This window comes from Myotis nattereri (genome assembly GCF_964212035.1).
Source record: "Myotis nattereri genome assembly, chromosome: X".
In the NCBI taxonomy this organism is placed as follows: Eukaryota; Metazoa; Chordata; class Mammalia; order Chiroptera; family Vespertilionidae; genus Myotis; species Myotis nattereri.
Window position 1 is genome coordinate 75,870,069 of NC_138078.1, and position 288,358 is coordinate 76,158,426.

A 288,358-nucleotide genomic window follows, 5' to 3' on the forward strand; every position below is an offset into this window, starting at 1 on the left:
AAGAAATGACAGTGGTAACTAATAATTCAACAAATGGAAATTAAATAATTTTATTAGAGTGTAAAAAATACCTTGAATTGCCACATAAGTCATTCTTAAGAATGTAAATAAGGTGCTGGGTGGAAGCGATCCCTCCCTCCCCACAGCACATGGATGTCACTCTTGGTCAAATGTAAAATCCCTGAGCAGTGGCTTTGCCCGGTGTCCCCTGTGACCCACATCCTGACACCATGCTCCTATACATGCAACACTGAGTTAGCTAGTGGCATCCTTACAAGCATCTGAAATATGTAAGGTTCTAATGCTAACTGCCACCCTCAAAATCACCAGTGGTTTAATATAACTAATCTGGTATTTAAAAAATAAAATTTCCTAAACTTAAAGCCTCAAAATTTTCTGTTGGGAAAGTTTTTCCATCAAATATGTAAGTGGCTCGTAAGGGCTTGTACCTGTGAGGAGCAGGTGGGGCGAAATTGCTATATGTTTTTAAAAGTACATTGTTATGATATTTTGGACAACTCTCTGGGGACTGATGCTTAGAAAATGGATACTTAGACTTATAATATATACTTAAAATTCCTCCTTAAATCTAATTAAAATTTTTATACCATAAAAATCAAGTCATTTACATTTGCTTGTTAAATGACATATCATATTAGCTTTTAGAATTTGAGGTAACTACACTTAAGAAGTTTCCTTGTGAAGCTCCATATGTATCCATCTTGTGATTTCCTTTCTCATCTTCTAAATATCAAGTGCACACTATTCTGCTAAGGATGAAAGAAATCCAACTCTTTGATATTTTCAGATAACACTATTTCCAGTACTTGACAAACTACACCATTCACCCAAGTTCAGTCTATCCTTTTGAAGCAAGTGTTTCCATTTGTGTCATGCCAGCATCATTCAAAAGTAGTGTTCTTGCTGGGAACACCTTGATGTTGTCAACATAATTTTTTATTTCTTGAGTAATATTACTTAAATTCATAAGAAAAAAAGAAACAGAATTTTACCTTGTTAAAAAGACCATAATTAATAAGAACTTATGCAGCATGTTTATTAACTACTCATAATATAATTAACACATGGTAGAAGAAATCTTTTAGGTTTAAAAATAGCTTCATTTAGCATACCAAAAACATAGAGATATAAGAACAACATTACCTAGTATAATCATAAAAATAGTTAAATACCATAATTTAATGTAAACCAAGTGTTTAAAAATGTGAAATATTATAATAAAATGCATGCTATTTACACAGAACCAAGTTAAAGCAACCTCCAGTTATCATATCAGATCATCAATCTTGAAGTCATAATTAACAATGAATCAAACACAGCATCAGTATTTGTATTGTTCAATATGAAAAAAGAAATATAATTTACTTTAAGCAGATACAATTAATTGTGATATTCAAAACAGAGAGGCAGATAGTTCTAGGATTCCAGACACAACTACTGCATGTGGAAGTTTGGAAACCATTCCACTGGAAGAACTACCATTAAGCCTATTTTTTAATTGAAATGCAAACTGGTTGATTCAGTTTAATTACTGCTTAAGAAAGGCACTAAATATATCTGTAAAAATAAACCTTTATTAAAAATGATCAAAGGTGAATGTAGTATCTATCAGTAAAGAAAGGCAAAAGCATAAAAATATATTTATTCCAGACAAGCCCCTTTAATTATAAAACATATTAAGAAACACAGTTTATAAAACCGGGTGGCATAGCAAAAGGGTTTTTAAAAATGTGAAACCCAAACAAAGCAAAGTAAAACCAAACAAACCTAAGAGAATGCTTCTTGAAGAAAGTGGTATTTTGTTTATCTTGTCATCATGATGCCAATGCTGCCAGGAGACCTGTGACTGATGCCAGTTATCACTATGGAGTAGGAATGCTTTCTTTAACCAATAGTCTAAAAAAGCTCAGTTTTAAGCATTTGGCTTTTGTTTAAAGGATTAACATTCATTCATATACTGCAATTCAGGTATCACTAAAAGGTAGCATTAAATCCAATATCAGGAGTTTGAAATGTAAAATAAAGTTGCAAGAATATATACTTAGTAATAGAACATTTTGCTCCTTTGTATCATCCTGTAATTCTGAAACTTTTGGTCTCCAGACCTCCTTATATTCTTATATTTTATGGGGATCTGGATGCCAAAGAGCTTTTGTTTATGGAGTTGACATCTATCCATATTTGCCATATTAGAATATATAAAAATTTAAAAAGCATTTATTCATTTAAAATTAAAAAGTCCATTATGTGCTAACATAAATAACATTTTTAATAAAATAGCCCTATTTTCTAAAACAGAAATAAGATCTGAGGGAAGATGGCATTGTTTTATATTTTTAACTATTTTGAGAGAGAGCGCGTTAGAATGAAAAGATAAGTAATAGCTTTGTAATATTATGATAATAGTTTTGATCTCACCGATCCCTAAAAGGGTCTCAAGGATACCCCAGAGTTCATGGGCTGCACTTTTGAAAACTGCTGGTTTAATCTAAGGCCTGATATTAATGACATAAAAATATATACAAAAGGAGCCTTAGTTTTCATTTTAAAATAAACCAAAATATCCACACATACACACACAAGTCAAAGTATCAAACACTTCAACTTTCAGCTTTAACTAGAAGCCAAAGATCACCATGGCCAAATTCAAAACAATATTGTCATTTCTGCTGAGACTAGGGTGAAGATTTATTCATGAAAGCTACAAAACCTATTAACTAAGCACACCCATTGTAGTTCTCTTTCTAACATTTGCTTAATCCTGTTTGTGCTAAGCTGGCTGTCATCTTTAAGTTGGCACAGCCTTGGTATAGACCAGAGTATGACAGGAGTTTAACTAATAGCCTTCACACTCAGATCAGGAACATGTTCGCAATTTATGGGGCAGCCTATTCTAGTTCTCATTATGTAAAAACTCAGATTTTAGGGGAACAGGTGGAGAAAATTCTCTCTTAAGGACAGTAAGAACAATGCTATGACCTCTTCATATCTTACAAATTACTTTCATGCACACCATTTCATTAGATCCTTTGAAGTCACTGGAGAATGACAGGGCAAATGATTTTACTACCATTTCAGAGTAAAGGAATTTGAGGGCCAGATACGGGACTTTCCTGAGGTAACATGGCAAGTATATTGCAGAAAGGGATTAGAATTCATGTCATCTGACTCCTAGTTCAGGATTCTCCTCAGTATTTTCTCTTCCTTTGGTTTCAGGGAAAGATTGAGGGAGGGGTCAGTGGGGATGGAGATGGAGGCAGCAGTGTATGACACTTTCTAAAGCTGCATTCCATTGCTTCATACACCATTTTACCCAACACCAAGGCAGCTTGGGAGTGGCAGAGACATCTCTCTAATAAAATGAATTTCCCACCAGTGCCATAAATGATGGAACTTTGTATAAAAACACTGTCATACTTTTCTTTGTGAGCTAGTTTATATTGGCAGTTCATTCATAGTCTGTTCACTCTGATCCAAAGGAAAAGTAAAAATTCTGAAGTTAAAAAAAACCTGATGAAAAAAAATGAAATAACAAGATCTCTGTGAAGCTATTATAACTAGATTTATTGTGCACCTGGCACAACAGACTTTGCACTCTTCCTCCACCAACTGGAGAGCAATGTAAAAATCACAATTCTTAATTTAATGGGAAATTGCTTCAATCATCTTGAGACAAAGACTTCAGTCTATACAAAAGCATTAAGAAAATAATTTTAAGAATATTATTTTAACTAAATTCTTAGGTACTTGACAATTCTGTGCTGGTAGGAGGAATAGAAAGTAAAAAGCAATGAAACAATGAGAAGAAAATAATTACTGTCACCAAAGAGCAAAGGAGAAATCTTTATCTATTCACTGTCATTAATACATATATGTATTTTATAAATTATTCTGTTGGCAGGAAATCCTCACCACCAAGATGTTAATACAAATAGCACGAGACATTCAAAATTAGTAAGCAAACACTGTTTAGCTGGGAGGCGGGACAGTCAACAACAAAAAACTCCCTCCTACAAAATTAGCCAAATGCCACTAATTACCAATAATTTTCTTGCTATACACTATAAGCAAGTTGTTGTTTACTGTCCCTTCCCTCTGTATTTCTGAGATGTTCCAAAAATCAAGATGGACTACATGCATTTTTTTTCTATTAAGGTAGTTGAAGAAAAAGTTTAACAAAAGCCAGTAAGAAACAGAAAACATACTAAGTGCATCTTATTTTCAAAATTGAACAGCACATCATTATCTACTACACAACTTGACGGTGTCCCCAACCCCCATTTTGGTGAGTAATTTACAGGTGATTTAGACAGAAGTTAATCGCTGTTTAACACATTGCACTGGTATATATGCATATATGTATACTAGAGGCCCATTGCACGAAATTTGTGCACTGGGAAAGGGGTGTCCCTCAGCCCAGCCTGCACCCTCTCCAAACTGGGACCCCTTGGGATCGGGCCGAAACCAGCAGTTGGACATCCCTCTCATAATCTGGGACCGCTGGCTCCCAACCGCTTGCCTGCCTGCCTGCCTGCTTATTGCCCCTAACTGCTTCTGCCTGCCAGCCTGATCACCTCCTAACCATTCCCCTGCCAGCCTGATCAATGCCTAACTGCTTCTCTACCGGCCCGGTCACCTTTAACTGCTCTCCCCTACTGGCCTGGTCATCCCTAACTGCCCTCCCCTGTAGGCCTGGTCACCCCCAACTGCCCTCCCTCCCCTGCAGGCCTTGTTGCACCCAACTGCCCTGCCCTGACCTGCTAACCTGATCGCCCCCAGCTGCCCTCCCCGGCCGGCCATCTTGTGGGAGGGTGTGATGATCAATTTGCATATTACCTCTTTATTATATAGGATATGCATGAATACACATACACACATATGTATAATTCATCACATCACATAAAGACCACTGTTTTCCCCTTTTCACATATTCCTATTACCTAAAATGAGCATGGATAATGCTTTTACAGTAGGAAACACAACTAATTAAAATCAAATTAGAAAATGTAAAGTGGTATGCTGTCAGAATCCAATAAAATAAGTCAATGCATAGTTATGTAGTGGTAAAGTGGTAGACAGTTCTTTTATTTGTATTCTAAAAACGATTATAGTAAAAAGAAGTTTGCTGTTTCATTTGATGGTGGTGACCACAGGCACCATAGCAATAGCACTGGCTGAGTTGGAGTGGATGATGTCCTCATAATCCGGGGGTGGGTCTAAATGAGGTTCTGTTTCAATCCTCTGAAGGTTCACCTGTCCTGTAGCTTCCTCATAGGTTGGTGGAGGATCGCAGTTGGAAAGGCGAGTGGAGACAGAATCTGAGCGCCCAACTACATATTCCAGAAAGTCTGGTGACATTCCATTGCTATCAAACACTTCGTCTGGTGGGGGAGGTGAAGTGATAATATTAAGGTGATGAGGGAAAGGGATGTGATCTTCAGTCACTGTCTGTCTGCGAGTTTTGTTTCTTAGGAAGCATCTCCAAATTAGGAAAATGACAAGGAGGATAATAAAGAGGCCAAAGATTAATGGAAAGGTGAGGTAAAACTGAAACCAGTCACTTCCTCTGTTACTCTCACCTTGTTGCGCTTTTGTATAGGTGTTCCAAAACTCTTTCTGAAAATAAAAGACAAAATTATTGAAAATCAGTATGATCAAAAGATATGAAATATCAAATGAACAAATGTCTGGGGTCTAGTAATATAATGAAAAGAAATACAACAAACAAACCAGCTTTCTTTGTTAAAATGACCTACAGTCTACATTTTTCATGATAAGAAATTACAAATAAATCATGGTGCTCACTCTGGATCCCTCCTAAAATAGAACATGGGTCATCTTCAAGGCTTGGAGTTATTTATATTTTTAGCTATCACATTTTATTTTTTTCATTTATAGAAATTTAAAAAAAATCTTTCAATTATAGTTAACATACAATATTTTATTAGTTTCAGGTATACAACATAGGGATTAGATATTTATATAACTTACAAAGTGATCACCCCAATAACTCTAGTACCTATCTGACAACATACATTGTTATTACAATAATATTGGCTATATTCCCTATGCTATATTTTATATACCCATACTGTTTTTATAACTGGCAATTTGTACTTCTTAATCTCTTCACATTTTTCACCCATCCTCCTCAATCCCCCTCCCATTTGACAATCATCAATTTTTTCTCTATATCCATGAGTTTGTTTCTGTTTTGTTTGTTCATTTATTTTGTATTTTGAATTCCACATATAAATAAAAACATGTGGTATTTGTCTTTCTTCTTTTTAATAATTCTTTTTAAAAAAATATATTTTATTGATTTTTTACAGAGAGGAAGGGAGAGGGATAGAGAGTTAGAAAGAGAACCATCGATCAGCTGCCTCCTGCCCACTCCCCACTGGGTATGTGTCCGCAACCAAGGTACATGGCCTTAACCAGAATCGAACCTGGGACCCTTGAGTCCGCAGGCCGATGCTCTATCCACTGAGACAAACCGGTTAGGGCTTAATAATTCTTTATTGTTGAAAGTATTACATATGTTCCTTCCCCCCCCATTGACCCCCTCCAGCCCACCCTGCACCCCAAGGCTTTCAGCACCCTGTTGACTGTGTCCATGGATTATGTGTATACTCATACAAGGTTGATTACCTCCTACCCACCCACACTCCCCCACGTTCCCACTGAGATTCTGCACTCTGTTCCATGCTTCCATGCCTCTGGATCCACTCTGTACATCAGTTTATTTTGTCACTCAGATTCCACATATGAGTACGATCATGTGATACTTGTCCTTTTCTGACTGACTTATTTCACTTAGCATGATACTCTCCAGGTCCCTTCATGCTGTCTCAAAGGGTAAGATATTCTTCTTTTTTATTTATTTTTTATTGTTTAAAGTATTCCAAATAGTAGTACATATGTCTCTTTTTCCCCCATTGACCTACCCCAGACCTCCAATAACTGCCAGCACATGCCCTCACCCCCTCACCCCCAGTGTCTGTGTCCATTGGTTATGCTTATATACATGAATACAAATCCTTCAGTTGATCTCTTACCCCCGCAACCCGCCCCTGCCTAACCACTGTAGTTTAACAGTCTGTTCGATGCTTCTTTGTCTTTGTATCTTTTGTTCATCAGTTTATGATGTTCTTTATATTCCACAAATGAGAGAGATCATGTGATATTTACCTTTCTCTGACTGACTTATTTTGCTTAGCATAATGCTCTTCAGTTCCATCCATGCTGTTGCAAATGGTAAGAATTCCTTCTTTTTTACAGCAGCATAGTATTCAATTATGTAGATGTTCCACAGTTTTCTAATCCACTCATCTGCTGATGGGCACTTAGGCTGTTTCCAAATCTTAGCTATTGTAAATTGTACTGCTATGAAGATAGTGGTGCATATATCCTTTCTGATTGGTGTTTCTAGTTTCTTTGGATATATTCCTAGAAGTGGGATTACTGGGTCAAATGGCAGTTCCATTTTTTAAATTTTTTGAGGCAGTGCCATACTGTTTTCCACAGTGGCTTTACCAGTCTGTATTCTTGCCAGCACTTGTTGTTTGCTGGTTGATTTGTTGATAATAGCCATTCTTTGAATCTCACCGATTACTGACTTTCAGCATGTTTTCATATATCTCTTGGCTTTCTGTATGTCCTCTGTCAAAAAGTGTCTATTATGGTCTTTGCCCATTTTTTTAAAATTGGATTGTATATCTTCCTTTTGTTAAGTTGTATGAGTTCCCTGTAAATTTAGGGGATTAAACCCTTATCGGAGATAACAACGGCAAATATGTTCTGCCATGCAGTGTGCTTTCTTGTTTTGTTGATGGTTTCTTTTGCTGTGCAGGAGGTGTTTTTGTTTTTTTTTTTATATAGTTCTATTTATTTATTTTCTCCTTAGTTTCCATTGACCTAGGAGCTGTATCAGTAAAGATACTGCTATGACAAATGACTGATATTTTGCTGCCTATGGCATCTTCTAAGATTTTTATGGTTTCCCTTCTTATGTTTAAGTCCTTTATCCATTTTAACTTTATTTTTGTGTATGGTGTAAGTTGGTGGTCTAGTTCCATTTTTTTGCATGTATCTTTCCATTTTTCCCAACACCATTTATTGAAGAGACTGTCTTGACTGCATTGTAGGCTTTTTCCTCCTTTATCAAATATTAATTGAGCATAATGACTTGGGTGGATTTCTGGGTTCTCTGTTCTGTACCATTGATCTATATGTTTGTTCTTGTGCCAGTACTTGGCAGTTTTGAGAAAAGTGGCTTTGTAATATAGCTTGATATCTGGTATTGTGATCCCTCCAAGTTTGTTCTTTTTTCTCAAGACTGTTGCATCTTTTTAGGGTCTTTTTATTCCAGGTGAATTTTTGCAGAGTTTTTTCTAGGTCTTTGAGGTATGCAGTTGGAATTTTAATGGGGAGTGCATTGAATCTATAGATTTCTTTGGGTAGTTTGGACATTTTAATGATGTTGATTCTACTAATCTAAGAACAGCGTATATTCTTCCATTTGTTTATGTCTTCCTCTATCTCTTTTTTCAATGTCCTATAATTTTGAGTCCAGGTACTTTACTTCCTTGGTTAAATTTATTCTTAGGTATCTCATTTTTTGTTGTTGTTGCAATGGTAAATGGTATTTTTTTAAGTTTCTCTTTCTGTGAGTTAATTATTGGTGTATAAAAAAAGCTATAGATTTCTGGGTGTTAATTTTGCATTCTGCTACATTGTTGAATTCATTTATGAAGTCTAGTAGCTTGTGATGGAGTCTTTAGGGTTTTCTATGTACAATATCATGTCATCTGTGAATAATGACAATTTTACTTCTTTTCCAATTTGGATATCTTCAATTTTTTTTCTTGTCTGATCACTAAGGCTAGTACTTCCAGTAGTATGTTGAACAGGACGGGTGAGAGTGGGCATCCCTATCTTGTTCCTGTTCTTAGGGGAAATAGTTTTAGTTTTTGCCCATTGAGTATGATGTTGGCTGTGGGTTTGTCATATAGACCTTTTTTTAGGTTGCGGTATGATCTTTCTATTCCCACCTTGCTGAGAGTTTTTATAAAGAAAGGGTGTTAGATTTTGTAAAATGCTTTTTTCAGCATCAATGGATATGATTATATCGTTTTTATCTCTCAATTTGTTTATGTGGTGTAACATGTTTATTGATTTGTGGATATTGAACCATCCTTGTATCTATGGAATATATTCAACTTGGTCATGGTGTAGGACAGTGATGGCGAACCTATGACATGCGTGTCAGAGGTGACACGCAAACTCATTTTGGGTGACATGCATCAACAGAGACAAGAAATTGCATAATTCAAATATCTGTCTCTCGCAACGGCCAGAGTTGGCCATCACTCAAGTAATATTATTACTCACGTTACTCATGATCAATAATGCAATTCTAAAACTGGATGTAAACATGTTCATCGGTGTTGCGTAGCAAAGATACATAGTGAAAACATCCAAGATACATTGTTCCAATATTGACATTAATATAAAAAGGTTAAGAATTGCACTATAAAGAGATTAATCTTTACTCATGACATTTTATTTTTACTCGAGTGACAAAATGCCCAATTCTGGAAAAGGCCTTGTTATTGTCAACATGTGCCTTGGGTAAGTTTCCTGTGCATTCGAGTGCATTCGGCAAACGGACGCACTTGATCGCCATGTTCATTAGGAGACAGGAGTGGGAGGGTTAGAAGGAAAATATATACAGCGCAACAGTGCTCGACGAGACATTCTGCGTGTCAGATAATTGATTACAGCACCATATATTTGTTGGTTGTACATACTATCTTTGAATTGTTTTGCATCAGGAGTCAGTGCAACAACACTGCAAAAAGTTAATAGGTAAGAAACCTATCAACCTTTTATAAAAAATGCTGTGATTTTTATTTATTTATTTTTGCAGCCTTGTGTTGTAGAATCAAAAAAATAAATAAAGCAAGATTGAATGATAAAGGAAGTGGAAGTAGCTGTAGCCGACCCTTTCAAGACATATGGACCGAGATGTATGGGATTGTCGACAGAAACAACATATCATTGTGCATACTGTGTAATGAAATGGTAGTAAGCAGAATGTGGAATGTAAAGAGACATTTTGAAACTAATCATTGTCAGCTCTTGAAAAAAAGTACTGATGAAAAGAAGGAATACATTTCTAGGCAGCTACACCTCTATAAAAGTCAATCAAATTCCATCATTAAATTTGTAAGATGATCTACAAATTTAACATCAGCAAGTTACTGTATTGCTCATTCCATAGCTCAGCATGGAAAAGCCCTCAGTGACGGAGAATTTATAAAGGAAACATTTCTAAGATGTGCACCAGCTCTATTTCACAATATGAAAAATAAAGATATTATTAAAAGAATTTCTGAGTTACCACTCAGTAGAAATACTATCAAAGACAGAATAATAGATCTTAACAAAAATGTACAACAATTAAAAAAAGACAAATATTTGTAAATATTTTTCGATTTCTCTTGATGAAACTACTGATGTCACATCAAATGCTCAGTTGGCCATTATTGCTAGATATTCTGATGGTCTCACAATGAAATAAGAGTTGATAAAGTTAGAATCAGTGCCAATAAGTACATCAGGAAATATGTAAAGTTGTTATAAAAACATTCAGTGACCTAAACATTGATATCTCTAAAATTGTGTCAGTCACGACAGATGGGGCACCAAATATGGTGGGAAAAAATGTGGGATTCCTGAAATTGTTTATGGAAGCTATTAGACATTCACTTGTATCTTTTCATTCCATTATCCATCTGGAGGTGTTGTGTGTCAAATCGGGATTCTCAGAATTGAATGATTCAATGTCAGTTGTAACAAAAATTGTGAATTTTATAGCTTCTCGACCCCTTCACAAGCGAGAATTTTCTGCACTTTTACAGGAAGTTGATTCAACCTACAGTGGACTACTGATGTTCAATAATGTGAGATGGCTGAGTCAAGGTAAAGTACTTGAGCAATTTGTGGAGTGCTCTGAAGAAATTACGGTATTTATTGAGAATAAGGATCTGGAAAACTTTCCTCAGATCAATGATCATAAGTGGGTCAGCAATTTGATGTTTGTTACAGATCTCTCTGTTCATATGAATGAACTGAACTTAAAATCACAAGGTTTTGGCAAAAGTATTGACGTTATGTTTGGATACATCAAATCTTTTGAAACTAAAACTTATAAGTATTTTCCTCGGATAAAAAAGTATTTCGAGAAGGCCACTACAAGGAGTGTAATGGAGTCCATACTTATGTACCAGAATATAGTAAACTCGTTATTTGAACAGGTCAGCAAAAGATTCGACCAATTTAGAAGCCTAGAACAGACCATTAAAATAATTAAGTATCCGGGTGTACTTGTTTACAGTACTTTGGAATTAAAGGATTTCCAATGGAAGCAAATTGACGATTTAGAGATGCAACTTGCAGATTTTCAAGGTAGCATTTGGACTCATGTGTTTGTCGACTTAAGGTCGAAATTTGAAAAACTGGAACAAAGTCGTTTGAATAATGAAGAAGAATGCAACTACAAACAAGAAATTTTGAGTGCTTGGAACAGAGTACCTGACACTTTAAGTGACATAAAAAATCTAGCGATGGCTTTGCTAACAATTTTTTCATCAACATATTTTTGTGAGACTTTGTTCTCAGCATTAAATAATATTAAAACGAACAAAAGAAACCGGCTAACAGATGAAGTTAGTGGCACTTGCTTGGCCTTGAAGTGCACCAAGTATGAACCTGCAATCGAAGAATTAGCAGACAAACTTCAGCATCAAAAAAGTCACTAATTTCTAGTTTTCATACCATTTGATTATCATTGTTTTTATTATTTTTTTCCTAAATGTACATTGTTTTTCTGTTTTTGTCCATTTTATACATATTTTTGTTTGATTTTTCTTTGTTAAATGGCATTTAAATATATAAAGTAAATATCAAAAATATAAATCTTTTTTTACTATAGTTGCAAATATTAAAAAAAATTGTGAATATTTCTATATGTGACAAGGCACCAGAGTTGTTAGGGTTTTTCAAAATTTTTTTGTCTAGAGGATTTATGGGGTATGAAAATCTCCTACTATGATTGTATTGCTGTCAATATCTTCCCTGATATCTTCCAGAAGGTTATTTTTATGTATTAGGGTGCTCCTGCATTGGTTGCATATGTTTTTTTGTTTTTTTTGTTTTTTTGTGTGTGTGTGTGTTTTTTCCCAGAGTTATATCCTTCTGTTGTATCAATACCTTTAGAGTGATGAACCGGTCTTCCTTTTCTTTTGTTAGGGTGTTCACTCTGAGGTTTATTTTGTCAGATATAAGTATTGCTACCCCAGCTTTTTTTTTTTTTCATTTCCATTTGCCTGAAAGATATTTTTCCACCCCTTCACTTTCAGTCTGTGTGAGTCCCTTGTTCTGAGGTGGGTTTCTCATACACAGAATATATATGGGTCATGTTTTCTTATCCACTCAGTCACTTGATGTCTTTTGATTGGAGCATATAATCCATCTATGTTTGTTGTTATTAGTGATACATACTTGTTTGTAGACATTTCTATTCTTTATGTGTGTGTTCCTTCTCCCCTTTCTATTTCTTCTTTTTACAGCATTCCTTTTAGCATTTTGTGCATTGCTGGCTTGGTTGTGATAAACTACCTTAACCTTTTTTGTACGCAAAGCTCCTGATTTCCCCTTCAATTTTTAATGATAGCCTTTCTGGACAGAGTATTCTTAGATTCAGTCCTTTGCTTTCCATCACATTGTATACTTCATTCCATTCCCTTCTGTCCCAATGTGTTTCTGTTGACAAATCATTTGATAATTTGATGGGGGGGGGGGGGGTTGGGGAGGGGGTCCCTTGTATGTAACTCTCTGTCTCTCTCTTACAGGCTTTAAGATTCTCTCTGTTATTAACATTTGCCATTGTAATTGTGATGTTTCTTGGTGTGGGTCTTTTGGGGTTCATCTTGCTTGGGACTCTGTACTTGTGTGACTTTTTTGTTCCCCATATCAGGAAAGTTTTCTGTCATTATTTCTTCAAATAGATTCTCTAATATTTGCTGCTCTTCTTGACACTCTGGAACTCCTATTATACATATGTCACTTCGTTTCATGTTGTCCCAAAAATCCCTTAGTCTCACCTCCTGCTTTTTAATTTTTTTTCTCCATTTGGTGTTCAGATTGGGCGTGTTTCTCCACATTATCTCCTATCTCACTAATTGGGTCCTCCGTTTCTCCTAGTCTACTATTGAAACCTTCCATCGCATTTTTTATTGTAGCTATATCACTATTTCTTCCTGGTTTTTTTATAAGTTGTTGATTTTCTTTTTTTTAATTAAATCTTTATTGTTCAGATTATTACGTTTGTTCCTCTTTTTTCCCCCCCATAACTCCCCTCCTCCCAGTTCCCACCCCACCCTCCGCCCTCACTCCCCACCCACTGTCCTCATCCGTAGGTGCACGATTTTTGTCCAGACTCTTCCCGCATCTCCCACACCTCTCCCCCCCCCAAGAATAGTCAGTCCATTCCCTTTCTATGTCCCTGATTCTATTATAATCACCAGTTCATTCTGTTCCTCAGATTATTTATTCACTTGTTTCTTAGATTCACTTGTTGATAGATGCATATTTGTTGTTCATAATTTGTATCTTTACCTTTTTCTTCTTCTTCCTCTTCTTAAAGGATACCTTTCAGCATTTCATATAATCCTGGTTTGGTGGTGATGAACTCCTTTAGCTTTTCCTTATCTGTGAAGCTCTTTATCTGACCTTCAATTCTGAATGATAGCTTTGCTGGATAAAGTAATCTTGGTTGTAGGTTCTTGGTATTCATCACTTTGAATATTTCTTGCCACTCCCTTCTGGCCTGCAAAGTTTCTGTTGAGAAATCAGCTGACAGTCGTATGGGTATTCCCTTGTAGGTAACTGACTTTCTTTCTCTTGCTGTTTTTAAGATTCTCTCTTTATCTTTTGCTCTTGGCATTTTAATTATGATGTGTCTTGGTGTGGTCCTCTTTGGATTCCTTTTGTTTGGGGTTCTCCGCGCTTCTTGGACCTGTAAGTCCATTTCTTTCACCAGGTGGAGAAGTTTTCTGTCATTATTTCTTCAAATAGGTTTTCAATATCTTGCTCTCTCTCATCTTCTGGCACCCCTATAATTGGGATGTTGGTACGCTTGAAGCTGTCCCAGAGGCTCCTTACACTATCCTCACATATTTGGATTTTTTTTTCATTTTGCTTTTCCGGTTGGGTGTTTTTTGCTTCCTCGCATTTCAAATATTTGACTTGATTCTTGTGCTCCTCTGGTCTGCTGTCAGGAGTCTGTATAATATTCGTTATTTCAGTCCATGTATGCTTAATTTCTAGGTGGTTCCCCAATATAAGATCGAGGGTCTCATTAGTTTTCTTGTAGATCTCATTAAGTTTATCGGCGGCTTCTAAACAGTTCTTGAGAGACCTTAAAAGTGTGGTTCTGAACTCTATATCCTCCATTGACAATTTTGTCCTGTTTCTTTGTCTCCGCATTTTGTTATGCTTCCTTGGTGCACCCCCTAGTGGTCTTTGTGCGCAGTCTTATAGTTAAACCTTGATTGTTGTAGCTAATACCAGGGAGGGTTTGACCTCCAGGTCAAGTGGCTATGAGAATCAGCTGTGTCTGCAGTGAGAGAACTTCTGTCCTCTAGGGAGGTGCTAATCTGGCGTTTGCCTGAGGCTATCTGGCAAATGCCTCTGTGCAGGGCTTGGGCGGGGCGGGTCGTACAGGATCAATAGGGTGGGCTGGAGAGAGCAGTTATGGTGGCTCTCAGTCCTGTCCCCAGGGGCTCTGCCTCTCTGAGTCCCAGCAACGGCTGCAAACCTCGGAGACAAAGCTGCACTCGCTCTGACCGAAACCAGACAGTCCCGCTTCTCCCATTTGAGTCTGGGTCCCTAAAGACTCGCCTGTGTCTGGAGTTCAGAGTCTGCGACTCCCTCCCGATTGAAAACGCCAACCACGCCCTCCGCCGCCAGCCCGCTCCGCGCACTCCGCACCTCAGAATTTGACTTCAGTACTGCGCCTCCTCTGAGTTTCCGTATGCGTTTCTCTTTCCTCCTAGTTGTAGGACTTCCACTCAGCCAGCGTTCCTGTGGTTCTGGATGATGTCCCTTCCGTTTTTTGGTTTCACTTTTGAAGTAGTTGTTCAAAGCAGCAAACTCCGGCGTTAACCTATGCCGCCATCTTGGTTCTCCTGATTTTCTTGTCCATTCGTTTTATGAATTGTATGACCATTACTCTGAATTCTTTTTTTCAGACATATTGCATGCCTCTATTTCATTTATTTCCTTTCCTGGTGATTTCTCTTTTTCTTTCCTTTGGGGATTATTTTGTTGCCTCCCCATTCTAGCTATCACCAGAAGGTTAAAGCCCTGAATTGAGGGGGCCTGAGCCATGTGTGGTGGGAGTGTGGTGTCACGTGAGCATCACTGAAGAGCTCAGACACCGAGACATGTGGCTGCCATGGGTCAGCAAGACCCATGCACACCCAAAAGCAGAGTCCCAGTGTGCCTGTGCCAAGAATCAGAGTCACTGACACTCAGTGCGGATTCACGTGTGTGCCTAGAATCAGTGAACCCGCACGTGTGCGCTGAGAAACAGAGTCCCCACATGTGTGCACCGAAAATCAGAGTCCCCAAGTCTGCACCAGGAATCAGAGTCCCCATGAGCACATGCCAAGAATCGAGAATCAGAATCTCTGGCACTCAGTGCAGCCTTGTGCGCACTCCAAGAATCAGGGTCCCCATGCATGTGTGATCAGAAACAGAGTCCCTGCATTCACGCAGAGAATCAAAGTCAGTGGCACTCCAGGCAGCCTCGTGTGCATGCTAAGAGTAACTCCATGTGTGCTCCAGTAATCAGAGTCCCTGGTCTGCTAGGGCAGCTGGGTTGCACAGCTGTCCTGTCTCAGTGGAGGTTCACTCATATGCCATGGGTCATGCAGGCCCTATGCTGCTGCTGCATGTGACAAGAAACAGAGTGCCTGGCCTGCTAGTGGCAGGGCTGCACAGCTGCCCTGTGTCAGCAGTAGGCCCTTTCACATACCGCGGGTTGCACAGGCCCTATGAAGCTGTGGCAGGCTGATGAGGAAGGGGATGCACTCTGTCACTTACATACATCTGCAGCTTGGATATCTGGAGTCTTGGTGTCCCTGGGTCTGCAGCTGTTGTAGCAGGTCTTTCTCCAGTGTGGCTGTAGGGTACTGGTTTGCGTCTGAGGCCAGTCTAGGTGGTGATGAAGCTAGAATTATAGTCACAGCAGGTCTTCCCTTCAAGATGGCATGGTTTTTGTGCCAGCACCGGCCGCCTGGGAGTGTTTGTAGCGGTGGCAGAGTCTTGCAGTCTAAGACTGCCCTGTCAGCCAGCCACTGAAAGTCCTGAGTGATCTAAGTGTCTCTAGCTCATATACACACTCACCACACATGTCTACACACTCCCCTTTCGCCCCCTCACTCTCTCACACTCTTTCTTTCCCTGCAGTCTTGACAGTCGCTGTCTTCCTCTTCTGATATTTTTTTTGTAGTGCTGCATAGTATTCCATGGTAAAAATTTACCACAGCTTTTTTATCCACTCATCTACTGATGGGCATTTGGGCTGTTTCCAGATCTTAGCTATTGTAAATTGTGTTGCTATGAACATAGAGGTGCATAGATTCTTTCTGATTGATGCTTCAGGTTTCTTATGATATATTTCTAGAAGTGGGATTACTGGGTCAAATGGCAGTTTCATATTTAATTTTCTGAGGAAACTCCATACTGTTTTCCATAATGGTTGCACCAGTCTGCATTCCCGCCTGCAATGTACTAGGGTTGCCTTTTCTCTACATTCTTGTCAGCACTTGTTATTTGTCAATTTTCTGATGCTAGCCATTCTGACAGGTGTGAGATGGTACCTCATTGTTGTTTTAATTTGCATCTCTCAGATAATTATTGACTTTGAGCATTTTTTCATATGTCTCTTGACCATCTGTATGTCCTCTTTGGAGAAGTTTTCATTTAGGTCCTTTGCTCATTTTTAAATTGGATTGTTTGTCTTCCATTTGTTAAGTTATTTGAGTTCCTTATGTATTTTGGATATTAATGCTTTATCATCATTGCCAAATATGTTCTTGCATAGAGTGGGTTCTCTTTTCGTATTGTTGATGGTTACTTTTGCTGTGAAGAAGCTTTTTATTTTGATGTAGTCCCGTTTATTTTCCCCTTAGTTTCCTTTGCCTTAGGAGATGTATCTATAAACATATTGCTGCGAGAAAAGTCTGAGATTTTGCTGCCTATAATTTCTTCTAGGATTTTTATGGTTTCACGATTTACATTTAAGTCTTTTATCCATTTTGAGTGTATTCTTGTATAAGGTGTAAGTTGCGGGTCTAGTTTCATTTTTTTGCTTGTATCTGTCCAATTTTCCCAACACCATTTATTGAAGATTTTGTTGGCTCTCCATCATATGCTGTTGCCTCCTTTATCAAATGTTAATTGAGCATAATGGCTTGGGTCAATTTCTGGGTTCTCTGTTCTGTTTTATTTAACTATATATATGTTCATGTGCCAGTACCAGGATATTTTGATTATGGTGGCTTTGCAATATAATTTGAAATCTTGTATTGTGATCCCTCTAAATTTTGTTTTTCTTTCTCAAAACTGCTGCAGCTATTCGGGGTCTTTTTTTTATTATTATTATTCCCTATAAATTTTTGAAGTATTTGTTCTGGCTCTGTGAAATATGTCCTTGGTATTTTAATGGGGATTGCTTTGAATCTGTAGGTTGCCTTGGGTAGTATGAACTTTTTAATGATGTTTATTTTACCAATCCATGAACATGGTATACTCTTCTACTTGTCTATATCTTCTTTTATCTCTTTACAATGTCCTGTAGTTTTCCGCGTATAGTTTTTTGTGTCCTTGGTTAAGTTTATTCCTAAGTATCTTAATTGTTATGTTGCAATGGTAAATGTGATTGTTTAGTTTCTCTTTCTGAGAATTCATTGTTGATGTATAAAAAAACCATCAATTTTTGGGTGTTGATTTTGTATCCAGCTACATTGCCAAATTTATTCATAAAGTCTAGTAGATTTTTAGTGGAGTCTTTAAGGTTTTCTATGTATAATATCATGTCATCTGAGAATAATGAGTTTTACTTCCTCCTTCCCAATTTGAATGCCTTTTATTTTTTCTTCTTGTCTGATTTCTGTGGCTAGGACTTCCAGTATTATGTTGAATAAGACTGGTGAAAGAAGACACCCTGTATTAGTCTGGTATTTGTCTTTCTCAGACTTATTTCACTTAATATAATACCCTGTAGGTCCACCCATACTGTCATAAATGACAAGATTTATTTCTTTTTTTATGGCCAAGTAATATCCACTGTATATGTATACCAACTCTTCTTTATCCATTCATCCATCAATGGTCATTTTAGGATGCCTCCATATCTTGGCTATTGTAAATTATGGTGCACATATCATTTTCAATTAGTGTTCAGGATCTTCAGATATATATACCCAGAAGTGCATTTGCTAGGTCTTATAGTAGTTCTATTTTTAATTCTCTTTGGTTTTTCCATATGATTTTCCATAGTGGCTGTAATAATTTACATCCCCACCATCAGTCTCTGAGGGTCCCCCCTTTCTCCATTTCCTCTCCAACACTTGTCATTTCTTGGCATTTTGCTGAGGGATTTGATCAGGTGTGAGGCGATATCACAGTGTACTTTTAATTTGCATTTCCTAGTAACTGATGATATTGACTATCTTTTCACCTAACTGCTGGCCATGTGTATGTCTTATTTGTAAAAATGGCTATTCAGATCTTCCGCTCATTTTTACAAAAACCCTTACCCCGATATAGGAAAGATGGTGGCTGGCAGGATGAAGGTGAGGGATAGGAAGTGAGTGAGTGAGGGGATGACAATAGAGAGTGTGGATGTGTGTATTGTGTATGTGAGTGAGTGAGGGACAGTTAAATCATTCAGGAGTAGCAGAGGCTGGCAGACCAGGCACTCTGGGACAGAGAGAGACTACCACCTTTGCAGGCACTCCCTAGACTGTGGGACTCAGGCACGGAGCCCAGGCCATCTAGAAGGGGAGAGTGGCCTCTTCTAAGAACTCATCAGCACCACCACCTAGGCAGGCCTGGGATACTGCTCATGACCAAGCAGCCACTCCAGCCAAAATCCTGCTGCCCCACACACAGACCCGCAGACCCTGGGACTACCACCTCCAAAGGTGCACTGCTCCCACAGCAATGAGTGCAACTCCCCCCTCCCCAGCTGCAAAGCTCTGGAAGCCATATTCGCACGTTTCAACATCCATGGGTTGCAACACGCAGACTTCCAGGGCACACCACTCCAGAGGCAGCTCTTGGATGCCGCTGTGAAACCCTGCTGGGTGTGATTTTGAACACATAAGGGCACTCTGCTTCACAGTAGAAATTCTGAATTCACTGTTCCTGAATAACTGCTCACAGACTACCAGCTGCTCATCTTTAGCGCCAGGGCCCTCAGAGTGTGTCAGAGCTCTGTGCCGGCAATCTCACCACCAGAGTCACGCATTTCCAACAGAAAGAGGAACAAGGCTTAGAAAACCTATTTGAGATCCAGAGACCAGCTACTAACCCAGCAACAACGGCTCTCAAGCAGCGCGACTACGTGAACTCGGAGGAACTCTGCTTCTCCCCACAGAAAGCAGATCCAAGCAACAGCGGGCTCCTGATCTCCACACGCTCTGTCTGAGGAACAGCTGCTGTAGGTGAAGCCTCCCTCCACCAGCCAGAAGAGCCACAACAGCTGTGAACAGCACCCATCAGAAGACCCGCTAACAATAGAGGAGCAGCTGCTACCACAACCGCCTAAGGAGCAACCACAGCCCGAGGAGCCACTGCCAACTAGGGAGCAGCCACTGAACGACTCAATATCTATATACGTCAGTGAGATCAAACATGGGTAGACAAAGAAATCCCCAAAGGAAAGAAAAGGAGGACTCACCAGAAAAGCAGCTAAGTGATACAGAGGCATACAACATGACAGAAAAAGAATTCAGAATAAGGGTCCTAGAGTGCATACACCGGATGGAGGAAAAAATCGACAACTTATCCAAGAAGCAAGAAGAAACAGATGAAAAAATCGACAACTTAAGTAAGACCCAAGAAGAAATGAAGTGCGATATAGCTGCAATAAAGAACACCATTGAAAGTATCAATAGTAGACTAGGAGAAGCGGAGGACCGAATTAGTGAATTAGAAGACAGGGAAGCAAAACACACCCAAACTGTACTTCAGTTGGAGAAAAAAATTAAAAGACAGGAGGAGAGCCTAAGGGAGCTTTGGGACAACATGAAACGAAACAACATACAAATAATAGGGGTGCCAGAACAACAGAAAGAGGAACAAGGATTAGAAAACCTACTGGAAGAAATAATATCAGAAAACTTACCTAAGGTGGGGAAGAAAAAAGTCAAACAAGCCCAGAGAGTGCCAAGCAAGGTGAACCCGAAAAGACCCACACCAAGACACATCATAATTACCATGGAAAATGTTCAGGACAAAGAGAGAATCTTACGGGCTGCAAGAGAGAGACGGAAAGTTACATACAAGGGATCTCCCATTAGATTATCAAATGATTTCTCAACAGAAACACATCAGGCCAGAAAAGAATGGACGGAAATTTACAAAGTGATGCAAAGCAAAGGACTGAATCCAAGAATACTCTATCCAGCAAGGCTATCATTCAAAATTGAAGGGGAAATAAGAAGCTTCACAGACAAAAAAAGGCTAAGGGAGTTTATCACCACCAAGCCAGCAATGCAAGAAATGCTAAAGGGACTGGTGTAAAAAGAAGAAATAAAAATCCCAGAAAGAAAACAGCCACACACAAAAAAGAAATGGCTACAAACAAGTACCTTTCAATAATAACTTTAAATGTAAACGGGCTAAATGCTCCAACCAAAAGATATCGAGTGGCTGAATGGATAAAAAATCATGACCCATACATTTGCTGTCTACAAGAGACCCACCTCATTAGAGAGGACTCACACAGACTGAAAGTGAAGGGATGGAAAAATATCTTTCAGGCTAATGGAAAAGAAAAGAAAGCTGGGGTAGCAATACTTATATCCGACAAAATAGACCTCAAAGTGAAGGCCATAACAAGAGATACGGAAGGTCACTTCATAATACTAAAAGGATCAATACAACAAGAAGATATAACCCTGATAAACATATATGCACCCAATGCAGGAGCACCCAAATACATAAAAAATCTTCTGGAAGATATCAAAGGAGAGATCGACAGCAATACAATCATAGTAGGGGACATTAATACACCACTGTCATCACTGGATAAGTCCTCTAGACAAACAATCAGCAAAGATACAGCAATACTAAATGACTCACTAGATCAGATGGACTTAATAGACATCTTCAGAACACTTCACCCCAGTGCCACGGAATATACATTCTACTCAAGTGCTCATGACACATATTCAAAAATAGACCATATATTGGGTCACAAGCAAAGTATCCCCAAATTCAAGAAGATTGAAATCATAAAAAGCGTCTTCGCAGACCACGATGGCATAATATTAGAAATAAACTACAATAAAAACAACCCAAAATACTCAAACACCTGGAAGCTGAATAGCATGCTATTAAATATTGATTGGGTTACCAATGAAATCAAAGAAGAAAATCAAAACATCCTGGAAACTAATGACAATGAAAACAAAACAATCCAAAACCTATGGGACACAATGAAAGCAGTCCTGAGAGGGAAGTTTATAGCTCTACAGGCCTATCTCAAAAAACAAGAAAAAATGGTAGTAAATCAGCTAACTCTACAACTCAAAGAATTAGAAAGAGAGCAACAAGAAAACCCCAGAGTGAGCAGAAGGAAGGAGATAATAAAGATTAAAGCAGAAATAAATGAAATAGAGACCAAAAATATAATACAGAAAATCAATGAAACCAAGAGCTGGTTCTTCGAAAGGATAAACAAGATTGACAAACCTCTAGCCAGACTCACCAAGAAGCAAAGAGAGAGGACCCAAATAAACAAAATCAGAAACGATAGAGGCGAAAAAACAACAGACCCCACAGAAATACAAATGATTGTTAAAAAATACTATGGACAGCTCTACTCCAGCAAACTAGACAACCTGGAGGAAATGGACAAATTCCTAGAAAAATACAACATTCCAAAACTCAATCAGGAAGAATCTAAAAATCTCAACAGGCCAATAACTATGGAAGAAATTGAAGCAGTCATCAAAAAGCTTCCAGCAAACAAAAGCCCAGGACCAGACGGCTTCACAGGGGAGTTTTACCAAACATTCAAGGAAGAACTAAAACCTATTCTCCTCAGACTACTACAAAAAATTCAAGAGGAAGGAACACTTCCAAGCTCATTCTATGAAGCCAGAATCACCCTAATACCAAAACCAGGTAAAGACAACACAATGAAAGAGAATTACAGGCCAATATCCCTCATGAACATAGATGCCAAAATCCTCAACAAAATTTTAGCAAATCGGATCCAGCAGTACATCAGAAAGATCATACACCATGACCAAGTAGGATTTATCCCAGGGATGCAAGGATGGTACAATATCCGCAAATCAATAAACATAAACAAATTGAAAGAAAAAAACCACATGGTCATATCAATTGATGCAGAAAAAGCATTTGACAAAATTCAACACCCATTTTTGATAAAAACTCTCAGCAAGGAGGGAGTAGAAGGATCATACCTCAACATAATAAAAGCCATATATGACAAGCCCACAGCCAACATCATACTCAATGGACAAAAACTAACACCATTTCCCCTAAGAACAGGAACAAGACAGGGATGCCCCCTCTCACCACTCCTGTTCAACATAGTACTGGAAGTATTAGCCATTGCAATTCGGCAAGAAGAAGAAATAAAAGGCATCCAAATTGGAAAAGAGGAAGTAAAACTGTCCTTATTTGCAGACGACATGATATTATACATACAAAACCCTAGAGACTCCGTCAAAAAACTACTAGACTTAATACATGAATTTGGCAATGTAGCAGGATACAAAATTAACCCGAAGAAATCTGAGGCATTTCTATACACCAATAGTGAACTTTCAGAAAGAGAGATTATAAAAACAATCCCGTTTACCATCGCACCAAAAAACTAAGCTACCTAGGAATAATCTTAACTAAAGAGGTAAAAGACCTCTACTCAGAAAACTACAGGACGTTGAAAAAAGATATAGAGGAAGACATAAACAGATGGAAGAACATACCGTGTTCATGGATTGGTAGAATCAACATCATTAAAATGTCCATACTACCCAAAGCAATCTATAAATTCAACGCACTTCCCATTAAAATACCAACGGCATACTTCAGAGATCTAGAACGAACTCTCCAAAAATTCATCTGGAATAAAAAAAGACCCCGAATAGCTGCAGCAATCCTGAAAAAGAACAAAGTAGGTGGGATCTCAATACCAGATATCAAGTTGTATTACAAAGCCACTGTTCTCAAAACTGCCTGGTACTGGCACAAGAATAGGCATATAGATCAATGGAATAGAATAGAGAGCCCAGAAATCGGCCTGAACCAATATGCTCAATTAATATTTGACAAAGGAGGCAAGAACATACAATGGAGCCAAGATAGTCTCTTCAATAAATGGTGTTGGGAAAATTGGACAGAATTATGCAAGAAAATGAAACTAGACCACCAACTTACACCATACACAAAAATAAACTCAAGATGGATAAAGGACTTAAATGTACGACAGGAAACCATAAAAATTCTAGAAGAATCCAAAGGCAACAAAATCTCAGACATATGCCGAAGCAATTTCTTCACTGATACAGCTCCTAGGGCACTTGAAACTAAAGAGAAAATGAATAAATGGGACTACATCAAAATAAAAAGCTTCTGCACAGCAAAAGAAACTATCAACAAAACAACGAGAAAACCCACTGTGTGGGAAAACATATTTGCCAATGTCATATCTGATAAGGGCCTAATCTCCAAAATCTATAGGGAACTCATACAACTTAACAAAAGGAAGATAAACAATCCAATCAAAAAATGGGCAAAGGACCTAAATAGACACCTTTCAAAAGAGGACATTCAGAAAGCCAAGAGACATATGAAAACATGCTCAAAGTCACTAATCATCCGAGAGATGCAAATCAAAACAACAATGAGGTACCATCTCACACCTGTCAGACTGGCTATCATCAACAAATCAACAAACGACAAGTGCTGGATAGGATGTGGAGAAAAAGGAACACTTGTGCACTGCTGGTGGGGATGCAGACTGGTGCAGCCACTATGGAAGACAGTATGGAGTTTCCTTAAAAAACTGAAAATGGAACTCCCATTTGACCCTGTGATCCCACTTCTAGGAATATATCCCAAGAAACCAGAAACACCAATCAGAAAAGATATATGCACCCCTATGTTCATAGCAGCACAATTCACCATAGCTAAGATCTGGAAACAGCCTAAGTGCCCATCAGTAGATGAATGGATTAGAAAACTGTGGTACATCTACACGATGGAATACTATGCTGCTCTAAAAAGGAAGGAACTCTTACCATTTGCAACGTCATGGATGGAACTGGAGAGCATTATGCTAAGTGAAATAAGCCAGTCAATGAAGGAAACATACCACATGATCTCACTCATTCATGGATAATAGAGACCATTATAAACTTTTGAACAATAATAGATACAGAGGCAGAGCTGCCTCAAACAGATTGTCAAACTGCAGCGGGAAGGCCGGGGAGGGTTGGGGGGCAGGAGGTAGGGGGGTAAGAGATCAACTAAAGGACTTGTATGCATGCATATAAGCATAACCAATGGACATAAGACACTGGGGGATAGGGGAGGCTGGGGTACTGTTTAGGGCGGGGGGATAAAATGGACACATATGTAACACCCTTTGTAATACTTTAAGCAATTTAAAAAAAAAAGTTGAGAAAATCTACCTGGAGAATTGAAATTAATACTGGAAAAAAAAAAAAAAGAAAAGAAAACCTATTTGAAGAAATATTGTCCAAAAACTTCACTGATGTGGGGAAGAAAAAAGTCACAAAAGAAGAGAGAGTCCCAAACAAGATGAACCCAAAAAGACCCACACCAAGACACTTCATAATTACCATAGCAAATGTTCAGGACAAAGAGAAAATCATAAAGGCTGCAAGATAGAGACAAAAAGTTACGTACAAGGGATCTACCATTAGGTTATCAAATGATTTCTCAACAGAAACACATCAGGCCAGAAAAGAATGGATAGAAATTTACAAAGTGATGCAAAACAAGGGACTGAATCTAAGAATACTCTATCCAGCAAGGCTATCATTCAAAATTGATGGGGAAATAAGGAGCTTCACAGACAAAAATTAACTAAGGGAGTTTATAACTACCGAACCAGCAATGCTAGAAATGCTAAAGGGACTAGTGTAAAAAGAAGAAATAAAAAAGTAGGAAAGAACACAGTCACAAAAAATAAAAATGGTTACAAACAAGCACTTTTCAATAAAAACTTTAAACGTAAATGGACAAAATGCTCCAATAAAAAGACCTTGAGTGACTGAATGGATAAAAAAACATGACACATGACACACACACACACACACACATATATATATATATATATATATATATATATATATATATATATATATATATATGCTGTCTACAAGAAACCCACCTCAGAACAAGGGACTCACACTGACTGAAAGTGAAGGGATGGAAAAATATCTTTCAGGCAAATGGAAATGAAAAAAAAATTATCTGGAGTAGCAATACTGATATCGGACAAAATAATCCTCAAAGTGAAGGCCATAACAAGAGATAAGGAAGGCCACTCCATAATACTAAAGGGATCAATACAACAAGAGGATATAACCCTGATAAACATATATGCACCCAATGCAGGAGCATCCAAATACATTAAAAAAAAAAACAAAAAAAACACCTGGAAGACATCAAGGGAGACCTCGACAACAATACAATCATAGTAGGGGACTTTAATACACCACTGACATCACTGGATATATCCGCTAGACAAAAACTCAGCAAAGAAACAGCAATCCTAAATGACTCACTAGATCAGATGGAATTATTTGACATCTTCAGAATATTTCACCCCAAAGCTATGGAATATACATTCTTCTCAAGTGAATATGGGACATTTTCAAAAATAGACCACATTTGGGTCACAAGCAAAGTCTACCCAAATTCAAGAAGACGGAAATCATAGCAAATCAATTCAAGAAGACTGAAATCATAATCATCTCTCAGACAACAATGGCATAATAGTAGAAATAAACTACAATAAAAACAATCCAAAACATTCAAAAACTTGGAAGCTGAATAGCATGCTACTAAATAATGATTGGGTTGCCAATGAGATCAAAGAAGAAATTAAAAACACTCTGAAAACTAATGACAATAAAAGCACAACAATCCAAAACCTATGGGACACAATGAAAGCAGTCCTAAGAGGGAAGTTTATAGCTCTACAGGACTACCTCAAAAAACAAGAAAAAATGGTAGTAAATCATCTAATGCTAAAACTCAAAGAATTAGAAAAAGAGCAACAAGAGAAGCCCAGAGAGAGCAGAAGGAAGGAGATAATAAAGATCAGAGCAGAAATAAATGACATAGAGGCCAAAAAAACAATACAAAAGATCAATAAAACCAAGAGCTGTTTAATTGAAAGGATACACAATATTGATGAACCTCTAGCCAGGCTCACCAAGAAACAAAGGGAGAAGACCCAAATAAACAAAATCAGAAATGATAGAGGTGAAATAACGGATTCCACAGATATAAAAATGATTGCTAACAAATACTATGAACATCTCTACTCCAACAAACTAGACACCTTGAAAGAAATGGACATATTCCTAGAAAAATACAACCTTTCAAAACTCAATCAGGAAGAATCTAAAAATATCAATGGGCCAATAACTATGGAAGAAATTGAAGCAGTCATTAAAAAGCTCTGAGCAAACAAAAGCCCTGGGCCAGACGGCTTAACAGGGGAGTTTTACCAATCATTCAAGGAAGAAATAAAACCTATCCTCCTAAGATTATTCCAAAAAATTCAAGAGGAGGGTACCTTCCCAGCTAATTCTATGAAGCCAGCATCACCCTAATACCAAAAACAGATAAAGACAACACAATGAAAGAAAAGTACAGGTCAATATCCCTCATGAACATAGATGCCAAAATCCTCAAGAAAATCCTAGCAAATAGGATCCAGCAATACAACAGAAAGATCATACCCATGAGCAAGTAGGATTTATCCCAGGGATGCAAGGATGGTACAATATCCTCAAATCAATAAACATGATATATCACATAAACAAACTGAGAGAAAAAAACCACATAGTCATATCAATTGATTCAGTAAAAGCATTTGACAAAATTCAACACCCATTTTTGATAAAAACTCTCAGCATTTGGGAATAGAAAGATCATATCTCAACCTAAAAAAAGGTCTATATGACAAACCCACAGCCAACATCATACTCAATGGGCAAAAATTAAAACCATTTCCCCTAAGAACAGGAGCAAGATAGGGATGCCCTTTCTCACCACTCCTGTTCGATATAGTATTGGAAGTATTAGCCATTGCGATTAGACAAGAAGAAGCAATAAAAGGAATCCAAATTGGAAAAGAAGAACTAAAACTGTCCTTTTTCGCAGATGACATGATATTGCACATAAAAAACCCTTAAGACTCCATCAAAAAACTATTAGACTTAATAAATGAATTGGGCAATGTAGCAGGATAAAAAGTTAACGCCACGAAATCTATGACATTTCTATATACCAATAGTGAACTTACAGAAAGAGAGACTAAAAAAGCAGTCCCATTTACCATCACACCAAAAAAATTAAGATACCTAAGAACAATCTTATCTAAAAAGGTAAAAGACCTCTACTCAGAAAACTACAGGACACTGAAAAAAGAGATAGAGAAAATCATAAACAGATGGAAGACCATACCATGTTTATGGATTGGTAGAAAAAACATCATTAAAATGCCCATACTACCCAAATCAATCTATAAATTAAACACACTCCCCATTAAATCACCAATGGCATATTTCACAGACCTAGAAGCAACACTCCAAAAATTAATCTGGAATAAAAAAGGACCCCGAATAGTGCAGCAACCTGAGAAAGATGAGCAAAGTAGGTGGGATCTCAATACCTGATATCAAGCTGTATTACAAAGCCACTGTTCTCAAAACTGCTTTGTACTGGCACAAGTACAGACATATAGATCAATGGAATAGAATAGAAAACCTAGAAATTGACCCAAACCACTATGTTCAATTAATATTTGACAAAGGAGGCAAGAACATACAATGGAGTCAAGACAGTCTCTTCAATAAATGGTGTTGGGAAAATTGGACAGATACAAGCAAAAAAATGAAACTAGACCACCAACTTACACCATACACAAAAATAAGTTCAAAATGGATAAAGGACTTAAATGTAAGACAGGAAACCATAAACATACTAGAGAAATCCAAAGGCTACAATATCTCAGACATATGCCGAAGCAATTTCTTCACCGATACAGCTCCTTGGGCATTGAAACTAAAGAGAAAATAAACAAATGGGACTACATCAAAATAAAAAGCTTCTGTACAGCAAAATACACCATCCACAAAACAACAAGAAAGCCTACTGCATGGGTGAACATATTTGCCAATGTTATTACAAATAAGGGTTTAATCTCCAACATTTACAGGGAACTCATACAACTTAACAAAAGGAAGATAAAAAAAAATCCAATAAAAAAATGGGCAAAGGACCTAAATAGACACTGTTCAAAAGAGGACATTCAGAAAGCCAAGAGACATAGAAAAACATGCTCAAAATCACTAATAATCTGAGAGATGCAAATCAAAACAACAATGAGGTACCATCTCACACCTGTCAGAATGGCTATCATCAACAAATCAACAAATGACAAATGCTGGCCAGGATGCAGAGAAAAAAGAACCCTTGTACACTGCTGGTGGGAATGCAGGCTGGTGTATCCACTGTGGAGAACAGTATGGAATTTCCTCAGAAAGTTAAAAGTGAAACTCCCATTTGACCCAGTGATCCCACTTCTAGGACTATATCCCAAGAAACCAGTAACACCAATCAGAAAGGATAAATGCACCCCTATGTTCATAGCAGCACAATTTACCATAGCTAAGATCTGGAAACAGCCTAAGTTCCCAACAGCAGATGACTGGATTAGAAAACTGTGGTACATCTACACAATGGAATACTATGCTGCTGTAAAAAGGAAGAAATTCCTACCATTTTCAACAGCATGGATGGAACTGGAGAACATTATGCTAAGTGAAATAAGCCAGTCAATGAAAGAAAAATACCACACGATCTCACTCATTAATGGATAATTAAGACCATTATAAACTGATGACCAAAAATAGATACAGAGGCAGAGCAACATGTAACAGACTGTCAAACTACAGCGGGAAGTCCTGGGAGGGTTGGGGAGGCGGGTAAGAGATCAACCGAAGGACTTGTATGCATGCATATAAGTATAAACATTGGACACAAGACACTGGGGGGTAGAGGAGGCCAGGGGAATGTCAATGGGGGAAAAAAGGAGACATATGTAATACTCTTTGTAATACTTTAAGCAATAAAATTTAAATAAAAATCACATAATCATATCAATTGATGCAGAAAAGGCATTTGACAAAGTCCAGCATCCTTCTCTGATAAAAACACTCTGCAAAGTGCAAATAGAAGGATCATACCTCAACATAATAAAATCCTTATATGAAAAACCTACAGCCAACATCACACCCAATGGGCAAAAATGAAAACCATTTCCCTTAAGAACAGGAACAGGGCAGGGATGCCAGCTTTCACCACTCCTGTTCAAAATAGTACTAGAAGTACTAGCCATAGCAATCAGACAATAAGCATAAATAAAAGGCATCCAAATTGGAAAAGAAGAAGTAAAACTATCCTTATTTGCAGATGACATAATACTATACATAGAAAACCCCAAAGACTCTATCAAAAAATTACTAGACCTAATAAATGAATTCGGCAATGTAGCAGGGTACAAAATTAATGCCCAGAAATCTGTGGCCTTTTTACACACCAATAATGAACTCACAGAAAGAGAAATGAAAAAAAACAATCCCATTTACCATTACACCAAAAAAAATTAAGATACCTAGGAATAAATTTAACCAAGGACATAAAAAACCTGCACTCGGAAAACTACAGGACATTGACAAAAAGAGACAGAGGAAGACATCAACAAATGGAAGAACACCCCATGTTCATGGATTGGTAGAATCAACATCATTAAAATGTCCATACTACCCAAAGCAATCTATAAATTCAATGCACTCCCCATTAAAATACCAATGGCATACTTCACAAATCTAGAAAGAAAGAAGTCTCCAAAAAGGCATCTGGAAGAAAAAAAAGAGCCTTAGCTGGTTTTGCTCAGTGGATAGAGCATTGGCCTGTGGACTGAAAGATCCCAGGTTCGACTCTGGCCAAGGGCATATGCCTGGCTTGTGGGCTCGACCCCCAGTAGGGGGCATGCAGGAAGCAGACAATCAATGGTTCTTTCTCATCATTGATGTTTCTATCTCTATTTCCCTCTCCCTTCCCCTCTGAAATCAATAAAGTATATATTTTTTTCAAAAGACCCCGAATAGATTCAGCAATCCTGAGAAAGAAGAACTAAGTAGGAAGGATCTCATTGCCAGATATCAAGATGTATTACAAAGCCACTGTTCTCAAAACTGCCTGGTACTAGCACAAGATCAGACATCTAAACCAATGGAATAGAATAGAGAACCCAGAAATTGACCCAAACCACTATGTCAATTAATATTTGACAAAGGAGGCAACAACATACAATGGAGTCAAGACAGTCTCTTCAATAAATGGCCCTGGGGAAGAACTGAGAGAGGACAATCAAGATAGCGGGGTAAGTTTTATGCCTGTACATGCCCCTCCCACCCCCCCCCCGCCCAACCACATTAAAACTACAACTAAAAGACAAAACAGTTATCATCCAGAACAATGGAAAAGCTGGCTGAGTGGAAGTTATACAACCAGAAGGAAAGAAAAAAGTGCATTGAAGCTGGGTAGGATGTGCGGAGGCGCCAAGATGAGAGGTGCGGAAGCGCATGAACCATGCTGCACCTGAGTGCATGTTTTTTTTTTTTTTTTCAATCGGGAGATACAAGCTCCTGACTGCACTGAACTCCTTTTCGGCAAAACTCTAGAGATCCAGACTCCTACAGGGAGAAATTGGACTGTCTGGCAGCGTGTCGGAAAGCAAGGGTGGCTTTCTTATAGAACTGCTCGCAGGGATCATTGTTACTGTGGGGGCGCGGGACTTGGGGACGCGGGGACGTGGAGACCTGGAGACAGCTGACAGACAGGCATGGTTGTTTGCTCCACCCTGGTGATTCTCTGAGACCCCGCCCCACCCAATTTACAACCCTACCCAAACTGTGCGCAGCAGCACAAATTAATTGCCTGTCCTTTTGCAGTTTAACGTAACAAACTGCAGCTGAGTCAGAGAGCTCCAATATTTCCAAACCCCAAACAACGCGGAGAAATCTGCAGATCTCGCAGTAGCTCCTGCTGGGTGGACTCACACAGTGGTTGAATTTACACCTCCTTGGAGATCCAGGAGCCAGTGTACCCAGTGTTCAGATACCAGATTTCAACTCCTCATATCCATAAGTGACACACTCAAGAGGCAGACTAAGTGAGCACCAAAGCCCCACTGAAGCAAGTTCTGCCCCATAAGGGTGTCTCCAGCACAGCAGTTCTTCCAATATAGACACAGCGGGTCCTTGCAGTCAATTGGCCTGGAGGTCATTTCCTCCCAGGGATACCAACAACAATCAAGGCTTAACTACAACAAGACTATGCACCCAGCCCACAAAGGGGTGCACCAACAGTGTCCACCTCAGGTGATTGGGGAGCCTGAGCCACTGGGCCCAATAGGACACCTACCACACAACGCCACTCTATCAACACAGGGAAGCAGCCAAAATGTGGAGACAAAGAAATATGTCACAAATGAAAGAAATGGAGGAAAGCAAATTACTGGATTTTGAGTTCAAAACCACAGTTATAAGGTTACTCAAGAATCTTCTACAAACCTCCAAGGAACTTAGTGACACCTTCAAGGATCTTAATGAGAATACCAAAAAAATGGAAAAGGAGCAGTCAGAAATTAAGCATACACTGATGGAAATGAAGAATAATATACAGAGATCCAACAGCAGACTAGAGGAACCCAAGAATCAAGTCAAAAGTTTGAAGCATGAGGAAACAAAACACACCCATCTGGAAAAGCAAAAAGAAAAAAGAATCCAAAAAAATATGAAGATAGTGTAAGGAGCCTCTGGGACAATTTCAAAGGTACCAACATCCGAATTATGGGGGTGCCAGAGGAAGAGAGCTAGCAAGATATTGAAAGCCAATTAGAAGAAATAATGACAGAAGACTTCCCCTACCTGATGAAAGAAATAGACTTACAAGTCCAGGAAGCGCAGAGAACCCCAAATAAGAGGAATACAAAGAGGACCACACTAAGACACATCATAATTAAAATGCCAAGAGCAAAAGACAAAGAGAGAATCTTAAAAGCAGCAAGAGAAAAACAGTTAGTTACCTATAAGGGAGTACCCATACGACTGTCAGCTGATTTTTCAACAGAAACCATGCAGGCCAGAAGGGAGTGGCAAGAAATATTCAACGTGATGAATAGCAAGAACCTACAACCAAGATTACTCTACCCAGAAAAGCTATCATATATAATTGAAGGTCAGATAAAGAGCTTCACAGACAAGAAAAAGCTAAAGGAGTTCATCACCACCAAACCAGGATTATATGAAATGCTGAAAGGTATTCTTTAAGAAGAGGAAGAAAAAAAGGTAAAGATAAAAATTATGAACTACAAAGGGGTAACAAATACATATCTATCAACAAGTGAATCTAAAAATTAAGTCAATATAAAAATCTGATGAACAGAATAAACTGGTGAATATAATACAGTGATGGCGGACCTTTTGAGCTTGGCGTGTCAGCATTTTGAAAAACCCTAACTTAACTCTGGTGCCATGTCACATATAGAAATTTTTTGATATTTGCAGCCATAGTAAAACAAATAATTATATTTTTACATTTATTTTGTATATTTAAATGCCATTTAACAAAGAAAAATCAACCAAAAAAATGAGTTCACTTGTCACCTCTGACATGCATGTCATAGGTTTGCCATCACTGATATAATAGAAGAAGGGGCATGGAAAGAGAGTAGACTTAGAATTTTCAGGGGGAAGGGAGTATGAAGGGTGCAGGAAGAGATTGGACAAAAATCTTACACCTATGAATGAGGACAGTGGTGGGGGGTAAGGGCGTGGAGTGGGTTGGGAACCAGGTGGAGGGGAGGTATGGGGGAAAAAAGAGGAACATCTGTAATAATATGAACAATAAAGATTTATTTAAATAAATAAATGGTGCTGGGAAACTTGGTCAGACACATGCAAAAAAAATGAAATTAGACAACCAACTTACACCATACACAAAAATAAACTCAAAATGGATAAAGGACTTAAATGTAAAATGGGAAACCATAAAAATATTAGAGGAATCCATAGGCAGCAAAATCTCAGACACATGCCGTAGCAATATCTTCACTGACATAGCTCCTCGGGCAATGGAAACTAAAGGGAAAATAAACAAATGAGACTACATCAAAATAAAAAGCTTCTGCACAGCAAAAGAAACTATCAACAAAACAACAAGAAAACCCACTGTATGGGAGAACATATTTGCCAATGATATCTCCGATAAGGGTTTAATCTCCAACATTTACAGGGAACTCATGCAACTTAACAAAAGGAAGACAAACAACCCAATCAAAAAATGGGCAATGGATCTAAATAGATACTTTTAGAAAGAAGACATAAGGAAGTCCAAGAGACATATGAAAACATGCTCAAAGTCACTAGTCATCTGAGAGATGCAAATCAAAACAACAATGAGGTACCATCTCACACCTGTCAGAATGGCTATCATCAACAAATCAACAAATGACAAATGCTGGCCAGGATGCAGAGAAAAAGGAACCCTCGTACACTGCTGGTGGGAATGCAGACGGGTGCAGCCACTGTGGAGAACAGTATGGAGTTTCCTCGAAAAACTAAAAATGGAACTTCCATTTGATCCAGTGATCCCACTTCTAGGACTATATCCCAAGAAACCAGAAACACCAATCAGAAAGGATATATGCACCCCTATGTTTAGAGCAGCACAATTTACAATAGCTAAGATTTGGAATTAGCCTAAATGCCCATTAGCAGATGAGTGGATTAAAAAACTTTGGCACATCTATTGAATGGAATACTATGCCGCAGTAAAAGGAAGGAACTCCTACCATTTGCAACAGCATGGATGGAGCTGGAGAGTAATATGCTAAGTGCATAAGTCAGTCAGAGAAAGATAAATATCACATGATCTCACTCATTTGTGGACTATGAAGAACAACATAAACTGATGAACAAAAACAGATTTAGAGACAGAGAAGCATTGATCAGATGCTCAAACCTCAGATCGAAGGTAGGGGAGGGTGGGAGTAAGGGGAAGAGATCAACCAAAGGACTTGTATGCATGCATATAAGCATAAGCGATGGATGCAGAGAACAGGGGGAGAGGGTGAGGGCAAGACTGGGGGGGGTGAGGGGACAATGGCGGGATAAAGACACATTAGCAATACCTTAATCAATAAAAAGTTTAAAAAAAGAAATCAAATGAAATAGAGCTAGAAAAACAATAGAGAAAATGAAACAAAAAAATGGTTATTTGAAAAGATCAACAAAACCTTAGCTAAACTGTTTAAGAAAAAAGAGATTAAAAAAAGAAAAATATCCAAAAAAAACCCCAAACCCTTACCCCAAAATATATTTTTCATGGATTTTAGAATGATGAAAGGGGGAGGGGAGAGAGAGCAATTTCATACTATTGTGGTCAGAAAATATGCTTGATATGATTTCATTCTTCCTGAATTTGTTGAGACTTGTCTTGTGTTCTGACATCTTGTCTATCCTTGAGAATGTTCTGAATGCACTTGAGTAGAATGTGTTTTCTGTTGCTTTTGGAAGTAATGCTCTGTATGTCTATTAGGTGCTTCTGTTATAATTGTTACTTAAGGCTACTGTTTGCTTGTTGAATTTCTGTCTATATAATCTATCCTCTGATATAAGTGGGGTGTTAAAGTCCCCCTACTATTATTGTGGTGCTGTTAATTTCTCCCTTTAGGCATGTTAACAGTTGCTTTATGTATATTTTGTTGCTCCTAAGTTGAGTATATACATAATGATAAATATTAAGTGCTGTTGATGGATTGTCCCCTTTATCATTATATAATGTCCCTCTCTGGCTCTTGTTACCCTTTTTGGCTGAAGTTTGTTTTGACTGTTGACTACCATTTTCTTGGAGAATTATCTTCCAACCATTTGCTTTGAGCATCTACTTGACTTTAGAGCTCAGATGAGTCTCCTGAGGCAGCATATAGTTGGGTCTTATTTTTAAATCCATCCAGACACTGTAACTTTTGATTGGTGAGTTCATTCTACTTGAATTAAGTTCATTCTACTGACCAGTAGCTGTGATACACAATGACCACCAATGGTCAGATGCTCTGACTGATAGCTATGATGTGCACTGACCATCAGGGGATAGACGCTCAACACAGGAGCTGCCAAGCTGCCCTGACTTGGCAGCTGTGGTTCTTGGATGACACACCTGGAACCAGAGAGGAGGGAGCCCTATTCCAGGGTGTGTCACCTGAGAAATACCCTCTCACAATCCGGGACCCCTCAGGGAATGTCGGAGAGCTGATTTTGGCCCTATCCCTGCAGGCCAGGATGAGGGACCCCACTAGTGCATGAACCCGTGCACTGGGCCCCTAGTTGTTAATATGAGGGCTTACTACTGCTATTTTCTATTTTTGATTTATTTGCTCTCTACCTTGTTTATTTTCTCTTGTGTTTCTGTCATTTTCATTTGGTGATTTTCTATTATTTTTTCTGTTTCTCCTTTTTCATTTTGTCTCTGCTCTAAATCTTTGTTTTGTGGTTGCCATGTGTTTTGTATAAAATGTACCATAGATAAAGTAGTCCTTTTTCTGCTGATAGCATCTTATCTTCATTTGTCCATACAGCTTCTATCATTTTCTTTAACCCCTTTTATGATTTTGTTACACAAATTATTCCTTTTTCTGTTGTGAGTTTTTAACAAATTGAAGTAGCTATAATTATTTTTAATGTTTTTCCTTTAACCTTTATGTTACACTTTAGTGATTATGAAGTAGCTTTGAAATTCTCTGATTCTCTCTACTATATTACTCAAAGTTTTGTATACTTTTGCCTTTTTATTTCAGGTGCAAGAGGTACTTTCAACATTTCTTGTAAGGCAGGCCTAGTAGTAGAAAACTCCTTCAGCTTTTGTTTGTCAAAGAAAGCCTTTATTTCCCCTTCATATCTGAAAGATAACTTTGTTGGATATTCTTAGCTGGTGGTTTTAATCTTTCAGTAGTTTGAATATGCCATTCCTTTTTCTCCTGGCCTGTAGAGTTTTTGCTGAGAAATATGCTGATAACTTAATAAGGATATCTTTGTAGGTTACTGAATTTTTATCCTTGGCTCCCTTTAAAATTTTTTATCATTGACTTTTGACAATTTTAATATAATGTGTCTTGGAGATGGTATTTCTATACTGAGGTAATTAGGTGTTCTGTTAGCTATTATTTCTTTAAATTAGCTCTTTGCTCTTTTCATCCTTCTCTTCCTTCTGGGATACCCATTTTCCTTATGCTGGTTCTCCTAACGGAGTTGGATACATCTCTTATAGTTTCTTCATATTTTTAAGATCTTAGTTCTCTCTCCTCTTCTACCTGAATCATTTCTAGATTTTCTTGATTTCTATCTTTTGAGCTCATCAATTCTCTCTTCCATATAATGAGCTCTATTTCCATTGCTTTTTTTTTTTTGCTTTTTTTTTAAAAATATATTTTATTGATTTTTCACAGAGAGGAAGGGAGAGAGATAGAGAGTTAGAAACATCGATGAGAGAGGAACATCGATCAGCTGCCTCCTGCACATCTCCCACTGGGGGATGTGCCCGCAACCCAGGTACATTCCCTTGACCGGAATCGAACCTGGGACCTTTCAGTCCGCAAGCCGACGCTCTAGCCACTGAGCCAAACCGGTTCTGGCTCCATTGCTTTTAAAATTCATCTCATTTCCTGGGTTGTTCAGCTCCATAATTTCTGTTTGGTTCTTTTTTAGAGTTTCAATCTCTTGTGTTCATTAATTTTATTTCTGAGCTCATTGAACTGTTTTTCTAAAGTTTCTTGTAGCATTTTGAGTTTCTTCATAACAACTATTTTGAATTATCTATCAGTTAGATTGCAATGTTCCATGATGTTAAATTTAGTTTCTAAATTTGTTTTAGTGGTGCCATATTACTGTACTTTTTCATGGTGCTTGATGAATTGTTCTTCCTCCAGCACATAAATTAGTGAAAACCTTTCTGAGTTGACTCTAGCAATACTTGAGAGCGAGCACGTTCCACCCTCCACTGCTTTTGCCATTGGCATCACTGGTGCCCTTGTTGCTGCTTTTGCCTCTGAGGTTGATGGTGCCTTGCTGCTGTTGCTGTTGCAGGGTTGTGGGTGATACCACTGTTCCTGGAGCCTCAGGTCATAAGCACAGCTGTTACTGTTGGCACTGGTGTTTTGGGTGCAGCCCCTACTGCTGGGACAGTTGAGGTTGCAGGCACTGCCACAGTTTCTAGATCCTCAGGTAACAGGTGCTGCTGCTAAGGGTACCAGGTTCTTAGATGCAGCCCTGTAGCTGGACATTTGTAAAAAAGGATCTGAAGTCCTGCCAAGAAGAGGTGAATGTTCTATCATGAACAACCGTGTGACTTGCAAGCGAGTCACGCCGGGTCAAGATTGCACACAATCTTGAGGTCCCAGAACATTCACCTCCCTGAGAAAAGATAAGATTAAAAAGTAGTGAGTAGAGCAGAAAAAGGAATGCACAGCTGCAAGTGTCTTCAATGCACTACTGTAATATAGAACAAAACAAAATTTTATTGATTAACTGCTGACGCATTAACCTCGTGCAAAACCCCAATAAAAGCAATGGTTGAGGTTACAGAGTTTGCTACATGCCTGAGCGAGCTGTAGCCCTCTGCCGGCATTAATCGCCTGTGTGTTCGTCTTACCTCTGCGTCTTCGGTTCATTAAACATCCCTCAACACAGCCCCTGTTGCTAGGAAGTCCTGAAGTTGCAATCACCACCACTAGTAGAGGGCAGCATGTGTCTTGAGTGCTGCCATGGTTCCTGAAGCCTCCCATCATGGGCTCTGCTGTTCTTCTGGTTCCATGCCCTCCAGGAGGTCCAATCTGCCCACCTTCAGATGTATGGATGTTTTGGACATCGTAGTGTGTTGTGCAGAGGATCCTATGCTATGCTATTGATGTCTTAATGGTTGTAATTGAAAGGAGAGAGACAAGGGGAAAGACTCACATCTCTATCATGCTGACATCACCCCGGGAAATAAAATTCTTAATCATGTACTTATGGAGACCTACCAAGTATCTCATTTGCATTCAATTTTCTTTTATCTGCAGATAAAAAATATCCCTACCACTTCCTAATCTCTCAGATCACCATCTCTTTTTCTCCCATTTAATCTTATCTATGAAAATGAACAAGTATATATGATTTCAAATAATTATATAATTCTAACTGTAGATAAACACATTAAAAAGTGGCTGTTTTATATTATCCACATCACCTTGGATAACTGAACATCAATAATGTACATAAAAGTATTTTTATGGTTGGCTTGTAATTAAATTTCTCTGGTGTCTTTGACATGCTGGAAATAAAATAAACACAGACTGAAAGAAGAAAATAATCAGATTTTTATCTTGAATGGTTAAAAAGAAAGCATAGACAAAAATGATATGGTAAAACTAGCTTTTTTTGGAGAAACCAAGATGGTGGCATAGGTAAACACAGGAAATTGCTGCCTCACACGGCCACTTCAAAAATACAACTAAAAGACAAAACAGACATAATCCAGAACCACAGGAAGGCTGGCTGAGTGGAAATTCTAAAACAAGAAAGAAAGAGAAAAGCACACTGAGACTCAGAGGAGGTGTGGAAGTAAAGTACAGAGGTAAGGAGGCGCACGTGGAAAGGGCTTGAAACTGAGGATGCAGTTGTCTTTTTCAATCAGGAGGGAGTCCCAAGCTCCTGACTACTCTGAACTCCAGGTGTGGATGAGTCTCTGGGGATCCAAACTCATACGAGGAGAAACTGGGCTGTCTGGCATCGGTCAGAACTCGAGGGCGGCTTTCTCTCAGAGGTGCTTGCAGCGATACCAGGACACTGAGATGCTGGGTCTCTTAGGGTAGGACTGAGGAGCAGCTATAGCTGCTTGCTCCGCCCTGTTGATCCCCTGAGACCCAGGCCCCACCCAAGCAGTGTGAAGATGCTTTTGCATATGAAAGGCCTGGCCCTTTGCAATCTGAAAATTACCTAACAAACTCCAGCGGGGTCAGAGAGACCAGACCTTCCAAAAGAAGGCCCAAGGCCCCACAGCAGCTTGTATTGCTTCACAGCTGGGCCTCATCTGGGCACCACCAAATCCCAAACAAAGAAGAGGTATCTGTAGATCTCTTCATAGCTCCTCCTGGGTAGCCTTAGGCAGAGGCTAAATTAGCACCTCCTTAGAGATCCAAGTGCCAGTGTACCCAGTGGTCAGACTGGGACCATCCAGATTACAACTCCTCAGATCCATAAGTGAAACACTCAGGGGGCAGACTCAGTGAGCAACAAAGCCCCACTGAAGCAAGTCTTGCCCCAGAAGGGTGTCTCCAGCACAGAAGTTCTCCCACCATAGACACAGCTGATTCTCACAGCCAATTGGCTTGGAGGTCAATTGCTCCCAGTGATACCTACAACAATCAAGGCTTACCTACAACAAGACTGTTCACAAAGCCCACAAAGGGGTGCACCAAGAGTGTCCACCTCAGATAAATGGGGAGGCTGAGCCACTGGGCCCTTTAGGACACCTAGCACAGAAAGCCATTCTATCAACACAGGGAAGCATAAAAAATGTGGAGACAAAGAAACAGGTCACAAATGACAGAAATGGAGGAAAGCAAACTACTGGACATAGTGTTCAAAACCACACTTATAAGATTTTTCAGGAATTTTCTAGAAACCGCCAATAAATTTAGTGAGACCCATAAGAAATCTAGTGAGACCTTTGAGGATATGAAACAGGACCAACTAGAAAGGAAGCATACACTGACTGAAATAAAGAATATTATACAGAGTTCCAACAGCAGACCAGAGGATCGCAAGAATTAAGTCAAAGATTTGAAATACGAAGAAGCATAAACACCCAACTGGAAAAAGAAAAAGGAAAAAGAATCCAAAAATATGAAGATAGTGTAAGGAGCCTCTGGGACAACTTCAAGCATACCAACATCCGAATTATGGGGGTTCCAGAAGAAGAGAGAGAGCAAGATATTGAAAACCTATTTGAAGAAATAATGACAGAAAACTTCCCCTACCTGGTGAAAGTAATAGACTTACAAATCCAGGAAGCACAGAGAACCCCAAACAAAAGGAATCCAAAGAGGACCACACCAAGACACATCATAATTAAAATGCCAAGAGCAAAAGACAAAGAGAGAATCTTAAAAGCAGCAAGAGAAATAAAGTAAGTTACCTACAAGGGAGTACCCATACAACTGTCAGCTGATTTCTCAACAGAAACTATGCAGGCCAGAGGGGAGTGGCAAGAAATATTCAAGGTGATGAATAGCAAGAACCTACAACCAAGATTACTTTACCCAGCAAAGCTATCATTCAGAATTGAAGGTCAGATAAAGAGCTTCACAGATAAGAAAAAGCTAAAGGAGTTCATCACCAAACCAGGATTATATGAAATGCTGAAAGGTATCCTTTAAGAAGAGGAGGAAGAAGAAAAAGGTAAAGATACAAATTATGACCAACAAGTACACATCTATCAACAAGTGAATCTAAAAATCAAGTGAATAAATAATCTGATGAACAGAATAAACTGGTGAATATAATAGAATCAGGGGCATAGAAAGGGAATGGACTGACTATTCTCAGGAGGGGGGAAATGGGTGTGGTGGTGCGGGAAGAGACTGGACAAAAATTGTACACCTATGGATGAGGACAGTGGAGGGCGGGTAAGGGCAGAAGGTGGGGTGGGAACAGGGTGGAGGGGAGCTATAGGGGGAAAAAGGAACAACTGTAATAATCTGAACAATAAAGATTTAATTTTTTAAAAACTAGATTTTTTTTTACTTTATCAATCATAAGTCAATCTACACTCAGCAATGAATGTATAATTACCATCTCCACTTGAAGATGAGGAAATGGTGGCTCAGAGACATTACCTAATAATATACCTATGGTCATTAAACATGAAAACGTTGGAACTGGAATTTGAACCCAAGAGGCCTGGCATTCAAGCAAACCAAAAAGCAATCTACCTTAATGTATAAGACATTTTGACCTTATCTGGCTACTTTCCTAGAAAATTCAATCCATCCTGTTAAATTTTAGTCAAAAGTGTGCTGGCTCTATTTATAAATAAAATATTTCCAAATAAAGTAACATTGGTCTGATTGAAAGGTACTTTTAGATTTCTTTGGGAACTAGACTTATTTTGTTCTTTAAGCCAGAGAATCAGATGAAAATTCACTTGATATCAAGACTAATATAATTTTCATTAAAAAAAATTAAACTCAGCTTATGTCTCTATAAGCTATTTTTTAAAAGTTCTTGATCTTATTGAAAGTAGCATAGTATATTCAGAAAGAGCAAATAATTCTAATACTTGGTAAAACTGTTTTAGAGGAAAAAAAAATTTGTTTAATGAAGAAAAATCTCATTAAAGGTTCTCAGTAATTTTATATCAGGCTAAAAGTATCCTATCTAATAATAGAGAAACATGGTAATTAACCATACCTCCGACATGCTTCCCATTGGCTAATCAGGGCAATATGCAAATTAACTGCCAACCAAGATGGCGGCCAGCAGCCAGGCAGCTGAAATGAACAGGAGGCTTGCTTGCTCCAGTGATAGAGGAAGCCAAGGTTCCCTGCCTGCCGCTGCCAGCCTCTGAGCTTGCAATCTAAGAAACAATGTTGCAAGTATAGAAGCTAAACAATCCCCAGAAACCTGCTTTCAGCCAGCTGGGCTTCAGCCAGCAGGACCGCAACATTGTTTCAATTATAGAACAAACGCAGATACCTGCTTTCAGCAGCCGAGGTCTCAGAGCTGGAGCCGAGCTTCAGAGCTAAAGCAGGCTCTCAGTTCCACTGACAGCCATAGAAGGTAAATAAATCCCAGAATAAAAAAAGAAAAAGAGAAAAAAATGGAGAGCTTGGGAGCTTCAGTCACCTGCCACCCTGAAAATGACCCTCAGCCCCTCACCCAGACTGGCCAGGCACCCCATTGGGGACCCCCACCCTGAAGGTGGTGTGACCAGCTGCAAACAGCCATCATTGCCTCATCCAGGCTGGCCAGGTACCCAAGCGGGACCCCCAAACCTGATCCGGGACACCCTTCAGGGCAAAGCAGCCTGCCCCACCCATGCACCAGGCCTCTATCTTATATAGGATAATAAGGGTAAAAGGGTTATATGCCTCCCAGCACCGGGATCAGCGGAGCCACGAGGCCTCCTGGCACCAGGATCAGAGGAGCTGTGAGGCCTCCCAGCACCGGGATCAGCGGAGCAGCGAGGCCTCACTGCCCCTGTGTCAAGCGGAGCTGCGAGGCCTCCCAGCACTGAGATCAGCGGAGCAGTGAGGCCTCACTGTCCTGGTGTCAAGCAGAGCTGCGAGGCCTCCTGGCCCCTGGAGCAGCGTCAAAGGGGGCAGTGCCCAAACGCCCTGATCGCCCTGCAGCTCTGTGTGTGACAAGGGGTGGGGCCACAACCCCCTGCTCCGCCCTGCTCTGTGTGTGACAGGGTGCGGTGCCCCAACTCCTCTATCGACCCTACTCTGTGCATGACATGGGGGAGCTCCCCAACCCCCTGATCGGCCCTGCTCTGTGCATGACAGAGGGGAGCTCCCCAACCCCTTAATGGGCCCTGCTCTGTGCGTGACAGGGGGCAGCGCTCCAACCCCCTGATCGGACCTGGTCTGTGTGTGACAGGGGGCAGCGCCCCAACCCCCTAATCGGACCTGCTCTGTGCATGACAGGGGTGGCGCTGCAACCTCCCCATCGACCCTGCCTTGAGTGTGACAGGGGGCGGTGCTCCAACCCCTCAATCGGCCCTACCCTGAGCATGACTAGGGTGGCATTGCAACCTCCTGATCCGCCCTGCTCTGTGCATGACAGGTGGTGATGCCCCAACTCCCCAATCAGCCCTGCTCTGAGCCCGACCAGGAGCTGCACCTAGGGATTGGGCCTGCCCTCTGTCACCCAGGAGCAGGCCTAAGCCAGCAAGTCGTTATCTCCTGTGGGGTCCCAGACTGTGAGAGGGCACAAGTGGGGCTGAGGGACATGCCCCCCACCAGTGCACAAATTTTTGTGCACTGCGCCTCTAGTATATATAATAAATGTAATCTGAATGTTTCAGAGAGATCTGAATCATTTGTGAAGGGAGAACCTTAAGAGGTAGATGTTTCAACACAGTAGATGAGTTTTAGAATAAAATTAGCTATGTTCAGGTTTCTATCAAGCAATATTGGTTGCTCTTCTATAAGGTATGTTTTTCTATTTGAATTTTCTTACTGACATTTATGAGAATTTGAGTGACTCAAGGCCCAAAGGACTACTCATTATTCAGAGTAGAGCTAAGAATATTTTACATTCCTTGTTAATTAGGAACCTACCCTGTGAAGTTTGGAAGTCGATGATGTTCCCAGTGAGTTTGTATTCCTGAGGGCCCAATTATATCCAGCACTCACATGGCTTGCTTGAACAAGTATTACAGGGAAGGAAAGATTTTCAGAGATGAGGGACAAAAACCACAATCATAATTCAAAAAGCTACTTAATTGGGAACAAGTTGGAACATTCCAGCAAGAAGTTGTCTAAAAATTTTAAGATTCTTTATCAAGATGGATTTTCTGGGGAAAATGGCTGGAGAGACACAAGGCACTTAACATCTTTGTGTTAATGTGTTTTTGTCTACAGGGTAAGAATACGTAGATATAATTTCTGAGAAAACAGAAAAATAAAACATTTGTGTTACTATGTAAAAAGTAGGGCAGCCCTAACCAGCTTAGCTCCGTGGATAGAGTGTCGGTCTGCAGATTAAGGGTCCCAGGGTTGATTCTGGTCAAGGGTACATGCCTAGGTTGCAGGTTTTATCCCCAATAGGGAGCATTCAGGAGGCAGCCAATCAATGATTTGAATCATTGGTGTTTCTATTTCTTTCTCCCTCTCCCTTCCGCTCTGAAATCAATAAAAATATATTTAAAATTTTTTTTTTTAAAAAGGCAATATTTGAAAACTGCCACTAGGGTATAGAACAGTCGTGGGCAAACTACGGCCCGTTTGAAATGAATAAAACTAAAAACAAAAAAAAACAAAAACAAAAAAAAAACCGTACCCTTTTATGTAATGATGTTTACTTCGAATTTATATTAGTTCACACAAACACTCCATCCATGCTTTTGTTCCGTCCCTCTGGTCCAGTTTAAGAACCCATTGTGGTCCTTGAGTCAAAAAGTTTGCCCACCCCTGGTATAGAAAAATTGCTATGAGAAATAATATTTATGATGAGTATAGTGTCAATTCAGTTTATTTTATGATTAAGTTTCAAATGATATAGCTGGGGGATGAAGAAGGTATGGTTTTGTGTGTTTTAAAAAATAATTATGAAAACTATTGTTTTTGCAAGGTGGCACATAGCTTACATAAAGTAAAACCTCTGCAATTTAGATATAATTATTTATAAAATGTTAAGGTTTGGATTCAGCCTACTTGTGGGGAAATTGATATCTATACTGGTGTAATAGGCAGCAGGAGGAAACTCAAGTGCCAAAATTTACCCCATGACCAATATTCAAAATTGACTGCTAAAAATTCATTCTTTCAGGGTTCCAGTATAAGACAGCAATATACAAAGATCCAGAACTTAACTACTCCCACGGACATACCAAATCTACAGCTACATAAGGAACAAATTCCTGTGAAACCACTTAAGAATTACCTGAGCAACTCCAACACATTGGGTGAAAGGAAAAAAACAAAACAAAACAACACAACAACAACAAACATCTAAGCAGGCAGAAGAGGCTGAGACAAGTTCTCACCATAAAGCCAAACTCTGGTTCAGTGACCCACAATCAGAAGGGAACTCAAAACCATGAGCTTCTCCCTGAGGGGCAAAGGATTTGAACCCCACCTCAGGCAAACCAACTTTTAAGACCTGCACTGGAGGAGAGACAAAATGGCGGTGGAATAGACAGATGTGCCCCGAGCCTTGTCCCAGAGCAAATAGAATGAGCAGTTGAAACGAATAACATCCATCCTAAATTGGCGAAGGAGACTCAGCTGGTGAGACAGTTTACAACCGGGAAAGGCAGAGGATCCCTGGAGAAAGCCCAAGGCACGGGAACCACACAAGCAGCAGACACGTGATCAGCCTGCTCCTATCCAAGGAGCAGCAGCCCCTCGACCCAGCCTAAGAGCAGCAGTCTCACATAATGTGCCTCTGTCCAAGGAGCAGCAGCTGTGTGAGTGGCCTGTTTACCCATCCGAGGAGAAGCAACCACGCGAGCAGCCCACCCCATCTGAGGAGCAGGAGCCCCACGAGCAGCCCACCCACAATTGAGGAGTGGCAGCCCCACGCAGCCTTGCACCATCTGAGGAGCATCAGCTATGTGAGGTGAGCAGCCCACCCCCGTTCAAGGTCAAGCAGTGCCACAAGCAGCCTGCCCCCATTCAAGGAGTAGCAGCCACCCGTGCAGACCGCCCAAGTCCAAAGAATGGCAACTCTGAGCAGTCCACATTGGTCTAAGGAGCCTGCACCTGTCCGACAAGCAGAAGCTAGGTGAGTGGCCCACCCCCGTCTGAGGAGCAACAGCCCTGCAAACAACCTTCCCCTATACAAGAAGTGGCAGCCTTAAGAGCAGCCCGCACCATCTGAGGAACAGAAGCAGCGTGCAGCCAGCCCTGTTCCAAAGAGCAGCAGGCACGTGAGCAGTCTGCCCCCATCAGAAGAGCAGCAACCACATGGGCAGCCCACCCCCATCCAAGAAGCAGCAGCTGCATGCAGCCCACCCACATCTGAGGAGCAGCAGCCTCATCATCAGCCCACCCCCATCCAAGGAAAACCAGCTTTGTGAGCATCCTCCACCACCAGTCAGAGGAGACACCACTGCTGTGAACAGCACCTACCAGAGGAGCCACTGCCAACTGAGGAGCAGCCGCTTTTGTGACTGCCCGAAGAGCAACCTCAGCCTGAGGAGCCACTGCCACCCAAGGAGCGCTCCTGCATGACTCGACATCTAGATCACTCGATGAGAACAAAAATGGGTAGACAAAGAAACCCACAAGAGAAGGGAGGCATCACCAGCAAAACAGCTAGGTGAAAAAGAGGGATGCAATATGTCAGAAAAAGAATTCAAAATAAGGGTCATACAGTTCAGAAACCAGTGTGAGGAAAAACTCAACAACTAATGTCAGAATCAAGAAGAAATGGATGAAAAAATCAATAACTTATGTAAGAATCAAGAAGAAATGAAGAGTGATAAAGCTGCAATAAAAAACACCATGTAAAGTTTCAACAGTAGAGTAGGAGATGTGGAGGACCAAATTAGCAAATTAGAAGACAGGAAAGCAAACTGAACTGCAATTGGAGAAAAAAAAATAAAGGACAGGAGAAGAGCATATGGGAGCTATTGGACAACATCAAATGAAGCAACATACGAATAAAAGGGGTGCCAGAACAACAGGAAGAGGAACAAGGCTTAGAAAACCAATTTGAAGATATAATGTCAGAAAACTTCCTGAGGTGGGGAAGAAAAAAGTCACACAAGCAGAGTCCCAAAAAAGATGAACCCAAAAAGACCCACACCAAGACACATCATAATTACCATGGCAAATATTCAGAAGAGAGAATCTTAAAGGCTGCAAGAGAGAGACAGAAAGTTACATACAAGGGATCTCCCATGAGATAATCAAATGATTTCTCAACAGAAACACAACAGGCCAGAAAAGAATGGAAGGGAATTTACAAAGTGATGCAAAGCAAGGGACTGAATCCAAGAATATTCTATCCAGCAAGGCTATCATACAAAATTGAAGGGGAAATAAGGAGCTTCACAGACAAAAAAAAAAGGCTAAGGGAGTTTATCACCACCAAGCCAGCAATGCAAGAAATGCTAAAGGGACTGGTGTAAAAAGAGAAAATAAAAAGGTAAGAAAGAACACTGGCACAAAAAATAAAAATGACTACAAACAAGTACCTTTCAATGATAACTTTAAACATAAATGGACTGATTGCTCCAATCAAAAGACATTGAGTGGATGAATGGATGAGAAAACATGACCCACTTATATGCTGTCTACAAGAGACCCACCTCAGAAGAAGGGACTCACAGAGACTGAAAGTGAAGGGATTGAAAAATATCTTTCAGGCAAATGGAAATGAAAAAAAAAAAAGCAGGGATAGCAATACTTATATTTGACAAAATAGAACTCAAAGTGAAGGCCTTAACAAGAGATAACAAAGACCACTTCATAATGCCAAAAGGACTGATGCAGCAAGAGGACATAACCCTGATAAAAATATATGAACCCAATGAAGGAGCACCAAAATACAATAAATAAATGAATAAATAAATAAATACATAGATAAAAAACAAACAAAGAAACAAAAACTCCTGGAAGATATCAAGGGAGATATCGACAACAATACAATCATAGTAACGGACTTTAATACACCACTGACATCACTGGATAAATTCTCTAGACAAAAAAATCAGCAAAGAAACAGCAATCCTAAATGACTCACTAGATTAGATGGACTTAATTGACATTAAGTCATTTCACCCCAATGCGACGGAATATACGTTCTTCTCAAGGGCACATGGGGAATTTTCAAAAGTAGACCATATATTGGGTTATAAGCAAAGTCTCCCCAAATACAAGAAGACTGAAATCATATCAAGCATTTTCTCAGACCACAATGGCATAATATTAGAAATAAACTATAATAAAAGCAATCCAAAAAATTCAAACATTTGGAAGCTGAATAGCATGCCATTAATCAATGATTGGTTTACCAAGGAGATCAAAGAGGAAATTAAAAACATCCTGGAAACTAATGACAATGAAAACACAACAATCCAAAGTCTATGGGACACAATGAAAGCAGTCCTAAGAGGGAAGTTCATAGCTCTACAGGCCAACCTCAAAAAAATAAGAAAAAATGGTAGTAAATCATCTAACCCTACAACTCCAAGAATTAGAAAGAGAGCGACAAGGAAAGCCCAGAGAGAGCAGAAGGAAGGAGATAATAAAGATCAGAGCAGAAATAAATGACATAGAGACCAAAAAATACAATACAAAAGATCAATGAAACCAAGAGCTAGTTCTTTGAAAGGATAAATGAGATTGATGAACCTCTAGCCAAGCTCACCAAGAAGCAAAGAGAGAGGACCCAAATAAACAAAATCAGAAATGAAAGAGGTGAAATAACAATAGACAACACAGAAATACAAATAATTGTTAAAAAATATTATGGACAACTCTATTCTAGCAAACTAAACAACCTGGAGGAAATGGACATATTCCTAGAAAAATGCAACCTTCCAAAATTCAATCAGGAAGATTCTAAAAATCTCAATAGTCCAATATCTATGGAAGAAATTTAAGCAGTCATCAAGAAGCTTGCAGCAAACAAAAGCTGGGGGCCAGACGCCTTCATAGGGGAGTTTTACCAAACAATCAAGGAAGAACTAAAACTTATACTCCTCAGATTATTCCAAAAAATTCAAGAGGAAGAAACACTTCCAAGCTCATTCTATGAATCCAGCATCATCCTAATACCAAAACCAGATAAAGACAACACAATGAAAGAGAAATACAGGCCAATATCCCTTATGAAAATAGATGCTAAAATCCTCAACAAAATTCTAGCAAATCAGATCCAGCAGTACATCAGAAGGATCATATACCATGACCAAGTAGGATTTATCCTGGAGATACAAGGATGGTACAATATCCGCAAATCAATAAACATGATGCATCACATAAACAAATTGAGAGATAAAAATCACAGTCATATCAATTGATGCAGAAAAAGCATTTGACAAAATCCAACACCCTTTCTTGATAACTTCTCTCAGTAAGGTAGGAATAGAAGGATCATACCTCAACATAATAAAAGCCATATATGACAAACGCACAACCAACATCATACTCAATGGGCAAAAACTAAAACCATTTGCCCTAAGAACAGGAACAAAACAGGAATGCCCACTCTCATCACTACTGTTTGACATAGTACTGGAAGTACTAGTCATTGCTATCAGACAAGAAGAAGAAATAAAAGCCATTCAAATTGGAACATAGAAGTAAAACTGTCTTTATTCACAATGACATGATACTGTGCATAAAAAACCTGAAAGACTCTATCAAAAATTACCAGATTTAATAGATGAATTCGGCAATGTAGCAGGATACAAAATTAACGCCAAGAAATTTATGGTATTTCTATACACCAATAATGAACTTACAGAAAGAGCGACTAAAAAAGCAATCCCATTTACCATCGCACCAAAAAAATTAAAATACCTAGGAATAAACTTAATGAAGGCGGTAAAAGAGCTATATGTGGAAAACTACAAGACACTAAAAAAAAGACATAGAGGAAGACAGAAGAACATACCGTGTTCATGGACTGGTAGAATCAAAATCATCAAAATTTACATAATACTCAAAGCAATGTATAGATTCAATGCACTCCCTATGAAAATACCAGTGGAATATTTCACAGACCTAGAACTAACTTTCCAAAAATTCATCTGAAATAAAAAAGTGCCTGAATAGCTGCAGCAATCCTGAGAAAGAAGAACAAAGTAGGTGGGATCTCAATACCTGATATCAGGCTGTATTACAAAGCCAATCTTCTCAAAACAGCCTGGTACTGGTGCAAGAACAGATATATAGATCAATGGAATAGAATAGAGAACCCAGAAATCGACCCAAACCAGTATGCTCAATTAATATTCAACGAAAGAGGCATGAACATAGAATGGAGTCAAGACAGTCCCTTTAAGAAATGGTGTTGGGAAAATTGGACAGATACATGAAAAAAATGAAACTAGACCACCAACTTACACCATACACAAAAGTAAACTCAAAATGGATAAAGGACTTAAACATAAGACGAGAAACCATAAAAACACTAGAGGAATCCACAGGCAGCAAAATCTCGGACACATGCCAGCAATTTCTTTACTGATACAGCTCCTAGGACAATGGAAAATAAGGAAAAACTAAACAAATGGGACTACATCAAAATAAAAAGCTTTTACACAGCAAAATAAACCATAAGCAAAACAACAACAAAAAAGCCCACTGCATGGAAGAACATATTTACAAATATTATCGCCAATAAGGGTATAATCTGCAAAATTTACAAGAAGATAAACAATCTAATCATAAAATAGGTAAAGGACCTAAATAGAAACTTTTTGAAAGAAGATATACAGAAGACCAAGAGACATATGAAAAAATCTTCAAAGTCACTAATCATCAGAGAGATGCAAATCAAAACAACAATGAAGTACCCTCTCACAATTGTCAGATTGGCTATTATCAACAAATTAACAAACAAAAAAATGATGGCAATGATGTAGAGAAAAAGCAACCCTTGTGCAGTGCTGGTGGGACTGTTGAATGGTTCACCCACTGTGGAAAATAGTATGGCGTTTCCCCAAAAAATTAAAAATGGAACTCCCATTTTACCCAGTAATCCCACTTCTAGGAATATATCCCAGGAAATCAGAAACACCAATCAGAAAGGATATATACAGCCCTATGTTCATAGGAGAAATATATATATATATATTATCAGGGGTAGTGACGACCAAAACAACCAAATGACAGGTCAACATGAGGTGGCATTGCTTAGCGAGTGGGCTGAACTGCTGACCTCTCGGTCCCTCCCCAGCTCCTGCAGGCGGCGGCTCGCTCTGGCCTCTAGCAGGTGGCAGAGTCTCCCTCCTGCCTCCCGCGGGCAGCCTCCCTTCTCACATTGGCACTGGGGGTTCCGTCCCACCTCACGCAGGCAGTGGCAGCTTGCACAGGTGCAGGCAGAAGAGGACTGGTTAAAGGGACTTCCTGCCTCTCGCGGGCGCCGGGGGCTCCTTCCTGCCTCCTGAGGGCTGCAGTGGCTCACTCTGCCTCCCACAGTTGCAGGTGGCTTGCTCTAGCCTCAGGCAGTCGGGGCAGCTCCTACCCACCTCTAATGAACTGTCACTGCCCACTGTAGCCAGTGAACAAGCCTGATCAGGGGGTGGGGCCGGCCAACCTCGTGGCCCCTCCCCCTGCCAGACTGCCCTTGATTGTACTCTCCCGTCCTGGTCAATAGGAGGCCACACAGAGCCTGGACCAGGGGTGGGCAAACTTTTTGACTCGAGGGCCACAATGGGTTCTTAAACTGGACCGGAGGGCCGGAACTAAAGCATGGATGGAGTGTTTGTGTGAACTAATATAAATTCAAAGTAAACATCATTACATAAAAGGTTCCGGTCTTTTTTATTTTTAGTTTTATTCATTTCAAAGGGGCCGGATCCGGCCCGCGGGCCGTAGTTTGCCCACGGCTGGCCTGGACCCTTCCTGGCAGCCCCAAGTCCCTGGGGTTGAGAATTCTATTGGCCCAGTCCAGAGAGTAGAGGTGCCTGACAGGAAGGGACAGGGACCACACGCCTCCAGGGAGCACCGCAGAGTTGGCATGGAGAGGGTCTGCAGAGGGGGTAGGAGGTGAAGCCAGAAGACATCAGGCCAGAATCCAGCCCTTCCCCTGAGCAGGTCCTCAACCCAGAGCCCCAGCCCAAATTGGAAGCACCCAAGGGAGGCTTCAGGAAGCTCTACACAGAGCTGCGCTTTGAGAACGAGAGACTTCGTGAGGCTCTGACCTAGACCATGCTGTGGCTGGCTCAGCTCAAGGTGGAGTTGGAGTGTGCCATGCAGAGGCAGGAGCGCTTTTCAGAGAGGCCGGCCCTCCTGGAGCTGGAGAGATTTGAGCGCAGGGCCCTGGAGCACAAGGTCACTGAGATGAAAGAGGAGCTGAAGGGCCTGTCTTACCTCCAGGGTGACAACCAGTGCCTCAAGGATGAGAACGCGGCCCTGATCTGCGTCATCAGCAAACTGTCAGAGGACTTGCCCCAGCACCCGCATTTACAGAGCCGCTTCTGCTACACGCACCCCTTCCCCTGTGTGAACATGAATGACAGGGCTGCTGGGAAGTCTCTGCGAAGCCATAGTGTTATAGTAATAAGTTTAGTTAGTATAAGATAGCATAATTAAATTTCATTTTTTTATTAGAGTGAATTTTAAACTTTACTTAGAAGAGGAACCTAATTTGTATGTGTGTGTGTGTGTGTGTGTGTGTGTGTGTGAGACCCTGATAAATAACTTGTAATGCCCTGCATGTTAACTCCTGACAAATAACTTGTAACTCCTGATCAACAACTCCCTGCATGTTAACTCCTGATAAGTACCTTGTAACCCCCCTGCGTGTGTATCCTGATAAGCCCAGAAGGCCACTGGAGCACACTGATATGAGACACTGAAGAAGCCTGTTATAAGTAATAAGTTTAGTTAGCATAAGGAGACCCCATTTTATTCTTAGACCAAAACTTGTAAACAACTCCAAAATAAGATGTGTGTGTGTGTGATTGATAAGCTTTGGACATGTACACAACTTTCCTGCCTGAGTGTATACCTAGATAACAGGGCGGCACCCGTATATGGCACCCAATAGGAGACACTGAAGATGCCCAGCTTTAAGGATTTAAGGAGAGCAAATCTGCTGCGGTTCAGACACCTGTCTGACCTCCACAGACAAGACGTTCTCCTCCCCCCTGGAAACTGCCAAACTGCCAAACTGCCATTCCTGCTCTGCCTTTGAGCCCAGACTGTTAAGAGGTCTCTCTTCAAGTCAAGAGACCGAGCTCCTTGCCGCGGCTTATTTGATGACCTCCGTGTGTCTCTGTCAGCGAGTGTCTCCGGGTGGCCTGCCAAGGACTGAAACCCATCAGCTCTCTGGTAATTAAACCTGTGTGATTTCTTGCATTGTTTGTTCCCTGTGTCTTCTCTCTTCTTAGTTTTTGGTTAAGCTCGGCCATATTAATTAATAGTAAGTACCCTTTGACGTCTGTATTGGTATATCCAAATGAGGCGCCTTGGGTCACCTGTGCATAAGTTCCCAAGAAGTGGAAGACATAGCCTCCTCTCTGGACCTCCAGGCTGGGAGGGGAGGACAGAGCCCCCAGGAGCTAAGGAGGCCAACTGAGGCCAGGATGGAGAGGGGAGGCTGAGCCAGGTAGGGGGACCAGGGCTACAGGCAAGACCAGGAAGGAACTGAGGACCAGGAAGTGCCAGGAGCAGTAGCCAGGACCAGAGTGGTCACCTGGAGATACCCTCTCAGATGTGCTGCCACCGGTCACCCCTCCTGCCCCTGGGCAGGGATCTGAGAATGTGCCAAGCATCCCACTGACCTGGGCCAGGTGGGCCTGTATATAGGGTCCATGTGCAATAGGGAGGGATGTCTTCTATTTTTTCCTGCCCTCTTCCTGACACTGGAGGAGAATGTATTTTTGAGCACAGCGGGGTGGTCGGCGGGGCTGTGAGTAGTGGTGGGCTACTGCACGCGTAATTTTGTGTGCTAGGGCCCTAGTTTATAATAGCTAAGATTTGGAAACAGACCAAGTGAACATCAGCATATGAGTGGCTTAAAAAATGGTGGTACATCTACACAATGAAATACTATGCTACTCTAAAAGAGAAGGAACTCTTACCATTCTCAACAGCACAGATGGACATAGAGAGCATTATACTAAGTGAAATAAGACAGTTGGAGAAAGATAAATATCATATGATCTCACTCATTTGTGGAATATAATGAACAACATAAACTAATGGAAAAAAAATAGATCCAGAGAAAGAGTAGCATTGAGCAGACTCTCAAACCTCAGAGAGAAGGCAGGGGACGGTGGGGAAGTGGGTAAGACATCAACCAAAGGACTTCTATGCATTCACATAAACAATGAGCACAGATTCTAGGGGTGTGAGGGCATGTGCTGTGGGGTGAAAGTGGTTGGGAAGAGGTCAATGGTGGAAAAAGAAGACATATGTAATAGTTATAATCAATAAAGAATAAATAAAAATAATTGTATTTTTAAAATATTATGTATTTTATTTTTATTGTTATTTTATGTACTTTTTTCATAATTTTCTTCCTTGCTTCTCCAGTTTTCATCCTATTTTTCTTCTCTTTTTCCCACTTTAATTTTTCTCTTGCCTTTCTTTTTACCCTTTTTAAAAATTGATGTTCTTTATATGATTCATCGATGTATTATTATCGTAGTCTCTGTGGGCTTACTAAGTGTATCAGTTAATAATGTGGATTTTGTAATCAAAGAAAACATGATAATTTCAAGAGAAACATCAAAAGTGTTGTGTTCAAAGTAATGTCCATTGCTAGCTACACATTTCCCCCATCTTTCAGGTAATTTGTGGATACCGTCCCAATAGAACTTTTCTTGTTTTGAGGCAAACCATTCAGAGACCCAATTTTCCACTTCTTTGTATGTTTTGAAGTGCTGTTGAGAAAGTCCATGTGCCTTCAATCGGAACAAGTGGTAATCTGAAGGAGCAATGTCTGGTGAATATGGTGGGTGGGTTAATACTTCGCAGGCAAGATCTTTTAATGTGTCTTTAACTGGTTTTGAAGTGTGTGATGGTGCGTCATCATGAAGCAAAATTACTTTGCTGTGTCTTATGGCTCATTCCGATCATTTCACGATCAAAGTGTGGTTCAAATTGATTATTTGTTGTCAGTAGCAATTAGTATTAACAGTTTCAGCTTGTTTTAGAAGCTCATAATACACCACACATTCCTGATCCCACCAAACGCAGAGCATTGTCTTCTTTCCGAAGCAATTTGGCCTTGCAGTCAATGTTGATGGTTGACCTGGATCAACCCATGATTTTGTGCATTTGGGATTCTCAAAATAAATCCACATTTCATCACTAGTCACAATTCGATGCAAAAAAGACTTTCTTTCATGCCACTGAAGCAACATTTGCTGATGACTTTTCGGTTTTCCATTTGTCTTTCATTCAGTTGACATGGCACCAATTTTCCTTCCTTTAAAATCATTCCCATTGCTTGTAAATGATTGGAAATTGATTGCTGAGCAACATTTAATCTCTCTGCAAGTTGTTTTTGAGTTTCACATGTATCTTCATCCAATAATGCTTGTAACTTTTTCAGTTGACTTGGACGTTCTTTGTCTTTCACATCGAAATCGTCACTTTTAAAGTGTTTAAACCAGAGTTCACAAGTATCTTGAGATGGAGCATGTTCACCATAAGCTTCCCAAAGTATTCAGCAGCACTTTTCTTCAAAATAAAGTAATGAATTAAAACTTCCCGCAAATGCTTTTTTTTTTTTTTTTGGCATGAAATTCAACATTTTGAAGTGTAAAAATATCTGTGATGTTAACACCTTCAAAGACTTTGACATATGAAGTTTTGAAGCTTGCTGTCAATACAACAAAATAGCATACATTTCAAATCACATATATATCAACATATGTGTAACTACTGAAAAAAATCCATCTATTGAAAAAAATCTGTATTATTAACCGGTACACCTAGTAATTCATATATCTAAATACTTCTTCCCTGCTCCTTCTCCATTCTCTCTTCTCTTTCTGAGCTACTCAAATTTTTTACTTCTTTTTCCTCTCCTCGCTTGTTATTTTCTTCCCTTAATTTTTTAATTAGTTGCAGTTGTTAAATTCAGGCCTATCTGCTCTCCCCTTTATTATTATTTTCAAAGAAACAAACAAACAAATAAATAAATAAATAAAATATTTTTCTTCTTATTCACTCATTCTCATTCTCTCTCCTCTGTACTAAACCGTGGTCCTTCCCTTATTCATCCAATTCCTTAACCTTATTTTCTATATTGAAGCTCTGCCTCTACAGATTCTGCACCCCTCCCCCCTCTTTCTGCTTTTTTATTTGTTTGTTTGTGCTTTTGGTTTATTTTTTTTGTTTTCTCCCCATGTATTTTCTTCCTTTTTTCTTTTCTTTTTTTCATTTCCTGCTATCATTTTTGCACTCTTTTCTCTCTCCTAATTCTCTTTCCCTAGTGATCACTTATATTGGGGCTATAGGTGTCTTGTGTACATTTTTGTTCTGTTCTTTTTGTGTTGTCATGTTGTGTTTTATTTTGTGCTGTTCGGAAAGCACCCCCACAGCAGTTGTCATGATGTGGTAGAGAGTGAGCTAAATAATCAGAGACCCTGAGAGGAGACTCCATCCACAAATGGGACAGTAACATTCAAGATCCAACTACATCAATAGAATACAAATATCTCAAGTAGGGACTATACGTAGAATTCCCAGCCCAGAAGACCTGATACATTGCCGGGAGCCAGTCCATCCTTGCTGTTTCAAGGGACCTGGCATATATGGCATATTGTTCTTAATATGTTTGCTCACCTTCTTGGCACTATGTGTTTTAACCAAGGTCTCTGAGAAAGGTTGTTTCCCCAGGTAGGGATTTTCCCCTGAAGTTAGGGAGGGAATAAAACCTCTTAACTAAGTGCCAGGCGGGTAATTAATCACTTTAACTACTAGCAATCATGCTTAAGCTACATAATCTTTACTCCCTGGAATGGAGATAAGAAACGCCCTAACCTTTGTAATAGAGATTGATAGGATTGAATCAACTGGTATAAATACAGATGTAACAAGACAGCAAGACACAGAACTTAGAACACAGAACTTAGAAGACAGAACCAAGAGAGACAGAACCAGGAGGCACAGAACCTACACAGAACGTTCTCTAGAGACAGAAGAACTTCGCTGGAGAGAACATGGCAAAAGATCCTGGACAGAAACTGGCCTCAGAACCTAGAGACAGAACCTAGCGAGAGAACATGGCAAAAGATCCTGGACTGAACCTGACTACAGAAATTGGCAAGAGAACCTGACTAGAACCTGGTGACTGAACCTGGACAGAACCTGGCTAGAGAACCTAGCGAGGGAACATGGCTACAGAACCTGGCTGGAGAATCTGGAGAACCTAGCAAGAGAACATGGACACAGAACCTGGCTGGAGATCCTAACCAGAACTTCACTGGAGATCCAGACCAGAACCTCTCTGGAGATCCAGACCAGAACTTGGCTGGAGAACCTGGCTGGAGAACCTAGCAAGAGAACATGGACACAGAACTTCGCTGGAGATCCAGACCAGAACTTGGCTGGAGATCCTGGTTAGAGATCCTGGCTAGGCTGCTGATCAACTGAACGCTGCCTCCTTGTCGTTCCTTCCTCGCCGACTCCATCCACGCCTTTGGGGACCCCTGGACCTGCTGGGGTTGGACCCCGGCACTGGCAAACATACATTCACCCAATAAAGGAGCATCCAAATACATAAATAAAATTCTGAAAGATAACAAAGGAGAGATCGACAGCAATACAACCATAGTAGGGGACTTTAATACTTCATTGGTATCACTGGATCATTCCTCTAGACAACAATTCAGGATAGAAATAGCAATCCTAAACAACTCACAAGATCAGATGAAATTAATTGACATCTTCAGAACATTTCATCCCAAAGCTACAGAATGTACATTCTTCTCAAGTGCACATGGGACATTTTCTAAGATAGACCAAGTATTAGGACACAGGGTAAGTCTATGCAAATTCAGAAAGATTGAAATCATATAAAGCATCTTCTCAGAACACAATGGCATAAAATTAGAAATTAACAACAATAAAAACAATCAGAAATAATCAAATACATGGAGGCTAAATAGCATGCTATTAAACAATAAATGTATTACCAAAGAAGTTAAAGAAGAATAAAAAACATTCTGGAAATAAATGAAAATGAAAACACAACAATCCAAAATCAAAGGGACACAATGAAAGGAGTTCTGAGAGTGAAGTTCATAGCACTACATGCCTAACTCAAAAAAACAAGGAAAACTTGCAATAAATTATCTAACCGTACATCTTAAATAACTAGAAAGAGAGCAACAAGAAAAGGCCAGCATAAGTAGATGGAAGGAAATAATAAAGATCAGAGCAGACATAAATAACATAGAGACAAAAAAAATACAAAAGATCAATAAAAATAAGAGCTTGTTCTTTAAAAGGCTAAACAAGACTAATCAACCTCTAGGCATCTTCACAAGAAACAAAGAGAGAGGACAAATAAAATCATGAGTATAAGAGATTAAGTAACAACCAACCCCACAGAAATACAAAGAATTGTAAAGAAATACTATAGACAACTCTATTCCAAAAAACGGGACAACCTAAACAACATGGACATATTCCTAGAGTAATACCACCTTTCAAAACTCAATGAGGAAGAATAAGAAACCTGAATAGGATGATAACTACCAATGAAATTGAAGCAGTAATAAAAAATCTTCCAGCAAATAAATCCCTGGTCCAAACGGCTTCATGGGAGGTTTACCAAATATTCAAAGAAGAACTAACATTGATCCTCCTCAGACTATTAAAAAAAAAATTGAAGAGAAAGGAACACTTCTATGCTCCTTCTAGGAAGCCAGTATTATTCTAATCCCAAACCCAGATAAAGACAATACAAAGAAAGAGAATTATAGGCCTATATGCTTGATGAATATAGATGCTAAAAATCCTCAATAAAATATAAGCAAATCTCATCCAGCAATACATTAAAAAGATCATACACCATGACCAAGTGGGATATATTCCAAGGATGCAAGACTGGTACAAAATCCGCAAATCAATAAATGTGATACATCACATAAACATATTGAAAGGCAAAAACCACATGATCATATGAATTGACACAGAAAAAGCATTTGAAAAAATCCAACACACTTTTTTTCTTAATAAAAACTCTCAGCAAAGTTGGAATAGAGGGATCATACCTCAACATAATAAAAGCCTTATATGACAAACCTACAGCCAACATCATACTAATTGGGAAAATACTAAAACCATTTCCCCTAAAAACAGAAACAAGACAGGGATGCTTACTTTCACCACTGCTGTTTGCATAGTATTGGAAGTCATGGCCATAGCGATCAGATAAGAAGAAGAAAAAAAAGGTTTCCAAATTGGAAAAGAAGAAGTAAAACTGTCATTATTCGCAGATGACATACTATTGTACATAGAAAATCCTAAAGACTCCATCAAAAAAATACTAGATTTAATAAATGAATTTGGCAATGTAGCAGGATACAAAATTAACTCCCAGAAATCTATGGCATTTATATACACCAATAATGTAAATAAAAAATTCTCTTTCATAGAAAGAGAAACAAAACAAAACAAAAAAATCCCATTTACCATTGCCACAAAAAAATTAAGAAACCTAGGCATAAACTTAACTACGGAGGTAAAAGACCTGTACAAGACAGAAAACTACAGGATGCCGAAAAAAGAGATAGAGAAAGACATAAACAAATGGAAGACTATACCATGTTCGTGGGTTGGTAGAATCAAAAATTATTAAAATATCCATACTACCCAAAGCAATCTATAGATTCAATGCAATCCTCGTTAAAATACCAACGCCATATTTCAGAGACTTAGAACAAACTCCTCCAAAATTTATAAGGAAAGAAAAAAAGACCCCGACTAGCCGCAGCAATTCTGAGAAATAAGAACAAAGTTGGCGGGATCACAATACCACATATCAAGCTTTATTACTAAGCCACTGGTCTCAAACCTGCCTGATAGTGGCACAAGAACAGACATATAGACCAATGGAACAGAACAGAGAACCCAGAAATCCACCCAAACCATTATGTTCAATTAATATTTGACAAAGGAGGCAAGAGCATACAGTAGAGTCAAGATAGTCTCTTCAATAAATGGTTTTGGGAAAATTAGACAGATACATGCAAAAAAATGAAGCTAGACCACAAAATTACACCATACACTAAAAAAAAACCTCAAAATGGATAAAAGAGTTAAACATAAGATGAGAAACCATAAAAATCTTAGAAGAATCCACAGGCAGCAAAATATCAGATATATATGATAGCAATATCTTTACTGATACATCTCCCAGGACAATAGAAACAAAGGAGAAAATAAACAAAAGGGACTACATCAAAATAAAAAGCTTCTGCACAACAAAAGAAACCATCAATAAAACAACAACAAAGCCCACTAAATGGGACAACATATTTGTCAATGTTACATTTGATAAGGATTTAATCTCCAAAATGTATAGGGAACTTATATAACTTAACAAAAGGAAGGTAAACAATCCAATCAAAAAATAAGCAGAAGTCCTAAATAGACACTTTACCAAAATAGACATACAGAAGGCCAAAAGACATATGAAAAAATGCTCAATGTCACTAATCATCAGAGAGATGCAAATCAAAACGACAACGAGGTACCCTCTCACACATGTCAGAATGGCTATCATCAACAAATGACAAGTGCTAGTGTGGATGTGGAGAAAAAGGAATCTGCGTACATGGCAGGTGGGAATGCAGACTGGTGCAGCCACTGTGGAAAACAGTATGGAGATTCCTAAAATAATTAAAAATGGAACTTCCTTTTGACCCAGTAATCCTACTCTTAGGAATATATCTCAAGAAATCAGAAACACCAATCAGAAAGAATATATACACCCCTAAGTTCATAGCATCACAATTTAGAATAGCTAAGATTTGGAAACAGACCAAGTGCCCATCAGCAGATGAGTGGATTAGAAAAGGGTGGTACAGCTATACAATGGAATACTACACTGCTGTAAAAAGGAAAGAACTTATAATTTGCAACTGCATGGACTGACCTGGAAAGCATTATGCTAAGCGGAATAAACCAGTCGTAGAAAGATAAATATCATATGATCTCACTCATTTGTGGAATATAATGAACAACATAAACTGATGAACAAAAATAGATCCAGTGACAGAGAAGCATCAGACCGCCAAACCTCAGAGGGGAAGCAGGGGACTAGGGGGGCGAGTAAGAGATCAACCAAAGGACTTGTATTCATGCATATAAGCATAACCAATGAACACTGACAGGAGGGGGGTGAGGGCCTGTGCCAGGTGGCAGGAGCAGGTAGGGAGAGGTCAATGGGGGGGAGGGGGGTGGGGAGGGAACAGAGACATATGTAATACTTTCAACAGTAAAGAATTAAAAAAAAAAACTTTTTATAGAACTAATTCTTTATCATCTCCTCTATCTCTTCAGACATTACTCTGAAATTATAATGAACCTCATCAGTTTATTTAACTTAAACATAGCTTCCTTGAAAATGATTTCACCATCAAACCAAACAAGTTCAAAATTGTGTAAAAGTTCAGATTGCCACTTCTCAGACAATAACAAGAAATCTCAGCCTACCTCTATATTTCTTTCTAATTGGACCAATTATACTGCAAATTCTAATAGGTTTTCTTCTTTTTAAGACATCCTGCCATATCTAAGTGTGTCAGCTACATGGCATGATACTCTTGAGTACTAGAGTAGGAATCAAAACCAGGAGTTTCAATTCCACTTGGGAATCAGTCATATCATTGGTTTTCTTGACACTCACAATATTTGTCTAAAGATGGAAGGAAAATAACCTGTTCTGCTTGTCCCAATTGTTGTTCTAAAGCATTTTAAAACAGTAAAAAGAATATAGCAATGAGTGGATGGGTACCAGCAACCAATTTTTCATTTTAATCATATCTGGACTTGAATAAGTATATTGTGATGTACCTTTATTAACAGCCTAATAAAAACCAGCATAAGAAATCTAGAAGTAAATTGATCTATTGTACAAACTTTGGCATAACCATCACAAGTTAAATTAGGAGGGAACTGTGTTCAATGCAGAGGAAGGGGAGGGAAAACACTGAATTAGGAGACTGGATCTCATTTCTGGCTGCACCAATCAGTAACTTGCTATGGGAAGATGAGCAAATGAAAGATTTCTCTGGGGCTGTTATTTGTAACATGAAGAGCTTGACCTATTTGGTTTTTCTGAACCCTTTCAATTATAAAGATGATTGCAGCCTATCCCATCAGTCTTTCTTCAACAATGAAATGGAAAGAAGAATTAGCCTTTAGTCTATTTATTATAAGCAGTGATTAGTATCAAATGTTAGCTTTGGAAATGAGATAATATCTTAACATTCAAATAATAATGCTATTTTATGCTATTAAAATTATGTTACTAGTGGTTCTCAACCTTCCTAATGCTGCGACCCTTTAATACAGTTCCTCATGTTGTGATGACCCCAACCATAAAATTATTTGCGTTGCTACTGCATAACTGTAATTTTGCTACTGTTATAAATCGTAAATATCTGATATGCTATATGTGTTTTCCAATGGTCGCGACCCACAGGTTGAGAACCGCTGCTCTAGAACATACAATTCAAGAAAAGGCAGAGCCTTCTTCACTCTGCTGGGTGCTGTATGACGTGTAATAGGGAAATGAATCCTGTTTCAGATTGATGGCATCCAAGACCTAGGGCTGATATCACAAAGTTCCAATTTCCTTTTCCACTGTTTTTATTGTACTTTGAAAGTGGCTAATCTGAATCTTATTTATATAGTTACTAATATTCCAACCATAAGAGCCATTCACAGTCAGAAGCTTTGCTCTGGGGGTACTATGCCCTAGCAGTGCGGGAAAGAACCAGTGACAACCCCCAATATTAAAGGAATCAGCAGCTACCCACTGTAATAGAAACTGATTTAAAGTACTGGTCCCAGATAGGAATCTCTGAGGAGTGTGTTAAGGGCCGCTGGCAAAAAAACACTTGGTTTAATTATGTCAGCTGAAACTCAGAGCTAAGGCAGAGCCACGCCCTGAGGGCGGACCCAGTCAAGAGATTGGACACCACTCAGTCTGACTTTCCCTCCCAGTGTTAAAGGGATGGTTCTCATGATGTAACCAGGAACTCAAGGCCCACCCAGATGTGATGTAACTTCCTGTAATTCGAGTATATAATAAACTCCTTTTTTAAATATTTAATTTCTTTATTGATTAAGGTATTACATATGTGACCTCATTCTCCCCATAAACCACCCCCCCCACTCATGCCCTCACCCCCCTGTTATCCGTGTCCATTGGTTGGGCTTATATGCATGCATACAAGTCCTTTGGTTGATCTCTCCCCCTTACCCACCGGTGCTGGCTCTCTCTGTCTGTCCTTCCACGAGAGGGCAGACGCACACCCAGCCCAAGCTTTTAATCTAATTTTGTGTCTGTCCTTTCATTTTTTCATTAATTCCAAAAGCACCTCCTAACTTATACGAACCATTTCATGTCTCTCTATGCGGGACGCGGAGAAGAGACCCCAGCCTGTCATAGGAATGGGTAGGGGTAGTGAGTGGTGGCTGTATTTTATCCAATATACCAAGAATTGAATAGCATACTGTTTTATACATTAAAAAAGGGAAGAAAAAACATGCTTCCAACTAATCCATGGCAGCGATGTATCTCAGAGAAGTTAAAATGTGAATAAATGATCAGAGAATCTATGAAATACTGTAATATATATTGGGTTTTGTCATCCACTTGCCTGAATATATTTATCAAAGTAGATACTTTTTGACTATTAATAATTGTCCCAGTAGTCTCCAGTATTATGTACAATGATAGAAAACATTACTAAAGGAAAAATGGGCATTTTCTGTTGGATAGTATGTCATTTAACAACACTTCAGCCTCTTCCTAGAATGGGTGGTTTCTGACATTTTTCTTCCTTCTGTTCCTTTTTTTTTTTTGGAGGCAGAGGTTTAGTGTATTAGGCTAAGGAATGTAATTCCTTGGGTTAACAGGTAAACAAATACCTGTTCTCTGAATTCATAGCTAATCCCCCTCTGAGCATGCTATGGGAGACATGTGACATCATTATTTCATAAAAAATAATAGATGCATTAAACATTTACCAAGCAAAGTTGCTAATCTAAGGACCTACTCAAATCCCATATTGAATGCGAAGGTTTTATTGTCATCAATCCCACAGACTAACTGCAGCTCACTATTGGGTATTATGAGCATTTCTAACAATGATAGTACTGCCTATCAAGTAGTCAAGCATCCCAAAGCAGCAGCACAGTAGCTTACAGGGCCACTAGGATCACTAATGCACATGCTAGGTTGGCTTGTCACATTTTTATAAATTCAAAGTTACTGTTTATACCTAAAACTTTGAACTACTGAGGGGATCTTCAATAAAGTCAGATGTAGGGTGCTGGCATTTCATTCCCTGAGTGGACATCCACTTAAGTAGTAGACTGGCTGATGTGCCTCACTCCTGATCCCTGTGTCCATATGAAGGTCAGGGTACATTTGAGGAAAAGTGAGGTAGAGACTGGGTTTAACACTGGAACAGATGCTTTCCAAGGATTAAAATGAGGTGGATACAGTGAAAAGCTTGAGCTCTGTTGCTGCTACTTTGCCCCACAGGGCTGTTTGCTAGGCAAAGGGCCCTCAAAACAAGGAAGTGAGGTGTGCATATCAGGATAGGAGCCTTCTGGGGAATAAGGCAAAAGAGGACCACATGAGTCATAACTCCTATTCTTGGAACTATCATGTTGTGGGAGGTTTCTTCTAGCACTCCTTGAATATGGTGTGCCTCCCACCCAACGTATAATTAATTATAGCCAAGAAGAGGCTATCGCAATACCAATTAAGTTAAAGACATCTGCCCCCTTTCCCTTTCCTTCCCTCCAGGTCCTCAAAATACCAGAGAAGAGAGAAATGGGAAAGGCAAGGGACAAAGAGCAAATCATGTCTCTCTCCTCACTCCACAATCATAAAGTCAAGCTTTTAGCAGAAGCTGGAGGAGCAGAAGAGGAAAATGTCAGCATAAAGCGAATACAACACTAAAGTTTTGAATGGAAGAGAATCGGTAGTTTTTATGCTCAAGGTGCCTACCTATAAAGGTAAGAGATCTGCCTGTCTCTAAGGGACATAAGTTTAGATTGTCACTGTAGAGTAGCTATACAAGGCAAGGTCTTTTTACATATGAGACTCGTGTCTTATGTGACCTGAAACTCTGGTGCAGTATTGCCATGAAATCCTTGGGATTCTACCAGGTCCATTAGAAGAACTCCTCTGGCAAATTAATTCTAACAAGGAGCACTGATTAATTCTGAAATTCTATATGTGTCTTCAGTGTAATCATGGTTAAACAGCAGCATATTTGGAGGTTAAACAGAACATCACTAACTAGACACTGTTGTTTATAACATGCAGATTTATATTAAAGCTATGGTACAAATTATTCTACAAGTGAAAAAAAAGGACCCATCAGTCCTATAGTACCCAGTCTCTGAGGGAATGTCTGAAAATGATGAACTGGCACTGGAAAAGGAAGCTGATGAGGTAACTTATCGTCAAGATTCACAGACTGCTGGCATGAGCAGGAGACACCCACACTGGAGCCAAGCCCACTTCTTTGGGAATATACAGGCTGAAACTCTCCATATTAAGTTACTATCATAACCTGAAAAGAATAACTGAGATTACATAGGACTTTTAATCTAAAAAAGAGCCCAGCTGACACAGAATAAAGTTCACCAATAATTTAAAAACAACACCAACAATATAATAAAAATTTTGACATAAATTATCATATAATGGACAAAGTGATACCTGCCTGTAGAAGTCAGACTTCCTCATCTCTCTAGTAGCTCATAATACCAACTGCATACAATAACATACTTTGGCCCCATTTAACTTATTCTCAAGAGATCCCCAAAAGAAATACAGAGAAAGCCTGTGGGAGCCCCAGGAAACCACCCTCATGTGGCTGAAGGGAAACTTCATATTTGGCTCCTCCCCCAGGAAGGTGTGGGATGGGTTTAGCAAAGGGAACATCTGGGAAGATTTGGATGGAAATGTATTGAGCATGGCTGGGAGATGGCTACAGGGCCACCCCATTCCTGCCCTCCATATGTCTATGCCCACCTCCTTTCCTTACTGAATTCCCTCATCCCTCAAAGGGCAAAGTTCTGAATTAGTGACTAGAGTGCCATCAATGGATCATGGGAAGCTAAGTGAAATAGGAGTTTCCCTAATAATCCTTAAGAATCTGAGTTTTTGCCTGTAAGAGCGATAAGTAATTTCCAGGAAACTAGTGATCAACTCTTAAATAACTAAGACATTGAGCATCTCTTGTAATCATTATCTCTACCCGCAGTTGCTGACATGCTAGTTCCTGCCATGGGCTGTGAACTCAGAGATTTCCAATGTAGCTTTATATAGAGGGGAACTGCATACCTCTTTCTTCAATTTCTCTTTTAAACAATTTCCACAATAAACAAATTTAAATGGCAGCATGAGAATGAGAGGTATTATCTAAAGAGGAATCTCTGGGCTTGGATCTAAAATCCTTGGACAAGGAGACTACAAAATGGCAGTGAAGTGAGTAGATGATAACCGGACACATTCCCAGAATCAAACTGGAAATACAAATAAATACAGAAGAACCACCCAAAATATCAACTGAGGACTAGCTGGAGAGAACCCTGATAACCAAGGATGGAAAGTGGAGACCATATAGAGATTCATAGGAAGTGCAGAGGCACGCGAAAGGGCTGGTCGGGCTCCCACAGACAGCAGCTGAAGTCCTGGAGGGATATCTACAAACATATTGCTACAAGAGATATCTGAGATTTGTTGCCTATGGTTTCTTCAAGGATTTTTATGGTTTCATGACTTACACTTAAGTATTTTATCCATTTTGAGTTTACAGCCCAAGTGCCCATCAGTAGATGGTGTATAAAAAGCTGTGGTACATTTACACCATGAATACTATGCAGTGGTAAAAAAAAGAAGGCTATCTTCCCCTATGAGACAACATGAAGGGAGCTGGAGAGTATTATGCTAAGTGAAATAAGCCAGTCAGAGAAAGACAGTAGCACATTATCTCACTTATATATGGAATCTAATGAACACAATAAATTGATAAACAAAATAGACCCAGAGACGTAGCAGCATGGAATAGACTACTGAATCTCAGAGGGTGGGTGGGTGGGAAGAGATCAAGCAAAGAACTCATATGCATATATTCATAATGCATGGACACAGACAATAGGGTGTTGAAGGCCTGGGGTGGGAGATGGGGGTGGGCTAGATGGAGTCAATGAGAGAAAAAAGGGAACATATGTAATACTTCCAACACAAAAGATTTAATTTTTAATTTTTTTTATAAAGAGTGGTTGCCAGAGATGGGGATGGGAGATGGGTAAAGGAGTCAAAAGGGACAGATGATTACTAGAATTAGTGTGGTGATCATAAAAATATTAAATAACACTATTGTACATGTGAAAATAATATAAGATTGTATAACAATTATACTTTAAAAAGAAATTTTAAAAAGGTACAAACTTTTAATTATAAAATAAATAAGTCATGGAGATATAATATACAGCACACTGACAGTGACTATCCTATCTAATAAAAGAGAAACATGGTAATTAGCTGTAACTTCGCTACCCTTCCCATTGGCTAATCAGGGCGATATGCAAATTAACTGCCAACCAAGATGGTGGCCGGCAGCCAGGCAAGTGACGGGAACAGGAGGCTTGCTTGTTCCAGTGACTGAGGAAGCCAAGGTTCCCCGCCTGCCGCTACTGGGCTCTGAGCTGCTCTCTAAGAAACATTGTTGCAAATATAGAAGCTAAACAAAACCCAGAAACCTGCTTTCAGCCGTCAGGAATCTCAGAGCTGGAGTCACAACAAAGTTTCAAATACAGAAGGTAAACAAAGCCCAGAAACCTGCTTTCAGCAGCCGAGGTCTCACAGCTAAAGCTGGCTCTCAGCTCCAGTGACAGCCATAGAAGGTAAATAAATCCCCCCCAAAAAAAAAAAAAGAAAAAAGGAGAGGTTGGGAGCTTCAGTCACCTGCCAGCCTGAAAACGGCCCTCAGCCCCTCACCCAGACTGGCCAGGCACCCCAGTAGGGACCTCCACCCTGAAGGGGGTGTGACCAGCTGCAAACAGCCATCATCCCCTCACCCAGGCTGGCCAGGCACCCCAGTGGGAACCCCCACCCTGAAGGGGGTGTGTCCAGATGCAAACAGCCATCATCCCCTCACCCAGGCTGGCCAAGCACCCAAGCGGGACCCACACCCTGATCCAGGACACCCTTCAGGGCAAACAAGCTGGCCCCAACCCGTGCACCAGGACTCTATCCTATATAGTAAAGGAGTAATATGCCTCCCAGCACCGGGATCAGCGGAGCTGCGAGGCCTCCTGAACCTGGGATCAGCAGAGCTGCGAGGCCTCTCGGCACTGGGATCAGCGGAGCCGCAAGGCCTCCTGGCACCAGGATCAGCAGAGCCTCCCATCATCGGGATCAGCGGAGCCATGAGGCCTCCCGGCCTGGGATCAGTGGAGCCACAAGGCCTCCCTAACCCAGGATCAGTGGAGCCATGAGGCCTCCTAGCACTGGGATCAGTGGAGCAGCGAGGCCTCACTGCCCCTGTGGCAAGCAGAGCCGCGAGGCCTCCCAGCACCAGTATCAGCAGAACAGCGAGGCCTCCTAGCACTGGGATCAGCAGAGCCACGAGGCCTCCTGGCCCCTGGAGCAGGGTGACAGGGGGCAGTGCCCAAACCCCGATTGCCCTGCGGCTCTGTGTGTGACAGGGGGTGGGGCCACAACCTCCCTATCCGCCCTGCTCTGTTCATGAAAGGGGAAGGCACCCCAACCCCCTGATCGGCCCTGCTCTGTGTGTGACAGGGTGCGGCGCCCCAACCCCCGCATGGGCCCTGCTCTGTGTGTAATGGGGTGGAGCTGCAACCTCCCCATCAGCCCTGCCCTGAGTGTGACAAGGGGGAGTGCCCCAACCCCCTGATCGGCCCTGCACTGTGGGTGACAGGGGGCGGTGCCCCAACCTCCCCATCAACCCTGCCTTGAGTGTGACAGGGGGCAGCACCCCAACCCCCCAATCGGCCCTACCCTGAGCGTAACTGAGGGTGGCATTGCAACCTCCTGATTGGCCCTGCTCTTGTGTGACAGGGTACAGAGCCCCAACCCCCCTGATAGGCCCTGCTCTGTTGCGTGACAGGGGGCAGCGCCCCAACACCCTGATCGGCCGACTCTGTATGTGACAGGGGTGGCACCACAACCCCCTGATCCACCCTGCTCTGTGTGTGACAGGGGGTGGCGCCACAACCTCCCCATCAAACCTGCCTTGAGTGTGACAGTGGGCAGCGCCCCAACCCCCCAATCGGCCCTACCCTGAGCATGACTGAGGGTGGCATTGCAACCTCCTGATCCGCCCTGCTCTGTGCATGACAGGGAGCAGCACCCCAACTCCCCAATCAGCCCTGCTCTGAGCCCGACCAGGAGCTGTGGGGCAGGCACCTAGGGATTGGACCTGCCCTCTGCCACCCGGGAGTGGGCCTAAGCCAGCAGGCCGTTATCTCCCTAGGGGTCCCAGACTGTGAGAGGACACAAGTGGGGCTGAGGGACACCTCCCCCGCCAGTGCACAAATTTTTGTGCACCGGGCCTCTAGTAATTAATAATACTGTATTGCATATTTGAAAGTTACTAAGAAAGTAGATCTTAAAATTTCTCATCATGAAAAAAAGAATACAAATTGTGTGATGATAGATGTTAACTAAACTTATTGAGGCAATAATTTTACAACATATACATATGTCAAATCATTATGTTGTGCACCTAAAGCTAATATAATGTTGTACATTAATTATATCCCAATTTTAAAAATCAATGTTAAAAAAGAAAATAAGTGAAAGACATAAAGGGAGATTTCACAAAAGGGAATATACAAATATGAAATAAGCACATGAAAAGTTGTTTGACATAATTATCCATTAAGGAAATAGAAATTAAAATGTGATATCCCTACACACCTATCAGAATGACTCAAACAAAACATAGTAACACCACCAAGTGCTGGCGAGTGTGCAGATTACTCAACCACTGCTACAGGAAATGTAAAATGGAAATATGTACAATGAAAAATTAGTTTGCAGTGTCCTAAAGAAGTACATATATATTTATCATACAACCCAACAACTTTACAACCCCAGAGAAAAAAACAACTTATGTCCATATGGAAGCTTGTACATAAATATTTATAGCAGCTTTATTTGTAACAGCCCCAAACTCGAAACAACCCAGATGTCCCTGAAGGAGTGAATAATTTTTTTTTTTTTTTAAAAATGTGATACATCCATACCATAGAATACTACTCAGAAATGAAAAAAATGAACTACTGATATACACAACAACTTGGATGAATCTCAAGAGCATAATGCTGAGTGTAAAGAGCCAATATCAAAAGGTTTCATATTATATGATTCCATTTATAAAACATTCTTGCAGTGACAGAATTACAGAGGTAAGGAAACAAATTAGTGATTACAAAAAGTTAGAGATGGTGGGTTGGGGAAGGGGGAGGTATGACTATTAAGAAAGAATTTTGTAAAACTGATGAACAAAAATAGAATCAGAGTCACAGAAGTATCTAACAGACTGTCCAACCTATGAGGGAAGTAAGGGGGCGAGGGGTAAGAGATCAACTAAAGGACTTGTATGCATGCATATGAGCATAACCAATGGACACAGACAGTAGGGAAATGAGGGCATGTGCTGGGGGGTGGGGGCGACCTGGGAGAGGTCAATGGGGGAAAAAGGAGACTTATGTAATACTTTAAACAATAAAGAATTAAAAAAATAATTTTGTGGTAGTGAAAAAATTCTGCATCTTTATTACTACTGGTGATTATAGGATATACACACGTGATAATATGACATAGAATTATACACAGAGTGTGTACCAATGTCAGTTTCCTTTTTTGATATCCTATATAATAAAAGGCTAATATGCAAATCGACTGAATGATAGAACTACCGGTCGCTATGATACGCATTGACCACCAGGGGGCAGACACTCAATGCAGAACCTGCCCCCTGGTGGTCAATTCACTTCCACAGGGGGAGCACCACTCAGCCAGAAGTTGGGCTCACAGCTGGTGAGCGCAGCGGCAGTGACGGGAGCCTCTCCCACCTCCAAGGCAGTCGGACATCCCCTGAGGTGTCCTGGACTGTGAGAGGGCACAGGCTGGGCTGAGGGACCCTCCACTTCAGTGCATGAATGTCACTCACGGGGCCTCTAGCTGTACTATAATTATGTAAGATGTAACCATTGGGGGGAACTGGGTAAAGGTTATAAGGAGACTCTCTGTATTTTCTATGGATCCATAATAATCTCCAAATAAAAGGTTTAACAACAAATAATGCATCCTTGAAAGTATAACTTAGACTTAGAGCATGAGATTTCTTAGAACTCAAGTCAAAATAAATACATCGTTCATTAATTAAAAATTAATGGCCTAGTATATAAGTGTTCATAGCAGCTTTATTTGTAATAACCCCAAACTGGAAACAACCCCAATGTCTAAAAAACGAATGAACTATTGGTACATGTAGTATGGATGTATCCGAACATAGTAATGCTGAGTGAAAGTAGTCAGACAAAAGAGTACATAATGTATGACTTCATTTATAGAAAATTCTAGAAAATATAAATGAATCAATAGTGACAGAAATCAGATCAATCATTGTCTGGGGGTGCTGTTTGTGGAGACAGGTGAGAAGAAGGAATTATATGGAGCAAGAACGAATTTTTGGGGATGATGAATTTGTTTACTATCTTGATTGTGGTGATGGTTTCATATACACTGAGTGGCCAGATTATTATGACCACCTGACGTTTGTAGGCAAATTAGGTACAATTTTGCGCTGAAGTTGCTTGAGGGCCAGACCATTATAAATAGGAAAGCATGTTGTTTACCACGACAGTAGAAGTGATTTTTTTCTGAAGATATGGGTAAACAATGCAATTTAACAGCCTTTGAACGTGGGATATATATTATTATGAGTGGCCAGATTATTATGACCACCTGATGTTTGTAGGCAAATTAGCCATACACTGCATCGTATGGGATATGGAAGATGAAGGCCTGTTTGAACACCTTTGCTGTCTGCAGTTACTAAAATAAAATGCCTCCAATTCTCACAGGAACATAACGATTGGACAGTCAAGCATTGGAAAAAAGTCATGTGGTCCAATGAATTACATTTCCAGTTGCATCATGCAGATGGCAGAGTGAGAATTTGGCAGAAACAGCATGAAAGCATGCACCCCACATGCATGAGTACAACCCTTCAAGCTGGTGGGAGCAGTGTTATGGTTTGGGGCATGTTTTCCTGGCATGATTTGGGCCTTTTAATTTGTGTGGAACAACATCTGAATAGCACAACATACCTAAGTATCATTGCTGATCAAATTCATCCTATCATGTTGATGTTGTATCCCAATGGAGATGGCTTCTTCCAACAAGACAATGCGCCATGCCACGGTGCTCGTATTGTGCAGGAGTGGTTTCAAGAATATGAGGGAGACTTTACCTTGCTTAGGTGGCTCCCACAATCACCAGATCTCAATCCAATTGAGCATTGTGCGACAAAGTTAAAAGAGCCATCAGGCAGCTGGTTCCACAACCATCAAATCTCACAGAACTGGACAGTGCTACTCATCAGGCATGGTGTCAGATTCCTCGAATCACCTTTCAACATCTCGTGGAGTCAATGCCAAAAAGAATCACCTCAGTATTGAAGGCAAAAGGTGGCCCAACGAAGTACTGATTGGGTAGTCATAATAATATGGCCACTCACGTTCAAATATATCCTATGTTCAAAGGCTGTTAAATCACGTTGTTTACCCATGTCTTCAGAAAATAATCACTTCTACTGTCATGGAAAACAACCTGCTTCTCTATTTATAATGGTCTGGCCCTCTAGCAACTTCAGCGTGAAATTATAGCTAATTTGCCTACAAACGTCAGAAGGTCATAATAATCTGGCAACTCAGTGCATATCCAATATATGCAGATTTCAAACATATATCACAAAGGTAGGCAAATCTGTGAAAAAAAATTTTAAATGACAACATACTTACAGTTTTTTCATTATTTTCAAAAGCTTCTCTTGCTTCTTCAAATGTGCAGAATTCTTCTTTGCATTCACGCTCAATATTTCCCTGTCTTATTTCTTCAAAAAGTCCATTAGCTCTTGGGTAGCGTTTTAGTACCGTATTTGCTTTTCCTCCCGTGAGGAAAACTAAAAAGAGATACAATAATAAGCATACACTTTTAATAAAAAATGTGTAAAGTTAATATACAAGATGAAAACTGCTAGATACTCTTTAGAATACAGAGTCAACATCCTAAACCTCTTTCTGTGTGAGTCAGGAATGAAGTAGCATTTAGCTCCAAACCATCACATCTGCCATCTTCCTCATCAAGTTAGTATGTCCTTTCAGTAACAGGTGGTCTGGGCAGGGACAGTGATATAGTTTACTATGTTATATTCAGACGTTAGCACGTTCTTGCCAACCATGGGTGTTTAAATATAGTAACAATGATACCACCATTTATACCTATTACTATAAGTTGATACTCTCAGGTACTGTTCTGTTGGATAGCAGCAAGCAAACCAAAATCCAGTCTCTAGATCATTGATTCTCAACCTTCCTAATGCCGCGACCCTTCAGTACAGTTCCTCATGTTGTGGTGACCCGCAGTCATAAAATTATTTTCGTTGCTAATTCATAACTGTAATTTTGCTACTGTTATGAATCGTAATGTAAATATCTGATATGCAGGATATATTTTCATTGTTACAAATTGAACATAATTAAAGTATAGTGATTAATCACAAAACAATATGTAATTATATATGTGTTTTCTGATGGTCTTAGGCGACCCCTGTGAAAGGGTAGTTCGACCCCCAAAGGGGTCGTGACCCACAGGTTGAGAACCGCTGCTCTAGATGATCAGTCTTTGTCCCTTAACTAAAAAACACAAATAAAACTCCAACTGACCTAATCATATGAACAAAGAGGAGATTTACTTGTATGAAAAAGAAGAGGTGACAAAACAACATCAAGAAATTAAGATAAATTTAGCCATAATTCATTCCAAGGAACACTAATAATAATTTTGCTCTAAATTCACTTAAGTTAAATATATTGAGACAATATATTCAACCCCATTTTACTGTCCTTCAGAAAAACAAAATACTGCATGACTCAGAGGCATTTTATATAAACATTCAAAATGCACATTTATGATATCCAATAAAATAAAGGCAGGAGATACACAGTTATGGGGAATTATTTTTATTTTTACATACTGATTCATTTTATTTTTTAACAAGTTAACAGTTTTTGGTTGCTTGTTTGTTTTTAGCACATTTCTATTGATTTCAGAGAGGAAGGGAGATGGAGAAGGAGAGAAAGACACATCAATGATGAGAGAGAATTATCAATAGGCTGCCTCCTGCATGTCCCACACTGGGGAATGAGCCCCCAGCCTGGGCATATACCCTGACCAGGAATCAAACTGTGACCTCCTGGTTCATAGGTTGACATCCACGCTGGCTGTCAAAGTATGCTTCAATAACATTTCCCTAAAAGTGTCATGTTTATTTGCAGAGACACTAGAAATTAATCTCCACTACTGCAAAAAAATTAGAAAATTCCCTAATCTGATACACTTCTAACATGGGGAAAAGCACATTACAGATCCTTCAAGATATTTAAAAACGTCTATATGTTGCAAAGAATATATTGATGTAAATAAAAAAGTGAATGTTCTTTTAAAAATAACAATATCAATGAATTTAAGGTTTACCTCATTATAGAGATGTATTTACTTTATATGAGATATAGATTTATTACTGACTTGTGGCCCGGTGCACAATATTTGTGCATAGAGTGGGGTTCCCTCAGCCCAGCCTATACCCTCTCCAATCGGGGACCCCTTCCTGGATGTCTGACTGCTGGTTTAGGCATATCCCTCTCGCAATCTGGGACTGCTGGCTCTTAACCGCTCACCTGCCTGCCTTTCTGATCACCCTTAACCACCTCTGCCTGCCTGATCACTCCTAACCACCTCTGCCTGCCTGCCTGATTGCCCCTAACTGCTCCCCTGCTGGCCTGATTGCCCCTAACTGCCTCTTCCTCGCTCCACACCCGGAACCTGGGCTTCCCTCCCTCTGGCCAGCCACAGGCACCCAGGACCCAGGCCAACTTCACCTAGGCCAGCCGTAGACACAGAGGATCGCGGGTGGGTGGCTTTGCCTAGGCTGCAGCTGCAGGCACCAGGGACCGCAGGGCGTGTGGCTTGTCCCTCACTCGGGCCAGAGGGACAGGCGCAGCTGCTGGAACCTGGGACCCTGGTGCGAGTGGCTTATCCCTCTCCCAGGCCACAGCCTGGCTGGGCCCCATTCCTCTCTACCCAGTGTTGAGTGTCTGAGCCATTATGGTGTGATGACATGAGGGTGTGATGACTATTTGCATATAGCTCTTTATTATATAGAATTTTAACTTGTCACGTTTTGTCTTCAAGTGGATATTATACCACTTCACACCTTGTATAGAAACTTCACTGTAACAAAATTTCATCTTTCCAGGGGAATCTTTGTGTTATTGGTGTCATGTATTTTACTTTCACAGATGTTATAAAACTGACATTACATTGTTATTTTTTTGAAATAGTTAATTATCTTTAAATATATTTAAATAATAAGAAACTTCTATTATATTTTTTCCTATGCATTTACTTTCTTTGGTGTTTTCCATTTCTTGGCATAGATCAGTGATGGCCAACCTATGACACGTGTGTCAGGGGTGACACGCGAACTCGTTTTATTTGGTTGATTTTTCTTTGTTAAATGGCATTTAAATATATAAAATAAATACCAAAAATATACATTTTTGTTTAACTATGGTTGCAAATACCAAAATATTTCTATATGTGACACGGTACCAAAGTTAAGTTAGGGTTTTTCAAAATGCCGACATGCCGAGCTCAAAAGGTTCACCATCACTGGCATAGATCATTCTTTCTATGTCGAAAAATTTTATTTCTGCTTGCAGGACTTCTTTTAATATTTCTTACACTACAAATCTGCTGGTGATAAAAAATTCAACCTTTTATATATGAAAAGTATATTTTAAATATTTTTAAAAATATTTTCAATCAGTCTAGAATTATAAATTGAGAGGATTTTCCCCTCTTGTGAATACTTTAATGATGTTGCTCTACTATCTTCTCCCTTACATTGTTTCTGATGAGAAATCTTTTGTAATCCTTATGTTTATTCCTGTGTATAGTGTGTCTCTTTTCTTCTGACTACTTAAAAGATTTTTCTTTTCATCATTGGTGTTGAGCAATGTGATTTTTTAAAAATATATTTTATTGATTTCTTTTTACAGAAGAAAGGGAGAGGGATAGAGAGTTAGAAACATTGATGAGAGGGAAACATCAATCAGCTGCCTCCTGCACACCTCCTACTGGGGATGTTCCTGCAGCCAAGTTACATGTCCTTGACCAGAATCGAACCTGGGAACTTTCAGTCCGCAGGTTAATGCTCTATCCACTGAGCCAAACCGGTTAGGGCAAGCAATGTGATTTTTCTTTGTCTTGATGTAGCTTTCTTTATGTTCTGTGCTTGCTATTCACTGAACTTCTTTGATCTGTGGGTTTATATTTTTTACTATATTTTGCCAAATTTGGAAATTTTTGAATCATTCTTTTTTTCAGATGATTATATATATAGAAGTTCGGGTCTCTAGAGGGGGCTGGGGAGGAAGAGGAGTGAACCAAACCATAGGGTCAGGACCTCAGCAGGCAATTGAGTGTGGGGACAGCCAGCAGGTACATCCTGCAGTGGCCAGTTTGTGACCAGCTGCCTGAGACTGTCTCGTTCCTAGGCTCGGGGTGTTTCATGCATCTGATCCATGCTTCCCAGCAGTGTGGTGCCCGTCGGGGCTGTCCATAACTTATGGGGAAGGCACGGCCTGGGGAGTTGGAGCCTGGATCCTGTGCAGTAACCAGATCCGGGCATTGGGAATGCGGCCAGTTCTCTACAACCTGAGCCGCCCCACTGTTGCATCGCCGGAGCAGTCATGGTGCCTTCTTCCTCCACAGTCCCCTAAACTTGCAGCAGTGGAGGTGGGTTGTCATAGCTTTGGGTGAACAGACATGGAAGACCCCTAGGTGATAGTAGGCATGAGGTGCTGGCTGGGGAGGCAGTCGTGTGGGTTTTTGTGAAGTGCTCACTGTCACAGCTTTGGAAGCCTCTTTCTTAGTTCTCAGAGAGCTCAGTAGTGAGGAAAGGCAGGTCTTGTTCTGTGTTGCAGTTTCCATGGGAAAACTCGCCATTGGTGGTGTTAGAGGGGTTGGCCGGGAGCACCTGTGGCAGAGAGACACCCTTCTCCAGTAACCTCTTCACAGACAGACTCATTGCCGGATGCCCAGGAACTGCTCGGCAGATCCCTGCTGTTCCACAGAGTTCTCTGAGCAGCCGTCCATCTTCTGCGGGAAGAAAGGTGTGTGCTTGTGCACAGTCACTGTCCGGCCCTGGGCAGTCAGGGGCAACCCGGCCTGTATGTGTTCTCCCACTGGGTTCGCAGAGGTTGGACAATCATTGTCCAGAATTCCCTTGTTTAACAAATAAAGTTAAGTTCCCAGTGAGGCCCCTGGTTAGAAAAGGAGGGAGTTGGGGAGAGGAGGAGGAGCCGAGCTGCTTCTTCCCCACCTGCCAGAAGGTGCGGAGCCCAAGGCATGACTTCCAGTCTGCTCAACCGCCCCGGGAGGCTGCTTCTGGAGAGACTGTGAAGGCTGGGCTCTGCTCCTGTGTCTTGGTGTGTCTAAAAACCAGGAGGCAGAGCCGTGCTCTCACCTAGGCCTCCAGACAGCGGCCTCCTGGTTCTCGGCAGAGACAGTGGCCCTGGGGTGTGACTGCCCCTCAGTGGTTGGAAGCATGTGTAGGAGCCGCCAGCAGGCAAACCATCAAACTCGTTGCTCAGGCGACAACGCTAGTGTCCCACTTGGTGGCTATGGGCGCTGCCATCCTTTGTCGTGGAGTGATGGTTAATTTGCATATCCCCTCTTTATTAGATAGGATAATTTTCTAAAGTATCCAAATTGATACCAACTAGATGAACCTATACTAGATTGAAAACCATGGTGCACTTCCATAAGTGTTTCCTTTTTTATGTACCTCACAAGGTTAACCATCTATAAAATTAATCAGTGATAAAATATCATTAGAAGAAATTTTTAAAATTGTGGTAAGTGGTATGAAGGAAACTAAAAGGGTTATATTGAGATTAAGAATATCAGTGGAGAGGAGAAAATGGAGACTGAACAGGAAGACATGTCAGGCACCTTGTCCCAGAGCAAGGTTGGAAATACAACTAAAAAGGAGAACATTCACCTGGAATTTCCAACTGTGGTTCAGCTGAGGAGGTGACTTATAACAAAGAAGAACAGAAGGTACCTGAAAACCTGTAGGAAGAGTGAGATCACGAGAGGGGGGTTGCCCAGAGCACACACACTGGCCTGTGGCAGCAGTGGTCCAGCAGACTGATGAGCAGCACCTTTGGACCTACGGTGGCATGACCTGCAGCACACATATCATGCAAGGAGCTATGAAAAGTAGCAAGACTGATGGTGGCAGCAGAGTCTAGACCTGGCAGAACAGAGCCAGTGGGGAGAAAGCTGCATCTTTTATTTCCTTTATATTTTTCTTTTTTTTATCTCTAAACCCATAGCACAAGCATTTTCATTTGCAACTACACACCCAAGGCACTGGTGCAGGAAAGGAGGTGTGGACTTGAGGTGCCTGAAAAGAGGTGGGGAAGGAAAGCAGGGCCGGGAGAATTGGAAAAGTAGTAGCCAGAATGAGAAGATGGCTGCCAAAAGGAAGGCAGACTGCAAGACAGTGTGAGAGTGAGAGAACGAAAGGAGAGTGTGTGGACGTACTGAGAGTATAAATTTGTGAGTGAGCGATAGCTATACTCCAGGGGACTGTTGGAGACTGCCAGATCGGGCTCCCATCACCGGGTAGCCTCCACTGCTGCTGAGATCTCTCCCAGAGCAGCCAGCTTAGCCACGGAGACCCCGCCATCTTGAGTGGCTGATATCAAAAGCGTATACATCCAGAAACCTTGCAACCACGGCACCCAGGGTCCAGCTATGAACCTAGGAATACTGGATCTCAAGCAGCGAGAATACTTGGACTCAGACGAGCCCTGCTCCTCCTCATGAAAAGGTCAGATTTTGCCCAGATAAAGTGTGGTTTGTAATTCAGGTTGGAGAGAAGAACGCGCGCGTGGGGGAAGTCTGCGCCCCACAAAGTCCTCGGCCGGTGGGGCCAGCGTGATCCGTGAGTGTGGAAGGGGTCCCACAGGGCTGCTGGCAGAAGGGAACTCTAAAATTCAGCCCATAGCTGGACTGGATCCAAAAAGGCAGCCTCAGATTTTGCCAGTGTGCTGGCTGCTTAGTGCCAGGGGAGAGAGGTCGTGCAGAAGAGACTTTGGGAGAATTGTGCACTCTGGCTCTTTTAGTTTGTTTATTTGTTTTCTCCTTAAATCTTTGCTTTTGGTTATTAAACCCAGTACATAGGATCGCCCATTTGGGGTCACTCAGAGAGACTGCAGAGGAAAGTAGTTTTTGTGGAACCTGCGAATCAGAGCGGAGAGTAACGTCCAAGGAACCATCTCTAGGGTAGTCGACTCTTCCAAACCAGTATTAAGTGTGATAGAGAAAAAAAAAACTAAATACTGGCTAGAGAAGACTTGTAGCCTCGGAGGTCAATCCAGAAACACTGCCACCCAGGGGCTGAACCACAAACTGACCCTTCTGTAAACACAAATAAAGGCAGACTGGGAAACAAAGAAATACTGTCTGCTTTAAAATTAGGACTGTGGTTTACAATACAGAGGAACAGTGTATTGCAGGGAACTTCAACACTCTCCTGAATACCTGACAGGACTAAGGCATGTCAAACAGAAGAGTAGAGGAAGTGAATGACCTTCACTACTGCACATTTTTATTTTTTTCACCTTTTACTTAAGAAACTATTTTTTTTCTTTTTTCGTCACCTGATTTTACCTTTTCAATTACTACATTTTTATTTTTAACCACTATTATTACTACTACCATTTTACCTTTTTTTTAAAAAAGTGTCATTTTATTTTCTCTTTATTTTATTTTAGGATTAGTGTTCTACATTCTATTTTCATCTTTCCTTTAGCATCATTTCACTCTTCTCAACTTTACCTTTATGCCAAAACTGTCTTTCTCACTTTTCCCCTTCTGTTGTCCTGTTCCTCTTACCCTATTCCTGCTTTAGATTTTCCCTATTCCTTTTTTTAACCTGTTAAAATTTCACCCTACTTATATATCTAATTTCCAATCCCCTGCTCTAAGTACATACACACCTCTCTCTTCTCTTTCTTCACAATCTAAATTTTTTTTCTCGCTGTCATTTTGTTGCTGTTTGCTTCATTGTTGATTATATTGGGTTTTTGTTATGCTTGTTTGTGAGATTGTTTAGCTTTTTCTGTTTATTTTATTGTTGGTTTTTTTTTTTTTTTTGCTTCTGTTTTCCCTCACCTTGCTTGATATCAGTTGTTTGGAGTTTGCAATCACCTCTAGGTATCAGCTGCTGGAATTTGTTGGGATTATTGGCTGTTCTACTGAAGTTTTTTCCCCATATAAATAGTTTCTTCCACTCTTCTATTTCATTTTCTTTCTTCCCTTTTCCCAATTTAATTTTTGCACTCTTTTTTTTCTTTTTCTATTTTTTCTTTTTCTCTTCTTTCTTCCTTACCCCCTAATTCTATTTTCTCTGGTGGTCACCTTTATTTGGGTTATTAGTATCTTGAATACATGTGTGTTCATTGCCTTGTGCGTTGTGCCTTGTTGTGTTGTATTTTGTGCCTTTAAATCAACACAGCAGAGAGAGAACTACATAACCAAACACCTAGAGAAGAGAGATCATGGGGAGACAAAGAAACAGCCCGCATATGAAAGAAAAAAAAGGCATCACCAGAAAAGGAAGTAAACGAAATGGAGGCAATGGAGGCAAGAAACCTGTCAGAGAAAGAATGCAGAGAAATGGTCATAAGGTGGATGAAAAGAATGGAAGACAAATTCAACAATATGTGTAAGAACCAAGAGGAAATGAAGAACCAAGAAGAAATGAAAAATGACATCACTGCTATAAAGAACTCAATAGAAAGCATCAACAGTAGACTAGAAGAAGCAGAGGACTGCATCAGTGAGCTAGAAGACAAGGTAGGAAAAAATACCCAAACAGAACAGCTTCTAGAAAAAACAATTAAAAAGCAGGAGGAGCGCCTTAGAGAACTCTGGGACAACACGAAACAAACAACATCCGCATAATAGGGGTCCCAGAAGGAGAGGAAACTGAGCAAGGAATAGAAAACCTGTTTGAAAAATAATGACAGAAAACTTCCCTGACATAGAGAAGAAAAAACTCATACAAATCCAAGAAGCTCACAGAGTCCCAAACAAAATGAAGGCCAAAAGAATGATGCCAAGGCACATTATAATTAAATTGGCAAACACAAACAACAAAGCAAGAATTGTAAAAACAGCCAGAGAGAGAAAGAAAGTTACCTACAAAGGATCCCCCATCAGACTAGCGAGAGATTTCTCAACAGAAACACATCAGGCAAGAAGAGAATGGAATGAAATATACAAAGTCATGCAAAGGAAGGGTCTGAATCCAAGAATACTGTACCCAGCAAGGTTATCAATCAAAATTAAGGGTGAAATCAGGAGCTTCACAGACAAAAAAGGACTACGGGAGTGTATTAGCACCAAACCAGCAATGCAAGAAATGCTAAAGGATCTGCTGTAAAAAGAAAAAATAGGAAATGAAGAAGGAACACGGGGGTAAAGAATAAAAATGGCGACAACCAAGTATCTATCAATAATAACTTTAAATGTAAATGGATTAAATGCCTCAATCAAAAGACATAGGGTAACTGAGTGGATAAGAAAACATAACCCATATGTCTGCTGTCTACAGGAAACCCACCTCAGAAAAAAAGACGCACATAGACGGATGGTGAAGGGATGGAAAAAAGGTTTTTTAAAGTGAATGGAAATGAAAAAAAAGCTGGGGTAGTAAAACTTATATCTGACAAATTAGATCTCAAAGTGAAGGACATAAAAAGAGATAAGGAAGGCCACTTCATAATACTAAAGGGAGCAATTCGACAAGAAGAAATAACTCTGGTAAACGTATACGCACCCAATATAGGACCACCCAAATACATAAAAAAAACTTCTGGAGGAGATCAAGGGAGACATTGACAGCAATACAATCATAGTAGGGGACTTTCATACCCTACTATCACCATTGGACAAATGCTGTAAACAAAAATTAAGCAAAGAAACAACAATCCTAAATGACTCCCTACATCAGATGGAATTAATTGACATCTTCAGAACATTTCACCCGAAAGCCACAGAATATACATTCTTCTCAACTGCACATGGGTCTTTTTCAAAGATATACCATGTATTGTGTCACAGGCAGAGTCTCTTTAAATTCAAGAAGATAGAAATCATATCAAGCATCTTCTCAGATCACAATGGCATGAAACTAGAAATCAACTACAATAAAAACAATCCAAACAAATCAAACACATGGAGACTAAATGGCATGCTATTAAACAATGACTGGGTCACCAGAGAGATCAAAAAAGAAATAAAACAAATCATGGAAACAAACAACAATGAAAACACAACAATCCAAAACATATGGGACACAGAGAAAAGCATTCTTCAGAGGGAAGTTCATAGCTTGACAAGCCTACTGCAAAAAAAAAGGAACAATGATAATAAATTACCTAACCCTACAACTGAAAAAGTTAGAAATAAAGCAACAAGAAAAGTCCAGTGTAAGCAGAAGGAAGGAAATAATAAAGATCAGAGCGAAGATAAAGGACATAGAGACAAAAAAAAAAAAAAAAAAAAAAACAATACAAAAGATCAACAAAACCAAGAGCTGGTTCTTTGAAAGAATAAACAAAACTGATGAACTTCTAGCCAGACTCACCAAGAAACAAAGAAAGAGGACCAAATTAAAAAAAAATCAGAAATGAAAGAGGAGAAATAACAACAGACCCCACAGAAATACAAAGGGCTGTTAGAAAATACTATGAACAACTCTACTCCAACAAAATAGACAACCTGGAGGAAAAGGACATATTCCTAGCAAAATACAACCTTCCAAAACTTAATCAGGAAGAATCTAGAAATCACAATAGGCCAATAACTATGGAAGAAAATAAATCAGTAATAAAAAATATTCCAGCAAAGAAAAGCCCAGGGCCAGATGGCTTCACAGGGAAGTTTTACCAAACATTCAAGGAAGAACTAAAACGTACCCTCCTCAGACTATTTGAAAAAATTCAAGAGGAAGGAACACTTCCAAGCTGATTCTATGAAGCCAGCATCACCCTAATACCAAAACCAGATAAAGACAACACGATGAAAGAGAATTACAGGCCAATATCCCTCATGAACATAGATGCCAAAATCCTCAACAAAATCCTAGCAAATCGGATCCAGAAGTACATCAGAAATCTATTTAAGCAAAGAAATCTATGGCATTTCTATACCCCAATAATGAACTTACAGAAAGAAACACTAAAGAAGTAGTCCCGGGACTTCCAAAATGGCGACCAGCAGGAAGGTAGGGAGGGAGAGAGTATGAGAGTTCAAGGAAGTGATAGAGGAGTGTGTGGACCTGTGTGGTGTGTGTGTATGAGCTAGGGACAGTTAGATTCTGCAGGTCTTCTAAGGGGCTGCTAAACCGGGCAGTCTTAGGCAGCGGAGTCCCGCTCCCTGTGCGGACACTCCTGGGCAGCCAGCACAGGCACGGCAACCACACCATCTTGGGAAACAGAGCTGCTTGAGATTAGGATCCTGGCCTAAGCACCACCCAGTCTGATCTCAGACACATACCAGAACCCTGCAGCCACTGGGGACAGAGACCTGCGACCACAGCTACAGACCTGGGGACACCAAAAGTTCAGAAATCCCCATGGCAGATCCATGAGTAACAGAGCCAATCCCCCCTTCCCACAGGCTTGCGGGCAGCACCAGAGTAACTAACTGATAGACCCACCCCTTGCCAGGGCCTCAGCACTCCAGGAACTTTAGCCTGGAAGTGCCAGTGCACCTTGGAACTGATCCTACTCAAACTGCCAGCTTCTGAGCCCTGGGCTGGGAGCAAACGCACGAACCTCAGGAACTGACCCTACACGCACTGCCAGCTTCTAAGCCCTGTGCTGGGAAAAAAGGGGCGAACCCCAGGAACTGAGCATAGGCACACTGCTGGCTTCTGAGCCCTGGGCTGGGAGCAAACACACGAACCCCAGGACTGACCCTACACACACTGCCGGCTTCGGAGCCCTGGGCTGGGAGCAACTGCGTGAACACTGGGAATTTGTCCCACATATCACAGGCCCAGGGACCCCGATTCTCTGGGCAGGAGGCAGCACCAAGCACCAGTGACTTGACTGTGTTTCTTTTCACCTGCGCCTGAGATCCTGATTTCCTGTGCATTCATACTAAGAGCCAGTGACTACAATTCCTGGTGCAAGGGCACACAGGGACCCTGATTCTCAAGGCAAGGTCGTGCGAAGCAACAGAGACTGTGATACTGGATTCTGGGGAACTCTGACTCCTGGCGCACGCTAGGGGTCTCTGGTTTTCAACACGCTTCAGGGGGGTCTCTGTTTCAGCACGGTGTAGGCAGGGTCCCTGATTCTAAGGGCGCCTACGAGGTCACATTGAGCGCTGACAACACTGACTCTGAGCGAGCCTGGTTCCCACCAACCCACAACAACCACACATCTTAGTGTCACAGCTCTTCAGTGACACTAGGGTGGTGGGAGGCTCCCACTGCACATGGCCCAGGCCCACGCAACTTGACATTTGAACTATAGGGAGATAGTCAGAATGAAGAGACGAAACAAGACCCAGAGGAAAGACAATGAGGAGTCACCAAGAAAGGACATTAATGAAGTTGAAGCATGCAACATGACAGAAAAAGAATTCAGAATAATGGTTGTACAATTCATTCACTGGATGGAAGAGAAAATCAACAACCTATGCAAGAATCAGGAAGAAATGAAAAGTGATATAGCTACAATCAAAAACACCATGGAAAGTTTCAACAGCAGACTAGAAGAAGCAGAGGACCGAATTAGTGAATTAGAAGATAAGGCAGAGAAACAAGCTTAATCTGAGCAGCAACTGGAGAAAAAAATTAAAAAGCAGGAGGAGAGCCTAAGGGAGCTTCAGGACAACATGAAATGAAGTAACATACGCATAATAGGGCTGCAAGAAGGACAAGAAGAGCAGCAAGGATTAGAAAATCTATTTGAAGAAATAATGTCAGAAAACTTCCCAGATATGGGGAAGAAAAAAGTAACACAAGAACAGAGAGTCCCAGGCAAGATAAACACCAAAAGACCCACACCAAGACATGTCATAATAACGATGGCAAATGTACAAGACAAAGAAAGAATCTTAAAGGCTGAAAGAGAGAAACAGAGAGTTACCTACAAAGATCCCCCATCAGATTATCAAATGATTTCTCAACAGAAACACATCAGGCCAGAAAAGAATGGACAGAAATTTACAAAGTGATGCAAAGCAAAGGACTGAATCCAAGAATACTCTATCCAGCAAGGCTATCATTCAAAATTGAAGGGGAAATAAGAAGCTTCACAGACAAAAAAAGGCTAAGGGAGTTTATCACCACCAAGCCAGCAATGCAAGAAATGCTAAAGGGACTGGTGTAAAAAGAAGAACTAAAAAGCCCAGAAAGAAAGCAGCCACAAATAAAAATAGAAATGGCTACAAAAAAGTAACTTTCAATAATAACTTTAAACGTAAATGGACTAACTGGTCCAATCAAAAGACATCAAGTGGCTGAATGGATAAAAAAACATGACCCGTATAATTGCTGTCTACAGGAGACCCACCTCATTAGGAGGGACTCACACAGACTGAAAGTGAAGGGATGGAAAAATATCTTTCAGGCAAATGGAAATGAAAAACAAGCTGGGGTAGCAATACTTATATCAGACAAAATACACCTCAAAGTGAAGGCCATAACAAGAGATAAGAAAGGCCACTTCATAATACTAAAGGGATGAATACAACCAGAGGATATAACCCTGATAAACATATATGAACCCAATGCAGGAGCACCCACATACATAAGAAAACTCCTGGAAGATATCAGGGGAGAGATTGACAACAATACAATCATAGTAGGGGACTTTAATACACCACTGACATCACTGGATAAATCCGCTAGACAAAAACTCAGCAAAGAAACAGCAATCCTAAATGACTCACTAGATCAGATGGACTTAATTGACATCTTCAGAACACTTCACCCCAAAGCCACAAAATATACGTTGTGGGACATCTTCAAAAATAGACCACATATTGGCTCACAAACAAAGTCTCCCCAAATTCAAGAAGATTGAAATCATACCAAGCATCTTCTCAGACCACAAGGCCATAATATTAGAAATAAACTACAATCAAAACAACTCAAAATACTCAAACACTTGGAAGCTGAATAGCACGTTATTAAATAGTGATTGGGTTACCAATGAGATCAAAGAAGAAATTAAAAACATCCTGGAAACTAATGACAATGAAAACACAACAATCCAAAACCTTTGGGATGCAATGAAAGCAGTCCTGAGAGGGAAGTTTATAGCTCTACAGGCCTATCTCAACAAACAAGAAAAAATGGCAGTAAATCATCTAAATCTACAGCTCAAAGAATTAGAAAGAGCAACAAGAAAAGCCCAGAGTGAGCAGAAGGAAGGAGATAATAAAGATTAGAGCAGAAATAAATGACATAGAGACCAAAAAAACAATACAGAAAATCAATGAAACCAAGAGCTGGTTCTTTGAAAGGATAAACAAGATTGACAAACCTCTAGCCAGGCTCACCAAGAAGCAAAGACAAAGGACGCAAATCAACAAAATCAGAAATTGCCGAAACCGGTTTGGCTCAGTGTATAGAGCGTCGGCCTGCGGACTGAAGGGTCCCGGGTTCGGTTCCGGTCAAGGGCATGTACCTGGGTTGCGGGCACATCCCCCTGTGGGAGATGTGCGGGAGGCAGCTGATCGATGTTTCTCTCTCATCGATGTTTCTAACTTTCTATCTCTCTCCCTTCCTCTCTGTGAAAAATCAATAAAATATATTAAAAAAAAAAAAACCCTCCTCAGCCCCCACGTTAGGTTCTGCCTTTGCAGTTCACCCAGATTAGGTTCTGATTGGTCAGTTTCTATGCCAGTAAGTGTCAAAAGCTCTGCCTCCTAGGTAGCCATCTTGTGAGGGTGTGAGGGTCAATTTGCATATTACCTCTTTATTATATAGGATAGCCTTTTATCTGGCCTTTAGCCTTTCCTCCACTTTCTCCTCATCCTACCCCAAAATGGAGGGGGAAAGGCTACTTACAATAGACCTGGTTAATAAATAATGAGATTATGCATTAGAATGGTGTAAATAGGAATGGAAAGAAAGGGAAAAACTTGAAAGGTGCAGATATTGGGTGTTTTCTTTGGCCACTACACTCACCATGCACCTTATTCCTCAGTCAAATCAAATCTTACCATTCTCCAAACAAGCTCTTTAATACCACCACAATTTTGTACAAAAAATTTCTTCTGTCAAGTGAACTCTTATTCCATCTCTATTTATAGAAGCGTAAGTGACCGTTAGACTTTTCAACTGGTAGCTATGATGCCCACTGACCACCAGAGGGAAGACACTCAATGCAGGAGCTGTTCCCTGGTGGTCAGTGCGCTCCCACAGCAGAAGCTCTGCTCAGCTGACTAATGGGTGCCAGATGCCGGGCTCATGGCTGGTGAGCGCAGTTGCAGTGGTGCGAGCCTCTCCCACAGACATTCCCCCTGAGTGCTCCTCCCCCATCCAGAATGGGACCGGGATCAGACCGGCATCAGGACTGACTGGGCACAAGCTAGCAGGCACTTCTTGGTCATGGGTGAGCCGGTATCACCCTAGGACAGGAATGCAGAGACTGTAGCAGACCAGCAGCGAGCCTACCAAGTGGTGGCATCAGGCGTATTGGGGATCAGCAAGAGCCTGGGCTTGGGTTCCTCCCAGGCTGCCTGCTGCTTTCTGCACTACTACATCCATCCCTTGGGGGATGTAGGAATGCCGGTTTCGGCAGATCCCCATAGGCCAGGCCAAGGGACCCCCCTGGTGCACAAATTCGTGCACCGGGCCTCTAATTCAAATATAACATCCTCTATAAACCTTCCCCAGAGTGTACTCCCCACTTCATTAGACTCAGTATTTACATATACCTAAATGACAACAATTAATTAAACTATATTATGATTTTTGGTGTGCTTATCTGGTTTTCCCTCAAGATTAAGGTTCTCAAAGGTAGGTCCCATGTCTTATTATATTTTGATTCAATCTCTTTCTTTCATAACAGCTAGTAAATAACTTGGTATGAGATTCAGTAAGTATGGAATAAATGAAAAGGCAGAATGGGAGAAACTTGAAGGTTGAGTGACTCAAAGCTGGGAAACCATGGACCATGCCTCTAATTATGAAACAGTATGGCAAACTTACTATATGACCATGAAATGAATACATTGACAGCAACATTTCTAGGGAGAGAGCACTTGAATATACTATTTTTAAGAAATGAAACTACCATTTGAAATTTGTAGAATACTTCTATTTGTGCTTCCCTTGGAACAGACATTTTTTGTTCTGTAAAAACCATTTGATTTCCACTAATAGTTGTGTGGAGTTAGTCTAGCTGAACACCTACTGTTCTGGCAAGAGGACATAGCCAGATGCCTTTTGGCTTAGCAAGGAACTAGTACCTTGATCCCCAAAGTATATACCCGCAAGGTGCATGTATAGCATAATGTTAGTCTGCTTGCCAACACCAATCACAGCTCTTTCAAAGCAACTTATGTAATCCTTTTGAAAGCCCCCTTTCTCTGCCTTTATAAACTGTCTCTTTCCCCCTTAGAACACAGTTGAGGTTTCTACCCAAAATTGTGTTTCCTGGATTGCAATTCCTAAAAAAGACCCCCAAATAAAGCTTTTGTTTACCCTGCAGTTCTTGGTCAAAAATTGGTTGACAACAGTTTATCATTAGATAATTCTACATTCCTTTCCTTTGTGAAGCTAGATATTTTACTGTGATTTTTAAAAAAGTGTTGTGTGAAAAATAAATATGGAATAGGAAATGAAGATGGTATCCTCCTATATCCAATATCCTCTACAATCAAATCTGATCCCAAAGTTTGGGAAGTTGTACTGAAGCATAGTGGTCCCTCCTTTTGAAAAACTGCCGTTTAAAACTGCTGTTTGAACTACTCTGTTATTTTTATTTATTTATTTATTATTTTTAAAATATATTTTATTGATTTTTTACAGAGAGGAAGGGAAAGGGATAAAGAGTTAGAAACACTGATGAGAGAGAAACATCAATCAGCTGCCTCCTGCACACCTCCTACTGGGGATGTGCCCACACCAAGGTACATGCTCTTGACCGGAATCAAACCTGGGGCCTTTCAGTCTGCAGGCTGACGCTCTATCCACTGAGCCAAACCGGTTAGGGCTACTCTGTTATTTTTAGATAGTCCCTTATTCTATAAAATATAACTTTGTTATATTTTATAGAATATCTATAAAATATTGCTTTCTTGTAATTTGCTTACATTATTTTTCAAATGGCTACTAAGCTCTCAGGATATAAATACTTATTAAGTTGTTTGGACCTAACTACTTAATAAATAGAACTATTAAGTATTTTTTTTTTTTTTTGGCCTATAGCTGCTATGAAAAAAATCACAGTGACAACTGAGGACCTTAGACCTAGGGGTTCTGGAGACAGGTGTACTCTTGCCACTCTCTCCCAAGTCCATTTGGCACACCATGCTCAAATGGGCTGGGGAACTCCTTCTCTGAGAAAAGAGACCAAGATTCCATTTGAAATTTCATAGTTATTGGAACCTGCCAGATGGGATATTGCTGTCCTGATAAGAGCTACAAATATCAGGAAAAGTACACAGTGTAGTCCTCCACTACATTAGATCACTCAGTTGTTGGTTACTCTCAACTAGCTCTTCTGGCTCCATGAGCTTGAAGAAGAGGCCAGGAATATTAAAACTGAAACAACAGGGCCACCAATTAGCTGAAACATTGGGAAATAGGGCTTATTGTATTATGTTGTGAGCAAAAGTGAATGAAATGCTAGGTAAAAAGATGCCCCCCTCTTATCCAAGCCCAGCTGGGGAAACCTATACTTCAGTTACTGTAGTGATTCCTTTAGTGCTCTTGAACTATTCTAGGTGCCAGAAAGCCTGGTCTGGGCTCCCTGGTTTTTATGTAAGACTACATACCAGCAACAGTGGCAAGAATATCAAGAGCAAGAGAGAATGGGGACTTTCTATAAATTAACCTAACATTTCATTATCTTTCCTTCTATGCAAGAGTCGGAGCCCACTCCTGCAGACATAATATGCAACCCTAGATTTCTTGTATTTCTCACAGGAGCAGGATTGGTTAGGGAAGGAAGAACGATATTCTTAAATTACCAAGGGCTGTAGTTGTTTAATTTGAGTAACAAATGTGATCTGTAGCAAATGTGATCTCTTTGGTATCCCAAGCTTATTAAGTGGTGCACATAAGTAATTCATTTTGAAAGAAAAAAAGTTCTTAGAGCAAATAGCTATGTGAGAAAAGCAAAAACCATAAGCTTCCCTTCTTCATCTATAAATTAGAATAACAGCACCAATCTCATAATTATAAATGAGGTAATGTACATAAAGTATTTTGATCAGGGTTTTGCAAAGAATGGATGTTTAATAGATGTGTTGCCACTGTTATAATGATAGTTATTCAATGAAAGGAAAAACACAAGATTTACCAAGCTGATAATAAAAATGCACATAGAAAATACAGAATAAATTAGTAAGGATAAGGTTAATTTGCACTGACTTTGTATGCTTAACTCCAAGGATGCCTGAGAGTTTGTTCCCCTTGATCAAGTTTGAGATGAAATGTAGTAGAGCTTTCTAAAGTGCTTTTAAAGTCTGAAACCTCCTTGGAGACACTCTATACTAGCTTGTCTATACTGATTATTAAAAAGGTGTAGATTGTGGTTTGCATCTGATTTAATTGAGCATGTAGTCTACTTTCAGTGGGGTATCAAAGATTCTCAGTAAACCTGTGCCTTAGCTCCCCTGAAATCAATATTATCTTGCACATACCTTGGTGGTTCACAATTAGAAGACAAAGCATGTCCTCAGTGACTAAAAATGGCCTTAGGAGCCATCTTTCTCCTGTTGCACTGGACCTTTAGCCATTATTAAAGTCTTATGAGAGCCTCATAGCTTTTTTTTTTTTTTCAATTATCTAATGTTGTACAGTGGCTACAATTATACTTTGATGATTCATAAATATTTTTGGGATAACATGAGAGTTTAAAATTTCAGAAATTCTTCATAAAGTAAATTAAGGTCTATTTCTGGCCCTTGATATTTGAAACAAACTCCAAGGAAACATCTTTTACCATAACTTACATACTTACTTTTATTAGCTTCAATTTTGGTCAAATGTATGTTCATAAGCTATCATCATTAGAATTTTAACAACAGACCACAAAGAAGCGCTTAAGGACAGGTTAAGAAATGAAAATTATATATATGACAGATATATATGTTTAGAGAAGCATGAGTATCTACAACAAAATACACTAAACAATAATTTTCTATTGATTTTAGGTTATGTGATAGTTCAGGTAGCTATTTAATATTTTATATAATCATTATAGATATTAATCACAGTAATGCATCATTATGCAGAAGTAATTCACATAAACTCAGTTTCATGAACTTAAAAAGAAGAGATGACCAAGCTCATACATTATAACTTACTAGAGGCCCAGTGCACAACATTCGTGCACTAGCGGGGGGAGGGGGGGCAGTCTCTCAGCCTTGCCTGCACCCTCTCACAGTCCGGGACCCCTTGGGGGATGTCCGCCTGCTGGATTAGGCCCACTCCCCATGGCCAGCAGGTGGACAACCCCCTCGAGGTCCTTAGCGCTGCTGCAGAGGTGGGAGAAGCTCCTGCCACCGCTGCTGCACTCACCAGCCATAAGCCCAGCATCTGGCTGAGTGGCACTCCCCCTGTGGGAGCACACTGACCACCAGGGGGCAGCTCCTGCATTGAGTGTCTGCCCCCTGGTGGTCAGTGCTTGCTATAGCGACAGGTCATTCCGCTGTTTGTTCAATTTGCATATTAGGATTTTATTATATAGGATACTTTACCTACAGCTCCCTTAGACTAATCAAGGACACATTTATTTAACCGTCATCTAGAAACCTGGCTATGAGACTTGGAAGCCTTGTTGCACATTATTGCTGAAAAGTAGAAGAGCAACAAGAAGTGAAAACTGATTAATCTGAAGGCAAGAAAACTGGTAGAGGCCCTTTGAGGGTTATTTAGAGTAGGCTCTAACCAGCCTCATAGTTCCCAAAGCTCTAGGCATCAATGATTATATTAAAAATGGTGAATAAGAGTGAGCAAGAAAGGACCATATGATGTTTAGGATATAGTTTAGGAAGGCAGTAAATTATATGATCTATTTTAGAAGTGTTTCCATAAAAATAGTTTTTAAAAAGCTTTAAACCCTTATTTAACAGGTGAGCATGGACACTTGGCAAAATGCATTTAAGTGTAAAGTCCGTTCCTAGATGTTGTGTATATGTTGGTGTATCAGACATTCTATAATGAACCCACAGACTGACCAGGAAGCTGTTTTTCCTCTCCTGAAAGTCTCTATCTTGTTTAGTTGTGAATTTCTCATAAAGACTGCAGAGCATACCAAACTATCCACTTAACTGAACCTTCACATCAAAATTGCCTTTTGAGACTATCTTGTTAAGTCTAAAAAATCCAATATCTATGAACTTACTGTCATACTTTCACCAATCCTGTATTGAGACAAATGAAAAGCAGGAAAAGAGAAGAGTGTGGTATGGTAAAAAGGTCCTGAATTTGTACTCAGAATACACAGATTTCCGTTCCAGCATGATTCTGCATTTTTTGCTTAATTTATCTATGCCTGTGTCCTAAGGAGTTGTACATGACTTTTTAGGTCCTTTCAGTTGTAACTGTGAAAAGTTTTTTAATTGGAAAGGTATTTGTTTAGTGGGAGTAGTGTATCATTTCCAAATTCTTTGGGGATAAGAACACACTATTTTCCAGCCAAGCAACCAACAGCCTCTAAACCAGCGGTTCTCAACCTGTGGGTCGCGACCCCTTTGGGGGTCAAACGACCCTTTCACAAGGGTCGCCTAAGACCATCAGAAAACATATTACATATTGTTTTTGTGATTAATCACTATGCTTTAATTATGTTCAATTAGTAACAATGAAAATACATCCTGCATATCAGATACGATTCATAACAGTAGCAAAATTACAGTTATGAAGTAGCAACGAAAATAATTTTATGGTTGGGGGTCACCACAACATGAGGAACTGTATTAACAGGTCACGGCACTAGGAAGGTTGAGAACCACTGCTCTAAACAAACAACAACAAAAAATAAACAGGAGAAAATCAACAAGGCACACTCCCCACCCAACCCTATGCTCAGATTTATATTTTAAAAATCTTATGAAGTGTCACACTCATAATTCCTTGTTTTCTTGTTTCTAAGCCATTTTGACACTATTATTTACTCAGTTGTGCCCGCATACACTGCCTTCAGGGTTTCTTTTCTTTTCTTTTTTTTTTAAACTGAAATAGGTATAAAATAGGTAATTCTTATCACAGATTAGTGGAAATAACTTTCCCTATAAAAATAAAGCCTCACATTCTAAAGTGACATTTCACTTACAAAAAAAGATGCTATTTGGATCATCCTCTCATTACTTAGGAAGCTGGAAAAAAATAGAATTATTTCCAATTGTATTTCACCACTGTAACCTATTTGTGGAAAATAAAGTTAATTTTTTTCATACCAAGTAGGTTTATAATTCAGAATTTGTTGTATGGTGGTGCGCATGTACTCAACCAGGTTGTCACAAATTTACAGCTTAGTTAGAATGGCATGTAGTATGTGTTCACAGCAATTAATGAGCTGAAACCCATTCAAGAACTCAGGTACTTAAAAATAATTTTAAGTTACAAGATTGAGCTAGTGTGAGTGAGATGTCTCAGGGTTTGAGAGTAGTAATTGTTATTAATATATTTAATATCCTGAACCTGCTGCTTAAGGACTATGTGGTGGTTATGATCACTACCTAAAACTTTTTAAGAAGGATATCTTTATGCTATCCTTATCCAGAGGTAATGCAATGAAATGCCAGATGATAACAAGCATACTTCCAGGAATAGTGTGGAGAAAATGCCAGAAATGGATTTCTATACAAGAGAAAACAAAAGAGACAATGTAAAAAGTCAATATTCTTTAAAAACAAAACAAGTATGTCCCAACAGGGTAAGTCTTACTAACTCAATATGGATTTCTTAAAAGCTAAATTTTGGATCATAGATTCAAATATCTCTTGTCTAATGATGTTATGCTTCATAAGGAATAATGAGATACAGAGTAATGGTCTAATTGTTTCTACCACAAAGGAAGATAAAAGGCCACATTTTCTTTGATGGAGTCTTATAATTTAACCAAAATAATTCTTCATTAAATGGTAGGTGACAACAATCAAGCTGCTAGCAATGGCAACAATTAATTTAAATGTATGGTATTCTAACACATGATTATTTATGGACTAGGGTCTATGCCTTATCTACAATAAACAAAAAAATATGGAATTAGCAATGGTCTAATTTGCACAAAATTAAACATACAATCATGTGGAATCATGAAAACCAGAGAACTCCCAAGATTGGTATTTTTTTTTCTGTCACTATTGCCTCAATGATATTTGTTACAAACATAAAGCTTCCATTTTAGTTCATGGATCATATCTACACTGATTATGGTTCTGTCCAGAAATAACAATAACTATAATAATCACCATTTAATGGGAAAAAAGCAGATAGAACTCACAAAAATGAAATACAGTTTTAAGTACATAACTATGTTATAATGAATGCTTAACAACTTGTCAACATAGACACTATGATATTATCTATGTGATAGTTTATTGTAATCTACATTCTAGAAATGAATAATTATGCTGATAGAACACACACTACATTTAATCAAAAACCCACATTCCAGAGGTTGCTATTAAGATAGCATTCAGCTTTCTCTCCTTGCCCACAACAGCAGAGAACATAATGGATTTAATAGAGTCTCATTGGCAAATTAATGCCTTTGTTAATTAGCACATGAATTTTAAATGACATTTCACTGGTGAAATTAATGTTATTTATCCTTGAATTTTTTCTAGAAATTATAGAATTCAAACTTTTGCTTGCTCTGCCTGAAGGGGAGTTGCTATATACCAGGAGCACTTCACTTTTACTTCCTTCATGGTGGCTCCCTTTAGAAAACCTGGCCTCCACTGAGCACCCTGGAAACCACTGATCTATTTCAATCCCTTCATTTTACTGACAAGAAAACTGAAATTCAAGAGTTATGTTACTTATCCAAAAACATGGCTGCTTGACTATATGGTTTTCCAGAACCATATAATGCTCTTCTTTAGAGTCAAATTAGTTCTATTAAAAACAGTATACCAGCAGCACTAATTCGTGCACATTGAAAGGAATTGTGGGCTGTGAGGCTGCAGTGCGCACAGGGGCAGGTCTCGGCCCATCCCCCGCACCCCCACTTGGCCCCTCCTGCCTCAGCCCCTCCCTCCCCTCTCTGCCAGCAGACCCACTCCTGCTGCTGCCACTCCCACCCTATTGGGCCCAGCGCCAGTAGCAGTACCAGTGGCAGCTGCTGCCCTGATCTCCCCTCAAGAACAGGGGGAGGTGGAGAAGCCCTCAGGTGATCAGGCCAGCAGCCACTGCTTGCACCCACTGAAGGCACCAAGTGATCAGGACCAGCGCCAGACACCAGCAGTGGGTGGGAGTGGGTGGGAGTGGCGGCTGCCAGCCTTAATCTGCCCCCTCAGGAGCAAGGGAAGGTAGAGAAGCCCTGAGGGGTGAATCAGGGCCTGCAGCTGCCCCTCGCACCCGCTCACTATGCCAAGCAATCTAGGCTGGCACCGGGTGCCAGTGGTGGCTCCAGCACCAGAAGCTGATGTGAGCAAGGCCTGCACCAGCAGCAGGTGCAAGCACTGGGTGGGACCACAGGGCATGGGAGCAAAGAATTTTCTTTTTTTTAAAATTTTATTTTATTGCTTAAAGTATTAAAAAGAATAGTAGGTATGTTTCCTTTTTTCCTCATTGACCTTCCCTGGCCTCTCCTACCCCCGTCTCTTACATCCATTAGTTATGCTTACATATGCATACAAGTCCTTCAGTTGATATCTTAACTCCCGACACATCCCTTCCCAGCCTTTCCGCTGTAGTTTGACAGTCTGTTCGATGCTTCTCTGCCTCTGTATCCATCTTTTTGTTGATCAGGTTATAATGTTCTTTATTATACATAAATGAGTGAGATCATGTGGTATTTTTCTTTCATTGACTGGCTTATTTCGCTTAGTATAATGCTCTCCAGTTCCATCCATGCTGTTGCAAATGGTAAGAATCCCTTCTTTTTTACAGCAGTGTAGTATTCCACTGTGTAGATGTACCATAATTTTCTAATTCAACCATCTGCTGGTGGGCATTTAGGATGTTTCCAAATCTTAGCTATGGTAAATTGTGCTGCTATGAACATGGGGGTACATATATCCTTTCTGATTGGTGTTTCTGGTGTCTCGGGATATAGTCCTAGAAGTGGGATCATTGGGTCAAATGCGAGTTCCATTTTTAACTTTTTGAGGAAACTCCATACTATTTTTCCACAATGGCTGCACCATTCTGCATTCCCACCAGCAGTGCATGAGGGTTCCTTTTTCTCTGCATCCTCTCCAGGAGTTGTTGTTTGTTGATTTGTTGATGATAGCCATTCTGACAGGTGTGAGGTGCTACCTCATTGTTGTTTTGATTTGCATTTCACAGATGATCACTGACTTTGAGCATCTTTTCATATGTCTCTTGACTTTCTGAATGTCCTCTTTCGAAAAGTGTCTATTTAGGTCCTTTGCCCATTTTTTGAGTGGATTGTTTATCTTCCTTTTGTTAAGTTGTATGAATTCCCTGTAGTTGTTGGAGATTAAACCCTTATCGGAGATAACATTGGCAAATATGTTCTCCCATACAGTGGGCTTTCTTGTTGTTTTGTTGATGGTTCCTTTTGCTGTGCAGAAGCTTTTTATTTTGATGTAGTCCCATTTGTTTATTTTCTCTTTAGTTTCCATTGCCCTAGGACAGTGATGGCGAACCTATGACATGCACGTCAGAGGTGACACGCGAACTCATTTTTTTGGTTAATTTTTCTTTGTTAAATGGCATTTAAATATATAAAATAAATATCAAAAATATAAATATTTGTTTTACGATGGTTGTAAATATCAAAAAATTTCTATATGTGACAGGGAGCTGTATCAGTAAAGATATTGCTATGACAAATGTCTGCTATTTTGCTGCCTATGGCTTCTTCTAAGCTTTTTATGGTTTTCCCTCTTACATTTAAGTCCTTTATCCATTTGAGTTTATTTTTCTGTATGGTGTAAGTATCTGTCCAGTTTTCCCAACACCATTTATTGAAGAGAATGTCTTTTCTGTGTATGTTCTTGCCTCCTTTGTCAAATGTTAATTGAGCATACTGGCTTGTGTTGATTTCTGGGTTCTCTGTTCTGTTCTACTGGTCTATATGTCTGTTCTGGTGCCAGTACCAGGCAGCTTGAGAACAGTGGCTTTGTAGTATAGCTTGATATCTGGTATTGTGATCCCTCCTACATTGTTCTTCTTTCTCAAGCGTTCTGCAGCTATTCAGGGTCTTTTTTTATTCCAGATGAATTTTTGGAGAGTTTGTGCTAGGTCTTTGAAGTATGCTGTTGGTATTTTAATGAGGATTGTGTTGAATTTATAGCTTGCTTTGGGTAGTATGGACATTTTAATGATGTTGATACAACCAATCCATGAACATGGTATATTCTGCCATTTGTTCATGTATTCCTCTATCTCTTTTTTTAGTGTCTTGTAGCTATAATAGTTCAGGACTTTTACGTCCTTAGTTAAGTTTATTCATAGGTATCTTAATTTTTTGGTCCAATAGTAAATGAGATTATTTTGGTTCCTTCTCTTTCTGTGAGTTCATTATTACTTTATATAAAGGCCATAGATTTCTGGGTGTTAATTTTGTATCCTGCTACTTTGCCAAATTCACTTATTAGGTACAGTAGTTTTTTGATGGAGTCTTTGGGGTTTTTTATGTACAGTATCATGTCATCTGCAAATAAGGACAGTTTTACTTCTTCTTTTCCAATTTGGATGCTTTTCATTTCGTCTTCTTGTCTGATTGCTATGGCTTGTACTTTCAGTACTATATTGAACAGGAGTGGTAAATGTAGGCATCCCTGTCTTGCTTCCATTCTTAGGGGAAATGAGTTGTTTTTGCCCATTGAGTATGATGTTGGCTGTAGGTTTGTCGTATGAGGCTTTTATTATGTTGAGTTATGGTTCCTCTATTCCCACTTTGCTTAGAGTTTTTATCAAGAAAGGGTGTTGGGTTTTGTCAAATGCTTTTTCTGCATCAACTGATATGATTATGTGATTTTTGTCTCTCAGTTTGTTTACATGATGTATCACATTTATTGATTTGCAGATATTGTAACATCCTTGCATTCCCCAGAATAAATCCCACTTGGTCATGGTGTATGATCGTCTTAATGTAATGCTGAATTCGATTTGTTAGAATTTTGTTGAGCATTTTAGCACCTATGTTCATCAAAGACATTGGCCTGTAGCTCTCTTTTTTGCGTGTGTGGTGTCTTTATCTGGTTTTGGAATTAGGGTAATGCTGGCTTCATAGAAAGAGTTTGGAAGTGTACCTTCCTCTTGAATTTTTTTGAATAGTCTGAGGAGGATAGATTTTAGCTCTTTGAATGCTTGGTAGAACTCCCCTATAAAGCTGTCCAGACCAGAGCTTTCCTTTGCTGGAAGATTTTTGATCACTGCTTCAATTTTGTTGGTAGTTATTGGCCTATTCAGGGTTTTTTTTTTATTCTTCTTGATTGAGTTTTGGGAGCTTATATTTTTCTAAGAATATGTCCATTTCATCTAGGTTGTCCATTTGGTTGGAATAGAGTTGTTCATAGTATTTTTTTCATAATCGTTTGTATTTCTAGGGGATTGGTTATTACTTTGCCTCTTTCATTTCTGAATTTGTTTATTTGGATCCTCTCTCTTTCCTTCTTGGGGAGCCTGGCAAGAGGTTCATCAATCTTGTTTATCCTTTCAAAGAACCAGCTCTTGATTTTGCTGATCTTTTGTATTGTTGTTTTTTTAGGGGGAGGGGGTCTCTATGTCAATCATCTCCACTCTGATCTTTATTATTCCCTTCCTTCTGCTTACGCTGGGCTTTTATTTTTGCCCTCTTTCTAACTCTTTGAGTTGTAGGGTTAGATAATTTATTACCATCTTTTCTTGTTTTTTGAGATAGGCCTCCAAAGCAATGAACTTCCTTCTCAAGACTGCTCTCACTTTGTCCCATAGATTTTGGACTGCTGTGTTTTCATTGTCATTTGTTGCCATGATGTTATTTACTTTTTCTTTGATTTCTTTGTGAACCCAATCATTGTTTAATCGCATGCTATTTAGCCTCCAGGTGGTTAATTTTTATTATTATTTTGATTGTAGTTGATTTCTAGTTTTATGCCATTGTGACATGAGAAGATGCTTGATATGATTTCTATCTTCTTGAATTTAAAGAGACATCGCCTGTGCCCCAATATGTGGTCTATCCTTGAAAATGACGCATGAACACTTAAGAAGAATTATATTCTGTGGCTTTGGGGTGGAATTTTCTGAAGTTGTCAATTAATTCCATCTGATCTAGTGAGTAATTTAGGATTGATGTTTCTTTGCTGATTTTTTGTTTAGAGGATTTGTACAGTGGTGTTAGTGGGGTATTAAAATGACTGGATTGCTGTCAATCTCTCCCTTGATATCCTCCAGAAGTTTTTTTGTATTTGGGTGCTCCTGTAATGAGTGCATATATGTTTACCAGAGTTATAGCTTCTTGTTGAATTGCTCCCTTTAGTATTATGAAGTGGCCTGACTTATCTCTTGTTATGGCTTTCACTTTGAGGTCTAATTTGTCAGATATTAGTATTGCTACCCAAGCTTTTTTTTTTTCATTTCCATTCTCCTAAAAACCTTTTCCAGCCCTTCACCATCAGTCTGTGCGTGTCCTTTGTTCTAAGGTGGTTTTCCTGTAGACAGAAGATATATGGGTCATGATTTCTTATCTACTCACCTACCCTATGTCTTTTGATGGGGGGTATTTAATCCATTTACATTTAAAGTTATTATTGATAGGTACATGTTTGTTGGCATTTTTATTCTTTATGCCTGTGTTCCTTCTTCTCTTCCTATTTTTTTTTCTTTTTATAGCAGATCCTTTAGCATTTCCTGCATTGCTGGTTTGGTGGTAATAAACTCCTTTAGTCCTTTTTTGTCTGTGAAGCTCCTTATTTCACCCTCAATTTTGATTGATAGCCTTGCTAGATACAGTATTCTTGGATTCAGACCCTTGCTTGGCATGACTTTATATATTTCATTCCATTCCATTCTGGCCTGATGTGTTTCTGTTGAGAAATCAGTCAATACTCTGATGGGAGATCCTTTGTAGGTAACTTTCTGTCTCTCTCTCTGGGAGCCTTTAATATTCTTACTCTGTCATTGGTGTTTGGCAATTTAATTATAATGTGTCTTGGAGTTGATCTTTTGGGATTCATTTTGTTTGGGAGTCTGTGAGCTTCTTGGACTTGTGTGAGTTTTTTCTTCCCGAATTCAGGGAAGTTTTCTGTCATTATTTCTTCAAACAGGTTTTCTATTCCTTGCTCAGTTTTTTCTCCTTCTGGTATCCCTATTATGGGGTTGTTGTTTCATTTTGTGTTGTCCCTAAGTTCCGTTAGGCTCTCCTCCTGTTTTCTTTTTTTTTTCTTAAGTTTTTTATCTAGATGCTGCTCTGCTTGAGTATTTTTTCCTACCTTGTCTTCTAGATCACTGATGCAGTCCTCCACTTCTTCTAGTCTACTGTTGATGCTTTCTATTGAGTTCTTTCTTGCAGCAATGTCATTTTTTCATTTCTTCTTGGTTTTTCTTCATTTCCTCTTGGTTCTTACACGTATTGTTGAATTTTTCTTCCATCCTTTTTAGTGCCCTTATGACCATTTCTCTGAATTTTTTCTCTATCATATTGCTTGCCTCCATTTCATTTATTTCCTGTTCTGGTGATTCCTCCTTTTCTTAAGTATGTTGGCTGTTTCTTTGTCTCCCTATGATTCCTACTTTCAGGGTTTCTGGTTATGTAGCTCTCTCTCTCCTGCATTGACTTTCTTTAGGCAATGCCAGCAGTGTTTAATTTTCCAGTTCTGGATGGGTGTTTTTTAATTCAGTTGTTCCTTTGGCTCTGTGAGAAGGCACAGGACTTGGCCATGAATTCTGCATTTGTCTCCCCCTGAGCAGATCTCCCAGGCACCCATGGTCAGGGAGGTTGGAGTTCTGGAATTTGTGGATTCGCAGCTCAGGTAACTGGTACTTGGTCTTTGTGGTTATAAGGCCCCAGGAGGAATCTGAGATCTCCCTAGTTGAAGGTAAGGCTGGGGTTCCGATCACAGTCAGTCTCAGATCACAGCTGTCTCCCCTTCAAGATGGTGCAGACTCTGCGGCACAGCCGGCCACTCCTGGAGAGATTTCAGTTGTAGGAGAGGCTTCCCAGTAATGGGGGGCCAATCCACCAGTCCCCAACAGTCCTTTAGAGTATAGCTATCCCTCACTCACACTAACCCCCCAAAAAATCCTGTCAGCTTGCTACCACCCAGCTCTTCCAGATATTATTTTCTATACAGCAAAGTAAAATTTAACCTGTTGAAGATACATGGTTAAATTATTATTCCTATTTTGTAAAAAAAAAAAAAGTAGTAGCATCATGTGGTTAGTTATGATTGAAACAGCATGATGAATTTCTTCTAGAAGGTGTGTTTGTAAGTTGAAGGTAGTGAAATTAGCCACTAATAACTGCATATGTTAGTAAACACGAGAAATTACTACTATACCACTTAGAAAATGGACTATAAGATCAAAATAAAAAGTTTCTGTACAGCAAAAGAAACCAGCAACAAAACAAGAAAGCCCTCTGCATGGGAGAACATATTTGCCAATATGATCACCAATAAGGGTTTAATCTCCAACATTTACAAGGAACTCATACAACTTAAAAAAAGAAAGATAAACAACCCAATCAAAAAAAAAGGGCAATGGACCTAAATAGATACTTTTTGAGAAAGGACATACAGAAATCCAAGAGACATACGAAAACATGCTCAAAGTCACTAATCATCCTAGATATGCAAACCAAAACGACAATGCAGTACCATCTCACACCTGTCAGAATGGCTATCATCAACAAATCAACAAATGACAGGTGCTGGCGAGGATAAAAAGAAAAAGGAACCCTTGTGCACTGCTGGTGGGAATGAAGATTGGTGTAGCTACTGTGGAGAACAGTATAGGGTTTCTTCAAAAAACTAAAATTGGACCTCCCATTTGACCCAGTGATCCCACTTCTAAGAATATATCCTAAGAAACTAGAAACACCAATCAGAAAGGATATATGCACCCCTATGTTCATAGCAGCATAATTCACCATAGCTAAGATTTGGAAACAACTTAAGTGCCCATCAGTAGATTAGTTGATTAAAAAACTGTGGTACATCTACACAATGGAATACTGTGCTGTGATAAAAAAGAAGGAATTCTTACCATTTGTAACAGCATGGATGGAACTGGAGAGGATTATGCTAAGCGCAATAAGCCAGTCAGGGAAAGATAAATATCACATGATCTCATTCATATGTGGAATATGATGAACAATATAAACGGATGAACAAAAACAGATCTAGGGGCCTATACAGGGATTTTCAATCCCAGCAACAACACAGCCCCGGTAACTAACTATTACGCAGCCAGCTCTGGGCAGTGAACCTCCACTGGACAGAGAGGCCCTATAGCCTCAGAGGCCAAACCCAGAACACTGCCACCCAGAGGCTGACCCACATACTGACTCTTTGCTAAACACAAAATAAGGCAGTCTGGGAAACAAATGCGGCTTGCTTTAAAATAAGGACTGTGGTTTACAACACAGAGGAACAGTGTATCGCAGGGAAACTCAACACTCTCCTGAATACCTGGCAGGTCTAAGGCGAGCCACAATGAAGAATAGAAGAACCGAAGGACCTTCACTACTGCAATTTTTTTTTTCTTTTTTCACCTTTTAACTACGAAACCAATTTTTTTTCTTTTTTTTTCTATCTTCTTTTTTCCATCACCTGATTTTACCCTTTTAATTACTACCTTCTTATTTTTAACCAGTATTATTACTGCTACCATTTTACCATTTTTTTAAAAGTGCCATTTTATTTTCTCTTTATTTTATTTTGGGATTAGTGTTCTCCATTCTATTTTCATCGTTATATTATTGGTTGTTTCTAGTTTGCATTCATCTCCAGGGAGCTGTTGCTGGAATTTGTTGGGATTAATGGCTGTTCTATAGGAGTATTCTCCTCATATAAAATAAGTCTCCTCCCCTCTTCCACTTCATTCTCTCTTTTCGCTCTTTTTTTTCCTTTTCTTTTCTTTTATCGCTTTTATTTTCCCCCCTCCTTTTTCCCAATTTCATTTTTGCACTCCTTTTTTTGGTCCCTACTTTTCTTTTCTTTTTTCTCTTTTATCTTTTTCTGTTCCTTCTTCCTTATCCCCTAATTCTCTTAATTCAGGTGGTAACCTTTATTTGGGGTTATTAATATCGTGAATATATTTGTGTATAGTGCCTGGTACGTGGTGCCTTGTTGTGTTGTATTTTGTGCCTTTAAATCAATGCAGCAGATCCAAGCAACAGCAAACTCCTGAGCACCAACACCCTCTGCTGAGGAACAGCAGCTGTACGTGAAACCTCGCCCCACCATCCAGAAGAGCCACCACAGCTGTGAACAGCACCCCCAGAGGAGCTGCTGCCAACTGAAGAGCAGCTGCTACCGCAAACGCCCGAAGAGCAACCACAGACCAAGGAGTCACTGCAACCAAGGGAGCAACCACTGAATGACTCAACGTCTAGATATGTCAGTGAGATCAAACATGGGTAGACAAAGAAACCCCCAAAGTAAAGAGAAGGAGGACTCTCCAGAAACGCAGCTAAGTAATACAGAGGCATGCAACATGACAGAAAAAGAATTCAGAATAAGGGTCCTAGAGTGCATAAACCGGATGGAGGAAAAAATCGACAACCTCTGCTAGAAGCTAGAAGAAACAGATGAAAAAATCAACAACTTAAGTAAGACCCAAGAAGAAATGAAGAGTGATATAGCTGCAATGAAAAACTACATTGAAAGTATCAACAGTAGACTAGGAGAAGCGGAGGACCGAATTAGTGAATTAGAAGACAAGGAAGCAAAACACACCCAAACTGAACTGCAAATGGAGAAAAAAATTAAAACACAGGAGGAGAGCCTAAGGGAGCTTTGGGACAACATGAAACGAAACAACATACGAATAATAGGGGTACCAGAACAACAGAAGGATGAACAAGGATTAGAAAACCTATTAGAAGAAATAATATCAGAAAACTTCCCTGAGGTGGGGAAGAAAAAAGTCACACAAGCCCAGAGAGTCCCAAACAAGGTGAACCCGAAAAAACCCACACCAAGACACATCATAATTACCATGGCAAACGTTCAGGACAAAGAGAGATTCTTACAGGCTGCAAGAGAGAGACGGAAAGTTACATACAAGGGATCTCCCATTAGATTGTCAAATGATTTCTCAACAGAAACACATCAGGCCAGAAAAGAATGAACAGAAATTTACAAAGTGATGCAAAGCAAAGGACTGAATCCAAGAATACTCTATCCAGCAAGGCTATCATTCAAACTTGAAGGGGAAATAAGAAGTTTCACAGACAAAAAAAGGCTAAGGGAGTTTATCACCACCAAGCCAGCAATGCAAGGAATGCTATAGGGACTGGTATAAAAATAAGAAATAAAAAGCTCAGAAAGAAAACAGCCACACAAAAACAGAAATGGCTACAAACAAGTACCTTTCAATAATAACTTTAAATGTAAACGGACTAAATGCTCCAAACAAAAGACATCGAGAGGCTGAATGGATAAAAAAACATGACCCATACATCTGCTGTCTACAGGAAACCCACCTCATTAGAAGGGACTCACACAGACTGAAAGTGAAAGGATGGAAAAATATCTTTCAGGCAAATGGAAAGGAAAAGAAAGCTGGGGTAGCAATACTTATACCGGACAAAATTGACCTCAAAGTGAAGGCCATAACAAGAGATAAGGAAGGCCACTTCCTAATACTAAAGGGATCAATACAACAAGAAGATATAACTCTGGTAAACATATATGCACCCAATGCAGGAGCACCTAAATTCATAAAAAAACTCCTGGAAGATATCAAAGGAGAGATCAACAACAATACAATCATAGTAGGGGACTTTAATACACCACTGACAAAACTGGATAAGCCCTCTAGACAATCAGCAAAGATACAGCAATCCTAAATGACTCACTAGATCAGACGGACTTAATAGACATCTTCAGAACACTTCACCCCAAAGCCAGGGAATATACATTCTACTCAAATGCTCTTAAGACATATTCAAAAATAGACCATATATTGGGTCACAAGCAAAGTATCCACAAATTCAAGAAGATTGAAATCATAAATAGCGTCTTCGCAGACCATGATGGCATAATATTAGAAATAAACTACAATAAAAACAACCCAAAATACTGAAACCCCTGGAAGCTGAATAGCATGCTATTAAATATTGATTGGGTTACCAATGAAATCAAAGAAGAAATTCGAAATATCCTGGAAACTAATGACAATGAAAACACAACAATCCAAAACCTATGGGACACAATGAAAGCAGTCCTGAGAGGGAAGTTTATAGCACTACAGGCCTATCTCAAAAAACAAGAAAAAATGGTAGTAAATCAGCTAACTCTACAACGCAAAGAATTAGAAAGAGAGCAACAAGTAAACCCCAGAGTGAGCAGAAGGAAGGAGATAATAAAGATTAGAGCAGAAATAAATGACATAGAGACCAAAAAAACAATACAGAAAATCAATGAAACCAAGAGCTGGTTCTTTGGAAGGATAAACAAGATTGACAAACCTCTAGCCAGACTCACCAAGAAGCAAAGAGAGAGGACCCAAATAAACAAAATCAGAAATGAAAGAGGAGAAATAACAACAGACCCCACAGAAATAAAAACGATTGTTAAAAATACTATGGACAACTCTACACCAACAAACTAGACAACCTGGAGGAAATGGACAAATTCCTAGAAAAATACAACATTCCAAAACTCAATCAGGAAGAATCTAAAAATCTCAACAGGCCAATAACTATGGAAGAAATTGAAGCAGTCATCAAAAAGCTTCCAGCAAACAAAAGCCCAGGACCAGACGGCTTCACAGGGGAGTTTTACCAAACATTCAAGGAAGAACTAAAACCTATCCTCCTCAGACTACTACAAAAATTTCAAGAGGAAGGAACACTTCCCAGCTCATTCTATGAAGCCAGCATCACCCTAATACCAAAACCAGGTAAAGACAACACAATGAAAGAGAATTACAGGCCAATATCCCTCATGAACATAGATGCCAAAATCCTCAACAAAATCTTAGCAAATCAGATCCAGCAGTACATCAGAAAGATCATACACCATGATCAAGTAGGATTTATCCCAGGGATGCAAGGAATGGTACAATATCTGCAAATCAATAAACGTAGTACATCACATAAACAAATTGAAAGAAAAAAACCACATGGTCATATCAATTGATGCAGAAAAAGAATTTGACAAAATTCAACACCCATTTCTGATAAAACCTCTCAGCAAGGTGGGAGTGGAAGGATCAAACCTCAACATAATAAAAGCCATATATGACAGGCCCACAGCCAACATCATACTCAATGGACAAAAACTAACACCATTTCCCCTAAGAACAGGAAAAACACAGGGATGCCCCCTCTAACCACTCCTGTTCAACATAGTACTGGAAGTGTTAGCCATTGCAATTCGGCAAGAAGAAGAAATAAAAGGCATCCAAATTGGAAAAGAGGAAGCAAAACTGTCCTTATTTGCAGACGACATGATATTATACATACAAAACCCTAGAGACTCCATCAAAAAGCTTCTAGAATTAATACATGAATTTGGCAATGTAGCAGGATACAAAATTAACGCCAAGAAATCTGAGGCATTTCTATACACCCATGGTGAACTTTCAGAAAGAGAGATTATAAAAACAATCACGTTTACCATCGCACCAAAAAAATTAAGCTACCTAGGAATAAACTTAACTAAAGAGGTAAAAGACATCTACTCAGAAAACTACAGGACGTTGAAAAAAGATATAGAGGAAGACATAAACATATGGAAGAACATACCATGTTCATGGATTGGTAGAATCAACATCATTAAAATGTCCATACTACCCAAAGCAATCTATAAATTCAACACACTTTCCATTAAAATACCAACGGCATACTTCCGAGATCTAGAACGAACTCTCCAAAAATTCATCTGGAATAAAAAAAGACCCCGAATAGCTACAGCAATCCTGAAAAAGACCAAAGTAGTTGGGATCTCAATACCAGATATCAAGTTGTATTACAAAGCCACTGTTCTCAAAACTGCCTGGTATTGGCACAAGAACAGGCATATAGATCAATGGAATAGAATAGAGAGCCCAGAAATCGGCCCGAACCAATATGCTCAATTAATATTTGACAAAGGAGGCACAAACATACAATGGAGCCAAGATAGTCTCTTCAATAAATGGTGTTGGGAAAATTGGACAGATATATGCAAGAAAATGAAACTAGACCACCAACTTACACCATACACAAAAATAAGCTCAAAATGGATAAAGGATTTAAATGTACGACAGGAAACCATAAAAATTCTAGAAGAATTCAAAGGCAACAAAATCTCAGACATATGCCGAAGCAATTTCTTCACTGATACAGCTCCTAGGGCACTTGAAACTAAAGAGAAAATGAACAAATGGGACTACATTAAAATTAAAAGCTTCTGCACAGCAAAAGAAACCATTAACAAAAGAACGAGAAAACCCACTGTGTGGGAAAACATATTTGCCAATGTCACATCTGATAAGGGCCTAATCTCCAAAATTTATAGGGAACTCATACAACTCAACAAAAGGAAGATAAACAATCCAATCAAAAAATGGGCAAAGGATCTAAATAGACACCTTTCAAAAGAGGACATTCAGAAAGCCAAGAGACATATGAAAATATGCTCAAAGTCACTAATCATCGGAGAGATGCAAATCAAAACAACAATGAGGTACCATCTCACAACTGTCAGACTGGCTATCATCAACAAATCAACAAATGACAAGTGCTGGAGAGGATGTGGAGAAAAAGGAACACTTGTGCACTGCTGGTGGGAATGCAGACTGGTGCAGCCACTATGGAAGACAGTATGGAGTTTCCTTAAAAAACTGAAAATGGAACTCCCATTTACCCTGTGATCCCACTTCTAAGAATATATTCCAAGAAACCAGAAACACCAATCAGAAAGGATATATGCACCCCTATGTTCATAGCAGCACAATTCACCATAGCTAAGATCTGGAAACAGCCTAAGTGCCCATCAGCAGATGAATGGATTAGAAAACTGTGGTACATCTACATGATGGAATACTATGCTGCTCTAAAAAGGAAGGAACTCTTACCATTTGCAACGTCATGGATGGAACTGGAGAGCATTATGCTAAGTGAAATAAGCCAGTCAATGAAGGAGAAATACCACATGATCTCACTCATTCATGGATAATAGAGACCATTATAAACTTCTGAACAATAATAGATACAGAGGCAGAGCTGCCTCAAACAGATTGTCAAACTGCAGCGGGAAGGCCGGGGAGGGTTGGGGGGCAGGAGGTAGGGGGGTAAGAGATCAACTAAAGGACTTGTATGCATGCATATAAGCATAACCAGTGGACATAAGACATTGGGGGATAGGGGAGGCTAGGGGACTATCTAGGGCGGGGGGATCAAATGGACAAATATGTAATACCCTTTGTAATCCTTTAAGCAATAAATTAAAAAATAAAAACAGATCTAGAGACAGAGAAACATCGATCAGACCGTCAAAGCTCAGAGGGAAGGTAGGGGAGCGTGGGGGAAAAGGGGAGAGATCAACCAAAGGAGTTATATGCATGGATATAAGCATAACCAATGGAAACAGACACCAGTGCGGTGAGGGCATGAGTGGAGGGGTTGGGGGCAATGGGAGGATAAGGACACATATGTAATACCTTAATCAATAAAGAATAAAATAAAATAAATTGGAAAACAAAAAAAGTAAAGAAAATGCACTAAAAGAAGTGTGTTCTGACATAGAAAAATATTCAGATGGAAAGCAGGTATGTTTTAAAAATCAAATTCTAGCCTGATGTTGTTGCTCAGTGGTAGAGCATCAACCTATGAACCAGGAATCCACAGTTTGATTCCCGGTCAGGGCACATGTCCAAGTTTCAGGCTTGATCCCCAGTGTGGGGCATGCAGGAGGCAGCCGATCATTTATTCTCACTCATCGTGTTGATGTTTCTATCTCTCTTCCTCTCCCTTCCTCTTTGAAATCAATGAAATTTTTTTAAAATCAAATTCTATTCAAACATTGAAACAAAAATAAAAATCCTCAAAATTTTTTAGCAAGAAAACACTTTGTGGGTCACTCAAATATTGTCATGAATATACCAGTTGCTTGGGGGATGGTGGGTTAGGAATGAAAAGATAGGCTAAAGTTTTAATTTCTATCTGAACATGACTAAAGATAAATACTCGAGTATAAACATACACATTTATAAAATCCTCACATTCTTTCCTTTGTGAAAATGTTATTTCTCTACTAAAATCTTACACATAATTTTATCTATGCATGCTGTTGTTTTTTGTAACAGCATCTCCCCCTGTTGTCTCATACTATTCTGGTGTTCCATGGTGTATTATATTCTTTGTGTTAAGAAAAACCACAAAGGTAAAAACCTATTAATAAAGAAGGGTGACTTTCACCAGGTAAGTGTCTCTGGCTCCAATGTGGGTTATGTACAGCAAGCCTCTGAGTTCAGCTATCTTGATATGTCCCTTGGTGACTGCCAATCACTGCAACTGCCTTTGCAGCCATGAACCACACTGGTCTGAGGATTTTGATATTTGAGGTAATCCACTAACAAGTACACATGTATTTTAGCTTTTACTATAAATGGTGATGAACACTGAGCCATTTCTCTTTGCATACTTGTCCAGTCCCCGATGCTATGAGATATTTATGAACATCATCACAGATCTTAGGAAATATTTTTTCCACACCCTTCACTATAACAGTTCCTAAATTTTTAATCTATTTTTATACACTACTGATAACTAGGATATTCAAAACATGGTTTATTGGAAGAAAATAAAAACTAGATATGGCATAAGGAGACCTAGGTTTACATTTTGGCACTCCTTTTATAGGCTATGGAATTTACATAAGACTTTCTCTCACAACCCTCAGTATTACAACAAATAAAATGAAGATAATAATCCATATTTACATCAAAGGGTTATCTTACAATGCAAATAATATAGGAGAAATATATGTGAGTTATGAAGTGCTCTATAAATGTTAATATCAAACTAATTATTGAGATTGAGAGGAAGATGGCGGCCGGCAGGAAGGTAGGGAGGGAGATAGTGTGAGAGCAAGAGGGAGTGATAGAGGAGTGTGTGGACCTGTGTGTGTATGAGCTAGGGACAGTTAGATTCTGCAGGTCTTCTAAGGGGCTGCTAAACTGTGCAGTCTTAGAGGGCAGAGCCCGGATCCTAGTGCGGACACTCCAGGGTGTCAAGCGCAGGCACAGAGACCACACCATCTTGAGAAACAGATCTGCTTGAGACTAGGATCCTGGCCTCAACACCACCCAGTCTGGTCTCAGACGCAAACCAAGACCCTGCAGCCACTGGGGACAGAGACCTGCGACCAGATCTACAGACCCACGGACACCAAGAATTCAGACATCCCTGTGACAGATCTCTGTGAGTAACAGAGCTCATCCCCCTCCCCGCAGGCTAACAGGCAGCGCCATAGTAACTGATAGACCCACCTCTCACCTGGGCCTCAGTGCTGCTATAGGAATCTTAGCCTGTGAACGCGTAAACACTTGGAACTTGTTCCCTGCAGCACGGGCTACAGGACCCTGATTCTCTGGGTGGGAGGCAGCACCAAACACCAGTGACTTGACTCTATTTCTTTTTTTTTTTAATTAAATCTTTATTGTTCAGATTATTACATTTGTTCCTCTTTTTTCCCCCCCATAACTCCCCTCCTCCCAGTTCCCACCCCACCCTCCGCCCTCACTACCCACCCACTGTCCTCATCCATAGGTGCTCGATTTTTGTCCAGTCTCTTCCCGCATCTCCCACACCCATTTCCCCCCCAAGAATAGTCAGTCCACTCCCTTTCTATGTCCCTGATTCTATTATAATCACCAGTTCATTCTGTTCATCAGATTATTTATTCACTTGATTCTTATATTCACTTGTTGATAGATGCATATTTGTTGTTCATAATTTGTATCTTTACCGTTTTCTTCCTCTTCCTCTTCTTAAAGGATACCTTTCAGCATTTCATATAATCCTGGTTTGGTGGTGATGAACTCCTTTAGCTTTTCCTTATCTGTGAAGCTCTTTATCTGACCTTCAATTCTGAATGATAGCTTTGCTGGATAAAGTAATCTTGGTTGTAGGTTCTTGGTATTCATCACTTTGAATATTTCTTGCCACTCCCTTCTGGCCTGCAAAGTTTCTGTTGAGAAATCAGCTGACAGTCGTATGGGTATTCCCTTGTAGGTAACTGACTTTCTTTCTCTTGCTGTTTTTAAGATTCTCTCTTTATCTTTTGCTCTTGGCATTTTAATTATGATGTGTCTTGGTGTGGTCCTCTTTGGATTCCTTTTGTTTGGGGTTCTCCGCGCTTCTTGGACCTGTAAGTCCATTTCTTTCACCAGGTGGGGGAAGTTTTCTGTCATTATTTCTTCAAATAGGTTTTCAATATCTTGCTCTCTCTCATCTTCTGGCACCCCTATAATTGGGATGTTGGTACGCTTGAAGCTGTCCCAGAGGCTCCTTACACTATCCTCGCATTTTTGGATTCTTTTTTCATTTTGCTTTTCCAGTTGGGTGTTTTTTGCTTCCTCGCATTTCAAATCATTGTCTTGATTCTTGCGCTCCTCTGGTCTGCTGTCAGGAGTCTGTATAATATTCGTTATTTCAGTCCGTGTATGTTTAATTTCTAGTTGGTTCCCCAATATAACATCGAGGGTCTCATTAGTTTTCTTGTAGATCTCATTAAGTTTATCGGCGGCTTCTAAACAGTTCTTAAGAGACCTTAAAAGTGTGGTTCTGAACTCTATATCTTCCATTGACAATTTTGTCCTGTTTCTTTGTCTCCGCATTTTGTTATGCTTCCTTGGTGTGCCCCCTAGTGGTCTTTGTGCGCAGTCTTATAGTTAAACCTTGATTGTTGTAGCTAATGCCAGGGAGGGTTTGACCTCCAGGCCAAGTGGCTATGAGAATCAGCTGTGTCTGCAGTGAGAGAACTTCTGTCCTCTAGGGAGGTGCTAATCTAGCCTTTGCCTGAGGCTATCGGCAAATGCCTCTGTGCAGGGCTTGGGTGGGGTGGGTCGAACAGGATCAACAGGGTGGGCCGGAGAGAGCAGTTATGGCGGCTCTCAGTCCTGTCCCCAGGGGCTCTGCCTCTCTGAGTCCCAGCAACGGCTGCAAACCTCGGAGAGAAAGCTGCACTCGCTCTGACTGAAGCCAGACAGTCCCGCTTCTCCCGTTTGAGTCTGAGTCCCTAAAGACTTGCCTGTATCTGGAGCTCAGAGTCTGCGACTCCCTCCCGATTGAAAACGCCAACCGCGCCCTCCGCCGCCAGCCGGCTCCGCGCACTCCGCACCTCAGAATTTGACTTCAGCACTGCGCCTCCTCTGAGTGTCCGTATGCGTTTCTCTTTTCTCCTAGTTGTAGGACTTCCACTCAGCCAGCGTTCCTGTGGTTCTGGGTGATGTCCGTTCCGTTTTTTAGTTTCACTTTTGAAGTAGTTGTTCAAGGCAGCAAACTCCGGCGTTAACCTATGCCGCCATCTTGGTTCTCTCTCTTGACTCTATTTCTTATCACCTGTGCCTGGGATCCCTGATTCCCAGTGCATTCACACTAAAAGCCAGTGACTCCAATTCTTGGTGCATGCGCACACAGGGACCCTGATTCTCAATGCAAGGCTGTGCGAAGCAACAGAGATTCTGATACTGGATTCTTGGGGAACTCTGACTCCTGGCACATGCTAGGGGGCTCTGATTTTCAACACACTCCGGGGGCGGGGGGTCTCTGTTTCAGCATGGTGCAGGCGAGGTCCCTGATTCTAAGTGTGCACATGAGGCCACACTGAGCACTGGTAACGCTGACTCTGAGCAAGCCTGGTGCCCACCAATCCACCACAACCACACATCTTACTGTGAGAGCTCTTCACTGACACTAGGGTGGTGCGAAGCTCCTACTGCACATGGCCCAGGCCCACACAACTCGACTTTTGAACCATCTGGAGATAGTCAGAAAGGGGAGACGACACAATCCCCAGAGGAAAGAAAATGAGGAGTCCCCAAAAAAGGAAATTAGTGAAATTGAAGCATGCAACATGACAGAAAAAGAATTCAGAGTAATGGTTGTACAATTCATTCACCAGATGGATGAGAAAATCAACAACCTATGCAAGAATTAGGAAGAAATGAGAAGTGATATAGCTACAATCAAAAACACCATGGAAGGTTTCAACAGTAGACTAGAAGGAGCAGAGGACCAAATTACTGAGTTAGAAGATAAGGTAGAGAAACATGCTCAATCTGAACAACAATGGGAGAAAAAATTAAAAAACAGGAGGAGAGCCTAAGGGAGCTTTGGGACAACATGAAACGAAGTAACATATGCATAATAGGGCTGCCAGAAGGACAAGAAAAGCATCAAGGATTAGAAAATCTATTTGAAGAAATAATGTCAGAAAACTTCCCAGATATGGGGAAGAAAAAAGTTACACAAGTACAGAGAGTCCCAAGCAAGATGAACCTGAAAAGACCCACACCAAGACACTTCATAATTACCATGGCAAATGTTCAGGACAAAGAAAGAATCTTAAAGGCTGCAAAAGCGAGACAGAGAGTTACCTACAAAGGATCCTTCATCAGATTATCAAATGATTTCTCAACAGAAAAACATCAAGTTAGAAGGGAATGGAAGGAGGTACACAAAGTGTTGCAAAGCAAAGGACTAAATCCAAGAATAATCTATATATCAAGGCTATCAATCAAAATTGAAGGGGAAATCAGCAGCTTTGCAGACAAAAAAAGATAAGGGAGTTTATCAGCACCAAGCCAGCAATGCAAGAAATGCTAAAGGGAATGCTGTAAAAAGAAGAAATAAAAAGGTAAGAAAGAACACAGGCACAAAAATAGAAATGACTACAAGCAAGTACCTTACAATAATAACTTTAAACATATACGGACTAAATACTCCAATCAAAAGACATCAAGTGGTTGAATGGATAAAAATACATGACCCTTGCCTTAACCGGTTTGGCTCAGTGGATAGCGCATCGGCCTACGTAATCAAGGGCCCCAGGTTCGATTCCGGTCAAGGGCATGTACCTTGGTTGTGGGCACATCCCCAGTAGGGAGTGTGCAGGAGGCAGCTGATCGATGTTTCTTTCTCATCGATGTTTCTAACTCACTATCCCTCTCCCTTCCACTCTGTAAAAAAAATCAATAAAATATGTTATTTTTTAAAAAAGACATAAGCAATATATATGCTGTATAAAAGAGACCCACCTCAGAACAAGGGACTCACACAGACTGAAAGTGAAGGGATGGAAAAATATCTTTCAGGCAAATGGAAATGAGAAAAAAAAAAGCTGGGGTAGCAATACTTATATCTGACAAAATAGACCTTAAAGTGAAGGGCATAACAAGAGATAAGGAAGGCCACTTCATAATACTAAAGGGGTCGATACAACAAGAGGATATAACCCTGATAAACATATATACACCCAATGCAGGAGCACCCAAATACAAAAAAAAAAAAAAAAAAAAACATCGTGGAAGATAACAAGGGAGAGATCAACAACAACACAATCATAGCAGTGGACTTGAACACACCATTAACATCACTGGATAAATCCTCTGGACAAAAAAAAAATCAAAGAAACAGCAATCCTAAATGACTCACTAGATCAGATGGACTTAATTGACATCTTCAGAATATTTCACCCCAAAGCCATGGAATATACATTCTTCTCAAGTGCACATGGGACATTCTCAAAAATAGACCATATTTTGGGTCACAAGAAAAGTCTCGCCAAATTCAAGAAGATTGAAATCATACCAAGGTTCTTCTCAGACCACAGTGGCATAATATTAGAAATACACTACAATAAAAACAATCCAAAACACTCAAACACTTGGAAGCTGAATAGCATGCAACTAAAATAATGATTGGGTTGCCAATGAGCTCAAAGAAGATATTAAAAACACTTGGGAAACAAATGAAAATAAAAGCACAATACAAAATCTATGGGACACAATGAAAGCAATCCTGAGAGGGAAGTTTATAGCTCTACAGGCCTAACTCAAAAAACAAGAAAGAATGATAGTAAATCATCTAACTCTACAACTCAAAGAATTAGAAAAAGAGCAACAAGAAAAGCCCAGAGTGATCAGAAGGAAGGAGATAATAAAGATCACAGCAGAAATAAATGACATAGAGACTAAAAAAACAATACAAAAGATCAATGAAACCAAGAGCTGGTTCTTTGAAAGGATAAATAAGATTGACGAGCCTCTAGCCAGGCTCACCAAGAAACAAAGAGAGAGGACTCAAGTAAACAAAATCAGAAATGAAAGAGGCGAAATAACAACAGACCCCACAGAAATACAAACGATTGTTAAAAAATACTATGAACAACTCTACTCCAACAAACTATATAACCTGGAGGAAATGGACATATTCCTAGAAAAATACAATCTTCCAAAACTCAATCCAGAAGATTCTAAAAATCTCAATAAGCCAATAACTATGGAAGAAATTGAAGCTGTCATCAAAAAGCTCCCAACAAATAATAGCCCGGGGCCAGATAGCTTCACAGGGTAGGTACCAAACATTCAAGGAAGAACTAAAACCTAACCTCCCCAGACTATTCCAAAAAATTCAAGAGGAAGGAACACTTCTCAGCTCATTCTATGAAGCCAGCATCACCCTAATACCAAAACCAGATAAAGACAACAAAATGAAAGAGAATTACAGGCCAATATCCCTCATGAACATAGATGCCAAAATCCTCAACAAAATCCTAGCAAATTGGATCCAGCAATACATCAGAAAGATCATACACCATGACCAAGTAGGATTTATCCCAGGGATGCAAGGATGGTACAATATCCGCAAATCAATAAACGTGATACATCACATAAACAAATTGAGGGATAAAAATCACATCGTCATATCAATTGATGCAGAAAAAGAATTTGACAAAATCCAACACCCATTTTCGATAAAATCTCTCAGCAAGGTGGGAATAGAAGGATCATACCTCAACATAATAAAAGCCATATATGGCAAACCAACAGCCAACATCATACTCAATGGTCATAAACTAAAACCATTTCCGCTACAAACAGGAACAAGACAGGGATGTCCTCTCTCACCACTCCTGTTTAACATAGAACTGGAAGTACTAGCCATTGTGATCAGACAAGAAGAAGAAATAAAAGGCATCCAAATTGGAAAAGCAGTAAAACTGTCCTTATTTGCAGATGACATGATATTATACATAGAAAACCCTAAAGTCTCCATCAAGAAATCATTAGACTTCATAAATGAATTCGGCAATTTAGCAGGATACAAAATTAATGCCAAGAAATCTATGGCACTTCTTTACACCAATAGTGAACTTACAGAAAGTAAGACTTAAAAAGCTATCCCATTTACCATCGCACCAAAAAAATTAAGATACCTAGGAATAAACTTAACTAAGGAGGTAAAAGACTTATATGCGAAAAACTACAGGACACTGAAAAAAGAGATAGAGGGAGACATAGACAGATGGAAGAACATACCATGTTCATGGTTTGATAGAATCCACATCATCAAAATGTCCATATTACCCAAAGCAATATATAGATTCAATGCAATTCCCATTAAAATACCAATGGCACATTTCACAGATCTAGAACGAACGTTCCAAAAATTCATCTGGAATAAAAAAAGGCCTTGAATAGCTGCAGCAATCCTGAGAAAGAAGAACAAAGTAAGTGGGATCTCAATACTAGATATCAAACTGTATTAAAAAGCCACTATTCTTAAAACAGTTTGGTACTGGCACAAGAACAGACATATAGATCAATGGAATACAATAGAGAACCCAGAAATCGACCCAAACCACTATGCCAAATTAATATTCGACAAAGGAGGCAAGAGCATACAATGGAGTCAAGACAGTCACTTCAATAAATGGTGTTGGGAAAATTGGACAGATACATGCAAAAAGATGAAACTAGACCACCAACTCACACCATACACAAAAGTAAACTCAAAATGGATAAAGGACTTAAATGTAAGATGGAAATCCATAAAAATACTAGAGGAATCCATAAGCAGCAAAATTGCAAACATATGCCAAAGGAATTTATTCTATGATGCTGCTCCTAGGGCAATGGAAACTAAAGAGAAAATAAACAAATGGGACTACATCAAAATAAAAAGCTTTTGCACAGCATAGGAAGCCATCAACAAAACAACAAGAAAGCCCACTGCATGGGAGAACATATTTGGCAATGATATTACCGATAATGGTTTAATCTCCAACATTTACAGGGAACTCATACAACTTAACAAAGGGAAGATAAACAATCCAATCAAAAAATGGACGAAGGACCCAAATAGTCACTTTTCAAAAGAGGACATACAGAAGGCCGAAAGACATATGAAAACATGCTCAATGTCCCTAATTATATGAGAGATGCGAATCAAAATGGCAATGCGTTATCCTCTCACACCTGTCAGAATGGCTATAATCAACAAATCAACAAACAACAAGTGTTGGAGAGGATGTGGAGAAAAACGAACCCTTCTGCACTGCTGGTGGGAATGCAGACTGGTGCAGCCACTGTGGAGAACAGTATGGAGCTTCCTCAAAACACTAAAAATGGAACTCCCATTTGACCCAGTGATCCCACTTCTAGGAATATATCCCAAGAAGCCAGAAACACCAATCAGAAAGGATATACGCACTCCAATGTTTATAGCATAGGACAACAGGGGGATGAGAGCATGAGTGGGGGGGGGGGGGAGGTTGGGGGTTAATGGGGGGATGAGGACACATTTGTAATTCCTTAACCAATAAATAAATTAAAGATAAAAATTAATAATTATTATTGATTCTTTTTAAAAAAACACATTTTTATTGATTTTGACAGAGAGAGGAGGGGAGAGGGAGAGAGAGAAACATCGATGCAAGAGCAAAACACAGATTGGCTGCCTCCCGCATGCCCCTGACCCCCACAACCCAGGCATATGCTCCAACCAGGAATTGAACACAGCAACTTTGGTGCACAGGATGATGCCCAATCGAGCCACACAGTCCAGGGAAATAATTGTATAGTCTTAAGAATCCTAACTATTATGCCATAGCTCAGAAACCATGTGTAATAAATGGGATTTCAATGCCATATACAATGGACGCTGATGGTGGCCTAATAAGAAATTAAATACATAAGTCTGTTTTCATCCCAACCCCCACCATTTTAAGACTTTATTTAGAAATTTTTTCATGTCACATAAATGACACATATTTATAATTTCTTCATCCAATATCAAAGAATACAAAAATAAATTTACCTCAATTTTAAATTTTGACCTACACTTTATAGTTTTCCAGCTGTATTATTTTCATGGCTCCTTAATTAATGAGGCTAGCGTCATATCTTTGTGATATTTTCCTCTGTTGTCCCTTTGTACATTGAGCTATGTTTGTGAGAAGGTTTACTAAATCCCATAAAAGCTTCATTGTACATTGACAGAAAAGAAAAAAAAATATGAGCACCCAGTAACATTTTTCTTTTCAATAATACTGTCAGCAATTAACAAGTGTAATCAAACAAACTAAGTAAAGCTTAGAGAGTAAAAGAGCCTTTGAAATTCACAATGTTAAGGATGTTTTTAAAGTGGTCAACACGAACAGTTGACCACTTTACAAGCTTTTGTTTGTTTGTAAAAGTAGAATTTTGAATGACTTTCTTTATCTCATTTCAAGGTTGGAAGCATGCCCATCTTGCAGATTACATTACCATGCCCTGTCCTTTATCAAATATCCTATTAATTGCTTGACCAGTTAAACAAATACTTGCTGGGGCACCTTTTAAATTAAGCATCTAATGATCTCTTTGCTAATGACCTGATGATTATTCTAAAAAGGAAGAGAAGAAACAAGAAGAAATGTGTTGCCCTGTCTCAGTGTAGCTCTCTTCTCCAAATCCAACTCAAGCTTGAGATTAGGTGAAGACCAAACAGGATGAGTTATTGTGGAAGCTTCTGTTGATAACTGACTTGGTGTTAGGACATGGCATGGATTAGTCTGAAAATTGACAAATTTCCTTTTTAATTTATTCGTTTTTTAAAAATTTATAAACTATCAGAGATTTGTATCTTTTATGGAGTTTGGTAAAGAATCAGACTCTCTGGGGTTAATCAATCTCCAAGGAAAGCTCAGGGGGAGAGAGGGAAGCAGGCAAAATCTGATTCAGTAAGTTCAGGAAGATATTTTCCATGATTAATCCAGGGCCTACCAGGGCCAATACTAAGATGGGGCAAATAAAGTGCCTGGAGCTCAAAACATAAGGTGGAATTCTCTGTCACTTGCACAACCCTAGTGGCCCTGCTGATAAAATAACTTCATTTTAACCAATATAAGACTGAACCAATGAAGATATACTTATTCAATAAGGACAGCAAAGAGTAGATACCACTGCTCTCTTTCATTGTACTTTATAGAGTTCTCAACATGCTTTTTATATGCATTGTCACATTATGCCAACCTCAGCTTCCTGAGGCTAGAAGTGCATAATGTATTAATCCCCCCTCAGATATGAACATACAAGTTTTGGGGGTCTCTAGGATTTGGTCAAGGTAGTAGAGGTAGACTTGAATTCAGGCCTTTGATTCTCTGTGTCCAGTACTCTTCTCACTATACTACACAACACCAAGTCTCATTGTGAGATCCTTTATAGCATCTGATTTTATAGTCTACATTGATTAGAATTATTTATGAAGTCACTAGTAGCGGGTTTATACTAACAATGAAATGACCTTAAATTTGTCTATTAGTCACTGACCCTAAATAGCCTTATAAGAAAGGAAAAATAACAAATGGAATTCATCTAATGGTTCTTAATGCCAGGCTTTAACATTTTAGGGGAAATCGAAACCATTTATAAATCAACCTCACAGATAAATTTTTTAATACTGTCATTGGTTGCATGTTTTTGTTTATGTTATTATCAACAAGGCTTAAAAACCATTAGAAGCATATTTTGCTAAGAGTTGTAAAGGAGCTGGGATTTGGGTAGGTCTATATAGTATCAAGTTTGAGCCTTCTCTCCTTGTACTGGGAGATGTTCAGAAAAGAGAAGAAGAAGAAAAAGAGACTCTTGCCAGTGAGCAACATGTGGTCTGCCGGTTTGTCTCTGTATAGGTTTGCTTCAGACAAAAGCTTTCTAACACTAACCAGAAATATAATTTAAGTATACCCCAAAATACACACACACACATGAAAACCTTCGAGTTGCAAATGTAATTTCCTAGATACAGTGGATTAATATGGAGTCTAAATTATTTAAAAGTGAAGAGAAACTTACTCCTCCCCATGTTTTCTTGTGGTCTCTGGGAGGTCCTTGGATGATGATTCTGTAAAAACACAGAACATACACACAGTCAGATTCACAGAGGCTGAGTCACTACATCAAATAAGTTCCATTAAAGCTGACGATGTCAAGATGAGCATTTCATTTCAGTGCATTCTAATCTTTCCCCTTTACATAAAAGTTTTCTCCATCACAAACAGATATCTAACTTCAGAGGAAAGAAACAGAGTATATTGGAAGCATGAGGTCTATATGAACTTACTATGACCTTGTTTATCTGGTATTAGTTTCTGCCCTTGCCAAATAAAACTCATCAAATTGGTCACATGCTTATCTCTTAGGAGATGGCCATGATATCAATAAAAATGGTGGACAAAATGCCAAAAGGCCCAATTTTAATAACCGAGCCATCATGTTATTAGTTTGCCTGGCTTCTCATCAATATCATTCTGTCACAAATCCAATGCCCTCTATAGTGTAACATTTTCCTGAATGGTGTCAAACAGCAGTACTTCTAATCAAATTATTCCTGAGGCAAAGCAGCCCACAGAGTTAGTACCCATAAACAGTATGAAGCAATGACCCTGAACTACTAACCATAAAAACTTTGGAGGGAAAAACACATATTGCAAATGCAAGTATGCATGGAGGAGCAGCAATTCTGTTTTTAAAAGATGAAAATACACACACAGAATCTATTCCATATCACAATGCTTCATTTTCTTACATGTTTCAATCATAGAATCACCACACATTTACTGTTCACCTGCCACATTCCCAATATGGAGCTAAGCACCAGAGAGACAAAATTATAAGACATAATCTATCAGTACATTTAGGAATGCATAACCTACTTAAAGCTAAGCACATAGGAGAGTGATGTCATCAAGATGGATCCATAGGTCTCCTTCATATGCCAACTTCAGTCCCCCTCACAGGAAAACCAATTAGCAACTATCCATAGCAAAGACACCACTGTGAAAATCCCACACTAGAAGGGTAAGAGGACTACATTTGCTCTGACCATATGACTCCATCCTCACATTGACACAGTGCCACATCAAGAGGGCACCTCAAGCCTGTGGTTTCTAAGTGGAAAAAGATAGCCTGAGTTGTACATCCAGCTCCTCCAGCATATGGAAGGCTTCCTGGGAGGCCCACTCAGGTCTTGCCTCACAGGAGTCACTGGAAGAATCTGCAGGGTTTTGACAGAGGTGGATAGCGGAGTGGGGCTTACAGCAGTCAGAATTCAGGTCTTGGCAGACAGCATTGCTATTTGCAGCAATGTCTGAGCAGAGATCCCAGCCAGAAGCTCTGGCAATCTGAAGAGCTGAGCTAGTGACCACTCTGACTAGGGATCGGGATCTCAGTTGGTATTTCTCCCTGATTTGGATCCCTACTCAGTGGGCCATATGGGAAGTGGAGCCTGTTCTAGCACCCCACCCAGGAAAGGAAGCAAATTCCTAGCACCACCCAAGTGCTGAGCATAGCCTCCAGTTCTGACCACTCAGGAGGCCTGGCCAGAAAACTAAAGCTGCCATGGAGCCCAATCCTATAGCCGTGCTTGGTTAGGGAGGCAAGCTAGCAGCCTCTTAAGCACAGCCTCTGGCCTTGCTTACCCAGGGAGTCTGAACAGTGAGCCTGGGCAACAGAGGAGCCCAGCCCACATCTCACCCAGCCTGGGAGCCAAGTATACAACCTTAATAAGTGGAGAAGGCCAGCCTATAACCCTGCCTAATGGCTGAACATGACCTGTGGGTTTCCCCAGGCAGGAAGCTCAGCCAGTAACGCTGTCCAATCAGAAGCATAGCCTGTGGTAGGCAGAGCAAGAATGATGGGCCAGGTACAGAAGGTCACTATGGTAGAAAAACCTGGATGCCTAGCAAAGGACAATTGTAGGGTGGGACCTTGCCCCCAGGGTGAAATTTCCTCCCCTAGCATATCCATGGGCCTGCGGTTTGGACCACCTGACCTTTCCTCCCTAGAGATAACAATTAGGCCTGAGTTGTATTTCAGCTCCAGGTCCAGAAAAGCAGCAAAACCAGACAAGCAACACAACTAACCTCAGGACCAACTGCATTGGATAATGACCCCCTGTTCTAGTGCCCACCAATTAATCAGTTGAAACCTAGACCCTTAAAGGACATACCTGGAAAACTGCTAAATACTCTATTGAGATCTTGGCTCTGGGATCCCTTAAGATCTCCACCCTTAAAACCCTTAGGACTGAGAACCCACCTTACTCTCCCTCCCACCCTTTTCCCTTCCTCCTCCTCCACCCCCAAACACATTACCATTAGATTCCTCATTCCCCAGTTCCAAGGGCCCTTCCTATACCTTTGTAACTTGTTTCCTAAGCCCATTTCTTCTACATATTGCTTCTTCTACCTCTATGATTTTATAAATAAATGTCCTGTTATAGTTTGAATCTTGGTTCTTAATTCTTTCCTAGCCAGAACTGAAGTATAGAGGATGCTGAACCCTGGTGCAGTGTGACTCCACTGGTCTCAGATCCAGTGCCATTCCCACTACCTACAACATAACCTACTGCCCCAACCAACAGAAAAGCCCAGCCACTGACCTTGCCTATCGGCAGAGCACAGACAATGGTTTAGGTAATCATAAAGACAAGCATTCAGTCCCACTCAACCTTATGTAGCCCTGCCTGATCCCAGACCACAGCCTGGGGCCACATCTGACTACTAAATCCTGCCTATAGCCTCACAGAGTCCAACAGTAGCACCAACTGATTGTGAAGTAAATTTTAGGATCCCACATAACTGGGATAACTGCAGTGCAGAGCCCATAGCCCTGCCCATTTGTGGAGTTCAACTAGTGGTAGCATCCTGCCAGTGAACATAGACTGGGACTTGACCCAATCAGAGGTGATTGCAGAGCTCAGTCAATGGCCCCACCTCACTTGCAGAGCACAGTCAATAGACCAGCTCAAACAGGAATATGGCCAAATAATGGCCATGCTTGAATATGGTCATAGCTAGAGGCATCCCCCCAACCTCAGAGCATGAGCACTGATCTCACCCAACTACAGACCATACTAACAAACTCTTCCTGCCAACAGATGCTAACAAATGACCTATCTAGTACCCACAAGCTGCAGTGACTGGTGGAGGTCTTTCCCTGCAGAAGTGAACATGTAAAGTCTTGGTGAGGAAGAAACATAAACAATTGCACAAATACCATCACAAGGAATCAAGAATCACAAAGAAATAGGTAAACATTACACCATCAAAAGAACCTAATAGCCTGGATGGTGTTGCACAGTGGTTGAGTATTGAACCATGAACAAAGAGGTCCCCAGTTGGATTCCCAGTCAGGGCATATGCCCGGATTGCATGCTCTATTCCAAGTAGGAGGTATTCAGGAGGCAGTGATCAATGTGTCTCATTCATTGATGTTTCTATCTCTCTACTACTCTCCCTTCCTCTCTCTAAAATCAATACAGACATATTTTTTAAAAAAGAAACTAATATAGCTCCAATAACTTACCCCAAAGAAATGGAGAACTATCTGAAAAGGAATTCAAAATAATCCTCTTAAAGAACTTCTGTAGGGAGCGGCTATACAGTTAAGCCTCAGACTGACCGGTGGCAGGGCCACAAACAAGTCCCAACTTGGAGGGCAGAGCCCTCTTAACATAATTAAGCTTGACCTTATAGTCCTTCCTTGCTCCTTCCTAGGTAGCTAATGGGCTGTGGGAGGTGCAGAAAGTGCTGCCCAAACAAGGTGAAACTCACAAGAACATTGTAAACATGTTGACCACTACCCTTGTTTTGCTTTGTGTGATCTGACTATAAAATAAAGCTTCGGCTTGCAGGCTGGGTCTTTGTGTGTCCTCATATGGGAGATCTGCTGAGCCCCAGCTGTATTCTCTTGTCTGTCTTCTTTAATCCTTCACTGCCCCTCCTCAGGTTCACCCTTGGCCGTGCTGGCACGGCACAAACTTCAGTGAACTACAAAATACAAAAACTAAATAAATTAGGAAAACAATGCATACACAAAATTAGAAGTTAAACAAGAAACTAGAAACCATAAAAAACCCCACTTAAAAATCTCAGAGCTAAAAAATACAATAACTGGGAGATTAAAAAGGGCAGTGAAGTAAGTGGATGCTATACACATGCTCCCAGGACCAAACTGGAATTACAATTCAAATACAAAAACAAAATAAAACAAACAACAAAAAAGTCATCCTGAATAATCGTCTGAAGATTAGCTAGAGAGAACCCTGATAACCAAGGATGGAAAGTAGAGACCACATAGAGACTGGTAGGAAGGGCAGAGGCTTGGAAGGGCTGCTGAGGATCCCAAAGACAGTAGGTTAAGTTCTGGAGAGATACCTCAGATGTGGGGGGTTACCACTGAAAACTCTGGGGGGTCTAAACCCCAAGCTGAACCTCCCTTTCCCCAAGCCAAGAGCAACAAAACTGAGAAAGGTGCCCACATAACATCTTGCTGTGAAAAGCAGCAGGGTTGCTACTGCCAGGGAGAGATAGCTGGAAATGCAGGCACACTCTCAAAGGACCAAGGCACAAAATTTAGTGTGCAGCCACTCACCTTGGACCCAGGCAGAGAGAGGGAAAGTGGACCAGAACTATGTGAGCAGAAGCCAGGGCTGGGGGCTCTGGAGTTAGAGCTCGAAAGGGAGACACATGAGTTTCCTGTGCTAAGTCATTCCCTCATGCTGAGGAGAACATCTTTTCTCAGGCATACCTTTGCTATGCAGGCTGTTTTTGCCTTGGGGGAAGACAGTTGCTCTACCCTAATGGCAAAACCCTTACTCAACCCTGTGGAGTTTCTGAGGCCCATTAAGAGACTGACAATAACAATCAGCCTGTACTCAGAAGCAATTGCCCCACCCTTTTGGAAAACCTCTCACCCCACCTATGGATGATTGCCTGAGGCACTCAAGACTGAATGCAATCAGTCTGTAGGCAGAGGTGGGTCTCTGGAGGCTTTGAGTGTTTGCCTGAGCACTAATAAAGAACACAGTGGAAGGAATACACAGCAGATTAGAGAAACTTGAGGATTGTATCAGTGAATTAGAAGACAGGGTAGAAAAATCACTCAATCAGAGAACCAAAAAACAAAAACAAACAAACAAAAAACAGTTAAAAATAGGTCGGCTTAAGGGATCTGTGGGACAATGTGAAATGTAACAATATTCTCATAATAGGTGTGCAAGGAGGAGAAGAAAGTGAGCAAAAGATAGAGAATTTGTTTGAAGAATTAATGGCAGAAAACTTCCCTAATCTGGTGAAAGAAAAAGTCACAAGTAAAGAAGACACAGTCCCAAGCAAGAAGAACTGAAGCATGCCCATGCTCAGCCACATCATAATTAAAATGCCAAAAATTAAAGACAAAGAGAGAATCTTAAAGAAAGCAAGAGAAAAGCAAATTGTTACTAGAAAGGATCTCCAATGAGGCTGACACCTGTTTTCTCATCACAAACTCTACAGTCCATAAGGAAATAGCATGAAGTATTCAAGGTAATGAAAAGCAAGGATCTGAAACCAAGATTATTATACCCAGCAAGGCTATCATTCAAAATACATGGTGACATACAGAGCTTCCCAGACAATGAAAGGCTAAAGGAGTTTATCATGACTAAACCGGTACTACAAGAAATGCTAAAGGGACTGCTGTAATGAGAAGAAGGAATAGAGAGAGAAACATTGGCATACAAAATAAAAATGGCAATAAATAATTACCTATCAATAATAACCTTAAATATAGGGGAGAACCAAGATGGCGGCATAGGTTAACGCTGGAGATTGCTGCCTTGAACAACCAAATCAAAACACACCTAAAAGACGGAACGGACATCATCCAGAACCACAGGAAGGATGGCTGAGTGGAAATTCTACAACTAGGAGGAAAGAGAATATCATACCCAGACTCAGAGGAGGCGCAGTGCTGAAGTGAAATACTCAGGTACAGAGTGCGCTGAGCGGGCTGGCGGCGGAGGGCGCGGTTGGTGCTTTCAATCGGGAGGGAGTCTCAGATTCTGAGCTCCAGAGCCGGGCGAGTCTCGAGGGACCCAGACTCAAACAGGAGAAGCGGGACTGTCTGGCTTCGGTCAGAACTCGAAGGCAGCTTTCTCTCCGAGGTTTGCAGCGGTTGCTGGGACTCTGTGAGGCAGAGCCCCTGGGGATGGAACTGAGAGCAGCCATAACTGCTCTCTCCGGCCCACCCTGTTGATCCCAAGCCCAAGCAACCCACCCGCCTCGTCCAAGCCCTGCACAGAGCCATTTGCCAGATAGCCTCAGGCAAACGCCAGATTAGCACCTCCCTAGAGGACAGAAGTTTTCCCACTGCAGACACAGCTGATTCTCACAGCCAGCTGGCCTGGAGGTCAAATCCCCCTAGTATTAACTACAACAATCAAGGCTTAACGATAGGAGGACTGCACACAAAGACCACTAGGGGGTGCACCAAGAAAGCATAAAAAAATGCGGAGACAAAGAAACAAGACAAAACTGTCAATGGAGGATATTGAGTTCAGAACCACACTTTTAAGGTCTCTCAAGAACTGTCTAGAAGCCGCTGATAAACTTAATGAGATCCTCAACAAATCTAATGAGACCCTCGATGTTATGATAAAGAACCAACTAGAAATTAAACATACACGGACTGAAATAATGAATATTATACAGACTCCCAACAGCAGACCAGAGGAGCGCAAGAATCAAGGCAAAGATTTGAAATGCAAAGAAGCTAAAAACACCCAACCGGAAAAGCAAAATGAAAAAAGAATCCGAAAATACGAAGATAGTGTAAGGAGCCTCTGGGACACCTTCAAACGTACCAACATCAGAATTATAGGGGTTCCAGAAGATGAGAGAGAACAAGATATTGAAAACCTATTTGAAGAAATAATGACAGAAAACTTCCCCTACCTGGTGAAAGAACTAGACTTACAAGTCCAGGAAGCACGGAGAACCCCAAACAAAAGGAATCCAAAGAGGACCACACCAAGACACATCATAATTAAAATGCCAAGAGCAAAAGATAAAGAGAGAATCTTAAAAACAGCAAGAGAAAGAAACTCAGTTACCTACAAGGGAATACCTATACGACTGTCAGCTGATTTCTCAACAGAAACTTTGCAGGCCAGAAGGGAATGGCAAGAAATATTCAAAGTGATGAATACCAAGAACCTACAACCAAGATTACTTTATCCAGCAAAGCTATCATTCAGAACTGAAGGCCAGATAAAGAGCTTCACAGATAAGGAAAAGCTAAAGGAGTTCATCACCACCAAACCAGGATTATATGAAATGCTGAAAAGTATCCTTTAAGAAGAGGAAGAAGAAGAAAAAGGTAAAGATACAAATTATGAACAACAAACATGCATCTATCAACAAGTGAATCTAAGAATCAAGTGAATAAATAATCTGGTGATCATAATAGAATCAGGGACATAGAAAGGGAATGGACTGACTATTCTTGGGGGGGAAAGGGGTGTGGGAGATGCGGGAAGAGACTGGATAAAAATCGTGCACCTATGGATGAGGACAGTGGGTGGGGAATGAGGGCGGAGGGTGGGGTGGGAACTGGGAGGAGTGGAGTTATGGGGGGAAAAAAGAGGAACAAATGTAATAATCTGAACAATAAAGATTTAATTAAGAAAAAAAAAACCTTAAATATAAATGGATTAAAGGCTGCAACCAAAAGACAAAAAGCAGCTGAATGGGGGGAAAAATGGCCCAATTATATGCCCTTTACCAGACACCCACTTCAGAACAAAAGACTCACACTAGATGAGAGTGAATGGATGGGAAAATTGTTTTCCATGCAAATGGAAATAAAAAATAAAAAAGCTTGGGTAACAATACTCATATCTGACAAAAAAGACTTCAAAATAAAGGCCATCACAAAAATCCAAAAAGGTCACTACATAACTCTGAAGGAATATATTCAACAAGAGGATATAACCCTGGTAAATATATATGCACCCAAAATAGAAACACCTAAATATATAAAAATAAAACTTCTAGAGTTCTTTAAGGGAGAGAAGGGCAACCATACAATCATAGTAGAGGACTTTAATACACCACTGACTTCACTAAATAGATCTTCCAGACAAAAAATTAACAAGGAAAGGTTGATTTTAAAGAAAAGACTGGATCAGATAGATTTAATTGACATTTATAGAACATTTTACACCAAAGCTACAGAATATACATTCTTCCCAAGTGCGCATGGGTCATTCACAAAGATAGACATATATTAAGACACAAAACAAGTCTCTACAAGTTCAAGCAGACTGAAATCATAGCAAGCATCTTCTTAGATCACAATGGAATGAAATTAGAAATCAACTACAGTAAAAAACACTCAAAAACATTCAAACACATGGAGGCTAAATAGCATGCTGTTAAATAAGGAATGTGTTACCAATGAGATCAATAAATAAATAAATAAATAAAAACTTCCTGGAAACAAATGGAAAAGAATACCTAATGACCCCAAATCTCTGGGATACAGCAAAAGCATTCCTGAAAGAGAACTTCATAGCACCACAGGCCTACCTCAGAAAACAAGAGAAATTAATAAGAAACTATTTTACCCTGCAATTTAAAGAATTAGAAACAGAACAATAAAAAAGTCCAGAGTAAGTAGAAGGAAGGAAATAATAAAGATTAGAGTAGAAATAAGTGGCATAAAGATTAAAAAATATATAAAAAATAAATGAAACCATGAGCTAGTTCTTTGAAAAGATAAACAAGGTTGATGAACCATGAGCCAGAGTCATCAAGAAACAAAAAGAGAGGACCCAGTTACATAAAATCAGAAACAAAAGTGGTGAAATAACAATTGATATCACAGATATACAAAGAATTTTAAGAAAATACTATATACAGGTTGCACAATATGGAGGAAATGGACAAATTCCTAGAAAAATATAATCTTCCAAAACTGAATCAGGAAGAACCAGAAAACCTGAATAGGCCAATAACTGAGGAAATAGAAGCAATAATTAAAAACTTCAACAAAAACCCTGGTCCTCCCAGATGGCTTCATGGGGGAGTTTTACCAAACATTCAAAGAAGACCTAACACCGATACTCGTCAAACTATTCCAAAAAAATCAAAGAGAAAGGAACAGTTCTTTTTATGAGGCCAGCATTACCCTAATTCCAAAACCAGATAAAGACACTACAAAGAAAGAGAATTACAGGCCAATATCCTGATGAACATAGATGCTAAAATCCTCAGCACAATATTAGCAAATCGGATCCAGCAATAAAATAAAAAAAAACCAACCATACTCCATGACCAAGTGGTATTTATTCTGGGAATGCCAGGCTGGTCAATATTCCCAAATCAATAAATGTGATACTTCACATAAACTATTTGGAAGACAAAAATCACATGATCATAACAATATACACAGAAAAAGTATTTGACAAAATCCAACACCCATTTTTGATAAAAACTCTCAGCAAAGTGAGAACAGAGGAAGCATATCTCAACATGATAAAGGTCATATATGGAAAACATACAGCCAACATCATACTCAATAAGCAAAAACTAAAACCTTTCTCCTAAGAAGAGGAACAAGACAGGAAGGTCTGCTTTCACCACCCTTATTCAACATAGCAGTGAAGTCCTAGCCACAGCAATCAGAGAAGAAGAAATAAAAGGCATGCAAATTATAAAGGAGGAAGTAAAACTCTCATTATTCACAAACAACATAATATTGTACATAGAAACTGAAGACTCCACCAAAAAACTACAAGATTTAATAAATATATTTGACAATCTAGCAGGATACAAAATCAACTCCCCAAAATAATGGCTTTTTTATACATCAATAATGAATTCTCAGAAAGAGGAGCTAAACAGGCAATCCCATTGACCATAGCAACAAAAAAATTAAAATACTTAGGAATAAAAATCAATGAGGCAAAAGACCTGTACTTGCAAAACTACAGTATGTTGAATAAAGAGATAGAGGAAGATACAAATAAGTAAAAGAATACACAGTGTTCATAGATTGGTAGAATCAACATCATTTAAATGTTCATAATATCCAAGGCAATCGACAGATTCAATGTAATCTCTATTAAAATATCAACAGCATATTCTCAGATCTACAACAAATACTATAAAAATTTATATGGAATAAAAAAAGACCCCAAGTAGCCACAGCAATCTTGAAAAAGAACAAAGTTGGAGGAATCAAACGCCGATTTCAAGTTATAGTACAAAGCCATGGTAATCAAAACAGCCTGGACACTAGCCGGTTTGGCTCAGTGGATAGAGCATCGGCCTGTGGACTGAAGGGTCTCGGGTTTGATTTTGATCAAGGGGACATACCTGAGTTGCAGGTTACCAGCCCTGTTCGGGGGCATGTGGAAGTCAACCAATTGATGTGTCTCTCATATCGGTGTTTCTCTCTCCCTCTCCTTCGCCCTCTCCCTACCAATCTCTCTAAAACTCAATGGAAAAAATATCCTCACGTGAGGATTAAAACAAACAAACAAACAAAAAACAGCCTGGTACTGGCACAAGAACAGGCATATAGATCAATGGAACAGAACAAAGACTCCAGAAATTGACCCAAGTCATTATGCTCAATTAATATTTGTCAAAGGAGGCAAGACCATACAATGGAGTCAAGACAGTCTCTTCAAAAAAATGGTGTTGGCAAATTGGACAGATAGATGCAAAAAAAAAAAAAAAAAGAAACTAGACCACCAACTTACGCCATACACAAGAATAAACTCAAAATGTATAAAAGTCTTAAATGTAAGTGGTGAAGGCATAAAAATCCTAGAAGAAAGGATAGTCAGAAAAGTCTCAGACATTTCTCATAGCAATATGTTTATGGACACATCTCCTAGGGCAAATAAAATTAAGGAGAAAATAAACAAATTGGACTACATCAAAATAAAAAGCCTCTGCACAGCAAAAAAAACCATCAACAAAATGCAAAGGGAGCCCACTGTATGGGAGAACATATTTGGCAATGATACATCTGATAAAGGGTTAATACCCAAAATATGTAAGGAACTCATACAACTTAACAGAAGGAAGACAATCTAATTAAAAATGGGCAGAGGACCTCCATAGACACTTCTCCAAAGAGGACATATGGATGACCAAGAGACATATGAAAAAATGCTCAAAATCACTGATAATCAGAGAGATGCAAGTCAAAATGACAATGAGGTATCACTTCACACCTGTCAGAATGGCTACCATCAACAAATCAACAAATGACAAGTGCTGGCAAGCCTGTGGAGAAAAGGGAACCCTAGTACACTGGTGGTGGGAATGCAGACTGGTGCAGACATCATGGAAAACATGAAGTTTCCTCAAAAAAATAAATATGGAACTGCCATTTGACCCAGTGTTTCCACTTCTGGGAATATATCCTAAGAAACCCGAAACACAAATCAGAAAGAATGTATACCCCACTATGATCATAACAGCACCATTTACAATAGCTAAGATTTGGAAACAGGGAGGAGAAACTAAGATGGCGGCATAGATAAACACCGGGAAATAGTCGCCCCACACAACAATTGAAAATTAGCCCAAAGGACGGAGCAAACATCGTCCAAAACAACAGGAAGGCTGGCTGAGTGTAATTTCTACAACTAGAAGAAAAGAAAAGCACGCTGAGAGCCAGAGGAGCTGCGGAGACTGAGTGCAGAGGTACGCGGCGGCTCGCGCGCGCGGAAAGGGGGTGGCACCTGAGGACGCGGCTGTCTTTTTGAATCACAAGCTCCCGACTGCTCTGATCTCCGGTTCTGGGAAGTCTCTGGGGACCCAGGACTCATACGGGCAGAGGCTGCTCTCTCAGGCGGCAGCGGGCGATCTTGGGGGCAGATTTCCCTCGGAGGTGCTTGCAGCCATTGCCGGGACACTGAGACGCGCGACTCCGGGCGCGGAGAATCAGCCATAGCTTCTTTCCCCGCCCTTTTGCCTCCCTGAGACCCCGCCCCACCCGGGCTGCGGCAGAGGCTTTTGCATGTGAATGCCCCAGAACTTTGCAACCTGATAATTACCTAACTGCAGCCGGGCCAGCCAGACCCGGAACTTCCAAGAGAAGGCCCAAGGCCCCGCAGCGGCTTGCATTGCTTCACAGCTGAGCCTCTTCTTAGTTCCTGCTGTGTGGCCTCAGGCAGGGGCTGAATTAGCACCTCCTTAGATCCAGGAGCCACTGTACCCAGTGGTCAGAGGGGGTCCATTCTCCCACTTCAGACACAGCTGCTTCCCACAGCCAATTGGCCTGGAGGTCAATTCCTCCCAGTGATCCTACAACAAGCGAGGCACCAAGAGTACACCAAGAGTGTCCACCCCGGGTAACTGGGGAGGCTGAGCCACTGGGCCCTACAGGACACCTGGCGCGCAGGCCACTCTATCAACACAGGGAAGCAGCCAAAATGCGGAGACAGAGAAACAGGTCACAATTGGCAGAAACGGAGGAGGCCAGACGACTGGATATAGAGTTCAAGGCCACGTTTATAAGGTTTGTCAAGAATTTTATGGAAACCGCCGATAAATTTAATGAATCCCTCAAGGAGTATGGTGAGACCATGGAGGTCATGAAAAAGGACCAATTAGAAATTATGCATACACTGACTGAAATAAAGAATACTTTACAGAGCTCCAACAGCAGACAAGAGGATCCCAAGAATCAAGTCAAAGATTTGAAATGCAAAGAAACAAAAAATACCCAACCGAAAAAGAAAAAAGAAAAGAGATTCCAAAAATATGAAGATAGTGTAAGGAACCTCTGGGACAACTTCAAGCGTACCAACATCAGAATTATAGGGGTACCAGAAGGAGAGAGAGGGCAAGATATTGAAAACCTTTTTGAAGAAATAATGACAGAAAACTTCCCCCACCTGGTGAAAGAAATGGACTTACAAGTCCAGGAAGCGCAGAGAACCCCAAACAAAAGGAATCCAAAGAGGACCACACCAAGACACATCATAATTAAAATGCCAAGAGCAAAAGATAAAGAGAGAATCTTAAAAGCAGCAAGAGAAAGACAGTCAGTTACCTACAAGGGAGTACCCATCCGACTGTCAGCTGATTTCTCAACAGAAACCATGCAGGCCAGAAGAGAGTGGCAAGAAATATTCAAAGAGATGAATAGCAAGAACCTGCAACCAAGATTACTTTATCCAGCAAAGCTATCATTCAGAATGGAAGGTCAGATAAAGAGCTTCACGGATAAGAAAAAGCTAAAGGAGTTCATCACCACCAAACCAGCATTATATGAAATGCTGAAAGGTATTCTTTAAGAAGAGGAAGAAGAAAAAGGAACTCTTACCATTTGCCACAGCATGGATGGAACTGGAGAGCGGATAAATACCACAAGATCTCACTTATTTGTGGAATATAATGAACAACATAAACTGATGAACAAGGACTGATCCAGAGACGGAGAGGCATTGATTGGACTGTCGGGCCTTGGAGGGAAGGTAGGGGAGGGTGGGGGCAAGGGGGAAAGATCAACCAAAGGACTTATATGCAAGCATATAGGCCTAACCAATGGACACGGACAACGGGGGGGTGAGGGGGTGAGCGGGGAGAGGGGGGGGTAGAGGGTACACATATGTAATATCTTAATCAATAAAAAATATTAAAAAAAAAAAAAAGATTTGGAAACAGCCCAAGTGTCCATCAGTAAATAAATGGATAAAAATGCTGTGGTACATTTACATTATGGAATACTATGCAGCAGTAAAAAAAAGAGAATTTCTTATCCTTTGAGGCAGCATGAAGGGACCTGGAGAGTATTATGCTAAGTGAAGTAAGCCAATCAGTGAAAGACAAGTATCACATGATCTCACTCATATGTGGAATCTAAATAACAAAATAAACTGATGAACAGAGTAGATCCAGAGACATGGAAGCATGGAACAGAGTGCAGAATCTCAGAGGGAAGGTGAGGGAGGGTGGGTGGATGAGAGGTAATCAACCAAGGACCTTGTATGCATACATATACATAGCCCATGGACACAGACAATGGGGCAGTGAGGGCCTGGGGGGAGTAGAGCAGGTCAATTGGGGAAAAGGGGGGAAATATGTAATACTTTCAACAATAAAGAATTAATTTTTTTTAAAAAAAGAAAGCACACTGAGACTGGTAGGAAGGGCAGAGGGAGGAACGGGCTGATTTGACACCCACATGTGCTGTTTTTATAATTATGAGGGAGATCATCTCTGTGGAGTCCTCCAGAGAGGAGCAAAGGGTCCCAGTCCCACACCAGACCCCCAACCCAGGTTTCCAGAGTTGGTAAAAGAAGTCTCCATAACTATAGGCTGTAAAAACCAGCAAGGATTGTGGCTGAGTGTCACAGAGGTTGCTGAAGACCCAGGGGTTCATTTTAAAGACCCAGTGCGCAAACTTATTTGGACTCGATCCCTCTGAGCTCCAATGCCCATCAGCTTTGGGGGACTCAGACACATATGGGGAAGGACTGGATTCTCTGGAAGGGCTGGAACTTGGGGGTGGCTTTCTCCCAGACAGGAGTGCTCACAGGAGGCATTGTTCCTGTGCTGAGACTTCTCCCATCACACGACTGACAGTCATATCTGATTTTCCATCAGCTTGGCTCACACTGTTCAATCCATCCTGGTGATTCCCTGAGAACCTGCCCCATCCAATATGCAGCCTCACCCAAGCTGTTTGCAGAAGCTTTCTGTCCTGACTCAGGCTTCAGACTTTGCTACAGTCTCTCAAAGGAGTAGTAGCTGGCGTCAATGTGCCCCATACCTATGAATAAGAGGTCCAAGACTGAGCTCTAGCACCAGCCTGCCTTGCTTCGCAGCTGGGCCTTCCCTGGGGACTTCTAAGCTCGATACAAATAGTAGTCATCAGCAGGTCTCTCCATAGCTCCTGCAGGGTGGACCCAGGCAGTGGCTAACTTTACACCTCCCTGAAGGCCCCTGAGTCAGTGCACCCAGAGGACAGCTTCAAATCATACTAGATTATACCTCTATACATCCCCAAGAGACACAATGACACAATCAAGGGACAGACTCAGTGAGCACCAAAGCCCCACTGAAACAAGTCCTGCTAATTGGGGTGTTTCCTGCACAGAAGCTCTTCCACTGTAGTGACAGCTGGTCCTCACAGCCAATTTGCATAGAAGTAAATTCCTCCCAGTGAGACCAACAGCAATCAAGACTCAACTACAAGACTGTGCACATAGCCCATACAGGGGTACACCTAGAGTGCATACCTCAGGTAAATGGGGAGGCTGAGCTATTGGGTCCTACAGGACACCTAATACACAAGGCCACTCTACCAAATCCAGGAAACATAGCATCTCTACTTAATATATAGAAACAAACACAGGGAAGCAACCAAAATGTGGAGACAAAGAAACATGTCACAAATGAAAGAAATGGAACCAGACACACTACTAGATACAGAGTTCCAAACCATGGTTATAAGGTTACTCAAGAATCTTCATGCGAGCTTCAAGGGACTTAGTGAGTGAGACTTTCAAAGATCTTAGGGAAAATGTCAAAGACTTGAAAAAGGACTAAGCTAAAATTAAGCATACACTAACTGAAATGAAGAATAATTTACAGTGTTTCGTAGAGTATTCCAAGAATCAAATCAGTAACTTGGAATATGTGAAAGCAAAAAAACATCTAAGCAGAAGAGCAAAAAGAAAAAGGAATCCGAAAATATGAAGACAGTGTAAGGAGCCTCTGGAATAACTTCAAGCGTACCAATATTCCCATCATAGGGGTGCTAGAAAGAGAAGAGAGAGTGCAAGATATAGAAAACCTATTTGAAGAAATAATGACAGAAAACTTCCCCTACCTGGTGAAAGAAATAGACTTATAAGCCCAAGAAGCGAACAAGAGGCACCCAAAGAGGCCCACGTCAATACTTTCTTACATAATCAAAATGCCAAAAGTTAAAGACAAAGAGAGAATCTTCAAAGCAGCAAGAGAAAAGCAGTTAGTTATCTACAAGGGAGCACCCATACAGTTGTCAACTGATATCTCAACAGAAACTTTGCAGGTCAGAAGGGAGTGGCAAAATATTCAAAGTGATGAAAAGCAAGAATATAACCAAGAACACTCTACCCAGCAAAACTAGCATTTAGAATTGAAAGTCATATAAACAGCTTCACATACAAGAAAGGAGTTCATCACCACCAAACCAGTATTACATGAAATGTTGAAGGGTATTCTTTAAGAAGAGGAAAAAGGAGGGGAAAAAATGATAAAATATATGAACAATAAAATGGCAATAAATACATATCTACCAACAATTGAATCTAAAATGAAAGTAAACGAACAAGAAATCTAATGAACAAAATAAACTGTTGAACAATTTTTTAATAAGCAGGCAGAAAAGGCAAGAACATACAATGAGATAAATTAATATATGGGGCTGGGGAAATTGTACAGATGCACACAAAAAATGAAATTAGACTACCTTCTTACACAATATACAAGAATAAACTCAAAATGTATTAAAGACTTAAATAGAGGATTTAAAACCATAAAACTCCTAGAAGACAACATAGATAGGCAGTAAAATCTCTATTTTTCTTAGCAGTATTTCCTTGGGCATGTGAAGCAAAAAAAAAAAAAAAAAAAATGGGACTATATAAAACTAAAATAGGTAAAGTTCTGCACAGCAAAGAAAACCATAAGAAAAGACAACCTGCCCTAACCGGTTTGGCTCAGTGGATAGAGCGTCTGCCTGCGGACTGAAGGGTCCCAGGTTTGATTCCGGTCAAGGGCATGTACCTTGGTTGCAGGCACATTCCCAGTAGGGAGTGTGCAGGAGGCAGCTGATCGATGTTTCTCTCTCATCAATGTTTCTAACTCTCTATCCCTCTCCCTTCCTCTCTGTAAAAAATCAATAAAATATATTTTTTTTAAAAAAGACAACCTGTTGAATAGGATAACATGTTCACCAAGGATACATCTGATAAGGCTTTAATATCCAAAATTTATAAAGAACTCATAAAACTCAACACCCAAAAAATGCAATTAAAAATGGGCAGTGGATGGCATATGAAAGAGACATATGAAAAAATGCTTAGCATTACTAATCATTAGAGAAATGCAAATTAAAACCACAATGAAATAGCACTTTACACCTGTCAGAATGGCTATCATCAATAATCAGCAAATACCAAGTGTTAACAAGGATGTGGAGAAGAGGGAACTCCTGTGCACTGTTGGTGGGGATGCAGACTGATGAAGCCACTATGGAAAACAGCATGAAAGGTCCACAGAAAATTAAATATAGAACTACCTTATGACCCAGTGATTCCACTTCTGTGTATATATCTGAAGAACCCCAAAACACTAATTTAAAAGAATATAAATGTATACACACACACACACACACACACACACACACACACACACACACATAAAAGACAAAGATGCTAATTGACTGTACCTTCACTATACCCATCAGCCAATCAGAAGAGTATTCAAATTAACCCAACAAAGATGACCATTAAATATGCATACTGCAGGTGGGGCCGGCAGCGCAAGACGCTGCCCCTGGGATCCAGGCCTCAGATCTGTGACCCGGCGAAGCGGGGCCGGCAGCACTCAACGCTGCCCACGGGATCAGGCCTGCTGTGGGTGACCAGGGGAGGCGGGGCAGGCAACATGGGATAGGGCCTGCCATCTGCCACTTGGGGAGCGGGCCTAAACCAGCAGGTTGTTATCTCCCAAGGGGTCCCAGACTGTGAGAGGGCACAGGTCGGGCTGAGGAACAACCCCCACCCCCGGCCAGTGCACAAATTTTTGTGCACCAGGCCTCTAATATATATATATATATATATATATATATATATATATATATATATATATATCCCTATGTTTATTGCAGTTATTTACCATAGACAAGATATGGAAGAAACCCAAGTGCCAATCAATAATCAAGTGGATAAAAAAGCAATGGTACATATATACAATGGAGTATTACTTGATTATAAAAAAAGAATGAAATCTTGCCATCTGTGACTGCATGGATGAACCTACTGGTAGAGGGCATTATGCTAAGTGAAAAAAGGCAGAAAGAGAATGACAAATACCATATGATTTCACTTATATGTGGAATCTAAAAAATTCATAAATAGTGAAATAGAACAGAAAGAGACTCATAGATACAGAGAACAGGCTGATGGAGGCAGATGGGAAGGATTTGGGGGAATGGGTGGAAAAAGTGAAGGGATTAAGAAGTACAAATTGGGCCCAGCCAGTGTGACTCAGTGTTTGAGCCTAGACCAGGGGTGGGCAAACTTTTTGACTCGAGGGCCACAATGGGTTCTTAAACTGGACTCAGAAGAAGGAGCTGCGGCCGAGTTTCCCGACGTTGCCATGTTAACACTGCTGCTGGTGAAGGAGCGGAGGGGAGAGCAAGAGAACCCTCTGCTCTTTCAGCTCCGCAGGCCGGATAGAGCAGCCGAACGGGCCGGATCCAGCCCGCGGGCCGTAGTTTGCCCACGGCTGGCCTAGACCTATGAACCAGAAGGTTCTGGTTCGATTCTTGGTTAGGTTACATGCCTGAGTCGAGGGTTTGATCCCCAGTGAGGGGTGTGCAGGAGGCAGCTGGTCAATGATCCTCTTTCATCACCGATATTTCAGCCTCTCCCTTCCTCTCTGAAATCAATAAAAATATATATTTTTAAAAAGAAGTATAAATTGGTAGTTACAAAATAGTAAAGGGGATGTAAAGTACAGTATAGGAAATATAGTCAATAATATTGTAATGACTATTTTTGGTGCCGGGTGGGTATTTGAAATTGCAGGGGGTGCGGAGTGAACCACTTTGCAAAGTATATGATTGTCTAACCACTATGCTGCACACCTGTAACTAATACAAAATAATATTGACTATAAACTATAATTGAAATTTTTAAAAAGTGCTATCATATATTGAATTCCTTGGATGCTTATCTTTTAGAATCTGGACAATAGAGTTAGGCAAGTTATGCAAATGAAGAAAGTACACTGTGTATCCTTCTGTTGTCCAATTATCCTCAGATTTTAGCTAAAGTAAGATGTAGCAGATTCTATATCAAGCATGTCCAACTCAAAGGCTAACATGGGCCAAATAAACGATGCATGCGGCCCACAAGTTTGACATGCTTGTCCTACACAGTCATACTGTGTGACTACTCAAATACACAATGTGTCTCTACTACATGCATAGGTTCTGGAGATACAGCAGCAAACTAAAGAGGCAAAAATCCCTGTCCTCAAGCACTCTCGGGGTGGCTGGCTCTGGCAAAGAAACCATGCCATCTTGCAGGGGAAAGCTGTGAGTAGGAGCCCGGACTTACCTCTAACCAGATTAGCCTCAGACAGCATATTGGACCCTACAGCCACTCTGGCCAAAGACCCGCTACCTCATCTGTAGACCACTGGCTCTGGAACTCCAGCCTCTGGCCCCAAGCTCCTGTGAGTTCCAGAGTGCACTCCCCTCCCATCAAGCCCACTGCTCCAGTCACAGGCTCCACATGACCCAGGGCCTGGGCCCTCCTGAGAGACTTGGAGTGGGAGACCTTCTCACCAAGCCCACCACTTCAGTCACAGGCCCTGTGCTACCCAGCATCTGAGCCTTCCTGTGAGACTCAGAGTGTATGAGCCACCCACCAACCTCATATCTTCAGCCACATACCCTGTGGTACCTGGCACTTGGGAGTGCAAGACCCTCTCACTAAGCCCATCACTTCAGCCACAGGCCCCATAATACCTGGTGCCTTGGCCCACCAGTGAATATTGGAGTGCACAGCCCTCCCGCCAAGCCTGCCACTTCATCCACAGGCACCACACTACCAGGCAGGTGAGCCCTCTGGATAGTCTCAGAGTGCATGACCCTCCTGCCAAGCCTGCCGATGCTGCCACAGGACTCATGCAACCTGGCGCCTGGACCATCTGGTGAGCCTCGGAGTGTGTGGCCCTCCCACCAAGCCTGCCACTTCAGCCACAGGCCCCACTCGATTTGATACCTGGACCCTTCAGTGAGTCTCAGAGTGTGCAAGCCCACCCCCAACAGTCTTCCTCCCCACCCCACTGCTAAGCCAACCGATTCAGTCACAGGCTTGCATGATTTGGCACCTGGACATTTCAGTGAGAGCAAAAATGGGGAGACAAAGAAACAACCTCAAAAGAAAGAAAAGGAGGAATCACTAGAAAAGAAACTAAATGAAACAGAGGCATGTAATAGATAAGAAAAATAATTCAGAGAAAGGGTCATACAGTCTGGCTAGATGAGAAAATCAATTTATGTAAGAATCGAGAGAAATCAAGAATGATATAGCTACAATACAAAACACAATGGAAGGTTTCAACAGTAAACTAGAAGACATAGAGGACCAAATTAGTGAGTGAGAAGACGGGACAGAAAAACACACCCAATCTGAACAACAATTGGAGAAAAAAATTGAAAGCAGGAGGAGGGCCTAAGGGAACTTTTGGACAAAAAGAAACGAAGTAATATCAGTATAATAGGGGTACAGAATTATATAAGAGGAGCAAGGATTATAACACTTATTTGAAGAAATAATGACAGAAAATTTCCCTGATTTGGGGAAGAAAAAAGCCACACGAGCACAGTGTCCCAAACAAGATGAACCCAAAGAGACCCACACCAAGACACCTCGTAACTATAATAGCAAACATTAATGACAAGGAGAGAATCTTAAAAGTTGCAAGAGAAAAGAAAGCTAGTTACTTAAAAGGGATTTCCCATTAGATTATCCAATGATTTCTCAAAGAAACACATCAGTCCAGAAAAGAATGAAAGGAAATTTACAAAGTGATGCAAAGAAAGAGACTGAATCCAAGAATACACTATCCAGCAAGGATATCATTCAAAATTGAAGGGGAAATAAGGAGCTTCACAGACAAAAAAAGGCTAAGCGAGTTTATCACTATTAAGTCAGCAATGCAAGAAATGGTAAAGGGACTGTTGTAAAAAGAAGACATAGAAAGGGAAGAAGGAGCACAGGCATAAAGAAGAAAAATGGCTACAAACAAGTACCTATCAATAAAAACTTATATGCCTTGACCTGTTTGGCTCAGTGGATAGAGGGTCAGCCTGCGGACTCAAGGGTCCCAGGTTCGATTCCGGTTGGGGGCATGTACCTTGGTTGCAGGCATATACCAGTAGGGAGTGTGCAGGAGGCAGCTGACCGATCTTTCTCTCTCATCGATGTTTCTGACTCTCTATCCCTCTCCCTTCCTTTCTGTAAGAAATCAATAAAATATATTTTAAAAAATAAATAATAAACTTATATGTAAATGGATTAAATGCTCCAATCAAAAGACACTCAGAAAGCCAAGAGACACATGAAAACATGCTCAAAGTCACTAATCATCTGAGAGATGCAAATCAAAATGACACCTGTCAGAATGGCTATCATCAATAAATCAACAAATGACAAGTGCTGGAGAGGATGCGGAGAAAAAGAAACCCTCCTTCACTGCTGGTGGGAATGCAGACTGGTGCAGCCATTGTGGAAAACAGTATGGCATTTCCTCAAAAATTTAAAAATGGAACTGCCATTTGATCCAGTAATACCACTTCTAGGAATGTATCCAAAAAAAACCCAGAAATACTAATCAGAAAGGATATATGCACCACTATCTTCATAGCAGCACAATTTACAATAGCCAGGATTTGGAAACAGCCTAAATGCCCATCGACAGATGAGTGGATTAGAAAACTATGGTACATCTATACAACGGAATACTATGCTGCTATAAAAAAGAAGGAATTCTTACCATTTGCAGCAGCATGGATGGAACTGGAGACCATTATCCTAAGTGAAATAAGCCAGGAAGTGAAAGAAAAACACCACATGACTTCACTCATTTACAGATAATAAAGAACATTATAACCTAATGAACAAAAAGATAGATACAGAGGCAGAGAAGCATGGAACAGAAATCAAATTACAGTGGAAAGGCTGGGGAGTATTGCGGGGGAGGTAAGAGATCAACCAAAAGACTTGTATGCATGCATATAAGCATAACCAATGGACGCAAGATACTGGGGGGGGGGGGTGGGGTGAGGGCATGTGCCGGGGGGTAGGGGAGGCCAGGGAAAGTCAATGGGGGGGGGAGAGACACATGTACTACTATCTGTAATAATTTAAACAATAAAATAAAATTTTTTAAAAAAGATATTGAGTAGCTGAATGGATAAAAAAAACCTGACAGATATATGTGCTGTCTACAAGAGACCTACCTCAGAACAAAGGACTCCTACAGACTGAAAGTCAAGGGATAGAAAAATATTTTTCAGACAAATGGAAACGGAAAAAAAAGCTGGGGTAACAATTCTTGTACTTGACAAAATAGACTTCCGAGGGAAGACCATAAAAAGCGATAAGGAAGGCCACTTTATAATACTAAAGAAATCGATACAACAAGAGGATATAACTCTGGTAAACATATATGCACCCAATACAGGGGCCCCCAAATACATTAAAAAAAACGCTCCTGGAAGATATCAAGGAAGAGACTGACAACAATACAATCATAGTAGGTGACTTTAATACCCCATTGACATCACTGGATAAATCCTCTAGACAAAAAAAATCAACAAAGAAATAGCAATCCTAAATGACTCACTAGATCAGATGGAATTAATTGACATCTTCAGAACATTTCACCCCAAAGCCACAGAATATACATTCTTCTCAAGTGCACATGGGACATTGTCAAAGATACGCCACATATTGAGACACTGGCAAAGTCTCTTCAGATTTAAGAAGATTGAAATCATATAAAGCATCTTCTCAGATCACAATGGCATAATATTAAAAATCAACTACAATGAAAACAATCAAATAAATTCAAACATGCTGGGGTTCTTGTCCCAGCATCAAGAAGGGTTCAGGAATCTGGAGAAGGCTGTGCATAAATGATATAGGAATCCAGAGACTAATAAAGCGTCTGGAGATGAAAGATAAGTTTGAAAGGCATTGGGGGTCAGAGGACTTTCAGCTAAAGGAACTGAAGACTACCCCCTTGCTTTTATTAACACAATTTGTCCTGAGGCAAGGCAGAGATATACACTTCAAAGGGTAAAGTTTCAAAGGGTACAGAAGCATTGTCAGTTTGGGGGAATTAGCCTACCACTGTTCAGGTGTTTGGCCAGTAGGAGGCAATAACATGTAGATTAAGATGCCTTTTTGCTGTCTGGCAGCCACAATCAGTTTCCTATTCAGGTTTGGGGAAATGCCTTTAGCCATTCCCAACAGGTGACTACATTTGTGACTCAACCCTGTTGAGTCTCCAAGTCTCATCGACCTTTTGATGAAACTCTTGAAATTATGACATGCTGGAATTGGTCTACGGCACAAACACTTGAGAACTAAATAGCATGTTATTGAACAACTAGAGGCCCAGTACACGAATTCATGCACCAGTGGGTCCATTGGCTTGGCCTGCAGAATCGGGCCGAAACCAGCTCTCAGACATCCCCCAAGGTGTCCGAGATTGTGAGAGGGAGGAAGCCAGACCGAGAGACACCACCGTTGCACAGTCGGGGCCAGGGAGGGAAGTGGAAGGTTGACCAGCCAGGGATGGACCACAAGAGGGCTCCAGGGCATGTCTGGCCCATCTTGCTCAGTCCCATTCAGACAGATCCCAGCAGCAAGCTAACCTACTGGTCAGAGCATCTCTCACCTGGTGGGCAGTACACATCAGAGTGACTGGTTGACTGTCTGCTCCTGGTGGTCAGTGCACGTCATAGCAAGCGGTTGAGCAGCCATAGCATATCATTAGCAAATTATGCTTTGATTGGTTGAATGGACAACTGGACACTTAGTATATAATAGGCTTTTATTATATAGGATGATTGGGTTACCAAAGAGATCAAAAAAGAAATAAAAACATCGTGGAGACAATTGACAATGTAAACAAAACAATCCAAAATCTATGAGACACAGTGAAAGCAATCCTGAGAGGGAAGTTCATAGCATTACAGGCCTACCTCAAAACACAAGAAAAACTAGTACTAACTAACTCTACAAATTAAAGATTTAGAAAGAGAGCAACAGGAAAAGTCCAGGATGAGTAGAAGGAAGGAAATAATAAAAATCAGAGCTGAAATACATGACATAGAGACCAAAAAAATAAATAAAAAAATAAAACAAGAGCTGGTTCTTTGAAAGAATAAAGGAGATTGATGAACCTCTATCCAGGCTTACCAAGAAGCAAAGACAGAGGACCCAAATAAAGAAACTAAGAAATGAAAGATGTGAAGTGAAGTAACAACCAACCTCACATAAATACAAAGGATTGTAAAAAAAACTACTATGAAAAACTTTATTACAAAAAATTCGTCAACCTAGAAGAAATGGACATATTCCTAGAAAAATATGACCTTCCAAGACTCAATCAGGAAGAATCAAATCATCTGAAAAAGGCCGATAACTATGGAGCAAATTGAAGCAGTATTTAAAAAACTTCCATCAAACAAAAGCTCGGGCCAGATGGCTTCACAGGGTGTTTTTACTAAACATTGAAAGAAGTAAAACCTACCTCCTCAGACTTTACCAAAAAATCCAAGTGGAAGGAACACTTCCAAGCTCATTCTATGAAGCCAGAATTACCTTAATCCCAAAACCAGATAAAGACAACACGAAGAAGGAGAATTACCAGCCAAAATCCCTGATGAACATAGATGCCAAAACCCTCAACCAAATTCTAGCAAACCAGATCCAGCATTACATTAGAAAGATCATAGACCATGACCAAGTGGGAGTTATTCTGGGGATGCTAGAATGGTACAAGATTTGAAAATCAATAAGCAATACAAAAAATAAACAAAATGAGAGGCAAAAATCACATAATCATATTAATTGATGCAGAAAAAGCATTTGACAAATTCCAAAATCCTTTCTTGATAAAAACACTAAGCAAGGTGGGAATAGAAGGATCATACCTCAACAAAATATAAGCCTTATATGACAAACCTACAGCCAACATCATACTCAATGGGCAAAAACTAAAACCATTTCTTTAGGGAGCAGAAACAAGACAGGGATGCCCACTCTCATCACTCCTGTTAGACATAGCAATGGACTGCTAGCCATAGCAATCAGACTAGAAGAAAAAATAAAAGCCATCCAAACTGGAAAACGAGAAGTAAAACTGTCATTATTGGCAGATGTCATAATATTGTACATACAGAACCCTAAAGACTCCATCAAAAAACTACTAGACTTAATAACTGAATTCAGCAATGTAGCAGGATACAAAATTAATACCCAGAAATCTATGGCTTTTTTATACACCAATAATTAACTCATAGAAAGAGAAACAAAAAATCCCATTTACCATTGCACCAAAAAATTAAGATACCTAGGAATAAACTTAATTAAGGAGGTAAAAGACCTGTGCTCTTAAAACTACAGGACATTGAAAAAAGACATAAAGAGAGACACAAAAAAATGGAAGAACATACCATGTTCACGGATTGATAGAATCAACTTCATTAAAATATCCATATTACCCAAAGCCATCTAAGATTCAATGAAATCCCCATTAAAATACCAACAGCATATTTAACAGAGCTAGAGTAAATACTCCAAAAATTAATATGGAATAAAAAAAGGCCCTGAATAGCTGCAGCAATCTTGAGAAAGAAGAACAAAGTTGAAGGGATCACAATACCAGATATCAAGCTATATTACAAAGCCACTGTTCTCCAAACTGCCTGTTACTGGGACGAGAACAGACATATAGACCAATGGAATTGAACAGAGAACCCAGAAATCATTCCAAGCCATTATGCTCAATTAATATTTGAAAAGGTGGCAACAGCATACAATAGAGTTAAGACTGTCTCTTCAATAAATGGTGTTGGGAAAATTGGACAGATACATGCAAAAAAAATGAAAGTAGAATGCCACCTTACACCATACACAAAAATAAACTCAAAATAGATAAATGTAAGATGGGAAACCATAAAAATCTTAGAAGAATCCATAGGCAGCAAAATATTAGACAAATGTCGTAGAAATATCTTTACTGATACAGCTCTTATGGCAATGGAGACTAAGGAGAAAATAAACAAATGGGACTACATCAAAATAAAAAGCTTCTGCACAGCAAAAGAAACCATCAACAGAACAAAAAGAAAACCCACAGAAAGGGAAAACATATTTGCCAATGTTATATCTGATTAGGGTGTAATCACCAAAATGTATAGGGAGCTCATACATCTTAACAAGGGAAGATAAACAATGCAAACAAAAAATGGGCAAAGGACCTAAATAGACACTTTTTGAAAGAGGACATTCAGAAAGCCAAGAGACATATGAAAACATGCTCAAAGTCACTAATCATCTGAGAGATGCAACTCAAAACAATAATGAGATACCATCTCACACCTGTCAGAATGGCTATCATCAACAAATCAACAAACAACAAGTGCTGGCGGGGATGAAGAGAAAAAGGAACCCTCCTGCACTGCTGGTGGGAATGCAGACTGATGCAGCTACTGAGAAGAACAGTATGGAGTTCTCTCAAAAAACTAAAAATGGAACTCCCATTTGACCCAGTGATCCCACTCCCAGGAATATATCCGAAGAAACTAGAAACACCAATCAGAAAGGACATATGCACCCCTATGTTCACAGCAGCACAATTTACCATAGCTAAGATTTGGAAACAGCCTAAGTGCCCATCAGCAGATGAGTGGATTAAAAAACTGTGGTACATCTACACAATGGAATACTGCGCTGCTGTAAAAAAGAAGGAACTCTTACAATTCTCAGCAGCATGGATGGGCATAGAGAGCATTATACTATGTGAAATAAGCCAGTCAGAGAATGGTAAATATCACATGGTCTCCCTCATTTTTGGAATATAATCAACAACATAAACTGATGAACAAAAATAGACCCAGAGACATAGAAGCATGAAACAGACCATCAAACCTCAGAGGGAAAGCAGGAGAGGGTGGGTAAGGGATCAACCAAAAGACTTGTAAGCATGCATATAAGCATAACCAATGGACACAGACGCTAGGCGGGGGAGGAATGTGTTAGGGGGTGAGATCAATAGGGAGAAAAGGAGACATACTGTATGTAATACAATGAATAATAAAGAATTTAAAAAAATATCCCTGCCCTCATGAAAGCTACAATCTAAATGGGGGAAAAAGCAGTGGTACATATATACAATAGATATTTAACCTGTGCATGTTTATGTTAACAAGCAAAATGTTTACCATGTTAAACCCTGATCAACAGTGGTACATACTAGGAAGGAAAAAATAAGTCAGGAAAGGAGGACAAGAATTATTTAAATGATGATTGCCTAGTAAAGCAAGCACTTTTATAAATGCTTGCCTTTTAATAGTTTATCAATGACACATCTGTTGGTATATATTAGAGATCAACAAACTCTTTCTGTAAAGGGCCAGAGAGTACATATTTTAAGCTTTCTAAGCCATAGGTCTTTGTCACAACTACTCAACTCTGCTGTTGTAGTACAAAAGAAGCCACATAAATGAATTTGTGAGTGCCTTCATTCTAATAAAACTTTATGGATACTGAAATTGAAATTTTATATAATTTTCAAGTGTCATGAAATTTTCTTTGAAATTGTTTTCAACCATTTAAAAATGCAAAAACTATTCTCAGTTCATGGGCTATACAAAAAAAAAAAGCAGCAAGGCATTATATGTCAACCTCTGGAGTACACAATGAAATGATTTACTGACTTTTCAAAAATCAACAAGTCAAAAGAAATATAAGTAAGCCTAGGATACATATTAATGAAACATAAAGATCCAGCACTATCAATAATAACAGTTGGAAAACTAATAACTTTAGAGATATTAATTTCATATGGTATTGGGACTTATAATTCAAGTACACAGTAAAATATTAAAGGCAATGGTGTATCTAAATAAACCATGCTACATTTATTTAAACTATAGAAGTACCTCTGTGAATGAAAAGAACTCATCACAAAATACATTAAATAATCTATATGTCCTATAAAATGACTTGATGAAGTCAGCTATATTCCCTAACATAAATAATTTGTTTCATCTATAGTGATGTTTCAATTTTCGCTTCCATCCCAATAAAACACAAAGCTGTATATCCAGCGTTGATCTTTCCCCTAACTTCCACAGTTCCAAATGTCTCAAAGAAATCTACACCTGGATATTGTACCACTACCTGACATCACAGATCTAAAACCAAATATATCCTCTATTACATATATAATGTAGTTTCCCCTCTAAATTTCATAATTATGTTAATTACATCTTCATTATCACATTCAACCCAAGTGTTGTGGGATGATATTTTTAAATGTTTACAATTTTACTTTTCCCAAGAGTTCAATTTTCTTCATTGCCTTCTTTCTTTACTCCTTACTTACCACCTCTCCAAAAAGTAGCTAAGCCATTCTGTGCTCATTGGTCCAAATGAAAGATAAGCTTGGGTCAGACAAAGAGAGAGAGAGAAAAAAAAGTTGTCCTAACTTTGCCATCCAAGGCACTTGGGGAAAAAAAGAGGTCTTCTATCAGAGACAATATGATTGAATAAAATAATGAGAGCAAGGGTTCCACCTCCAATCCCATCCAGTCATTCCTCCTCCCCAGGCTAGAAAGGCTCCCATGGATTAAAGGGAGAAGAAAAGTCAGTGAGGCCTAGGATAGAAGGCCACACCTAAAGTGTCCAAATACATTCAAAATGATGGGTCATTTTTAGTGAGGAGCATTGCTTGAATGCCCAGGAATCCCTTAGGAGTGAGTTTAGCATCAGCAGACTTTAAGAGTAGGCATATGGACAGAATCTTTCCTGGTAGTCCATAATGAAGGCTTCTTTTGGACAGTAGTCATTCCTTGTTGATGACCTCAATGCTAGGATGCCTATCAATGCCTGAAGCTTTACTTGGTCCCCATCCAATTTGCTCCATGTAGACAGCCCTCTTTGCAACTTCCCTGCACCATAAGCACTAAAGAACAATAGAGCCCTGGACACTCCATGAAAGTGATGGTGATGAAGGCAAACCCTGTACTTGAACTTAGCAAGATGAGGAAAGGGGAGATAGGCAATAATAACCACTAGCCTGATTTCTTATACCACAGATGAGTTTTGCATATTTTTTAATCTTCATACACATGGACTCATAGTGTATAATCTTGGAGCTAACTTCTGCAGCTCAACTTCATGTTTGTGAACTTAATCTATATTGTATGTGATTGTAGTACATTCATTCTTGCTATTGACTGTGATTAGATATACATTCCAATCTATTTATTCTTTCTACTACTGATGGATATTTGAGTTGTTTCCACACACCCATTACATGGGCTTACCACAGTGGCCGCATCCTTAGTCAGTAAAATCTACTCACTCTTCCTTTACTGTATCTGTAATACCTGATCCCAGTCTTTCCATACTCACTACTACAAAATTTAATCACATTTCTTCAATTTGATAGTCAGCTTCACAAGGAATAGTATTGTACATGTATAATCACTATATCACAGTGATCAATAACAACTTTCAATGTAGAAATAAATGCAAGTGGCACTCTGGCATCTTGACTTAAAAGGCTTGAGATTTTTTTAAAGCGTCCTATTTTAGATATCTCTCAGCATATGAAATATCCTTAAAATATTATCTAAATAAAAAAGAGCCTAGCATTTAAAACATACCTTTCCTCACCTTAAGCAAGGGGCTCAGAAGGAAGTGATACAGAAGTAAGAATAAAAGAAGTGTGTGCTGGTAGGATACTTAAATACAGGGCTCTATCAACTCATAGCTTTAATATCATCAGGAGAGAGAACCTAAGCTTTTAGCATAAGAACCCAGGAGAATAACAACAGCAAACAATAATATGGGGATTTATTATGCATATTACTTATATATATTAATTACTATAATCTTTGTAATTTTATGATGAGTTAGGTATAGGACTATCATTAGAGGTACAGATAAGGAATTTAATGCAGAGTAGTTAAACATTTTGCTCAAGATCCTAAAGTTTGTAAAGTGGCAGAGCTAAGATTCAAATCCAGGCCATCTGGCTTGCATATTCTTGACTGGGGTAGGGTGGGGGTGGGGACTTATTTTTCCAAATTGGGTAAGAATTCTACAATTTATTTTTTTAATTTGTTTTTTTTTCTTTAAATATATTTTATTGATTTTTTACAGAGAGGAAGGGAGAGGGATAGAGAGTTAGAAACATCGATGAGAGAGAAACATCGATCAGCTGCCTCCTGCACATCCCCCACTGGGGATGTGCCCGCAACCCAGGTACATGCCCTTGACCGGAATCGAACCTGGGACCCTTCAGTCCGCAGGCCGACGCTCTATCCACTGAGCCAAACTGGTTTCGGCAGAATTCTACAATTTAAAGAAAAATTATATTGCGTTATCGATCAGTATGTGTAAGTACGGATTTTAAAGATACTTTATGTGTAAATAAAGATTTTCAGCCATTAAAATTGATGAAAGGAAGCATTATAATAAAGGCAACAGAGGCCCAGTGCACAAAATTCGTACACGGATAGGGTCCCTAGGCCTGGCCGGCAATCAGGGCTGATTGGAGCCTTCCAGCTGCGAGCTAGGGTCTTCCTTTGTTCTGTGCCACCCCCTGGTGGTTAGTGCACGTCATAGTGAGCAATAGAACTCCCAGTCTTGGAGGAAAGATGGCAACCAGCAGGAAGGCAGGGAGTGAGAGTGTGTGAGAGAGTGAGGGAACTATAGAGGAGTGTGTGCACGTGTGTGGGTGTGTGTGTGAGTGAAATAGGAACAGTTAGATCCTGCAAGTCTTTCAAGGGGCTGCCAATCCGGGCAGTCTTAGCTGGCAAAACCCCGCGGCCACCGCAAACACTCCGAGGAGGACACCAGCAGCCCAGAGAACACACCATCAAGAAGAACGGAACTGTGTGAGACTGCAATCCTAGCCTTGCCACCACCCAGTCTGGTCTAGGTAGCAAACCAGAACCCCACAGCCGCTCTGGTGGAAGACCTACGACCACAGCTAAAACCCAAGACTCCAGGCGCCCCGGCCACAGATTTCTGTGAGTCACAAAGCCAATCCTCCTCCCCAGCTGTCCCTGGGCAGCGACATAGGAACTGCCAGACCCCGGCTGCACAGTGGGGCTGTTTGCACACACTCAGCAGCAGCAGCAGCTCTGCCTGACTTTTAGCCTTGGTGTAGGACACGGTAAGTTTGTTTCCCATGATCAGACTCCACGGGCGGGCAGACTGTGCTGAATTTGAGCTTGGGTGCGCATCCTTGGTGAGACTGTTTCCTGGGACCAGATCCCAAGCCCAAGCAGGGCAGGGAGACAGCGCTGAGTTTGAATCAAAGAAGACATTAAAAACATTCTGGAAACTAATGACAATGAAAACATAACAATTCAAAACCTACTGGATACAATGAAAGCAGTCTTAAGAGGGAAGTTTATAGCTCTACAGGCCTACCTCAAAAAACAAGAAAAAATGGTAGTAAATCATCTAAATCTACAACTCAAAGAATTAGAAAGAGAGCTACAAGAAAACCCCAGAGTGAGCAGAAGGAAGGAGATAATAAAGATTAGAGCAGAAATAAATGACATAGAGACCAAAAGAACAATAAATAAAATCAATGAAACCAAGAGCTGGTTCTTTGAAAGGATGAACAAGATTGATAAACCTCTGGCCAGGCTCACCAAGAAAACAAAGAGAGAGCACCCAAATAAACAAAATCAGAAATGAAAGAAGAGAAATAACAACAAACCCCACAGAAATACAACGATTGTTAAAAAATACTATGAACAACTCTACTCCAACAAGCTAGACAACCTGGAGGAAATGGACATATTCCTAGAAAAATACAACATTCCAAAGCTCAATCAGGAAGAATCTAAAAATCTCAATAGGCCACTAACTATGGAAGAAATTGAAGCAGTCATCAAAAAGCTTCCAGCAAACAAAAGCCCAGGACCAGACGGCTTCACAGGGGAGTTTTACCAAACATTCAAGGAAGAACTAAAACCTATCCTCCTCAGACTATTCCAAAAAAGTCAAGAGGAAGGAAAGCTTCCAAGTTCATTCTATGAAGCCAGCATCACCCTAATACCAAAACCAGATAAAGACAACACAATGAAAGAGAATTACAGGCCAATATCCCTCATGAACATAGATGCCAAAATTCTCAACAAAATCCTAGCAAATCGGATGAAGCAGCACATCAGAAAGATCATACACCATGACCAAGTAGGATTTACCCCAGGGATGCAAGGATGGTACAATAGCCACAAATCAATAAACCTGATATATCACATAAACAAACTGAGAGGAAAAAACCACCTACTCATATCAATTGATTTGAAGAAAAAGCATTTGACAAAATCCAACACACATTTTTGATAACAACACTCAGCAAGGTGGGAATAGAAGGATCATACCTCAACATAATAAAAGCCATATATGGCAAACCCACAGCCAACATCATACTCAATGGACAAAAACTAACACCATTTGCCCTAAGAACAGGAAAAACACAGGGATATCCCCTCTCACCACTCCTGTTCGACATAGTACTGGAAGTATTAGCCATTGCGATTAGATAAGAAGAAGAAATAAAAAGCATCTAAATTGGGAAAGAAAAAGTAAACTGTCCTTATTCGGAGATGACATGATATTGTACATAAAAAACCCTAAAGACTCCATCAAAAAACTATTAGACTTAATAAATGAATTCGGCAATGTAGCAGGATACAAAATTAACGCCAAGAAATCTTTGGCATTTCTATAAACCAATAGTGAACTTACAGAAAGACTAAAAAAGCATTCCATTTACCATCACACCAAAAAAATTAAGATACCCAGGAATAAACTTAACTAAAGAGGTAAAAGATCTCTACTCAGAAAACTACAGAGCGTTGAAAAAAGAGATAGAGGAAGACATAAACAGATGAAAAAAATACCATGTTCATGGATTGGTAGAATCAACATCATTAAAATGTCCATGCTACCCAAAGCAATCTATAAATTTAACGCACTTCCCATTAAAATAGCAACGGCATATTTCACAGACCTAGAACGAGCTCTCCAAAAATTCATGTGGCATAAAAAAAGACCCCAAATAGCTGCAGCAATCCTAAGAAAGAAGAACAAAGTAGGTGGGATCTCAATACCAGATATCAAGCTGTATTACAAAGCCACTCTTCTCACAACTGCCTGGTACTGGCACAAGAACAGACATATAGAACAATGGAATAAAAGAGAGAGCCCAGAAATCGACCCGAACCAATATGCTCAATTAATATTTGACAAAGGAGGCAAGAACATACAATGGAGTCAAGACAGTCTCTTCAATAAATGGTGTTGGGAAAATTGGACAGATACATGCAGAAAAATGAAACTAGACCACCAACTTACACCATACACAAAAATAAATGCAAAATGGATAAAGGACTTAAATGTAAGACGGGAAACCATAAAAATATTAGTGAATCCAAAGGCAACAAAATCTCAGAGATATGCCGAAGCAATTTCTTCACCGATACAGCTCCTAGGGCATTGGAAACTAAAGAAAAAATAAACAAATGGGACTACATCAAAATAAAAAGCTTCTGCACAGCAAAAGAATCCATCAAGGAAACAACAAGAAAGCCCACTGCATGGGAGAACATATTTGCCAATGTTATCACCAATAAGGGTTCAATCTCCAACATTTATAGGGAACTCTTACAACTTAACAAAAGAAAGATAAACAATCCAATCAATAAATGGGCAAAAGACCTAAATAGACACTTTTCAAAAGAGGACATTCAGAAAGCCAAGAGACATATGAAAACATGCTCAAAGTCGCTAATCATCTGAAAGAGGCAAATCAAAACAACAATGAGGTATCATCTCATACCTGTCAGAATGGCTATCATCAACAAATCAACAAAAGACAAGTGCTGGAGAGGATGCGGAGAAAAAGGAATCCTTCTGCACTGCTGGTGGGAATGCAGACTGGTGTAGCCACTATGGAAGACAGTATGGAGTTTCCTCAAAAAGTTAAAAATGGAATTCCCATTTGACCCAGTCATCCCACTTCTAGGAATATATCCCAAGAAACCAGAAACACCAATCAGAAAAAATATATGCATCCCTATGTTCATAGCAGCACAATTCACCATAGCTAAGATTTGGAAACAGCCTAAATGCCCATCAACAGATGAATAGATTAGAAAACTGTGGTACATCTACACAATGCAATACTATGCTGCTGTAAAATAGAAGGAATTCTTACCATTTGCAACGTCATGGATGGAACTGGAGAGCATTATGCTAAGCGAAATAAGCCAGCCAATGAAAGAAAAATACCACATGATCTCACTCATTTATGGATAATAAAGACCAATATAAACTGAACAAAAATAAATACGGAGGCAGAGCAGCATTGAACAGACTGTCAAACTACAGTGGGAATCCTGGGGAGTGTTGGAAGGGGGGATAAGAGATCAACCGAAGGACTTGTTTGCATGCATATCAGAATAACCAATGGACACAAGACACTAGGGGGTAGGGGAGGCAGGGGGAATGTCCGGGGGGGGCGGGGGGGAAGAGACATATGTAATACTCTTTGTAATATTTTAAGCATTAAAAAAAAAAATTACCAGTCTCCTGGTCAAACGCCCAAGGGGCCACTTGGAATATTAGCCTTTTATATATAGACTACAGGCTCAGTGCACAAAAATTTGTGCACTCGGTGTGGTTCCTGAGCCTGGCCTGTGCCCTCTCACAGTCTGGGACCCCTCGGGGGATGACCACCTGCTGGCTTAGGCCTGCTCCCTGGGGGACTGGGCCTAAGCTGGCAGTCAGAAATCCCTCTGGCAGCCAGGGAGCCCTCGGGGGATGTCCACTTGCCAGTGGGGAGCAGGCCTAAGCTCCACTCAGACATCCTTAGCACTGCTGAGGAGGTGGGATAGGCTCCCACTACCACCACTGTACTGGCAGCCATCAGCCTGGCTTGTGGCTGAGCAGAGCTCCCCCTGTGGGAGCGCACTGACCACCAGGGGGCATCTCCTGCATTGAGCGTCTGCCCCCGGTGGTCAGTGTGTGTCATAGTGACCAGTCATTCCTAGTCGTTCTGCTGTTAGGGCCAATTTGCATATTACCCTTTTATTATATAAGATAGCGGCCTGGTGCATGGGTGGGGGCCAGCTGATTTGCCCTGAAGGGTGTCCAGGATCAGGGTGGGGGTTCAGCTGGGGTGCCTGGCCAGCCTGGGTGAGGAGCTGAGGGCCATTTTCAGACTGGCCACACCTCCTTCAGAGTGGGGGTCCCCTCTGGAGTGCCTGGCCAGCCTGGGTGAGTGGCTGATGGCTGTTTGCAGGCTGGGCAAGCCCCCCAGCAGGGACTCTCACCCCATGAGGGTGTGGCCAGCCTGGGTGAGGGGCTGATGTCTGTTTGCAGGGTGGCCAACAGCCCCTTCAGGGTGGGGGTCCCTGCAGGGGTGCCTGGCCAGCCTGGGTGAGTGGCTGATGGCTGTTTGCAGGCTGGCCACATCCCCCAGCCACCGAAGCTCCCAGTGGAGGCTGGCTGGAAGCAGGTATCTGGGATTTATTTATCTTCTATAATTGATATTTGTTGCCTTGAGCAGAGGCCACAGTGGGCCAGGGTAGGCGGGAAGCTTGCCTTCCTCCATCCCTGGGGCAACCAAGCCTCCTACTTGCGCCAGCTCCATGGCTGCCGGCCGCCATCTTGGTTGTGTTAATTTGCATATAGTCGCTCTGATTGGCTGGTGGGCATGGCTCGGAAAGTAGCAGAGGTGCGGTCAATTTGCATGTTTCTCTTTTATTAGATTTGACTAGGGGCCAGTGGAAGAAAATTCATGCACTGGGTGGGGGGGGTGTTCCTCACCCCCACCTGTACCCTCTCCAACCTGGGAACCCTCAGGGGAGCCCTCTCCAATCCGGGAGTTTCTGTCTGTCTTTGCAATCATATGAGCGAATTGCCTGAGACTCCCAACACAGTTTGGTTTGTTGCTCACAGAATAATAGAGGCTTTTTTTTTTTCTTTGCTCCATTGGTGGAGATTTCCTGGAAGTTTTAGGATATCTTCCCTTAAATTTTTCCTAGACACTCTGATTTTACTTATGTCTCTCAACTTTGCTTTCCCTCCATCCCCAACCACAACAGTAACTTGCTCTAGGCTCATTTTGCTCTAGTGCAGTGGTTCTCAACCTTGGCTGCACATTAGAATCACCTGGGAATCTTTTTAAAATCCTGATTTCTGGGCCTCATCCTCCAGAAATTCTGTTTCTTTGTTATAGGGTGGAGCCACAATGTTAATAACAAATAAACAGAATTTCAGGAGGATGAGGCCCAGAAATTAGAATTTTAAAAGGATTCCCAGGTGATTCTAATGTGCATCCAAGGTTGAGAACCACTGCTCTAGTGTCTAGAACAGCCGTGGGCAAACTACGGCCCGCGGGCCAGATCCGGCCTGTTTGAAATGAATAAAAATTAAAAAAAAAAAGACTGTACCCTTTTATGTAATGATGTTTACTTTGAATTTATATTATTAGTTCACACAAACACTCTATCCATGCTTTTGTTCCGGCCCTCCGGTCCAGTTTAAGAACCCATTGTGGCCCTCGAGTCAAAAAGTTTGCCCACCCCTGGTCTAGAACTACGATTCCCAGCATTCTTGGTGCTCCCTGTGTTCTGGGCTTCCACTTCTGGTCCTGGGGCTTCCATCAGAACTATGATTCCCAGTATTCCTGGTGCTCCCCCCACTCTGGGCTTCCACTTCTGGTCCTGGGGCTGCCACCAAAACTACTATTACCAGAATTCCTGGTGCACCCCATGTTCTGGATTTTCCCCGACCAAGGGAGCCACATCCCCACAAGCTGCCGACTCTCCCACTCTGCTCTGTGTATGCAAATTACCCACCATCTTTGTTGAGTTAATTTGCATACTCACTCCTCATTGGCTGGTGGATTTGGCTTGTGGGTGTGGCTTGAGCATAGCAGAGGGACAGTTAATTCGCGTGTTTCTCTTTTATTATATAGGATAGGAGGAAACATTTTGGAGTGGTGGATTACTTGTTATCTTGATTGAGATGACAATTTCATGGGTATACTATTACATGTACATAAAAATCTATCCAATTGCATACTTTAAGTATGTGCATGTATGTCAATAGTATGTCAACTATACCTCAACAAAGCTACATTCAAACAGGATAAAATAGATAAAAGCACATGTAAAAACACACATGTACACACACACACACACACACACAGGCAGTCCTCGGGTTATGTCAGACTCGACGTACGTCTTTTCATGGTTACATCACCGTCTCCCATTTACAGTATTTATAAAAAAAAAAAGTTCCATTATTTCGACTTATGTACATATGTGCTTTATGTTTTTTTATCATTTATTTACCACAAGTAAAGGTCAGGAATTGTTATCTTTTAATTTTTTTTTTTGCTGTTTCACTTCATTACTGCTGTGTATGTGCTCCATGTGAGTGATGTAGGTGCTTGTGTAGGTGGGTTCCGACTTACGGCGAAAATAGCGTTAAGTCACGCCGTAGGAACGGATCTCCGATGTAACCCGAGGACCTACTGTATAATGTAATCTGTGGTCTTTGTTTTTTTAGCTTTCACTGAGGCTTCTGTCAACAAGTAGGTGACTAAGCCACCTTGAAGCAAATCTTCCAGTCTCCTTCAAGCCTTCACATAACTGCATGCCTTAGCTGATATTTTGTTAGCAACCTCATGAGAGACCCTTATCCAAAACCACCCACCATATCCACTCCTGGATTGCTGACTCTCAGAAACTGTGCAAGATAAATGTTTCTTATTTTAGCTGCTAGGTTTAGGGATAAAGTTGTTATGTAGGAGTAGAAAGATAAGACAGCATTTATTACACTTTTATATAAAATACTAGAGGCTCGGTGCACGAAATTCATGCATAGGGCGTGGGTAGTGGGGGTGGGGGTGTGTGTCCCTCAGCCCGGCCTGCACCCTCTCGCAATCTGGGACCGCTGGCTCCTAACTCCTCACCTCTCTGCCTGCCTGAACATCCTTAACCACTCTGTCTGCCTGCCTCATTGCTCCTAACCCCTCTGCCTGTCTGCCTGATCACTCCTAAATGCTTGCCTGCCTGCCTGATTGCCCCTAACCACCTCTGCCTCACTCCCACTGCCACGGCTTTCTCTGGAAGGAAGTCTGGAAGATCGTTTGGCTGTCTGGTCTAATTAGCATATTACACTTTTATTATTTTAGACTAGAGGCCTGTTGCACGAAGAGATTTGTGCAATAGGCTTTCCTTTCCCCTGGCTGCTGGCACTGGTTTGCCTCCGGCACCCGGGGCCCAGGCCTTCACTCTGGCCGAGTTCTGGCCGGAGCCGGCCCCAGAAATGTCAGGCTTTGCTGCTCTGCCGGCCCCGGAGCCATGAGGCCTCGCTGCTCCGCCGACCCCAGAAATGTCAGGCCTCGCTGCTCCGCCGGTCCTGGAAACATCAGTCCTCACTGCTCCACCAGCCCTGGGGCCGTGAGGCCTCGCTGCTCTGCCGGCCCCGGGCCATCAGGCTTCGCTCCACCGCTTGGAGCCTATGTATGCAAATTAACCACCATCTTTGTTGGGGGTTAATTTGCATATCATGGTGATTGGCCCATGGGATATGTAGCAAAGGTACAGTTTGTCTATTATTAGATAGGATTACAATATAGCATACATACATAAAGTGAACACACCCATGCAATGAGTACTCATATCAGCACACAGAACAGAACATTACTAGCTCCCCAAAAGCCCCCCTTGTGTCCCCTGTCCAGTTACTACCTACCAACAAGAGTAGCCACTAGCCTGATTTCTTAAAGCATAAATGTGTTTTGTGTGTTTTTGAACTTTATATAAGTGGAATCATAGTGTATATTCATTTGAATCTAGCTTCTTTTGCTCAATATCATGTTTGTAAGATTAATACAAATTGTTACATGTAATTATAGTTCTTTCATTCTCACTACTGATTCCATGTTAGGTATATAACCACATTAATGTAGTTGTCTCAATGGGGTATATAACCGCATTAATGTAGTTGTTTTGCTACTGATGCACATTTGTGTTGTCTCAAGTTTAGGTTTATTACAAACAGTGTTTTGAATATTCTTGTATGTGTCTTTTTATGAACCTATATACCTTATTTAGGTTCGGTACATGTCTAGAAGGAATTACTGGATCATAGGCATGCCTATAGTATTCAGCTCTATTAATTATTTGAAAATTGGATTTCCAATTTGGTTGCATGAATATACCATCTGAGCAGCTATATGGAGAAGTTCCAATTGCTCCACATTCTTGCAGACTCTTGGTATTATCTTTTTCATCTTTTCTATTCTGGTGTGTGGTAGTGGTATTGCATTGTACATTTTCCTGATTTTTGTATGTTAATTGGCTATTTGGATATCTTTCATGAAGTTACTGTTTCAGTTCTTTTGTTCATTTAAGCAAATACTATTTTTATTATTTTAAAGCAATTTTACTTTTTATAAACTAATAAGATCTTTCTGGTACTATGAAAACAGTACTTTAGCAGAACAGAGTTATGAAAAAGAAAAAGAAAGATAAAACTAATAACAGGAATATGCATGGGTGCCTCTTCTCAATCTAGAATGGTATTGAGAAGAGAAAAAAGAAAAATAGCAAGGCAGAAAGAAACCTCAACATAGAAATGAGACAAAGAAGGAGAAGGCATTATGAAGATGCATGTGGGTAGGATTTGTTTCTTTCTGATGAGTGGGAAGTACAGCACACACAGGACATAGCTCAAGAATCATGATAGGCATAGTTGCTGTCTAGAAAAGCTTTTCTGAAGAAAACAAGGGGCTCAGATGGGCTATAAACCTATTATATACTACTATATAATTCAAGGAAGTTTAGTGCTAATAAGAAAAACAGTAAATATTCTGCAAATAAAAAATGTATATCACCTAGATCTTGCTTCTATCCTGTTTAGCTCAAATAAACTCTTATAAAAAGTTGTTTAAATTTTTTTTAAAAAAATGTATATCATCTAAAAGTATGGTGCCATTACATCCCACTTCTCAAGAGAGGAAAAACTGTAATTTGTACATACTCTAGAATAGCCAATAAATATATACTCACCTTTCTTTAACCTCACAAGCCTGCATTAGGCTTCAGCTTCTCTTTTCTTTTATGGGTTACCATAATGCACTATGGCATTAGCTGCTTATTTTTAGTTTACTGATTAAATTTTAATATTATTCTTCAGAAAGCAGAATAGTCTGTTAAAGAAAGTTCATATTTCTGGACAAGATCAATGCATAAAGGACACCATGTGTGAGAGAAAAACTAGAATAAACCATGTTGGTTTGTTTGTATTATCTTAGGCATACCATAGCACAGAACTTCAGCCCCAAATGTAACAAACTGGTGCTTTAAATGTGATCATATAAGAAGTTCAGGTATTATAAATATTTTTTAAATAAATTTTTATTGACTTCTGAGAAAGGAAGTGAGAGGGAGAGAGAGAGCTAGAAACATCAGTGATGAGAGACAATCATTGATTGGCTGCCCCCTGCACACTCCATACTGGACATTGAGCCTGCAACCCAGGAATGTGCCTTGACCAAGAACTGTGACCTTCTGGTTCATAGGTCGATGCTCAACCACTGAGCCACACCAGCTGGGCAGGTTTTATATATTTTTAATTAGATGAGGTCAGATAAACTAATAACTTTGCGAGCTCAACACTTACAAATCAAGCAAAAAAAATAGGGTCTCACATTTTTAACACTCTCATCATCCTATTGTGCATGTACATCACAAAAATGGCACTGAGAACTCATCACATATAGTATAAGGAACAAAACTGATGTACCTCTCAGGCTTTAGAAGGAAAAGTTCTATGACATATAATAATGTCATATCACTACCTAACAAAGCATATCACTGAAGTGAACATGTTTCAAAGATATTACATTAAAGCTACTAGGAGAACCAAAATTTTACGGTTGGACATAGGCAATTAAAACATTAGCATCAAACCTGGCCGACGTAGCTCAGTGGTTGAAAATCAAACTAGGAACCAGGAGGTCAGGGCTGATTTCCATTCAGGGCATATGCCTGGGTTGTGGGCTTGATCCCCAGTGCGGACCATGCAGGAGGCAGCCGATCAGTGATTCTCTGTGATCATGATTCTCTGTGATCATTGATGTTTCTCGTCTCCCCTCCCCCTACCCCTCCCCTTATCCTTCTCCCTCTCCCTTCCTCTCTGAAATCAATAAAAATATACTAAAAACAAACAAAAACCTTTAACCTCATAATTTCCGAGTATATGTCCATTTCCTGTAAGTATCATTCATATTTTTTAAGGAAATTTGTTTCAAGAACAAAATTAAGTTGATAACACTACAGAACAATAAGATTACATTCTATAAAAGCATGAGTATAGATTTGTTTGTAAGGTTAAATAAAAAGGCCCACGCAGAAGTGCTTTCTCCTACAGAAGCAGCCCAGACCCCCCTCCCCCCCGAAAAAAAAAAAAATCACAAGGGATTGATTCCTAGGAAAGGCTATTACACTGAGGTTATTGGGCAACATTAGGTTTTTAAAAATCTAAAAATGATAGGGAATGCTAGACTTGAATTATCTGTTGGTACTGTTTTTAAACTCTATTCATCAATCTAATGGAACTGGAGAGCTATGAATTCTCAGACAAAAGGCAAACAAGAAATGAAACCAAGGTCCTGGAGAGTCCACAAAATAGAAAATGAACTTAATCACATTTGACTAGAAATCATCAATCCCCAAAAGGAGATTTAATTTCATAATGATGTCCTATTATGTTTAATGCTGGCAGAGATCATGCATATCTTGTCTGATGCTACTATATCATCAAACTCATCACTACACTTGACTCATACTACACATGCAAATTTTATTGAATAAAACATGTTTATCGTACATTGTATTTTAACAAGTTGAGTTCATATGATATTCCATTTTATGCCTACCTTTTTTCATTCATACACTGTAATAATCTTCCTATTATTTTTTTAATTAAATTTTTATTGTTCAGATTATTACATTAGTTCCTCTTTTTTTCCCCCCCGTAACTCCCCTCCTCCCAGTTCCTGCCCCACCCTCCGCCCTCACTCCCCACCCACTGTCCTCATCCATAGGTGCACAATTTTTGTCCAGTCTCTTCCTGCATCTCCCACACCCCTTCCCTCCCCAAGAATAGTCAGTCCATTCCCTTTCTATGTCCCTGATTCTATTATAATCACCAGTTCATTCTGTTCATCAGATTATTTATTCACTTGATTCTTAGATTCACTTGTTGATAGATGCATATTTGTTGTTCATAATTTGTATCTTTACTTTTTCTTCCTCTTCCCCTTCTTAAAGGATACCTTTCAGCATTTCATATAATCCTGGTTTGGTGGTGATGAACTCCTTTAGCTTTTCCTTAACTGTGAAGCTCTTTCTCTGACCTTCAATTCTGAATGATAGCTTTGCTGGATAAAGTAATCTTGGTTGTAGGTTCTTGGTATTCATCACTTTGAATATTTCTTGCCACTCCCTTCTGGCCTGCAAAGTTTCTGTTGAGAAATCAGCTGACAGTCGTATGGGTATTCCCTTGTAGGTAACTGAGTTTCTTTCTCTTGCTGTTTTTAAGATTCTCTCTTTATCTTTTGCTCTTGGCATTTTAATTATGATGTGTCTTGGTGTGGTCCTCTTTGGATTCCTTTTGTTTGGGGTTCTCCACGCTTCTTGGGCCTGTAAGTCCATTTCTTTCACCAGGTGGGGGAAGTTTTCTGTCATTGTTTCTTCAAATAGGTTTTCAATATCTTGCTCTCTCTCATCTTCTGGCACCCCTATAATTCTGATGTTGGTACGCTTGAAGCTATCCCAGAGGCTCCTTACACTATCCTCGCATTTTTGGATTCTTTTTTCATTTTGCTTTTCCGGTTGGGTGTTTTTTGCTTCCTTGCATTTCAAATCATTGACTTGATTCTTGCGCTCCTCTGGTCTGCTGTCGGGAGTCTGTATAATATTCGTTATTTCAGTCCGTGTATGCTTAATTTCTAGGTGGTTCCCCAATATAACATCGAGGGTCTCATTAGTTTTCTTGTAGATCTCATTAAGTTTATCGGCGGCTTCTAAACAGTTCTTGAGAGACCTTAAAAGTGTGGTTCTGAACTCTATATCTTCCATTGACAATTTTGTCCTGTTTCTTTGTCTCCGCATTTTGTTATGCTTCCTTGGTGCACTCCCTAGTGGTCTTTGTGCACAGTCTTATAGTTAAACCTTGATTGTTGTAGCTAATACCAGGGAGGGTTTGACCTCCAGGTCAAGTGGCTATGAGAATCAGCTGTGTCTGCAGTGAGAGAACTTCTGTCCTCTAGGGAGGTGCTAATCTAGCCTTTGCCTGAGGCTATCCGGCAAATGCCTCTGTGCAGGGCTTGGGCGGGGCGGGTCATACAGGATCAATAGGGTGGGCCGGAGAGAGCAGTTATGGCGGCTCTCAGTCCTGTCCCCAGGGGCTCTGCCTCTCTGAGTCCCAGCAACGGCTGCAAACCTCGGAGAGAAAGCTGCACTCGCTCTGACCGAAGCCAGACAGTCCCGCTTCTCCCGTTTGAGTCTGGGTCCCTAAAGACTCGCCTGTATCTGGAGCTCAGAGTCTGCGACTCCCTCCCGATTGAAAAGGCCAACAGCGCCATCCGCCGCCAGCTCGCTCCACGCACTTCGCACCTCAGAATTTGACTTCAGCACTGCGCCTCCTCTGAGTTACCGTAAGCGTTTCTCTTTCCTCCTAGTTGGAGGACTTCCACTCAGCCAGCGTTCCTGTGGTTCTAGGTAATGTCCCTTCCGTTTTTTGGTTTCACTCTTGAAGTAGTTGTTCAAGGCAGCAAACTCCAGCGGTAACCTATGCCGCCATCTTGGTTCTTCCCCATACACTGTAATAATCTTCCTATCAAATTAAATACATAATAAACATGATTCTTAATGGCTGAATTATATTCATGTATCATAACTTAACCATTCCCTAAATATTCAACCATTCATAAATAAACTTTGTCATATCCATACTAGAGGCCCAGTGCACGAATTCTTGCACCAGTGGGGTCCCTTGGCCTGGCCTGCAGGATTGGGCTGAAACCAGCTCTCTGACATCATCCAAGGGGTCCTGAATTGCAAGAGGGCACAGGCCAGGCCGAGGGACCCCACTGGTGCAAGATTGGAGCTGAGGAGGGACATGGGGGGTTGGTCAGCTGGGGAGGGACTATGGGAGGGCTCCAGGGCATGTCCGGCCTGTCTCACTCAGTCCTGAACAGCTGGACCCCAGCAGCAGCTAGCCTACTGGCTGTAGCATCTGCCCCCTGGTAGTCAGTGCATGTCAGAGCAAGCAGTTGAGCGGCCTTAGCATATCATTAGCATATTATGCTTTGATTGGTTGAATGGCCGACCAGATGACCAGACACTTAGCATATTAGGCTTTTATTATATAGGACAATAAAAATTATGTAACCATTAAGAATTAATTCTAATTTTTGCTGTCATAAATAATGTAGCAGTATATATTTAAAATATAGTGTTATTCACATGTCTGATTATTTTCTTGGGAAATATAAATGGGAGACCTGGATTTAGACACCTAGAGAGAGCATTCTTACCCTTTGGGGAAAGAAGTATATATTACTGAAAAAATTAGAGGGTGTTATTAGCTCTTAACACATGTGTAAATTAATTTAATCGACTTGCATCTTAATATCTAGCTGAAATAGACTACAAAAATTGGAATTTTCATACCTAAAATAGAAATGGTATAGCAATGAAAGAATTCAATCATATAGGGTAGGTGTGGGGAAATTTGTCCTGACCAAGGAATATGTACTGGGCTAGACCTTCATTCCACTACTTCATCAGTTGTGAGATACTGCTGGGATTCTTTTTCCTTGCTCTCCTATAAAAGGCTTCCCAGTGAAACAAACAGGCTTGAATAAGCTTGAGAGTAAGGAGCCAAGATATAACCTTGAGGTATTCATTGCAGGAGTTATTGTAGACATATGATCACTTGTTGCTTTACCTTTAATACTACCTTTTCTAAAAGTTAAATTGAGGTATATTTCTGGATATCACCTAATTTTGTACCCTAATCATCACCAAATCAGGATAAACAAACAAACAAACAAAAAAGCAAAATGAATACGAAATCAATACATTAAACTTAACATTTCAGTATAAAATTAATTTTATTTACTCATACTCTACCTAGTTCTGGAAAGAAGTCAGGATAATTTATATAAAAATCATATAATAAGACAATAATATGAAATACAGTTAAAAGGTAAAAAAAAAAAAAAAAAAAAGATTACGCAGCCACCTCTGGGCAGTGAACTTCCACTGGACAGAGAGGCCCTATAGCCTCAGAGGCCAAACCCAGAACACTGCCACCCAGAGGATGACCCACAAACTGACTCTTTGCTAAACACAAAATAAGTCAGTCTGGGAAACAAATACTGCCTGCTTTAAAATAAGGACTGTGGTTTACAACACAGATGAACAATGTATCGCAGGGAAACTCAACACTCTCCTGAATACCTGGCAGGTCTAAGGCGAGCCACACTGAAGAAAAGAAGAACCGAAGGACCTTCACTACTGCAATTTTTTTTTCTTTTTTCACCTTTTAACTAAGAAACCATTTTTTTTTTCTTTCTTCATTTTTTCTTTTTTTTTTCTTCTTTTTCCATCACCTGATTTTACCCTTTTAATTACTACCTTCTTATTTTTAACAAGTATTATTACTGCTACCATTTTACCATTTTTTAAAGTGCCATTTAATATTCCCTTTATTTTATTTTGGGATCAGTGTTCTCCATTCTATTTTCATCGTTATATTATTGGTTGTTTCTAGTTTGCATTCATCTCCAGGGAGCTGTTGCTGGAATTTGTTGGGATTAGTGGCGGTTCTATAGGAGTATTCTCCTCATATAAAAAGTCTCTTCCCCTCTTCCACTTCATTCTCTCTTTTTGCTCTTTTTTTTTCTTTTTTTTTTCTTTTCTTTTCTCGCTTTTATTTTCCCCCCTCCATTTTCCCAATTTCATTTTTGCACTCCTTTTTTTGGTCCCTACTTTTCTTTTCTTTTTTCTCTTTTATCTTTTCCTCTTCTTTTTCCTAATCCCCTAATTCTCTTAATTCGAGTGGTCACCTTTATTTGGGGTTATTAGTATTGTGAATATATTTGTGTATAGTGCCTGGTATGTGGTGCCTTGTTGTGTTGTATTTTGTGTCTTTAAATCAATGCAGCAGATCCAAGCAACAGCAAACTCCTGAGCACCACACCCTCTGCTGAGGAACAGCAGCTGTACGTGAAACCTCGCCCCACCAGCCAGAAGAGGCACCACAGCTGTGAACAGCACCCACCAGAGGAGCTGCTGCCAATTGAAGAGCAGTTGCTACCGCAACCACCCGAAGAGCAACCACAGACCAAGGAGTCACTGCCACCAAGGGAGCAACCACTGAACGACTCAACGTATAGATATGTCAGTGAGATCAAACATGGGTAGACAAAGAAACCCCCAAAGTAAAGAGAAGGAGGACTCTTCAGAAAAGCAGCTAAGTAATACAGAGTCATGCAACATGAAAGAAAAACAATTCAGAATAAGGGTCCTAGAGTGAATAAACCGGATGGAGGAAAAGATCGATAACCTCTGCATGAAGCAAGAAGAAACAGATGAAGAAATCAATAACATATGGAAGAAGCTAGAAGAAACAGATGAAAAAATCAACAACTTAAGTAAGACCCAAGAAGAAATGAAGAGTGATATAGCTGCAATGAAAAACTCCATTGAAAGTATCAACAGTAGACTAGGAGAAGCGGAGGACCGAATTAGTGAATTAGAAGACAAGGAAGCAAAACACACCCAAAATGTACTGCAATTGGAGAAAAAAATTAAAAGACAGGAGGAGAGCCTAAGGGAGCTTTGGGACAACATGAAATGAAACAACATACGAATAATAGGGGTACCAGAACGACAGAAAGAAGAAGAAGGATTAGAAAACCTATTAGAAGAAATAATATCAGAAAACTTCCCTGAGGTGGGGAAGAAAAAAGTCCCACAAGCCCAGAGAGTCCCAAACAAGGTGAACCCGAAAAGACCCACACCAAGACACATCATAATTACCATGGCAAATGTTCAGGATAAAGAGAGATTCTTACAGGCTGCAAGAGAGAGACGGAAAGTTACATACAAGGGATCTCCCATTAGATTGTCAAATGATTTCTCAACAGAAACACATAAGGCCAGAAAAGAATGAACAGAAATTTACAAAGTGATGCAAAGCAAAGGACTGAATCCAAGAATACTCTATCCAGCAAGGCTATCATTCAAACTTGAAGGGGAAATAAGAAGCTTCACAGACAAAAAAAGGCTAAGGGAGTTTATCACCACCAAGCCAGCAATGCAAGGAATGCTAAAGGGACTGGTATAAAAATAAGAAATAAAAAGCTCAGAAAGAAAACAGCCACACAAAAAAAAGAAATGGCTACAAACAAATACCTTTCAATAATAACTTTAAACGTAAATGGACTAAATGCTGCAACCAAAAGACATCGAGTGGCTGAATGGATAAAAAAACATGACCCATACATCTGCTGTCTACAAGAAACCCACCTCATTAGAAGGGACCCACACAGACTGAAAGTGAAAGGATGGAAAAATATCTTTCAGGCAAATGGAAAGGAAAAGAAAGCTGGGGTAGCAATACTTATATCGGACAAAATTGACCTCAAAGTGAAGGCCATAACAAGAGATAAGGAAGGCCACTTCATAATACTAAAGGGATCAATACAACAAGAAGATATAACCCTGGTAAACATATATGCACCCAATGCAGGAGCACCTAAATTCATAAAAAAACTCCTGGAAGATATCAAAGGAGAGATCGACAACAATACAATCATAGTAGGGGACTTTAATACACCACTGACAGCACTGGATAAGTCCTCTAGACAAACAATCAGCAAAGATACAGCAATCCTAAATGACTCACTAGATCAGATGGACTTAATAGACATCTTCAGAACACTTCACCCCAATGCCACGGAATATACATTCTACTCAAGTGCTCATAACACATATTCAAAAATAGACCATATATTGGGTCACAAGCAAAGTATCCCCAAATTCAAGAAGATTGAAATCATAAAAAGTGTCTTCACAGACCACGATGGCATAATATTAGAAATAAACTACAATAAAAACAACCCAAAATACTCAAACACCTGGAAGCTGAATAGCATGCTATTAAATATTGATTGGGTTACCAATGAGATCAAAGAAGAAATTAAAAACATCCTGGAAACTAATGACAATGAAAACACAACAATCCAAAACCTAAGGGACACAATGAAAGCAGTCCTGATAGGGAAGTTTATAGCTCTACAGGCCTATCTAAAAAAAAAAAACAAGAAAATATGGTAGTAAATCATCTAACTCTACAACTCAAAGAATTAGAAAGAGAGCTACAAGAAAACCCCAGAGTCAGCAGAAGGAAGGAGATAATAAAGATTAGGGCAGACATAAATGACATACAGTCCAAAAAAACAATACAGAAAATCAATGAAACCAAGAGCTGGTTCTTTGAAAGGATAAACAAGATTGACAAACCTCTAGCCAGACTCACCAAGAAGCAAAGAGAGAGGACCCAAATAAACAAAATCAGAAACGATGGAGGCGAAATAACAACAGACCCCACAGAAATACAAATGATTGTTAAAAAATACTATGAACAACTCTACTCCAACAAACTAGACAACATGGAGGAAATGGACATATTCCTAGAAAAATACAACATTCCAAAAGTCAATCAGGAAGAATCTAAAAATCTCAACAGGCCAATAACTATGGAAGAAATTGAAGCAGTCATCAAAAAGCTTCCATCAAACAAAAGCCTAGGACCAGACGGCTTCACAGGGGAGTTTTACCAAACATTCAAGGAAGAACTAAAACCTATCCTCCTCAGACTACTACAAAAAATTCAGGAGGAAGGAACACTTCCCAGCTCATTCTATGAAGCCAGCATCACCCTAATACCAAAACCAGGTAAAGACAACACAATGAAAGAGAATTACAGGCCAATATCCCTCATGAACAAAAAAAGACCCCGAATAGCTGCAGCAATCCTGGAAAAGAACAAAGTAGGTGGGATCTCAATACCAGATATCAAGTTGTATTACAAAGCCACTGTTCTCAAAACTGCCTGGTACTGGCACAAGAATAGGCATATAGATCAATGGAATAGAATAGAGAGCCCAGAAATCGGCCCGAACCAATATGCTCAATTAATATTTGTTGAAGGAGGCAAGAACATACAATGGAGCCAAGATAGTCTCTTCAATAAATGGTGTTGGGAAAATTGGACAGATATATGCAAGAAAATGAAAGTAGACCACCAACTTACACCATACACAAAAATAAACTCAAAATGGATAAAGGACTTAAATGTACGACAGGAAACCATAAAAATTCTAGAAGAATCCAAAGGCAACAAAATCTCAGACATATGCCGAAGCAATTTCTTCACTGATACAGCTCCTAGGCCACTTGAAACTAAAGAAAAAATGAACAAATGGGACTACATCAAAATAAAAAGCTTCTGCACAGCAAAAGAAACCATCAACAAAACAATGAGAAAACCCATTGTGTGGGAAAACATATTTGCCAATGTCATATCTGATAAGGGCGTAATCTCCAAAATTTATAGGGAACTCATACAACTTAACAAAAGGAAGATAAACAATCCAATCAAAAAATGGACTAAGGACCTAAATAGACAAAAGAGGACATTCAGAAAGCCAAGAGACATATGAAAACATGCTCAAAGTCACTAATCATCGGAGAGATGCAAATCAAAACAACAATGAGGTACCATGTCACACCTGTCAGACTGGCTATCATCAACAAATCAACAAATGACAAGTGCTGGAGAGGATGTGGAGAAAAAGGAACACTTGTGCACTGCTGGTGGGAATGCAGACTGGTGCAGCCACTATGGAAGACAGTATGGAGTTTCCTTAAAAAACTGAAAATGGAACTCCCATTTGACCCTGTGATCCCACTTCCAGGAATTTATCCCAAGAAACCAGAAACACCAATCAGAAAGGATATATGCACTCCTATGTTCATAGCAGCACAATTCACCATAGCTAAGATCTAGAAACAGCCTAAGTGCCCATCAGTAGATGAATGGATCAGAAAACTGTGGTACATCTACACGATGGAATACTATGCTGCTCTAAAAAGGAAGGAACTCCTACCATTTGCCACGTCATGGATGGAACTAGAGAGCATTATGCTAAGTGATATAAGCCAGTCAATGAAGGAAAAATACCACATGATCTCACTCATTCATGGATAATAGAGACCATTATAAACTTTTGAACAATAATAAATACAGAGGCAGAGCTGCCTCAAACAGATTGCCAAACTGCAGCGGGAAGGCCGGGGAGGGTTGCGGGGCAGGAGGTAGGGGGGTAAGAGATCAATTAAAGGACTTGTGTGCATGCATATAAGCATAACCAATGGACATAAGACATTGGGGGATAGGGGAGGCTAGGGGACTGTCTAGGGCGGGGGGATAAAATGGACACATATGTAATACCCTTTGTAATACTTTAAGCAATAAAAAAAAAATCTGATGAAAATGTGATGAAGAGAAAATAAAATATAAAAGTTTCAGGATAATATAACCTGAATAGAGAGGACTCATATATGTATACCAAAAGCAAAAAACCTTATTTAAAGGTTCCTTTTCTTTGTTAATGGAATAGATAAACCTCTCAATAGTCAATGCCAAGAGAAAAACACCATTAGTTACATGAGCCATGTGTTCCTAAGATAAAAATAAACCAGTTGCCCAGAATCCCAGTTACTTATAATCTTCAGACTGGAAAGAAAAATTATCCCTAGTGTCCTCAAAACAAGAAATGTAATGAATAATATCTTCAACATCCATATAGTAAATACAAGAAGACATTTTATAGCACAACTAGAGGCCTGATGCACAAAATTCGTGCAAGGGTAGGCCCTCATGGCCCCGGCTACCTCATGGTGGCCCCATGCCCGGCTGTCTCATGACCCTGTGGATCCACCCCCTGCCCACTGGTTGTTCTGGAAGGTCATTCTGCCGTCTGGTCTAATTAGCATATTAGCTCTTTTTTATATAGGATTTCTTATAGTCTCTTTGTTATAAGTAGGCCAATGCCAAGACAGCACAGAAGCCATGTTTTCTGTATTTTATAATAAATTTAGAAATTGACTCACCAAAATAGCTTCCTAAATCTGCCCAGATACAACTGAAAAGACACCAGGCCCAGTGGAATGCTTATGCCAAAGGAAACTCATTGCACCTAGTTGATCCAGACAAATATCTTGATGGCCACTCTATAAACAAAACAAAATATCTGATTCATTCTACTGGTCTTTCTCCCAAAAAGGACAGCAGCCCTGAAAGAAATGCTAATAAGCAATCCCATGGGCCAAGAGAATTCAGAATAACATTCCATTCTAAATAATTATGGATGAGCAACTATCTTTAGAGGATAGCCTTGGGTCCCTAAGAATTACGACTCCCTGGAAATACATTGTGGAAAGCTTCCCAAGTTGATTTACCAAATCAGCATAGTCCTGGTATCAATCAGCCAAAACAATAGAGATGTTTGTTATGATATGATGATGGCTAAAAAGTAACCATCAAACCTCATCCTGGAGTCCAGCTGCCTGGGCCCAAAGCACTAAAGATTCTGGTATACGCTGGGGGGAGGGGGGTGTTAGATAATGTTTCTGGACTCTTGTCACTTCAGTACTCAATTTTCAGGTGGGTTCATATTTTTCTGTAAATCCTTTATTTCCCCTTTTCATCAGAGTTAAAGTAAGGGAACAGAGGGCACAGAGGGGGTTCTATCTGAAGATTGTTTTTTTTGTTTCCCTACGCACTGCATCAGAAGAATCTTTAGCCCTAACTGGTTTGGCTCAGTGGATAGAGCATCAACCTGGGGACTGAAAGGTCCCAGGTTCAATTCCGGTCATGGGCATGTACCTTGGTTGCAGGCACATCCCCAGTAGGAGATGTGCAGGAGGCAGCTGATCGATGTTTCTCTCTCATCAATGTTTCTAACACTCTATCCCTCTCATTTCCTCTCTGTAAAAAATCAATAAAATATATTTTTTAAAAAAGAAGAATCTTTACATCACTTTACTTGATCTTCAATCAGAAACCCCATGAGTCCAGTAAGGTGAATAATATCATAATTGTCTTACAGACAAGGAAACCAAAGCTTTTATTTGGTTACAGAGTGGCTACTTGGTAGAACCTTAGCATATTCCAGGTCAGAGTCTCACTCTTAATGCTATCCCCACTATAGTACTGAACTGAGAATGGAAAATTTTCACCTCTCAGCTTAATTTCCTGTCCTACAGTGGATTTTCTAATACTAAACTGGTAATTTTTTCAACTTGCAATTAAAAGCCATAAATACACCTGCATCCAAACCTGAATCAGAGGTTGACATCTAGACTATGTTCTGGTCCCTGTTATTTGCTTTTGCACTCCAACAAGAATCCTACACATCAAATCAAAGTTAGCTCTCTACAAATGCTATATACTTTCCCACTCCCAAGACTTTTCTCACACCATTCCCCCTAATTTAAATGTATTGTCCTTTACTTTTGGCATCTTTAAATCCTAATGCCATTGTTAATGACAGCATAATCCCCCATTTGCTTAGAAATATATCTCTATTAGCCCTGCAGGACATAATTCCTCTGTCCCTTGGATTTCTATAGCATTCAAATGTGTAGCATTCATTTATCAAATATTACTCTCTCTTGTTTGTTCACCAATTTTTCAATCATGTGTGTATTATGTCCCCAAGATTACAAGATGCTTGAGGGATGAAGCCATCACTTGGCCTTTCTGCACTGAGGATTGCATCCAGCACCCAGCTGACACAGATAAAACACTCTTAACTGATGGCTAAAACACCAAGTCCCCTGAACAATTAAACAAATCAGCTATCTACCTCACTGTCTTTCTTTCATTATAAACTCAACCAATCTTTTAATATCCCATTCCCCTTTATCTTTCTTTTCCTCTTTTAACTGTCCATAACACAAAACCAAATTACATGTTTTAACATTGGATTGACTACAGATTCTTGTATGGGAAATATTTTCTATTCACTGAACTGATATATACTTAAGGCAGACAACTTGAAGCATGCATAAATCTTCACTGCTGCTTCATAATTCATTATATAAATATTTATACCATTTATTTACCAGTCCTCTTTAGGTGTTCAATTAAGATGGGTCCATTTCTTTATTATAAATAATACTGATAAATATAACTAAATTTTTATGCACATCTCATTTTTTTCTGATATTAAATTCCTAGGATAATTGATACATGTTGCTAACTTGTGCTCCAGAAAGTTTGAAGCAATTTCATTTTCATGTCCAGTGTACAGAAGTACTTGTTTACAGAGAGTATTTGCCTCAGGTTGGCTTTAGGAGAATTCACGGTGAAGGAAAGAGAAGGGAAGAAAGGGAACCGGATAGGGTTAGGTCTTTTAAAAAAAATGGTAGACATAGAAGTTTTTATTATATTGGCCTCTCTATATTATGGTATGTTTCATCTGTTATAATAATTTAATAACAAACTTTTAAAGCTTGTCTATTCCCCATACTCATCAGTAAGCACAGCATTTTGTTTTCCAAATTGTGAATTAAATAATTTTAAAATGGTATCTCACTGCTTTAGTTTACAATTCCTTGATCACATGCCAGGTTAAACAGATAATATGTAATGTACATATGAGCTAGCTGCATTTCTTCTTTTATGAACCTACAGCTTTTAGTTAAAATTTTGTGCTCTCTGTTCTTTATCCATGCGTGTACTGCTTTTTTTTTTTTTAATTTCAGAAGCAAAAATTAAAGAACATTTTTCTCTCAAAGATAAAACTCCTACCCAAAAGAACTATCTTCTAAATAAGATCTTTACATATGCGGTCCTTATTTGATCTCTTCCTCATTATATATGTGGCCCTCAAAGTAAAAAGTTTCTCCACTACCAAATTGCATATAAATTTCCTAGAAGCAGATAAAAAATAGCGAGGCCTTCAGAAAAGTCCCTGCCTTTCCTAAAATGATTAAATGGAAGGCCTCTGGAAGAAAGCTTGGTTTCTAAGGAAAGGGATTTGGCTAACAGATATAACTGTAGGGTTTTACTGTTGTTGTAGTAAGTAAGGACAAGAGAAGTCATGGCTGCAAACAAATGCACAGTATTCAGGTAAAGGAAGAGACATTAAATTCACAACTATTAGACAATGTAGTAGGGACACATGTAAACTCAAAAATCACAGGAAGGTGAATCCTAAGAAGGCAATGGATTATAAGAGCAGGGGGCTGCAATAAAGATTAGAGAATCCTAATGGTTTCCAGCAGATAGATGATTTGTAAAGTCCATCCCTTTAGAGTTAAATGGTTTCCATACTATTGGGGTCAAGTTCCTAGAATCACATTCTCTTATAAAACTACTTATTTCCATCTCTGACCATATCCTACATCTTAAAAATGGCCAAAGTAAGTTTAATTTGAAACCATGATCCAGACCACACTTTTAATATAGGTACAAAGAGCCCTAGCTGTTTTGGCTCCTTTTATAGAGCCTCAGCCTGTGGACTGAAGAGTCCCAGATTCTATTCTGATCAAGGGCACATGTCCAGGTTGCAGGCTTGATCCCCAGTGGGGGACATGCAGGAGGCAGCCAATCAATGATTCACTCTCATCATTGATGTTTCTATCTCTCCCTCTCCCTTCCTCTCTGAGATCAATAAAAATATATTTTAAAAAATAAAATAGATACAAAGAATCTGAAGAAATAACAAAGAAACAGATTTTGTCTTTGGTGCTTAAGATGGTAAGCTTACTGCTGAAATATGTTCACTGTTTGATTTAATTAATTGTACATGTACCAGGACATTTTTGAGGGAGACCCCAATAATGACCATGACATTGTAGATTACCTACACAAATATCATCCACAATGCCTTTGCCCCCACCTTTCTATAGAATAAGGGCTAGAAAAGTTCTCTGACTCCCTTGCAACTGAGGGTGGCCATGTGATCCAATTCTAGCCAATGTGATATAAGAGGAAAGTGTCTTTATGAAGAACACACTTCTGGCAAAACCTTTGGTCATTTTCCCTCTTTCTTCCTGAATGGAATACAGATATGAGGTGTGGAATATAGCTATTGTACCATCATGAGAATGACATGCTAAGCTTGGTGAATTGAAAAACAAATAGAAAGATATGTGTCCTTGGAGACATCCATTCTAAATTACCTACCTCCAAATTTAGATAGCTACACCCTTGTCTAAGCCTCTATAAATTGCATTACCTGCTACTTGCAGCCAAATTCATTCCTACTAAGATGTCAGGCATGGGAAGACAAATAAAAACTGAGCTCTCCACTGTGGTAGAAAAAAATAAAATAAAAATGCAATAAAAATGTCATAGATGTTATAACAGAAGTAAAGGATACATTAACGGAAAGGGGCTTAGGCAAATTGTGCCCAGAAAAGACATGAAGACTTCACAAACAAGGCAACACTTGAGAATTTGAAATATAAAGACTTGTTTGCCAGGAGCAGAAGGGAAAGACTATCCTGCCTTGCTTTCTGTCCAACACTGCCACCTCTATTCTAAAACAAGTAAAGAAACCTAGGACATAGTAATACAACATAATTCTCATTCTTCCAACAAAAATGTATAAGGATCTACCACAACCAAACATAGTATCAGGAATCAATGATTACTCAAATGGTATAAAACCTGACCTCATGTTGCTTGCAATCTAATAAACATTTTTAAGGCAATCTCAATAAAACAAGTAGTCACAACTCAATGGAGGCATAACTGTATCTTAGATATACTGCTGTGCTTGGCCTATAAGAAGTCTAACAGCCCTAACCAGTTTGGCTCAGTGGATAGAGCATCAGCTTGCTGACTCAAGGGTCCCAGGTTTGATTCCGGTCAAGGGCATGTACCTTGGTTGTGGGCACATACCCAGTAGGGAGTGTGCAGGAGGCAGCTGATCCATGTTTCTCTCTCATCGATGTTTCTAACTCTCTAGCCCTCTCCCTTCCTCTCTGTAAAAAATCAATAAAATATATATTTTTTAAAAAGAAGAAGTCTGACATTCCAAACTAAAATCTACTCTGTATCATCTAGGAATCACCTAATGTCATTTGTGATCATTAAATATCTCAGCACAATTATGAACCTGGCAAAGGTCGCAGGAGATCAAAACAGTGTATTTTTTTATATATATATACTAGGGGCCCGGTGCACGAAATTCGTGCACTGGGTGTGTGTGTGGGAGGTGGGGAGAGTGTCCCTCAGCCCAGCCTGCCCCCTCTCACATACTGGGAGCCCTCAGGCGTTGACCCCCATCACCCTCCGATCACCTGATCGGCCCCTTGCCCAGGCCTGACGCCTCTGCCAGAGGTGTCAGGCTTGGACAGGGGACCCCCATCTCCCCCCGATCACTGGCTCTGGCCCCCACCCAGGCCTGAGGCCTCTGGCCCAGGAATCATACCTGGGCAGGGGACCCCCATCTCCCCCTGATCGCTTGCTCCACCCCCCGCCCAAGCCTGACGCCTCTGACCCAGGCTTCAGGCCTGGGCAAGGGGACCATCATATCCCCCCAATCCCCAGCTCCGCCCCCTGCCCAGGCCTGATGCCTCAGCCAGAGGAGTTGATCCTCATCACCCTCCGATCACCAATCACCGGATTGGCCCCTCGACCAGGCCTGAGGCCTCCGGCAGAGGTGTCAGGCCTGGGCAGGGGACCCCCAGCTCCCCGCGGTTGCAGGCTCCACCCCTGCCCAGGCCTAATGCCTCTGGCCTAGGCGTCCGGCCCGGGCAGCGGGGACCTGCAGTGGCAGCGGGGGGCACCGCGATCGTGGGCTTCGCTTTAGGCCCAGGCAAGGGACCCCTGGCTCCTGGGACTGCCAGCTTCGACCGTGCCCAGCTCCCATCGCTGGCTCCACCCCTACTTCCTGCTATGACTGGCCAGGGAGGCAAAGGCACCTGATTCTCCGATCATGGCTGGGGGGCAGGGCAAAGGCGGCCCCAGGGCGGCCTTTGCCCTGCCCCCCAGCTCTTAGCTCCCCCCTGAGTTTCCGATCACTGTCAGTGGCAGGGGGCTTCTTCCTGCTTTCCTTTTTGCCTCCCTGCATTGTGCCTACATATGCAAATTAGCCGCCATCTTGTTGGCAGTTAACTGCCAATCTTAGTTGGCAGTTAACTGCCAATCTTAGTTTGCAGTTAATTTGCATATAGCCCTGATTAGCCAATGAAAATGGTATCGCTGTACGCCAATTACCATTTTTCTCTTTTATTAGTGTAGATTTTATTGATTTTTTACAGAGAGGAAGGGAGAGAGATAGAGAGTTAGAAACATCAATGAGAAACATCGATCAGCTGCCTCCTGCACATCTCCCACTGGGGATATGCCCGCAACCCAGGTACATGCCCTTGACCGGAATCAAACCCGGGACCCCTCAGTCCACAGGCCGACGCTCTATCCACTGAGCCAAACCGGTTTCGGCAAAACAGTGTATTTTGTTACTCACAGCTTCAAAGCCTCCAGAGACAATCAGGATTCAAGTACTTAAGAAAATTACCTCACCATCTATTCACCTCTTTGGAATCTGTTTCTGAAACGTCTAGCTGCAGCTTTAACCACCAAGAAAGTCATTGTTAGGTAAGGCCCCTCCCATATACCAATTTAGTTACTAATTTGAGGAGAAAATTCTTTTTGGAAAAGAATTTCCCCAAATTTCATATATGCCTTAAGCAGTGGTTCTCAACCTTCTGGCCCTTTAAATACAGTTCCTCATGTTGTGACCCAACCATAAAATTATTTTCGTTGCTACTTCATAACTGTAATGTTGCTACTGCTATGAATGGTAATGTAAATACCTGGTATGCAGGATGGTCTTAGGTGACCCCTGTGAAACAATTGTTCAATCGCCAAAGGGGTCACGACCCACAGGTTGAGAACCACTGCCTTATAGGATTTTAATACCTTGTACAGCTTATTCTAAAACAGACTTTCTCCGTCCTTTTTATAGTACCTCTGAAACATGAGACAGGTATCTTGAAAATACAGTTCCTTACCTCCCATTCAATTTAAGTATTCAGCAACCTCAGAGATGTGAGAGTAAGACAAAGGATAGTAATTAATGTGGTCTGATACAGAACCAACAGGAATGCATCCGGGTGCTCAGAGACTCAAACAGAAATTTGTTTAATTATAAATGAATCTTTCAGAATCATCTGGAAAAAAAACCTGAATCCTGCTAGCAATATGCATAAATGTCCATGAAAACATTCTTTGGCTTTACTTTCCCTTGCTATTCTGGTCTACAATTGTTTTCACATTTTTAGTGCTCACTCAAGCAATTCAGACTTCAAAGCAGTTTTGGGGTACTGGATTTCAACACAAGTTACCTGAGTAAAAAAGAGGCTGCATACAGGGGTATTCAAAATTATGGGTCACTAAAGCCAACATCAAATAGCTACCCTAAGCCTTCTCAGGGTTCAACAGTCTGCCTGCAGCCATGAGTAAATGGAGACATGACAGAGAACTAAAGGAGTTTCTAAGTTAGGATGTTGAATACTTAGATTAATCTCAGGAAATAATTCAATACCATATATCTTATACAAGAATCACACTGACAAGTCAATGCCAAATCTCCAATGTTAGTATCAAACATGGCTGCTTTGATCTCAGTCCCATTCAATAGTGAGCAGCACCTACATTATAGCCTACGATTTACCATAATGATATCAAAGCCCCATGTGACCTCTTAAATGTGAAATAACAAGAGGGTAATGAACCAAAAGTGCTGCACATTGTATTTTTTAAAATAAACGTTTATTATTCAGATTGTTACAGATGTTCCTCTTTTGTCCCACCCACAGCTCCCCTCCAACGGGTTCCCACCCCACCCTATGCCCTTACCCCGCCCCCACTGTCCTCATCCATAGGTGTAAGATTTTTGTCCAATCTCTTCTCACACTCCTCAAACCCCCTTCCCCCCAAGAATTGTCAGTTCACTCACTTTCTATGCTCCAGATTCTATTATATTCACCAGTTTATTCTGTTCATCAGATTTTTTATTCACATGATTTTTAGATTCACTTGTTGAAAGATATGTATTTGTTGTCACTTTGTTGTCCATAATTTGTATCTTTACCTTTTTCTTCTTCTTCCTCTTCTTAAAGACTACCTTTCACCATTTCATATAATACTGGTTTGGCAGTGATGAACTCCTTTAGCTTGTTCTTATCTGTGAAGCTCTTTATCTGACCTTCAATTCTAAATGATAGCTTTGCTGGGTAGAGTACTCTTCTTTGTAGGTTCTTGCTACTCATCACTTTGAATATTTCTTGCCACTCCCTTCTGGCCTGCATAGTTTCTGTTGAGAAATCAGCTGACAGTCGTATGGGTACTCCCTTGTAGGTAACTATCTGTTTTTCTCTTGCTGCTTTTAAGATTCTCTCTTTGTCTTTTGCCTTGGCATTTTAATTATGATGTGTCTTGGTGTGGTCCTCCTTGGATTCCTCTTGTTTGGGGTTCTCTGTGCTTCCTGGACCTGTAAGTCTATTTCTTTCACCAGGTAGGGGAAGTTTTCTGTCATTATTTCTTCAAATAGGTTTTCAATATCTTGCTGTCTCTCTTTTTCTGGCACCCCTATAATTTGGATGTTGGTGCGCTTGAAGTTGTCCCAGAGGCTCCTTACACTATTTTCATATTTTTGGATTCTTTTTTCTTTTTGCTTTTCCAATTGGGTGTTTTTTGCTTCTTTGACATTCAAAGCTTTGCTTTGATTCTTGGGATCCTCTAGTCTGCTGTTGGATCTCTGTATATTATTCTTTATTTCAGTCAGTGTATGCTTAATTTCTGATTGGTCCTTTTTCATATGCTTGAGGGTCTCACTAAATTTCTTAGAAGTTTCTAGAAGATTCTTGAGTAACCTTATAACTGTGGTTTTGAACTCTATATCCAGTATTTTGCTTTCATCCATTTCTTTCATTTGTGACTTGTCTCCACATTTTGGTTGCTTCCCTGTGTTGATATAGTGGCCTTGTGTGGTAGATATCCTATAGGGCCCAGTGGCTCAGTCTCCCCAATCTCCTGAGGTAGGTACTCTTTGTGCACCCCTTTGTGGGCTGGGTGCACAGTCCTGTTGTAGTTAAGCCTTGATTGCTGCTGGCATCACAGGGAGGAATTGACCTCCAGGCCAATTGGTTGTGAGGACCAGCTATGTCTACAATGGGAGAACTGCTGTGCTGGAGACACCCTTATGGGGCAGGACTTGTTTCAGTGGGGCTTTGGTGCTCACTGAGTATACCCCTTCAGTGTGTTGCTTATTGATGTGAAGAGCTGTAATCTGGTGTGGTCTCACACTGACCACTGGGTACACTGGCTCTTGGATCTCCAAGGAAGTGCAAAGTCAGCCACTGCCTGAGGCCACCCAGCAGGAGCTACAGAGAGATCTTCAGATTCCTCGTCTTTGTTTACAGTTTGGAAGTGCCCAGATGAGGCCCATCTGTGAAGGCGGGCTGCTGCTGCTGACCCTTGGGCCTTCTTTTGGAGATTTGGAGCTCTCCGACCCAGCTGCAGTTTGTTAGGTTTTATGCTGTGAAAGGACGGGCCATTCATATGCAAAAGCCTCTGCGCACAGCTTCGGCGGGGTTGTAAATTGGGGGGCAGGGTCTCTAGAAATTACCAGGGCGGAGCAAAGAGCAATAGCTGCCAGTCAGCCCTGCATTGGAGAGGTCCCCACATCTCTGCGTTCCGCGCCCCTGCACAGGAACAATGATCACTGCGAGTACCTCTGAGAGAAAGCCACCCTTGCATTCCAGCCAAATGCCAGACAGTCCAGTTTCTCCCCATATGAGTTTAGGTTCCCAGACTCTCGCCCAGAACTGGAGTTCAAAGCAATCGGGAGCTTGTATCTCCCTCCTGATTAAAAAAACAACAACAGCACACCCAGTTGCCAGCCCATTTCACACCCACCTCTGCACCTCCGCACTTCCTACCAGTCTCAATGAGCCTTTTTCTTTCCTTCTAGTTGTAGAACTTCCACTCAGCCAGTTTTCCCATGGTTTTGGATGATTGATGTTTTATCTTTTAGTTGTAGTTCTGATGTGGTTGTGAGAGGCAAAAGTATAAGTGTTTACCTATGCCACCATCTTGGTTCTGCAGGTTGTATTTCTTTATGTGGTTTTTTTTTGTTTTTTTGTTTTTGGTTGTTGTTGTTAATCCTCCCTGGAGGATATTTCTTCCATTGATTTTAGAGAGAGTGGAATGGAGGGTAGGGGGGAAAGAAGAAAGAGAAACATCGATGTGAGAGAGCCACAATCAGTTGCCTTCGCCACACACCCCCAACTGAGGCAGAGAACCTGCAACCCAGGTATATGACCTTGACTGGAAGAAATTGAACCCAGGACCCTTCCATTTGTGGGCTGATGCTCTAACCACTTAGCTATACTGGCCAGCGCTGCATGTTGTATTTTGATGAATTTTTTACTTTGTGGGTAGATATAAAGTGTTCTCCAGAACACTTTAACCCCAATATTAAAGAAACTTTAATCATTTTCTATTCTATAGCCTACTATGAATACCTTGATGATGTCTATAAATCTAATTACTACATTCTTAAGGTGTATAAGTTAATAATCTAACTTATTTTGGCTATCATATGAGATAGAAAGTAAAAATAAACTTTATTTAATTATGTTGCTCATTGTTCCCTATAATCCTTCAACAAAGGAGTTAGAGCCTTAGTTGTTTTTTTAGCCCAGCGGTTAGAGCATAAGCTCAGACTGAAGGGTTATGGATTGCAGACTAAATCCCTGGCCCTGCTCAGGGTACATGCGGGAGGCAATTAATTGATGTGTCTCTCTCACATTCATGTTTCTCTCTGTGTATCTCCCCCTCCCTTCCAATCTCTCTATAAATGACTGGAAAAAAATATTCTCAAGTGACGATTTACCCCCTGCCCCCCCCCCAAGAAAAGAACACACAACAAAAACAAAACAAAGAAGTTAGAAGTAAGACATAACCATTAGGTCACTTCTGGAGGGAAATTGCTTCCATTGAGCTTTGTCGTTCCCTTGCATCGAGGAAAATCAGAATTAAAGGTTTCATTTGTTAGCTTGGTTTGAAGTGGAGGAAAATGGGATAGTGACATATAAAACACTTTGAAGATAGTGAAGTACAGTTTGTCCAGACTGTTGAGAGCTCAGAATTAGAGTTTAATTGGGATAGAAATCCTGCTGATAGTACCTGATGCCTAAAATATGAGCACTCTACTTTTAGGTTTTCCAGTTCAAGTATTTGGAGACTGCCTATTAAACCATTCCTGGGTGAAAAGTGTTTGTATTAAGTATTTGCTGTGTTTACCATGCTTAGCTCTCTGCAAGGAATATGGAATGTTAACTGCCTCATGTTCTCAGGAAGCTTGAATTTTACAATAAAAAAATAAAGAAGATACATAAATATGAAAAATTAAAAAAAGCATTATTGAGTATTATTCAGAAAGTCTTCAAGGGCTTATCCTACATAATAAAAGAGAAACATGGTAATTAGAGTACATCCGCTACCTTTCCCATGGGCTAATCAGGGCGATATGCAAATTAACTGCCAGCCAAGATGGCGGACGGCAGCCAGGCAGCTTGAAACTAACATGAGGCTTCCTTGCTTCAGTGACGGAGGAAACCAACGTTCCCCGCCTGCCTTGCCGGCCTCTGAGCTTGCAGTGTGAAACATAGTTACAAATATAGAAGCTAAACAAAACCCCAGAAGCCTGCTTTCAGCGAGCCGGGATCTCAAAGCTGGAGTTGATACAGTCTTTCGATTATAGAACACAAACAAACCAGATACCTGCTTTCAGCAGCAGAGGCCTCAGAGCTGGAATCAGAGCTAAAGCTGGCCCAGAATAAAAAAAAAAAGAAAAAAAGGAGCAGTTGGGAGCTTCAGTCACCTGCCAGCCTGAAAACAGCCCTCAGCCCCTCACCCAGACTGGCCAGGCACCCCAGTGGGGAACCCCACCCTGAAGGGGGTGTGACCAGCTACAAACAGCCATCATCCCTTACCCAGGCTGGCCAGGCACCCAAGTGGGGACCCGCACCCTGATCCAGGACACCCTTCAGGGCAAACCAGCTGGCCCCAACCCATGCACCAGGCCTCTATCCTATATAGTAAAAGGGTAATATGCCTCCCAGCACCAGGATCAGTGGAGCTGCGAGGCCTCCTGGCACCGGGATCAGCATGACAGGGGGCAGCACCCAAAACCCCTGATCGCCATGCAGCTCTGTGTGTGATGGGGCGGTGCCCCAACTCCCCAATCGGCCCTGCTCTGAGCCCAAACAGGGGCTGCACCTAGGGATTGGGCCTGCCCTCTGCCACCCGGGAGCAGGCCTAAGCCAGCAGGTCGTTATCTCCTGAGGGGTCCCATACTGCGAGAGGGCACAGGCCGGGCTGAAGGACCCTCCCTCCCCCCCGAGTGCACAAATTTTTGTGCACCGGGCCTCTAGTCTATAATGATAAAAGTGCAATATGCTAATTAGACTGCATGTCCTTCCAGATGTAGTGGGGCTGCGAGGGCCAAGCCCCTAACACAAATTTCGTGAATCAGGCCTCTAGGAGAATCACAACAGAAGCAACTGCAATTCACAAGCTGGGTTGTGTAAAAGCATTGGCTAATTGTTAGTCAGAACACATTTCATTGTTGAATGGATTTTACAACTTCTCTGGTAGGGAGAGCAGGGACAGCAGGAACAAAGTCTTTAAGTCTATAAATAGCATGATATCAGACACTATGAAAAGTCTGATTTTACCAATAATTTTTGAGTCAAGTAGTGGTGAAAGTTCGGCAGGTACTAAATCCTGGAAGGTCTTGAATGTGCTGTCAATAAGATTATTTCACCTGTGTTTTATAATTGGGCTGTCTGGGAAATAAAATTGGGCAAGTCTACAGTGAGAAGGGTGGAGGTCCCAAGTAAACAATCAAGGAAGGGTTTGGGGCTGAAATAAAGGACATTAATTTTATAATATGAATTTGTCAGCTCCAAAACTATGCTGTTCAGAAAGAATAATTTGTTGGGGGAAGCAATTGTTTTAGCTCATGGCAACCCAGAGAAGAGAAAGAAAAAACAATATGGCTGTATCTAGCTTTGTGCAGTACCAGTATCACAGCCAATAAGGTTTATTGGAAACACAATTATTGCTAATTCAAGAAAAACTAATGTCTACTTATACATACACAAAAATAAACTCAAAATGGATAAAAGACCTAAACATAAGAAGGGAAATGATAAAAATATTAGAGGAATCCAAAGGCAGCAAAATCTCAGACATATGCTGAAGCAATTTCTTCACTGATACACCTCCTAGGACAATGGAAACCAAAGAGAAAATAAACAAATGGGACTACATCAAAATATAAAGCTTTTGTACAGCAAAAGAAACTATCAACAAAACAACAAAAAAGCCCACTGCATGGGAGAATATATTTGCCAATGTTATCACCGATAAGGGTTTAATCTCCAACATTTACAGGGAACTCATACAACTTAACAAAAGGAAGATAAACAACCCAATCAAAAAATGGGCAACGGACCTAAATAGGTACTTTGCAAAAGAGGACAAAAGGAAGGCCAAGAGACATATGAAAACATGCTCAAAGTCAGTAATCATCTGAGAGATGCAAACCAAAACAACAATGCAGTACCATCTCACACTTGTCAGATGGCTATCATCAACAAATCAACAAATGACAAGTGCTGGCGAGGGTATGGAGCAAAAGGAACCCTTGTGCACTGCTGGTGGGAATGCAGTCTGGTGCAGCTACTGTGGAGAACAGTATGGAGTTTCCTCAGAAAACTAAAAATGGAACTCCCATTTGACCCAGTGATCCCAGTGATTGAAGTTCTGATGATCAACATTAATTTGTAACACTGAGGTGCCAAATAATATTTCCTTTAAACACGAAAAGGAGACAAATTATGGAATAGAGAAGATACATGATAAAATTATTAATTATATTTAAAATAATAGTTTGAATCAGCTTAAGGAATTAGGCATCTAATTCTTTTGGCTTCTGCTGCCTACCAGGACTATATCCCAAGAAACTAGAAACACCAAATCAGAAAGGATATAGTCACCCCCATGTTCATAGCAGCACAATTTATCATAGCTAAGATTTGGAAACAGCCTAAGTGCCCATCAGCAGATGCGTGGAATAAAAAACTGTTGTACATCTACACAATGGAATACTATGCTGCGGTAAAAAAAGAAGGAATTCTTACCATTTGCAACAGCATGGATGGAACTGGAGAGCATTATGCTAAGCGAAATAAGCCAGTCAGAGAAAGATAAATATCACATGATCTCACTCATTTGTGGAATATAATGAAAAACATAAACTGATGAACAAAAACAGATCCAGAGACAGAGAAGCATCAATCAGACCTTCAAACCTCAGAGGGAAGGTAGGGGAGGGAGGGGGTAAGGGGGTGACATCAACCAAAGGACTTGTATGCAAGCATATAAACCTAACCAAAGGACACAGACACGGGGGGGGGGGCGGTGAGGGCATGAGTGGGGGGTGGGGGGAAATGGGAGGGATAAGAACACATATGTAATACCTTAATCAATAATGGAAAAAAAATTTAAAAAACAAAACAGCCGAAACCGGTTTGGCTCAGTGGATAGAGCGTCGGCCTGCGGAGTGAAGGGTCCCAGGTTCGATTCCGGTAAAGGGCATGTACCTGGGTTGCGGGCACATCCCCAGTAGGAGATGTGCAGGAGGCAGCTGATCGATGTTTCTCTCCCATCGATGTTTCTAACTCTCTATCTCTCTCCCTTCCTCTCTGTATAAAATCAATAAAATATATTTTTAAAAAAAAATAAATAAATAAATAAAAACAAAACAAAATAAAAAAGTAGATATAGCCCTAACTGGTTTGGCTCATTGGATAGAGCGTCGGCCTGTGGACTGAAGGGTCCCAGGTTCGATTCCAGTCAAGGGCATGTACCTTGGTTGTGGGCACATCCCCAGTTGGGGGTATGCAGGAGGCAGCTGACCAATGTTTCTCTCTCATCAATGTCTCTAACTCTCTATCACTCTCCCTTCCTCTCTGTAAAAAGTCAATAAAATATATTTTAAAAAAGTAGATATAGCTCAAAAAATAATAATGTCTATCTACAAGAAATACTGTGAACTAAAATCTGATGTTATTTTGTGATATATAAGTCATTTGATTCATTTTTTCCCAGCCTTTAGGCTCTGTAAGGTCATCATTAGTATCTTAGTGAACTGGTGGGCAGCTGATCTGGTGAAACTTAAATCAGCTAAAAGTTATCGGTTTGTTTGTGTGGGGTTTTTTTTTTTTTGGGGGGGGGGATAATAAAAATGTTTCCTTTCTTAGTTTGAAGAAGATAATATGGCAGCCATAGGGCATACTATTCTGGTGGTGGGGTAACAAACTAGGAAGCCTGAGGTAAAGGTTGAATGTTGATTTCAATTTCTTTTCTTCTCTATTCCTAAGAGCATCTAAATGAGTCTGAATTCTTTCTAGGTTCTCATTGCAAGGCAAGGTTATTTTTCCTCAGCAAAAGGACCGGTATTTTTCAAAGTGATATCCTGGCACCAGCAGCATGAAAATCACCAGGATCAAAGGTGAATGAATATAAAGAAAACCAGAGCATCTCTTATGTAACTCACAGACCAGTTTTTGAAAAAAAAAAACACAAAAAACAAAAAAACACAGTTAATGTGTGTCTTGTCCCCTTTTCACTCAGTGACTATAATCCAGATGAACTTAAGCTCCCCAAATCCTTATTACATAAGAATTCAAACAATGAAGTGGCACGTAAGAAACATAAGAAGACTGAAATAAAGAAAACTTTCAGAGAGTTTTTATCTCCAAAGATGAAAGCCATCACATCTTCTAAGACAGAATCCATTCTGCAAAAATGATCCTTAGATGTTCACACAGAAAATAACAAACACTTCAGACACAGTGCTTCTCAGTGTTGATATGGAAGGCAGTCAGGATGGATACAGCAATGAAGATATCACATCTGGTAAGAGTTTAATTACTGTTTATCCAAAATGTTCTTGTGTTAAAAATTGAAGTTCTGATGATCAACATTAATTTGTAACACTGAGGTGCCAAATAATATTTCCTTTAAACACGAAAAGGAGACAAATTATGGAATAGAGAAGATACATGATAAAATTATTAATTATATTTAAAATAATAGTTTGAATCAGCTTAAGGAATTAGGCATCTAATTCTTTTGGCTTCTGCTGCCTACCAGGAATGCTGTACTTCATTTAAAGTGACAAGTTTTATGCAACATAAGATAAAAGTGCACCACAGGACAAAAAGTTGATGGAAGTAGGAGAACAGAAAATGATGGTAGAGAAAGGGAGATAGGATAACTGAGGTGTTATTATGAAATAGGAATTCAATTTAACCTTTATTGCCCCAGGAGTAAGAACTAGGGCCTATGGGGAGGAGCAGTGTGAGGTAAATTGTAACTACATTGGACTGAAGGGTAGAAGCCTACGTTTTAGGCATGGCCACTTCTAGGAAATGTTATGCTTTTAAGCAAATCATCTCTGCACTAAGACCCATGATTCTCAAAGTTTAGCCTGCCTTAGAATTATCTGGAGGGCTTGTTAAAACTCCGTTGCAGGGCTCCAGAGTTTGTTTTTGTTTGTTTGGCTTTTTCTATAAAAAAATAAATTACTTTAAAGAGAGAAGAAGGGAGGGAAAAAGACAGAGAGAGAGGGAGAGAAACATTGATTTGTTGTTCCACTTATTTATGCATTCATTGGCTGATTCTTGTATGTGCTCTAACCCAGGATCCAACCGAAAACCTTGATTTATGGGGGATAACATTCTAACCAACTGAGCTACAGACCAGGGCTGGTACCAAACTGTTTTAATTCCTGTTGCTTGTAGTAAGTTTTAAAATCAGGAAGTGTGAGTCCTACAACTTGGATCTTTTTTTCAAGATTGTTTTGGCTATTCTGGGGCCTTTGCATTTCCATATAAATTTTAGGTTCAGCTTGTTCATTTCTACAAAAATGGCATTTAGAATATTGAATTTGTAGATCAATTTGGAGAGATTGCCATTTTAATACTAAGTCTTCCAATCTATGAGCACGGGATGTCTTTCCATTTACTTACATCTTTAATTTTCTTAAGTATTTTGTAGTTTTCAGTGTGTAAGCCTTGCACTTCTTTGGTTAAATTTTTCTCAAAGTATACTATTCTTTCTTTTTTAATATGTTTTATTGATTTTTTACAGAGAGGAAGGGAGAGGGATAAAGAATTAGAAAAACAACGAGAGAGAAACATCGATCAGCTGCCTCCTGCACACTCCCTACTGGGGATGTGCCCGCAACCAAGGTACATGCCCTTGACCGGAATCGAACCTGGGACCTTTCAGTCCGCAGGCCAACACTCTATCCACTGAGCCAAACCGGCCAGGGCAAAGTATACTATTCTTTTTTATGATAGAACATTATTGGGTAAATTACAGTGATAGAAAAAGTAATTCCTAGAAGAAATGGGCTTAGGAAACAAGTTATAGAGGTAAAGGAAGGACCTTTGGAGCTTGGAAGTGAGGAAGATGATGGTAATGTGCATGGAGGGAGGGAAAGGGAAAGGAAAAGGCATGGGCCTGCTCCCAGGAGGAAGAGCCCAAAGTATATTATTCTTTTTGATGCTATTATGAATGGTATTTTATTAATTTCATTTTCTTATTGTTCATTTCTAGTGTATACAAATACAACTGATTTTTGTATATTGACCTTGTATCTTACAACTTTGCTGAGGCCATTTATTCGAGTATTTTTGCTGTGGATTCTTTAGAATTTTTTATACATATAAAATCATGTCGCCCTAAACTGGTTTGGCTGAATACATTGTTAATGGATTCAAATATTTACTGAATACCTATGACAGGCATATTTGGCTCAAAACAGCAATAGACAAGTTAAAAAAAAACACATCAGGCTTTATGAAAAGTTATACTATTTTCAACACAACTTAGTGATGTGGGATCATAGGTTGCTCATAGCCCCCAAAGATCCTGCTTATAACTAAATGTCTCCCCTATTCCCTTATATACGGAAAACAAGAAGCTAGGAAATCATTACCTTCTACCTTACCAACAACATTCACTAAAGGAACATATGGCTTGGGTTTCTAAGAGGTTATTCAGTAAATTGTTTTTTGTTGTTTTCATGGAAATATTCCTCAAAATTTTCCATTTCTGGTATGATAAACTCAGAATCTATAGGATTCACTTCTTCCTCCATATACATACACATACACACAGAAAACAACTACGAAACCTGGATATAATAGAAAGGGAAATGAACTTAAGGTACTAGATCAGCCATGGGCAAACTATGGCCCGCGGGCCTTGAAATGAATAAAACTAAAAAAAAAAAAAAAAAAAAAGACCGTACCCTTTTATGTAATGATGTTTACTTTGAATTTATATTAGTTCACACAAACACTCTATCCATGCTTTTGTTCCGGCCCTCCAGTCCAGTTTAAGAACCCATTGTGGCCCTCAAATCAAAAAGTTTGCCCACCCCTGTACTAGATGGTGAACAATAGCATATAGACTCTCACAGGGAACTCAAAATTGTTGGGAGAAATAGAGACAGGAAACTATACAAATAGGTTTTCATCAATATGGCTTTTACCCTAGGCCTAAGTGCAGAACTTGTGGTGAACAGCAGCTAGTAGAGGAGGGGAAAAAACAAAAAAACAGTAACAAAAAAACAACAAAAAAAAACACTGAACACTATTCTTACCTAAGGAACCATAAAGGTTGAGCTATAAAATGCTGAAGGAAGATGGAAAACCTCACAAGGAAGAGAATTAGAGAAGAAATCTCCAATCACTGTCTACTCAGATCTCTAACTGAATCTTGAACCATACTGGTGTAGACCGAATGCAAAGCAAAAGAACAAATTCTGAATTAAGACTATAGCTGTCTCTCAGAAGATGCTGGTGAATAAAGAAAAGCAGACAGACACTGTCAGAGAGTATACACTCACATAGAATATGGGAGATGGTGTGTCTTTTAATATGGAACTAGGTGCCATTCCAAGTGCTCACAGCAAAGTCAGCACATATGAAAAACCAGGCCTGAAAAAACAGATACAAAGAATCCAGGAAATCACGAGGATTTAAGAGAAAGAGCCAAAAAGCACAGGCATAAGCCCTGATTACCCACATTTCTGACTAAACTCTGAACAATGATTGCACAGATCAGACTCTTAGAAGCCCATCCAAAAACAACAGATCTGAACAAAGACAAGAGCTAATACACAAGAAAGAGTTAGCTGTCCAAGCCCAACCAAGAAAACTAGCTGTTAAAACAAAGGAAGGAGGGATTCCAAAATGGCAGTGGAGTAAGAGGAAGTACACTGACACGCTCCCAGGACCAAACTGGAATTAAAACTAAAATACAGAAAAACCATCCTGTAGATTAGCTGGAGCCCGCTTTTTGCCGCCTCTCCATCAGAGAGAATGGCGCCCACCTGGCCCCAGCTTAAAATCTATTTCTGCATCTTGGTCTTTCTTTAATTTCTTAATCCCCAGCTCCTCCACTCAGCAAATGGACTGTTTCCTTTTCCATGCGGGACATGGAAAAGAGAGAAACAGCCCCCCACATTTGGAGCCCCAGAACAGGGACTGAGTACGGAGGCAAAAGAAGAAAGCGAGGGGGTCACTCCCAGAAGCCTGTGCACACAGATTTAAAGGAATAAGCAGGAAGAAGACAAACCAGACAAACAACAGCCCAGAGACCACCTGGGGCACAGTAAAGTGAAGTATGGTAACAATTAACTCCGGTAAAAATTGTAAGTTTCATATTGGTCTTAGAAGGCACATTTTTCCTTTACCTGGGAAGGACAGCACGGCTATCCCAAGGTCAAAGAGCTCCAGTTAGTGTGTCAACTCAGTGTTTTGGAGACCCAAAACTGTAATTTAAATAACATGCCTAAGTTTAACCTGGGTTACCCAAGGACTCTAGATAATGTGTTTACCCAAAACTAGTTTGTATGGCATGCTGTCTCTGTTTCTGTAAATTGCTTTTTTTGCAAACTAGGCTCCTCATTCCAAACCTCGAGACAGCCAATTTAAAATTGAATTGTCATGACCTAGAGCAAAGAATATTCTTACATGGTATTATTCTACAAGTATCATTAATAATTTTGATGCTTTAAAACAGTATATTGTGCATTTATCCCAAACAAACTTACAAATTAATTCTTTGAATGTTTGGCAACAATTTAATATTTAAGGACATAAAAGAATTTATTCCCTTCCACTGTGTGGAAGGCCCCCTGAGAAGGCACTTAAGCATTCTGTATTTACCTCTCTTGACCTTTTTGCCAAGAGGGTCCCTCTTCTCACAATCCAATTGCCTACAGCTGTTACCTAAGCTCTCCATTCAAGCTGTGATCATGGTGCCTGGTACCATGGATCTGTCTCTTGCCCAATGGTATAAGATGGGCCCTCTCTGGAGAAGAAACCTGGGTTCCCTATAATCAATGCCGGGGCCCCGCCAGCAGGTGGGGGGATCCAAAGGCAGTTGCTGGGCATGGAGACCAGAGGGACATGGGCTACCAAGGAGACAGAACTGAACCTCACATCACCCTACTTGGCCCAGAGATGGCTGGTAGTCAAAGACGGGTAAGACCCCACAGGGTGGGGCGACCTAAGACAGGCACAGTCGGGGGCCAGTAGGAGAAAACTTGGGGTTCAACAGAGGTGGGGCACAGATCCTCACCCCCACAATGGTGCAGGGGCTTGAACACTCGCCCCTTCTGAGGAAGGTCTCCTGTCCCCATGGCTGCTTCTTGCTTCCCATGCCCAGCCCAGATCAGGAACCAAATAACAGAAGAGACTTGGTCCAGCTGAAAATGGTACCCAGAAAAACAAAGGCTTAGTTTAACAGACTCTAAATTTAAATCTAGCCTAACAACAGAAATGCTTAAGCTTCCTCAAGGATGTAAAGTGATCCTTTCAATTAATATTTACAGTGTAAATTAAGATTATTGTTAAAATATTAAATTTGAGGGAGAGAACCAAGATGGCAGCATAGGTAAACACCGGAGAATGCTGCCTCACACAACCACTGCAAAACTACAACTAAAAGACTGAACGGACATCACCCAGAACCACAGGAAAGCTGGCTGAGGGGAAATTCTTCAACTAGAAGCAAAGAGAACAGCATACGAGACTCAGAGGAGGCGCAGTGTGGAAAATACAAAGGTGCGGCGGTTGCGTGGAGCAGGCTGGTGGCTGAGGGTGCGGTTGTCATTTTCAATCGGGAGGTAGGCTCAGGCCCTGAGCTCCAGTTCTGGGCAAGTCTCTAGGGACCCAGACTCAGACAGGAGAAGCGGGACTGTCTGGCATCGGTCAGAACGTGAGGGCAGCTTTCTCTCCAAGGTTTGCAGCGGTTGCTGGGACTCTGAGAGGCAGAGCCTCTGGGGACAAGACAGAGAGCAGCCATAACTGCTCCCTCTGCCTGCCCTGTTTGATCCCATGCGACCCGCCCCGCCCAAGCCCTGCACAGAGCCATTTGACGGATAGCCTCAGGCAAACGCCAGATTAGCACCTCCCCATAGGACAGAAGTTTTCCCACTGCAGACACAGCTGACTCTCACAGCCAGTTGGCCTGGAGGTCAAAGCCCCCCAATATTAACTACAACAATCAAGGCTTAACTACAACAAGACTGCGCACAAAGACCACTAGGGGGTGCACCAAGAAAGCATAAAAAAAATGCGGAGACAAAGAAACAGGACAAAATTGTCAATGGAAGATATAGAGTTCAGAACCACACTTTTAAGGTCTCTCAAGAACTGTCTAGAAGCCGCTGATAAACTTAATGAGATCCTCAAGAAATCTAATGAGACCCTCTATGTTATGATAAAGAACCAACTAGAAATTAAGCATACACGGACTGAAATAACGAATATTATACAGACTCCCAACAGCAGACCAGAGGAGCGCAAGAATCAAGTCAAAGACTTGAAATGCGAAGAAGCAAAAAACACCCAACCAGAAAAGCAAAATGAAAAAAGAATCCGAAAATACGAAGATAGTGTAAGGAGCCTCTGGGACAGCTTCAAGCGTACCAACATCAGAATTATAGGGGTGCCAGAAGATGAGAGAAAGCAAGATATTGAAAACCTATTTGAAGAAATAATGACAGAAAACTTCCCCTACCTGGTGAAAGAAATAGACTTACAAGTCCAGGAAGCACAGAGAACCCCAAACAAAAGGACTCCAAAGAGGACCACACCAAGACACATCATAATTAAAATGCCAAGAGCAAAAGACAAAGAGAGAATCTTAAGAGCAGCAAGAGAAAGAAACTCAGTTACCTACAAGGGAATACCAATACGACTGTCAGCAGATTTCTCAACAGAAACTTTGCAGGCCAGAAGGGAGTGGCAAGAAATATTCAAAGTGATGAATACCAAGAACCTACAACCAAGATTACTTTATCCAGCAAAGCTATCATTCAGAATTGAAGGTCAGATAAAGAGCTTCACAGATCAGGAAAAGCTAAAGGAGTTCATCACCACCAAACCAGGATTATATGAAATGCTGAAAGGTATCCTTTAAGAAGAGGAAGAAGAAGAAAAAGGTAAAGATACAAATTATGAACAACAAATATGCATCTATCAACAAGTGAATCTAAGAATCAAGTGAATAAATAATCTGATGAACAGAATGAACTGTTGATTATAATAGAATCAGGGACATAGAAAGGGAATGGACTGACTATTCTTGGGGGGGAAATGGGTGTGGGAGATACGGGAAGAGACTGGACAAAAATCGTGCACCTATGGATGAGGACAGTGGGTGGGAAGTGAGGGTGGAGGGTGGGGTGGGAACTGGAAGGAGGGGAGTTATGGGGGGAAAAAAGAAGAACAAATGTAATAATCTGAATAATAAATATTTAATTTAAAAATATATTAAATTTGACAGTAAAATAGTTGTTACGTTTTCAAATTAATTAAATTTGGCTAACTTAAAATAAGTAATTATTCAAAAAGTATTAACCAAATTTTTCATTTCGTGGTAAAATTGCTTAACATACAAAAAAGTTATCTAGACTGCATTATATATTTTCCAAAAATCCTCCTAATTAAATTTAAAAAAGGGGGGGGATAGTGGAAAAATATAGTGGGAAAATGCCATGTAAGAAAATAAATCCTATAACTAAATTACAATTTTTTCATTAGCAAGACACCCAGAAAAAACACACATTATGCCAGGGTATGCCAGGGAAGATCATTTTAAAGAAAGGACCCCAAGTAAGGTTTTTCTTTTAACCTTTGGTGGAGAATATTTTTGTATACTTTCAGAGAACAGCTTCAAGACCATGTGGATTCCTGCAACAACAGATCCCAACTGATCAGATTGCTCCAGCCACAAAGACAGGAGAGACAGTTCAAAGATGGAGATGGTAAAGACATCCTGTCATGATAGCAGTCAGCACCTATGCATTTCTGCAGGTTGCCCAGGAAGAAGGAGCAATTCAGCCAATTTGGGTGCCAGAGTGTTACATCCGTCACCACAATGGACTCAGACATTCACTCAAAAGGACTAAGTACTGCCGTAATGACAGCAAAAGGGAAGAAAAAGAAAAATGAAAGACGCAAGGGATTGTTGTGCCAATATGGAGTCATCTGAAGAAGTTAACGACTGAAGCACAACAGATTGTGGAAAAGCAAGAACCATGTTCCTGCTCATGCTAGCATCTGTTAGCTGCCAGTCTTCTGCAAAGTCTTGTGCAGCCAAGTCCAAGGACTCTGAGTAAATATACACCAGCAGCAAAAGAGACTTTTTTTCATTTAGTAGCAAAAATGTTAATATGTCCATAGTTCTGATTTCTCATATTGTTGTTTTGAATTGGCATTGTTTTGTTATTATTTAATAGCCAGTTTTGTTCTTAACGTTCAAATTTTGAAAATGATAGCATGTATGTAGTTTAGTTTTTGCATTTGCATTGTTTGCAATTGTTTTAATTCTAGAGCCCTACTATTAATGTGTAAAATTTTTCTTTTATTATAGTAGCTTAAAAAACAAAAATGGAGGAGATGTAGAGGGCCGCCTGGGAGGGACCTAGGCATTTTCTTATAATTATTGTCAGCTGAACTCAGAGCATAGGCAGAGCCACGCCCTGGGAACATGCTTCCCCAATAAGGCTGGACATGTTAATCAGGCAGGGGCGGAACTAGATATGTAAATCTAGGCCTTTAAAATAAACCTGCTGTGTGGCTCAGCCTGCTTTTTGCCGCCTCTCCATCAGAGAGGATGGCGCCCACCTGGCCCCAGCTTAATATCTAAAAAAAAAAAAAAAAAGATTAGCTGGAGAGACCCCTGATAACCAAGTAAAGAAAATGGAGAGTGCACAGAGATTGGTAGGAAGTACAGAGATGTGAAAGGGCTGTCCAGGCTCCCACAGCAGCTGAAGTCCTGGAGGGATATCCTCAGCTGTGGGGGATTCCCACTGAGAACTCTGGAGTCTAAACCCCAGGCTGGGCTCTTCTGCCCAGAGCACCAGATCCCATCTAGTTGTGAAAAGCAGTAGGGTTGCTGTCTGCCAGGGAGAGACAGCTAGAAATGCAGGCACCCTCTAATTTTACATGCAGCCGCTCACCTTGTGCTCTGGCAGAGGGAGGGCAGAGTGGACTAGAGCTATGTGAGCAGATGCCAGGGCTGGGGGTTCTGGGGTTAGAGCTCAAAAAATAGATACTGTTTTCCTATGCTGAGTTATTCCCTCACACTGTGGAGAACATCTTTTTCCAGTGGACCTTTGCTATGCAGGCAGTTTTAGCCAGGGATGGGGAGGAGAGAGGCAGTTGCCCCACCCTATTGGAAAATGCCTTGCCCCACCCTGTGGAGTTTCTGAGGCCCATTAAGAGACTGAGAATAACAATCAGCCTGTAGGCAGAATAAATTGCTCCAACCTGTTGTACAACCTCTTGCCCCACACTGTGGTTGATAGCCTGAGGCTAATCAAGACTCAATACAATCAGACTACAGGCAGAGGCAGGTTTCTGGAAGATTTGAGTCTTTGCCTGTACTAATTTGGGGCCCGGGACTAGGAAAAGTAGACATTGGTACACATCTTGGTCATTTCCAGAAGCACCCAACCCCAGCAGAGGGAGCCACAACCTGTGGATTGCAGATAGCTCCAAACAGGGTACTCAGGGCAAGTCAGAAATAGCATATGACACTAACCTGCACTAGCAATTAGGAGTTGTAGCAGATCTACCTAATACACAGACACAAACAAACAGGCAGCCAAAATGTGGACACAGAAAAAAAAAAGAAAAAAAAAAGCTCCAAATGAAAGAACAAGAGAATTCTCCAGAAGAGCTAAATGAAATGGAGATAAGAAGTTTATCAGACATAGAGTTCAGAATAATGATGGCAAAGATGCTCAACAGCATGAGAAAAGATATAGTATCTATGAAGCATGACATAGCACTAAGAAAGAACACAGTGGAAAGAATACACAGAAGATTAGGGGAAGCCAAGGATCAGATCAGTGAATTAGAAGACAAGGTATAAAGAATCACTCAATCAGAGAACCAAAAAGAAAAAAAAAACAATTAAAAAACAGGAGGACAGCTAAAGGGAGCTGTGGGACAACATGAAACATAACAATGTTCACATAGTAGGTATGCCAGAAGGGGAAGAAAGGAAACAAAGGATAGAGAGCATGTTTGGAGAAATAATAGCAGAAAACTTCCCTAACCTGGTGAAGGAAAACATCACATAAGTTCAGAAAACTAGAGTCCCAAACAAGAAGAATGCAAACTGATCCAAGTCCAAACATATCATAATTAAAATGCCAAAAATTAAAAGCAGCAAGAATAAAAGAATTTGTTACCTACAAAGGACCTTCCATAAAGCTATCAGCTGATTTTTTTTTAGGCCAGAAGGGAATGACATAAAAATCCTAGAAGAAACCATAGGCAGCAAAATCTCAGACATTTCTCATAGCAATGTTTGTGGAAACAACTCCTAGGGCAAAGGAAACTAAAGACAAAATAAAAAAATGTGACTACATCAAAATAAAAAAGCTTCTGCACAGCAAAAGAAGTTATCAACAAAAGGAAAAGGGAACCCACTGTATGTGAGAACATATTCGGCAATGCTACATCTCATAAAAGGTTAATATCCAAAACATATTAGGAACTTATACAACTTAACAAAAAGAAAACAAACAATCCAACTCAAAAATGGGCAAAATACCTAAATAAACCCTCCTACAAAGTGAACATTTAGATGGCCAAGAGACATATGAAAAAATGCCAAAAGTCACTGATCATCAGAGAGATGCAAGTTAAAATGACAATGAGGTACCACCTCACAACTGTCAAAATGGCTCCCATCAACAAATCAACAAATGACAATTGCTGTCAAGGATGTGGAGAAAAGAGAACCCTAGTACACTGCTGGTGGTTATACAGACTGGTGCAGCCATTATGGAAAACAGTATGGAGTTTCCTTAAAAAATTAAATATGGAATTTCCATGTGACCCAGTGATCCCACTTCTAGGAATGTATCCTTAGAAACCCAAAACACCAACCTGAAAAAATGTATGCACCCCTATGTTCATAGCAGCACAATTTACAATAGCTAAGATGTGGAAACAGCCCGTGTCCATCAGTACATGAATGGATAAAAATGCTGTGGTACCTTTATACCATGGAATATTATGCAGCAGTAAAAATGAAGGATCTTTTCCCCTTTGAGACAGCCTGGAGGGACCTGGAGAGTATTATGCTAAGTGAAATAAGACACTGAGAGAAAGACAAGTATCATATGATCTCACTCATGTGTGGAATCTAATGAACAAAATAAACTGATGAACAAAATAGATCCAGAGACATAGAAGCATAGAACAGACTGTTGAATCTCTCAAGGATGGTGGGGATGTGTGGGTGAGTGGGAAGAGATCAACCAAAGAACTTGTATGCATATATGTATAACCTATGGACTCAGACAATAGTGTGGTGAAGACCTGGGGAGTGGAGCAGAGGCGGACTAGAAGGGGTCAATGGGGGAAAAGAGGGACATAAGTAATACTTTCAACAATAAAGTTTAAAAATAAATAAATAAATAATAATACTTATCAGATAAAAATAATATAGTTCAGAATCTTCTCAATTTAACATTCATAATATCCAACATATAATCGAACAGATCCCAACATACAAAGAATCAAGAAAATATAGCATATTATCAGAAGAAAAGGAAGTCCTTCTAGTCCAACTCTAAGGTGAACCAGATATGGGAAGTAACAGACAAGAGGCTATCCTCAATGAAACACAAGGAGGTATGTTTCCAATTCATATAAACCTGACTTCTGGTTTCTGGTCTATCATACAAGGACCTTGAAATTCATCATTCCCATTCTTAAAATAAGGGGGAGAGATTAACCAAAGGACTTATATGCAAGCATATAGGCTTAACCAATGGGCACAGACAACAGGGGGGTGAGGGCATGAGTGTGGAGGATGGGCGGTAATGTGGGGATAAGAACACATATGTAATAACTTAATCAATAAAGAAATTTTAAAAAAAGGAAAAGAAAAAAAGGTGAACAGCCCTAGCTGGTTTGGGTCAGTGCAGACTGAAGGGTCCCAGGTTCAATTCTGGTCAAGGGCACATGCCCAGGTAGTGGGCCCGATCCCCAGTAGGGGGCGTGCAGGAGACAACCAATCAATTATTCTCTCTCATCATTGATGTTTCTATCTCTCTTTTTCTGTCTCCGAAATCAATAAAAATATGTTTTTTGAAAAAAAGGTGAACAAACTGAAAATCAACAATTCTTCCAAGATCCAGCAGAAGATTGAGCTCACAGGACAAACCACTGCCTCCAAACCTGTGTAGACAACAGGTAGACACAGAAAATCCAAATTACCAAAGCAGAAGCCCAGGAACAGAAAACGCCAGAAGCAATACCAGAGTAGGAAAACCTAAACTGTCATTGATTGCTGGAGGCTCAGTGTTGACAAGTTTAAGAATTAAAAACTCCCGGGGAGTCCAATCTTAGGAGGACCTTCACACTTTGGGGAGTTTTACCTGTATGAACTCTACCAGGTTCCTACAGTGAAGATCAAAGAAAAATTCCCTCAGACTTTCAACAGGGGGAGGGAAAAAGTAGCCATTTTATAATATGCCCAGAACATTCTTTCCTTCACAAGACCTGACCTCAAGAGAAACTACTTACCAGAGCCTAACCAACCTTGGCGAAGTGAAATATCTAAATTGTCTTAAAATCCCCAAATATCCAGTTGGTTCTAACACTCCTCTAGCCTTCCACATGGGGTAAATACCCAATTCCAGCCCCCATTTAGCCTCCCTGCATCATGTAAGGGGGGAGAAAAACAAAACAAACTGAGAAGTAATTTGTAAAGGTCACTGCCAAGGAGCATAGGCTCACTGAGACATGATCACAGAATTATAGAACATTTCCTCTCTCCCCACACCTTACCACATAGGACTCTTGTGTAGTAATAGGAGAAAATAACTGAAAGAACTGCAAATCTCAGACATCATCTAAGAACAAATCCCTAGGAAAACCCAAAGACAACAGGAGAGTGAAAAACAAAGATACCAGGCCCAGAGGGTGTGGCTCAGTGGTTGAATGTTGACCTATGAACCAGGAGGTCACAGTTCAATTTCCAGTTAGGGCACATGACCATGTTGTGTATGCAGGAAATAGCCAATCAATGATTTTATCTCATCATTGATGTTTCTATCTCTCTCTCCCTCTCCCTTCCTCTCTGAAATTAATAAAAAAACATTTGTTTTTAAAAGTAAGACACTGGAGGAAATTTTATCCTCTGATACCTACAGCTACAGCAAAAAATAAAAACAGCCTAATCTCTGGCCATATAAACAGTAAAGGCTGATTTATCTGAATTCCCTTTATCCAATACATCATCTCCAGCCTTCAACAAAAATATCAAAGCATAATAATGCCCCTCATAAAACAATGATGAGATGGGAAAAGCATCAGAACCAGAATCAATTATGGCAGAGATATCACAATGATCAACTCATGAAAACCTCAGCAGAGAAATAGGAACAATCCATAATAATAAAAGTGTAATATGCTAATTAGACCAGACAGCCAAACGACCTTCCAGATGAAGCCGGGGCTATGAGGGCAGAGGCAAGCTGCCACAGCTACGAAGGCTGAGCTCTTTGCGTGAATTTTGTGCATCCGGCCTCTAGTGAAAAAATAAATTTTAGAATAAAATTTACAATTTCTGGCACACACACACACACACACACACACACACACACACAAAATAAATAAATAAATAAAATAAACACAAAAAACCCCCCCACTAGATTTCCTTAACAGCCAAATGGACATGACAGAGGAATGAGTAAGTGAACTTAAAGACAAATCAATAGAAATTGCAAAAGGTGAAGAATAGAAAAGTTGAAACAAAATGAACAGAAGCTCAGAGACCTGTTAGGTGATATTAAACAGTCATAAGTAAGTGTAATTATAATATCAGATGAAGAGAAGAGAAAGTATTTGAAAAAATAATGGGTGAAAATTTCCCAAAACTGATGAAAGACAGTAATTCACAGATACAAAATACTAAATTAATACGAAGCAGAATAAACACAGAGCAGCCCAGCTAAAGGACATAGTAAACCATTGCAAGACAAAGATAAAGATCAAACCTGGAGGTATCACAGTCAAGAGAACTGGTTAACTTCTCATCAGAAACCATGGAGAACAGAAAGACTGGAACAACAGAATTCTAAATTCAGCAAAAATATAACTGAAGAGTGAAAACAATATAAAGATATTTTCAGATAAAATAAAACTAAAAGCATTAGTCACTGGCAGACCTGCACATAAGTGCATTTGTTGGCAGCAGACTTGCACTGTAAGAAATGCTAGAAATTATTTAGATGGAAGAGAAATTATACCAGGTGGAATTGGGATACCCATAAATAAATAAAGAGCATCAGAAATGGTAAATGGCTAAATAAATGCAAAAGACTATATTTTGCTTTGTTCCTCTAAATTTCTTTATAAACCAATAATTGTTTAAAACTAAAATAATAACAATGTCTTGTGGTGTGTGTACTTATAACAGCTATGACAAAAAGGATAGACATGTGGGCCTATAAGTTTGTAAGATTTCCATGTTTTACTTTTAGTAGTACACTATTAACTAATGTACTAAGTAGTACATTATTAACTAATTAAGTGGACTATGAAAAGTTATGTTTGTATACTGTTATGCCTAGTACAGCCACTATAAAAATGGTAAAACACACACACACACACACACACACACACACACACACACACACACAGCTAAAATAATATTAGGCCTAAGCCCAATCATGTCAATAAATACATTAAAGATTATTGGACTAAAAATATCCCCATTAAGAGGCAGAGATTGTCAGAAGGCAAAAATAAAACAAACATACACACAAGGATACACCATTTAAAAGACACTCATTTTAAGTAGAAATACACAGACAGATTACAAGTGAACAGATGAAAAATATATACCTTGAAAAGAGTAAGCAAAAGACTGGTATGACCACTAATATCACAAGACAAATTTAAAACCCAAATACATTACTAGAGATAAAACCATGGCTCTTCATAATGATAAAGGGGTCAATTCAACAGGAAGACATTATCCCAAATGTGTATGTATCCCACAACAGAGTTTTAAAATGTATGAAACAGGAATTGACAAAATCGAATGGAGAAAAAATGAATTTCCCAATCATAGGTGGGGACTTTTAACACTCCTGTCTCAGCAACGGACTGAACTAGGTTAAAAAAATCTACAGAAACACAGAAGATCTGAACGGCATTATCAGTCACTTTACCTAATATTTATAGAAAAATATACCCAATAATAGCAGAATACACATTCTTTTCAGATTTACCTGGTACACTTAGCAGGAGAGACCACATTGTAGGTTGTAAAACAATTTTCAATACTTTTTTTTTAAGAAAACTGAAATCATAATGTATGTTTTCTGACCACAATAAAATTAAATTATAATACAGTTTTAGGACACATAGGACAACCCTCAAGTTTCTGGTTCACCAGAAGGACTCAACAGTAATTATTCTCAGGACTAAGATTCATTTATCACATCAAAGGTACAGATTAAAGCAGCAAGAAAATGATACGCATTGGGTGGAATTCAGACAGGTCAGACACAGACTTCTTATACATGCTTTCTCTCTAGTAGCAAAATACAGGGTCATGTACAAAATATCTCAGATTAGATCAGAAAGAACATTTGTATTTCAGTGTTCATGGCTCCAGTACTGGCATATCCTGCTATGCAACCAGCTACACTAACTAAAAGCTTAGGACCACAACAATGAAACCAAGTACACATCATCAATCTGGATGTTTGTACAAAGTAATTCTGACAAACATGTCTATTACAGCATGGTCTGTACAAAACAAAAATCAACCATGAACAAAAAAGCATTCAGAGAGCTACATTCCAAGAGGTTAACCAAGGGTCACTCATGTTTCTAGGTTCCTTTAGAGACAATAAAGGAGTTAGCAACCACACCTGTAGGTTAACATTTTCCCCATTAGTACCAATATGGAAAAAAGGAAAAGCATACATATTTAGAAAGTAAAAAATAAAATTCCAAATATTAACCACTAGATCAAATAATAAACTACAAAATAAGTTAGACCATATTTTGAATGAAATGGTAATAAAAACACAATATTAAAATCTGTGAAATGCAGTTAAAGTAGTGCTTAGAGGAAAGTTTATATCCTTAAATGTCTAAATTTAAGAAGATCATTATATAAAATCAACAAATGCTATACAAAATTTTTCAAAAAATATATAAATAACTCTAGCTGTTTGGCTCAGTGGATAGAGCATTGGCCTGCGGACTGAAGGGTCCTGGGTTCGATTCTGGTCAAGGGCACATGCCTAGGTTACGGGCTGGATCCCCAGTAGGGGGCGTGCAGGAGGCAGCTGATTGATGATTTTTCTCTCATCAATGATGTTTCTCTCTCTTGCTCTCCCTTCCTCTCTGAAATCAATCTTATCTAATAAAAGAAAAACATGCAAATTGACCATACCTCTGCTACACCCACAAGCCATGCCCACAAGACAGTCAGGAATGAGTACACAAATAAACCCAACCAAGATGGCGGCCACGGAGCTGGGGCAAACAGGAGGCTTGGGTTGCCCCTGGCAATGGAGGAAGCCAAGCTTCCTGCCTGCCCTGGCAGGCAGTGTGCTCCACTCAAGGCTACAAAGTTTCAATTATAGAAGATAAATCCCAGATACCTGCTTCCAGCCGCTGTGGCCTCCACTAAAGGAGGGTCTGGGAGCCTGGATTGCCCAAGGCTGTGGCCAGCTGGCAAATAGGCATCAGCCACTTATCCAGGCTGGCTAGGCACCCCAGCAAGAACCCCCACCCTGAAGGGGGTGTGGCCAGCCTGCAAACAGCCCTCAGCCCCTCACCCAGGCTGGCCACGCTCCCCAGTGGGAACCCTCACCCCATGGGGGCATGGCCAGACTGCAAACCACCACAGGCCCCTAGCCCAGGCCACCCCACACCCCAAGGGAACCCCCATCCTGATCCAGGACACTCTTCAGGGCAAACCAGCTGGCCCCCACCCATGCACCAGGCCTCTATCTGTACTAATAAAAGGGTAATATGCTAATTAGACTGAGAGACCTTACAGGAGACCTTCTGGACATTCTTCTGGACAAAGCCATGGTGGCGGGGCTGAGGTAGAGACGGTTAGAGGCCAAGAGGGGAGGGCAGTTGTGGGTTATCAGGCTGGTGGGGGACGGGGCCACTGGGGGTAAGCAGACCAGCAGGGGAGCCAGTTAAGGGCAAGCAAGATATCAGTGGGGGTCAGCTGGAGGTGATCAGGACAGCAGGGGGGCAGTTTGGAGTGAGCAGGCCAGCAGGGGGGCAGATGGGGGTGAGCAGGCCAGTGGGGAGGGGAGGTAGGGATGAGCAGACCAGCAGAAGGCAGTTGGGGTGACAAAGCTGGCGGGGGGCATGTGAGGGCAAGCAGGCCGGCGGCAGGGGGCAGTTGAGTGTAAGCAGGCTAGCAGGCAGAGTGGTTAGGGGCAATCAGGCAGGCAGGCAGGCAGGCAGGTGAGCAGTTAGGAGCCAGCAATCCCTGGTTGCAAGAGGGATGTCTGACTGCTGGTTTAGGCCCGATCCCTGTAAACCGGCAGTAGGACATCCTTTGAGGGGTCCCAGATTGGAGAGGGTGCAGGCTGGGCTGAGGAACACCCCTCTCCCATGCACGAATTTCATGCACCAAGCCACTAGTATATATATAAATAGAAATTACCTTCTATGTTGTCTTCTATTTTTCCCAGATCTAATACCAAAATAATAATATTTTGTAGATGTTTGTATGGGGAAACATTTGTTTTCTTTGGAAACCAAAATTCCACAGACAGAAGAGACCACAGGGTCTATGAGCAGGAGGAAACCACCTCCTGAGTAGGAATGCACCCTTCTGCCTTAGCCAGTTTGGCTCAGTGGATAGAGCATCAGTCTGCAGACTGAAGGGTCCTGGGTTTGATTCCAGTCAAGAGCAGGTACCTCGGTTACACGTTTCTTCCCAGCCCTGGTCGGGGTCGTGCAGGATGAAACTGATCCATGTGTTTTTCTCACATCGATATTTCTCTCTGTCTTTCCCTCTCTCTTCCACTTCTCTCTAAAAATCAATGGGAAAATATCCTCATGTGAGGATTAAATAAATAAAGTATAGCATTCTGAGTAGGCCCAACCACTGTGATTAGGCTTTGTTTCCTAACATACTTAGGTGTATGTATAGTGGGAAGCTTCAGAATTTGTGTGGCCTTTCCAATTGTATAAATACGATTTTCCAATGACCAGGGTTTGGTATTTTCCCTGGCCTTTCAATGTGAGAAAAGGATAATTCCAATAGAAAGCACTGGCTTCTGTTCACCTGAAAACTGGGGGCTTGCTCCATTCTGTCCAGAGACAAGAAGAAGGTTCAAAGAGCATGTCATGGTACAAGTAGCAGCTGATTGTTTGGCCAGTGAAAGCCCCTGTGTCACAGAGACAAACATTCGCAAAGCAGCAACACAATGGCTAATGGGGCCACAAGTATTACTACTATAGCTGTTAGGTTGGCTTACCACACTTGCATAGTTTCAGCTGGTAAGGATATAATGCGCTCAAATGGAGTCAGACAATTTATTACTTACATAGACAGCAAAAGCCAAATCAGCATGATGTAAGTAAATCAAGTCTCTAGTCCCACATGATGACATCAAATAGGAGAGACCAGATAACAGATGGTCCAAGGGATGTGGCATGCTGCTGTTGATGATCCACCTCTAAACTAAACCCAAGCAGTTTTATAGACTTACAGATACCTGAAGTTGTACCCCACAGAGTATAAAGTAGAAAGTCCTGCACTCAACTGAAACTAGGAGATGGATGAGAAATGGCCTTATGGCAGTTTCCCACAAGGTCTGTTATGAGAAACTGCTTCATGTCAGCTCCTCACTAGGCTGCTTATCTCCCTTTGCTCTAAGCAGGGTATTTTGCCTTGACTACAGTCAAACATTGTCCGGGTGGCCTGAGTGAAGACAAGCAAGGTTGCCAGGGTGCCACACAGAGAAGCTTTTCTACAACATATTGACCTTATTTGCTTCCCCAAGGACCAGAATTACTGGAATGATATTCAATGCCAAAATTTCTGAAGCACTTAGTAAGAGGTGACACTGAGTATTTCAGTGGGGCCCTGAATTAATGAAAAGAAAGTGATGGTGGAGTGAGGTAAGTGTGAAGTTTTTAACAGAATAATCCTGTCTTCTATCCATACAGAATAATGGAATTAACCACTCCAAATACAGTAGGCCGATCGGTGGAAAATATGTGTAGTGTACAATGAACGAAGTACTATACCAGCTATATGAATTCCCTAACTACTGACCTTTAGTCCTAGAAAAGGGTCTGGTAATACTCCCTGGAATTAATGCTGCTACTTCTGGTCAAATAGAGTAAGGTCAGGTCAACGGTTATGGCTCTAAAACAACCAGTCCAGTATAATCAGAAACATCTATCCCAGACAGTAATAGAACCTTAGGCTATAAATAATCCCATATCAGTGCTTTCTGAGACAGTCTACCTTAGTCCTGGCTAGCTGGGGAATCTACAACGAAGTGAGTTTGAAATATATTTCTTTTCTTTTTTTTTACATAATTTTTATTTCTTGAAGTATTACAAAGAGTATTACATATGTCTCCTCCCGCCCCCCCCCTTGACATTCCCCCGGCCTCCCCTACCCCCTAGTGTCTTGTGTCCATTGGTTATTCTTATATGCATGCATATAAGTCCTTCAGTTTATCTCTTAACCCCTCCCAAACCCTCCCCAGGCTTCCCACTGTAGTTTGACAGTCTGCTCAATGCTGCTCTGCCTCTGCATCTACCCCTGTTCATCAGTCTATACTGGTCCCCATTATCTGTCCCAACCTCACTGAAGCCGTCCCAACCTCACCGGGGCCGTTTCGTCCTCACCAGGGCCGTCTTGACCTCACCGGGGCCATCCCGACCTCACTGGGGTCATCCCTACCTCACCAGGGTTATCCCTACCTCACCGGGGCGGTTTCAACCTCACCGGGGCTGTCCTGACTTCACCGGGGCCATCTCAACCGCCCCGGGGCCATTCCGACTTCACCGGGGCCGTCCCAGCCTCACCAGGGCCGTTTCTGCCTCACCAGGGCTGTCTCGACCTCATCAGAGTTGTCCCGACCTCACCAGGGCCGTCTCGACCTCACCGGGGCTGTCCCGACCTCACTGAGGCCGTCCCAGCCTCACCGGGGAAACACAAAGTTTGGCACTCTGTCCCCTGCTGGGCGGCTCCCCACCAGACAAAATCTCCAGGTGTTCCTGGTGGCTGAACATCCAGCACGCCTGCTTGGACTTCGCCCTCCACCAAGTGCACAGACTGCCCGTCTGCTGTCCCCCAATGTCCCACGCGAGACTGAACCCGGTGGGCGTGCTTGTGCGCCTGCTGGTTCAGCGGTTCCACATCGCCAGCCCAGCTGGGCCCGGCCCTGGCCTGCCCCGAACCCAACTCCGCCCCCTGAGTTCGTCCCTCCCGGATGCGAGAAGCCGAAATCTTCAGCCTGCTGGGTTGGGCTCTGTACTTGGTGCCTCTGCACATCCTACTCAGACTCAATGCTCTTCTTTCTATGCGAGGAGTTGAAATCTGCAGTAGTTGGGTTGGGCTCTGTACTTGGTGTCTCTGCACATCCTACTCAGTCTCAATGCTCTTCTTTCTTTCCTTCCAGTTATAGAGCTTCCACTGGGCCAGCTTTCCCATGGTTCCGTATGATAGCTGTTTGTCCTATAGTTGGTAGTTTCGATGTTGTTGTCGGAGGCAGCACGCACAGGTCTGTACCTTATGCTGCCATCTTGGTTCTCCTGGGTCTGCTTCTTGAGTGTGTCTCCCATGGGTGTGTGGAGTTGAAGTCTGCAATTTGTTCGGTTAGGCTGCAAAAGCGCAGGTGGGTCTTTTTGTGTCCCTGGCACAGCTTGGATGGGGATGTAAATTGATTAGGGCTGGGTCTCAGGGAGTCGCCAGGGAGGAGCAAATAGCAATGGCGTCTCCATGGCTCCTCGCCTCTCTGGGGTTCTGGGACTTCACATCCCCCAGTGCTGGTGAGCAGCTGCGCGACAGAGCCTCCCTCACTTTCTGATGGCTGCAAGGCCATGCCACCTCTCCCCGTAGAGTCTGGTGCCTCATGATCCCGCCCGAACCAGCTCAGTGGATTTGAGTTTGTAAAAGCGCAGGCGTTTCCTCTTGTGCCTCTGGCACAGCTTGGATGAGGATGTAAATTGAGTAGGGCGGGGTCTCAGGGAGTTGCCAGGGCAGAGCAAATAGCAATGGCAGCATCTCCATGGCTCCTCGCCTCTTTGGGACACCGGGACTTTGCGTTCCCCAGTGCCGGCGAGCAGCTGCGCACCAGAGCCTCCCTCGCTTTCCAACCATTGCAAGGCTGTGCCGCCTCTCCCCATGGGGTCTGGGGCCTCAGAGACCCGCCCCGAGCAATCCGATTGAAAAAAAACCGTGCATCCTGTTGCAGCCTGCATGGCGTGCGACTGTGTACCTCTGTTTTTGGCGCCTCTGTAACTCCTACTCAGTCTCACTGAGCTTCTTTCTTTCCTTCCAGTTGTAGAACTTCCACTGGGCCAACTTCCCCATGGTTCTGAATGGTGGTTCTTTGTCTAATAGTTGGTAGTTTCAATGATGTTGTGGGAGGCAGCATGCACAGGTCTACTCCCTACGCCGCCATCTTGGTTCTCGAAATATATTTCTTTAAATATCGATATGGACAATGAATGATCATATAGCAACTAAGACTTACCTATGAAAAATGGAAACTAGAAGTGCATTAATTTTGGGTCATCTTAATAGATTCTGTAGCTTCCATCAATACTATGAGTTATTTTAAACATTTTTTGAATAAAAAGAATGAAATACTAGTTATTCATTTATCTTTAATATGACTAAATGTAGGAAAGGAATGCTTAAGATTTCTTTGCCAGTATTATACAGAGACAACATCTGACTTAATGCTGTTGGAAGACAATTCATATACTGTTTCAGACAAACAAGTCCTGCTCAGTGTGTGATGAAGGAAAAAAGAAGAAAAACCACATGCCATTGTAGTAATGTGACAAAAAAAAACACACATAATACTATCAGTTGAAGTCCAGTAACTATAACACAAGAAGGGGAAACCAGGGACATTCCCATGATGTAGGTAAGAGCTAATTGCACAAAACAACTCATGGTCTATTATCCAGGTAGGACAGGAACAGACCATGGGGGGTATGGAGAGTGGGAATCCACAAAAACCTTCAGAGAGTTCTACAGATGTAGAAACTGCAATGAAAATCCAATATAATTATCTTCACTAATTAAGGGCTACAGATAGACACTCAAAGTAATTTACTGTTATATGATTATTGTAGCCAATTAAAATGTTATGTGAAAAGTAAGATTTGAGCCCTAACTGGTTTGGCTCAGCAGATAGAGCGTCGGCCTGCGGACTGAAGGGTCCCAGGTTCAATTCCGGTCAAGGGCATGTACCTGGGTTGCGGGCACATCCCTAGTGGGGGCGTGCAAGAGGCAGCTGAATCGATGTTTCTCTCTCATCGATGTTTCTGACTCTCTATCCCTCTCCCTTCCTCTCTGTAAAAAAATCAATAAAATATATTTTTTTAAAAAAGTAAGATTTGAATCCCAAGACTTGTTTTTAGATAAAATTTAGAATGAAACTTGTTATAAATGATAATCAGAGTATATTCTCTCATATGTGATGCTTGAGAAAAGAAGGTAATAAGAGAGAGGAAAGGAGGTAATGAAAGTCAACTGACAGAAAAGCATTGAAAGACAAAAACCCCTTTGGAGGGGGTGATGCAGACTACTATAAACACCTTAATTTAGGGGCCTTAAACACTAGGACAGGGGTTCTCAACCTTCCTAATGTCGTGACCCTTTAATACAGTTCCTCATGTTGTGGTGACCTCCAACCATAAAATTATTTTCATTGCTACTTCATAACTGTAATTTTGCTACTGTTAGGAATAGTAATGTAAATATCTGATATGCAGGATGTATTTTCATTGTTACAAATTGAACATAATTAAGCATAGTGATTAATCACAAAAACAATATGTAATTATATATGTGTTTTCTGATGGTCTTAGGCTACCCCTGTGAAAGGGTCGTTCGACCCCCAAAGGTGTCGAGACCCACTGGTTGAGAACCGCTGCTTTAGGATGAAGACTATGATTTCTCCAACGAAGTGGCTAAGGGAACCTCATGTGGTCATATTTGTGCTTATACTCAGGCTGCTTTTTTACCCCAAGGACTTCATTCTGACTACAGAGTTTCCTTCCCTTTTAACAATATGGGACACAAAGAAGTAGTAGCATATATATAGCATATTAGTGGGCAGAAAGAGAAGTTCTGTTTAAGACATTTTAGGTTAAGGCAAATAGTCATTTATAGGACCCTGAATCTTCAAAGAAAAATTATGACTGGATAGAGCTATGGGAATTGTCAGTGTGCAGAATGAAACTGAAGTCATGCAAATGGATGGCATTATACAGGGAAAAGGCAGAAGTCAAAAAAGAAATTTTAGGAAGTGAATGAGTAAGAGGTCTAGTAAGATGGAGTGCATAAAGGAAGCCTTCTTCTAAAAGTAGAGTTGATGCCTTAACCAGTTTGGCTCAGTGGATAGTGCGTGGGCCTGCGACTGAATGGTCCCAGGTTCAATTCCGGTCAAAGGCATGTACCTTGGTTGCAGACATATCCCCAGTAGGGGGTGTGCAGGATGCAGCTGATCAATGTTTTTCTCTCATTGGTGTTTCTAACTCTTTATCCCTCTCCCTTCCTCTCTGTAAAAAATCAATAAAATATATTTAAAAAATTAAAAAAATAAAAGTAGAGTTGATCATATGATATGAATTATTCTTTAGGTGGTGGTTCTCAACCTTCTGGCCCTTTAAATACAGTTCCTCATGTCGTGACCCAACCATAAAATTATTTTCATTGCTACTTCATAACTGTAATGTTGCTACTGTTCTAAGTCGTAATGTAAATATCTGATATGCAGGATGGTCTTAGGCAACTCCTGTAAAAAGGTCGTTCGACCGCCAAAGGGGTCTCGACCCACAGGTTGAGAACCGCTGCTTTAGAGGAATGCAAAGCAAAAAGAATCCATTAAAATCCATTTTTTTCTTCACAAAAAGACTAGATCTATGAGTCAAATACTTATATTCACCATTATTTGTATTAATAAGAGCACAGTTGATAATTTAATTCAATGATATTTGAATGGATAAGCTCATCAATTCAACAAATATTTTTGAGCATCTACCATATGCTTGCCACCATGTTAAACTAAGGGCAACTACCCTTTCTAACTAATTTACATGGTATCCTCTTATTCATTCAACATTCATTAAGCACTTAATGATGATGCTGGAAATGCACACATAGTGTTTCTCTTCTTAAACAGTTTCACTATGTGTTTACTGTGTAAAACAGACAATCGGAAGAGGCAGCCCAAAAGCATGCTTCATGCAATGGGGCCTCCTGAAAAAAGCTCCTAGATTTAATGTCAGACAGATCTAGATTAGAATTCCAACTCCACCACATACCTCAAAGTAAACTGGGGCACTGCACCTCTCTGAAATGCAGTGTCCTCCCTATAAAATAGGGATGAATGTTATGTACTGTACAAGGTAATAAAAATAATGAAAGTTAAATATCTGGTAAAATTTAGCAGGTTATTGTCATTGCTGTTGTTGTTATTATTACTACTAGAGGCCTGATGCATGATATTCGTGCAAGAGTAGGCCTTTGAAGCCCCAGCTGCCGTGGCCCTCGCAGCCTCGGCTTCGTACAGAAAGTCGTCCGGATGGTCATTCCACTGCTCAGCCATTCGGTCAATTTGCATGTTACACTTTTATTATTATAGATTATTAAGGAAGATAATCCATGTGTTGTAGTTTCTTGATATATGAGAAGAAAAAATAATTTGGGCAATCTTCTGAATAAGGAATTCACTATATTCCTATGAAGGATATAGCTTCCAAGAGTGGATTTGGATTTCAGAGAAAAAGCAAAACTATATAGGATTTTCCACAGTCCCCTTCCTGGTCTTCTGAGGACCCTCCTATCTTCTTCCTCTTATCAGCCCTGATGAAGTAGGCTAAAGTCAACCCACTACAATGGCAAGGAGTCCAGAAATATTCAGCATCCTGAATGCTGGTGCTGGGAACCAGGCATAAACTAAATAGATAAAGATAATATAGATACTCTGATGCCTGGCTAATGAGGCTGAGAATCTGGCAGAGAACTAGCCCCAATTAAATGGTTAAGAACTGAAATGCAAATGAGGAACACATTTGCATTTGAATGAGAAATGAGAAAAAGTGGCAGCCAACTTAGAATGATTAGGCATAAACAACATTTGAGAAAGTGGTTAGGTCTATATAGGTGGATGGGGCTTTCTAGAAGCACTGTGAAGGTAGTACCTGCAGGTTGGAGGCTTTCAAGTATCTGTGGATGGGCACATTTGGGTTAAGGACTGGTAATAAATGACTGGAGAGACCATTAAAAAGGACATGGTTATAGTGTGAGGAAAGAAGTAATAAATCTTGAACTCGGACAATAGCAATGAGAATTGACTATTCAAAACTGCAAAGGTCAATTCTATAAACCGGATGAACATTCATAGTTTAGAGAAAGAATCAAAGTAAATGCTAATAATAAATATTAACACCTACATTTTCATTTTAAAGAACTTTAAAATTCAAAGAACATATTGATTTTGCAATATAGCTCATATTATTACAACAAAAACATTTGCATTTTCAGACTGTTTATGAGTCTAAGGAAAAAATTTCTTCTGTATGTAGTAATATTTTTGTGATAAATCCTAGGGAAAAATAAGTAAGATACTGAAGTATGATAAAATTACATAGGAAAGTAAATATATCCTTGCCAAAATCATTACTCTGGACCCATGAGTAATACTAACACAGAGTAAAAGACGAAGAATATATTCCATTAACTTTTTTTCCAGTTACAGCAAATTTTAAAACTAGTCATATGTTTTTAACTTTGCCAGCTTCCTCCCTGAAACAAACATGTCAGAGAGGATTACTGTGGCTAGTTAGTCACATCGATTTTTTTTTTTTTTTTTTTTACAAAATTAGAATGCATAACATTAGAAACCAAACCACAAAGAACAGACACATTGAAGACAGACTGGAGCAGAACATACAGTGCTCTGAGTAACAAGACTTTGTCATTTAAATGGAAGAGTTTGGTTACCTAGCACTCCAGAAAATAATACATATCTTCTAAAAACACAGTTTTAAAAAAAGGGAAAAATAGAACACAAGATAGTTAGTTCAAGTCAGGGATGTAAAATACAACAGATTTTCCTAAAGAAATCCTAAGTTCTAAATTTCAAGGTACTAAAAAAAAATGCACCTAAGAAATTCAAATCTTGCTGTAACCGGTTTGGCTCAGTGGATAGAGCGTCGGCCTGCGGACTGAAGGGTCCCAGGTTCGATTCTGGTCAGGGGCATGTGCCTTGGTTGTGGGCACATCTCCGGTGGGGGGGGGGTGCAGGAGGCAGCTGATTGATGTTTCTCTCTCATCGATGTTTTTGACTCTCTGTCCCTCTCCCTTCCACTCTGTAAAAAATCAATAAAATATATTTTTAAAAAAATAAATTCAAATCCTTATTTAAATTCTGGCTCATTTAATTGACAAGCCTTTCAAGTTCTTCATCAGTATGTGAATGAGCTTGAAAATAAGTATATCAGTTACTACCACTCAATACCGAAGAAAGTAGAGCAACCATTGAACATTTTTAATGTTTTTTTAAATTGATTTTTAGAGAGAAGGACTTCCCCTACTAGGGATCAAGCCTACCACCCTAGGTGTGTGCCCTGACCAGGCATCAAACCAGAGGACTCTTGGTTCATAGGTCAATGCTCAACCATTTAGCCATACCAGCCAGGACCATTGAGCATTTTTAAGAGCTCTGATTATCCCTGCCTTGTGGCACTTTAACTCTCAACTCATTGGGCTCAATAACATTTACTTTTTTTACTTTAAAAAGGGTAAAGCTAGTATACACACCCCTTACACAGCAAAGGTGTTCAGTAAATGTTGAGTTAAAGCTTGGCATGTATTGTATAAAGCCATTTCCTTGAGAGACTATAAAAGTCAACTGCACTGACAATATTATGGTCCCCAAGGTTTTCAGGATAACCAAACACTGCACTTAGTATTTCCTGTCAAAAGTCCTAAAAGAAAGATTTATATTTTGTCTGTTATTCCCATACATATATAAGTGAGAACATACATGCAAACACTTGCACCAATTTGTCCTTTTTAATTTTGCCTTATCTATGTTCATGTTGACCAATGTCAACCCAATAAATTTAATAAGTAAAATTAAAAATTGAAAAAACAAAAATAAATGAATGGGACTATGTCAAACTAAAAAGCTTCTGCTCAGCAAAAGAAACTGACAACAAAACCATATGATTTCACTAATATGTGGAATATAAAACTGAAACTTGTGAACACAAACAGCAGTGTGGTAATTGACAGAGAGAAGGGGGTAGGGGTGAAAAGAGGGTCCTAATATATGGTGACAGGAGAAGATTTGACTTTGGGTGATGGGCACATGGTGCAATATAGAGATCTTGTAACACAGAAGACCACACCTGAAACCTATATGTTCATGTAGACCAATGTCACCCCAATTAGAACCATTATCTCAAATACCTGTCATATATGTTTTTCTGGTCATAATAATGACAATGTTTCACCAACTGGGGTGTATAATTAAATCAATCCTCTGTATCCAACACATACGAAAAACAAACAAAAGGGCTCCTGGTCACCAAATCCAGCTGTCTTCTCTTAGATCTATCCTTTCTAAACTTTACATGCTATCTGATACAATCAGTTTTAAGCACACTCCTCTCTTAACTTTGGTAACTTTTTGGTCTTTGGTCTCCTCTCCCTTCCTCCCTGCCATCTTGTCTGAATGCCATTTGATCAGCGACACTCAGTGTGACCCGAGGGCCAGCAACTATCATTTGGAAACTTGTTAGAAATGAAATCTCAGGCCTCATTCCATACAACAGAAACTCTGGGCATGGGGCCCAGAAATCTGCACATTCTTGTGATTATTGTGCACACTGATGTTTGAAAACCACTTGTACTAAACCATTTGTTGAAGACATATGGAAGGAATCTACAAATATAGGACTGGAGCTCGAACAGGATGGGAGATGTTAATACATCCACATTTTGAAGTTAATTGCTACTGAAATTGTTTCTTTTAAGAAACAGCAAATAAAAATAGTTACTATTTTTAGGTATTATAAAGCCACACTTTGATATTATGATATGCTGTTAATATACCTGATATCAGTTATTAGGTGTTATAATTACATTTTACAGATAAAGAAACTGACACTTAGAAAAGGAAGTTTAATATGTTGCCTTCAAATTCTATGCCCTTGACCACCATATTATTGTCTCTTGCATAAAGTGGGAAAGAAAGTATTGGACAGAACCCTAAGAAGATGACTCAGGAGAAATGACTGAAGTTGACCAAAGAATTAAAGAAAAACCCAGAAATATGGGAAGTTTAGGTGAGGAAAATTTTAAGGAGGAAGCTATAATCACAGTGGTTTGGATTTTTTTTCAGTGAGTTTAAAGACCACAGAAAATGTAGAACTTAAAAAAAAAAAGTACCAAGGAGTAACAAAATGGCAGCAGAATAGACGGGCGTGTCCTGAACCTTGTCCTGGAGCAGACAGAATGAGCAGCTGAAAAGAATAACATCCACCCAGAACTGGCAAAGGAGACTCACCTGGAAAAAGGTAAAATCAAGGATCTGGGCAGGAGAGATCTGCCAGACCTCTGAGTCCAGAGGGTCAGAGGGAAACCACAGAGCACCATGCCCAATCCCTAGGGACAGGCATAGCATCTGACTGTGGAAAGGAGGTCCGCAGGACTGTTGGTGGCAGGGGATTCTAGATCTGAGTCCACAGTCAAGAAAGACTGAGCCCAGAGGGGGAAGCCTGAAGGGCTGACCAGGCCGCACAGTGCCGACAGGAGAGGAGCTCGCAGAGGCGCAATCTTTCCCCTCTTTGTAGCCTGTGCTTTTCTTCACTAAACCTAGTTCACAGGACCTTTCAGGTATGGGCACATACCCGTGGCTGAGGTGAAGAAGGTGTGGACTTGTAGAGTCTGGGGAGAGTCTGGGGGGAGGAGAGGATCCAGGAGAAGTGGCAGAGAGACTGGTGCTGAGTCATACCTGAGCCCCAGACCTGGACAGCCATTTTCTCCTGAAGAGATAGCCCTTCCATCCAGTCTCCAGGCAACCAATACAGCCACACCCAGATTATACCCTGAATGGTACAAAGAATTAAAAAAAAAAATCTGAATAGTTCTTAAGAGTCCAAAGGGACTGGCCTAAAGAGAGGCCTACAATCCCAGCAACAGGAAACTGAGAAACAGTACAGTACACAAGACTCGGATCTTAAGCCAGGCAAAGGAACAACACTTCACTTTTTCATTTTTATTTTATTATTATTTTGTTATCTCTTTTTTTCTGCTTTTTTTTACTTTCTTTTTTTTTGTTTGTTGCTTTATTTTCTATTTCTTTTTGCATTATTTTCCATCATTCTATTTTATTTTATTTGCTATTTTTTATTTTTATACCATTTTTAAATAATTTTTTGTAAATTTATTAATATTATTTTCTTCTCATTCTCTTTCTTCTTATCCACTCATCCCCTTTCTACTTCCTCTATACTGAACATATTCATCCAATTCTTAACCTTATTTTCTGTATATAAACTCAGCATCTACAGATTCTGCCCCCACTCTCTTTGCTGGATATTTGGTGTTTGTTTGCATTTTTTTAGTTTATCTGTTTGTTCTGTGGCGTTTTCTCTCTTTCTCTCTCTCTCTCTCTCTCTCTCTCTCTCTCTCTATATATATATATATATATATATATATATATCCTCCTTTTTCTTTTCTCTGTTACCTTCTTTCTCTCTCTTTGGTATCATTTTTGCTGTCTTTTCCTTCCACAAATTCTCTTTTCTCAGTTGGTCATTTATATTGGGGTTACGATGTCATGAGTACATTAGTGTTTTGTTCCCTTTCTGTTGTGTCTTGTCAAGGAGAATTTTATCCTTTCCAGTCAATGTTCTAGAGAGCAAGCCACATAACCAGACACTTGGAGAGGAAATGACATCCACGAAATGGTCAATAATATCTCAGACCCAACTACAGAGGCAGAAAGAAGGCAGCCATGAGGGAGAGAGCATGAGTGAGTGAGGGAGCAAAAGAGGAGTGTGTGGTCATGTGGTGTGTGTGTGTGTGTGTGTGTGTATGTGTGTGTGTGTGTGTGTGTGTGTGTGTGTGTGTGTGTGTGAATTAGTCACAGTAAGAACCTGCAGACATTCAGGGGCAGGCTAACTGAGCTTGCCTAACTAGGCAGCCTCTGCTACCATTGCAAACAGTAAGGGGAGGCCAGCTCTTTCTCAGAGGCCTCGCCTTTTTGAAGGGGAGAGCTGCTATAACTGGAAGTCCAGCCTTACCTCCACCCAGGGTGCCCTCAAGTAACACCTGGGACTCTATGGCCACCCATGTCAGGGACCTGCTACCTCGGAAGTGGCCCCACGGTCACCGAGTCTCCAGCCACCGCAGGCGCAGGCTCCTGTGAGTTACAAAGGGCATTCCCCTCTGACCGGCCCAACAATTTAACCCAGGGCAGTGTGACCACATGAGCAGCAGCCCCATGAGCAGCCCACCCCAGGCCGAAGAGCAGCAGCCTCACGTGGCGTGCCCCTGTCCAAGGAGCAGCAGCTGTGTGAGAGGCCAACTCTTCTGCCCAAGGAGCAAGCAACCATGCGAGCAGCCTGACCCATCTGAGGAGCAGCAGCTGCACAAGCAGCCCGCCAACAACTAAGGAGCAGCAGCACCGCGCACCCCACCCCCATACAAGGAGCAGTAGAACTGCAAGCAACCTGCCCCCGTCGGAGAAGCAGCAGCCACATGAGCAGCCTACCCCCATCCAAGGAGCAGCAACTGTGTGAGTAGCCCACCCCCGTCCAAGCTGCAACAGCCACGTGAGCAGCCCGCCCTCATTTGAGGAGCATCAGCCACCCGAACAGCATGCCCCAATCTGAGAAGCAGCAGGGACACAAGCAGACTGCCCATGTCTGAGGAGCAGCAGCCCTGAGCAGACTGTACTGATGTGAGCAGCAGCAGCCACACGCAGCCTGCACCCATCCAATGAGCAGCAGCCGGGTAAGAGGACTGCCTCCACCTGAGGAGCAGCAGCTGCACGTACAGCTCACTCCTGTCCAAGGAGAAGCAGCAGCGCAAGCAGCCCGTCCACTATCTGAGGAGCAGCAGTTGCCCAAGAAGCCTGCCCCCATCCAAGGAGCAGAGGCTGCATGAGCATCCTGATCCCGTACGAGGAGCAGCAGCCCTGCAAGCAACCTGCCCCTGTCCAAGGAGCAGCAGCCTCATGAGCAGCCCACCCCTTCCAAGGAGCAGGAGCCACATGCAGCCAGCTCCCATTCAAGGCGTGGCAGCCACATGAGCAGTCCACTCCCATCTGAGGAGCAGCAACCATGTGAGCTGCCCACCCCCATCCAAGAAGCAGCAGCCTCATGATCAGCCCGCCCCCGCCCAAGGAGCAGCAGGTATGTGAAAAGCCACCCCGCCAGCGAGAGGAGCCCCCACTGCTGCCAACAGCACCCACCAGAGGAGCCGCTGCCAACTGAGGTGCAGCCGCTGTCGTGACTGCCCGAGGAGTAACCGCAGCCCAAGGAGTCACTGCCACCAAAGGAGAAGCCCTGCACAACTCAACATCTAGATTCTTCTGTGAGATCAAAAATGGGTAGACAAATGAACCCCAAAAGGAAAGAAAAGGAGGCATTACCAGAAAAGCAGCTAAGTGAAACAGAGGCATGCAATATGTCAGAAAAAGAATTCAGCATAAGGGTCATACAGTTCATAAACCCGATGGATGAAAAACTCAACAATTTAGGTAAGAATCAAGAAGAAATGAAGAGTGATATAGCTGCAATAAAAAACACCATGGAAGGTTTCAACAGTAAACTAGGAGAAGTGGAGGACTGAATTAGCAAATTAGAAGACAGGGAAGCAAAACACAGCCAAACTGAACTGCAATTGGAGAAAAAAAATTAAAAGACAGGAAGAGAGCCAAAGGGAGCTATGGGACAACATGAAACGAAGCAATATAATAATAGGGGTACCAGGACAACAGGAAGAGGAACAATGGTTAGAAGACCTATATGAAGAAATAATGTCAGAAAACTTCCCTGAGGTGGGGAAGAAAAAAGTCACACAAGCACAGAGAATCCAAAACAAAATGAACCTGAAAAGACCCACACCAAGACATATCATAATTACCATGGCAAATGTGCAAGACAAAGAGAGAATCTTAAAGGCTGCAAGAGAGAGACAGAAAGTTATATAAAAGGGCTCTCCCATTAGATTATCAAAAGATTTATCAACAGAAATACATCAGGCCAGAAAAGAATGAAAGGAAATTTACAAAGTTATGCAAAGCAAGGGACTGAATCCAAGAATACTCTATCCAGCAAGGTTATCATTCAAAATTGAATGGGAAATAAGGAGCTTCACAGACAAAAAAAAAAACAACAACAAAAAAAACAATAAACAACAACAACAACAACTAAGGGAGTTTATCACAACCAAACCAACAATGCAAGAAATGCTAAAGGGATTGGTGTAAAAACAAAAACAAGAAATAAAGGTAAGAAGGAAAGAGCACAAAAAATAAAAATGGCTACAAACAAGTACCTTTAAACGTAAATGGATTAAATGCTCCAAATAAAAGACATCGAGTGACTGAATGGATAAAAACATGGCCCATATATATGCTGTCTACAAAAGACTCTCCTCAGAACACGGGGCTCACACAGACTTAAAGTGAAGGGATGGAAAAATATATTACAGGAAAATTAAAATGAAAAAAAAAAGCTGGAGTAGCAATACTAATATCTGACAAAATATACCTCATAGTGAAGGCCATAACAAGAGATGAGGAAGGCCACTTCATAATTCTAAAGGGATTAATAAAACAAGAGGATATAACCCTGATAAACATATATGCACCCAATGAAGGAGCACCCAAATACATAAACAAAACTCCTGGAAAATATTAAGGGAGAGATTAACAACAATAAAAAAATAGTAAGGACTTTAATACACCACTGACATCACCCGATAAATCCTCTGGACAAAAAATAAGCAAAGAAACAGGAATCCTAAATGACTCACTAGATCAGATGGGCCTAATCAACATCTTCAGAACATTTCACCCCAAAGCCATGGAATATAAGTTCTTCTCAAGTGCACATGGGACATTTTCAAAAATAGACCACATATTGGGTCACAAGCAAAGTCTCCCCAAATTCAAGAAGATTGAAATCATACCAAGCATCTTCTCAGACCACAATGGCATAATAGTAGAAATAAACTACAATAACAACAAGCCAAAACACTCAAACACTTGGAAGCTGAACAACATGTTATTAAATATTGACTGGGTTACCAATGAGATCAAAGAAGAAATTAAAAATATCCTGGAAACTAATGACAATGAAAACACAATGATCCAAAACCTATGGGACACAATGAAAGCAGTCCTGAGAGGGAAGTTTATAGCTCTACAGGCCTATCTCAACAAACAAACAAAAACACGGTAGTAAATCATCTAACTCTACATCTCAAAGAATTAGAAAGGGAGCAATAAGAAAAGCCCAGAGTGAGCAGAAGGAAGGAGATAATAAAGATTAGAGCAGAAATAAATGACATAGAATAAAAAAAAATACATAAAATCAATGAAACCAAGAGCTGGTTCTTTGAAAGGATTAACAAGATTGCTGAACCTCTAGCCAGGCTCACCAAGAAGCAAAGAGAGAGGACCCAAATAAGCAAAATCAGAAATGATAGAGGCAAAATAACAACAGACCCCATAGAAATACAAATGGTTATTAAAAAATACTATGAACAACTCTACTCCAACAAGCTAGACAACCTGAAGGATATGGACATATTCCTAGAAAAATACAAGCTTCCAAAACTCAATCAGGAAGAATCTAAAAATCTCAATAGGCCACTAACTATAGAAGTAATTGAAGCAGTAATCAAAAAGCTTCCAGCAAACAAAAGTCCAGGGCCAGACGGCTTCACATGGTAGTTTTACCAAACATTCAAGGAAGAACTAAAACCTATCCTCCTCAGACTACTACAAAAAATTCAAGAGGAAGGAACACTTCCAAGCTCATTCTATGAAGCCAGCATAACGCTAATACCAAAACCAGATAAAGACAACACAATGAAAGAGAATTACAGGCCAATATCCCTCATGAACATAGATGCCAAAATCCTCAACAAAATCCTAGCAAATCGGATCCAGCAGTGTATCAGAAAGATCATACACCATGACCAAGTAGGATTTATCCCAGGGATGCAAGGATGGTACAACATCCGCAAATCAATAAACGTGATACATCACATAAAAAACTGAGAGTTAAAAATTACATAGTCTTATCAATTGATGCAGAAAAGGCATTTAAAAAAACCAACACCCTTTCTTGATTAAAACTCTCCGCAAGGTGGAAATAAAAGGATTATACCTGAACATAATAAAAGCCATATATGACAAACACACAGCCAACATCATTCTCAATGGGCAAAAACTAAAACCATTTCCCCTAAGAACAGGAACAAGACAGGGATGCCCACTCTCACCACTCCTGTGCGACATAGTACTGGAAGTACTAGCCACTGTGATCAGACAAGAAGAAGAAATAAAAGGCATCCAAATTGTAAAAGAAGAAGCAAAACTGTCCTTATTTGCAGATGACATGATACTGTACATGGAAAACCCTAAAGACTCCATCAAAAAATTATTAAACTTAATAAATGAATTTGGCACTGTAGCAGAAGAAAAAATTACAACAATAATCTATGGCATTTCTATACACCAATAGTGAACTTATAGAAAGAGACACTAAAAAAGCAATCCCATTTACCACTGCACCCAAAAAAAATGAAGATAGCTAGGAATAAAGTTAACTGAGGAGGTAAAAGACCTATATGCGAAAAACTACAAGACACTGAAAAAAGAGATAGAGGAAGACATAAACAGATGGAAGAGCATACCATGTTCATGGATTGGTAGAATCAACATCATCAAAATGTACATACTACTCAAAGCAATCTATTGATTCAATGCACTCCCCATTAAAATACCAAGGACATATTTCACAGACCTAGAACAAACTTTCCAAAAATTCATCTGGAATAAAAAAAGACCCCAAATAGCTGCAGCAATCCTAAGAAGAACAAAGGAGGTGGGATCTCAATACCAGATATCAAGTTGTATTACAAAGCCACTGTTCTCAAAACTGCCTGGTACTGGCGCAAGAACAGACATATAGATCAATGGAATAGAATAGAGAACCCAGAAATTGACCCAAATCACTATGCTCAATTAATATTTGACAAAGGAGGCATGAACATACAATGGAGTCAAGACAGTCTCTTCAACAAATGGTGTTGGGAAAATTAGACAGATTCCTTCCAAAAAATGAAATTATACTACCAACTTACACCATACACAAAAATAAACACAAAATAGATAAAGGACTTAAACATAAGATGGGAAACCATAAAAATACTAGAGGAATCCACAGGTAGCAAAATCTCAGACATATGCTGAAGCAATTTCTTCACTGATACAGCTCCTAGGACAATGGAAACTAAAGAGAAAATAAACAAATGGGACTACATCAAAATAAAAAGCTTGTACACAGCAAAAGAAACCATCAACAAAACAACAAGAAAACCCACTGCATGGGAGAACATATTTGCCAATGTCATCACTGATAGGGTTTAATCTCCCACGTTTACAGGGAACTCATACAACTTAAAAAAAAGGAACATAAACAATCCAATCAAAAAATGGGCAACGGACCTAAATAGATACTTTTCGAAAGAAGACAGAAGGAAGACGAAGAGACATATAAAAACATGCTCAAAGTCACTAATCATCCGAGAGATGCAAACCAAAACAACAGTGCAGTACCATCTCACCCCTGTCAGAATGGCTATCATCAACAAATCAACAAATGACAAGTGCTGGAGAGGATGCGGAGAAAAAGGAACTCTCGTGCAATGCTGGTGGGATGCAGACTGTTACAGCCACTGTAGAGAATAGTATGGAGTTTCCTCAAAAAGTTAAAAATGGAACTCCCATTTGACCCAGTGATCCCACTTCTAGGAATATATCCCAAGAAACCAGAAACACCAACCAGAAAGGACATATGCACCCCTATGTTCACAGCAGCACAATTCACCATGGCTAAGATTTGGAAACAGCCTAAGTGCCCATCAGCAGATGAGTGTAATAAAAAAACTGTTGTACATCTACACAATGGAATACTATGCTGTGGTAAAAAAGAAAGAATTCTTACCATTTGTAACAGCATTGATGGAACTGGAGAGCATTATGCTAAGTGAAATAAGCCAGTCAGAGAAAGATAAATATCACATGTTCTCACTCACTTATGGAATATAATGAACAACATAAACTGATGAACAAAAACAGATCCAGAGACAGAGAAGCATCGATCAGACTGTCAAACCTCAGAGGGAAAGTAGGGGAGGGAGGGGATAAGTGGGAGAGATCTGCCAAAGGACTTGTATGCAAGCAAATGGGGGTATAGGGGGGCAATGAGGGAATACGGATACATATATAATACCTCAATCAATAAAGAAACTTTAAAAAAACACACAAGACAGACAAGGGGATCTATTGATTAAAGCAACAACAAAATATCAACCAATTGCAATGTATGGACCTTTTTTGGATCCCTAATCATATAACTAAACTCTTAAGATGCAAAAACATCCTAAAAAAAGAGAAAACGTAAATACTCTATTTTATCATATTAAGTAATTATGTTTAACTTAAAAAAAAAAGTTCCATGAAGAAAAAGTGCTTTTACATTTAGGTAGAGAAGGGATAAATTAAGTGAGGGGGTGGGAAATAGAAGTTACTAAGAGCCAGGATAGGTTTTCTGCTTTTGAGGCACAGAAACCTGTTCACTTAACACTTGGGTTGGAGGGAACTGTGCCTTTAAATACATTTCAGATCTGAAAGTAAATGTTTATAAAACAGAATTCACAATCAAGGGAAAGGGGTGGAGGAGGAGGAAGTTCAATTTTTGTTGTATTAAGTTAAACAAATGAGTAAAAAATCAACATCCATGCTTGAGAGCACATATATCATTTTTCATAAAGATGCTAAGCCTGAAAATGAAAGCCATAGAACCTTATCAAATATTACAATATTTGCCCTAGTGTTTTGTATTCCCAATATCATTTTAAGGATTCAAAAGTGAGTCTTCCCAAGAACTTGGCAGCACCTATACACACACACACACACACACACGCATACACACACACACACACAATAATTCACTCTTGATTGAACCAATCAACAGCACCCTAATCAACTTTTCACTTACCCTGACTGGATCACCTTCATATCCTTCAAAGTCTAGCTTTATTTATATTATGCCTATCACAAGGCAATAATTTAGCTCTAAGTTTTAACACCACCTCTTCACCCTTTCCTTCAATTACTTCCTCTTAAATGCCATTACTTTCTCATTTCTCCTGAAGGGACATTTAAAGACTACATCAACAGACCAATTACAAAACCAGAGGCTGCAGCCTGAGTCTGAATACAAATTCCCAATCCTATCTCCCTCTCAACGCTGTTCCTACCACGGATCAACATCAGCAGACCAGGAAGGGGGGGGGGGGGGGAAATACTGAGGCAAGAAGGTAGTTCCCTTCCTTCCACTTCCTCCATGCCTGCTCCCCTGCTCCCCTAAGCCCAGGGCCAAAGGAGGGCCTCATTCTAACCCCATCCACCAACCCCCCTCCGCCACAGCTTAGAAAACAGTCATCGCCTTTGTTAAAATGTCCATGACCACAGTGGACCAGAAGACGGGCACATTCCCTGGGATCGGGAGAAGGGAAGTCACAAGAACGCTGTGCTCTCCTTGGCAACAGCCTGGGGTGACTGCCCATGTCCCCTAAATCCTCTCCCCAGCGATGAGGAACGCCCCTGGTAACTCTGCACTCTGATACGACAGAGCAGCGGAAGAGATGGCCCGGGTCACCGCTCAGGGGCACCCAGTAGGGGTACTGAACTTGAAGCTGGGACACTCTCCAACCCCCTTAACAAGCCTCGCGGTCCTGCCAAACCTGAGTACGCACTTCCAGCCTGTGAAGCCCTTTCCTTTAATTTTTCTATTCACACATACCCCCACCCGCTCCCGCCACCAGGCACTCCGCTTCCCACGAGGCCCGTACCCTGGACACTCCCAGGCAGCGCAGCCAACCCTGCTGCCGCCTGTATGGCCGATTTCTCCTTACGGGACCCAAGCTTCCCGGAACAGTCACCCGCACACACCCCAAACCCTCTCGGGAAGCTCAGCCTGAATCTTGTTCCTCAGCTGCGAGCCCGCAAGGCCACCTCACCCACCAGGGCGTCCCGCGCCGCTACTCCCAGCTCTGCGAATCACCAGCTGCGCCTGCGCGCTCCCAATGCCTCGCAGCCTGTAGGAGTCCTGAGCAAGGAGCTGATGGGCTGGGCGGAGGAAGTGGGGGCGCGCAGGGCGGGGTTAGGAGGGGGGCTGGGCCAGACTGGGTGGGAAACGCAGGGGCAGGGCCTCCGCTGTCTTGGTGTGGAAGACTAAGGGTTCTAGGCGTCCGGATTGAGGTCTGTTTTATAACACTGGCAGAGAAGCCTTGGTTCCCTCCACACTCACTGTCTAGAAAGCTCGGCTTAGTTGAGCCAAGCTAGCCAGTCCCCCTGGGCACCTGGAGCCACCTTGGATCCTCCCTTAGCCTTTCACTCTTTTGCATGCCTATTTCCCCACACCTTATCCACCCCACCCCAGGCCATTCTCCTTATCCTTGGCATTTCTCAGCCATCCAGAGGTGAGGGGCATGGAGATTTTTCACCCACAGACCGCTTGTGCAGTGCGTCCTATTTAACATGTCTTCGCTGTATGAGACCCCAGCCCACATTTACAACTCAGCCCTTACTCTGAAAACAAATTATATTGCTGCTCTTTCTGGACTTTTGGTGACAGTGATCTGCTTTTTTCTTAAAAAGAGTTTTGAACATGTTTGAATATCTTGGGAAGAAGAACATGGGTTGTCAAATAAGATCTATCTTTGACCCTGTATTTTAGGTAGCCACCTTAGAATTTGAGCCTTCTAAAAGCCCCTCTGAGAAACAGAATACTTGACCTGTGTCACTGTTTGGACTTTGCCCTAATGGTTACAGGTTTTCTGGCATTTAGCATTTTAGGAAGTCTAACTTGATTATTATTCCATGCTGCATGCGTGCTTAGTTTTTAACTTCTATACTTTTATGCTTAGAATCTGGTTAGCTGTGGGATCTCACATGCCTTCAGATCAACTATTAAAAGAAATACACCTGAGTGAATCCAAAGTGAATTGGCCTGTAGGCCTGAAGTGATTTATTCCAAATTATTTTCCCTTCTTCTTTTTACTTTAGTTATGATGAAATTGAGAAACATTTGGCTTATTAAGAATAAAGGAATTGCCATAGGGCCAAACAGTAGTCCTTCCAAGTAAGTGTTTGGCTGTGATGGGAGCATTTTGGGGGGCAGAGCCTGGTAATTGCCCTTAAATATGTGAATATCTTGAAATTCTTCCCATGAAACATTTGTGGTCCTTGCATTTCTGTATTTTATGAACCAGGCTTTCTTTTTTTTTTCAAATCCTCACTCAAGGATATTCCCAGTGCTTTGGGGGGTGGGGGGGCGGGGCGGGGAGAGAGAGAGAGAGAGAGAGGGAGAGAGATTGGCTGCCTCTCACATGAGTCTGGACAGGGGAATCAAATCTGCAACCTACATATATGCCTTGACCAGGAATTGAACCTGCAACCTTCTGGTATATGGAGACCTTGACATTCCAACCAACTGAGCCACCTTGCCAGGACTGAACTAGACTTCCTTGAGCTCATTTTTATTTCCCATATGTCAAATAAGCATAAGGGATTGCAGTGAGGACAGATTGCAAGAAGGTATGTATATTGGTAAATGTAGACTCAGACTCTGGAGGGTGATGAAGAAATCAATCTATAAGTGTCAGGCATAGGGCCTTGTCCTATTCATTTCTAATAATAAAATGTTTCACATACAGAAAGTGCTATAAAAAAATTGGGTTAATAGGTCATTTTTGCATTCATTTAAAGAAATGAATTGATTTCTGAGAGGGAGAGGGAGAAAGACAGAGACATCAATGAGAGAGAATCATTGATCAACTGCTTCCTTCACACCCCCTACTGGGAATCAAGTCCACAATCCAGGCATGTGTCCTGACTAGGAATCAAACCGTGACATTCTGGTTCATAGGTCAATGCTCAACCATTGAGCTACACCAGACAGGCAACTTTTGCATTCTTAATAGATGTGATTACTGGGTTTATTTTCTTATTTTATGTCTGAGTTTATCGGAATATATTGTTTGAAGTGACCAAAAGTAAAATGAAGTGACTTAGGCAAAAAGAGAAAGTTATTGTGTAACCCAAAGTTTCAAAAGGACAAGTCTATGATTGGCCTTAGGAATAAACTGAATTAGTAACTGGAATGCTTCAAATTCCAGGTTAAGCTTTCAACCTGGCTTCTCCCAGTAGGGTCATTCTTTCAGAACCTCTGAATGTCATGTTCTGTAGGCTTAGATCCATGATCTCTGACAAATCGAGGGTTCACACTAAGTTGTTAACTGACAGAAAGTGCCTCTCTTCCTTCAGTTCCATTTCTATACCACCATATAAAGAGCAAGATTGGGTGAGACTGAGTAATAATCATTTTTTGAGAAAAAGTGCATGTGTGACATAAGAATGATACCACTACTGGAACCACATAGTTGGAGAAAAATATCGTGAAGAGAAAATTCCTAAATGAAAACAGAGTGTAGGGGAGATGCTTTTTCAAAAGAAAAGTGCTGGAGAGACAAAAAAAAAAAAGTTCACTATGGAACACCTCTATTTAAGGAATACAGCATTGAAATTACCTTTTATCTCTCTTGTATTCAAGTATTAACCAGTCTTCTTAATAATGTCTCTATTGTTTTTCTGTGGCTGCTATTAAAAAAAATTGCTACAAACTTAACAGCTTAAAGCAACACAAGTTTATTATAGCTTTAGAGGTCAGAAGTCTAACAAGGGTCATACTGGGCTAAAATCAAGGTGTCAGCAGAATTGAGTTTCTTTATGGATGCTCTAAGGGAGAATCCTTTTTAAAAAAATCTTTATTGTTCAGAGTAATAGAGATGTACCCCTTTTTCTCCCCATTGCCCCCTTTCACCCGGTTCCCACCCCACCCCAGGCCATAGGTAAAATCTTTGGTTAATATCTTCCTGCCCGTCACCCCCACTTTGTCTCTGAGATTCATCAGACTGTTCCATGCTTCCATGCCTCTGGTTCTATTTTATTCACCAGTTTATTTTTTTCATTACATTTCTTGTTAGTTTATTTTCACTTAGATTCAATTGTTGATAGATATGTATTTGTTGCAATTTTATTGTTCATATTTTTTATCTCCTCCTCCTCCTTCTCCTCCTCCTTCTCATCCTCCTCTTAAAGAATACCCTTTAGCATTTCATATAATCCTGGTTTGGTGATGATGAACTCCCTTAGCTTTTCCTTGTCTGTGAAGCTCTTTATCTGACCTTCAATTCTAAATGATAGCTTTGCTGGGTAGAGTAATCTTGGTTGCAAGTCCTTGCTATTCATCATGTTGAATATTTCTTGCCACTCTTTTCTGGCCTGAAAAGTTTCTGTTGAGAAATCAGCTGATAGTAGTATGGGCCCTCCTTTGTAGGTAACTAACTGCTTTTCTCTTGCTGCTCTGAAGATCCTCTCTTTGTCTCTTTAACCCTTGGCATTTTAATTATGACGTGTCTTGGTGTTTGCCTCTTTGGATTTCTCTTTTTGGAACTCTCTGCACTTCCTGGGCTTGTAAGTCTATTTCTTTCACCAGGTAGGGGAAATTTTTCGTCATTATTTCTTCAAATAGGTTTTTAATATCTTGATCTCTCTCATCGCTTTCTGGCACCCCCACAATGTACATGTGGGTATGCTTGAAATTGTCCCACAGGGTTCTTAAACTTCCTCCTCCTCCTCCTTTCTCTTCTTCTTCTTCTTCTTCTTCTTCTTCTTCTTCTTCTTCTTCTTCTTCTTCTTTTCTTCTCCTTGATTTTGTTCTTCTGCTTGGGTGTTTTGGGCTTCCTCATATTCTAAATCATGGACTTGATTCTCTGAATCCTCTACTCTACTGTTGAATCCCTGTAAATTATTCCTTATCTCAGTTAGTATGCTTAATTTATGACTGGTCCTTTTTCATGTCTTTGACATGCTCATGAAGATCCTTAAGTCTCATGAAGATCCTTGAGTAACATTATAACCATGGTTTGAACTCTGTATCTGGTAGTTTGCTTGGTCCCATTTCTTTCATTTGTGAAATGTTTCTTTGTCTCTGCATTTTGGCTGTTGCCCTGTGTTTGTTTTGATGTTTTAGATAGAGCTGCCATATTTCCTGGAATTGGTAGAGTGGTCTTGTGTAGTAGGTGTCCTATAGGGCCCAGTGGCTCAGCCTCCCCAGTCACCTGAACTGGGTATTGGGCCTTTTATTGATAGGTTTGTGGCACATTGTCAACATCTGCAGTTTGTTTGAGATAGTTTAGAAAAGTCTGAAGCCTGAGCCAGTACAGACCATTCATGTGGAAAAGCTGCTGCAAACAGCTTGGGTGGGGTTGCAAATTGGATGGGGCAGGCTCTCAGGGAATCCTCAGGGTGGAGCAAGCAGTGTGCTCCAGGCTGATGGAGATGCAGATATGGCTGCCAGTCAGCCCTGTGACAAAGGTCCCAGCACAGAAACAATGACCCCTTCAAGCACCCCCATCTGGGAGAAAGCGAATCCCAAGTTCCTGCCCTGATGCCAGACAACCCAGTTCCTCCCCATATGTGTCTAGGTCCCCCAAAGCCACCTGGTGCTGGGAGTCTGAGTAAGTTTGTGTGCCAGCCCTTTATTTATTTTTTATTTTTTTAAATATATTTTTATTGATTTCAGAGAGGAAGAGAGAGAGAGAAACATCAATGATGTGAGAGAATCATTGATTAACTGCCTCCTTCATGCTCCACCCTGGAGATCAAGCCTGCAACCTGGGCATATGCCCTGATGGGGAATTGAACTGTGACCTCCTGGTTCATGGGTTGACACTCAGCCACAGAGCCACACAGGCCAGGCTGTGTGCCAGCCATTTAAATGGAACACCTGGGTCTCCAGTAGCCTCTATGTCACTCAGCCATAATCCCTGCTGGATTTTTACAGCCCAGTTGTTGCAGGGACTTCTCTTCCCAGCTCTGGTACCCTGGGCTGAAGTTTGGTGTGGGGCTGGGACACCTTGTTTCTCACAAGTTGCCTCCAAAGAGACAATCTCCCTCCCGATTAAAAAAAACACGTCACGCATGGGTGTAGGACCAGTCCGTTCTGCTCCTCTGCCCCTCCTACCAGTCTTAATGTGCTTTCTTCTTTATTTCTCTAGTTGTAAGACTTCCATTCAGCCAGATTTCAGGAGGTGCTGAATGGTGGTTGTTCTATATTTTATATTTTATTTTGATGTGGGAGGCAGCGAGTAGAAGTGTTTACCTACACTGCCATTTGGTTCTTGCCAGAATCCTTTTTCTTGGCTGGTCCACATTCTACAGGCCACCCACTTTCCTTGATTCATTGTACCCTTCCATCTTCAAAGCCAGTAATTAAAGAACTGTAATACAGACAATACTGTCTAGCTCTTCCACATGTCAGGACCCTTGAGTTTACATTGGCCCATTCAAATAATACAAAATAGTTTCCTTATTTTAAGGTAAGCTGATTAGAGACCCTAATTCCATCTATAATTTTAATGACCCTTTGCCATGTAACATAATATTTCCATAGGTTCTGGGCATTAGCACATGGATATTGGGAGAGGGTGGCATTATTATCCCTGTTGTAGGCAGTTAGACAGACATGAGCAGAGCAAGAGCGATGGGCCAGGTACAGAAGGTCACCAGGGTGGAAAGCTCCAGGTGCCTGGCAACAACAGACAACCAATTAGAGGGTGGGACCTCACCCCAAATTGACTTTTCCTCCCCTAGCACATAGCTGGTCATTAAGTTTGGAACCAGCCAAAGCTGATGTCAGGATCAGCTGCATTGAATAATGAACTCCTGCCGGGTGTTGGTCAGTCAATCAGTGGAAACCTAGACTCTGAAAAGAGACACCTGGAAAATTGCTTAATATTCTATTGGAACCTTCCTCCGAGACCTCCCCTAAAATCTCCACCCTTAAAACTCTTAGTGTTAGGGGCAGAAATAGAATATTATGTACTAGCTATGATTATGGGAAATATTAATCATGCTCTATTAACCATGATTGCCTTGTGTTGGTTAAAGAAAAGACATTCTTGCCCTAGCCAGTTTTGCTTAGTGGATAGAGTGTTAGCCTGTGGACTGAAGGGTCCCAGGTTTGATTCTGATCAAGGGCACATGCCTGGATTTGTGAGCTCAGTCCCCAATAAAAGCATGCAGGAGGCAGCTGATCAATGATTCTCTCTCATCATTGATGCTTCTATCTCTCCCTTTCCCTTCCTCTCTGAAATCAATAAAAATCTATAATAATAAAAGCATAATATGCAAATTGACTGAACCACTGAACAGCAGAACGACTGTCCAGACAACCATGCTATAACATGCACTGGCACCAGGCCAGCCAAGGTGGGTGTGATGTGATTGATATGGGGGCTCTGCCATTTTCCCACGATCGCCCCACAGAGGGAGTCCCAGGCCACCCTCTGCAGGGCAATTGATGGGGGGGAGGGGGGCTCCGCAATCGATCACCCCACAGAGGGAGGCCCAGGCCACCGGCCAGCCGGCAGGGCAATCAATTGGGGAGTGGAGGGCTCCATGATCGCCCCAAAGAGGGAGGCCCAGGTCACCCTCTGTGCAGTGATCGATCTCGGAGCCCTGGTCAGGTGGGCAGGGCCTCTCTATGCTGGGTGAGCAATCACCTCAAAGAAGGTGGCCCAGACTACCAGGCCAGCTGCACTGTGGCAGGTGGGTGGGGCCTCCCTCTGTGGGGTGATTGATCTGGGGGCCCCCGTGATCAATCGCCCTGCAGAGGGAGGGCCAGGCTAGGCAAACAATCGCACCCCACACCTGTTTCCCACAGAGGGAGGCAAAAGGGGACAGGGGAAGGTATGCAGTGCTGCACAAATAGCAAACAGTGGCAGCAGCGGGGGTGGGGCCAGCTGCTGGCAGCTGGGGGAAGGAAAGCCCCAATAGGCCCTGATTGCGGGTGAGGCCTAGTGACCCTACCCAAGGGGCCCAGATTACAAGAGGGTGTGGGCTGGGCTAAGGGACACCGCCCCCCCCCCCCATGTATGAATTTCATGCACCAGGCCTCTATTATATTTATTTTTAAAAGAAATAAAAAAGACATTTTAACCTGGCTAGGAGTTGTGTGCCTCCAGGACCTGGGAGTCAACCTTGGACCTGGGAATCAACCTTGTAAGGTGGTCCATTCTCATTCAAGAACTGCCTATTATCATGGAAAGATTAACAACCTTGTTGCCCAAACAATGGAGTCCTACCCCAGCCTGCATTGCCTACTTCTCCATTCCTGTAATCCCTACTTCCCCATACCTGTAATCCTACTTCCCCATGTAATCTTTGTCCTACCCTATATAAGCAGCTGGTTTATGGGGAGCTGCAGAGCAGATTTTTGTGGATGACCTTGCTGCTCTCCCATACTGCTAGAAGTATTGGAATAAACGCTCATATATGATTCAACCCTGTCTCTGCTTAATTGGTTCAAGTAGTGACAGGCAGCATGGACCCATTGATTGTCCAGTTACATGAGGACAGAGGACCCACTGAGCTCTCTCTTCTGGGAGTATGCTGGTATGCCTTTCCTTTCCCTCTCTCTACCCCAGGCTCTTTACCATTAGCTTCCTCACTCCCAAAGTCCAAGGGCCTTTTATTTACCTCCATAACTTGTTTACTAAACCCATTTCTTATAGGAATTACTCTGTAATCCTATATAATAAAGAGGTAATATGCAAATTAACCCTCACACCCTCACAAGATGGCTGCCTATTGAAGTATGGTAGCAGCCATTTCAGGTGGAAATTGTAGTTTAACTCTAACCCTGTTGTTTGGCTTAACAATATAAAAGTTACTTTGATTTTCTAAATTGTATAAGTCATCCCATTCGATTGAATGTCTTATCGATTGAATGACTATTCCATTGATTGTTATCATACTGGTCTTAGAGAGCACATTCTACTGTACCTGGAAACAGGAGAGCACAATTACCCTAAATTGTTTGTGGCCACAGGTGGTGCGTTCCGGCTGCCTCAGTGGTCCTGAGACCAGGACAGCACAATTACTCTAAATTGTCCTGACAACTCAGTGGTCGGAGACCCGAGGGCTCTAGATAATGTGTTTCTATCAACTCAGTGATCCAGAGACCCAAAACTGTAATTTAGATAACATGCCTAAATTTAACCCAGGTTACCCAAGGACTCTAGCTAATGTATTTCTGTCAATTCAGTGACCCCGAGACCCAAAACTGTAATTAACATGCTTAATTCTGCTTCTGTAATCTGCTTTTTTGGGAGCCAGGTGCCACATTCCAAACCCTGGGATGTAATCAATACCTTTGTGATTTTTGCCTATATAAGTCTGGTTTTGCCACCATCTTATTACTATGAGATTTGGGGATGACCCCTCATAGTCCCAGATTGCAATAAATGTGACTCTTTAATTCGACTTCTTGAGGCATCCTTCTGTGATTCACGGGGTACGTTACAACATTTGGAGGCTCCAGTGAGATGCATCCCCTTAGGGGTGCTGTTTCAGACGCAAAGGGAGGCAAAACCTCCCCTGAGCCGTTCGTGGAGACTGAAGGGTCTCTAGGGGGTGCGCACCCTGAGAAGTTCCAGGGCCCCAGAGAACTCCCTTCGGATCCAGCGAACAGGCAGGGGACGTTCCCCCATCCCTAAAAAATTTTCATCGGAGTCACCTGGAAAATCCTCTAGAGGTAGGGCCTGGGACCGGTCACTGGTGGTGGACTCAAAAGAGGGCTGGACGCAGCGGAACCTCGGAGTCCGACCCCCGATGCGACGGCGTCTGGGGGTCCTGGTCTGGGCAACCTTAGGTTGCATTTGTCTGTGTTGTGCCCAGATTTCATGATTCCCAAGAACCCACAGGGAGCCAGCGAGTCCGATGCAAAAGCAAAGAGTCATTCATTTCAAACCTAGGTTTGACTCACCGATGCAACGGTAAGCTCCAGTGGCCGAGAGAGAGAAAACTCTGTGTGGAGAGAGGTTTTATAGGGGTTTGGGGTAAGGGGAGGAGAAAGGACTGTGGGCCCTGCCGATTGGCCAGGCGTGAGTCGGTGTCTCATTACACAGGATGTGGTCATAGTGATGGCATGCACTTCCCTTGACTATCTTCCGGGAAGAAGCTTGCTGAGCACATGGCCAAGTTAAGATGAAGGGCATAGCCCTTACCCTGGGGCAAGGTGGAGGGCATAGCTCTTACCCTGGGGCAAGGTGGAGGGCGTAGTCCTTGCCCTTTCATTCCCCCCTTGTCTTGGAACTTCCGGCTCAATCATGAGACGGACTGCATTTCTATTCCACCGTTGCTAGAGGCCCATACTGGGCACACAGAACTATCAACTGAACTATCCCTATAAGCTTAACAAATGGCCCGGTGGAAGGGAAAGAACAACTTCTATTGAAACAGAATTTTTCTTCTTAAAATTCCTCCATGGCTATCAAAAAGCCAAATCAAGATTCCTGATGTTTGCATAAACACAACAAGAATGGTAACTGACTACCTTTGCTGGAATTTCATGGTTGAACCTTAATGTGCCCCGTAGGGCCAGGAAGCCAAGCCATCCAGCTGCCATCAGGCCTGCCTGCAGTATCTGCTGAGTTAGGTGAATCCCTCACCTGTAGCAACTCCACCTGAGCCCACGCTCCAGGCTTTAAGGCCCATCTCAGTAGCCCTCCTACTCGTTGCGGCCCAGAGTGTGTGGGGGTTCCGCAGGGATGCAGAGGCATCTTTACTGCTCCCTTTCTACTCTTAACAACCGCCAGTGATGGTAGGGCATGGGCCTGACGCTCCAGGGCCAGCCATCTTCAGGGCTCTCAAGCAGGATACCAGGCTTTCTTCGTGGCATTCTTAGTGGCTTCAAGTCTTTAGAGCTCGGACAGGGCTCTTTAAAACATTAGATACTCCAGTAAAAGTTTTCCGTTAATAAAACCACTATTAGGAAACGTACTTATTTAGCATTGCCAGATTTCGGAGGAATTACATAAGGAGAAAAACATACTGATCTACTCTAAGATTTTCTGACTTTCCTTGCTAATTCCTTTTCATGGATTTAAAACAAAACAGTAACTGTTGACATAAAACCTTCTTTCTATGCATAACCATGCCTCAGACCTTCTATTCTAAACAGGCTTTTTCCAGCTTTACTACCCCTGACATGGCATGGTGACTCAGGCCTGCAAGACAGTATTACAGGCTGCCAACTGTTAGCTGTCTCTCAAAAGAGACCAAAACCTGATGGGCACCCTTCCCTGCCCAGTGGGGCCCCTGCCCTCTTGGCAGCTAGGTACCCTTTTCTTTTGGGGATCACCCCACACAGCTCCCTTCCAGGACAGCCAACATACATTCAAACCTGCAAAAGAATCAAAGGTTAATATAACATATAAACATAATATTGGCATCATGGCCGCTTCAGGCAGCCAAATCTTCTGCTACTAAACATGTGATCCTATAAATTGTCCTTGTCTCTTTGGAGCCATGTCCATGAAGATGCAGGCATTATTACACAGTATTGTGGGGGCTCCTGGTGACAGGAGTGATCCCAAGTCATGTTACCGGCATCAGGCAGGTCGAGCATCCCATAGCTTGAGCTTGAGCGGGTTGCGTTGATCTCGATCGATGCTCCATTTGGTGAAGTCTTTCCGGATGGACCCAGGTCGTGATGCCGTCTACCTTGAGAGCGGTGGGGGTCGTCAGCACCACAATGTAGGGACCCTTCCAGCGTGGCCCTAGGGTCTCCCGGCGGTGCCTTCTGACGTAGACCCAATCTCCTGGTCTGTGCTGATGAGGAGTTGGGGTTGGGCTGGTCTCATAGATGGCGCGGCCAAATGTCCTCATGCACCCTCTGGAGCCCTCTCAAGGAAAGAGATTGTTAAAGAAAAGCCACCCAGTCCCCGCCAGTCTCTGAGTCAGATTCCTCCTCTCTTGGAGAACTTCAAAGTCCTGATGGCTTCTAGGTAACCCTGTTTATCAGTTACAGCAGCAACAGGTACCAAACCCTTTCAGTACATTTGACCAGCTTCATTCCCGCTCACCTTTACAGATTCTAAGGCCCATTGTCTTCCTTTAACCAGCAAGCCAAATGACACTGGCCTGTATTATTTAATTCAGCATAGGCAGGGGGAAGGGCTCATGAAATCTATGCCCTGAGGAACTGTGAGCCCCACCCTTAAATGTCCCAATCAGACTAGAAAAGCCACAAATACCTTTTAAATCTACCCCAGAATTCCAAAATCCCAACCTAGCACAGAATATACTTCCACACTTACATGAACAAATAATTATACCCAAGTAGACATACAAATATCAAATAAATATTTACACTTACACCCTTTCAGTGAACAAGTACCTTTACAGTCTTGGGATCTTGAGCAGATAACAGGAACACCGCCCAAGTCCCCTGATGGGGGCCTGACAGGAACAGATGTGGGGCCTCCCTTTCCCACATCCCAGGACAGGATTCTTGACCTATGTCTCATCCAGATAGAAACGGTACTCATATTGAACAAGGAAATCAAGACTAAATAGACACGATAACTAGATACTTTCTCCATTAAGAACTTTGAGGTGCATGCCACATTTATACCACAAAATACCAACAAATCAGTTTCAGTTGTGTTGAGATACAGAACAAGTCCCTGAATAGAGGCAGTAGAAAACTGCCTAGGAATGCTTCTTTTCTACCTTTTTAAAGATAGGCCAGATCCGAACCCTTAGCCAGTCCGAGCTTTGACTTCCCTCCGGAAGTCCCAGAGATGGTGAATACCATCTAGAAGCCATTCCTCCAGATACAGGACAAGTACCTTAGAGATTCTTGATAATCTACCTCAATAATCCATTCACACAATCCCCCAAAAGTTAAAGAGGAAGGAAAGAACCATTCAATGTCCTTCAAGAGGATTTCGGCGAAACAACAAAATCAACAGATTTAACACATTGGAAAACCAAGGCCAGAAGTACCCTCAGACGTTTCAGGGGTACCAAGGAAGGAGAAGTTAGGCCACGTCCAGCCCTTTTCACAATCCACCATCAGTGACCAGTCCCAGCTCACTGGTCTACCATCCACTTAACATTTCTTTTTCATCCCATCATACCAAGGCCATGCTTTCCAGGTAGCTAGAACTATTAAACCACAGTTTCTACCTGAAATAATTGTACTTTACTTTAGAAATTGGATTACTGCTATCCTGGCATAGCTGCTAAATTTCAAAAATGGTCACAATTTTCCTGCTGGGGAATTCAAGAAGCAAACCCATAACTATTAAGGCCAAAACAGTCTCTGGTTTTTATTCTGTACACAGCAAAAGGTCAAGTTCAGCTCAAAACTATGCGCACTCGTTTTTAAACTGGCCTTTTCCTTTACATGTGCACAGAAATCCTGGATGCATTTTTGAATTTGTAAAAGCTTTTCAATTCTCTATCTACAAGCCCTTTAAGAAGTACAAGCTCTATTGTCGGCCCTTATAAAGCCAACTTCTCAAAACATTGGTCTATCATACCACTAAAATTATATTAAGACCGTGATTGCTAATTTAGTATTAAATAAATCTGGGAGGCAGGCACACTTTCTGCCCCATCTGCATTTCCTTAGTAAAACTCCGCCTTAAAACTCCACCCCTGAAATCCCATCCTGCCTCAGTGAGCAGACATTCCTTTTGTGATTGACTAAGTCAGAGGGAGGGGCCTGCTGTTCCAAGATGGCGGCCCCCAGGGGCACGGCATGCCATGCGGCCAACATGGCGGCTGCCAAGTCAGGCAGCTCAACATTGTGGCAGTCTAAACTGTTCTCTGACAGAAAAGATGATTTCCTCATTCTCACAATAAACAAGGGAAGAGCAAACCAAAACCCCTAAAAGACAGATGGCCAACATTATATTGCAGAACTTTTTAAAATCTTAGGTAGCAAATTAAATACACTAGCCCAAAACCCTATCCGAAAACGGACGGTGCGCACATTAGTTTTAAGCCAGCTTTTCTCCTAACACATACACAGAAATCCCAGACGCATTTACTTGGGGAGGGGTGACCTGTTTCCACAGACCCTCACTCAGGCGGCCGCCCGACCGCCACACAAAGGAGGGGGGAGGGCAATCCCCCTCCCTCCACACTCCCACACTTTCACCAGACATTCATTCAGACTTTAAACAATCCATTCAATTCCTAACAACTTCCCAACTCCTGAGGGAGCTCTAAAGCCTCCCCCAGTCTCCTTGAAATGATCAATCACAATACCCAAAGGTGCAGTCTGAGTCCATCCCATAACATCCATCCAGTACAAACACAGAACACTAAACAGGGCCCGAAAATACAGCCTTCCAACTCCATGGAAGTAACGAGACCTTGGCCTTACGCCAAACCAGCAGGAGCGACCTGCCTCGTCTCAAATCCGCGAGGGGCATATCCATCCCTCGTGAGGTGCATATCCATCCCTCCTGGGGCGAGGGGCATATCCATCCCTCCTGGGGAGCGGAACATCTTCCAACTCTCCCCCGCCTGTGGTCGTTCACGGCGCGTCCGCCTAGACCCCTCAGGCAATTCCAGATTCCAGAAATGAGCTCACACTGAACAGAACATACAAGGACACACACATACCGCGGTCAGTCAGACTCTTCGGATAGGGGGTCCCTCGATGGTCTTGGGAATCCCGGACGAGCCCCCAAATGTTGTGCCCAGATTTCATGATTCCCAAGAACCCACAGGGAGCCAGCGAGTCCGATGCAAAAGCAAAGAGTCATTCATTTCAAACCTAGGTTTGACTCACCGATGCAACGGTAAGCTCCAGTGGCCGAGAGAGAGAAAACTCTGTGTGGAGAGAGGTTTTATAGGGGTTTGGGGTAAGGGGAGGAGAAAGGACTGTGGGCCCTGCCGATTGGCCAGGCGTGAGTCGGTGTCTCATTACACAGGATGTGGTCATAGTGATGGCATGCACTTCCCTTGACTATCTTCCGGGAAGAAGCTTGCTGAGCACATGGCCAAGTTAAGATGAAGGGCATAGCCCTTACCCTGGGGCAAGGTGGAGGGCATAGCTCTTACCCTGGGGCAAGGTGGAGGGCGTAGCCCTTACCCTGGGGCAAGGTGGAGGGCGTAGTCCTCGCCCTTTCATCTGGTTTGTTTTGTCTTTGCTAGCCTGTTTGGTTTTGGATTTTTGTGAGCCTTTTTGCTTTTGGATTTGCTTGTTTGTGAGTTTTTTTGGGGTTCTGGTTATTGTTTGTGAGTCAGTCTGTCGATTTTGTTGTTTTGCTAAAATCCTCTTGAAGGACATTGAATGGTTCTTTCCTTCCTCTTTAACTTTTGGGGGATTGTGTGAATGGATTACTGATGTAGGTTATTAAGGATCTCTAAGGGACTTGTCCTGTATCTGGAGGAATGGCTTCTAGATGGTATTCACCGTCTCTGGGACTTCCAGGAGGGAAGTCAAAACTCGGACTGGTAAAGGGTTCGAGTCTGGCCTGTCTTTTAAAAAAGGTAGAAGAGAAGTGTTCCTAGGCAGTTTTCTACTGCCTCTGTTCAGGGACTTGTTCTGTATCTCTGCACAATTGAAACTGATTTGTTGGTATTTTGTGGTGTAAATGTGGCGCACACCTATGTAAAAGTGTTTTTGTTTGTTTCTGTTTTGTTTTGTTTCCCTTGAAAAAACCTTCTAAACATCTCCTGAGTTTCTGTGGTGATTCAAAGTTTTAATGGGGAATGTATCTAGTTGTCGTGTCTATTTAGTCTTGTTTTCTTTGTTCAGTATGAGTGCCGTTTCTGTCTGGATGAGACATGGGTCGAGAATCCTGTCCTGGAATGTGGGAAAGGGAGGCCCCCACATCTGTTCCTGTCAGGCCCCCATCAGGGGACTTGGGCGATGTTCCTGTTATCTGCTCAAGATCCCAAGACTGTAAAAGTACTTGTTCACTGAAAGGGTGTAAGTGTGGATGTTTATTTGATGTTTGTATGTCTACCTAGGTATAATTATTTGTTCATGCAAGTATGGAAGTCTGTGAAGAAAACCATGTTTGATTTAAGGCTGAGTGCTCTGACCGATAGCAAACTGGGTTCTTTTCCCAAGGGCGCTTGCTCTCTGTCAGAGGTGGAATCAGCCCGCCTAACTAGTAAAAATTTCTGTCTGTTTGTTTACTAGGGACTTTGATTTGCTGTGTGATATTTCTGTGTTGGGTTGAAATTTTGGAATTCTAAAGTAGATTTAAAGGTATCTGGCTTTTCTAGTCTGATTGGGACATTTAGGGGTGGGGCTCACAGTTCCTCAGGGCAGAGATTTTATGGGCCCTTCCCCCTGCCTGTCCTGAATTAAATAATACAGGCCAGTGTCATTTGGCTTGCTGGTTAAAGGAAGACAATGGGCCCTGGAATCTGTAAAGGTGGGTGGGAATGAAGCTGGTCAAATGTACTGAAAGGGTTCGGTACCTGTTGCTGCTAGCAAAGAAGGGACTGATGTCACCTTCCAGTCTTCCAGTGCACTCCCTTGGGAGAGGCCTGATCGCTGCTCTGTCACAGAGGACGGGTATGATGGCAGGGGCCTGGTACCCAGCCCACTGCCACAGGAGCGCTTTGTAATATGCAGGATATATTTTCCCTGGCCAGCTAAGGGCTGCTGGCCCCCACCATGCCACCATTGCTGGCTGGAGGCAAGCGCTTTTTCCAGTGGGAACAGAGAGAAAAGGGCTGCCAGATAAAAATGCCTCTTCCCCTGTGGCGGGAGCACCTCCACTGGTCACCTGGGGACCTGCGTCAAGCTCCACACCTCCGCCTATCTGGCTCCCATCTACCGAGCCCTCTGGTCCTCTGCTCACCGGGGTGTAATTGCCTCTCATCCCCCGAGGGGTTATTTTGAGTAGGTGGTGAGGAGGAAATTTCCCTGTGCCTCCTTGTGCCTCCCTGCGGCCCAATGAGACCCAAGAACCCCCAGGGACAAGGCCTCCTTGGACACTTTTCACCGCGTTCTGTTGGGGGTTTGGGGGGGGGGTGCTTAAAAGGAGGTAGAAGGAATGAATTGGTTACAGCTGGTAGAGGTAGCCCAGAAAGTCGTTAACAGTAGGGACACCCCAGAGGAGAAATAGGACTAAAGGAAAGAAAAGGCCGGCAGCACACTAGGAAGGCATTAGTATGCCTATTGTAGGAAGTAGGGGCACTGGAAGAGAGAATATCCTGGTAGGTTAACAAAGGAAAGCGGAAGGCTGAAGGGAAAATGCAGGCTCTGAAGGATTTATACTCAGGGAAGGGAACTAATAGGGCCATGACCCCCAGTTAGTTTCCTGGTGTATTCTGGAGCAGCCTATTCAGTCTTGACAGAGCCAATGGGACCCGTAACATCTAAAAAGACATCAGTCCAGGGAGCCACTGGACAAACTGCCTTTTTCCTTGGACATCAAAGAGGACTTTGGACATTGGAAAGAACATGGTAACACATTCGTTTCTGGTCATGCCAGAATGCCCGTACCCCTTTCTTGGATGTGATCTCTTACAGAAACAACAAGCCACCATATCCTTTGAGGGGGACGGAGCACACTTCACCATGGATCCAAGGAACCCAGGCCCGGACCCATTCTCCCCTGGCCGCATTCTTCTAACCTGTCCTCTCTCAGATGAATATCTCTTGCAGAAAGGGCCAATGTGACTCTGCTTACTTGGGGAAATTACGTCTCTTTCCCATGGTTTGGGCAGAAAACAACCCCCCTGGGGTTAGCAAGTCATCAAGCACCTGTAGTGGTCCAATTGCAAGCCAGCGCCACTCCAGCTCAGGTTCGGGAATTCTTAGGGGCAGTTGGATACTGCCGCCTGTGGATACTGGGGTTCGCGGAGATTGCTAAACTGGACTGAAGTGGAACAATGGGCTTTTGAGGAGATAAAGAAGGCTCTCATCTCAGCACTTGCCCTAGCCTTGCCAGACGTCAGGAAGCTCTTCTACCTCTACGTGAGTGAGGTAAGGGGCATTGCCAAAGGGGTTCTCACCCAGACCCTAGGTCCCTGGAAGAGACCTGTGGCCTATCTGTCTAAGAGACTAGACCCCGTGGCTGCAGGGTGGCCAGCATGCCTCTGGGCGGTAGCCGCCACAGCATTGCTGGTAAAGGAGGAAGATAAGCTGACTTTGGGCCAGGAACTAGCCCTGACAACACCCCATGCTGTGGAAGACCTCCTTCGAGGTGCTCTGGCAAACACCAGGGTGACCCAGTACCAAGTTCTTCTCCTGGACCAGCCTCGCATCTGATTCCATAAGACACTGGCCATCAACCCTGCCAGCCGGCTCCTAGATGATGATCCAGAGGAACCATCCATGACTGCATAGAGGTAACAGACGCAGCTCACCCAGACTTGACAGATATCCCGCTATCATCACCAAACAAGGTATGAAATCTGGTATGCAGTGGGAGGTGGTAGTCACCCTAGACTGCCCAAGGAAACCGAGCTGCAGACCAAGCTGCCAAGGAAGCCGCCCAAAAACCAGTGGGGCCTTTACAAGAGGAGGAATTGGCAGAACAGAAGCAAGCTACCAGAGGACCAAATGGTTGGTGGACTCTACCAGATGGCAGACTGTTGGTCCCAGAGGCTTGTTAACGTAAAAAAACCATTGAAACCTGTAAAGAATTTTTGTGAGTTTATTTGAGCCAAACTGTCGACATATGCCGGGAAGCAGAACCTCAATGAATTGAGATAGTGCTCCGGAGAATGGCAGGGTTACATTCGTATTTATACATGAAATTCATAGGTGACAGATTTAAGGAGGTGGGATTAAGCGAAGCGGGGAAACCTCTGTGATAGGGTAAAAAGTAAAATGATGGACACTTACTTAGGTGGGTGCAGGATCAATCAGCATGATAATGAAGGAATTTGTAGTATCTGCCCTGGCGCCCAGAACATTTGGTTATGCCCCAGGGGCTCCAGAAAAAGGGAAGTTACAAGTTACCCAGACACTTCAAAGGAATGTTATCTTAGAGGCAAAAAGGCAAATGGGCTCAGTAAGGATCAAAGTTGATCTTGTCAGTGAAGATCCCGGCCTAGGACATAACTGCCCACCATAACTGCTTTTAGTCAAAGTTTAATTTCAGACCATCCTTTGTGGTTATTTTAGGTCTCTGAGTCTGCTAGGCTGCCATGCAGGCCTTCCCTGAGCTTGTCAGGTCAGCGTGTGGCCCCTTTCGTCCACAGGCTCCAGGTCGGACTTTAGTTGCCCAGTTACACCAGGCTACCCACATAGGTGTCACCAAGACTTCTGAACTTTTGTGAGGCAGGTCACAGGTAAATGCTAAGCAAGGTAAGAGGGTCCCCCTGGGAATTCAGGCCCGGGGAAACTCCCCAGGAGAACATTGGGAGGTAGATTTCACAGAGATTAAGCCACCGGCATCAGGGTATGAGTACCTGCTTGTTTTTATAGACTCTTTCTCGGGATGGGTTGAAGTCTAGCCCATCAGGACAGAAACTGCCTTTGTAGTCAAGGTATCTCAAAGTACAGCTAAGGTCTTAGGCATAAATTGGAAACTCCATTGTGCATACCGGCCACAAATTCAGGCAGGTATGAACAGGATTCTAAAGGGACTTTAACTAAATTTATTCCAGAAACTGGTGAAAACTGGACCAACCTCCTGCCTTTGCCTACTTACAGGCCAGGTGTACCCCCAACCGGGAGGGGTTCTCTCCTTTTGAAATCATGTTTGGTAAACCTCCCCCGATCCTACCCAAAGTTAGGGGAGGAATTAAAAGTCATAACCGTTCCTTGCTCAAGTCCTTGCAGGCTCTGCAGTATACCCAGATAGCCACCCATAAGCTTGTTCGAGACGCCCTGCCAGTGCCACCTCGGACCCTGTACATCCTTTCCAGCCTGGGGACTCGGTGTGGGTAAGGAAGTTCATGACCCAAGGACTCACCCCAACTTGGAAAGGACTATACACTGTTGCCCTGTTGATGGCATCCAGACCTGGCTACACCACTCCCAGCTCCTGCACCAGAAAACGGCCTTGATCCCGGCAGCCAGCGGCCTCACCCGTGAGATCCAGGAAGAGGCTCAACGCCCGCAGGAGGGGAACTGGACTTCAGTGAGGACAGTACTGACAGGGACCGTGGCACTAGGGCACTTGGTAACTGTAAGAACATTTTTACTAGCCAGTGAGAAAGTCCATAGCCAAGTGGGGCTAGATGTGCTAGGGGACAGGAGAGCAGGAACAGAATAGAGAATGCCCCTAAAAGAAGTGGGGTGAGTAAATGAAAATTAAATGTGCCAAGCTGGCAGTTTAGAAAAATTAATTCGGTCAAACTAATTGTAGTTAGGGGGCAGTACAATCCCCTAACTAATGAAGATGAGTCCATGATTTGACTCATGTACATAAAACCAGTGGGGAATGAAGTATGGTAGCAGCCATTTCAGGTGGAAATTGTAGTTTAACTCTAACCCTGTTGTTTGGCTTAACAATATAAAAGTTACTTTGATTTTCTAAATTGTATAAGTCATCCCATTCGATTGAATGTCTTATCGATTGAATGACTATTCCATTGATTGTTATCATACTGGTCTTAGAGAGCACATTCTACTGTACCTGGAAACAGGACAGCACAATTACCCTAAATTGTTTTAGCGGCTACAGGTGGTGCGTTCCAGCTGCCTCAGTGGTCCTGAGACCAGGACAGCACAATTACTCTAAATTGTCCTGACAACTCAGTGGTCGGAGACCCGAGGGCTCTAGATAATGTGTTTCTATCAACTCAGTGATCCAGAGACCCAAAACTATAATTTAGATAACATGCCTAAATTTAACCCAGGTTACCCAAGGACTCTAGCTAATGTATTTCTGTCAATTCAGTGACCCCGAGACCCGAAACTGTAATTAACATGCTTAATTCTGCTTCTGTAATCTGCTTTTTTGGGAGCCAGGTGCCACATTCCAAACCCTGGGATGTAATCAATACCTTTGTGCTTTTTGCCTATATAAGTCTGGTTTTGCCACCATCTTATTACTATGAGATTTGGGGATGACCCCTCATAGTCCCGGATTGCATTAAATGTGACTCTTTAATTCGACTTCTTGAGGCGTCCTTCTGTGATTCGCGGGGTACGTTACAACACTATGACCAGGACTGCAGGGGGGTTAGTGAGGGATGACCAAACGACTGAACAAGCAGGTTGCATGAGGTTACCAGGATAGTGGAGGGGGGGGGGTGCTGTGAGGGGCAACCAGGCCAGCAGGGGGCAGTTGGGAGCAACCAGGCTGGCAGAGGGGGGCAATTGGGGGTGACCAGGCTGGCAGGGGGGGCAGTAAGAGGCAACCAGGCTGGTGGGGGAGGGCAGTTAGGAGTGACCAGGTCAGAAGGGAGGGAGCAGTTGGGGGCAACCTGGTCAGCAGCAGGGGGCAGTTAGGGGTGACCAGGCAGGCAGGTAGGTGAGAGATTAGGAGCCAGCAGTCCAGGGTTATGAGAGGGATGTTTGACTGCTGGTTTGGAGAGGGTGCAGCCTGGACTGAGGGGAACCCTCCCCCCATTCACAAATTTTGTGCAGTGGGCCTCTAGTTTATCCAATACAGTGGGGCCTTGACTTACGAGTTAAATTGGTTCCGAGACTAAGCTCATTAAGGAGCTCGTTAAGGATCTCATTAACTCAAATTACTCTATCAACTCAATGCAAAAAATCGACCGAGAGACAGCTGGTATCTCAAAAAACTCGTTAGTCGGGACACTCGTAAACCAAGGCCCCACTGTAAATGTTTTCTTACAGTTTGGGTCTTCACTCTGAATTCTTTCCTAGCCATAACTCAAGTACCAAGATTGCTGAACCCAGGATTGGTCTGACACCTGTGCCATTCCCACTGCCTACAATATATATGGTGCTATGACTCAGATTATTTTTACTGTGACTCAGATTGTTTCATCACTGCTAAGCCAGTCCTCGCCACCTTGGCTTGAAGGACATAACTGTGTTCTCTTTCCTCCCTGAATCTTTTCCTTGGGCCATGGGGTTCTCTCTCTCTCTCTTGTGAGCACAGGTCCAACATTTAAAAAAAGCCTTTAAGGTGCTCAAAGCTAGAAGACTCGTGTGACAGGATGTTTGCAATAGGCACCCCGCTGACTTCAAGACAATGTCCATGCACCCAGGAACACTATAAAATCACACAAGGCCCTTCCTTGTGGCTTTTCCCTTTCAGGTTACTAGTTCTGTTGTAGGCAGCAAGAATGGCACCAAGTGTCTGACCGGAGTTCAGACAAAATCTGGGATCAGCAACCTCAGTACTTGGGTTCTGGTTAGGAAAGAATTCAGAATTCAGAACCAAGACCAAAATGCTGAGGTAAGTAGTAAAATGTCTAGATATCTCTCTCTCTCTCTCTCTCTCTCTCTCTCTCTCTCTCTCGTAAATATACGTACTAGAGGCCTGGTGCACAAAAATTTGTGCACTCAGGGGGGAGGAGGGGTCCCTCAGCCTGGCCTGTGCCCTCTCGCAGTCTGGGACCCCTCGGGAGATAACGACCTGCTGGCTTAGGCCTGCTGGCTTAGGCCTGCTCCTGGGTGGTAGTGGGCAGGCCCAATCCCTAGGTGCAGCCCCTGGTTGGGCTCATGCACAGAGCAGGCGGCTCAGGAGGTTGCGATGCCACCCCCATCATGCACAGAGCAGGGCCAATCAGGGAGGTTGGGGCTCCGTTATGGCTCTACCCCGTCACACACAGAGCGGGGCAGATCAGGGGGTTGGGGCACTGCCCCCTGTCACACACAGAGCAGGGCTGACCAGGGGGTTGGGGTGCCTTCCCCTGTCACAAACAGAACAGGGCGGATAGGGAGGTTGTGGCCCTGCCCCCATCACACACAGAGCCACAGGGCGATCAAGGGGTTTGGGCGCTGCCCCCTGTCACGCTGATCCCAGTGCCGGGAGGCCTCTCGGCTCTGCTGATCCCGGTGCTGGGAGGCATATTACCCTTTAACTATATGGGATAGAGGCCTGGTGCATGGGTTGGGGCTGGCTGGTTTGCCCTGAAGGGTGTCCTGGATCAGGGTGGGGGTCCCCACTGGGGTGCCTGGCCAGCCTGGGTGAGGGGATGATGGCTGTTTGCAGCAGGTCACACCCCCTTCAGGGTTGGGGTCCCCACTGGGGTGCCTGGCCAGTCTGGCTGAGGGGCTCAGGGCTGTTTTCAGGCTGGCGAGTGACTGAAGCTCCCAACCGCTCCTTTTTTTCTTTTTTTTTTATTCTGGGCCAGCTTTAGCTTTGAGGCTTGGTTCCAGCTCTTAGGCCTCCGCTGCTGAAAGCAGGTTTCTGGCCTTTGTTTACCTTCTGTATTTGAAACAATGTTGAGATCCTGCTGGCTGAAGCCCGACGGACTAAAGCAGGTTTCTGGGGTTTTGTTTAGCTTCTATATTTGTAACATAGTTGCTTAGAGTTGCAGCTCAGAGGCCTGCAGCGGCAGGCGGGCAACGTTGGAGTCTTCCGTCTCTGAAGCAAGCAAGCCTCACGTTCACTTTAAGCTGCCTGGCTGCCAGCCGCCATCTTGGCTGGCAGTTAATTTGCATATTGCCCTGATTAAGCCAATGGGAAGGGTAGCAGTCGTACGCTAATTACCATGTTTCTCTTTTATTAGATAGGATATATATATATATATATATATATATATATATATGACTAAGTGACCATCTGATCATCTGGTACATATGACACACACTGACCACCAGGGGTCAGACGCTCAATGCAGGAGCTGCCGAGCTGCAGTGACTTGGCAGTGGTGGTTCTCGAGTGACACATCCCAGAACCAGAGAGGAAGGAGCCCAATTCCTCATGGGGCCACACAATTCCACCTTCAGCTGTGGGTAACATTGTTGCTGGGCACTGTCGGCCCCGAATCTGGTTTACTGCTGAGCTGTGGTAACTTGGCAGTGGTGGTTCTATGGTGACACACCCTGGAACCAGAGAGAAGAGAGCCCGATTCCTCATGGGGCTGCGTGATTCCACCTTTGGCCATGGGTTACTGATGCTGGGGCACTGTCGGCCCCGAATCTGGTTTACTGCTGAGCTGCAGTGACTTGGCAGTGGCGGTTCTTGGGTGACATACCCCAGAACCAGAGAATAGGGAGTGCTATTCTTCGTGGGGCTGTGCGATTCCACCTTTGGCTATGGGTTATGTTGCTGCTGGGACACAATTGGCCCTGAATCTGGTTTACTGCACACTTGCATTTGTGTTCCACACCCTGTACAACAGCAACTTTGCAGAGTGCCCTTTCACACTCCGGTATATATATATATATATATCTCCTATCTAATAATAGACAAACATGGTAATTGACCATACCTTTGCTAAGCCTCCCATTGGCTAATCAGATCAATATGCAAATTAACCGCCAACAAAGATGGTGGTTAATTTGCATATGTAGGCTCTAAGCAGTGGAGTGAAGCCTGATGGCCCGGGGCCGGCAGAGCAGCAAGGCCTGATGTTTTTGGGGCCGGCTCTGGCCAGAACTTGGCCAGAGTGAAGGCCTGGGCCCTGGGTGCTGGAGGCAAACTGGTGCCAGCAGCCAAGGGAAAGGAAGGCCTATTGCATGAATCTCTTTGTGCAATAGGCCTCTAGTATATATGCAAAAGGCTAAGTGACCGGCTGTACATCTGATGCACACTGGTGATTTAAAATCAAACATTGATTGGCACATGCATGATATACATAAAGCTCATGCTGGCAACACTTGCATGCATGTATTTTGATCTGTCATGGTCGGTCGTGAATTTGGTTGACAATTCTAATATAGAAAAAGGGCAAATAGCAATATTAAAATATGTCTTCTAATTAATTTCCTTTCATTGTACACGAATCCATGCACCAGGTCACTAGTTTTGAAGTAACAGGATACTGAAATATTAATCTGACTATGCTTGGTATGGAGAATCTAGAGCAGCTGTGGGCAAACTACGGCCCGCGGGCCGGATCCGGCCCGTTTGAAATGAATAAAACTAAAAAAAAAGACCGTACCCTTTTATGTAATGATGTTTACTTTGAATTTATATTAGTTTACACAAACACTCTATCCATGCTTTTGTTCCGGCCCTCCGGTCCAGTTTAAGAACCCATTGTGGCCCTCGAGTCAAAAAGTTTGCCCACCCCTGATCTAGAGGATGGATTTGAATTTGTTAAGGAATAAGTCTTGTATTTTTTTTTAATGTGAACATATTGCTAATCTGAGGAATGTTAATTCTAACTAATTGGATAAGTAGAATAGGGAAACTGAGATGGTTAAATAGCAATTTGGAGCTATCTAGTAAATCCCATCTTCCCTAAACCAAGAACACTTAAGTGTAAATGGTTTGCATTTTTCTTTCTAACATGAGGTCAAATAGCTTATATCAATGTACTCAGGGAGACAGATAGCCTAAATCCAATTAGTATTATTTGCTGGCCACACCCAAGGACAAATGGAGGACCAATTTCTTAAGAACTCTGTACTGGGTATCTCTTCTACTTTAATGTCTCTCAGGTTAGAAGGCCTTCTGAACTCTTTACTTTCTGGTTCGTCACCATCGACTGGAGACCACATTTGTACTAATCAAGACCTGGAAGGGAAACAAGTTGGAACCCTCCTGGGAAGAAGCCTACCTTGTCTTGTTTACCAGTGAAGCTGCTGTTTGGACTTCAGAATGAGGATTGACCCATCACACACAGATTAAAGGGAGACCATCAGCTTCTCCGGGTGGAGACACCTCAACTTGGACAGCCATACCAGGACATAGCCCCTAGAAATTAACACTAAAATCTTTGAGCTGTCTTAATAATAATCATGTACTGTGCTCTATTTGTTTTAGGGCTCTGGAAAATTGTAGGGGCTTACAATGTGGGTGGGGGAAATGTATATAACCTGGATCATGCTTATCTTGTTAAGTTATTGGTTATAGATAACTTGCTGTCTTTTTTTTTTTTAGAATTACAATTCTTTTTTTTAATATATTTTATTGATTTTTTACAGAGAGGAAGGGAGAGAGATAGAGAGTTAGAAACATCGATGAGCGAGAAACATCGATCAGCTGCCTCCTGCACATCTCCTACTGGGGATATGCCCACAACCCAGGTACATGCCCTTGACCAGAATCGAACCTGGGACCTTTCAGTCCGCAGGGCGACGCTCTATCCACTGAGCCAAACCGGTTTTGGCAACTTGCTGTCTTAATAACCATCATGTTGGGTGCCCGGCTAGCTCAGTCGGTAGAGCATGAGACTTTTAATAACCATCATGTATTGGTTTCGTTTGCTTTAGGGCTCTAGAGAGATTAGGAAGAAGAGAGAGAGGCCAGGGGGCTCCTTTGACTCCCATTTATACACAGATTCCATTGGGATTCCAGGAGGAGTGCCAAATGAGTTTAAGGTTAGAATTCAGATTGTAGAAGGATTTGAATTTGTCCTGTTCTGGTGGTCTACTTTAAACAAGAATGTGGATTGGATTAACTATATTTACTACTAGAGGCTCGGTGCATGACATTCATGCATTGAGGGGGGTGGAGGTGCTGTGACCTTCACAGCAGGGTTCAGGATCTGAAGGGGGAAGCAAAGCACAAATTAAAATGCTATACAAGAAATATGAATTTGGAAGGCATGGGGGGCCAGGTAGAGACCTTCTTTCTTGAAGAGGCACACTGAAACCTGGCCTTATTCGCTTTTTATTCAGTTTTAGATACACATCTTGCTCTCAGTAAAACACAGCAAACAGGTAGCAGGCAGACTGTCTCTAAGTTCAATAAAGATCAGTAAGGCTCAGTAAACATTTACTTTGAGGCTATTAGGTCAGGAAATTTCTTTGAGCCACTGCTATCTCAACATGAACAATGGTGCTTTGCATTAACCCTGCTAATACCCAAGGTCCATCGGCCTGCTGTGTTCCTTGGTGCATTCTCATGATAGTATCGGCAGTGGGTGGCTTTCCTCAGGGGGAGTCCCTCAGCAGCCTGGCCTGTGCCCTCTTGCAGTCCGGGACCCCTCAGGAGATGTACTCCAATTGGTCCTTAGCTCTGCCACAGAGGTGGGAGAGGCTCCCATCACCACCACTGCACTCACCAGCTGTGAGCCTGGCTTCTGGCTGAGCAACACTCCCCCTATGGGAGCACACTAACCACCAGGAGGCAGCTCCTGCATTGAGCCCCTGCCCCCTGGTAGTCAGTGCACATCATAGCGTCAGGTTGTTCCACTGTTTGGTCTATTTGCATATTAGCCTTTTATTATATAGGATAAGCAACAAAGGATTGTTAACTATACTTGAGATGCAGTTAAAGGTATAGCTGAACAACTAGATGCCATCAGCAGGATGGCATAAAAGAATGGACTGGCCTTGGATATGATTCTAGTAGAAAAGGAGGAGTTTGTGTAATGTTAGAGGGCCAATGTTGTACATTCATCCCTGACAACACAGTTCCAGACAGAACCATTACTAAGGCCCTACAGTGTTTAACAACTATAGCTAATGAGTTAATTGAGAATCCTTGGGTTGAAGATCCTTTCTCTGATTAAGAGAATGGAAGGGAATGACAGTAGTGACTGTTATATTATCTCATGTATGAGAGGTCTTATCTAAAGGTTAATTGAAAACACATTGACCAAACAGCAAAATAATCTTCTAGACACTGCAGAGCAGTCAATGAATGGTAGCTGAGTTTGAATAAAAAGGGTAAATAAGAAAAGAAGGTATTTGTGAGAATAAATAAGTAATCTTTTCTATCAAAGAGAAGATTTTTGGCAACTGCCATTCTGGCTCGCATGACTTGGCAGCTGCCATTTTGCCTCACATAACATGCAGCTCCCCTGTGGGCCACCATTTTGAAATGGCAGAGGTCAACCCCTTCCATTAAATTATCCAATCATGCTAGACTGTGAACCTAAGCTCTTCCAATCAAGAGTGAGGGACAGATCACATGCATAGGGAATAAAAGCCCAAGTGGACCTCCCGCTCAGGGTATGTGCTGCCAAACTCTGTGTTGGTACATACCCTTGTTCAGGAGTAAAGATATTTGCCTTGTGGCTGGGAAGGGCAGAGGATGCCTGGAGAATGGTAGGATCAGGGAACTGGGCTGGAGAGAGAAGCATGACCCCTGATCCAAGAGGGTCAGGAGGAAGCTGTATACTAAAGCAAGACCATGTCCCTTGAGGACAGGCATAACATCTGACTGTGGAAAGGAAGTCCACAGAGCTGCTGCTGGCTGGGCAATATAGATCTAAGTCCACAGTTGCGAGATGCTGGGCCCAGAAGGATGGCCTGAAGAGCTGCCCAACCCATTTGGTGCCAGGGGGAGAGAAACTCGCAGTTGTTTGGTTGTTTTGAATTTGTTTTGTCTTTGCTTTTATTCACTAAACCCAATCCATAGGACCTTTCAATTACAAACACTGACCTCGGGCTATAGTACAGGTAGAGGTGCAGATTTGTGGATTCTGGGGAGAGGCTGTGTAGGAAAGCAGGACAGGGAGAGGTGACCAGGAATCTGGCACTGAGTTATTCATAACCCTCTAAAACTAAGTGGCCATTTTTGTCCTGAAGAACTAGCCCTTCCCAGAATCCTCAAGACACCTAATACTGCCACACCCAGACTACACCTTGAACTTTACAAAGGAAACAAAGACTCTGAATAGCCCCAAAGAGCCCTTAGGGACTTAGTTGAAGAGGGGCTGTTCAGTCCTGGAAACTGATATAGCAACATCCTCACCTAAAGCCCTGTCAGAAACAGATCCTTGAATGATTAAGATTGACAGCAGGCAGACAGGCAAAGCAGGCAGCTTGTTTTTGCCTACTCACAGCCAAGGCCTGTGGAGATAAACACAAACATATGAGTTGTAGATCATTTGGAACTTCAACACGGTACTCACTACCTAAGAGGAAACTGAGAAGTGGTAGACAGAACAGAAGAGTGGGGTCTTAAACCAGTCCCAATGGGACATTGAAAGATCAGACAGAGGCCTAAAACCAGGACTACAGGCTTTATTAGAGGAAAAGCACCTGCTGGGCTGCCTCACAAGGGGAAGACAGCAACACGTGCAGGGTGGGCACGCCTTTTGAGGGGCGGAATGGGAAGGGGTGGGAGGCTTAGTGTACTCAGCGCACACTGATTGGTGGCTTACTGTATTGTCCATATAGGACAAGGGCTTAAGGTATTTGGCAGGTGTGGATTGGTGGTCCAATATATAGTCCATATAAGGTACCTGGTTAGTCACTCAGGTATTTCTGGGCTGCAGGTTACGTCATACCCTGCCCACCAGTTGGGGGAAGGGAGGATCTATCAGACATTAAAACTTAGCTGAAGCGAACAACACTGCATTTTTTTATTTATCTTTATTTATCTTCTTTTTGTATTTTTATTATTTGTTTATTGTTTCACTTTATCTTTTTTTTTATTTTTTTCACCTTTTTCTCCCTCACTTCTCACTTTTTTGTCCTGTTTTCTCTTCTCCTGTCCCTTTTTCAGTTTTCCTTTCCTTTCTTTTTATCCCTTCTAAAATTTGATCTTCTATATCTGGTTTATTTATGTGTTATTATTATTGTAGTCTCTGTTGGCATACTCATATATATAATTTCCTCTCCTCTGCTCCAAGTCCATGCACCATTCTCTTTTCTCTTTCTTCACTAGTCAATATTTTGTAAACTTTTGTTTCTCCTCTCCTCTCTTATTCTCTGCTTCTTTTACTTGTTTAATTAGTTTCACTAACTAAACTCAAGCCTATCTTCCCTCTCCTCTATTCTCCTTTTCCAAAAATAAATAGACAAATAAATAATTTTTAATTAATTAATTAATTAATTATATTTTCTTTTCTTTTTTATATTTTATTGATTTTTTTACAGAGAGAAAGGGAGAGGGATAGAGAGTCAGAAACATTGATGAGAGAAAAACATCAATTTAGCTGCCTCCTGCACACTCCCTACTGGGGATGTGCCCACAACCAAGGTATATGCCCTTGACCAGAATCAAACCTAGGACCCTTCAGTCCACAGGCCAGGCTGATGCTCTATCCAGTGAGCCAAACCAGTCAGGGATTCTTTTATTCTTATCCACTCATTCTCTTTGTACCTCCTCTATACTGAAGTGTGGTCCTTCCCTTATTTGTCCAATTCATTAACCTTTCTTTCTGTATATAATCTCTGCCTCTACAGATTCTGTCCAATCCCTTTCTTCTGGGTATTTCTAGTTTTCATTTTTTGGTTTATTTGTTTGTTTGTGGGGTTTTCTCCCCATATATTTTTTCTCTTACCTTTTTTCCTTTCTCAATATCATTTTTTGAACTCTATTATCTCTCCTAATTCTCTTTTCTCTGGTGGTCATGTTAGAGTTAACAGTGTCATAAGTACATTAATCTTTGTTACCTTTATTTTGTGTCTTCTCAAGTTGTATTTTGTGCTGTTCGGTAAACCTGGTAAAGAGTGAGCCACATAACAAGACACCCTGAGAGGAGACTCCATCCATAAATGGGACAATAGACCTCAAAACACTACTATACCAAGATAACCCGAATATCTAAAGTAGGGGGCATCCCTAGAATATCCAGTCAAGAAGACCTGAGATACTACAGCACTGGTCCCACAAAATATCTACTATATAAGACAAACACAAAAAACCTGGATGGCATAGCAGTTTGATCTAATGCATAGACACCATGAGAAAGAAACAGCAAAAAAGGGGAGACAAAGAAACAACCCTCGTATGAAAGAAATGGAAGAATCACCAGAAAAGGAAATAAATTAAATGGAGGCAATTTGCCAGAGAAAGAATTCATAACAATGGTTATAGTGATGCTGAAAGGATTCAAGTCAAATTCACCAGCATGTGTAAAAATCAAGAGGAAATGAAGAATGGTATAATTGCAATAAAGAACACAATGGAAGTTTTCAACAGTAGACTAGAAGAAGCTGAGGACCACATGAGAGAATTAGAAGACAAGGTAGGAAAAAACATCCAAGCAGAGTAACAACAGGAAAAAAATCTTAAAAAGCAGGAGGAGAATCTAAGAGAGCTTTGAGACAACATGAAATGAAACAACATCCGCATAAGGGTGCCAGAAGGAGAGGATGCTGAGCTAGGAATAGAAAACCTGTTTGAAGAAATAAATACAGAAAACTTCCTTAATTTTAGAAAGGAAAATTCACACAAATCCAAAAAACACAGATTTCCAAATAAGATGAACTGAAAAAGACAGACAAGACACATCATAATTAAATTGGCCAATGTCAATGACCAATTAGGAATTTTAAGGCTGCCTGATAGAGACAGAAAGTTACCTACAAGGGATCTCCCATTAGACTATCAACTGATTTTTCCACAGAAAGAAATCAGGCCAGAAGGGAATGTAATGAAATATACAAAGTGATGCAAAGCAAAGTGCTGAATCCAACAATACTATATCTAGCAAAGTTATCATTCAAAATTGAAGGGTGAAAAAGGAGCTTCACAGACAAAAAAGGCTAAGGGAGTTTAATATCACCAAGCCAGCAACGCAAGAAATGCTAAAGGGACTGTTGGTTATAATGGTAAATGGGATTGATTTTTATTTTAGTTTTTCTTTGTGAGAGTTCACTATAGCTGTATAAAGATATGGATTTTGGGGTGTTTATTTTGTATCCTGCTATGTTTCTGAATTCATATATTAAATCTAGTAGATTTTTTATGGAATATTTAGAGTTTTCTATATACAGTATTATGTCATATGAAAATAATGAGAGTTTTACTTATTCTTTTCCAATTTGGATGGCTTTTTTCTTCTTCTTGTTTGATCACTATGCCCAGGACTTCCAGTACTATGTTGAACAGAAATGGTGAAAGTGGGCATCCCTGTCTTGTTCCTGTGCTTAGGGGAAATAAGTTTAGTTTTGCCCATTGAGTATGATGTTGGCTGTAGGTTTGTCATATAAGGCTTTTATTATGTTGAGGTATGATCCCTCTATTCTCACTTTGCTGAGAGTTTTTATCAAGAAAGGGTGTTGGATTTTTTCAAATACTTTTTCTGCATCGATTGATAAGATTATGTGATTTTTGTCTTTCAATTTGTGTATGTGATGTATCATCTGTATTGATTTGCAAATATTGTACCATCCTTACATTCCCTTTCTTTGTAATGTCTTTATCTGGTTTTGGAGTTAGGGTAATACTGGCTTCATAGAAAGAGCTTGGAAGTGTGCCTTCCTCTTGAATTTTTTGGAATAGTCTGAGGATGATAAGTTTTAGTTCTTTGAATATTTGGTAAAACTCCCCTGTGAAGCCTTCTGGCTTGGGCTTTTGTTTGCTGAAAGTATTTTGATTACTGCTTCAATTTCCTCCATAGTTATCTGCCTATTTGGATTTTTATTTTTATTATAATTCTTGCTTGAATTTTGGAAGGTCTTATTTTTATGGGAATATTTCCATTTCTTCTAGGTTGTCCATTTTGTTGGAATGGAGTTGTTCATAGTATTTTTTTTTTACAATCCTTTGTATTTCTGTGTGGTCTGTTGTTATATCACCCCTTTCATTTCTTATTTTGTTTATTTGGGTCCTCTATCTTTGCTTCTTGGTGAACCCGGCTAGAGGTTCATCAATGTCGTTTATCCTTTCCAAGAACTAACTCTTGGTTTTATTGATATTTTGTATTATTTTTTTGGTCTTTATGTCATTCATTTCCACTCTAATCTTTTTTATTTCCTTTCTTCTGCTCACTCTGGGCTTTTCTTGATGCTCTCTTTCTAATTCTTCAAGTTGAAGAACTTCCCTTTCAGGACTGCTTTCACTATGTCCCATATATTTTGGATTTTTGTGTTTTCATTGTCATTTATTTCCAGGATGGTTTTTTAAAATATATTTTATTGATTTTTTACAGATAGGAAGGGAGAGGGACAGAGAATTTGAAACATCGATGAGAGAGAAACATCGATCAGCTGCCTCCTGCACACCACTTACTGGGGATGTGCTTGCAACCAAGGTACATGCCCTTGACCGGAATTGAACCTGGAACCTTTCAGTCCACAGGCTGACGCTCTATCCACCGAGCCAAAGCAGTTAGGGCTTTCAGGATGTTTTTAATTTCTTCTTTGATCTCTTTGGTAACCCAATAATTATTTCATAACATGCTAGTTAGCCTCCAAGTGTTCAATTTTTTATAGTTTTTATTGTTGTTGATTTCTAATATTATGCTATTGTGATCTAAGAAGAAGCTTGATATGATTTCAATCTTCTTGAATTTGTTGAGACTTTGCCTGTGTCACAATATGTTGTCAATCTTTGTAAATGTCCCATGAGCATTTGAGAAGAATGTATACTAGTATTTTGTAGCTTTGGGGTGAAATTTTCTGAATTTGTAGATTAAGTCCATCTGATCTAGTGAGTCATTTAGGATTGCTGTTATTTTGCTAATTTTTGGTCTAGAGCAGCAGTTCTCAACCTGTGGGTCATGACCCCTTTGGGGTCGAATGATCCTTTCACAGGGGTAGCCTAAGACCATTGGAAAACACATATTTTAAATGGTCTTAGGAACCGAGACACCGCTCCTCTATCCATCTCCAGGTGGGTCCGCCCACATGCCTATATGCCCACATACAGGTACCCGGTGTGATGACATCATCGCACCAACCCCATCACATACACCCCGTACAAATACAGGTGTATGTGACAGGGTTGGCACCATAATGTAGTTATGCAGACCAGTCACACATGTGTAGAGAGCAGCTCCTGTGTAGAAAGCAGCTGCTGTGTTGAAAGCAGCTACTCTGTTAAAAGCAGCTACTGTGTTGAAAGCAGCAGTATTGGAGGTAAAACAACACTTCATGAATTATAATTACTGGGTAAATACAAAATCATGTACTGTAAAATCATCAACTACTGCAAAAAAAAAAAAAAAAAAATCTGTACCAGGGGAACTTAATCTGGATGCTGATCGGTCTTTTTATATTCAGCTGTGGTTGATGTGAATACTGCCCCCTTGTGATAGTAACAGGTATGTAAAAAACAACAACACAGAGAATGGTAAATCACAGGAAACTTTAATGAACTGTATTGACTGAACTATGCCATGTATTATCTTTTGTATTATTAAAGCTATTGTTATATATTATTTTCACTAGCAAACCATCCCATGACAATGGATCGTGTAGAGAAGAACGTTAAGAAAAGAAAATATAGTGAGGATTTTTTACAGTATGGTTTTACCTCAATAATTACAGCAGGAATTGAGAAATCACAATGAGTTATTTGTTGTGAAGTTCTATCAGCTGAATCTATGAAGCTGAACAAACTAAAATGTCATTTTTATAGAAGGATCCAAGCTTTGCTGGCAAGGATACCAACTACTTTAGAAGCAAAGTCAGACTTGACACTGGTGGCAAACACCATAAACAAAACGTAGCAGCCGTTGAAGTTTCATATTTGGTGGCACTCAGAATCACCAGAGCTATGAAACCTCACACCATTGCTGAGGATTTACTGTTGCCAGCGGCCAAAGAAATTGTTTGAGTTATTATCAGAGACGAATTTGTTACAAAATTGAGTGCAATTTCCTTATTTAATGACACTGTCCGCAGAAGAATAGATGACATGTCTGCTTATATTCTTGATCAGGTAATCCATGAAATTAAATCTGCTCCACTTACAATATTTAGTATCCAGCTTGATGAATCTACAGACATTGCAAACTGTTCAGAGTTACTGGTTTACGTGAGGTATATTAATGATGGCGACTTTAAAGATGAGTTTCTTTTTTGCAAACCTCTTGAAACGACAACTACTGCACTTGATGTATTTGAAATAGTTGGTTCATTTCTGAAAGAGCATAAGATCTTTTGCGAAAAGGTTTGTGGTGTTTGCACAGATGGTTCTCCAGCTATGCTAGGATGTCGATCTGGATTTCAACATTTGGTACTGAATGAGTCACAAAAAGTCATCAGAACTCACTGTATGATTCATCAGCAAATATTAGCAATGAAGATGCTGCCACAAGAGTTACAAGAAGTAATGAAAAGCATCGTAAGTTGTGTCAATTTTGTAAAGGTGAGCACTTTAAACAGTAGACTGTTTTCACAACTGTGCAACAAGTTGGATGTGCCGAACAATGCTCTGCTATTTCACACTGAAGTGAGATGATTGTCGAGAGGAAATATTTTAAAACGTGTTTTTGAGCTTCGTGATGAACTTAAAACGTTTTTTAATCAGAAAGCAAGACTGCAGTTCAAAGCACTTTTCAGCGATAAAAGTGAACTACAGAAAATAGCTTACTTGGTTGCCATCTTTGCCATCTTGAATGAGTTAAATTTATCACTGCAAGGACCAAATGCAACATGCCTTGATTTGTCTGGAAAGATCCGATCATTCCAAATGAAACTTCAGCTTTGGCCAAAAAAAAAAAAAAAAAAAAAAATTGGATGAAAATAAAATTTACATATTGCCTACCTTATCTGCTTTCTTTGAGTAACATGACATTGAACCAGACAAAGGGATTATGATGATAATTTCTTTTTTAAATATATTTTATTGATTTTTTACAGAGAGGAAGAGTAGGGGATAGAGAGTCAGAAACATCGATGAGAGAGAAACATCGATCAGCTGCCTCCTGCACACTCCCTACTGGGTATGTGCCCGGAACCAAGGTACATGCCCTTGACCGGAATCGAACCTGAGACCCTTGAGTCCGCAGGCTGACGCTCTATCCATTGAGCCAAACTGGTTAGGGCAACGATGGTAATTTCTGTGAAAGAACACTTGCACATGCTTGCAGACGAAATTTCATCATACTTTCCAAATCTACCTGACACCCCATTTGCACTTGTCAGAAGCCCATCCACAGTCAAAGTTGAAGATGTTCCTGAGACAGCACAAGAGGAGTTCATTGAACTTATTAACAACGATGCAGTGAGAACTGATTTCTCTACAATGCCAGTACAAAATTCTGGACCAAGTGTTTGCAGTCATATCCTGTTCTGTCTGAGACTGTGTTGCGCATTCTTCTTCCATTTCCAACAGCATATCTTTGTGAAACAGGGTTTTCCAGCTTGTTGGTTATCAAGTCTAAATACAGAAGTAGACTTGTTTTGGAAGATGATCTTCATTGTGCTCTTGCAAAGACTTCCCCAAGAATTTCTGATCTGGTGAGAAAGAAGCAATCTCAACCTTCGCACTGACATTGGCTTTTTACGCATACTGTCACAAAATGTAGCAATGTAGTTTAGTGTTGTTATATTAAGACTGTTACCCATGCTACGCCATGCTTCAAGACACAATTTCATTTATTTGTAATTAGAAATAAATATTTCACATATATAACTACATATTGTTTTTGTGATTAATCACTATGCTTTAATTATGTTCAATTTGTAACAAAGAAAATACATCCTGCATATCAGATATTTACATTACAATTTATAACAGTAGCAAAATTACAGTTATGAAGTAGCAATGAAAATAATTTTATGATTGGGGGTCACCACAACATGAGGAACTGTATTAAAGGGTCACGACATTAGGAAGGTTGAGAACCACTGCCTTAGGGTTTTTTTTTTTTCCTTTTTCTCCCCATTTTACTGTCTCTTTTTGGCCCTGGGCTCTCTGCTTGGGGTCTGAGGGATTGAAGCCCCTCACAGTCCAATAGTCCTGCACTCGCTAGCTCCAGTGGCTGGGCCTGCCTTTAGTTTCACCCCTTTATTGTCTCTGCTCTGAGTTGTAACACCTTCTCCTACGGTTCTGGTCACTCAGTTATCTGTTTCTTGGGGTTGACTGGTGTGGGTGCAGTTACTCTTGTGTGTGACTCTCAGTGAGGGCCCAGAGCCCTATGTCATGCAATTCATGTGTGGCCCCTGCACCTAAGGTAGAATGGTGCCCTAGGTCCCTCTGGCAGTGCACTTGCAGCATGGTCCTGTCACCTGAGGTTAGACACACTTATTTAAATCTTTAGATTTTCCAATGGGCCAATATTCAAAACTTGTAAAATATCTTAAGATGAATCTGAAATTCCAATATATATCTGCAGAATTCAGTCTATCTGTCCATTTATCACTGTAAAAATATACTTGTGATAATATCCTCTGGTTAACTGTTAATGATGAATAGTGTAGCTTTACATTTCTAATGTCCACAACTTGTTTTGATTACAACTTTCCTTATATCACAGACTAATTGTATGCATGCATATGAGCATAAACAATGGACACAGACAAAGGGGTGGTGAGGGTATGTGCTGGGGGTTGGGGGCAGCTGGGGAGTGGTCAATGGAAGAAAAGGGAGACTTGTGTAATACTTAAAATAAAGAATTTAAATTAAAAAAATAAAAAGAGAAAAACAATCTATCATCCTTCTGAATTCAATAAAAAGTATATAGAAAACATTTCATTTTCAGTGAATACTTTATATATCTCGGTGATGTAAAAGTTATATTTTAAATAATCCATTACATTCAGGAAATCTGAGGTGATTAATTATTCATTATAAGTGTGTAGTACAGAGCCTCTTGGAATATACTTAGCAATAGGGATACAATGCTTATCCTCAAATAACCTGAAAACTAATAGACAGTGCTGTTTTTGTATGTAATGCATGCTAGCAGTAACACAAATAGACTTCAAAAGTATGAATTTTAATTTATTGCAAAATATGAGTTAAGTTTTATGATTTGGTACCTCAGCAACTTTAGTGCCAAATTTATTGTTACATTTGAGAACACAGGAATGAATATTTACATAATTGCCCCTAAAAATGAAGTAAATAAACTTTTCAATATATGATTTTAAAATCCTGTACTATAATTTGTTATTTAAAATTAACAAGTCGGGGATTTTCATGTGAGAGTTCTGCAAAGGGAGAGGAGGGAGGAGGTGGTGGCTCTGACACCCAGGGGCGGGGCAAGCAGGGCAGCAGAGGAGACGGGCTCCACCCAGAGTCCTCCTAAGGTTCTCGCTGCTGGGAGCTCCCTGAGCTGTATGAACAACTGCCCTTCATCATCAATCTTTGTGAGAGAAAAAAGGTGACAGTAGAAAAGGCCAGCTGGCCTTTAACAAGTCGCTTACCATCGCTGTGCCTCGCGTTTCTTGTCTCAGATTCAAGGGGCTGTGCAAACATTCCCCAAGGTTCTGTCTGGCCTGACCTTGAGACCTGAAGTGTAAGTCCGTCACTAACACGTGTCTGGTGGTGCAAAATGCTTGGGGAAGGCAGAGCGCCAATGGGCCACGTTCTCTGCTTGGTGCTTTAGCACAATCTTACAAGTCTGAAAGGTAGGACTGCTTTGAGGCCCACAGAGGACTGGTAATCTCCAAGGTCACTCATCTTGTAAGTGGCAGAGCTGAAATTTAAATCCAGTCTATTCTGAGACTGAAGGCCATGTTTTTCTTCTGTCCCTTACTGCCTTGGGATGGGCAAAAAGTCTAAGAAGAGGTGGGATCTCCTTATGAAATGCTGCTTATTACTGCCACTATAGCAATCACTCTATGAGCTTCTAAATAACTCTGCAGTACAGACATCTCAATCTGGATAGCCAGGAATGGACAGGGAGCTAGAGAAATGGCCTAGGGGTGGGGGTGGGGGGCGTCCAACCTGGGAATGTAATGACCCATTAGACATAATATCCATGGGAGGTGTGCTCACAGAGAGCCACATGTGCTGCTCAAAATTAATGTCAATCCCACACTTTCAGAACCAACACATACATCTCAGTTAATACCTAACATCTGCCCAGCCGGTGTGGCTCAGTGGTTGAGCATCAACCTATGAACCAGGAGGTCACTGTTCGATTCCCAGTTGGGGTATATGTCAGGGTTGCAGGCTTAATCCCCAGTGTGGGGCATGCAGGAGGCAGCCGATCAATGATTCTCTCTCATCATGGATGTTTCTATCTCTCCCTCTCCCTTCCTCTCTGAAATCAATAAAAAATATATTAAAAAAAATTAACAACTCAAGAATTTGGTAATATATATTCAAGATAAGATATAAAAGCTTTAAATGATAAAAGTGTTCAATTACGTAAGGGCATGAAAAATTGGAAAAACTCTTATTCTAATAAAATATAGGGTGTCCTCAAAAATGTATGCACACTTTAACAGCTGATAGCTCTATTTTGAAAGTGAAATGTATTTTAATAAACACTGCCTTTATAACTATTCAAAGTGTGTGTATACATTTTTTTGGGACACCCTATATATTGGGGGAATGTATCCTATCTAATAAAAGACAAAAAGGGTAATGAACTGTACCTCTGCTATGCTTCCCATTGGCTAATCAGAGCTATATGCAAATTAACTGCCAACAAAGATGGCGGCCGGCAGCCACCCAGCTGAAGCGAGCATGAGGCTGCTTGCTCCAGTGATGGAAGAAGCCAAGGTTTCCTGCCTGCCGCGGCCCGGCTCTGAGCCCGAAAGCAACAATGTTTCAATTATAGAAGCTAAACAAACCCCAGATACCTGCTTTCAGCAGGCCGCGGCCTCAGAGCTGGGAGGGCCAGTGATGGCAACAATGTTTCAATTATAGATGGTAAATAAATCCCAGAATAAAAGAAAGAAAAAAAGGAGAGGCTGGGAGCTTCTGTCGCTTGCCAGCCTGAAAATGGCCCTCAGCCCCTCATTCAGACTGGCCAGACACCCCAGTGGAGACCCCCACCCTAAAGGTGATGTGGTCAGCCTGAAAACAGCCATCAGCCCCTCATCCAGGCTGGCCAGGCACCCAAGCAAGACCCTCACCCTGACCTGGGAAACCCTTCAAGGCAAACCAGTCGGCCCCCACCCGTGCACCAGGCCTCTATCCTATATAGTAAAAGGGTAATATGCAAACTGACCCTAACAGCAGAAAGACTGGGAATGACTGGTCACTATGACACACACTGACCACCAGGGGGCAGACGCTCAATGCAGGAGCTGCCCTCTGGTGGTCAGTGAGCTCCCACATGGGGGAGCTCTGCTCAGCCACAAGCCAGGCTGATGGCTGCCAGTACAGCAGTGGTGGTGGGACCCCCTCCTGCCTCCTCAGCAGCACTAAGGATGTCCAACTGCAGCTTAGGTCTGCTCCCCGCTCGCAAGTGGACATCCCCCGAGGGCTGCCAGGCTGCCAGAGGGATGTCTGATTGCCAGCTTACGCCCAATTTCCTGGGAAGCAGGCCTAAGCCAGCAGGTGGTCATCCCCCGAGGGGTCCCAGACTGCAAGAGGGCACAGGCCGGGCTGAGGGACCTTCTGATATGCAGGATATATTTTCATTGTTACAAATTGAACATAATTAAAGCGTAGTGATTAATCACAAATACAATATGTAATTATATATGTGTTTTCCGATGGTCTTAGGTGACACCTGTGACAGGGTCATTCGACCCCTAAAGGAATCACAACCCACAGGTTGAGAGCCGCTGCTCTAAGCCCTAACCTTATTGAATTTGGATAATCTCTTTAGTGGCTAAACAGTTCTCAATAGTTGGAAAAGGATAATTAATAATAATACCATATTCCTACTATTAAAATAAAAAATTAATTACTATAAATATAAAATATATTTCAGCATATTCTTTTGTTCTCAAGGGTAATTGTTTAATTTATGTTTTGACAGAATGAGTAATACACAAAAGGTATTCTAAGACCTTAGACCTTCATATAAAGGAACAAGATTTGTAATGAGACATTTGGTTGACTAGGGTGTGGTCATCTGGGACTTTGCTTTAGAGTACCAACAATTCTTTAGAGGTTGAAAAATTATAAATTATAACTTTCAATGAGTAAATGCCACCAATTCTGACACTCATTTCTTCTCACTATTCTCCCTAGCCTCCTTCTTAACAAAATAATAAGTAAACTACAGCTATTATTTGTTGAGCAACTGCATGCCAAACACAGTGCTATTATATTCTTTATACATATGTTCCATGTAATCATCATTTCTACCCATAAAAGTTTGGTTCTGTTTTGCAAATATCGAGTCCAAGGCTAGGAAAGGTTTAGCACTGTTCCCAAGCTCACAGCTGGTAAGGGTCAGGGCCTATATTAGAACCCAGTAATTTTTCTGGTCCCTTTTCACTCTATGAAATGAAGTTTCTTCACTTTAATATGTGGTGGAGATGGGACTAAAATCCAGGTCTTCTGACATCTTTCTTTCTTTCCTCTAAAGCATGAGTATCCCTTTTCATGCTAAAAGTTATGATTCTTTTTTTTTTTTAAAGTTATGATTCTTAATGTAATATTTTTATTAAATCCTGAATTCCTTTAGTCAAATAAACATACAGCTTTCAGACAGCAAAATAGATGCAACATTTAGTGTCAGGGCCAGGCTGAGGTAGGGAGGTGGGAATTGAGAAGAGAAAGAAAGACAGGAGAGCAGGATCGGGAGGACTATAGCTCAGTCGAGGAACTGCAGTAAGTTTATTAGCCACGCAATGCCTTTTATACACAAAACACTGAATAGGAGGTCTGTCAAGAGGAATGTATTCTTTGTTCCTCTTTTTTTTTAAAAATATATTTTATTGATTTTTTACAGAGAGGAAAAGAGAGAGATAGAGAGTTAGAAACATCGATAAGAGAGAAACATCGATCAGCTGCCTCCTGCACATCCCCCACTGGGGAAGTGCCCACAACCCAGGTACATGCCCTTGACCGGAATCAAACCCGGGACCCTTCAGTCTCCAGGCCGACGCTCCATCCACTGAGCCAAACCAGTTTTGGCTCTTTGTTCCTCTTAATCTCTAAGGGAGAGACAGTGGAAGAACAAATTCTTGGTATAGCAAATCTCAGTAAATAGTTACAGACTTCTTGATAAGCCATGAAAGGCTGTTCTCATTCTACAAAGGTTGTTCTCATTCTACTGATGACCGCCATCCAAACAAGTCTGGGAAAACTGTGTGGGTAAGGGTCCCAGCCTTGCTAGCCCCTTCAGGTGCAAGGACCATGTCAGCTTACACCCGGTCTCCAACAGATCCCCCTTCCTTGTTTTTTAGGCGAAGTTCATGTAGTCCTATTTGCAGGGATCGGATGCTGGATCCGATGGTTCAGAAGCAGACTGGAAGTAAACAGAGAATAATGAGAGCAAGGATAACAACAATTAATAGAGACCAAATAAAAGATTGTAATCCATGAAAGGACATAAGGCTTTGAATTTCATTAAAAATATTCTGTGCTACTTCGCTAGGAGGCAACAGAGCAGAACCTGCATCATTAATAGCTTGAATTTCTCCATGTAATCTACTGATATCTAAAGTAAAGTTAGTCTGATCCCAAACTCCTAACAGGTGGTTGCGAACTTGATCCCAATGCCACATAGTACCATTATATATCTTAGGGGTGGCACAAATCCAATCAAACTCAGCATGACACCGAAGGGTAGAACGCACTTTCAAGCTGTGCATTTGATCTCCTATAAGGAGCACAGCTTCTTCTAGTGCATTGAGCCTTTGTTCTATTTTCTTATCTATGAGCTCTTGAGCTCCTAAGGCATCCGAAACGTTCTTCGCCAAGCCATCCACAAAATGAGCTGCGTTTATTTCTTGGGTTAAAGCTATGGCTGCAGTAGTGGCAGTAGCAATGAGGGAGATTAGAGCCACGAGGCCAGCAATAAGCACTCCAATGAACCTCTTAGGGTGGCTTAGCAAATCATTCAGTTCCCTTAATACCTGGGAGCCTGTGTCCCTGTACCAAGGTCCAGTAATATTAACTGGGAGCATGACAAAGGAAGGCTGATGTAATACAACCACCTCATAACCCTAGTTGTAGACGCACAGTTAGACAAGTTGCAGTGAGTACAAGAAATTGTATACAAGTTGCCCTTAAGTACAATATCTACAATTCTAATAAGGAGAAGGTAAGGAGGAGGTACACAAGCAGTAAGACCTGTGATCACTGTAAGGTATCATGATGCAAAGAAATGCTACCTAAAGCGGCCATAAGCTTAAATATTTCTAACTGTACTCCTCCCCGCTTGGTGGTGAGTATCTCTTCTACCCAGCCTCCAGGGGTCTCTTTAGCCTTAAAACTACTTCTGCTAGATAGTGGGTTGGGATAGGACCAATCAAGTAACTGAAAGGAATTGTTAATGGGAGTATATACCACAGCCAACTCATGACGGCAACACCGCCAAGGTGGATACTTCAGAAATAGCCTGTATTCATTATACAAACATGGAGGCAACTTGGGCGGGATGCCCTGAGAGACAGTACGGGTGATGTCAGGCAGGCCATATATAGTAAGGAACCATTCTTCTCGGATCCACCCCTCATAATCTTCAGGATCTCCACCTCTGCTAATGCCATGGGTATACCTTGGTGAAGGTTCTACAGTAAGACAGTTATTCCAATATTTAATGGCTGTAAAACATATGGGGACCCTGGTTGACCTTCCCTCATATCTATAATCTCCCACCCATTGAGGAGTAAGATAATCTGCACTTGGGTGGCCCATGATATCTGTATCATTAACAAAAGCAGGAACGCTGGGGTCATCCCAAGTAACAGCCCTGAGAAAGGGCAGATCTGGAATGTATGCCCAGTAGGGAATCTGAGCATCACAGACCTGAACAGCCAAAATTGACAGCATGGCTAGAAACAAAGCCTCAGCAGTTTGTTGTGCTCCTTGGAGAACGACCATGGCCTCGGCCTTCATTGTCAGCTTCTTCAACTGTCCCCAAGTTGGTGGAGATGTCCTCCAAGTCGTCCGTGATCTCCGTGGAGGCAGTGGCGGCACAGGCGCTAGTGGACCGATTCATAGCCTCTTGAATGGTGGACTGAGTTCTTGTTCCACTTCGTCCTCCATCTTGACCTTTAAAGGGCCGGACCTAGCGGCTGGGGATCCAACGGGCTCAGAATCTCCTTCAGGAAATACACAAACAGACCCCCAAGCCCATATCAGAACAGTGTTGGGGCCATGCCATTGTCCTGTAAGTAAGTCTTTCCACTGTACCCAAAGGTGGGATCTGGACAGTGAAGACCACTGTCACTCTGCAGCGGTTTTGCCCTGAGCATCACCATTTAAAAAATTAAGGGAATAAAGAGCTCTGTTAAGTAAGTTAGCAGGGGTATCTACATACTCCCCCTCCCTTATTTTTTCAATTTGCCTTTTTAAAGTCTGATGAGCTCGCTCAACTATTCCCTGCCCTTGAGGATTGTATGGGATGCCTGTTTTATGCTGAATTCGAAAAGTAGAACAAAACTTCTGGAATGCCGTACTTGTGTAGGCTGGACCATTGTCAGTTTTAATGGTATGAGAAATGCCTAGGAAAGTAAAAGCTTGTAAACAGTGAGCAATAACATGTTTAGCGGCTTCTCCTGTATGAGGGGATGCAAAAATAAAACCAGAAAAAGTGTCAATAGAAACATGGACATAAGCTTGTTTTCTGAAAGATGGAATATGGGTTACGTCCATCTGCCATAGTTGGCCTGGTTTTTAGCCTTGCGGATTGACTCCTTCTGTGGGAGGAATTGCCGGAGTCCATTCATTGTCTTCACTAGCTGAGTTTAGACAGAGACCCCCCAAAAGCTAGTAGCCCTTGAAAGTCCTAGCAAAGGTCAGGGCTGTGCACCACCCAGTTAATCTAGGAACCACTCAGTTAATTTAGGTAATAATAGTTGAAGCATCCCCACCTTAGTTCCCTTAATTCCTTAGATACTTATGTAGATCCTTGTTGATTATTGTTAATCAGATACTCCCGGAAATCTATTGATGAGCTAATCAGATACTTTGTCTATTCCTGGAAATTGTCTGCTGATCTGTGTGTCATTGAAACCTCCTTACCCTAAGGGCTACTCCAGATCAACAAAAGATTGGAGCGGCCTGAGCACTGAGGAAGTCCTTCGGGGCTTGCCCCCTGGTCCCCCAATATTGCAAAATTATCTCGTGTCTTTTTCTCTCATTTGCTGTGCGGCTCCTCTTTCAGATACCGAACCCTACTCCACGGGAGTCGTGGAAGGAAACACACTCAACAGGAATGAATGTGGTTAGAGGGCATTGAGGACAGAGTTTAACAATTTGCTGAGCCTGTTCCTTTGTGATTTGAAACTGCTGACGTAGACCAGTGGCATTTTGATAATGGAGAGAATGTGAGGCTTTGGCTGCATCTAAAGGAGATAATGTTAGATAGGCAGTTTTAGTAAGTTGATTAGCATAAGTATTTCCCGCAGAGAGAGATCCAGGTAAATCTGTATGAGCTCGTATATGGCAAAAGAAACAAGGGTGAGAACGTTTCCTGAGTAACTTGTAGTAAGAGAATAATCACTTCGGATCGGTCAGTGTCTTGTAAATTAGCAGTTTCTAAGTTAATCATAATATTTACAATATAACAAGAGTCTGAGTAAAGGTTAAAAAATTGAGTGGAAAGTTTGCATAACGCTTGATGTACTGCTTCGAGCTCCACACGTTGTGCTGAAGTGTGGTTAGTCTGAAAAACAAAGGGTTGATTATTGATAACTAGGGCAGCTGTGCCATTATTTGAACCATCAGTAAACACCAGAACTGCATGAGAAATTGGTTGAGTCTTGACTACCTTGGGGAAAATGAAGGAATGCTCTGTAAAAAATTGTGAGTTTATTAGATGAGTAATGAGAGTCTACTGTACCGTGATAGCCCAGGAATGAAAGAGGCCATTTATCATCCATATGAAATAGCCATTGCCTTTGTTGAGCCTTATAGGGTACCACAATGGTATGGGGCTCTTGGCCAAAAAGTTCCAGAGATCTGAGACGTCCTGCAAATATAAGATCTGCTACTGCTTCTGAGTAAGGATAAACTACCTTTTCCGGGGAGGAGTGCGGATGAATCCACTCCAAAGGTCCCTTTTGCTATAAGAGGCCAGTAGGATATACTGGCGTAGCCAATACTAAATACAGCCATGGCTGTGAGTAATCAATTTTTTGTACAAATTGTTTCTTTAAGGCAGCTTCTATGTAGCAGATAGCCTTGCGAGCTGCAGGAGTAAGCTGACGAGGGGAGAGCGGGTCGGTATCCCCATGAAGAATATCAGATAAAGGTTTAAGGTCATTAGTAGTTATGCCTAAAGTTGGCCTAATCCAGTTGACATCCCCTAAAAATTTTTGAAAATCATTTAAAGTCTCTAGCTTGTCTATCCTGAGTTGAATCTTTTGAGGACGAATTTTTCTTCCTTCTATGATATGTCCAAGATATAGGTAAGGGTCTCATCTTTGGGCTTTTTCAGGTGCAATAATTAATCCAGATTTAAGAAGAGCCTGTTGTAAGTCAGCATACACTTGTTCTAATTGACATTCCGTATAGTGAGCTAAAAGGATGTCATCCATATAGTGTATGATATAAACCTGCAGATGTTTCTCTCGAACTCCGCGAATTGCCTGACTAACAAACTTTTGACACAGGGTAGGGCTATTAGCCATTCCCTGAGGCAATAACTTCGAATGATAGCGGCGTGTGGGTTCCTGAAAATTAGTATATGGGACACTGAATGCAAATCGTTTGCAATCAGAGGGATCCAGAGGAATAGTGAAAAAACAATCCTTTAAATCTAGTACTAATAGCTTCATCCCATTAGGGATTACTACAGAGGAAGGGAGACCAGGCTGTAAAGGTCCCATAATTTCCATAGTCTTGTTTATTGCCCTTAAATCCTGTAAAAGGCACCAATTTCCTGATTTCTTTTTTATGATAAAAATAGGAGCATTCCAAGGACTGGTAGTCTCTTCTATATACACTAGCTGGAGTTGTTCCTGTACCAACTCATGAGCAGCTTGTATTTTTTCTTTGGAAAAGGGCCACTGCTCTACCCATACAGGGTCATCTGACTTCCAAGATATCTTGTCAGCTGTGTGGATAACAGGAGAAACAGTGACCCCCCCCCCCAAAAAAAAAATTTCCCTGAGCTGGGGCGATAACAAGGGCAACACCCAAGGCAGACAGAATGTCTCGTCCCCATAAATTCACAGGGATCCCTGGCAAGATATATGGCTGAAATAACCCAGAGTGACCTTCATTGTCTTGAGACTTTAACATTTGTGAACTCTGTAAAGGAGAGTTGGTCTGACCTATTCCTTGAAGTTGTGTCATAGCTTCTCTATAGGGCCACTGTTTAGGCCAGGGAGCTAAGCTTATGACAAAAATATCTGCTCCTGTATCTAAAATCCATGTAAATCTTTTCCCTTGTATAAGTAAAGTTCTCTCAGGCCTTGCATGAGAAATAGCTTGTACCCAATATGCCTTGTCTGAGGAGCCAAAACCCTTGGCCCGCCGAGACTCTGTGGAAAGTAGATTGCCTGTGGCAGGCAGAGGGAACAAAATCAATTGAGCAATTTTCATGTCTGAGGTGATGGTGATGATATCTCTGGGGGCAGAGACCATAATTTTAATTTTCCCCTCATAATATGCATCAATTACTCCTGGAAAAATTTGTAATCCTTTCATAGTTAAGCTGCTTCTACCTAGTAAAAGGCCAAACATCCCTTTAGGAGTAGGTCCATACACTCCTGTAGGGATGGCCTGTGGTCCCAATTCTGGAGTTAATACATATCGCCCTATGGATCCAAGGTGCAACCTGGCACTTCCAAGGGTTGCTTGGAATAACTCTTGTATCCGTTTTGCTCCCTGAGGCAGGCTGGGTGTTGTGCACAAGGACAGGAGGGTAAACAGACAATGCCCCTATTATTTTCCAGGGCTGGGCTGGCCCCTTTCGGGAGTTTCCCGACTGCTGCTATGTCAAGGAATTTCCCTGGACATCTGTTTTAGATCTACACTCATTTGCCCAATGTTTTCCTCTTTTACATTTAGGGCATAGTCCAGGTTGTTTGGGACCTTTGCCATTTCCTTTATTAACCCCTTTATTAGAGGGACACTGTTTTGCCAAGTGTCCTGTTCCTCCACAAGTGAAACACTTGTGTGTTTGACTTTTCCCTGTGCTAAACTGTTGCTGAAGAATTCCTTCAATGGTGGTTCCCTTTAATGCGGCCGCAATGGCGACTCCTTGCATATATGAGGGACCAATATCTGTGCAAATGCGGATATAATCTGAGAGAGTCCCCTTTCTTTGATAGGGCCACAATGCAGCTTGACAGCAGTGTTGGCATTTTCATATGCCAACTGTTTAACTATTAACATGCCAGCCTCTCCATCCACCACTACTCGGCCAACAGCCTGTAATAGCCGAGAGACAAAATCCTGATACTTTTCATGTGGCCCTTGAATAATTTTTGAGAGCTCCTCTGTTTTCTGACCAGAGGTGGGTAACTTTTTCTAGGCTCTAATCCCAGCTCCATTAATTTGCCCATAAGCTTCCTGGGGGTATTGAATTTGATTATGGGTATCAGCATAGACTCCTTCACCTACCAGCATTTCATAAGAAATATTAATCTGGGCCGCTTGATTACGAGCAGCTTGTTCCTTAGCCTTTTCATCATATTCTGATTTCCACAAGAGATAATCCCCTCCTGATAAACAAGCCTTGGCAATTGGTCTCCAATCATTAGGTGGAAGAGCCTCTGAGGCTATAGTTTCCAAGATGGTTAAAGTATAAGGGGAAGTAGGCACATACTGAGCACAGGCTGTTTTTAACTCCTTCAAGGTTTTAAAAGGAAGGGGATCATAAGCACGCTGACGCTGTCCCGTGTTAGGGTTCACCTGTTCCATAACAGGGAAAGTGTGAATGCCCAATTCCTACCACACTTTCGTGCCTCCTGCAAAGCCATCTGGAGAGGGGAAAGTGGAACTGGTGCCGCACAAGGCAGCGGAGAGCAGTGGGAACAGCCCCCGCGGCTTCTCTTTTTCTTGCCAAAAAGCTTTAATGCTTCTAAAAAGTGTTCTAACACATCCTCCATATCACTACCCTCTTCAGTTCCAGCAGAAAAATATTCTTCCTCCTCTGTTGCCTGAACAACACCTGTATCATCATCATCATGATAAAGGGCAGCAGCTTCCTCAAGATCCTCCTCATCTTGAGGATTTAATTTGTCTTTAAAATTTACATTATTCCTTTTTAATATACTGTCTTTTTTAGACCCCTGTTTTGTGCCATCACACTGCTTCTCTTTTTTTCCTGGCTTAAGAGATGGTTGATTATGGTCATGCCTGGGATCTAAACAATCCCGTATCAAATTCCATAAGGAAAATGCATCAACCAGGGTCTTACTTGGCCCAAAGGCTTTATAATGATTGTGCATTTGTTCTCCAACTTTCTGCCACGTTTCTAAGTTCAGGGTTCCTTCCTCAGGAAACCAAGGGCAGACCTCCTGAATGAATTTTAAAAGTTTTTCTATTTGTTTGTAATTAACCTTAGTTCCTTTACTGTTGAGCATAGACTTTAACATTTGCCCATGAAGGGCAGTTTCCCTAGATTCTAACTGTTCCATGCTTTACTCCCGACTATCAAAAAATTGCTCCTCCTTTACCTTAACGAGTGAACTCTTTATCCGGAGGAGTTCCTCACCGTCTGCTTCCCAAGTCCTCAGGTCCATGGTTTCGGGTGCCAATTTATCAGGGCCAGCCTGACAGGTTGAGCCAGGCTGAGGTAGGGAGGTGGGAATTGAGGAATTGAGAAAAGAAAGAAAGACAGGAGAGCGGGATCGGGAGGACTACAGTTCAATCGAGGAACTGCAGTAAGTTTATTAACCACGCAATGCCTTTTATACACAAAACACTGAATAGGAGGTCTGTCAAGAGGAATGTATTCTTTGTTCCTCTTAATCTCTAAGGGAGAGACAGAGCGGAAGAACAAATTCTTGGTACAGCAAATCTCAGTAAATAGTTACAGACTTCTTGATAAGCCATGAAAAGTTGTTCTCATTCTACAAAGGTTGCTCTCATTCTACTGATAACCGCCATCCAAACAAGTCTGGGAAAACTGTGTGGGTAAGGGTCCCAGCCTTGCTAGCCCCTTCAGGTGCAAGGACCGTGTCAGCTTACACCAGTCTCCAACAATTTAGTAAGTTTTTATTTACTCTCTATTTAGTCTGAATATTTGTTGGCCATTTTTTCTTCAGCTCTAATAAATCTTTAGTTTCATCTCAATATGAATGGATTTTCCTAAATCTATTATTGCTAGGAGAAGAGGAGCCAAGTCCACTTTAATCCCTGGGAAGAAGATGAAAATAGCCCCACCTTAATAAATGATATTTGCTTCCATCCCATTAAGTCTTCCCTTAAAAAAAACACAAAAAACTCTAGACTAGACTTTGGGATATTTTCCCCCAATATGATCCAAAAAATGGGGAATACTTTTGTTGCCAAATAATCAACAAATTTCCAATATAAGGCATTTGAGAAAACCCAATTCCTAATTATTAAAATAATAGTGGCCCTCTGCACAAAATTCATGCAGGGGGTTCCCTCAGCCCAGCCTGCACCCCCTCCAATCTCGGGCCCCTCGGGGGATGTCTGACTGCCATTTTAGGCCACAGGGATCGGGCCTACACCAACAGACACACATCCCTCTTACAATCCGGGACTGCTGGCTCCTAACTGCTCCCCTGCCAGCCTGATTAACCCCAACTGCCCTCCCCTGCTGGCCTGATTGCCCCCAAGGTTTTTTTAAAAAAATATTTTATTGATTTTTTACAGAGAGGAAGTGAGAGGGATAGAGAGTTAGAAACATCGATAAGAGAGAAACATCAATCAGCTGCCTCCTGCACACCCCCTACTGGAGATGTGCCCGCAACCAAGGTACATGCCCTTGACCGGAATCGAACCTGGGACCTTTCAGTCTGCAGGACGATGCTCTATTCACTGAGCCAAACCGGTTAGGGCTCCCAAGGCTTTTATTAGTATAGACTAGTGGTCCGGTGCACAAAAATTTGTGCACTCGGGGGGCGGGGGAGTGTCCCTCAGCCCGGCCTGTACCCTCTACAATCTGGGGCCCCTGGAAGGATGCCCTACTGCTGGTTTACAGGGATCGTGCCTAAACTGGCAGTCTGACATCCCTCTGGGATGTCCAATCTGGGACTGCTGGCTCCTAACCACTCACCTGCATGCCTGCCTGATTGCCCCTAACCACTCTGCCTGCCAGCCTGCTTGCCCCCAACTTCCCCCTGCCACCAGCCTACTCACCCCCAAATGCCCCCCTGCCAGCCTGATCACCCCCAACTGCCCCCTGTACCAGTGTGCTCACCCCATCTACCCCCCCTGCAGGCCTGCTTGCCCCTAACTGCCCCCCTGCTGGCCTGCTCACTCCAAGTGGCTCTATCTTCTATTCCATTTGTGTCCTTTCCACCCCTAAGTTAATGTCGTATCCTTAATATGTGGTTATGAGATGTCTCTGTGACTGAGCTGGGAAACCTTTCATGTTTCTCTTTCCTTTCCTTTCATCTCAGGATAACTGAGCTCTGGGGTTTGTGTGGGACCAAAGGCCCTGGGAATACAATGTTGAGCCCTCTGAACTCATTTTATTCTTTATTGTATTATTTGATTCCTGGGGCTGAATTAAACATGAAAACAGAAGAAAATATACCCTTAGATATAGAATCCGAGTCATTACCTGGAAATTTCTGCGGGAGTTGACACTGAGGCATGAGTTGCATGTGTGTATTGGTCAGTTTCCTCAACTATGGAATGAAGGTTGATCCTGCCCCTTGGATCCTTTGGAGGTTGGATATGATGCATACAGAGGGATTAACTGGCAGCTTGGAGAGTAAGATCAGAAGTCAAAAGACACCTGTTTCCTTTACCCAGACAAAGTTAAAAAAACACAACTTCTTTTATCATATCAGCAGCAAGGGCCATGCCTGTTGGAGGAGGAGCAGGGAACCAGGGCCCCCCCTTGCTCCTTTCCTGCCCTCCCTCCCTCTATCCCTGCACTGGTCCAGCTGCTATCCCTATGGTGGAACCCCTCAAATCAGGCTCTGGCCCAGCCCATGTCACAGAGAGGAGCATGTGCAGTTTCTTGCAGACACAGAAGCAGCTGTGGAGTAGGGAGCTGGCGGTTATTTCCCTGAGCAGGCGCTGAAGTCCTTGTTGAAGTCCCCACTCTGGAGCCTGCAAGTCCGAGTTCTGGGAGGCTGCGCAGTGGAGGTGCCACATTCCTTTCAGTAGAAATGGAAGATTGATAGGAGCCTGCCGGCTGAAGGGAAGGACCAGGAGGTCTGCCTTGCACCCATTCGCCAATCCCTAGTCCCACTTTGCTGGTCGCACCTCCTGAGCCCTGAGCCAATGGCTGGGGTCACACATGGGGCAGACAGCCCCCCGCCATCACCGCGCCCTGCCATAGCCCCATGCATGCCGATGGCCGGGGCTGCACATGGGGCGGGCTGCACTGGGGGCAGGCCCCCACCATCGCCGCGTTCCTCCTGAGCCCTGCGGGATGGCTGGGACTGCACACAGGGCGGGCCACACATGGGGCGGGGCCCTGCCATTACCCTGCCCCTGTGATCATGCCTGAGCCCCACGCTGCCCAGGCCTCACACTGCCTGGATGGCAGCTCCCACTGTCCTGCCCTGCCTGCAGTATGCAAATTAATTTCCATCTTTGTTGGTGGTTAATTTGCATATCGAGATGATTAGCCAATGGGAGGCATAGCAAAGGTATGGTCAATTACCATCTTTGTTTATTATTAGATAGGATATGACCCTTCACAGAAAATTTAACTAACCCTGCCTTACAATAAGGGCTTGGTGGTTTAATCATTGACACCAGACACCAAGATTTCCTTTCTTTGACTAGCAGAGGGAATAATTATCTTGTCTTTAAGTTGCCCTGAACATCAAATGAGATAATGACTTAGAAAAGTATAAAAGCACCATATAAAGATAACTGCCTTTTTCATGTACTGAAAAGAAAATAAAATGGTAAAATGAAAAACACTATTTTTATTCTCCCCCTTTCTTCCTTTACAGCCTTTATTTAAACTTTGAAATTTACAAAAGTTTCACTCCTATTTTCATTCAATATTATTTTGTATTAGTTTTGGGTTTTATATTAGTTGCAGAATAGTGGTTACACCAGTGGTCGGCAAACTGCAGCTCACGAGCCACATGGGGCTCTTTGGTCCCCTGAGTGTGGCTCTTCCACAAAATACCACGTGCGGGCGAGCATGTACAGTGTAATTGAAATTCCGTGACCCATGCACAAAAGTCGGTATTTTGTGGAAGAGCCACACTCAAGAGGCCAAAGAGCCGCATGTGGCTCATGAGCCGCAGTTTGCCAACCACTGGGTTAGACAGTAATATACTTTTCAAAGTGTTCCCCCAGGAATAGGGGCAGGGGCGGGCACGGGCTTGCTTTTAGGCCGCAGCAGGAGCAGGAGTTGCCATCTCTTAAGTGCACAGGCCACTGGGGTGAGGCCTAGTTAGCACCAGGAGCTTCACCGAGCTGCCGCAGTGGGGTACCTGGCAGTGTGGCGCCCCTCCACTGAGGTGGCGCCGCCCCACAACCTGAGTCTCAGGGCTGCAGGTTCGTGCCCCTCCGCCCGGGCGTCCTTCCATGCCAGCAGCCATTGCCTCTTGTTTCCTGCTGGGCCAACCTGCATCTTGGGGCCACTGCAGAACCTCGCTCACCACAAGTAAGGCAAATCCCTACCCACTGGCCCCCTGCTCCAGCCCAAGACTCTTATGGAGCACCCCACCTCAGCGACACTCTGCTCCCCATGGGCCCCCCGTCTCCTGGCTGGCTGCTTCACTGAAGCCATGGCGCTAGCCCAGGAGCTGCCCCACAGGCAGGCCAAGAAGGACAAAACCCAAAGGGAGAGATTCTTGAACCCCCACATCCCATTCTCTGGATTTCCTTCTGCACCTTCTCTCTGTTTCACATCTTGAATGGGCACCGGTTTCAGACACCCTGCAGCCCAGCCACATGACCTCCAGGTGGCCAGGTAGAGTTGGTCTCTGTGAACCTGTGGATCTGTGGCCAGAGCCTGGCCTGAGTCTCAGAAGCCCCATGCCTGCTGGAGAGGGCTGTTGGAGGAGGACCAGAGCCTATCCATCCTTAGCTCCCCAACTCCAGAGGAGGCACCACGAGCTCATGTCCCCTGGCTGCTGCAGCCCGTCCATCTGAGCTTGCTGCTTGTGCAGCCTGCTAAACTGGTCAATATGTTATGGAGTAATGGACAATTAGCATAGTCCTCTATTATTATATAGGATTGAGACAATTCTATCAAATACCCTGGAATTCCACAACCTTCTTCACTTCAGCCCTTTAATATATAACCAGAGTACTTATTAAGTTATTGTAATCCCAAATAAGAAAAAAGAAATTCTGTTTCTTTTGTCAGGAGATAGTGATTCATTTCTCTCATTTCTGATTGGTAGGCCCATCTGAAGTATGTATTGGAGAGACAATTTAAAAGTGTGGGAAAAAATAATAAAAATCTGGAAGGATTCTTTGCTTATATTGCTTTACAATTGTCTTTATTTTCTTTTAAAAGCCCTTCTCTAAAAACACCCAGAAATGGAAATTAGAGATGATGAGGGGATGGTTAAGAGTATAAACTTTGGGGGGAGAGGAAGATGGCTGCCAATGGGAAGGCAGACTGCAAGATAGTGTGAGAGGGAGAGAACGAAAGGAGAGTGTGTGGATGTACGGGGAGTGTATATTTGTGAGTGAGGGACAGCTATACTCCAAGAGACTGTTGGGGACTGCCAGACTGGGCTTCCCTGACCAGGAAGCCTCCACTGCTGCTGAAATCTCTCCTGGAGCGACAAGCTCTGCTGCGGAGACTGCACCACCGTGAAGGGGAGAGTGGCTGTTATCAGAAGCCTATACAGCCTGGGTCTCTAAAGCCACAACACCCAGCAACCAGCTGTGAAACTCAGGAACACCGGATCTCTAGCAGCGTGAATACATGGACTCAGATGAGCTCTGCATCCTCTCATGGAAAGGTCGGATTTTGCCTAGGGAAAGGTGAGGTCTGCGATCCAGGCAGGAGAGAGAAATGCATGAACAGGATCTAGAGGTTCGGGGAAGTCTGCGCCCCACAAAATTCGTGGTTGTTGGTACTAGTGTGATCCGCGAATGTGGAAGGGGATCTGCAGGGCTGTTGGCAGAAGGGAACTCAAAAAATCAACCCATAGCAAGACTGGGTGCAAACAGGCACCCTGAAATTTTACCCATAAACTGGTTGCTTAGTGCCAGGGGAAAAAAGTGCGCAGTGCCAGAGGATAAAAATCACAAGTTCGCACACTTACTCTGGCTCTTTTTTTCTCTTTAAATCCTAGCTTTTGATTACTAAGCCCAGTACATAGGATCACCCAATTGGGGACACCCAATATGTGTAAAAACCAAGAGGAAATGAGTAAGAGACTGCAGGAGAAAGTTTCTGTGGAACCTGGGGATCAGAGTGGGGAGAACCAGCTCTGGGGCAGACCATTCTACCAAACCAGTATTAAGTGCAACAAGGAAAACAAAAACTAAATACTGCCTAGAGAGGACTTATAGCCCCAGAGATCAATCCAGAAACACTGCCACCCAGGGGTTAAATCACAAATTGACCCTTATGTAAACACAAATAAAGGAGTCTAAGAAACAAAGCAATACTGCCTGCTTGAAAATCAGGACTGTGGCTTACAAAACAGAGGAGCAGTGGAACGCAGGGAACTTCAATACTGACCTGACTACCTACAGAAAACAGGCGTGACAAACAGAACAGTAGAGGAAGTGAATGACTTTCATTACTGCACATTTTTATTTTTTCATCTTTTACTTAAGAAACTAATTTTTTCCCTCACTTGATTTTGCCTTTTTAATTATTATATTTTTATTTTTAATCAGTATTATTACTACTACTATTTTACCTTTTTTAAAAAAAATAGTATTTTATTTTCTCTTTATTTTATGTTGAATTAAGTGTTTTATATTCTATTTTCATTTTTCCTTTAGCATCATTTTACTCTATCTCAACTTTACCTTTATGCCAACATTCTCTTCCTCACTTTTCTCATTTTTTTTGTTCTGTTTCTCTTACCCTATTCCTGCTTTATATTTTACATATTCCTTCTTTTTACACCTTGTTAAAAAGTCATTCTACTTATAAATCTAATTTCTGATCCCCTGTTCTAAGTCCATACACAACTCTCCCTTCTCTTAATTCACTATCCAAATTTTTTTCTTTTTTACTCTTCCTTTTTTTTTTTCGCTGCTGTTATTGTGTTCTTGTTTTGTTTTGTTATAAGTTTTGTGTTTTATTTTGTTTCTTTTGCTTGCTTTCTTTCTTCTCTATTGTTCTTTGCTTGATTGTTAATTAGATTGTTTTTTTCTGTGCTTCTTTGTGATTGTTTCTCTCTCTTTTTTTGTTTCTGTTTACTTTTTGCTTCTCTTTTTCCTCTCTTTGCTTGTTATTCGTTGTTGTATGTAGTTTGCAGTCATCTCTAGGTAATTGCTGTTTGCATTTTTTGTGACTAGTGGTTGTTCTGTTGGAGTATTCTTCCCAAATAAGTAGTTTTCCCCCCTTATTTTTTACTCTATTTCTTTTCTCTCTTACTTTTTTTCCTTTTTTCAATATAATTTCTGCACTCCTTTTTTTTCTTACCCCCTAATTCTCTGGTGGTCACCTTTATTTGGGGTTATTAGTATAGTGAATACATTTGTGTTCAGTGCCTTGTGCGTTATACCTTGTTGTGTTGTATTTTATGCCTTTAAATCAATTCAGGAGAGAGAGAGAGCTACAAAAGCAGACACCAGGAGAAGAGAGATCATGGGGAGACAAAAAAAAAGCCCTCATATGAAAGAAAAGGAGGCATCACCAGAAAAGGAAGTAAATGCATTGGAGGCAAGTAATATGTCAGAGAAACAATTCAGAGAAATGGTCATAAGGTCGGTGAAAAGAATGGAAGACAAATTCAACAATATGTGTAAAAACCAAGAGGAAATGAGTAAGAACCAAGAAGAAATGAAAAATGGCATTGCTGCTACAAGGAACTCAATAGAAAGCATCAACAGACTAGAGGAAGCAGAGGACTGCATCAGTGAGCTAGAAGACAAGGTAGGAAAAAATACCCAAGCAGAGCAGCATCTAGAAAAAAAAAAACTTAAAAAAACAGGAGGAAAGCTTAAGGGAGCTTGGGGACAACATGAAATGAAACAACATCTGCATAATAGGTGTGCCAGAAGGAGAGGGAACTGAGCAAGGAATAAAAAACCTGTTTGAAGAAATAATGACAGAAAACTTCCATGATATAGGGAAGAAAAAAACTCACATAAATCCAAGAAGCTCACAGAGTTCCAAACAAAATGCCAAAAGACCAGTGCCAAGGCACATTATAATTAAATTGGCAATCACAAATGACAAAGTAAGAATCTAAAAAGTGGCCAGAAAGAGACAGAAAGTTACCTACAAAGATCCCCCATCAGAATAGCAACTGACTTCTCAACAGAAACACATCAGAACAGAAGAGAATGGAATGAAATATACGAAGTCATGCAAAGCAAGGGTCTGAATCCAAGAATACTGTACCCAGAAAGACTATCAATCAAAATTGAGGGTGAAATCAGGAGCTTTACAGACAAAAAAGGACTAAAGGAGTTTATTACCACCAAACCAGCAATGCAAGAAATGCTAAAGTGTCTACTGTAAAAAGAAGAAATGGGAAGCGAAGAAGGAACACAGGCATAAAGAAGAAAAATGGAGACAAACAAGTACCTATCAATACATTTAAATGTAAAGAGATTAAATGCCCCAATCAAAAGACATAGGTTAGCTGAGTGGATAAGAAAACATGACCCACATATCTGCTGTCTACAGGAAACCCACCTCAGAACAAAAGACTCACACAGACTGATGGTAAAGGGATGGAAGAGGGTTTTTCAGGCAAATGGAAATGAAAGAAAAACTGGGGTAGCAGTACTTATATCTGACAAATTATATCTCAAAGTGAAGGACATAACAAGAGATGAAGAAGGCCACTTCATAATAATAAAGGGAGCAATCCAACAAAAAGAACAAACTCAAAGAGTTAGAAAGAGAGCAGCAAGAAAAGTCAGGCTTAAGCAGAAGGAAGGAAATAATAAAGATCAGAGAAGAGATAAATGAAATAGAGACCAAAAAACAATATAAAAGATCAACAAAACCAAGAGTTAGTTCTTTGAAAAGATAAAGAAGATCGATGAACCTCTAGCCAGGCTCACCAAGAAGCAAAGAGAGAGTACCCAAATAAACAAAATCAGAAATGAAAGAGGTGAAATAACAACTGATCCAACAGAAATACAAACGATTGTGAAAAAATACTGTGAACAACTCTATTACAACAAAAAGGACAACCTAGACAAAGTGGACACATTCTTAGAAAAATATAAGCTCCCAAAACTCAACCAAGAAGAATCAAAACACCTGAATAGGCTGATAACTACTGAATAAATTGAAACAGCGATCAAAAATCTTCCAGCAAACAAAAACCCTGGTCTGGATGGCTTTACAGGGGAGTTCTACCAAGCATTCAAAACAACAATGAGGTTCCACCTCACACCTGTCAGAATGGCTGTCATCAACAAATCAACAAAGGACAAGTGCTGGAGAGGATGCAGAGAAAAAGGAACCCTCGTTCACTGTTGGTGGGAATGTAGACTTGTGCAGCCATTGTGGAAAACAGTATGGCGTTTCCTCAAAAATTTAAAAATGGAACTGCCATTTGATCCAGTAATACCGCTTCTAAGAATATATCCCAAGTAAACAAAAACACCAATTATAAAGGGCATATGCACCCCTATGTTCATAGCAGCACAATTTACAGTAGTTAAGATTTGGAAACAGCCTAAATGCCCATCAGCATACGAGTGGATTAAAAACTATGGTACATCTACACAATGGAATAGTATGCTGTTATAAAAAAGAAGGGATTCTTACCATTTGCAGCAGCATGGATGGAACTGGAGAGCATTATGCTAAGTGAAATAAGCCAAGAAGTGAAAGAATAATGCCACATGATCTCAGTCATTTATGTATAAGAATGAACGTTATAACCTAATGAACAAAAAAATAGATACAGAGGCAGAGAAGCATTGAACAGACTGTCAAATTATAGCGTGAAGGCTGGGGAGTGTTGGGGGTGTAATAGATCAATTGAAGGACCTATATGCATGCATATAAGCATAACCAATGGACACAAGACACTGGGGGCGGGTAAGGTCATGTGCCGGGGTGTAGGGGAGGCTGGGGGAAGGTCAATGGGGAAAAAAAGGAGACATATGTACTACTGTTTATAATACTTTAAACAAGAAAATAAAAATTTTAAAAAAGAGTGTAAACTTTGGACCCAGGAGAACACAATGGACTAGCTTACGATAGTTTAAAACCATCTCCTTCCACATGATCCTGTAAGGCAGCGGTTCACAACCTGTGGGTCCCGACCCATTTGGGGGTCGAACAACCCTTTCAAAAGGGTCGCGTAAGACCATTGGAATACATATAATTACATATTGTTTTTGTGATTAATCACTATTCTTTAATTATGTTCAATTTGTAACAATGAAAATACATCCTGCATATCAGGTATTTAGATTACTATGCATAACAGTAGCAAAATTACAGTTATGAAGTGTCAACGAAAATAATTTTATGGTTGGGGGTATCAAATGTCCAGAACATGCAATTGGGATACTATCATCACAGAAGGCAGTATCAGCTTGAAAGGTCTGTGGCCCTTATAAGATGAATGGTACATGGACAGTGAAAAGCAGAGCCAGAGTGATACAGTATGCTGTTTACCACAGGCAGATTGTTTTATTGTTTTAGACTCTTAGCATTTTAAAAAATGTATGTGAAGAAAGGATTGAGTAAAGTGATAATTATATGTCATAGGAACTTTGAATTTCATAAAATTGGGTCTTCTATATGTGTTTTTAAGCTAGTTATTCAAAGAAAAGTAACACAGACTATAGGAGAATCTTTCATCAGAAGCTATTAGGATTGGAAGTTATTTGTTAGTTGGCAGTTGGGTAAAGTGGAGAATTTAAAATGCTATCATCTAATCTAATAAAACAGAAACATGCAAATTTACCGCACCTCCGCTACGTCCAAGCCACGCTCACCAGACAATCAGAGCGACTATATGCAAATGGACCCAACCAAGATGGCGGCTGGCAGCCACGAAGCTGGAACAAGCAGGAGGCTTGGTTGTCTGTAGCCTCTGCTCAAGGCAACAAAGTTTCAATTATAGAAGAAAAATAAATTCCTGATACCTGCTTCCAGCCAGCCTCCACTGGGAGCTTGGGTGGCTGGGGGCCGTGGCCAGACTGCAAACAGCCATCAGCCCATCACCCAGGATGGGCACACCCCCATGGGGTGAGGGTACTTGCTGGGGCGCTTGGTCAGCCTGAAAAGAGCCATCAGCCTCTCACCCAGACTGGCCAGAAACCCCAGAAGGACCCCCCACTCTGAAGGAGGTGTGGCCAGCCTGAAAATGGTCCTCAGCCTCTGACCCAGGCTGACCAGGCACCCCAGGGGGTCCCCTATAATAAAAGGGGTGTGGCCAGCCTGAAAATGGCCCTCAGCCCCTCACCCAGGCTGGTCAGGCACCCCAGTGGGGACCACCACCCTGATTGGGCTGTGGCCAGCTTGCAAACAGCCATCAGTGGCTCACCCAGGCTGGCCAGGCACCCCAGCAGGACCCTCACCCTGATCTGGGACACCCTTCAAGGCAAAACAGCCAGCCTCCACCCATGCACCAGGCCTTTATTCTATGTAATAAAAAGGTAATATGAAAATTGACCTTAACAGGCACCCCAGGGGGGACCCTTACCCTGAAAGGGCTGTGGCCAGCCTGAAAACAGCCATCAGCCACTCACCCAGGCTGGCCACATCCTCATGGGGTGAGGGTCCCTGCTGGGGGGCTTGGCCAGCCTGAAAACAGGCATTAGCCCCTCACCCAGACTGGTCAAGCACCCCAGTGGGGACCCCTCACCCTGAAGGTGGTGTGGCCAGCCTGAAAATGGCCTACAGACCCTCACCCAGGCTGGCCAGGCACACCAGCAGGACCCCCATCCTGATCCGGGACACCCTTCAGGGCAAACCAGCTGGCTCCCACCCATGCACCAGGTCTTTATTCTATATAATATAAGGGTAATATGCAAATTGACCCTAACAGCAGCACGACTGGGAATGACTTGTCACTATGACACACACTGACCACCAGGGGGCATACGCTAAATGCAGGAGCTTCTCCCTGGTGGTCAGTGTGTTCCCACAGGGGTACCTCTGCTCAGCCACAAGCTAGGCTGCCAGCTGCCAGTACAGCCGTGGTGGGAGCCTCTCCCACCTCCTCAGCAGTGCTAAGGATGTCTGACTGCAGCTTAGGCCTGCTCCCCGCTGGCAAGTGGACATCCCCCAAGGGCTTTCGGGCTGCCAGAGGGATGTCTGACTGCCAGCTTAGACCCAGTCCCCCGGGGAGCAGGCCTAAACCAGCAGGTGGACATCCCCCGAGGGGTCCCAGACTGCGAGAGGGAACAGGCCGGGCTGAGGGACCTCCTCCCCCAAGTGCACAATTTTTTGTGCACTGGACCTCTAGTATACAATAAAAGCCCAGCGACTGAAATGGCAGAATGACCAGAATGACTAGAGACCAGAATGACCACGGCTCCTCACCCCTGCTGGCAGCCCCTCAGTGAGCAGTTAGGGGTGATCAGGCAGGCAGGGGAGCAGTTAGGTGTGATCAGGGGGGCAGGCAGAGTGGCTAGGGGCGATCATGCAGGCAAGCAGAGTGCTTAGGGGCAATCAGGCAGGCAGAGGTGGTTAGGGGCAATCAGGTGAGTGGTTAGGGGTGATCAAGCAGGCAGACAGAGTGGAGTGGTTAGGGGTGATCAGGCAAGCAGTCAAATGGTTAGGGGCAATCAGGCAGGCAGGTGAGCAGTTAGGGGCCAGTGGTCCCGAGAGGGATTGGGCCTAAACCGGCAGTCGAACATTCCTCGAGGGGTCCAGGATTTCGAGAGGGTGCAGGCCAAGCTGAGGGACCCCCCTGCCCCATGCATGAATTTCATGCTTTTGGCCTCCAGTTTTAACATAAAACTACATTTGTATTTAGTTAACAGTCTTTTGACATAAAGCCCAGTACTCTTCTTTGAGCTCCATCAGCAGATGGTCCAGATAGTCATTCTTGAATAAACCACATATATACTAGTAGTAATAAGATTAATAGTAATAGTTGAGCATTTACTATGTGTCGGGCACTTTTAATCTTTCCAGTATCTCTTTGGGGTAGCAATTATCATCCTCATTTCACATATGAGTTTAAGAAACTTGCCTAAGATCACATAGTAAATGGTAGAAATAAGGTTAAAATACAGGTTGTCTGGCTCCCAAGTTTACATTCTTTACCAGCACAACATCATCTCTAATTTCCATTTCTGGGTGTCTTTAGAGAAGGGATTTTAAAAGAAAATGAATACATTTGTGAAGCAATCTAAGTAAAGAATCCTTCCAGATTTTTATTATTTTTTTCCCAAGCTCTTAAATGGTCTCTCCCCTAGATACTTTAACATCAATTTTATTAGCAATTCATTTGCATTAAATCTTTCCAAAGCATTTTCATAAAAACAGGTTTATTTTCCAATTTATATTTCAGCAATTTATTATATATT

The 288,358-nt window shown here is 41.3% G+C and overlaps 1 protein-coding gene across 1 annotated transcript; it reads right to left on the minus strand.

Annotated features, from left to right (window-relative positions):
* Positions 1–5,078: 5,078 nt before the first annotated feature.
* On the minus strand, positions 5,079–227,159 carry PRRG1 (proline rich and Gla domain 1). The gene is made up of 4 exons (XM_081115421.1): positions 227,109–227,159; positions 121,633–121,681; positions 73,415–73,575; positions 5,079–5,637 (listed from the first exon to the last, which is right to left on the minus strand). The coding sequence occupies exons 2-4, from the start codon at positions 121,640–121,642 to the stop codon at positions 5,152–5,154; spliced, it is 657 nt and encodes a 218-aa protein (XP_080971547.1). The 5' UTR covers positions 121,643–121,681; positions 227,109–227,159; the 3' UTR covers positions 5,079–5,151.
* Between the last annotated feature and the right edge of the window lie 61,199 nt (positions 227,160–288,358).

Excerpts from the sequence above, each read along its gene's own strand:
- PRRG1 (XM_081115421.1), bottom strand. Across the intron at positions 5,638-73,414 it reads TTGAAAATAATGAAAAAACT|AAAGAGTTTTGGAACACCTA; the intron begins GTAAGTATGTTG and ends TTTTATTTTCAG.